The following is a 285770-nucleotide window of genomic DNA, read 5'->3' as shown; positions in this document are numbered from 1 at the left end:
AGGGAGCCTTTTCTGGCTGGCTGCGGTGACTAGTGGTGTTCCACAGCGGTCGGTGTTGGGACTGCATCTTTTTATGTCACATGTCAATGACTTGGATGATGGAATTGATGGCTTTGTGGCAAAGTTTACGGACAATCCGATGATAGTTGGAGGAGCAGGTAGTTTTGAGGATGTAGAGAGGTTACATAAGGACTTAGACAGGTTAGGAGAATGGAAAAAAAGTGGCAGATGGAATACAGGAAGTGTATGGTCATGCACTTTCATAGAAGAAATAAAAATGCAGATTATTTTCTAAATAGAGAGAAAATTCAAAAATCTGAGATGCAAAGAGACTTGGGAGTTCTTGTGCAGGATTCCCTAAAGGTTAATTGGCAGATTGAGTTGGTGGTGAGGAAGGCGGATGTGATGTTAGCATTCATTTCAAGAGGACTAGAATATATAAACAGGAATGTAATGTTGAGGCTTTATAAAGCACTGGTGAGGCCTCACTTGGAGTATTGTGAGCAGCTTTGGGTCTCTTATTTAAGAAAGGATGTGATGACATTAGAAAGGGTTCAAAGGAAGTTCACAAAAATAATTCCAGATTGAACGGCTTGTCATGAAGAACGTTTGATGGCTCTGGGCCTGTAATCACTGGAATTCAGAAGAATGAGGGAGGGACCTCATTCAAACCTATCAAATATTGAAATAACTCGATAGCATGAATGCGGAGAGGATATTTCCTGTAGTGGGGAAGTCTGAGACCAGAGGACATAGAGTCAGAATAGAGGGGTGTCTTTTTAGAACAGAGTTGATGAGGAATTTTTTCAGCCAGTGAGTGATGAATCTGTGGAATTCATTGGCACTGGCAGCTGTGGAGCAAAGTCTTTGGGTATATTTAAGGCAGAGGTTGATAGATTCTTGAATGGTCAGGGCATGAAGGGATACAGGCTGAAGGCAGGGGATTTGGGCAGAGAGAAAAATTGGATCAGCCATGATGAAACGGGGGAGCAGACTCGATGGGCCGAATGGCCTAATTCTGCTTCTACATCTAATGGTCTTATGTCTCGGCCTGAAATGTTGACTCTTTATTCCTACCCATTGATGCTGCCTGACCTGCTGAGGTCCTTCCTCATTTTGTGTGTGTTACTAGAATAGAGAGTGCTGACTGAGACGCCAATGAGCTTCCTTTTTTACTGTTACTAGCGCGTGCAAAGTCAGGGTGCACTTCTGAAAGATATAGCTTTTGTCAATGAGCAGCTGAACTGTTCAGCAAAAGGCTCCTCTGTAGGTACAGCTAGTGTACGACCTATGTGTTTGTAAATCAATTGACTTTGTTATAACCTTGCTTATAACATTGTCTCTTTCTGAAGTAAGAGGGTAATGTTTTCACTTTAAAAATTGATTAGTTTACTTTGGGTTAATAGTTAATACTTCAAAACTTAGTAGTTCCAAATTGGAATGGTAAACATGTGGAAAGCAAGCAGTTTTCGTCTCTCAGGTAATTCAGTAACCAGCTAGGGAGAGAGTTAATTAGCCAGGTTAGATAATAGAATTGGCATTTGGGAATATAAAGTTTCTACTCCATCCTGCAGAGCAGCATATTTTTAGCTCAGTATCCATAGAGTCTGGACCTTTGTAAACAGCCTTTACAGAATGGAATAAACTGGTTGAATTAAATAAGTATTCTGATACACGGCACAGAAGGTGAAGTATTACAGCTGCAGGTTATGCAAGCAAATAGAAAAACATTGGTATCCATGCCAACTACATGTGCAGTTCAAGGAACTTGTGGCTCAGAGTTAATGAGCTGGAGTCAGAGATTCAGACATCGCTGAGCTGGAAGTTTCTGTATACAGGAGCCCTTTATAACACTTGGATTAAATACAGTCGGAACAGATCAAAAAGGAATGAGACTGTGACTATGAGTGGTCACGTTCCATGGTCAGGCTCCGGAAAGCAGCTCTGCAGGACCCACATGTCCCAAAGGTAGCAGGGTCCTGTGTGGCCGAAAGCAAACTGAAGAGAATATGAGAGCAAATGGCCACTGCACCTTGGTAAGGGGATTATTTAAACTGGCAGAAGAAAAAGGAATAGAGTGGAAGCAGGGAGACCATAGTCTGAGACTCAGAGACTGTTCTCTGTAGCTATGAATACGAGTCCTGAAGAGCATGTTGCCTGTTCAGGTCTGGGGTAAAGCAGGTGGTTCTGTGCAGCAGGAGAGGAACCTACAGTAGGCTAGAAAGATCCTGTTAACATTGGTTTCCAAATGGAAAGCGTCATTGATGATAATTATAGGCGGTGAGCCTCACAGATGTGCAGGAGAACTATTGGAGAGGATACTGAAGGATAGGATTAATACACTTTTGGAAAAGCAAGCACTGCTTCGGGACAGTCAGCATGGCTTAAGATCATGCCTAACAAATTTGATAGTGTTGTTTAAGGAAGTAACAAAGGGTGCTAGATGTCATCTGCATGGACTTCAGTCATCATCACCGTCAGGTGCCATGCCCAGTCTGAGCTCTGACTGCCATGGCCACACACTCCTGTTTCGGGTCAAGTGGATCAATTCATTAGTATTCATTTCCAGTTCTCTGGCTGCAGTCTCCATCATCATTTGTCTTTGCCTTCCTCTTGCTTTCTTCCCTTCAATCTTTTCCATAATTACCATGCATTCTAACTCCTCTTTCCTAATCACATGTCTAATGAAGTTACATTGCTTTTTCATGATCTCATTCATTATTTCTTCATTAAGGCATTTAATAAGATCCCTCATGGTAAGCTGATTCATAAGTTAAAAATGCAGTGCATAAAGGGAGAACTAATCCTCACCTTAAAGAGTGTACGGCATATGGATTTAGAACTTGGCTTGCCAATAGAAAACGGTGAGTAGTGGTGGAAGGCTGTTATTCTGGCATTCTGCCGGCTGTCCATAATCAGTGGTGTTCCGCAAGAGTCAGTGCTGGGACCTCTGTGTTTGTGATATATATCAATGATTTGGATAAAAACGAGCTGGGTGGATTAGTCAGTTTGCTGATGATTAGTTGTGAAGAGTGCAAATCACTATCAAAGAATACTGTGGTGTATGGATCAGACACAGACGAGAGCAGATACATGCCAGATGGAATGCAATCCAGGCAAGTATGAGTTGATGTAGTTTGGAAGATCTAATGAAAGGGGAAAGTATACTGTTAATGACAGACCCTTTAATAGCATTGAAGTACAGAGGGGATCAAAGTGGCTAAGTGGATAAGGCGGTAAAGAATGCCTACCTTCAGTGGTAGAGGTGACAAGTGTAAGACGAAGGAAATTAGAGAAAATTTCAGTCGGGCTGCACTTGGACTATTGTGTATGGTTCTGGTCATGTCATTACAGGAAGGATGGAGAGATTGTGGAGAAGGTGCAGGAGATGTTCACCAGGTTGCTGTCTGGACGTCAGCCTATGAGCTAGAATGAGAGGCTGGACAAACTTGGATCGATCCACCAGAGAAATGGAGGCTGATGAGAGACTGGATAGAAGTTTTTAAAATGGAGAGAGGCATAAATGGAGTAGATATTCAGAATCTTTTCCCTGGGGTAAAATTGTTAAACACCAGAGGACATGATTTTAAGGTTAGACGAGGGGAAGTTTAAAGGCAAGATGTGGGACAAGGTTTTTACACAGAGTTATTCGGAAGGAAAAGATGAATTATGAGAGGAAACTGGTGACTAATATCAAGAAGATACTAAAAGCTTTTTTATGTACATAAAGGGTAAAAGAGAGTCGAGGGTAGATAGAGGACCAATACAAAATGACGCTAGAGATACTGTAATGAGAGATGCAGAGATTACAGAGGAATTTAATGCATATTTTCCATCAGTCTTCACAGTGGAAGACGTCTGCAGTATACCGGACATTCAAGAGTGTCAGGGAAGTGAAGTTTGTGCAGTGAAAATCACAACTGAGAAGGTGCTCAGGAAGCTTAATGGTCTGAGGGTGGATAAATCTCCTGGACCAGATGAAATGCACCTTCGGGTTCTGAAGGAAGTAGCTGGGGAGGTTGCGGAGGCATTAACAATGATCTTTCAAGAATCGATAGATTCTGGCATTGTACTGGATGACTGGAAAATTGCAAATGTTACATTGCTATTTAAGAAGGGTGGGAGGCAGTAGAAAGGAAACTATAGACCTGTTAGCCTGACTTCAATGGTTAGGAAGTTGTTGGAATCGATTGTTAGGATTGAGATTATAGAGTACCTGGAGGCAAGTGACAAGATAGGCCAAAGCCAGCATGGTTTCCTGAAAGGAAGATCCTGCCTGACAAACCTACTGCAAATCTTTGAGGAAATTACAAGCCGGGTAGACAAAGGAGATGCAGTAGACATGGAGTACTTGGATTTTCAGAAGGCCTTTGACAAGGTGCTGCACATGAGGCTGCTTAGCAAGATAAGAGCCCACAGAATTACAGTTACTAGCGTGGGTGGAGCATTGGCTGATCGGCAGAAAACAGAGAGTCGGAATAAAGGGATCCTATTCTGGCTGGTTGCTGGTTACCAGTGGAATTCCACAAAGGTTGGTGTTGGGACCGTTGCTTTTTACGGTGTATGTCAATGATTTGGACTACTGTATTAATGGATTTGTGGCTAGATTTGCTGATGATACAAAGATAGGTGGAGGAGCAGGTAGTGTTGAGGAAACAGAGCCTGCAGAGAGACTTAGATAGTTTAGGGGAATGGGCAAAGAAGCAGCAAATGAAATAGAATGTTGGAAAGTGTATGGTCATGCACTTTGGTGGAAGAAATAAACGGGCAGACTATTATTTAGACAGGGAGAGAATTCAAAATGCAGAGATGCAAAAGGACTTGGGAGTCCTTGTGCAAGATACCCTAAATGTTAACGTCCAGGTTGAGTCAGTTGTGAAGAAGGGGAATGCAATGTTGGCATTCATTTCTAGAGGTATAGAATATAAGAGCAGGGATGTGATGTTGAGGCTCTATAAGGCACTCATGAGACCACACTTGGAGTATTGTGTGCCGTTTTAGGCTCTTTATTTTAGAAAGGATATACTGACGTTGGAGAGGGTTCAGAGAAGATTCATGATAATGATTCCAGGAATGAAATGGTTACCGTATGAGGAACTTCTGGCAGCTCTTGGGCTGTATTCCCTGGAGTTCAGGACAATGAGGGAGGATCTCATAGAAACATTCAGAATGTTAAAAGGCCTGAACAGATTGGATATGGCAAAGTAGATATGGAATCGGTGAACTAAAATTAATATTGATCTCTTAGAGACCGAGACAGAAGAAAGTACAATGGACGATAATGAAATGATGCACAGTGCTCTGGTGCTCTCAGTAAGGCCTTTATGCAAAACAGCTTAAAATATTACCATTCCTGCAGGCAGTGCATCATCTAGGCAATTACAGAAAGCAAAGTAAGGCAGACAAGCATCTCTTTTGCTGACAAATGACAGCCAGAGCCATGAAAAAGGAGTGAATCAATAGCTAGAACCAGAACTAATCCTTAAATATTCCTGGAAAACAGCCTTTATTGCTTACATCATCTACCAGGCTCCCAAAGTACATTTTACAAGCAGCAGGCAAACCTCATCTGAAAATAAATATTCCTGACATTGAATTCTGGTGGAATACATGTCCCCCTGTAATCTACCGTTAAAGCCTATAGTTAAAGTGCGTACATCTTGTGATGTGTAGCTATGGGAGAAGTTTGGAGACCACTTATTTTAACAACTGGATTTAGAAAATAATCTCATTCCAATGAACAAGGTTAGAGAGGTTCAGTCATGTTTGTGAAAAAAATCTGTTACCTTGTTGTAGAATTCCAGGATCCATTAAACTGGTCATAATAAAACTTGCAAAGCAAAATGCGAACAGAACTCCAGCCACGATTGGGGGGAACAGGGAAACTTCAACCGCCAAGAAGGCACAACTTGAAAAAGAGATACAATTATTTAAAAAAAACAATAAAAAATCTGGGGTTGAAAAGATAGTGTCTAAATGTACATCTGAATAACCAAACATGAGGAAATCTGCAGAGGCTGGAAATTCAAGCAACACACAAAATGCTGGTGGAACACAGCAGGCCAGGCAGCATCTGTAGGAAGAGGCACTGTCGACGTCTCACCAATATATAGAGGCCGCACCGGGAGCACCGGACGTAATATATCACACCAGCCAACTCACAGGTGAAATGTCGCCTCACCTGGAAGCTCTGACGCAGACTGGGAGACCGTTTTGCTGAGACCTGACGCAGACTGGGAGACCGTTTTGCTGAGACCTGACGCAGACTGAGAGACCGTTTTGCTGAGATCTGACGCAGACTGGGAGACCGTTTTGCTGAGACCTTACGCAGACTGGGAGACCGTTTTGCTGAGACCTGACGCAGACTGGGAGACCGTTTTGCTGAGACCTGACGCAGACTGGGAGACCGTTTTGCTGAGATCTGACGCAGACTGGGAGACCGTTTCGCTGAACACCTACGCTCTGTCCACCAGAGAAAGCAGGATCTCCCAGTGGCCACACATTTTAATTCCACATTCCATTCCCATTCTGATATGTCTATCCATGGCCTCCTCTACTGTCAAGATGAATCCACCCTCAGGTTGGAGGAACAACATCTTATATACCGGCTGGGTAGCCTCCAACCTGATGGCATGAACATTGTTTTTTTCCAACTTCCGTTAATGCCCCTCCTCCCCTTCTTACCCCATCCTTTATCTATCTATCTATTATTTCCTCCTTTTTTCCCACTCCTTTTTTTCCCTCTCTCTGCCCCTGTCACAATCAATCCTTGCCTGTTCTCCATCTCCCTCTGGTGCTCCCCTCCCTCATTCTTTCTCCCTAGGCCTCCTGTCCCATGATCCTTTCCCTTCTCCAGCTACTTATCCCTTTTGTTAATCACCATTCCAGCTCTTATCTTCATCCCTCCCCCTCCTGTCTTCTCCTATCATTTCGGATTTCCACCTTCCCGCTACTTTCAAATCTCTTACTATCTTTTCTTTCAGTTAGTCCTGACGAAGAGTCTCAGCCCGAAACATCGACTGTACTTCTTGGTATAGATACTGCCTGGCCTGCTGCGTTTCACCAGTATTTTGTGTGTGTTCTCTGAATAACCAGCCAGTTACCTGCTGGCCAATGTTGCTATTCTGTTCAGAAAGAATAATTTTCATTGGCAGTACTCAAAAACTAAGCAATCATTCTCGTAACTTCAATCGATAGCGCCTTTTTCTTTCTCACTTGTTTCTCTTCGCTTATTTCCGGACTGGCATTGTGGATGACCCCACTTGTCACAAGTTGGACAGGTTCACTTCACTGAGGGTAAGAGATAGCCAAGTGTAATATTGCCAGCATGTAAGTCTGACAATTATTACTCCATACTCTTAGTTACCAGTGAAAGAATGTGAAAAGCTCTTGATGATACCATTAAGTGACAAGTGCTTACTGGTGTCCTTTCCAGTTCAATTTCAGTTCTGTCACAACTATTTTCTCCTGATCTTGTCACACCCTGATTAGCAATGAATGTATAAGCAAAATGGTGCTGGAAAGAGGAGTGTTATGAATGTACCACAGCTCTGAGGGGCCGAAGGGTGCGGGGTAGCTTCCTCCGTTTTGAGAATCGCAAGAGCACTATTAAGTCAGTTCAGGAGACCCAGGAAATGAGAGAAAGAGTGGAATGTGCCCTGGCCTCCCAAAAGGCGGACCCATTGATACCGGCTATTGTCTCTTGGAGCCGGACTTGTGTATTGCATCCTGTATGATGCATCGAAGCCCCAGGCAATGAACCGAGGGGGAGGTTGGTGGAGGGATTGCATCATCCCCAAGCTGATTGACATCTGAGACCCTGTGAGTCAGGATAGAAGAGGGTCTGTGGGAACAGCCCCTCAGACGCACCAGAAGAAACACTAGCGATCCCGTAATAGCGGCAGCTGGTGGGGGAGGCGGCCATGTGCATTCCGTTCCATTTGCCCCGGAACCGGTGGCTTTTACCACGGAAGAACGGCTTTTAGCTACCAACGGGGAAACCAACTCCTAACGACTCTCAAAGGAGTGTCATCAAAAAAGGAATGGGCAAGTTAAACCTCCATCTTTCTCTCCAACCAAAACGGCTGCAACCTACAGCTTGAATGAACTAAAGTGACTCTTATATTTCAATCAGACAATACATTAGCCCCTAGACAACCATAGAGCTATTTCTTATTGATTCTTATTATACCCGCACTTTTAGATTTAGTATTGACGACGTATATTATCTGTATGTTTGCATTGATGTTATTTTTGTGTATTTTTATCGATAAATACTGTTAAAAATAGTACCATCAGACTTCAACGGACCTCTCTATCTTTGCTGGTAAGTGACCCAGTTACGGGGTACGTAACAAAATTGGAGTTCTCGTCTCGGGATTTGACACCAAATTGGGAGGCCAGTGAATCGGGCTTGTAAGTCCAAAACTTGGATCTGGTTACGCGGGTAGCCAGATGGGAAACCAGCAAAGATGGACGTGGGTGAATTTATAGAAAACCCGACTCTGGAGGTGCTGGAGGCAGCCACCAAATCAGACTTGATAAATTTGGTGAAAGGGTTAAACCTCACAGAGGTGAGGTTGTCAATGAAAAAGCACGAGGTGCGAAGGGCAATAACTCAGTATTATATCGGGAAGAATGTGTTTGCAGCTGAGGTATTGGAAAATATCCCTGAAAAGCTACCAGCTAGTGGGACGGCTCGGTTAGAGTTGGAGAAATTAAAGTTGGAACATGAAATTAAGTTAAAGCAGCTGGAAGCAGCTGAGAAGGAAAAAGAAAGGGCCGACAAGCAAAGGGAGCGTGCACTCCAGCTAAAGGAGTTAGAGGTGAAACGGGAGCAGGAAAGAGCTGAGAAACAAAGGGAGCATGAAATTCAGTTAAAACAGCTGGAAGCAGCTGAGAAAGAGAGAGAGAGAGAGAGAGAGAGAGAGAGAGAGAGCTGAGAAAGAGAGAGAGAGAGAGCCGAGAAGGAAAGAGAGTATGGGGAGGCAGAGAAACAAAGGAAACAAGACTTGGAGATGGAGAAGTTAAGGCAAGGGCGAAGAGATCAAGGGTCAGACCGAGAGGAATGGTTTAATGTTAGTCAGGAGTTGAGGTTAGTCCCTCCGTTCGAGGAGACAGATGTTGATAGTTATTTCTTGCTTTTTGAAAAGGTGGTAGTGAATCAGAAGTGGCCCAGAGATCAGTGGGTGGCGTTGTTACAAAGTGTGTTAAAAGGGAAGGCACAGTGGGCATAAACGGCATTGTCCATGGAGGAGGAAGAGGGGGAGAGTTATGACAAAGTAAAGGCGGCCATTCTCCAGAGTTATGAGTTAGTACCTGAAGTGTATAGACAAAAGTTTAGAAATTTAAAGAAAGGGTGGAATCAGACGTATACCGAGTTTGCCTATGAGAAGGGTGTGCTCTTGGACCGTTGGTGCACAGCAGAGATAGTGGAGGAGGATTATTGGCATCTCAGGGAGTTAATTCTGATTGAGGAATTTAAAGGTTGTGTTTCGGAGGATATCCAAATGTATTTGAATGAGAAGCCGAATAAGTCCATCTCAGAATTTGCTAGGTTCGCAGATGAATATGCCCTAACCCACAAGACAAAGTTTTCCTCAAATAAAAGTTCCCAGAGAGACCGTGGGAACGATCAAGAAAGCCCGCCGGCTGAGGCCAAGGTCCCGCCGGGAGCTAGTGGTAAGGTTGAGGGGGAAAGGCCAGACGGCCAGAGATTTCCGGGCTTGACCTGTTTTAATTGTGGAAAGGGGGGGGCATATTGCATCTAGGTGCTTTGCTCCGAGGAAAGAGACAGGAAAAGGGAAAGCAGCAGTCCCTATCGGATGTGCCGTGGTAATCAGTAAATCGACAAGAGAGCCCCGGGTAGACAGAGTACGAGAAGGGTCTGAGACCTGTCTGTCAAACGGAACCGTGTCTGTGAGGGAGGGAGACACACCAGTTCCAGTATGGATCTGGAGAGACACGAGGGCTGAGCTATCGTTGATCAGCAGTAAGGTACTAGATTTTGGTCGCAAGATGGGGATGGTAGCTGTGAAAGGAATAAGCAAAGGGACAGAAAAGGTGCCCTTTCATAAGGTCATTATGGATTGTGAGATGGTGTCTGGACCAGTTGAAATAGGGGTGCGATCAGAATTCTGAGAACTGACGCGGATGTCCTTCTCAGTAACAATTTAGCAGCTGGTAAGGTTTGAGCAGCAATGACGATGACCAGCCGGCTGGTGAGTGTTGCGGCCCCGCCCCTAGATTCCAAGATCTATCCCGCATGCACGATCACTCGCAGCATGTCGAGAGAGGCAGCTGAGAAAGGGAGCAGTTTAAATCCGGCCAGTTCCGATTAGGCCGAGACGTTTTTACTGACCCTGTACCACGAGGGTTTAGAGAGTGGTAAAACGAAGAGTAGTGAAGTGAACGAGGGTAAGGGAGAGGAGGTAGACCTGCCCTTAGCGAGGAGAAAAGTTTTAGAGGCAGAAGATAAAGATGAGAAACAGCTAGAGCTGTTAAAAGGTCCAGGGTTGGACCTGGATGATCTGCCTGGGTTGGCAGAACTGTTTGAAGAAGTTGAAAATGCTAGAGGTGTTCCCGATAATGAAATGAGGGCAGTCCTAGATGAAAAGGGTGCCCTTACCTTGAAGAAGTCTGCTGGGTTGGCAGATGAGGTTGTTTCAGCCTGCAGGGTTGAGTTGACTCCGGAAGGGAGTTGCCCAGAGAGTAGCTGGGAGAATCAGGGGAAATTAGAATTTGGACCGGGTACGGGTATTGAAAGCCTGAAAGAGGCAAATGTCCTGTTTGAGTGTATCCAAGACGGGGATGCACGTGGTGCTGAACCTAGTACTGGAGCTCAGAAAAAGTCTGAGGTATTTGATTCGGTGGAACGAGACGGCCGTCCTTGTGGGTCAGATAGACATGGTTCAGTGAAGAAAGGGTTAACCTTGGTAATAGTGGGAAGTGAGTTCCCAGGTGTTTGTGCTCGATGATGGGGGTTAAAAGTTAATGCGGACACCAAAAGTGGGGAGATAAATATTATTATTGGAGGAAACGGGAATTATGTAGTTCCCAAATCGAATAAAGAATATTTAAAGCCTGCAGATCGCTTACAGATTGAGTTGGAAGATGACGGGGCCCCCCAGGCTATTTTTATTCCAGAGTGGAGTGTGAAAAGGCAGAATTTGAAATGCTGTTTCAACAAAGAGTTCGAACTGAAAACACATAGCCTGAAGGGTCCTGAAGAGAGGGCTAGCAACCTGTGTAAAATTAAAGAATTGGGTGGAAATTCAGAAGATGGTCTAAGTTTGGGACACGGTGTTGATGAAATAACTCCTATGAAAGAAGCAGGCGAGAGCCTATTTTGCCAGAGTACCCAAGCTCCCCACGTGGGAACTAACCGGAAGAGAGGCGAGGGTTAATGGGGACGCCATTTTTAAATAACAAAAGCCGGTTTTACGGGATTTCGACAAAGCATGTGAATAATAAAGACAACCCCATGGAAGCCTGCCTGTTAAGTTTGAAAGCAACAGAAAGATTAGTATTTGCATGAACTTTTGTAGTATACACGTAAGCTAAGATCACAACTCCTTAGTTTTTGTTTGCTGAAGGAAAGAAATAAAAATAGGTGGTTATTCAATTGAAGTCTGATGCTACAAGACTTTAGTAAGGTACAAGATGTTAAGATATTAAGGGAAGTGACACTGTAATTGTTAACTGTTTAGATGCTGAATTGAATGTATAACTGTATTACTCTGTAGTGAAAAGGAAAAGCTTTTGTATTGTGTTAGATTCTAAAATCCTGTAAGACTCTGTACTACTTTGTTTCACCGCTGGTGAAAACACTTTGAAGAAAGGGGGTGTTATGAATGTACCACAGCTCTGAGGGGCCGGAGGGTGCGGGGTAGCCCCCTCCTTTTTGAGAATCGCAAGAGCACTATTAAGTCAGTTCAGGAGACCCAGGAAATGAGAGAAAGAGTGGAATGTGCCCTGGCCTCCCAAAAGGCGGACCCATTGATACCGGCTATTGTCTCTTGGAGCCGGACTTGTGTATTGCATCCTGTACGATGCATCGAAGCCCCAGGCAATGAACTGAGGGGGAGGTTGGTGGAGGGATTGCATCATCCCCAAGCTGATTGACATCTGAGACCCTGTGAGTCAGGATAAAAGAGGGTCTGTGGGAACAGCCCCTCAGACGCATCAGAAGAAACACTAGCGATCCTGTAATAGCGGAAGCTGGTGGGGGAAGTGGCCACGTGCGTTTGGTTCCATTTGCCCTGGAACCGGTGGCTTTTACCACGGAAGAACGGCTTTTAGCTACCTACAGGGAAACCAACTCCCAACGACTCTCGAAGGAGTGAGATCATAAAAGGAATGGGCAAGTTAAACCTCCGTCTTTCTCTCCAACCAAAAAGGCTGCATCCTACAGCTTGAAAGAACTAAAGTGACTTTTATATTTCCATCGGACAATACATTAGCCCCTAGACAACTATAGAGCTATTTCTTCTAGATTCTTATTATACCCGCGCTTTTAGATTTAGTATTGACGACGTATATTATCTGTATGTTTGCATTGATATTATTTTTGTGTATTTTTATCAATAAATACTGTTAAAAATAGTACCATCAGACTTCAATGGACCTCTCTATCTTAGCTGGTAAGTGACCCAGTTATGGGGTACGAAACAGGAGTAACCATTGACAATACAGCGAGTATTTGACCAAGTATTGTATCAAGGATTCCACATATGATTAAAGCCAATGGAAGATCTAGCATTTGGTGTGATACCTAATGCAAGTAGAAATAGAACCTAGGACATAGAAGGTAGAACAGTACCACATTGGAACAGGTCTTTTGGCCCACAATGTTGTGTTGGACTAATAACATATCCAAATAAAGTTACCTTTTCTCCCTACACAATGTCCATTTTCTTCCATCTCCTGTACATCCACGTGCCTATCTAAGAGCCTTTGAATGCCTCAACTGTGTTTGTTTGCACCACCATCCCAGGCAGCATTTTCCAGGCACTCACAAACTACTCTGCTGCGTAAAAAAGCTTGCTCTGCATATCTCCTTTGAACCTCCCCCTCTCATCTTAAATCAGGCCTCCTGGTATGTTCTATGTTCTATTATGGGAGGCAGGGTTTAAGGGTCGGCACAACATTGTGGGCCAAAGGGCCTGTACTGTGCTGTACTACTCTATGTTCTATGTATTAGACATTTTAACCCTGAGATAAAGATACTGGCTGTCTACTCTATCTATGCCTCTTATAATCCTATAAACCTCTATCAGATCTCTCGTCGGCCTCAGTCACTCCAGAGATAACAACCCACGTTTATCTGACATCTCCTTAAAACACACGTCCTCTAATCCTGGCAGCATCTTTGTAAACCTCTTCTGCACCATGTCCAAAGCCTTAACATCCTTCCCATAATGGAGCAACCAAAACTGAATGCAATGTTCCTGACGAGTCCTAACTAGAGTTTTATAAAGCTGCGACGTGTCTTCCAGATTCTTGAACTCATTTACTTTCTTTCTTTTTAAATCTTTTTATTAATTTTTAAGCAAACATAAATGAAACATGAATACAGAGAGTTTGAGAGTACATAGTTAATAGTTTAAGTAGACATTCAAATATATGATAATCAATATATAATAACCTCCAAACTCATAGTATTTATGAACAAAAGAAATAAACCCCCCCAAAAAAAGAGAAAAAAAATCGCTAACCAACATGGGCCATTGCATAATGTCAAATATATACAGTAGTGCCAATAACTCCGAACCTCCATCTAAATAATTAAGGATAATAAAAGTGAGGTTTGAACTCATTTACTTGACTAATAAAGGTAAGCATGCCAAGTGTCTTATTCTATCAACCTGTGTAGTCAATTTCATGGAACTATGGACATGGGCCCAAGATCCCTCTGCACATCAACACAGTCTTGAATACAAGTTTCTCTGACCTTTTAAAATCCAGTCACCTCTTGGTCAGGGCAATATTGTAATTTTCCTCAATGAAGTCTTTGGCCTGTAGGTTTCTCCAACAATGACTTGTCCTCAAGTATAATGTCTGCAGTAGGACCATTTATTGCAGCATTCAAGAACATACAATACTATGCAAAAATATAGCTAGGAGCCTAAGACTGTATTTATCAACATGGATCAGAGAGCAATCTGGTGGGAGAAAATGATTATGGGAATAGCGAGGGTGAACGGTTATAGGACAGGTGGCCGAGAAAGAGTACTAGGGGCAGAGTAACACGGGTGCAGACACACCCAGCACTGAGACACCAGGCAAGGTCATTTAATTCCAAACAATTGGTTTATTGATCATTACAGAATGTCTCTCTGATACTTTCTTCCCCTTTCCCAAACAGGATTCTCCTCTCCCTGTCCCCTTCCCACTCCCCGTCCAAAATAGAGACCTGTATCAGAATCAGGTTTATCATCACTCACATACGTCATGAAATTTGTTTTTTTTTTTGCGGCAGCAGTACAGTGCAATGCATAAAATTACTACAGTACTGTGCATACTGTTCAAAAGTCTTAGGCACCCTAGCTATATACTATGTGTTTAAGATTTTGTCACATTACTGAGGGCTATAACTAAGTCCCAGATAATGAATGGGCTTTTTTTAGTTTGGAATGATTACATCCTACTAATCCTCATTGGATCTCCTTTTTCATGCCATTAGCAAACTCTGGGTGAAAACTGAGCATTGGTTTAATTGGACCAATCTAACTAACTAATAACTGAACTAGGCCACCAAGTGGGTAAACGTCTCTGAAACACTTACTTTCTGTCCCTAAACAGAATACAACAAGGCTCTACAACAACATCAACACAAAATGTTGGAAATTTTGTAAAATACACACAAAATATTGGAAGAAATCAGCAAGTGAGGTACATCAATGGATGGGGACACAGTTCCGGGCTGAGGCCCTTCATCAGGACTGGAAAGGAAGGGGGAAGAAGACAGAATAAGAAGGTGAGGGAAGGAACTGAAGCTGCCAGGTGAGAGGTGAGAACAGGTGAGGGGGAAGATGAGTGGATGTAAGAAGAAGCTCGGAGCCATAGATGGAAGAGCTGAATGGTTGAAGAAGAAGGAATCTGATAGGAGAGTACAGAGGACCATGGGAGACTGGAAAGGAGGAGGGGCACCTGAGGAAGATGACGAGGGAAAGAGAAGGGGTGAGAGGGGAACTAGAACGGGGAATGCAAAAACAGAGAGGGAGGGGAGAAGTAAATACCAGAAGTTCGAAAAATTGATGATCACATCATCAGTTGGAGGCTACACGGATGGAATATGAGCCTCAACTACTTCCTCCTCACCTTCCAGCAGTTCTTTAAATGTTGCCCATCCTATGCAGACCATTGTAAATCGAAGGGCCCCCAGACGAACTACTCTATTAAAGGTAATACAGAAATAACCTTCTTCTCTTAAAATCAAAGTCCCTAGTTGCAGCACTCCAAGCTGCTCAGTTTAAGCTGGCTCTTCTCAATGTGAGATCCCTTTAGTCTTCTATTTTTAATGACTTTATTGCCTCTACAGATCCTGATTTTATGACTCTGACTGAGACCTGGTTAAAGCCAAATGAATACAGCCATTTATCTGAACTGTGTCCCCCTAACTATGACATTGTTGGCATACCAAGGCATATTAGACCAGGTTGTAGGCTTGCCACCATGTTCTAAAAGCATTTGAGGTGTAGTCTACTGCCTGTCAACAATTTTTCAAGTTTTGAGGTACATAGGTTTGAAATTGTGGTATGGATCCTGTCCTCTGCATTACCATTTGTCACCCTCCTAAATCCAATGTCTTTTTTCTTGGAATTCCCAGAACTCCTATCCTCTATTATATGCCAGACTTCTCATCGCTGCTGATTTCAATATTCATATTAATGGACTCTGAGATGCAAACTCTATGCAGCTGAATTCATGTCTTCTTTTGCCGGTCTCTTAAATTTAAACTATCTCCCTCCAAAAAATAGTTGTCAGGTCAGCTTTTGTGAACTACACTCCTAAACTCTGCAATTCAATACCTAAAATTATAAGGGATGTAGACTCAGGTAGCTCTTTTAAATGCCAGCTCAAAATCTATTTATTTAACCTTCCTTTTAACTAACATCTTCTGTCTTTTATTTTCATGTTTATTTCTTTATTTTATTTTCATATTTGTACTTTTATCCCATTGTAAAACACTTTGAACTACATCATTTGTATGAAAAGTGCTCGATAAATAAAATTATTGTGATTATTATTATTGTTGTATTTGTGCTTTTTCTCTACTCAAGTTGGTAAAACCTGAGATACGGACACAGCCAAGTATACACTTTTTAAAATTTTGAGGAACTTTCGGACTATTCTAGTGGTGTTTAGTATTGTGGCTTTCTGCAGATTTATATAAATATTGCTGAGTAGGGTTAATTGTTTAATGCTATTGCAAAGTGACTTTGGGATGTTATCAGTTGTAGATATTACCAATAGGACAATCTATACTCTGTTCATGTTTCATAGATTTTCAATTTCCTCTTTTAATTCAGTGTATTTCTGAAATTTTTCACTTATTGATTTCTGTATGTTATGTGCATTTGGAATGGTTATATCTAATAAGTAAGTTGTTCTTGTTTGTTTATCCTATAATATTATATCTGGATAGTTATTATAGTTTGTCCTACCTGTAGTAATGGATTGATTGTAGTACTTTGATTCTAAAAGTGGATCAGGCTTGCATTTATAGAAAGGTGTGGAGTATTTTGTGAGTTTGTATCTTAAAGCAAGATTTTGGTGAATAAAGTTTGCCACTTGATTGTGCCTGTGTCAGTAATCAGATTGAGTTAAACTACTGCAGGATCCTGTAATGTGTTGGATTGCTTCTGGTTTCTTCTGGCATTTTCTACATTTATTGTTTTAAATTTGTTGGTCTTTTATTGTGTTTTTTTTTGTGTTAACCACCTGGTCTTATATTGCCACAAGGAATATTATATGATATATAAGGAACTAATTAATGTTAAGATATAATTATATAATAAATAATATAGTTATTATTATTATTGTGTTAATAGAGAATGCTAAGTATGAATGGGAATGTGAAGTTGAATTGGAATAGGTGGCTACTCAGAAATTCTGTCTTTTATCGCAGATGGAGTGAAGGTGCTTGACGACAACATTGTATTTAGAAGGATGATGAAATTTTCAGAATTCGCAGGGATGAGAGGAGTTATTCAAGAAGCAGAACATCACTCACAAACTTGCCTGGAGTCACATGTCCCTATATTGTATGTCCTAGCGAAAACACCATGGCTAGTACAATGCTATTACTGCTCGGGGCATTGGGGTTCAGAGTTCACTTCTGGGGCCTCTCTAAGTACATTCTCCCCATGACTGAATGAACTTACTCCAGGTGCTCCAGTTCCCTTCCACTGTCCAAAGAAGTACTGGTTAGTAGGTTAATTAGTCATTGTAAATTGTCCTGTGAAAAGGCTAGGGTTGCCTGGCAGTGCAGCACGTCAGGCAGAAAAGGCCTGTTTTACACTGTATCTTGATGTAAAATATAAATAAAATTACTATTTTTGTGCACCATGGCTGCAGTTTGAAGTGTCTGCAGCTGCATCTCTCTAGTTCATTCATCAGCTCCTCTCTCCCCAGTCACATCCACAATCGGCAGCAATGATGTGAAAAATCTCCAAGACACACAGCATTCAATGGCAGATGCTTTCAAAGTTTCCACAAAACTAGATCTCAAACTTTTAATATATATTATCATTCATATGCTGGCGACCAGAGTCCTGAAACAGGCATTCTATTTCAACCACTGTCATGGGAACATAGGATCAAGCAGACAGAGGGAAAGATCCAAGGGTAGAAACAGAGAAAACCTACAGCACAATGCAGGCCCTTTGGCCCACAAAGCTGTGCCGAAAATGTCCTTACCTTAGAACTACTTAGGGTTACCCATAGCCCTCTATTTTTCTAAGCTCTGTGTATCCATCTAGGAGCCTCTTAAAAGACCCTATCGTTTCCGTCTCCACCACTGTCACTGGCAGCCCATTCCACTCACTCACCACTCTCTAGGTAAAAAACTTACCCCTGACATCTCTGTACCTAAGGGTGTTTTAATTCTTCTTGCCATTCTGGCATGTTGGTCCACAATGAAGCCCCTCTCAGAATGAAGAAGTAACTTCTCATACACTGTCTGGGTAGACTCCAAACTAACAGGATGAACATCAGTTTTTCTAACTTCTAGTAATTTCCCCCCCTCCCCCTACTCTCTTACTCCATTTCCTATTCTGGCTCCCCTCTTACCTTTTCTCTTCTCATCACCTGCCCACCACCTCCTCCCGTTCCTCTCTTCCCTCCCTTTCTCCCATGCTCCATGTGTGTGTTGCTCTGAATTTCCAGCATCTGCAGAATCTCAGGTGTTTATGCTTTCAAAGCCTCATTGAAGAAAGACAGCCCTACTAACTTCTGGGATCTACTGACCCAGGACAGCAGAAACGGAAGTATTAGGGGTGCTGATGAGAACCTGGAACCCATGCACTGAGATCACACCGAAGCCTGCTATATGTGAAGGAAGGAAGCACCTCACAAGCCATCCCTGGAAGAGTCTGTGGTTGTCCCATTGATCTCAGAGTCCATAAACTGGAAACAAATAACCTTTGATCATGAGGGACTGCTGTAGAAAAAGAACAGATGGTACTTGCCCACAACTTTGAATAACTTTAATAGATGTGTGATACAGAATATATGGCTGCATCATGGCCTGCTACGTAAACACCAATGAATGGAAAATCCTACAAAAATTAATGGATCTGGCCCTCCCCACCACTGAGCACATCTACATGAAATATTGTTGCAGGAAAGCAACGCCAATCGTCAGGGACTCCCACCACCAGGACATGCTCTTTTCTCACTGCTGCATCAGGAAGAAGGTATTGGAGCCTCAGGACTCACACTACTAGGTTCATGAATAGTTACTATACCTCAATCATCAGGCTCCTGAACCAAAGGGAATAACTTCACGCAGCTTCACTTGCCCCATCATTGAAATGTTCCCACAACCAATGAGGTCACTTTCAAGGAAACTACATTTAATCTTATCAATGCTTATTGCTTATTTATTTATTATTATTATTATCATTATTTCTTTCTTTCTTTCTTTCTTTTTCTATTTGCACAGTTTGTGTGTTTTGCACACTGGTATTTCATTGATTCTATTATGGATTTATTGAAAATGAATGTATATGGTGACATGTATGTACTTTGACAATAAATTTATTTTGAACATTGAACACGGAGGGTATGCTAACTGCTGATGCCTGACACGCTATAGTTCCACATGACCCATCATCTGTAATCTGAGTATCCTCTAGTTCCAGGCCCTTGTGCACCATCTGGATAGCTATCACACTTTCATCAAAATAGGAAAGAACGTTAATATTCACTCATCTACAACATGGGAAGCATTATCACCTCATCCTCTGCAATGATTCAAAGAGAAGGCCAACCACTATGTCCTGGAATGACCCGATACAAACCAGTATTACAACATTCGTGTAGCCTCTGATGGATAAATGTCTTGGAACTATGGAGGTCCTGCATTGAAGGAATCCTATCAATGTGGCTTCATTAAATGGCATGCAGTATTTTCAATGGAACCATACAGGCAAAAATAAATCAAACTAGATGGCCAAAGCTCGATGAAAAACACAATGTTTGAGAAGCAAAAGCAGTTCTGCAGACATTTAGGGAAGAAACTACAATGGGTAGGGCCACACAACTGAATATCTTGTTGTGAATTGCGGGATGCAAAATGGGACTGTGTCAATGTCTGCAGTACAGGGATGGCTGGGAAGGAAATGACAATCTTAGACAAAACATGCTGTAGTTATTATCTGTCACAGTGAAGACATCATTTCCTCCAAAAAATATATTGGGCATGTTTGTACATTTCACACTGGGAATTTGCACACCTTCTGTCCGCGGAGAGATTGACATCTGTGGAAAATTTGAATGCAAATGTGTCTCCTCAAATCTGCCTTTGGCCAACCAGATAGATCAGTAGCAGGGAATGTTCTTCTTTCACAGGTGAGTTCATCTGACACCCTGTCCACAACTTCTCTCACGCTTATAGGGCAGGATATTAGGACTTCCTTCTGTATATGAAATACCATGACTGCCCTCTATAAAGTCGAACTCGATGCCTGTTCCCAGCTCCTCACCGACAGCTTTGACGACATGCTGCCCTACTACAAATGCAATTTCATTTAAACTCAAACTTCATGTTATTATAGGCAGCTGACCAATGTTTGGGTTAGTCCTACCCACATCGTACAATTCAATCTCAGAGTTTCTTACGGGAAAGCGAAAAACAAGCCACTACATCCCAGCATCATGCAGGTGGTAAAACAAGCAAGCAGGTTCCTGCGTATCGAGATTCGCCAGCACTTTTTGTCCTCCATTTTCCACTGCTGCTGACAGTTCTGCTGTTCGAGGCCAGGTTTTTTTTCTTCCCCCACTGGCATTCAGGGAGTTGCACCACACCCGAATACTGCATCACAATCACCATTACCAAAGAGACTATCAGAGACAACATTGCTGCAGAAGTGTGTCATAATCACTCATTATCGAACAACTAGGTCACAGTGCCACATTTCCACTGAGATCTATTACTAAGCTCATCCTCATGAGTGATAAATGTAGAACATGAATCAAGGTCCTTGGTAGAACAGGAATAGGCACTGGAGAACAATGGGAGAATTAGGATAATCATCTCTATTGTGCAGTACTGTGCAAAGGTGCTGCCTGCAGTCACCTGAGGCCCTTCGTTGTTCAGGGTTAACCATGGACGTTGTGCCCTAGCTGTCTATGTTATATGCAAGCCAGGGCAACGACATGGAGAGCAAGCTGTTGCTCATGCCCCAGGGTACCCCCTCTCCACGCAGATGATAAATCCAAAGGATCAGCAGAGACCGACACAGCCTGGCACAAGCTGTATTGCAGAAGTTGCCACTCAGTCAAACTCAATAGGGACTCCAGCTCCGGATTTTTCCTTGGGATTTACTCCCGAAGCTTTCCCCATGTGTGGGCAGAGCCGCAATGCAGCGGAGATCTGAGATCAGAGGTTTCCTTCTCTGAGAAGAACTGCAAATCACAGCTGACAAGCCCCATCTGCCTGGAGCGACTGGTACCAATAATTTGCTTTTGCCCCTTCTCCTGTCAGTGGCTAAGTCACACATGGCCAGGAGTTGGACTAGATTGTGACAGGCTATTTGAGATGCATGCAATTGGGAGTAGATAATAGGGAATGGGAGCTCATCCTCATTACTCCCTCCCTGGCTATGACAAGCTGAAGGAACTGCAGTCACTAATACTCAAGCCTCATCAGCAAGGGAGATGAGGCTGAGTACAGGGCTACGGTGGGAAATTTTGTCACATGGTGCGAGCAAAATCATCTGCAGCTTAATGTGAAAAAGACTAAGGAGCTGGTGGTAGACCTGAGGAGGGCTAAGGCACCAGTGACCCTTGTTTCCATCCAAGGGGTTAGTGTGGACATAGTGAAGGATTACAATTACCTGGGGATATGAATGGACAATAAACTGGACTGTTCAAAGAACACTGTCTGTCTACAAGAAGGGTCAGAGCCATCTCTATTTCCTGAGGAGACTGAGGTCCTTTAACATCTGCCGGATAATGCTGAGGATGTTCTACGAGGCTGTGGTGGCCAGTGCTATCATGTTTGCTGTTGTGTGCTGGGGCAGCCCACTGAGGGTAGCAGACACCAACAGAATCAGCAAACTCATTTGTAAGGCCAGTGATGTTGTGGGGGTGGAACTGGACTCTCTGACAGTGATGTCTGAAAAGAGGACGCTGTCCAAGTTGCATGCCATCTTGGACAATGACTCCCATCCCCTCCATAATGTACTGGTTAGGCACAGAAGTACATTTAGCCAGAGACTCATTCCACCGAGATTTAACACTGAGCGTATTGGAGTATAAAAGTTGCATTGTTTGCTGTGTAACCAAAACTATGTAGTCTGAGTTTGCTATTTGTTATGCATGTATCCAATTGAATGTAGAAGACAATGGTGTATTAATGAGAGGTAGCTAAGAGATGTAGATTAGAACATGATTAAGTCAATGGGTAGAAACAATAGTGGCGGATGTACTAGTGATACGCAACTGTAGACCAATTGGATATGCTAATGCAAGTAAACCAGGAGATTGCTATAAAAAATGCTATGTACAAGGATCGGTGGGCAATCAGCGACTAGCTCAATGACTGTCTCAGCCTTGATTTGCAAATTAAAGTTTAACCCTTCTTGAAGAATCTTTTGTGTCTCCTGGTTGTTTGTGGGGAACGATAAACCACGACAAAATTGGCGACCATGACAGGACCGGAAAGAGACCCGCGGAAAGGAAACGGCAGATTGGGGACGCTTCCCAGTCCTCTAGGGACCCCCACAAGGCTAACAGATTTAAGGGTGCACTCAAACAAAAAGTAAGCGCTTTTTGCGACAATTTGGACTAAGAATTCTGTTGGTTTTGGGGAGGTCTTGGAGTCTCAGAAGTGTGGAACCACTACCGAACTCTCCAGTCCAAAGAATCTGGCAGAACTGGGGGTTAACAGGAGGCTCAGAGGATTGATCAAGAAAACTGCAGTGAGGGTAAGTACAAATAAGTTAATAAGAAGTTAAGTTAAGAAAAATTCCACGTGGTGTTGGTAAATCCCTGTGGATACCGCTTCGTATGAAATGAAGGTCTGAACGGGCAGAGAAAGGAAAATAGAGAAAATCCTCGTGGATACCGCCTTAAGAGATAAGGGTCTGAATAGACGAGGTGCAAAGAGCAAGTTCTGTGGATACTGCTCTGAACAGAGAGGTCTGTACGGGCAGAACAGAATAGGAAACAAGGACAGTTCAATATATAGTTTAAAGCGCTGGTAGATAGACGATAGACTAGGCATAGAATTAGAGTAAATAATATTATCCTGTAAACGAACTGTGAATCTCTGAAATATCTTAAAAAGAGAGAATAACATGACAGGTAAAGGAAAGGTAGTAGAGATTCTGAGCAAAAAATTCCTGGTAAATAAATATGAGATCACAAAAACTTTAGAAAAATGGGAAAAGAGAACCAAAAACCTGGTCACAAAGTGGCCAAGAGAAGGGACGTTTGATGTAAGCTTGTGTGAAGAAATGGAGGCACTAATTAAAAATTACAAACCAAAAGATAAATCTAAGAAAAGAGGGCAAAAAAGAGAATGAGAAATGGAAGTGCTAAAACTCTTCAGAATGGAGGGAGAAAGGCTGAGGAGGACAGGTAGAATATTGATTACAAGCGAGGAAGACACTAAGGTGCTGGAGAAACAGCCTGTTAGCCTCCCTATAATGAGGAAGGAACCCCTAAGCAGTGCCCCCTGCTGACGGGAACAGTAAACATGCAGGGAGAAGTACAAGTTTGGGATAATGAGGAGGAAAAAAGACAATATGAGAAGGAAAAAGCGGCGATATGGAAGGAGATACAGGCAGAAAGGATAAAGATGGAACAGGCAAAGAAAGAAATGAAAGAAGAGATTGAACTGATAAAATACTTGAGAGGGGAAAAGGTATGTGTATCAGTTATACTATAGAAATAAACAGACTAGAAAAGAAAGTGGCTCATCAGGGCAGGAAGAGATGAGGCATTCAAGAGGAAGTGTAAAAAACATAGGAGAAGAGAGTCTTGGAGAAATACAAGAGAGAAGGGAATCAAGCACGCGTCCCTGCCACAAGTGTACAGACACGGACAGGAAGAAAGAGAAGGTGACTCATTGGAGGAGCAAGAGTTAAGTTTTGAGAGAGAGAGGATGTGAGAATTTGTGGGGAAGAGGTAGGAGGCAGAAGCCTAGAAGAGCAGAAGGAGGCGGTAGGGGAGCGAGTTGCGGAAGTACAGAGAGAGCTAGATAAGTTACTGAGAGGGGATTTCCAGAGGAGATGCGAAAGATTCTTCAGGGGCCAACCAAGTATTGAATCAAGACAGAAAGGAAGGACTCCACAGGGAGACCGAGGGAAGAAGAGGACCCTGGAGAGATTTGTGTGGGAGGCAGTAAAGACATACCCTGAGACAGATGGGGAGTCAGGCGAGGAGAGCCAGGGCTGGTGGGAAGAAGGAGGAAGAATGAAGCCATTGTTAGTAAAAGGATCAGGACAAGTGCAGTATATCCCTTGGGGATCCCAGGACCTAGAAGGGCTGAAAAACACTCTGCCCAATCTACATGAAGGAGCAGGGAAATGGAGTAGAACCTTTGAAGAAGAAATGGCGGGAGGATTATTGGCTTTGGGAGATTTGAAGGCACCATTGATAAGGTTGATGGGAACCTCCAAATTTAACAAACTAATGGAAATGGCTGGCATAGTAAACTCGAACGACCCGAGAACTGATGGAGACGGGTTTGACAGAGTGAGGCAGAGGGTATGGCAGGCCCCCAGGAAGCTTTATCCACCCAAAGTGGACCCCAAAGCCTTAAAAGGGGATCCACTGAAAACCCAGCAGCCTACGTAGAAAACCAGTTGAAAAGGTGGAGACTGGAGACTGAGCAAGAGGTGGAGAATAGCTTATTTATGACCTCACTGTTTCGACAAAGCATTTTGGATGCAATGCCTCCACAAGTAAAATCCAAACTGGAGGAAGTGGTTGGGCTAACGTCAATGACCCCACAAGAATTTAGAGACCACGCCATGCGGTTGAGAAATACCGGAAAGACAAACAAAGGTTGGCTGAGCAGCAGGAAGAGGTGCAAAGAGAGTTAATACAAATGCAGCTCGAAGAACTCAAAAAGAAGGAAAAAGAGAAAAATAAAAAGATGCTGCCAGCAACCACCAGTCCGAGTACAGCCATCGAACTGGACAAAGCACTGCTATATGGAGGAACCGATCATACTGTAAGACGAGGGCCGGAAAACCCCATGCCAATAATCAATGTCTTTGGAGGAACATTCCCACAAATGCCCTATCAGGAACAGACTAAATTCAAACAGCCCAGACAGGACTGGAAGTTCCAAGGAGGGGGACAGAGGAGCTATGGGCAGAGGGGACCAGTGAGGAAACAGGGGGAAAGAGAGGTAGAGAGATTGTGCTGGGGATGTAATCAGCCAGGTCACATGAGAAGAGATTGTCTGTTTACACCATGGCCTGTCACACACCAGCAGGAACCGATAAGAAGGGAATTAAAGTTTAGCCAAAGACCAGCCCCCACAAGCCCAAGCGGACCTGTGAACCCCTATGCGAGGTATTAGGGGTGCCTCGAGAACTTGAGTGGGAAGGGACATTACCCAATGATAACGAGGGAGGCAGACGAGGAACCCATTGTTCAGGTTATGTTAGAAGGGCAACTGACACCAATGATGATAGATACTGGAGCCACATATACTTGTGTACAGCCACAGTATGCCCTTCACCTTCCCATGTCAGGAAAGTTTATTAAGACGGTAGGGTTCTCGGGGAAAACACAGTTGACACAGTGCACGGCTCCAGTGCAGTTGAGAATGGGAAATAAAGGAATTGTTTTGCCGGTGCTAGTATTTAAAGGAATTAATTTGTTAGGCAGAGATGCCTTATTGAAACTGGAATTAAAATTAGAATGCACTAGAAATGGGCTGAGTGTGGAAAGAGCAGGGACTCAATTGATAGTGCAAGAAGACAAGAAGGCTAATGTCTTTTGGATAGGAGACATCGCAGATCAGATTCAGGAAACCTGGGAGAAATGGAAAAAGGGCGTGCAGGCTATATTACCCAGGGCCGTAATGCCCAAATCTGAGCTACATTGTACAGTGATTTTTGACGAGACTCAGAACAGGGAGTTAGAGGAGAGATGGCACCTGGAGGCATGTACCCAACAGCACCTGGAAGGGGAGGCTGTGATAATTGGAAAGCAAGGGGCAGCTTTACAAGTTAAGTGGAACACCTTTTTAGAAAAATGGTACAGGATACCGGAGACTGTGCCCCATGTAACGTTGTTGGTAAACAAGGGATATCAGTCTAAAGACTTAAGACCCTTAGTTAAGAGTGTTGAAACCGTAACAATGTGGAGGAAAATCACGCCAGAGGTGTGGATATCAGAAGCCAACAACTGCATTAAAATAATGGTAAGTGTAGATATGGTAGGGACAGTGAGAGGGGTCGAAATAACTCCCCAACCACACATGCCATTGCTGGGAAAGGAAAGAGGCCAGCAGAAAGATAAAAGATTAGATGAGTTGCCGTCTATTCTGTGGTCACAGCATGACATGGACGTAGGGAAAATAAAAACAGCTAGTCCGGTGGAAATAAGGCTGAAAAAGGGAGCAATTCCACCCAGGAGACCACAATACCCTCTAAGACCAGAAGCCGAAGAGGGAATAGCATCAACAGCGCAGGGGCTGCTTGAAATAGGAGTGCTTAAAAGAACAAACAGTCCATGCAATACCCCATTGCTGCCAGTCTTAAAAGCAGATAAATCTAAGTGGAGATTGGTGCATGATTTGCGAGCAGTAAATGATGTGGTAGAGGACTGGCCAGTGGTAGTCCCCAACCCACACACGCTTTTGACTAACGTTCCACCAGAAGCAAGTTACTTTTCAGTGATTGATTTGTGTTCGGCTTTCTTCAGCATTCCCCTAGCTCGGGGGTCGGCAACCCGCGGCTCCGGAGCCACATGCGACTCTTTTACCTCTGTGCTGCGGCTCCCTGTTGCTGTGGGAAATAATTGGTCTTTTGCAGCATCTGCGCCCATGGGGGCTGGGTTGAGGGAGGCTTAAAAGCAAGGCTGTTTAGTTCGAATAAAGTTATTCGACTGCAGTTTACTGACTGCGTGAGCACAACGCTACAACATGTTTATATCGCTATTAATATACGTCACCACTGCCAATACCTGACACCTGTCAGTGCGCGATTTCTTTAATTTTTCGATCCAAGGTAGGCCAACTATGGAGAATTCTAAAAAAAGAAAAGTGACTGAAGAAAACAAAACGTTTAATGATACGTGGACAGATTCATTTGCTTTCACTGTTGACGAGACTGGTTTACCAGTATGCTTAATATGCAATGAGAAACTAGCAAACAGCAAAAAGTCAAATGTTGCAAAGCATTTCTAGAATAAACACACAGCCTTTGCTCAAAAATATCCGGATGGAGATGAGAGAAAAAAAGCCATTTCGGAACTGATGCGGAAGGTTGATCTGAGCAAAAATCATTTCAAGCAATGGATGAAGTCCGGAAAACCAACGACATACGCTAGTTATATTGCCGCTCAGGAAATAGTCAGGCACGGGAAGCAGTTTACAGATGGTGAATATATAAAAGAATCTTTCATTAAGATTTCAGAACATCTATTCACGGACTTTAAAAACTAGAGTGAAATTGTGCAGAAAATCAGGGATATGCCCCTCTCTGCAAAGACTGTCAAAGACAGAACCATAAAAATGGCAGAAGACATCACAAGACAGCAAATTAAAGACATCAATTCAGCTGTGGCCTACTCGATTGCCTGTGACGAGTCTAAAGACAAAGGTGATATTGAACAAATAGCGTTGTTCTGCCGGTATGTAAACTCTGCCGGGCCACAGGAAGAACTGATTGAGTTGATACCTCTGAAAGACCAAACACGGGGGGGGGGGGGGGGGAGGACATCTGTGAGGCTGTCTTGAATTGTTTAAGAGCCAAAGGAATAAAGACTACCCACCTGGTGTCAGTAGCTACTGATTGGGCACCGAATATGACGGGAACGCACAAGGGAATTGTGGCTTTACTGCATAAGTCGCTGGACAGAAAGCTGCTGATTTTTCACTGCATCTTGCACCAAGAGGCACTGTGCGCTCAAACATTTCCTCCGGAATGCACAGAAGTAATGGATGTTGTCATTCAGATTGTCAATAAAATAATGGCAAAAAGTTTAAATCACCGTCAATTCCGTTTGTTACTGGACGAGCTGGAAAGCGCATATTCTGATCTCCTGCTGCACAACAAAGTCCGGTGGCTGTCCAGAGGGGAGGTGCTGAAACGCTTTGTCGCGTGTCTGGAAGAAGTGAAAACTTTCCTGGGCAGCAAAGGGCTGGAAAAGCTACACTTCATGGTAGACATGACAGCGCACCTGAACACGCTGAACACAGCTCTTCAGGGGAAATGACGTACAGCCCTACACATGTTGGAGGAGTTTTGGCATTCGAGCGCAAGTTGACAGTGCTTCCCAGAGATTGACAGAAAGGTACTTTGTCTCACTTCCCCAATTTGAGAGAGTTCAAACAAGGTCATGACATGATAAGTTCGGAGTATTTACATTCTGCAATCATCGCAATGCAAACATCGTTTGGGAAACGCTTCTGTGAGTTCAGAGAGGAAAAAAACACATTATCCTTCCCGGTCACTCCCCCAAGCATCGATTCATCGCTACTGAATACGACTGCATTGGCAGGTGTGAGTAAACCTGATCTTGAGATGGAACTGGCCGAAATAGCCGACAAAGACATATGGGTGTCCAAGTTTAGACGCTTGACAGCAGACCTTGCAGATGTTGCCCGTCAGAAGGCCGTTCTTGCTCAGAATCACAAATGGAGTGATATTGAAAACCTCCATAAACCGGACAAACTTGTGTTCGAAACATGGAATGCTATCCCCGACATTTATGTAAACATTAAAAAGTATGCGCTTGGAGTCCTGTCGATTTATGTATGTGAGCAGGTGTTCTCCAACATGAACTTTATTAAAAACAAACATCGTGCACGCCTCACAGATGACAGCTTGCGATCCTGTGTAAAGATGAAGGTGACGTCATACAGCCCTGATGTGCAGATGCTGTGCGCTGAGGTCCAGGAGCAGAAATCCCATTAACCAAGTATGATACATATTTTAATTGCCTATTATTTTAGGAATATTCATATTTTTTCATTGTTCAGTGAAATAGTCCTTTTATTTTTCAGGTTGACAGCTGGCTGACGTTATTTTTGGTTTGCTGCTGGCGGAAAACTTAAGTTCAGTGCTTTTCATAAATACAAGAAGAACTCAAATAGACATTGAGTATTTTACTTAAAAGTAACCTTCAACCCACCGTCTTTTTTTCGGAGTTCAAAATGTTTTTGTTGCATGCAGAAATGTAATTTCGTTTTCTCTGCAGGAGTTCATCAATTTCATAAATGCAACACATTATAGTTTGTTTATACATAGCATAAAGGCAAAACAAAACGTTGTATGCAGTGTTATTTCATTTTAAATGTCAAACGGGTTTTGCGGCTCCCAGTGTTTTCTTTTCTGTGGGAAACGGGTCCAAGTGGCTCTTTCAGTGGTAAAGGTTGCTGACCCCTGCCCTAGCTGATCAGTGTCAGTATTTGTTTGCATTTACTTACAGAGGTGCTCAGTATACCTATACCAGAATGCCGCAAGGATTTAAACATTCACCACACATTTTTAATCAGGTGTTGAAGGCAGACCTAGAGGGCATACTATTGGAAAGTACATTGTTACAGTATGTGGATGACCTGTTGAGTTGCTCCCACAGCAAGGAACAGTGTGAGCAGGACACTATAACTCTGTTAGAGAAACTGGCGCACGGAGGACATAAGGTATCCAAAAAGCAACTGCAATTTTGCAAGCAGCAAGTGGAATACTTAATATCCAAGGGAGTGAAGGCGATAGCACCAGATCAGATTGAGGCAATAACTAAGGCCCCAAAACCCCAGACTGTAGGGCAGATGATGACGTTTTTGGGAATGACAGGGTACAGCTCAGATTGGATAGGAGAATATGCTGAGATTGTGGCACCTTTGAGAAAGATAATGAAAGAAGCAGGACATACAAATTTGAAGAACAGCTTACAGTGGAATGAAGAGGCGGAGATAGCTTTCAATACTATTAAGCAGGAATTGCAGTCAGCACCAGCATTAGCTTTGCCTGACTACGAGAAGGTTTTTCATTTGTATGTATCCAACCGACAGGAGGGTTATGTCACAACGATTCTAACACAAGAGACAGGCACAGGAAAAGCAAAGCAGCCGATAGCATACTGCAGTACGAGACTAGATGAGGTGGCTCAGGGGTACCACCCTGTTATCATAGATTGGCGGCGCTGTACTATGCATATGAAAAGGCATCATCTGTAACCCTGGGCTATCCTGTGACTCTGTACGCACACCACAAAGTAGCAGAGTTGCTGGAAAGAGGGAAATTTGTGCTGACGCCAGCCAGGATAGCAGCGTATCAGATGCTATTGACATTTCCAGATATAACTATACAGAGATGCACTACCAGTAATATAGCCGATTGTGTCCCTTTAGACTATGAAGCAGAACCCCATGATTGTGTAGGGAAGACGATGGCATTTGCCAAATTGAGAGCAGATTTACGGTCAGAACCACTAGAGGATGCAGATAAAAAGGTTCTGTTCGTAGATGGCTCTTGTTATAGGGATTATGATGGAAATCATGCAGGGTTCTCAGTAGTGTAGCAGGATCAGTCAAGCTATAAGATTATTAGGATGGAGTCCTGTCCCCAACCGTGTTCTGCCCAACTAGTGGACATCAAAGCCCTGACAGCTGCGTGTGAAATGATGGAAGGTGAGAAAGTAGACATCTATACTGATTTGGCATATGCCCATGGAGTATGCCATTTGTTCGGGGCAGTGTGGAAACAGAGAGGTTTTTAAAAAAACATTGGAGATCCCATACAACATTGTCAGCAAATCCTAGACTTAATAAAAGCCATAATGAAACCTAAAGCATTGGCTATAGTAAAATGCCAGGTACATAAAAAGGGAAATGATGTAATAACAAAGGGAAATCAAGCTGCGGACGAGGCAGCCAGAAAAGCGTCTGGACGTACATCAGCTGTCATTGCCCCCAAGGTAAGCCTAACTCCAGAACCCGAGGTAGAGGACCTAATTGAAATACAAGGTAAGGCAACTTTGGCAGAACAGACAATGTGGAGACGAAGGGGGGCCAAGCAGAACCCGGAAGGCTTGTGGATCACGGAAGACGGTTTGTTGGTAGCGCCCACCCCTCTACTGACGATTCTGATTTCAGAAGCGCATGGGATGGACCATTGTGCAAGGGGGGAAGTGATAAAGAAAATAAAGAAGGATGGCTTTTGGTCACCTTATTTACAGGCTTCAGTGGACTTTGTCTTGTCACAGTGCGAGGTATGCGCACAGAATGCAGGGTGCGGACATCAGTTATTTGACTGGTTAGAAAGTAGGATGGGGAGCATGGCTGACTAAAATAGCAATAACTGTCAGTATTGTATTGTTGAGCTGTGCGCTTGTGCTGTGCTGTTTTCTTCCTTGTCTCAAGTCTCTTGTAGTGCGTGCTGCAACCAAACAATTTCCGATGCTCGTGGCAATTACTGAAGCAAGCTTAGTGGAGAAAGAAACACCGAAAATGTATTGTTACAGCCTACAACACCTGCAGGATAAACAAGAGCAAAACGACAGTGTGGGAGTAGATAGTAAGGGCTTCTGAGTCTTTTTCCCTGTCTCAGGTACAAAGGGACAGGTTTTTGGCTCAGCGGCCCAGGGTAACAGGGAGAGAATATTTTGAGGTCTTGGCGCAGAAAATTATAGTTTAACCCGAGATTTGGGAGTAAGTGCTTGAGTTTATTGAGGCTTTTGTGTGCGGACTCTTAGACTTCTTTCTCTGTGTGAGACCCTATGGGTCTCAAAGGGGGGATATATTGGAGTATAAAAGTTGCATTGTTTGCTGTGTAACCAAAACTATGTAGTCTGAGTTTGCTATTTGCGATGTATGTATCCAATTGAATGTAGAAGACAATGGTGTGTTAATGAGAGGTAGCTAAGAGATGTGGATTAGAACATGATTAAGTCAATGGGTAGAAACAATAGTGGCGGATGTACTAGTGATACGCAACTGTAGACCGATTGGATATGCTAATGCAACTAAACCAGGAGATTGCTATAAAAAATGCTATGTACAAGGATCGGTGGGTAATCAGCGACTAGCTCAATGACTGTCTCAGCCTTGATTTGCAAATTAAAGTTTAACCCTTCTTGAAGAATCTTCTGCATCTCCTGGTTGTTTGTGGGGCACGAGAAACCATGACAAGCGTCATAGGAAGTCATTCCTGCCTGTGGCCATCAAACTTTACAACTCCTCCCTCAGAGTGTCAGAGACCCTGGGCCAATAGGCTGGTCCTGGACTTATTCCCACTTGGCCATGATTAACATTATTATTTAATTATTTATTGTTTTATATTGCTATATTTCTTCACTATTCTTGGTTGGTGCAGCTGTAACAAAACCCAATTTCCCTCAATAAAGTATGTCTGTCTGTCTGTCTGTCAAATGATAATATAATCTTAAGAAAGATGGAAGGAAGTCTTCTGACAACAGAGGGTAAAGTCATTCCAAAGTTCAAACTCATTAAATAAAACAAGTCTAAAAACGTGTTGAAACAATGTTTACACACATTTAATTAATGATCATGTCCTGCTGGATGCTAAAATCTGAAGGAGAAGTTTGAAGGTACAGTGTGTGGAATTCTCCAAAGAATCAGGACAAACCTAGTGAACTATTTTCCTTTTGACATTTAAAATTACTGTGGGTAAATAAACACCAACATAAGACTTCTCAAAAACTACTTAGAGGTTTCTAACAGAATCATCTGACACCACGTATCAAATTCAGGTTCAGATTTATGTATCACAAGTGCATTGAAGCATACTGTGAAATGCGTCGTTTATGGCAGCAACCAACAAAACAGAGATATGCTGGGGTCAGCCTGCAAGTGCCACCTCACATTCATTCGGCAACATGTATTCTATTTTCGACAATATTCGTACTATAGTTGGGGGGACAGTAGGCGACTCTGTGGATGCAAAAAGGAAACACGGATGGTGGTTTGCCTCCCAGGTGTCAGGGTCCGCAATGTTTCTGGATGCATCCACAACATCCTGAAAGGGGAGGGCGAGCAGCCAGAACTTGTGGTACATTTTGGTACCAGCGACATAGGTAAAAAGGGAGAGGGCCTGAAAACAGGGAGTGTAGGATACAGGGAGTTAAGAAGGAAGCTGAGAAACAGCACCTCAAGGGTAGAAATCTCAGGATTACTGCCTGTGCCACACGGCAATGAGGGTAGGAATAGACTGAGGTGGCAGATAAATGTGTGGTTGAAGAATTGAAGCAGGGGGGTAGGGATTCTGATTTTTTGGATAATTGAGACCTCTTCTAGGGCAGGTGTGACTATACAAAAAGGATGGGTTGCACTTGAATCCAAGGTGGAACCAATATTTTTGTGGGCAGGTTTACTAGAGCTTTTGGGAGTGGTTTAAACTATTATGGCAGTGGAATGGGAACCAGTGTGATAGAGCCGAGGATGAGCCAGCAGGTTTACAAGTAGACGATGGAAGTAACATGAATGTAAGGAAGGTCAAGTCAAAGACTGGGTCCAAATTTTACAGAGCAAAGAGTTAAATTGTACCATAGAGGCAAAAGTCAAAAGGACAGAAAATGCAGAATAGAAAGTGCTATATTTAAATGTGCTTAGATTTTGGAATAAGGGGGATGAACTCATGGCGCAATTAAAGATTTGTTGGTATGACATTGTGGGCATCATTGAGTTGTGGATGAAAGAAGGCCATAATTGGGAGCTGAACATCAAAAGATATAAATTGTATCGAAAGGACAGGCAGGAAGACGGAGATGGTGGTGTGGATTTGTTGGTAAGAGAGGGAATTACACCCTTAGAAAGAGGTAACATAGGTTCAGAGAATATTGAATCTTTGTGAGTGGAGTTAAAAAACTGCAAGGGTTAAAAACCATTACAGGAATCGTATATAGGCCTCCAAATTGTAGCCAAGATGTGGGGTTGAGAGTGCAAAGGGAGCTGCAAAAGGCATGTAATAAGGGTAATGTCACAATTCTGACAGGGAACTTCAATGTGCAAGGGGATCGGGAAAATCAGGTTGGTGTTGTATTGCAAGCAAGGGTTTTTGAATGCCTATGAGTTGGCTTTTTAGAGCAGCTTGTGCTTGGGCCTACTCAGGGAAAGGCTGTCTTAGATTGAGTGTTGTGTAATAACCCAGATTGTATTAGGGAGGTTAATGTAAAGGGATCCTTAGGAGGCAGTGATCATTATATGATTGAATTCATGCTACACTTTGAGAGGGAGAAGCATAACTCAGGTGTATCAGTATCGCAATGGTGTAAAGAGAATTACAGAAGCAAGAGAGAGGAGTTTGTCCAGGTGGATTGGAGGAGGATACTGGTGGGGATGACGGCAGAGCAGAGAGGCTGAAGTTTCTGGGAAAGGTTGACAAGGCGCAGGGTGGATATGTCCCACAGAAGTTCTCAAATGGCAGGGGTAGGCAACTGTGGCTGACAAGGGAAGTTAAGGACTGCATAAAAGCCATGGAAAGGGCTGATAAGGTAGCAGAAGTGAGTGAGAAGTTGGATGATTGGGAAGCTTTAAAAATCTGATGAAAGATAACCAAAAAAAGCTATAAGAAGGGAAAAGATGAAATATGCGGGCAAACTAGCCAATGATATCAAGCAGGACGCCAAAAGCTTTTCAGTTACATAAAGAGTAAAAGGGAGGTGAGAGTTGATATTGGACCACTTGAAAATGATGCTGGTGAGGTAGTAATGGGAAACAAAGAAATGGCTGATGAACTTAATGGGTACTTTGCATCTGTCTTCAATGTAGAAGGCATTAGCAGTTGCCAGAGGCCCGTGAGTGTCAGGGAGCAGGAGTGAGTGTCATTGCTGTTACAAAGGAAAATGTGCTCGGCAAGCTCAAAAGTCTTAAGGTGGATAAGTCACCTGGACTAGGTGGACTACATCCCAGAGTTCCGAAAGAGGTTGCTGAAGAGATAACGGATGCATTGATTATGATCTTTCAAGAATAACTTGATACTGGCATGGTCCCAGAGGACTGGAAGATTGCAAATGTCACTCCACTCTTTAAGAAGGGAGGAAGGCAAAAGAAAGGAAATTATAGGCCAGTTAGCCTAACCTCAGAGGTTAGGAAAGTGTTGGAGTCTATTATTAAGGATGAGGTTTCAGGGTACTTGGAGACTAATGATAAAATAAGTCAAAGTCAGCATGGCTTCTGTAAAGGGAAATCTTGCCTGAAAAACCTGTTAAGAGTTCTTTGAGGAAATAACAAGCAGGCTGGACAAAGGAGAGGCAATGGATGTCATTTACTTGGATTTTCAGAAGGCATTTGATAAGGTGCCACACATGAAGCTGCTTAACAAGATACAAGTTACAGGGAAGATACTGGAATGGATAGAGGAATGTCTGACAGGCAAGATGCTGTTTGTGGGAATAAAAGGGGTCTGTTCTGGTTGTCTGCCAGTGACTAATGGTGTTCCTCAGCGGTCAGTGTCAGGACCGCTACTTTTCACATTGTTAATTGATGGCTTTGTCGTAAAGTTTGCAGATGATATGTAGATAGGTGGAGGAGTAGGTAGTGCTGAGGAAACAATGTGATTACAGTAGGACTTAGACAAGTTGGAAGAATGGGTAAAAAAGTGACAGATGGAATACAGTGTTGGGAAATGTATGATAGTGTATTTTGGTAAAAGGAACGATAGTGCAGACTATTATCTAAATGGGGAGAAGGTTCAAACATCAGAGGTGCAGAGGGACCTCGTGCAAGACTCCCAGAAAGTTAATTTACAGGTTGCGTCTGTGGTAAAGAATGCAATGTTGACATTTATTTCAAGGGGAATAGAATAAAAAAGCAAGGAGATAATGCTGAGGGTTTATAAGACACTAGTCAGGCTGCACGTGGAGTCGCATATCTCAGAAAGAATGTGTTCTCATTGGAAAGAGTCCAGAGTATGTTCATGAGATGATTCCAGGAATGAAGGGGTTAACATACGAGGTGGGGGCTGGTTGGCAGCTATTGGCCTGTACTCACTGGAATTAAGAAGAATGCAGGGGGATCTCATTGACACCTATTGAATGTTGAAAGGACTAGATAAGGGTGGATGTGGAGAGAATGTTTCCTGTGATGTGGGGGTATCCAGAACTAACGGGCACAGCCTCAAAATTGAGGGACGACCCTTTAGAACAGAGGTAAGGAGGAATCCTTTAGCCAGTGAGTAGTGAATCTATGCCACAGATTGCGGTGGAGGCCAAGTCCGTGGGTATATTTAAGGTGAAAGATGATAGTTTCCTGATTGGTTATGGCAACAAAGGATATGGTGAGAAGGCAGGTGTATGGGATTGAGTGGGAAATGGGATTAGCCATGATGGAATGGTTAGCAGACTCGATGGGCTGAATGGCCAAATTCTGCTCCTATGTCATTTGGTTTTATGGTCTAACATAGCATAGTAATAGTCCAGCTCTGGTAACAAAGACATTGTCATCCCAATACTCAAAGGACAATGGTTGTGATTGTTGGAGGTCAATCATCTCATCCTCAGGACATCACTGCAGGAGCTCCTCAGGGAAGTGTCCTAGGACCAACCATCTTTGACTGCTTCATCAATGGTCTTCCTTCAGTCATAAGTTCAGAAGTGAGGATGTTCGCAGATAATTGCACAATGTTTTGCACCATTTGTGACTCCTCAGGTAGTGAAGCAGCTCATACCCAAACGGAGCAGGACCTGGACAATATCCAGGCTCGGGCTGACAAGTGGCAAGTAACATTCGAGCCACACAAGTGCCAGGCAATGATCATCTCCACCAAGAGAGGCTCTATCTATGGTCCCTTGAAATTCAGTGGAATCACCATCACTGAATTCCCTATGATTAATATCCTGAGGGTTACCATTGACAACAAAATGAACTGGTCTAGCCATATAAACACCGTGGCTACCAGAGCAGGTCAAAGGCTAGGAATCCTGTGTAACTCACCTCCTGACACCCCAAAGCTTGTCCACCATCTACAAGGCTCAGGTCAGGAGTGTAACGGAATACTCACCACTCGCCTGGATGATGCAGCTCCATCAACACTCAAGAAGCTTGACACCATCCAGTACAAGGTAGCTCACTTGATTGGTATCTCTTCCACAGCATCCCATCCCTCCACCATCGACGAACAGTTGCTGCAGTGTGTACTATCTACAAAACGCACAGCAACAACACACCAAAGTTCCTAAGGCAGCACCTTTTAGACCCACAACCACTACCATCCAGAAGGACGAGAACAGCAGATACCTGGGAACATCACCACTTGGAAATCCCCCTCCAAGTCACTCACCATCCTGACATGGAAATATATCACCATTTCTTCATTGTCACTGGGTCAAAATCATGGAATTCCCTCCCTAACAGCACGGCGGGTGCACCTACACCTCAGGGACTGCAATGGACCAAGAAGGCAGCTCATCATCACCTTCTCAAGGGCAACTAGGGACGGGCAATAAATGCTGGCTTAGCTGGCGACGCTCGCATCCTCTAAGTGAATAAATAAATAAAATGCGTATTTCTCTTGGTAGGATACTCATCGAATCATTGTGTCTTTAACATGTTGCTGTCATTGAATAAAGGCAGATTAAAATACATAATGCTTAATTAGTTTGTACAGACAGGGACCTAAAACCGCTCACCATATTTTAAGTGCAGTCTGACGATTGCACTTCAGCTGTTGGACCTGTGTCTCTGCTGTGTGACTCTATGATTATGACTCGGGCGCTGTGGCAGGGTCAGGTACTGTATAATAGATGATTTTTTCCGAAAATACATTCACTGAGAAAATTAATGCTGACTCAGACGTTTGAGATTTATGCCGGGTTTTACATTCAGTAAAAAAGCAATGGCATGATGTGTTCACCTCGTTGATATATATTCTCTGAGGTATCCTCAGCAGATTTCAGAGCAGGGACGTCTTATGACCCAACATTGTTTTTTTCTCATTGTAGTAGTCTCCAGAGCATATGTGACACTTGCGAGCTGGCCAAGGACAGAAAAGCTCTTTGACCTGCTGGAGTGAAGAATGTCCTTACTGAACCCAGATCTGAATCAGGGACGTGAAGCAGAAAAACAATAAGATTTAAACACTGTATTAAAAATAAAACAAAAATTGGGAAAGAGAAAAATCAAGTTCAAGTTTAATTGTGATTCAACCACACATGAATACCAATGAATACGGCCAAATGAAACAACATTTTTCCAGGTGCCAAGGTGCAAAACACAGGACTAACAGTCACACACAGCATAGGACACATAGAAGATAACGAGCATGTATAAAGTATCAGTAAAAATACAATCGCACAAAAAATATAGTGCAGGACCCTGAGTCTGCCCCTGCTGTTCACCAATAAATCGGTGAATCAGACTTGCAGTATTCCACATTAACAATGTCCAACAGGGTCTCATAATCACAAGAAAAATGACTAAGAAGATCAGTGTCCAGCACATAATTCTCCGTAACTTCTGTCATCTTCAAGAGGATCCCACCACCAAGCACATCTTTCCCTCCTCCCCCCACTCTCTGCTTTCCGCAGAGATTTCTGCCTTCACGACTCCCTGGTCCATTCGTCCCTCCCCCCCCACTCCACCAGTTCTCCCTCCTGGTACTTATCCTTGCAAGTGGAACAAGTGCCACACCTGCCCCGACATCAGGTAAGACGACACTTCACCTGTGAGTCTGTTGGGGGTCATCTACTGTATATTGCTGGAACCCAACATAGATTGGGAGACTGCTTCGCCAAGCACCTACGCTCTGTCCTCCAGAAGAAGTGGGATCTCCCATTGGCCAGCCATCTTAATTCCATTTCCCATCCCCATTCCAATATGTGAGCCCATGGCCTCTTCTACTGTCGCGATGAGGCCACACTCAGGTTGAAGGAGCAACACTTTATAATCTGTCTGGGTAACCTCCAACCTGATGGCATGAACATTGATTTCTCAAACTTCTGCTAATTACCACACCCCTTCACCCATTCCCTATTCCCTTTTCCCTCTCTCACCTTAGCTCCTTACCTGCTCATCACCTCCTCCTGGTGCTCCTCCCTTCCATTAGATTCCCCCTCTCCAGTCCTTTATCTCTTTCACTCCTCAACTTCCCAGCTCTCTACTTCACCACTGCCCCTCCCAGTTGCACCCAATACCTTGTGCTTCCTCCTCCCTCCCCCCCCCCCCCCCTTCTAGCTCTGACTTCTCTTTTTCTCCTGTCCTGATGAAGGGTCTCGGCCCAAAACGTCGACTGTACTCTTTTCCATAGAGGCTGCCTGGCCTGCTGAGTTCCTCCAGCATTTTGTGTGTGTTGCTTGGATCTCCAGCATCTGCAGATATTCTCGTGTTTAAGAAGGTCAATTGTTGTTAGACTGCACGCCGCTTTCATGCACCAACTGCAATCGAGCATGCCTCCATCTTACCACAATGGCCATGGAAGAAAGATTATAGAGATATACAGGAAATGTCAAAACAATTACCAATATTGCAGTATTTTAAATCTCTGACATGTTTTCTTTTGAGAACATTAATTTTTCATGATCAAGATTGTTCTGTTGTATTGGTAATTTTAGTGCAGTTAACAATGAAAAGTCATTTGTATCCTAGGAACATTAGAGAGCAGAGCAGGAGTACCCCATGGTCCAGTAACTAATGAGATCATAGCTGATCAGACCATGGCATCAGCACCACTTTCCTGCCTGTTTCCGTAGATCTTGACTCTCCAGATATCCCTCTTGCTCAGCCTTGAACAAACCTAATGACTTAAGCCCTTTGGGAAGAGAATTCCAAAGATCCAAGACACTCTCAAGAGAGGAAAATCTCTGCTTGAATGGGCACGCAGAGGTTGGATTCCAGATTTCCTCATGTAACAGCCTTTTCATCCCAGGAATAAGTTGGTGATTACCATTGGATCAATTTAACCAATTGGTCATAGTAAGTTGTCCCTGATTAGGTTAGAGTTAATTGGAGCTACGGGGTTGCATGGTTTGAAGGGCTGGAAGGGCCTCATCTGCACTGTATCGCTAAATCAATCAATCATTCAATCTGACAGAAATGACTGTGGCAGTCTATCCAGAGGAGGAGGTGGGAACGTCAGACATCATCGTCCGCAGTTCAGCACTTAACTGTGATTGTTAGTTTGCTGTCAAAGCTCCAGCATTTGAGTGAACATCACCACCCTCACCATTAGTCTTATTTGTAAAATCCCGTCTATTAGCAAAGTGAAGAGTGAAGTGTTGAGTGCTTGCACTCATCCTCTTTATCACAAGATGGCACTATTGTAATATAAATAAAAGCAGGCTGTTCGAATGACAATAGACAATAGACAATAGGTGCAGAAGTAGACCATTCGGCCCCTCGAGTCTGCACCGCCATTCTGAGATCATGGCTGATCATTCACTATCAATACCCAGTCCCTGCCTTGTCCCCATATCCCTTGATTCCCCTATCCGTTGAATGTAGAATGGTTCCCTTCTATAACACTACAGGAAATCAAATGCAGAATGATCATAATACCATTAATTTCAAGATAATTATGGAGAAGGATAGGTCTGGTCCTTGGGTTGAGATTCTAAATTGGAGAAAGGCCAATTTTGATGATATCTGAAAGGATCCGGCCAATGAGGATTGGGACAGACTGTTTTCTGGCAAAAGTGTACTTGGTAAGTGCAAGGTCTTCAAGAGTGACATTTTGAGATTACGGAGTTTGTACATTCCTGTCAGAATAAAAGGTAAGCATAACAGTTATAGGGAACCTTGGTTTTTGAGAGATAGTGAGGCCCTGGTTAAAAAAAAAGAGGCATAGGCAGGCTGGAAGTACTTGAGGAGTATAAGAAATGCCAGAGAACACATAAGAATGAAATCAGGAGGGCGAAAAGAGGTATGAGGTTGCTTGAGTAGACTGGGTGAGGAGAATCCCAAGGGATTCTGCAGATATACTAAGAGCAAAAGGATAGCAAGGGCCAAAATTGGTTCTGTGGAAGATCAGAGTTGTGCATGGAGCTGAAAGAGAGGAAGAGATCTGAAATGGATTTTTTTTGTATCTGTATCTACTTGGGAGATGGACCCAGGGTAGTGTGGCTATGGACCATATACAGATTATAGAGGAGGAAGTGTTTGTTGTCTTGAGGCAAATTAGAGTGGATTTATTCCCAGGCGCTGACAAGGTGTTCCCTTAGATCATGTGGGAGGCATGTGCAGACATTTCAGAGTCCCTAGCAGAGATATTTAAGATGTCCTTAGCCATGGTGAGGTGCCAGAGGATTGGAGGATAGCTAATTTAGTTCTATTGGTTCAGAAAGGCTATAAGAATAATCCATTAAATTATAGGCCGGTAAGCCTGACATCAGTAGTGGGAAAGTTATTGGAAGGTATTCTAAGGATTTATAAGTATTTGGATAGACCTGGACTGATTGGGGATAGTCAACAAGGTTTTGTGTACGGTAGGTTGTATCTATCCAATCTTAGGGAGATTTTTGAGGAGGTTACCAGGAAAGTTGGTGAAGGCAAGGCGGTGGATGTTGTCGACATGGAATTTAACAAGGCCATATGACAAAGTCCCCCATATGAAGATGGTCAAGAAGATTCAATCACTTGGCATTCAAGATGAGGTCTTAAATTGGATTAGACATTGGTTTTGTGAGAGAAGCCAGAGAGTGGTAGAAAATGGTTGCTTCTTTGACGGGAGGCACGTGGCAAGTGGGGTGCTGCAGGAATCGGTGTTGGATCCATTGTCGATTGTTATCTACATCAATGACCTGGATGATAATATGGTAAACTGGATCAGCAAATTTACAGATGACACCAAGATTGAGGGTGTAATGGACAGTGAGGAAGACTTTCAAAACTTGTAGCAGGACCTTGATCAGCTGGAAAAATGGGCTGAAAGGTGGCAGGTGGAATATAATGCAGACAAGTGTGAAGACAATACGAGAACAAACCAGGGTAGGACTTGCATGGAGAGTAGTTGGGCTCTGAGGACTGAGATCTTCATAAATCTATGTATTGAGTACGGAAGATGGGATGTTATGTTGAATTTCTATAAGACATGGGTGAATCCTAATTCTGAGTATTGTGTGCAGTTCTGGTCACCTACCTGCAGAAAAGATGTCAAAAAGATTGAAAGAGTACAGAGGAAACTTACAAGGATGTTGCTGGGACTTGAAGGCCCAAGTTATAGAGAGAGGTTGAATAGGTTAGGACTTTTTTCCCCTAGAGTGTAGAAGAATGAGGGGAGATTTGATAATATACAAAATTATGAGGCGTATTGGTAGCATAAATGCAGGCAGGGTGGTGAGAGAGTGGAACGAGCTGTTAGAAGTAGTGGTTGATATAGGTTCGACTTTAACATTTAAGAGAGAATTGAGTAGGTAGATGGATGGGGTGGTGGAGGGGTTCTGTGTAAGACTACGGTCCAGGTGCAGGTCAATGGGACAAGGCAGATTAATGGTTCAGCCCTATTAATAGATGGATTGAAGGTCCTGTTCCTGTGTTCCAGTGCTTTATGACTCTACAGGGAACAGTGGCAAAAACATGCTAACATCCTCACGTCCTAAAGCGTTGCCATGTCGGTTGCACCATATATACATAGCGAGTCCCACCTGTACCTTTACCAGGTTTTCAGCAGGCATGCAGACTGTTGTTTTTCATGCTTCATTACTTGTTTATTCATTCTGATGCGAGGAACATGGCGGTCCAGTAGAGGGCAGCCTGTTCTAGAATATTCCAGCATCTGTAAATGACATACCTTGTGGATGCTCTGTCAATCCATTCATCGCTTTAACAGAAGATGGCGAAAGTAAAGACAGGATAGGAATTCTGCTGTGACTACTCCCATCGTTGTTGTTTTAACATATGCTTTAACATAACAGTAAATTGACTAATCTGAGATCAAGTAAATTATCTCCTGGTGTTCTCTTTTCATTTGACAGATCGCTTTCCATCAAGCTGAAACATTGACTGGTTTCTCTTTCAAATGCTGCATGACTGCCTGAGCTCTTTTCTTCTGTTGCTAGCTCAGTTTAACAACCACGCTCTTCAAGCCTAGGCCATCTTGGTTAGTAATAGAGCTACAAGGCACTCTGTGATGAATGTTGTTTCTGCACATTCATACTCTCCGTGCTTCCTTCGATTCTTCTTTGTCCTGGAAGAGAACTGAGTTATTAGCTGGTGGATGTTGGCTTCTGCAAGTCTGAGGCCGACAGCCAATGTTGTGGTGTTGCTTCCTGGTGATTCTATACCACTGCGCTGTCACCTCTGAGGCTTTCTAATGCCAGTGTGACAGGACTTACGCTAAGATGGGTGAGCTTGGGACAGGTTTTGCAGAGCTGTTTGGACTGGTGAAGCTGTGCAGGAAGTGTTCGTTACAGCTAAGCAGAACATCCCATCTGATCCTTAAACTTGGTGGTGGAAACCTCCATTTATTTCGGTGGAAATTTTTTTTTCTCTATACCTGGCCTGATACATGTGAGTCAGTGCGTTTACCATAGAAACTTGTGCACTCTATCTAGATTTCAGCAGTGAAGCAACAGGCCAGTAAGTACACTTATTTTCTACCTCTACGTATCCTTTTCATTTTGCTACAGATCATTGCTGCCACTCCAAGTGAATTATGGCTTTGTTCTTATGTTTAGTGGGAAATCAAACAATAAGCAAACATTTGCTGGGCAACCAGGCTTGTCCTTTGTTTGTCCAGAGCCATGAGCAAATGTTAAAATGGAAAATAAATGGAAATACCAGACCCGGCTTCTTCATTAGTGTCTAAGCATGAAGGAAGTGGTTTAAAATTTAACAGCACCAGTCTTTGGGAAAATTTAGGGTGCAAATTGCACATATTGATGCCAATTGTTCTGCAGCTCTTTTTCTCCCTTGGATAGATTTTTATATATCGATTTTATTTGATTTAATTTCTTTCAACTCTTGCACTCTCTTACCCACCATGGTCAATAGATCTGGGTGCTGATTCCTGTATATAACTTCAACATCCAGGACTTCTCCATTACTTTGCATAATTAGATACAAGTGCTTATTCACAAACCCTGTTTAAGATTCAAAATTTAAGATTGCTGTGTCATTTCCAGTACACAAGTACAAAGGAGGACAAAATAATTGTTACTCTGGATTCAATGCAGCACAAAATAAACCACAATCAGGTAAGGAACACAATCGCAATAAAATCTTATTGAATTTTTTGAAGAGGTTACGAGGAAGGTTGACGAGGGTAAAGCAGTGGATGTTGTCTATATGGACTTCAGTAAGGCCTTTGACAAGGTTCTACACGGAAGGTTAGTTAGGAAGGTTCAATCGTTAGGTATTAATATTGAAGTAGTAAAATGGATTCAAAAGTGGCTGGATGGGAGATGCCAGAGAGTAGTGGTGGATACCTGTTTGTCAGGTTGGAGACCGGTGACTAGTAGTGTGCCTCAGGGATCTGTACTGGGTCCAATGTTGTTTGTCATATACATTAATGATCTGAATGATGGGGTGGTAAATTGGATTAGTAAGTATGCAGATAATACTAAGATAAGTGGCGTTGTGGATAATGAATTAGGTTTTCAAAGCTTGCAGAGAGATTTAGGCCAGTTAGAAGAGTGGGCTGAAAGATGGCAGATGGAGTTTGATACTGATAAGTGTGAGGTGCTACATTTTGGTAGGAATAATTAAAATAGGACATACATGGTAAATGGTAGGGCATTGAAGAATGCAATAGAACAGAGTGATCTAGGAATAATGGTGCATAGTTCCCTGAAGGTGGAATCTCATGTGGATAGGGTGGTGAAGAAAGCTTTTGGTGTGCTGGCCTTTATAAATCAGAGCATTGAGTATAGGAGTTGGGATATAATGTTAAAATTGTACAAGGTATTGGTAAGGCCGAATTTGGAGTATTGTGTGCAGTTCTGGTCACGAAATTATAGGAAAGATGTCAACAAAATAGAGAGAGTACAGAGAAGATTTACTAGAATGTTACCTGGGTTTCAGCACCTAAGTTACAGGGAAAGGTTGAACAAGTTAGGTCTTTATTCTTTGGAGTGTAGAAGGTTGAGGGGGGACTTGATAGAGGTATTTAAAATTATGAGGGGGATAGATAGAGTTGACGTGGATAGGCTTTTTCCATTGAGAGTAGGGGAGATTCAAACAAGAGGATATGAGTTGAGAGTTAGGGGGCAAAGGTTTAGGGGTAACACGATGGAGAACTTCTTTACTCAGAGAGTGGTAGCTGTGTGGAATGAGCTTCCAGTAGAAGTGGTAGAGGCAGGTTCGGTATTGTCATTTAAAGTAAAATTGGATCGGTATATGGACAGGAAAGGAATGGAGGGTTATGGGCTGAGTGTAGGTTGGTGGGACTAGGTGAGAGTAAGCATTCGGCATGGTCTAGAATGGCCGAGATGGCCTGTTTCTGTGTTGTAATTGTTATATGGTTATATATAAAAATGCACAATAAATATAAATACTTAAGATACCTTACATATATAGATTGATTGTTTATTTGTAAAGTGATGCTAGGCACCGGGTGTTTGTACATAAGTTGACTGACAAGAAATGATTAAGTCGTGGTGGTTTGGGGGGGTGGAGAGGTGGGTTAGCCTTCCTGCTTGGATAAAGTAACTGTTTTTGTATCTGATGTCCTGCCATGAATGCTACGTAGCCTCCTCCCTGATGTGAGTGTGATAATCAGTCTATGAGCATGGCGGGGTGTGGTGGGTGTGGGGTTGCTTCGTGATATTACTGCTCTTTTCTGTATGTATGTCCTTGATGGCAGATAAGCTGGTGCTGGTGATGTGTTGGGCAGTTTTGACTACCCGTTGTAGAGCCGTCCTATTCACTGCAGTGCAGTTTTTGTACCATGCAATTAGAAGTCTCAAATAAAAAGAGAATAATGAATGGTCTCCTTAGCCATGCGGTGAAAGCCAAATTGTAAAAATACAGTCAAAGGCTATCTATCCCTAATATTATTCAAAGCAGGGTTTTGATCTGAAGCATCAAAATATCAACAATTTCTTCTACATCAATCCCTCGCCCACCAATTATTGCTTGCTTATAAGTCCATAAGATAGTGGAGCAGAATTTGGCTATTGGGCCCATCAAGACTGACTTACTATCTCTCTCGACTCCATTCTCCTGTCTTCTCCCAGGAACCTTTGACACACTGACTCATCAAGAATCTCTCACCCTCTGTTTTAAATATATCCAAAGACTTGGTTTCCATAGCTATCTGTGGAGATTCACTGTCCTCTGGCTAAAGAAATTCCTCTTCATCTCTGTTCTAAACAGATGTCCTTTTCTTCTGAGGCTGGACTCTCCGTTCCTCTCCATATCCATTCTACCTATGGGTTCCAAAATTCGATAGGTTTCAATGAATCCCTCCACATTCTTCTCAAGTCTAGTTATCACCGGCCTAGAGCCATCAAATGTTTCTCATATGTGAACCCTTTCATTCCCAGAATCATTCCGATAAACCTCCTTTGGACCCTCTCCAATGCCTGCACATCTTTTCTTAGATAAGGGGCTCAAATATGCTTACAATATTCCAAGTGCAGCCTGGAGTATTATAAAGCCTTAGTATTACATCCTTGCTTATATTCTAATCCTCTCAAAATTAATGCTAACATTACATTTGCCTTCCTTACCAATAACTCAGCCTACAAGTTAACCTTTAGGGAATCATGCAAGAGAAATCCAAAGTCCCTTACACCTCAGATTTTTGAATTTTTTTCCCCGTTTGGAAAGAAATCTACACCTTTATTTCATCTAGCAAAGTATATGACCATACACTTCCAAAGACTATATTCCATCTGACAGTCCTTTGCTCATTCTCACAATCTAAGTCCTTCTGCAGAGTCCCTGTTTCTTCGCCACCTATCTTTGTGAAGTCTGCGAACTTGGTCATCAACTCCATCTTCCAAATCTTTGACATATATTGTGAAAAGAAGCGGTCCTAATACTGACCCCTGCAGAACATCACTAGTCACTGGCAGTCAACCAGAAAAGGCCCTCTTTATTCCTACTCATTGCCTCTTGCCAGTCATCAATCTTCTATCCATGCTAGTATCTTGCCTGCAATAACATGGCCCTTATCTTGTAATGCAGCTTCATGTGCGGCACCTTGTCAAAGGCCTTCTGAAAATCCAAGTAAACAGCATCCACTGACTCTCCTTTGTCTGTCCTGCCCGCTATTTCCTCAAAATTCCAACATGTTTGTCAGGCATGATTTCCTCTTTGGGAAACCATGATGACTTTGACCTAATTTATCATGTGACTCCAAGCCTCATCCTTAATGATTGACACCGATATCTTCCCAACCACTGATGCACGGCTAACTGGCCTATAATTTCCTTTCTTCTGCCTTCCTCCCTTCTTAAAGAGTGGAGTGACATTTGCAATTTTCCAATCCTCCGGAGTGGCTCGTGAAAGACTATTTCTAATGCCTCCACAATCTCTTCAGCCACCTCTTTCGGAACTGTAGGGTGCAGTCCATCTGGTCGATGTGAATTATCCACCTTCAGACCTTTCAGCTTCCCAGGCATCTTCTCCCTAGTCACAGCAGTTGCATCCACTTCTGCTCCCTGACGCTTTTGAATTTCTGGCATGCTATTACTGTTTTCCACAAATACTTTAAAATTTGTTCAATTTCTTTGCCCCCCCATTACTAGGTCTTCGGCAGCATTGTCCAGCAGTCCAATGTCCACTCTTTATATATCTGAAAAATCCTTCTTCTTTAATCATCTTTTATATTTTTGACTAGCTTACCTGATATTTCATCTTTTCTCTCATTACCACATTTTTACTTACCTTCTATTGTTTTTTTAAAAAGCCTCCCTATCGTATAAATTTCCAAAAAATTTTGCTCATTATATGCCCTCTCTTTTGCTTCCCACTACTTTTTTCTACATTATATACCCACTCTTTTATATGGAGAGTTTCATTTTGTTCAGCAGAATATTTGTTGTTGTACTAACGTGCTACTTTTCTACCCTATATAGTTACAAGTCAGGAGATTTTGTGAAGCACTTGTAATAATAATATTACAATTTATTTCAACAGATTGTGTGTAGCCAAAGTATGTTCATATTGTGACTGATATTTATATGTAGAGTGAAATAATCTGAATATTTGAGTTCATAATTTTGAACTAAATATTTTATTTATTTTATGATGTTAAAATTATATCATTTTACTTTTATTAAGTAAATAGTATATCCATTTTATTCTTTCATAAGCTTTAGAAAATTGATTTAAGTAGTTATTTTCAGCAATATGCAAAGTTCCTCAAGTGATTTTGCCTGAATATGGGTGAAAACATTATGTGTGATCAAGAGAAACTTATCAAGGATTTGAACTATAATTTTATTCACCCTATTATAGGAAAGATGAGGTTAAATAGGAGAGACTGCAGAAAGGTCAGCATGGACTCATTGAGCCTAGGAGTCAGCACCTGCACTGTAAAAAAACATAAATCTAATGGCATTGTCATTGAGGAACAGAGTAATGTTAAATATTTATTGTTTCTCTCACATACCATCAGCTTCTGATAACTCAATAACAAAGAATGCATTATGATTGTCAGCATGATAATAGGAGTGCAGCAATTAACTTCAGAATTCTGCAATCCAAGAAACATTCCTGTGATCCATTGTTATGAAGTGTCTCCTCGAGAAATTCTATGCGCTTACAGGGTGGATATGGTATGGATTTCGCTATGATAGTGCACACAGTCAAAAATGCTTCTTCGGAAGGGAAGAGAATGTCAAATTAAAACAAGAAGGCAATAAACATGGGTTTATAAATAATGAGTACCGTGTGATATTAATCACAATTTTTTTTAAAAAAAGCATTCCATTGCACAACTGATAACAGATATGTATACTGAGCAAATTGAACAGTATTTTAAAGCAAATGAAATAGCCAATGAGGAACAAGAATCAGTTTTGGTGAGTGCATGGGTGGAAAGGCAGACAGTTTGATTGCTCAAACCAAACCAGCTGAAATTAGCTTTGCTGATATTGTGAAAATATTGCAGAAATATTTAGAACCATAACCATTGTTCATTGTAGAATGCTTTAGGTTTCATAAGTGAAATCAAGTGGGAAGGGAATCCATTTCAGCATATGTGGCTGAACTGAAGAGATTATCTGAGCATTGTCAGTTCAGTGACAGGCTTAATGATGAACTGAGTGATTGGTTAGTTGGTGGAATCTTACAAGAAAGCATTCAGAAAAGGCTCCTAACTGAAGCTGAACCCACATTTAAAAGAGCAATTCAAATTACATAATTAACAGAAACAGCAGACAGAGACACGATTGAATTGTAGTCAGGAATGAAAGGGAGTGCGAACAAAATTGCACGTCTAGACGGAGGCCTGCTTGGCCGAACAAATTGTGTTATTGTTGTAGCAGGGGCTCAACTACACCAGACCAATGCAGGTTTAAAGATGAAACTTGCAGTAAATGCAGCAAAGTAGGACACGTACAAAGAGCACGTTGGGCAGACAAAAATAAATGGAATGCACAGCAATAAGCTAACTGCCTTAAATAAATACTATTCTTCCGTCTGTCAGTAGCAGTGAGCAAGCTTCACTTGAAAAGCCAATCAAGTCACCTTATGAGGATGCAACAACAGGAGACTGGATGAAACATATTCAAATGGATCTTTTTCTGACTAAGGTGGGAATCTTAATGGCAAGCTGTCAAATACAAACAAAATAGTAGTTGACAAGGTTAATAATGATTTCTATTTTGTTTTTGATAAAGCTTTACAGTTGCCCAAGTTAAGTGTTATCACCAAGTTAGTGCAGACAAACCTGTAGACACACGTAATACACACATGCATTGGCTGCCTGCTTTAGATGCATCCAATCAGATTCTACACAATCTCCCCAATACTGAGTGCATTAGAGCACATCTGGTATGGCTGAAATAAATGTGCTTTCACTCAGTGAAGCGAAAGAAACACTAACTATGCAAACCTTGTCATGGCACGGTTAGAGAATTGTCTGATTGATAGAAGGCAGTGAGTAGGAATAAAGGGGTCATTGTCTGGTTGGCTGCCAGTGACAAGTGGTGTTCCACAGGGGTTGGTGTTGGGACCTCTTTTTTTATGCTGCATATCAATAACTTAGAAAATGGATTAGATGACTTTGTTGCCAAGTTATCAGATAATACAATGCAATGCCTGTAATATCATAGACTCTTAACTTGGCAAACAGCCTCACGTGTGGAACCTTGTCAAAGGCCTTCTGAAAGTCCAAATATACAACATCAAGAGCATCCCCTTTATCTATCCTACTTGTAATCTTCTCAAAAAATTCCAACAGGTTCATTAGGGAAGACTTTCCTTTAAGGAAACTTTGTCCCATCTCATCATACCAGATCCTTAAAAATTGACTCCAACATCTTCTCAACCATTGCTAACTAGTTTATAATTTCCTTTCTGCTGCTCTCCTCTTTTCTTAAGGTGTGGAGGGGCCTTTGCAAATTTTCAGTCCTCCGGCACCATGCCAGAGTCCAATGATTTTTGAAAGATTATCACTAATGCCTCCATAATACCTACCGCTACCTCTTGCAGAACCCTAGGGTGCAGTTCATGTGATCTGGGCAACTTATGTACTCTTAAATCTTTCAGCTTTTTGAGCACCTTCTCCCTGTGATAGTAACTGCACTCACACCTCTTCCCTCACACCTTTCAACATCTGGCACACTGCCGGTGTCTTGCACAGTGAACACAGATGTAAAATACTCATTTAGCTCATCTGCCATCTCCTTGTCCCCCATTATTATTTCTCTGGCCTCATTTTCCAGCAGTCTTATGTTGACTCTCATCTCTTTGCTTTCATACTTGAAAAAGCTTTTGCTATCCACTTTGATAGTTTGATAGCTTGCTTTCATATTTTATCTTTTTCCTCCTAACAATTCTTTTAGTTGCTCTTTGTAGGTTATTAAAAGCTTCCTGATCCTCTATCTTCCCACTATTTTTTGCTTTGTTGTATGCTCTCTCTTGCTTTTACATTAGCTTTAACTTCCCTTGTCAGTCACAGTTGTACTTCTTTTACCATTTGAGTATTTCTTTGTTTTTGGAGTACATTTATCCTGCATCTTATAGAGAAGTACAGCACAGAAACAGGCCCTTCGGCACCCCCAGTCTGTGCCAAACCATTTGAACTGCCTAGTCCCAGAAACAAGAAACCTTCCTCGTTTCTCCCAGAAACTCAAGCCATTGCTGCTCTGCTGACATCCCTGCCAGCAGCTCCTTCCAATTTACTTTGGTCAACTCCTCTCTCATACCCCTGTAATTTCCTTTACTCCACTGAAATATTGCTACATCAGACTTTACTTTCTCCCTATCAAATTTTAAGTTGAACTCAATCTCATTGTGATCACTCCCTCCTAAGGATTATTTTACCTTAAGTTCCCTAATGGCCTCCAGTTGCTTACATTAACACCCAATTGCAGACCAAGTACTGTGCACACTGTGTTATTTTTCGAGTAATAAATCCGGAGGTGCAAACAAAGTCAGTGTCAAAGTTCAGACAGAGATCAAAACATCCAGAGAAATCCAAAAACCAGAATCAGGAAAACTCACTGGTACAGTCTGGCAACAAAGAGGTGAAAACATAGGACTGAAATCCACTGAGCGGTAAACAGAGAGGCAGGTGATAGGTGGAGCACAATGAGACACAGGTGACAGCAATTCAGGTAATAATGGGAAACAGGTGAGGGCGGAGGACTCAGTGATACAGGGGCCAGAGTGGAGCAAGAACGGGGACAGGAGCACATGGGGCATGGAAACAAATGAGAACATGGCAATACAAAAACACAGAGTGACAGCTAGGGGGAAACATACAAAGAGACAGAGTTCAGATGGAGGTACTGACAGGAGGTCTGTGCATAACTGCCATCAGCGTCCTTTTTCTCTTGCAGTTTCTGAACAACCCACATGGATTCAACATCTTCCAATCCTATGTCACAGCTTTCTACTGATTTGATGCCATTCTTTATCAGCAAAGCCATGCCACCCCCTCTGCCTGCCTTCCTATCCCTCCGATACAACATGTAACCTTGGACATTTAGCTCCCAACTGCAACCATCCTTCAGCCATGATTCACTGATGGTCACAACATCATACCTGACAATCTGTAAAAGTGCAACAAGATCATCCACCTCATTTCTTATATTCCATGCATTGAGATATAACACTTTGTGTACTGTATTTACTACCCTTTTTGATTCTGCATCCCTAATGCACTGATACTCATCCTGCTGGCTGCAATTTTGTCCTGTCATTTGCCTGATCTTCCTGACAGTCTGAGGGCACACTATCTTTACCTTTTTACCATCCGTCCTATCCTGAGTCCCTTCACTCTGGTTCCCACCCTCTGCCAAATTAGTTCAAACCCTCCCCAACAGCTCTAACAAACCTGCCTGCAAGAATATTGGTCCCCCTCAGGTTCAGATGTTACCCGTTAGTTTTGTACAGGTCATACCCCCAGAAGGGATCCCAATGATCCAAGAACTTGAAGCCCTGCCCCCTGCACCAACTTCTGAGCCACACATTTATCTGCCAAATCATCCTATTTCTACCCTCACTGGTGCCTGGCACAGGTAATAATCCAGAAATTATTAACCTGGAGTTCCTGCTTCTCAACTTTCTGTTTAGCTCTCTAAATTCTCTCTTCAGGACTCATTGCTTTTCCTTCCTGTGTCATTGGTACCAATATGTAACAGGATATCTGGCTGCTCTCTCTCCCTCTCCAAAATGCTATGGATTCGATCTGAGGTTTCCCTGACACTGACCCTGGTAACAAACCATTCAAGTGTCCTGTTCACATCCACAGAATCTCCTGTCTATTCCCCTGACTATTGAGGTTCCTATCACTACTGCTCCCCTCTTTCGCTTCTGCACCACAGACCCATGCTTAGTGCCATTAACCCAGTGTCCATGGCATTTCCCTGGGAGGTGATCCCCATAACAGTATCCAAAATGGCATACTTGTTATTGAGAAGAATGGCCCACAGGGGTGTTCTGTTAACTGCCTGTTCATAGATCCATTTCTCCTGACAGTCACCCAGCTACTCACAACCACCATAACCACCAACATTGAGCTGGGGTTTCGCTTTAAGAGGTTGGTCTTACATGGTGATGTGGTTATGTAAGGATTTTTAGCCCATTTTTGTGTTTAAGTTTTGGTGTTCAATAAACTGTGTTCAGGTTTCCTTAAACATGAAATGCCTCACTTCGTTTTAATTGCAAAAGCCTACATTGGTGACCCCGATGCTCTAGGGTGATTCTGGAGTTATTGAACATGTTGGCCAACACAGTCACTTTGAAACTGCCAGCATTTTCAGAGCAAAATGCCTTCGCTTGGTTTGTACAAAACTGAGGTCCAGTTTACTCTGCGAGAAATCTCCACCGACAACATCAAATGGTAGCGTCACTCAGCAGTTCCCTGGTTGTGGGAGTGGAGAGTCTGACTGATCACCCGTCTGGACACGATAAATACCGACCACTGAAACCTCACCTTTTACAGACGTCTGGGCTGTCAGAGTCTGAGCATGGCAAACAGTGGCTCTCCTTACCCAGTCTCAGTGACGGTAGTGGGCCACATGTTATCTCTCTGGGGAAATCAACATCTTCGTTTTATTAGGCAGTGGAGTATCATTCCTCCTCCCTTCTCTATTCAATAAGCCGGGTCGGCAAGGCACACATCTGCGAAACAGACAAAGCCAGGCCTGTGTTTTTACCACACTCACTTTGGTATGAATGCTGACTACCTTGCAGCTTTGACTGTGCCAACATATCAGGACATCAGAGGACTGTGAACACCATGGGTTCTAGCTGCCAGGGACGTCTCAGGATGACACTTCTGTGTGACACGGGTGCTCAGATGAATGTACCAGCATCATCGCCTGTTGCTGAGAAGGCAAAGAGTAATGCATCCTCACTGGAGCCTGCCAGCAGCAGCAGGATTCAGAATTACAGTACACAATAGTGACGTTCTGCTTCACTGGGTGACGTTACACATGGGACTTCGTCCTGGCTAAAGTGGCTGGAGCTCTGCTCGGTGCAGATTTCCTGTTCCTAAGGTCGATCCTAATAACTGCTGGCTTGTGGATGTCAAGGACTTTGGGTCGTTACCCTGCTCCCCCAGTAAGTTCCCCACAACGACTCTGTCAACTGTATGGACCACCTCATGTGAGGTTACTCAACTACTTTGCGAAGTCCTAGACCTCAGCAAGCCCACATTCTCCACTACAGTCACAAAACAAGGGGTTGAGCACCACATTCCCACAACTGGCCCACCAGTGCATGCCCGAGCATGTAGACTGGACACGGAAAAGCTGGCAACTGCGGAGGCCGAGTTTGCCAACTTGGCATTGTATGCTGGTCGAATAGTCCCTGGGCTTCGCCCATCCATATGGTCCTGAAGTCCAATGGTGGTTGCGGTCCAAGTGGCGATTGCCAGCGCCTTAATGAGGTCACCAGCCCTAATCGTTACCCAGTCACATACATCCAAGTCTTTTCATCACTTTTTTTTCAAAGTCAGTCTAGTTATGGGCTTCTATCAGGTGTCTGTGTGCTCAGAGGACATCCCCAAAACAGCTGTGTAACCCCATTGGGGCTTTTTGAGTTTCTGTGCATTCCGATTGGACTGAAAAATGCAGCACAGACTTTCCAATGGCTGATGGACTCTGTATTAGAAGACTTAGGTTTTCTTTTTGTTTACCTGGATAACAAGCAGGTCCAAATCTGAACACGTATCTCATCTCTGCACACTTTTTGAGCGCTTAAGCCATGTGGGTTGATTATTAACCCTGCTAAATGCCAGTTTGGATTGTCAACCATTGACTTTCTCAGCTATCGCATCCCAGCAGAAGGTGCAAAACTCCTCCCATCAAAAGTAGCCACCTGTGGTGAACTACATATACCTGTCTGGACACGCCCCCTGCTGACTGCTCCTGTGGCTCCTCTCACAGGCCCCTGTATAAAGGCGATCGAGGCCTGATGCTCAGCCTCAGTCTCCAGGATGTAGTATGATGGTCACTCACTGCTGGTTCCTTCTTCCAGTCAATAAAAGCCGATACCTCGCCTTTATGTCTCAGAGTGAGTTATTGATGGTGCATCAATTTTATTGACTGGAAGAAGGAACCAGCAATGAGTGACCATCATACTACATCCTGGAGACTGAGGCTGAGCATCAGGCCTCGATCGCCTTTATACAGGGGCCTGTGGGAGGAGCCGCAGGAGCAGTCAGCAGGGGGCGTGTCCAGACAGGCACATAGTTCACCACATTCACCCCCCCCTTTGTTTAAAAGAGTCCCCATGTGGCGAAGTTTCTTACAGGTCAAGTCTATCAGGTGGTCGAATCTGTCGCTGCGATCTACATAGCACTGGCTGTGATTGCACACCACCATGATAGATTTCCCACTGCCCGGCACTCCTAAAAAACTACGTGAGTTTCATTCCGCTTCATTCTGAAAGCTTCTGAATTTATGTTCTCCCTACACAGTGTGCTTAAAGGCAGTACCCCTAATCAAGTGCTTGACTGGTCAGCTGATGTGAGCAGGGAACTTGATGATACCAAACGAGCTCATTCTTAGACAGTGGCGCACTGGCGCACACGCTCCCCAATGCACCCAATGCCATTAAAACTGATGCCTCGGACTATTCTGTGGGTGCTGTACATGGTCAGACGTGTGTGGCAGCCTCCCGTCGGCTGCTTCGTAAACCCGAAAGGAAGTGCAGCATGTTCGTCCGTAAACTTCTTGATCTCTGTCTGATTGTCTGCCATTTTCATTTGCTCACAGAGGGTCGCTATTTCACAGCATTCGTTGACCAGCAACCGCTCATGCTCTCTCATCCGGGCTGGAAGGCCTCTCCGAAACAGGTTGCACTGAAGTTTGTTTGCATGGCCTCAGAAAGGACGTGCATGACTGGACTGCAGCCTATGTGGAGTGCCTGCGGGCAAACATTAGCTGCCATGTTCAGGCACCGTTGGCACCTTTTGAGGTCTCTGAGTGAGGATTTGACCAGGTCAATGTGGAAGTTGTAGGTCCTCTTCCCCCTCCCATGGTTTCACGCACCTCCTTACCATGATGGGCCATACTGCCAAGTGGCAAGAAGTCATCCTTCTAGCATTGACACCAGCAGAAGAAATGGCTGGCTATTCATCAGCACCTGGGCTCTCAGTTTGGCATCCCATCTGATATTCCCTCTGACTGGGGTCCCTGGTTCGTATCAGACCTCCAGGCTACAATGGCCCAAAACCTTAGTGTTAGTCTACATCACAGCTGCAGTCCAATAGCCTAAGTGAGCAGTTTTACCGCTCCTTAAAGGCTGCTCTGAGAGCTCCCCGAAGGCATGATCGTCTCCCGTGGGTCCTGCTGGGGCTCAGAACAGCTCCAAAGGAGGACCTGCAGTCATCCGTGGCTGAGTTGGTAAACAGGTAGCCGGAGATTTCATTCCTGACTCTATGACTGCCTGGTCAGCTTCTCAACAGCGTTCCATCCTCCTCAGTAAATTAAATTCCTTTGCACCTATCAGCACTCTTGGATTCCTGTTGGCCTACATTCTGCCTTGTTTGTTTTCATCCGCCATGATGCAGACCAACATCTCCTTATGGCCCCTTACTATGGCTTGTTCCACATTTTGGAATGGGGAGAAAAGACTTTTATCATATATAAGAGGGGTAAATCTGAACACATTTCAGTAGATTTCTTTTAACTGGCCCCCTAAGATTTGGAGTATTCTGTTGCTCTGGATGAGCCAGAGGCACCTGCGATTCCCCCGCCCATGGAGCACAGCATCCGAGACAGGCGACTCATTCTGAGCTCCAGGCAGGCTCGCAATGCTGATTTCTGTAAACTCCGGGGTGGGTTGCTGCGTCGGGTAACGTAATTGGGAGAACTGTACGTAATTAACAACCACTGACATTGAGTTGGGGTTTCGCTTTGAGAGGCTGGTCTGATGTGATAATGTGTTTATGTAAAGATTTTTAAGAAGCTTTTGTGTTTAGATTTTGGAGTTGAATAAAATGTGTTACAGGTTTCCTTAAACTTAAAATGCCTCACGTTGTTTTATTTTCAAAAACCTGCGTTGTAATTTTTATGTCTGGCACTGTACTGTTGCTGCAGAACAACAACTTTTATGATATATGTCAGTGCTAAAATACCTGATTCTGGTTTTAAGATAATGTGTCTTACATAGAATCGCAATGAATTTACATTGCCCAAGTTAAGCTGATGAACAATACTGGCTGGATTCCTCTTCAGTTATTTTATCCCATCTCATCAGGTGAGTCACCATCTTGGCCAAGGGCTTTCTGATGTCCTCTTCAACTTGTGGAGGCCTGGAAGATCCTCCCAGTGTTGTGAAATACTTTGATAAAAGATTACGAGCATTTTATTTCAAAATTGTGATTGGTGATTCAGGGCGGAGGTTGTAGGTTAGGGAGGTGCTGATGAAATACTTTGTTAATGGTTACATACAGTGTGTCACACTGGTGGAAGCAGGAAATATTTTGGGAGTTACATATGTGTTACTTTGCCGTGGAAAATGCTGAGCTTATTGAGTGTAATCGGAACTGGACTCGTTAGGCAAAGAAGTGTAAGTGCTGACATGTACTTTGTAGAAAGACTTTGGGAAACAGGATTTGACTCATTCACCACAGTGAGGCCAGTTCTGGCCTGGTCTTGCAGCTACTGTTTCTATGTGAATGATCCTGTTGAATTACTGATCAAGTTCACAGAATATTGGTTTGAACCTGACGAAGACCATACATCTAAAAGTCAAAGATTGCTTGTTAGACTTGCTCCTGCTGGAAACATTAATTCTCTGGCATCTGAGTGAGAAATTCCTAATAAATGTAAATGTGTATGGCAAATAAAGTAGATTTTTGATAAAGCTGATCCTTGTCACAAAGATATCTCACCACTTACCACACCAAACTAGACTGTTGCACCAAACATTTTTCGTTTCAGTTTCTCAGGAGTTTCAAATAAATTCAAGTACCGGCTACTCAGAACTATTGTCAGTTTCTCAGTAAATCTGTCGATCAGAAACACAGAGTTGCGGCTGTGGCGTTAAACATCTGCATTGCCCATTGTAATTGCACGTGTCAAGATTTGGTCAAAAATGGCAGGAGGAAAAATTCTGGGGTCCTACCAGATTAAATGACAGGTTTGTTTAAGACATATTAGCAAGTATTGGGCTGCAATGGCAGTATTCAATTTCCTCCATGGATCGGATATCTTAGCCCACGATCTCTCAGCCTTTCATTCCTTTGTTGGGTATCTTTCTCCTGTAGCTTTTCTTGTCTTTCTCTAACCGACATCATTTAACATCCTTCACATTTGGGACAGTTGTCAGATACCCAGAGCCCATCATGAGTACAAGTGGAATCCAGAGACTGTGAATGATATTTCAAACTGGCAGGAAGTGTCAGGGACGGATCCTCACGTAACTCGAGAGACGGTGGTACAGGTTGGGAAGAAGATCTTTTATTTTACAAATCCTCTAGCTCCATTCAGTAAGGATAGGAAGAATGTCTCCAGGTGCGGATGACTATGTGTTTGGAAGAGAGTGTTAGAGGTAGACGGCAGACTCAGTGAAGGAAGACAGTGAGATTTATGAGATGGATGGACAGTGCAACACAGTTCCTGTAATGGAGGATGTATTTTGACCTCTGCTATGTGCATCCTGATTCAGCACCAGCAGCAAGTCCTCCCAGGTGAGGTGACACTTCACCTGTGAGTCTGCTGGGGTCAGTTACTGTGTTTGGTGCTCTGGGTGTGGCCTCCTGTGTATCAGTGAGACGATGTGGATTGGGAGTCCAATTTGCCGAGCATCTATGCTCCGTCTGCCAGAATAAATGGGATCTCCCAGTGGCCATCCATTTTAATTCCGCTTCCCATTCCCATTCCGATATGTCCATCCATGGCCTCCAACACTGTTGTGATGATGCCACACCTAGGTAGGGGGCACAACACCTTATATTCCATTTGGGTAGCATCCAACCTGATGGCATGAACATCGATTTCTTAACTTCCAGTAATACTACACAAATGCAGCCCCCCCCAACTCCTCCATTTCCCATCCCCTTTTCCCTCTCTCACCTCATCTCACTGATGCATCATCAATAACTCACTCTGAGACGTAAGGCGAGATATCGGCTTTTATTGACTGGAAGAAGGAACCAGGAGTGAGTGACCATCATACTATGTCCTGGAAACTGAGAGAGAGCATAGGCCTCAGATCGCCTTTATACAGGGGTCTGTGGGAGGAGCCACAGGAGCAGTCAGCAGGGGGCATGTCCAGACAGGCACATAGTTCACCACATTCACCCCCGCCTTTTGTTTAAAAGAGTCCCCATGTGGCGAAGTTTCTTACAAGTCGTCTATCAGATGGTCGAATCTGTCGCTGCGATCTACGTAGCACCGGCTGTGATCGCATGGATGCCGGCGACATTGGTGATGGCACAGGGGACGGAGGTTGCGCTTGTTCCTGCCCACTAGGTGCCGGTGATCCCTCACGCATGTGCGAGGCGCCTGGTATAAATGCGTACGAAACGCCCGGTATATAAGTGTCGTGAGGAGTCTGTGTAGGGCCTGGTGAGTACGGTGTCACCTCAGGTGCAGGGTTCATAGTTACCGGAGAGTGTTCAGAGTAGTGGTCTGCTGCACCTGCGGGTGCCAGGTCGTGGACAGAGACCGTGTCCTCCCGCCCATCAGGTAAGACCACGTAGGCATACTGGGGGTTTGCATGTAGAAGGTGAACCCTCTCGACCAGCGGGGAGTATTTATTGCTCCTCACATGTTTCTGGAGCAGCACTGGCCCCGGGGACGTCAGCCAAACTGGTAGGGTGGTCCCAGTGACAGACTTCCTGGGAAAAGAGAATAGGCGCTCGTGAGGGGTGGCATTGGTGGACGTACATAACAGAGAGCGGATAGAGTGCAGTGCCTCAGGGAGGACCTCCTGCCATCGAGAGACTGGCAATCCTTTTGACTTAAGGGCTAAAAGTGTGGCCTTCCACACTGTGGCATTCTCCCGCTCCACCTGTCCATTACCCCAGGGATTATAACTTGTGGTCCGACTAGTAGCATTGCCCCTAGCCAGCAGGTACTGGCGCAGCTCGTCACTCATAAAGGAGGACCCTCTATCGCTGTGGATATAGCAGGGATACCCGAACAGAGTGAAGAGCTGGCGCAGGGCTTTTATGATGGACGTAGCAGTGGTGTCGGGGCAGGGGATGGCAAAGGGGAACCATGTTATCGTCGATAACACTGAGAAAATAGGCATTGCGGTCAGTGGAGGGAAGGGGGCCCTTAAAGTCAACACTCAGTTGCTCAAAAGGGCGGGTGGCCTTGACAAGTTGCGCCGTTTCAGGACGGTAGAAGTGCGGTTTGCACTCAGCGCAAATTTGGCAGTCCCTGGTCATCGTCCTGATGTCCTCCAGGGAGTACGGCAGGTTCCGAGCTTTCACAAAATGGTAAAATTGGGTGACACCCGGATGGCAAAGTTGTGCATGAAGGGCGTACAGCTGGTCGAGCTGTGTGCTAGCACATGTTCCTCGGGATAGGGCATCAGGGGGCTCATTGAGTCTGCCAGGCCGGTACAGGATATCATAGTTGTAGGTGGAGAGTTCTATTCTCCACCGCAAAATCTTATCATTTTTGATTTTGCCCCGCTGTTGGTTGCTGAACAGGAATGCAACCGAGCGCTGGTTGGTCAGCAAGGTGAACCTTTTGCCGGTGAGATAGAGCCTCGAGTGCCTAATAGCTTCCACTATGGCCTGGGCTACTTTCTCCACCGCGGAGTGCCGAATTTCGGAGCCTTGGAGGGTGCGAGAAAAGAATGCTACTGGCCTGCCTTCCTGATTGAGGGTAGCAGCCAGAGCAAAATTGGAGGCGTCACACTCCACTTGGAAGGGAATGGTCTCGTCCACCGCATGCATCGTAGCTTTGGCAATGTCCTCTTTAATGCAGCTGAAGGCCGCGCGGGCCTCAGCAGAGAGGGGAAACGTGGTAGACTTGACCAGGGGGCGTGCCTTGTCTGCGTAATGGGGGACCCATTGGGCGTAATAGGAAAAAAAACCCAGGCACCGTCTGAGGGCCTTGAGAGTGGTGGGAAGAGGGAGTTCTAACAGGGGGCGCATACGGTTGGGATCAGGGCCAATAACCCCATTTTCCACTACATACCCAAGGATAGCAAGGCGGGTGGTTCCAAACACACACTTGTCCCTGTTATAAGTAAGGTTCAGAGCTGCGGCCACTTGGAGAAATCGTTGGAGGTTGGCGTCATGATCTGGCCAGTCGCGACCACAGATGGTGATGTTATCCAGATAGGGAAATGCGGCCTGCAGTTGGTACTGGTCCACCATCCGGTCCATTTCCCTCTGGAAGACAGAGACACCATTTGTGACAGCAAAAGGGACGCGCAGGAAGTGATAGAGCCTGCCGCCCGCCTCAAAGGCAGTGTAGGGGCAGTCCTCTGGGCAGATGGGGAGCTGGTGATAAGCGGATTTCAGATCTATGGTCGAGTACACCTTGTACTGAGCAATCTGGTTGACCATATCCGTGATGCGGGGTAGGGGGTACGCGTCAAGCTGCGTAAACCTATTGATGGTTTGACTATAGTCCACCACCATCCTATTTTTCTGCCCAGTCCGAACAACAACCACCTGGGCCCTCCAAGGGCTTGAGCTTGGCTCAATGATCCCCTCCCTGAGCAGCCGCTGCACCTCCGACTGAATGAAGGCCCTGTCCCTCATGCTGTACCTCCTGCTTTTATTTGCCACAGGCTTACAGTCAGGGGTCAGGTTGGCGAACAGCGGTGGGGGAGGGACTTTGAGGGTGGAGAGACTGCAAGTGGTGTCAGTAGCGCAGCTGTCGGCATGGTGCTGGATGGGACTTGTGGGCCGGTGTGTGTGTGTGGTAAGTAGTGATGAAGTCCCACAGAATTGAGGATTCCTGACAGTGAGTGGTGGGAGGGGCCCGTCATATGCCATAGTCACACTTTCGAGGTGGCTCTGGAAGTCCAGCCCCAATAGCACAGGTGCGCACAGCTTAGGCATGACCAGTAGCGCAAAGTTCTGATATTCTGTGCCCTGCACCACCAATGTCGCTACACAACCCGCCCGGATGTCTGTGGAATGCGACCCAGAAGCCAAATGGATCCTCCGACTTACCGGCCGCGTTGCGAGTCCGCAGCGTTGCACTGTGTCCGGGTGAATAAAACTCTCAGTGCTGCCTGTGTCAAACAGGCATCTAGTCCTGTGCCCCTCCACCCAGATGTCCATCATTGACCTTGCAAGCTGGTGTGGGGCACTGTGGTCGAGAGTTACAGTGGCCAGAGTTGAATCGCCGTCTTAGCCCCCAGTAAGCATCGGAGGGTCAGGGGCGGGGCATGCTGACGTTGACAAAGATGGCCGTCCACATCCGGGCATGCAAGATGGCGGCCCCCACGTCTCACCCACAGCGCTGCACTCCGCTCGTAGTTGAGACTTACAGACCTTGGCGAAATGGCCCCGCTTTCCGCAGCTGGAGCAGGTCGCTTCTTGCGCTGGACAGCGTTGTCGGGAGTGCTTTTTGTGGCCACAGAAATAACAAAGCACGGGCTTCTGACGGGCCGCAGCCGTGGTCAGGTTCGGGGAGCTTGTGGAATCACGACTGGCAGCGGCGTTGGCGAATTCGCTCCCGGGAGCCGCCGGTGGCGGGGTCTGAGGTGTCCACGGAACCGGCGGGGAATCACGCGACTGGACAGCGTCAGCATTATGCAGAGCAGCTTCCAGAGCGTTGGCCGTCTCGATCGCCGAGCGTAAGGTAAGGTTGGCATTCTCCAGCAGTCACTGGCGCATGTACACTGACCTCAGTCCCGTCACAAAGGCGTCTCGCACTAGCAGCTCCGCATGCTGGTCTGCCGTGAGCATCTTGCAGTCACAAGGTCGGACGAGTGTCTGTAGTGCTCGGAGAAACTCAGCGCACGATTCGCCAGGCCGCTGTCGCTGGGTAGCTAAACGATGTCTTGCGTAGACGGTGTTCACCGGCCGCAGGTACTGTCCTTTGAGGGCGTCCAGTGCCCCTTTGTAGGTCGGCAGGTCCCGGATAATGGAATAAACTTTTGGGGTGACCCTCGAGAGGAGAATCCTGTGCATAACGGCGGGTTCAGTTGCACAAACCTCCTCCAAGTATGATTGGAAGCATGCAAGCCAGAGTTCAAAAGCGAGAGCTGCGTCAGGTTCTTGAGGGTCCAAATCCAACCTTTCCGGACGTAAAACGGTTTCCATGTTTTAAAGCTTCCAATCAATAAAATTGATGCACCATCAATAACTCACACTGAGACGTAAGGCGAGATATCGGCTTTTATTGACTGGAAGAAGGAACCAGGAGTGAGTGACCATCATACTACGTCCTGGAGACTGAGAGAGAGCATAGGCCTCAGATCGCCTTTATACAGGGGTCTGTGGGAGGAGCCACAGGAGCAGTCAGCAGGGGGCGTGTCCAGACAGACACACATAGTTCACCACACTCACCAATCAACTTTCCAGCTCTTTAATTCATCCTTCCCCCTCCAAATTTCACCTGTCACCTTATGTTTCTCTCTCCCCTCCCTCTACCTTTTAAATCTACTCCTCAGCTTTTTCTCTTCAGTCCTGCTGAAGGGTTTTGGCACGAAACGTTGACTACTCTTTCTTCCATAGATGCTGCCTAGCCTGCTGAGTTCTTTTGGCATTTTGTGTGTGTTGCTTGGATTTTCTCTTGTTTGTGAGTAGTAGGTCCCTGTTTAGAGAAAGAGAAAGGAAATGGTGGAAGCAATGAGCAGAGATGATCAAGGCATCAATAAGAATATAAGCAGACATCCCACCTTGCAAAAACTAATTTCAGGGAGGTAGCACCATCAATTTGCGGGAGACTCCCGGGAGAGGTGTGATGTCTGCAATAGAGTAGCCCCTTAGCAGCCAGCCAGCTAGTTTAAATAATGTTAGCTATGCTAATGAACAAATGACACCTGTTAAATTCACCTCAGCATGTCTTTTACATTTTAACCCACCATGAGCAATAGAAAAGTCACTGTTGCAAACAGTGCAGCGAGCAACACTGTCATTATTTTTGACCCCTATTAGGCAGGGGGACACTTTAGTGTAGTCTGGAGTGAAGTACGTTTTATATTTTCTTATTTTGGAACACTCTTGCCATGTCTCACTCTCTCTCTCCCTCTGTCACTCTCTCTCTCTCTCTCTCTCTCTCTCTCTCTCTCTCTCTCTCTCTCTCTGTCTGTCTCTCAAAAAAATCAATTTCCGGGATATTGTATATAATTTGCGGGCGTCAGGGAGCTGCTATCGATATGTGGGAGACTCCCAGAACTTACGGGAGAGGTGGGATGTCTGCATAAGAAATAGGAGCAGGAGTAGGCCATCCAGCCCATCGAGCCTGCCCCGCTATTCAATAAGATCATGGCTGATCTGTCCGTGAACTCAGCTCCATCTACCTGCCTTTTCCCCATAACCCTTAATTCTCCTACTATGTAAAAACCTATCTAACTGTTTCTTAAATATATTTAGTGAAGAAGCCTCAACTGCTTCCCTGGGCAGCGAATTCCACAGATTCACCACTCTCTGTGAAAAACAGTTTCTCCTCATCTCCATTCTAAATCTTCTTCCCTGAATCTTGAGGCAATGTCACCAGTTCTAGTCTCACCTACCAATGGAAACAACTTTCCTACTTCTATCTTATCTATCCCTCTCAAAATTTTGTATGTTTCTATAAGATCCCCTCTCATTCTTCTGAATTCCAGAGAGTATAGTCCCAGGTGACTCAATCTCTCCTCACAGGTTAACCCCTTCATCCCTGGAATCAAACTGGTGAACCTCCTCTGCACTGACTCCAAAGCTGGTATATCCTTCCTCAAGTATGGAGACCAGAACTGCACACGGTACTCCAGGTGCGGTCTCACCAGTACCCTGTATAGTTGCAGCATGACCTCCCTGCTCTGGAATTCAATCCCTCTAGCAATGAAGGCCAACATTCCATTTGCCTTCTTGATAACCTGATGTACCTGCAAGCCAACTTTTTGCGGTTCATGCACAAGCACTCCCAAGTCCCTCTGCACAGCAGCATGCTGCAATCTTTCACCGTTTAAATAATAATCTGCTCTTCTATTATTCCTTCCAAAGTGGATGAGTTCAAGCCGCAGAGTGGAAGGAGATGGAGATGAGGCAGTGACCTGCAGGGCTCAGGAGCTGAGATTATGTTTTGTAAGTGACAATGACAGGAAGGCTTTGACATTTCATATAAAATTATGCAGTCAACATATTATTTCCAAGAATGTAAAAATAATGCTTAAAATCTTGATTAAATGCATTAAACTCGTCATCCACAATAACAATGATCAACTTACAAGGACATTTCAAATTGCTCTGCTCACAGCTTGAAACCTACATTGTAGTTATATTCAACTGATTGTTTTCTACATTAGAGTAAACAAAGTATTGTTGCAGGAGACTGAAATATTTCAGCATAAGTCTGAGTCACACTAGCAATTAAATCTTGTCTGAACATGAGTGTCTGGCAGAGTATTGACAGTGAAATTATTCCTTTCCTTCCATGACTTACAAAAGAAATCTAGTTTACTCTGAAGTATGGAATATCTTCATTTTGTAACCGGAGTCACATGGGGGGACAATTGATTCAGATTTATGAAAGAGAGGACACACTGCAAGTAGGTAGTATTTCACTGACTTACTCAGCTGAATTTGGAGTGACTTGCTGCTGTTGTTTTGTTGGTGCAAACTGAGAACTTTTATAATTGTTTAGGGGCTTGGATTTACTGGAGGAAAAATCCTGAAGGAACTGAAAGAACATATTTCTGGATGAGCACTGCCTGGAAAGTTTCGTAATGAGAAGTCTCAATTGAAAATTGATTTCAGAATGAAGTAGGGAGGTAGGAGAGGGACACGTTATATTACAGCATTGGCAGTGCAGAGGGCTTCGCTAATGATCAGATGTTGAGAGGCCTTTTCATTCAGTGAATGAAATGGCAGTACCACGATTACACATGAAAATCCATCTGGTCCACAAATCTCATATAAGGAAGGGTTATTTCCAACTTTGCTATATACTTTATAAAGCAAATATAGTTCTTTAGAATCACCCGTTGTTAGTTATTGTCTTTTAACAGGTCCAGCAAGCTGCTCAATTCAGGAGCAGATTGAGAATAAATACTGGCCTTACCTCTGTCATCCTCACTCAATAAAAATGTTTCTTTAATAATGTTTTGGATATCAATGAGTCGTGGAGATTTTCATCTGCTTTCATCAGTTTCCTTGTTACTGCTTTGTGACCTTAATTGGAAGAGGCCAGAAGCTCCTTGGTTCAAACCCTAACCTGTACCAGAGTACTGGGGGGGAGGGAGTGTTGGGGAGGAATATCATGCATAAAATGTTGGAGGGATGCAGTAGGCCAGGCAGCATTTATGTAAAGGAATAAAGAGGTGGCTCTTCTGGCTGAGACCCTTCATTAGGAATGCTGATGTATCCAGGAACATTTTCATTCTAATCAATATTCATTGAGTCTTGTACCCTTACAGTCTCTGTTCACATTTCTGTCGTCGAAAACGCTGGGTTCTTTTTTGCTGAATTCCATGACTGTAAAATTGCTAAACCGAAGAATTTTCAGCAGGCACATCTCTACATTTGAGATAGTACCACACTGCTTTTTCAACAGAATGCATTCAAAACATTCAGTATGTCACGTAGCACCTGTAAAAAGAGAAATAGAATTTTTTCCGAAGATTGTTTATGAGAACCATGAGAGAGAGAAAACAAGTTAGTTTTAAATTGTAGAGAGGCTGGGACAGATGGATAGGACAAAGAACATCTCTTTCCATAGACTTTGCTTAATCTGCTGGATGTTTCCAACATTTTCTAATTTTGTTTCAGAGGTTTAGAGAAGGTGGGGGGAACATTATCAGAAGTTCGAGAAATTGATGTTCATGCTGTCAGGTTGAACGATAACCAGATGGAATATAAAACGTTGTTCCTTCAACCTGAGTGTGGCCTCATTGCGACAGCAGAGGAGGCCATGGATGGACACATTGGAACTGGTGGGAAGTGGAATTAAAATGGCTGGCCACTGGGAGATCTCGCTTCTGGCAGATGGAGCGTAGGTGGCGGGTCTCATTGATATACAGGAAGTCACACTGGGAGCACTGGACACAGTAGATGACCCCTGAATCACAGGTGAAGTGTCGCCTCAACTGGAAGGACTGTTTGGGGTCCTGAATGGTAGTGAAGTGTTGGGGCAAGTGTAGTACTTGTTCTGCTTGCAATAACTGCTAAGAAGGCGATCAGTGGGGAGGGACGAATGGGCCAGGGAGTCACGTATGGAGCGATCCCTGTGGACCACAGTAAGTTAGGGGGAGGGAAAGATGTGCTTGGTGGCAGGATCCCATTGGAAGTGGTGGAAGTTACAGAAAATTATGTCTCTGATGCAGAAATTGGTGGGGTGGTAAGTGAGGACAAATCTGTCCTTGGTGGGGTGGTGGAAGGATGGGTTATCAGTGGGGAGGGAGTTGTGTAGGGAGTGATCCTTGCAGAACACAGAAAGTGGGGGAGGGAATGATAGGGATAAGATTCCTGTTGTCATCAGCTGCCACCCCACCAGCCTCCATGTCCAGCACATAACCTTCTGTAACTTCCACCATTTCCAAATGGACCCTGCGACCAAGCACATCTTTCCCTCCCCCCTACTTTCTGCTTTCTGTAGGGATCGCTCCCTACGCGACTCCCTTGTCCATTCGTCTCTCCCCACCGATCTCCCTCCTGGAACTTACCCTTGCAAGCAGAACAAGTGCTACACCTGCCCCTACACCTCCTCCTTCACTACCACTCTGGGCCCCAAAGAGTCCTTCCAGGTAACTTTACCTGTGAGTCTGTTGGGGTCATGAACTGTGTCCAGTGCTCCCAGTGTGGCCTCCTGTATATCAGTGAGACCCGGCATAGATTAGGAGACACTTCACTAAGCACCTATGCTCTGTCCTCCAGAAAAATGGGATCTCCCGGTGGCCAGCCATTTTAATGCCACTTCCCATTGCAATTCCAATATGTCTATCCATAGCCTGCTCTACTGTTGTGATGAGGCCATACTCAGGTTGGAGGAGCAACAACTTATATTCAGTCTGGGTAGCCATCAACCTGATGGCATGAACATAGATTTCTCAAATTTCTGGTAATGCCTGATCCCCTTTCTATTCCCCATCCCTTTTCCTTCTCTTACGGTATCTCTTTGCACACCCATCACCTCCCTCTGGTGCTCCTCCCCCTTTTTCTCCCTTCCATGGTCTTCTGTCCTCTCCTGTTAGATTCCCCCTCTCCAGCCCTGTATCTGTTTCACCAATCAGCTTTCATTTCACCGCTCCCCCCCTTCCAGTTTCACCTGCCGCCTTGTGTTTCTTTCTCCCTCTGCCCACCATCTATCTCTGACTCCTCACCTTTTTTCTCTGGTCCTGATGGAGGGTCTCAGCCCAAAATGTTGACTATCTACTCTTTTCCATTGATGCTGCCTGGCCTGCTGAGTTCCTCCAGCATTTTGCCTGCGGAACAGGACATTTTCCCTGCTTTGTGACGAGCTCGACTACATCCCCAAAGAAATTCCATGCACGTTCCTTTCTCACCAGAATGAGACAAATCCGAATCAGAATCATGGAAATATGTTGTGAAGGTCATCGTTTTGCAGCAGGAGTATGGCACAATCCATAAAAACAGCATAAATTACAACAAGAAATATATATATCAAAATAAATTAGTGCAAAAAGAGAGCAGAGAAGTGAGTTAGTGTAAACAGGTTCATTGTTCTTTCAGGGAAGGAGCAGCTCCTAAAACATTCACTGTGTGCCTTCAGGCTTCCTTATTCCTCTTTGATGGCAGTAATAAGAAAATGGAGTCCCTTAATGATGGATACTGCCTTTTGAGCACAGCCTTCTGAAGCCGTCCACAATGCTGGGAAGCCTAGTGCCCATGATGAAGCTGACAGAGTTTATAATCCTCTGCAGATTTGTTTGGTCCTATGCAGTCGTCCCTCTATACGAGACGGTGACACAACCTGTTAGAATGCTCCCCACATACATCCATAGAGATTTGCTGGTGTCTTTGCAATTACATTAATATTTTGGGCCCAGGATAGATCTTCAGAGATATTGACACACAGAAACTTGAAATCCTTCACCCTTTCCGCTACTGACCCCTCAATGAGGACTGGTGTGTATTACCTCAACTCCCCCTTCCCGAAGTCCACACTCAATGTCCTACTAATAATGTCCAATCAATTGTTGTCCAAAATTACCAAGTTTGTCCACCAATTCTCATTTTTTTCTGGTCTGGGATCACTCTGACCAGTCTCCCTCAGGCTCAGCTGGGGTTAACTAACTCAATCCGGGCTACTCTGAATTAAAACAAGTACAATCAGTGGATCTTGTTGTTTGATTATGGTAGAAAATTCCAAACTTACAATGGTCTGCTTCTACATCACTCAACGCTGAATCATGTCTGTGGAATGTCAAGCCATAAGATAAACAAGCATTTCCTCAAAGCCGGCTCAGCTTGTTCATTGTTTAGTTCATCACTGGATTTTACAGATGTGGGATGTCCCAGCCTGTGTTCAGGTACGTCTTTACTTTGCTCCCCCCAACTGGAGGGTTACCCTCCTGGTTTAGAAGGAGAATAGTGTTAAATTTAGAACAGGGATAAGAGGATTGAAATGTTCCTTGGAGTACCTCCTCCTTCTTTGGCAGTACTGTAGGTCTGAGGAAGACTTTCTGTCTCTGCAGTTTTCTGGGCTCTGAGCTGACAGACGAAGCCAGTGTGGCAACTGCATTCTGATGGGGTAGGAAGTAACTGGTAGGGGGAGCGGGTGAATAGTCTTTGGGATGATGTACTCTTTCTAGTGGGTTTTCTGCCTTGATCTTCAAAAACTCTTTTTCTCAGTTGGCCAATGGCTGTGTTGACACATGGTCGTCAATCCTGGAATTCATTGTCGGCTTCTGAGTGGATGTCATTAACAAGTGATGTACTGCAGGGATAGGGATTTGTGCCAGAGTCTTTGTTTTATATATATATATATACACATTAGACTTGGGTAAGAATTAGGGGTTAGTAAGGTTTCAGATAAAATGAAAATGAGAGGAGTCATAAACAGTGAAGATAGAGCAGGGCATAGATCAGGTGGGAAAGTTGATGTCCTGCTATATCTTCAAACAACCATGAGTGGGTAGTTTAATCCAGACAAGTACAAGGTCATGTGGTTTGGGGAGTCAAATTCTGGGAGGGCCTATAGATGTCATGGAAATTAAGAATGTTGATACAAGTCGTTAGGTGCAAGTCCATAGCTCCTTGGAAGTGGTGACACAGGTCAAAGAGGTAATGAAAAACAATGCTGTATATTTGCCTTTTTAGGATAAAACATTGAGCATGGAGTTAGGACATATTGTTGCAGTCATACAAAACTCTGGTTAGGCCAGAGTGTACAGTTGTGTTGCTGTACCACAGGATGGATGTGAAGAGAATAGGAAAAGTGCTGGAGAGATTAATCAGGATGTTGCCAACAATCTGGGAGAGATTGGATAGGTCACATTTATTTTCACTGAAATATGGGAGGTTATGTGTGGTTACCATATCAAGGTTTATAAAATTATGATCGGCATAGTCAGGATTGATAGCTAGAATATTTCACAGGGCAAAGGATTCCAGAGCCAGAGGGCACTGATTGAAGGTGAGAAGGGAGATATTCAAAGGAGATCTGGGGTGGTGGTGGTCAGTCGTTCAAAGAGAATGCAATGATAACATGGAACAAGCTTCCAGAGGAGTGAGTGGGGCAGATACAATTACATTGTTTAAAGCACATGTGGATAGGAAAGGAATGGGTCAAAATGGGCCTAAAGTGGCAAATATCATTAGCACAGCTAGACATCATGTTTGGCATAGACGAGCTGGGCCGTAAGGCTCTGTCTTTCAATGATTTTATGACCATCTGGCTACACTGAGAGCTGGTTCCCAATTAATGAGAAATCCTTCATGCTTTCCACCCTAATTTATAGCAGGAAATGGAATGGCATTTTAGTTCTTTGACAGTTCACTTGTTCACTGCTACCCAGGACAATATCCTGTCATCTTATCTATTAATATATTTTCAGAGGTATTATTTCAGACTTATCTTTTCTGGCTCAATTACTTTGATGAAAACGCATCAATAATCTTTTATAATCAATTCTCCAAGGCAATGGGTCACTCTGTGGCAGTGTGTTCTGTACTCCCTCTGGGAAATTAATTCAGATTCTGAGTGGATACGGTGTTCAGAGCTTCTCTTAGAGCACTCCACAACAATAGCCGATTCTCATTTAATTTTGCTCCACCATTTTTGCCACATTATCCAATATTCCATTTGAGAATGAGTAGAAAAGAATTTCCATGTTATTCATCACACTTACTTCAGGATATCCCAAAGCCCTTGACTACCAATGAACTTATTTTTGGTGCACTGTTCTAATGTTTGCTTTCCTGATCAGAACAGTGGTCACACAAAGAAGCATTTTGTTATAAAACCTATCAGGATCTCCTGAGATTGTGAACACTCATATAAATGCAAGTTTTTAAAAATTATTTTTGTAGGGCAATTGGATCCCAGATAATCTCAGAGCAAACTGTGCTTTACGTTTGAAGTAGGGAACAATTATTGTATATAACTGTTCTGTGAATTATTTCCATCGGCAGAAACTTCTGTAGTCGGAGAGCACAGATTTAGAAGTCAGAGGTTAAGGGTGAAAGGTGAAATATTTAAGGGGCACCTGAAGAGGAACTCCTTCACTCAGAGGGTGGAATGAACTGCCAGCAGAAGTGACAGATGTGGGGCTTGACGGGGAGTTTGTAAAGATACATGCATGGGGGGGGGTGGTATGGAGGGCTATGGTGCTAGTGTGGCTCAACGGGCAGAACAACAGGGTTAGATGGCTGAGTGGCTGGTTTTTTGCAGTAGTGCTCTGCGTCTCTCGAAAGTCCAGAAGTAGAGGGTTGTGTTGGAGGATAGGTATTATAGAAGAAGGGGAAGGAAGGTTAGAAATTGAAGAGAATTTTATTTGACTGTTGGTCGTTTTGATCTAAAAGAGCAACAGACACAGATGCATTGATATTATTCAGATAATTAGGTGTGTATAAAGAAAAGTGGGGACACGTACTTTATAAAACCAGCTGAGGCAGTGGGACTTTCAGTGCAGACTGATTCTGTGCTCCAGTTCCCACTGTGGGAATGTTCTGTGCTCTCCTGCCTGCTCTCGGTGGTGTAAGCTCCAACCACTTGCTTCATTTGTTCACCTTCTTTGGATTTGAACAGATCTCCTAACTTGCAACTGTTCCCTGCGTATATCCAGTTTGCTTAGAGCTGTTGAAATTGAAATTGTACACAGCAACGTGTCCATTCTTGAATCCATCTTCAGTGCTTCAACCCTGAAGGCAGACTGATCTCAACAAGTACTCCTATTTTATGCGTAATGCATCATTCAATTCTCATCCTTTGCACAGAGAGAAATTCAGATTTTTTTTTGCTAGAAATAAATCCCTCTGATGTGAATCACTGCTATGTGGCCCCTCAAAGTGCAAGATGATTGATTTTCAGGCTCCAGTTCAAAAGCTTTGGACAGCCAAGGATAATTTAGCCAAAGGTAAACATTGCCTTCTAGCCATCACTAGCAGTGAATCACTGCTCCTGTTCACTAAAGAATCTCGAAAACTATAATTTGTGAACCATATTATCACTTATGTAAGATGTCTGTTGCTAGGATCGTCCTATCCACAGAGGATACCAGACATAATCCAACATACCTGATGATCCAACATCCAATGATACCTGACAATATTTATAGCTAATAGGTAGGCCATTGTATTTTCACAACTTCATGTTATTGTTATTGTGTCATGTTATTGTTATAGGACTCAAATAATCAGAGAGAATTAGTCAAACACAACATCATATTGTCATGATATCAGGCGCCAATGATATAAAATCAGTGCGGTGAATAGACCTCAGACTATTCAGTTAAATCTGCCAGATTCCTTTAACCATCCTGTAAAGCAGACATAGCCAATGCAGAAAGCTATTTAACTGGTGAACACAGCAATGCATTGCGTACAGAGGGAGTGCTATGATCCAAGTCCTTGCTGTTACTTGTTTGGAACACATTGTTGCACTCCAGTCTCAAATCTAACTGGCGGGATTTACTAGGTAGTGTTTGCCAATGTCAAACAACTTAATCCTGCAAGTATAATCCAGGTTCAGTCTGCTGCTGCCAGTAAGGAGTTTGTATGTTCTTCCCTTGCGTTCCCTCCAGGTACTCCAGTTTCTTCCCTCAGTTCAAGGACATACCAGTCGGTAGGTTAATTGGTCATTGTAAACTGTCCTATGATTAGGCTAGGGTTAAATTGGGGTTTTCTGGGCTTCATGACTCAGAGGGCCGGAAGGGTCTGTTCTGCTCTCTATCGCAATGAATCAATTGTCGACTAAATTTGTTGCATTAGCTTCTGATATGTGATGGGAGTCCTACTGACGGAATGCATTACTATAGTTTTGGACCTCACAAAGCAAAGCAATGATCATTGTAGATGCTCTATTTACGAACTATGGACTCACTTTCAGGATATTCTCAGTATTTATTTACTTATTTTTGCACTTTGGTTGCCACTTTATCTCTAGTCCTAGTTATGTTAAAATCGATTCTATCGTATTTCTTTGTTTTACTGCGAATGCCTGCAAGGTTGTATATAGTGACATATAAATATATATATTTTGTTAATAAGCTTACTTTGAACTTTGAAGTATTGTGACCAATATTTATCCCCCAGTCGATGTTGTTAAAACAGATTATCAGGTCTTTATCACATTGCATCTTTTGAGAGCCTGGTCTGCCCTGAAGTTGTTGTTAAATATCTGCCCAGCCCAGATGGAAGGTCTCGACCCAAAAGGTTGACTGGCGGGAAAATCTGGACCAAATGAAAATTTTATGCTCCAATGGAGTGCCAGTCATAGGTCATTGTATCAAAAAGAAGGTGGCAGACTTGGACCAGGCAGAAGCAGGAGCAAAGAGGTGAATTGGTGAAATACGTCATAGATTGTGGGAGCTCACTCCAGCCAGAATCTCCAAGAACATCACTTATAGTGGCAGGAGGCACAGCCAATATCACTCCCAAATGTGGAGACAGTGCTGTTGAAGACATTGGGTGACCCCCAGGAGACAACCTGAGTGGAGTGATTAATGAATACAACTCAGAAAACTACTGGGGTAATATGTCATCCCATCATCTAATAAACTGGCTGACATACTTATTTCTTAGAAACACCAAATGCATAATGAATGCATTCAGAAATTGGCCCTCTCATGCATGGGACTAAATAAGATGGGATTGAGAAGGCTCCTGTAACTCCTTCCCAATGGCAGCAGCCAGAAGAGAGCATGGTGGGAGGTGGGGTGGTGGTGGTGCGTGAAGATGATACTAATGGATGGCCTGCTCTTCTCTGAAAGAGCACAGTGAAAGAATTACAGCAGAGTGAATACCTCATCCAAAAGGACCACCTGTTGCTGTGTGGGAAAAAAAAACCCTTTCATCAAAAGATTACTTAGAATTTTGTGCTCAGCTCTCAGCTCTTGTGCTACTAACTATAAACAATAACTGTAAATGCTGGAAATCTAGAAGAGAGACTGTAAATATTGGAACTGGGAGCACCCAGCAGGTTAGTCTGCATCTGCAGAAAGAGAAAGTGTTCATATTTTAGTTCTGTACCTGAATAGGAGAATTCGACCTTCAGGCTTTTGGGCTACAGACTCCCCAGGCAGAATATTAGGCGCTGTTCCTCTAGTTTGCTGCTGGCCTGAAAGGGGAAGGCCAAGGATGGCAGGGCATTGTGGGTATGGGGAAGGGAATTAAAATGGCTGGCAACTGGGAGTTCAAGAAGGACATTCAGTTGAGCACTGATGCTTGTCAAAGAAGCCACATAGTACATGTGGGGTATCGCTGATGCAGGGGAGGCAACATTGGGAGCATTGAATTCAATGGATGAGCTTGAATCAGAATCAGGTTTGTATATCACCAGCAGATGACACAAAATTTGTTAACTTAGCGGCAGCAGTACAATACAATGTATTATAATATAGAAAAAAGTATATTAATAAGTGAATTGACAAGCTTCCTGCACCGATCTTTTTGGTGATTGCTCATTGTACGGCGTGTCTTGGGCATCTGAAACCTGGCGGAGCTCGTCCCTCTCCAGGTTTTTTTTTTACGAGGTCGAGTCGCCAGCTTGATACTCAACCCAGGCATGGATAGAGGGCATACAAGGGAGCCGGCCGGATTCGAACTCGGGACCTCTCGCCCCAAAGTCCAGCGCTGATGCCACTACGCCACCAGCCGGTATAACTATATATATGTATATTAAATAGTTAAATTATAAATAGTGCAAAACAAATAATAAAAGTGACGTAGCATTCACAAGTTCAACGTCCATTTAGGAATTGGACTGCGGGGGAGAAGAAGTTCCTGAATTACTGATGTGTGCCTTCAGGCTTCTGTATCTCTTTCCTGATGAAGAGGGCATGTACTGGGTGAGGAGGGTCCTTAATGATGGACACCGCCTTTCTGAAGCACTGCTCCTTGAAGATTTATGGAGGCTAGTATCCAAGATGGAACTGACTAATTTTACAACTTTCTGTAGCTTCTTTCAATCCTGTGCAGTAGCACCTCTCCTCCCCCACCCGCCAGACAGCGATGCAGCCTGTCAGAATTCTTTGGAAGAGGTGCATGTGAATCCTTGCCTCACCTGGAAATGCGGTTTGGACTCCTGGATGGAAAGATTGGTCCCTGCGGGAAGGGTTGGGAGGGGAAGATGCGACTGCTGGTGCGAATGATGAAGAATGAACTGCTGGATGTGAAGGGTGGTGAGGTGAAAAGGACCAAACCCTATTCTGCTTGCCGGAGGGAGAATGAAAGCAGAAGTGTGAGAAAGGGAGGATATATGGGTGGGGGCTCCATCAAATAGCAGGGCAGAAGCTGTATTTCTGGGAAATGGAAGACATCTCAGAAAACCTGAAGTTCAAAACCTCATCTTGAGAACAAATGCAAGAGAGATGGAGAAACAGAGAGCGGGAATGCTTCTTTACAAGAAACAGGGTAGGTGGAGATGTAGTCTACATAGCCGTGGGAGTCAGTGGATTTGTCATATGTATCAGCGGGGTTAGTTTGTCTCCTGAGATGGAGACTGAGAGACCATGAAAGCAGGGGGAGGTGTGGGAAATAATCGAAGTGACTCTGAAAATAGTTTGTAAAGAAGTAGGTGGAACTATCCAGATCTGCATAGAGATGCAGGAGGCAGCTGTCAGTGAGATGAACTAGTTGGGGAGTGGTGGCTGGGTAGGTTTAGAACAAAAACTGATCCAAGCGATCAACAAAAAGGCAGGTGTAGCTGGGGCCAACAGCTGAATCTTCGATTTGTAGAGGAATCTTGTTCTTCAGGGTAAGAACAAGTTCTGTCAGGCAGAAGAGGGTGGATAAGAAAGCAGCAGTTAACCCCAACATAATAATCATATCACAAAATGGTTCGTGTTTCAGAAATTTGCTTCAGTTGAGCAAAAAGGTTGTTAATATGGTTTCACACAAACCCCAGCCAACAAGGTTGAGACATGACTATTGGGATACATGAAGAGGTGGAAGAAAACAGTGCTTCCCAGGCTAACGTCAGGCATTTGTGCAATGTGGAGACAGGTTTTACTATTATGTGTTTTACTATTTATTGTTGTGTTTATTATTTAGTGTTGCATTTGTTATGTTATGATTGCACTTGCCCCTGGGAAACACTGTCTCATTCTGCCCTGCAGAGCTGATATACAGTTAGAATGACAATAAAGTTTTTGAATCTTTGATCACTCAGGCAGTAGAAAGCAGATTTAGAAGAACTAGTGGTAATTGCAATAATATTTGCATTGCCCTTTTAAGGCCATGATTGTGCTTTATACAAACTAGACTAAATTAAAACCTTTACACAGCTGACTTTTGACCTGCTAAACTTTGTTTTCCCTAACATTTTATGATTTTGTTTATAATTACTCTGTTGTACAAAGGCATTATGCATATCCTATATTTGCTGGCGTCTTCCTTTGAATCCCAACACTTCTGTTGCTCCTAGTATATGTGATACAACAGGGATGTCCCAAATTACTTAATTATTTAGCTTTTGCTTCTAACTTGCTTCATACAGATCATCCCTCATTTTGCAAATTATTGCTCATTGTCACCAGAGCAATATTTCACATGTGGTGATTCATTATTTTGCTATGTGGTCATTTTAATACACAGAATTGGTTTCCTCAAAGTTGGAGCATCAGTAACCTCCAAGGGAAAAAATTACAGCATTTCTATCAATGTCTACCAACTATAAAATATAGTTTCACTCAAACCCCAGCCAACAGAACCAGTTTCAACTGGAACCTAATGCTGGTGCTGAGAGACCAGCTCTGAGCCAAAGTAAAGAATAATTAATTCATAAATTACAGTAAAAGCAAAATCACTCATTCACTGACAGTTCTGCTATTAACATACGCTCTCTGTCTGTGCAAAGGACAGGATTCTCAGCACATTATTCTTAAGATTAAACAGAATTACTTTGCTATATTTATGCAGATGAGGAGTTGTAAACTTCAGGGACTCACTTGCGCTATATTCAATTCATTTTTAAAGCAGAGTTGTGCAAACTCTGAGATGTGAGGGACATAATAGAAAAATGTTTCAGACTATTCTCTTAGGAGGTATTTGTACAGAGGTAAGACCATACAGCTAGAATGATTGCCCTGCCCTGAGAAATCAGCCTGTGAGATTCTGTTTGGTTGGAAGGTGTGATTTGACACTGAACCAATCAAGCTTCAGTCAGCTTAGACTGCTTCCCATTACTTCTTGAAAAACTACAGGCTCTGAATAATTTTGCATCCTGCAGTTTTGGATTCCTGATGCTGTCAAAAATCAAAGCCATTAATTAAGACCTGATAAGTTTGACATTTATTTCTTTGACACTGTTATGTTACATTCCATTTGAACCACAATTCCCAGTACATGCTATAAAACTCTTTCCCTTCTCCTTGATTTCTAGGCTCCATTCTTTCTTTCATTTGTTTTCAATGCAGAAAACTAAAAATTGAAGGTAAGCATGCATAGTAGTGGTTAAGAAATGGGTACAATGTACAGGCAATCGCCACTTTATCACATACTTTCAGTACACAAAGGGGCCACAAGGTCTATGTTCATGGTTTTCTGCTGCTATAGCCCAACCACTTCAAGGTTCAATGTGTTGTGCATTCAGAGAAGCTCAGAGAAGTTGTAACACATGGTTATTTGATTTACTGTCACCTTCCTGTCAGCTTGAACCAGTCAGGCGATTCTCCTCTGACCACTCTCATTAGCAAGGCATTTTCACACGCAGAATGGGCATTCACTTTAATGTTTTTTTTGCACCATTCTCTGTAAATTATAGATTGTTGTGCATGAAGGTCCCAGGAGATCAGCAGCTTCTGAAATACTCAAACCACCCAGTCTGGCACCAACAATCATTCCACAGTCAAAGTCACTTAACCATATTTCTTCCACATTCTGCTGTTTGGTGCACACAAGAACTGAACCTCTTGACCACGTCTGCATGCTGTTATGCATTGAATTGCTGCCACATGATTGGCTGATTAGATATTTGCATTAAAAAGCATGTGTAGAGGCGTACCTAATAAGTGACACCGGAGTATATGTTAAAAAAGCTCCTTTTAGTTGCTTGCCAAGTGATCACCAAACATCAAAAGATTACTTTCCCTACATAAAAATTGCAATGTCAACCTTAAAGCTTGTATAATGGTTTCTAACCTTAAACTATGATCTATTTCTCAGAGATTTTGATCAATTACAAAAGTACATAAGAAAATAAGATCAGGAGTAGGCCATCTGGCCCATTGAGCCTGCTCCACTATTCAATAAGATCATGGCTGATCGGGCCATGGACTCATCTCCACCTACCTGTCTTTTCCCCATAATCCTTAATTCCCCTACTATACAAAAATCTATCCAACCTTGTCTTAAACATATTTACAGAGGTAGCCTCCACTACTTCATTGGTCAAAAGATTCCACAGATTCACCACTCTCTGAGAAAAGCAGTTTCTCCCCATCTTCAACCTAAATCTACTCCCCCCCAATCTTGAGGCTATGTCCCCTAAAGTAATTTAGTAATCACCTTCAATATGTATCAAATTGAGCTTCCTGTGATAAAGGGATGAATTCAATGAGCCACGCAAATCTATACATCTTGACATCAAAAGATATTTGCAGCCTGAGTTACCTTCATGATAAGTCATTGTGCAACATGCTGCAGGACTGCTCTGCATCTAAAAAGAATACTTTATCACTACCCTTGGTACAGCTAACAAAAAGGCCAACGCCCACCCCGAGTACGAGGTGCAAAATGATCACTCCGCTTTCATCACTTTATAATAATTATGGGCAACATAGGAAGAGTAAAGCATTGCACCTACATCATAACATTATATCGGGAACTTAATACTGAACATCAGACTTGGAATGCAATACTTGATTACACCCCCATTTTCTAATATCTATCTTACAAAGGTATACAGATTTTTGTTAGCTCATACCTATGAAACTCGTCTCTGCATATCAGCAATGCTTAACCTCTTTCTAAGTAATGAATTTATGTAGCCTTTTTGAGCTATCTTTCGTTCTACTCAAACCATTGTTTATATAGACAGGCCAGCAAAATATATGCACCATCCAAATAAAGATCAGAAGACATAGGAGCAACATTAGGACATTTAGCCCATGGAATATGCTCTGCCATTTGATCATGACTGATTTACTATCTCTCTCAACCCTTTTCTTTGCTTTCTCCCTGTAACCTTTGATTCCCTTACTCTTCAAGAAAATATCAACCTCTGCTTTACATATAATCAGTGACCTGGCCTCCAAAGTCATCTGGCAATGAATTCCACAGATATACCTCATCTCTGTTTTAAAGGAACCTCCTTCTATTCTGAGGCAGTGTCCTCTGGTGCTAGGCTCTTCCGCTACTGGAAGCATGTCCACTCTACCCAGGCCTATCAATTTTTAGTAGCTTTCAATGAGATTTCCCCCTTTTCTGCTAAACGCCAGTGAGTACAGGCCCAGAGCCATCAAAAGCTCTTTGTACATTAAGTGTTACCAAAATATCACTACCAAGTAAACTGAGTATATTTTGTATGGTACATGAGAGAAATTAGACTGAAATCCCTACTTAGTTATTTACTTGACAGATTCTCTGATCATTTTAATATTCCAAACATATTTAAAATTAAGTATACACTGCAGAATTGGTAATTCTAAGTAGTAGAAATATTTCCATGGAAAATAACATTCTGATTCAGAAAGAAATGTCTGTGTAATAAAATCATTTAAAGCTTTTTGTCTTCTAGGATGTCAAAATGTTTGTTGTGTTAATCATAACTATTTTAGATAAAGCCAACTACTTGCTCCAAATTATAAGAGTGATTGTTACAGCTTTATTTAGTAACCTAGTGAACAAGGAGGACAGAATAATTTCTGATGTGTAATTACTGTGACGGGCAGGATATATATCTAAAGAATTTGGTAGTCTTTCTATGTTGGACATTAACTCAGAATTCTCCATCAATAACTCATTGCAACTTGGCAGGGAATGAGGTTGACATACAATTGGTAAGAAAAATTGAGCCAAATGAAAATTTTATGCTCCAATAGAGTGCCAGTCATAGGTCACTGTATCGAATTGAAGGTGGCAGACTTGGACTAGGCAGAAGCAGGAGCAAAGCAGTAAATTGTGAAAAGATATCATAGATAGTAGGAGTTCACTGCAGACAGAATCTCCAAGAATATCACTGATAGTGGCAGGAGCCACAGCCAACATCACCCCCAAATGTGAAGACAATGCTATTGATAGACTTTGGGTGACCCCCCGGGAGAGATGGATAAAATTCAGAAAACTACTGGGGTAACATATCATTCCATCATCCACTGTATTAAACTGGCTGAAGTACTTATTACTTAGAAACACCAAATACTTGTTCACAGGGACATTGCCATAATGACTGCATTCAGAATCTGCCCTTCTCATGCACAGGACTAAATAAGATGAAATTAACCTTTCAAATAATTAAAACAAGAAGTAATTTGTTGAGCAAACAGGAGGAAATCTGCAGATGCTGGAAATTCAAACAACAACACACACAAAATGCTGGTGGAACACAGCAGGCCAGGCAGCATCTACAGGGAGAAGTGCTGTCAACGTTTCGGGCTGAGACCCTTTGTCAGGACTAACCGAAAGGAAAGATAGTAAGAGATTTGAAAGTAGTGGGGGGGAGGGGGAAATGCAAAATGATAGGAGAAGACCGGAGGGGGTGGGATGAAGCTACGAGCTGGAAAGGTGATTGGCGGAAGTGATACAGAGCTGGAGAAGGGAAAGGATCATGGGACGGGAGGCCTCAGGAGAAAGTAATTTGTTGAGTAGTGGCTCCAAATAATTTCCATGGCCATTTGCTTTAACTACAAAAGTGCAAAATTAATTTCTAGCATCAGAATATGAAAGGTCAATACTTTATTCTAAAGCTATAGTTCCTCTTTCCATCTGGATTAGCAGGTATTTGTAAGGTTCTGCCCTTTATTCAGAGAGAGCAGGGCAACTCATTCTTGCTATAGGAACCATGATGCAAAGCTCTGCATCTACCATTAACAAAACAGTTTGTCCTGTAATAGATTAAGCAAATGATGAATTCATCACCAGGTTACTACATGATGTCTTTAAACTCAATCTGCATTCTGGCTCATCCTGGGTGCTGCCAGGTGCAACTACACAATTGCAGGTCCAAAGTGTTGCAGCTGGTAATAGGTAATTACAAGATTGCCATTGATAGTGGGAGCTCACTCCAAGAACATCATTGATACTTGCAGGAGGCACAGCCAATATCACTACCAAATGTGGAGACAATGCTGTTGAAGACATTGGGGTAACCCCCACGGGGAAATTTGAGTGGAGTGACTAATGAATACAACTCACATTAATATGAGTTAATCCTTGACCATTGTGTCACGTCTCAAACCTGAACAGTTAACACAGCACTGTTGTATAATGCAGATTTCTTAAGAGGGAGGAATATTTACAGTGACTTTTGCTCAATTCTTTCTGGGATGAACGTCTAAGATGAGCTTAAGTACCATATTGATTAATACCACAACACTCGGAGTCCTGTAAATTCCATCACCTAACTATAGGAAGGATGCCATTAAGCATCTTTGATGGCAAGATTCACGTTACTGAGAGTGGTGGGCTTGAACTGTGAGGAGAAACTGATTAGGCTGAGGCTTTCTTCCTGGAGTGTAGGAGGCTGAGAGTAACCGTGGTGAATAGTCACAGCTTTTTCCCTCAGGATAGGCGAGTCTAAAGCTAGAGGACAATGGTTTAAGGAGAGAAGGGAAAGGTTTAGATGGAGCTCAGGGGCAGGTTATTCCAATCAGAGGCTGGTGAGTCTGTGGGAATACCTGTCAGATGAAGACCAGAGCACAAATGCAACTTCTAAAAGAAATTTACAATGATTGAAAAGTGATATGGGCTAAAAGCAGGGAAGGGGGTTACTGTGCTCCAGGTATGCACCTTGATAAACATGGATGAGTTAGGCTAAAAGGTCTGCCTCTGTGAATGGTAACCCTGACTCCCATGTATTTTATGGAGTTAATTGTTATGATATTTATAGGTACATGTAAAATTGTATTTGTGAGATGGAACAAATTGCAGGAACTTTGGAATTTATGATCACGATGAAGGCGGAAGGTGACGACAGAGTTCCTGGTAAGGCTCCGAAAACTTGTGCCAACCAACTGGGGGGAGTACTCAAGGTCATTTACAACCTCTCACTGCTAAGTGGAAGTTCTCACTTGCTTCAAAAAGGTAACAATTATACCAATGCCGAAGGAGAATAATGTGAGTTGCTTTAATGACTCTCATCCAGTAGCACTCATATCTACAGTTGAACTTCTGCCTCAGTAAGGACCTGCACCCACTGCAATTTGTCTATCACAATAGGTCAACAGCAGGTGCAGTCTCAATGGCTCTTCATACAGCCTTAGATCACCTGGACAATACAAACACTTACGTCAGGATGCTGTTCATCGACTATAGCTCAGCAATTAATACCACCATTCCCACAATCCTGATAGAGAAGTTACAGAACCTGGGCCTCTGTACCTCCTTCTGCAATTGGAACCTCGACTTCCTAACTGGAAGACCACAATCTGTGCAGACTGGTGATAATATCTCCTCCTCACTGACGATCAACACTGGTGAATCTCAGGGGTGTGAGCTTAGCCCACTGCTCTACTCTCTATATACCCATGACTGTGTGGCTAGCGTAGCTCAAATATCATCTACAAATTTGTTGGTAGAATCTCAGATGGAGATGAGAGGGCGTACAGGAGTGAGATTTGCCAGCTAGTGGAGTGATATTGCAGCAACAACCAGGCACTCAACGTCAGTAAGACTAAAGAGTTAATTGTGGACTTCAGGAAGGGTAAGATGAAGGAACACGTACCAATTCTCAGAGAGGGATTATAAGTGGAGAGAGTGAGCAGTTTCAGGTTCCTGGGTGTCAAGATCTCTGAGGACCTAACCTGGTCCCAACATATTGATGCAGTTACAAAGAAAGCAAGGCAGCGACCATAATTCATTAGGAGTTTAAAGAGATTTGGCATGTCAACAAATACACTCAAAAAATTCTATATATGTACCATGGAGTGCATTCTGACAGGCTGCATCACTGTCTGGTGGGGGAGGGGGCTACTGCTCGGGACCAAAAGAAGCTGTAGAGAGTTATAAGTTTAATTGGCTCCATCTTGGGCACTAGCCTTCAAAGTACCCAGGACATCTTCAAGGAGCAGTGACTCAGAAAGGCAGCATCCATTATTAAGGACCTCCAGCACTCAGGCCGTGCCCTCTTCTCACTGTTACCATCAGGCAGGAGATACAGAAGCCTGAAGACACACACTCAGCAATTCAGGAACAGCTTCTTCCTCTCTGCAATCCAATTCCTAAATGGATATTGAATCCGTGAACACTACCTCACTTTTTAATATATATTATTTTGGTTTCTGCACGAGTTTTAATCTATTCAATATAAGTATACTGTAATTGATTTACTTATTTATTAATTATTATTATTTTTCTTCCTATTGAACTGCTGCTGCTAAGTTAACAAATATCACAACACATGCCGGTGATAATAAACCTGATTCTGATTGATGCAAGTACATTCAAAGCAGAAACAGAGACAGAGGTTTTTGGAATTTAGGAGAACCGAGCACTCTGGATCCAAGCATAAAAGGAGTTGAGAGCAAGATCGGATCAGCCACGCTCTCGGTGAATGGCAAAGTGGATGGCTGCTGGTGCTACTCATGAATTAATTCCTTATGATTTTCCATCAGCCATTAGAAAAAAAAAAGCACTGGAAGAACTTTCAAAACTCCAGATAGCACATCTAGAGTACTGATAGGTCATTACTTGATCTATTGCATTTTCATGGGGAGTCATTAGTTTAAATCCATTTCTAGTGAAGGCATGTACGAGATAAGGGAGTTTTTATTTTGGCTTCAGGTATCGCAATTATTGATGAAGTCCTTGCCCCACTCCCCTTCTCAGAAAACACCAGAGTTATGCTTTCATAGAGTCATAGAAAACCACAGGGATAGAAACAGGCCCTTCAGCCCATCTAGTAGCATCAACCTGCCCCCAGGCCATAGCCCCATACCCCTCCCATCCATGCACCTATCCAAACTTCTCAAACACTGAAATCAAAATCACATCCACCACTTGTGCTGGCAGCTTGTTCCACACTCCCATCACCTTCTGAGTAAAGAAGTTTCCCCTCATGTTCTCCTTAAACATTTCACCTTTCACTCTTATCTCATGACCTCTAGTTGCAGGTTCACCCAACCTCAGTGGAAAAGGGCAGCTTGCATTTACCCTATCTATACCCCCCATAATGTTTTATACCTCTATCATATTTCCTCTCATTCTTTTACATTTTCGAGAATAAAGTTGTAACCTATTCAATTTTTTCTTACAACTCAGTTCCTCCAGTCCCAGTGAATTCCTTATAAATTTTCACTGTACGCTTTCCTGTAAGTAGCTGACCAAAACTGCATGCAATACTCCAAATTAGGCCTCACTGACATCTTATACAACTTCAGCATAACATCGCAACCCCTATACTCAATACTTTGATCCATGAAGGCCAATGTGCCAAAAACTTTCTTTATGACCCTTGCTGCCACTTTCAATGAATTCTCAGATCCCTTTGTTCTACCACACTCGTCACTCACTGTGTAAGACCTATCCTGTTTGGTCCTCCCGAGGTGCAACACCTCACATTTGTCTGCATTAAATTCTATCTGCCATTTTCAGCCCATTTTTCCAACTGGTCTAGAATCCATTGCAAGCCATGATAGTTTTCTTCGCAGTCCACTACAGCCCAAACTTGGTGTCATGTGCAATTTTTTTGATCCCATTTACCCTATTACCATCCAGATCACTGATGTAGGTGACAAACAGCACCGATCCCTGCTGCACTCCACTAGTCACAAGCCTTCAGTGGCTTTTCCCACAAAACCAATATCTAAACCAATTTACTACTTCATCTTGAATGCCCAGTGACTGAACCTTCTTCACCAACTTCATATGCTGGAACTTGTCAAATGGCCTTGTTAAGCTCCATGTAGACAACATCCACTGTCTTGCCTTCATCAAATTTCCCAGTAACCTCCTCAAAATCTCTCTAAGAATGGTTAGATACAACCTACCATGCACAAAGCCTTGTTGACTATCCCTTTAACATCCCACATTCATACGAACATGCTTTCACGATGACAACTAACTTCACAATGCTAAAGATTCAGTCTTATGGATGGTGCTCTGTTTCTTTCTCAGCCTGAAATGTTGACTGTACTTTTTTCTATAGATGCTGCCTAGCCTGCTGGATTCCTCCAGCATTTTGTGTATATTTATGGAATTCCCTTCCTGGGATTGAAAATAGACACAAGGGGCTGGTGATCTGTCACTAGAGCTAACTTTTGTCCATAGAGGTAGTAGTGGAACTTCTTTATTCCCTATACTATACTTATACTTTATTGTCACCAAACAATTGATACTAGAGCATACAATCATCACAGTGATATTTGTTTCTGCGCTTCGCGTTCCCTGAAGTACAAGTCAAAGTAAATAAAATAAAAAATTAAATTATAAATCATAATTAGAAAATAGAAAAGGGAAAGTAAGGTAGTGCAAGGCAGGTCCGGATATTTGGAAGGTACGGCCCAGATCCGGGTCAGGATCTGTTCAGCAGTCTTATCACAGTTGGAAAGAAGCTGTTCCCAAATCTGGCCGTACGAATCTTCAAGCTCCTGAACCTTCTTCCAGAGGGAAGTGGGACAAAAAGAGTGTTGGCTGGGTGGGTCGTGTCCTTGATTATCCTGGCAGCACTGCTCCGACAACGTGTGGTGTTAAGTGAGTCCAAGCATGGAAGATTGGTTTGTGTGATGTGCTGGGCTATGTTCACAATCTTCTGCAGCTTCTTCTGGTCTTGGACAGGACAACTTCCATACCAGGTTGTGATGCACCCTAGAAGAATGCTTTCTATGGTGCATCTATAAAAATTAGTGAGGATTTTAGGGGACAGGCCAAATTTCTTCGGCTTTCTCAGGAAGTAAAGGCACTGGTGGGCCTTCTTGGCAGTGGACTCTGCTTGGTTAGGCCAAGTCAGGTCATTTGTGATATTCACCCCGAGGAACTTAAAGCTTTTGACCTGTTCCACCTGCGCACCACCAATGTAGATGGGGTCATGAGGTCCGCTACTCCTTCAAACAACCAATTCCTTCGTCTCTGCTGATGTTGAGGGATAGGTTATTGTCTTAGCACCATGCCACCAGGTTCTTAACTTCCTCCCTGTACTCAAACTCATCATTACCCAAGATGCGGCCTACAATTGTGGTGTCATCAGCAAACTTATATAATGAGTTTGATGGAAACTTGGCTACACAATCATGGGTGTACAGTGAGTACAGCAGGGGGCTGAGTACACAGCCTTGTGGGGCACCGGTGCTCAGAGTGATTGTAGAGGGGAGCTTGTCCCCTATTTTTACAACCTGGGTCCTGTCTGTGAGGAAGTTGAAGATCCAGCTGCAGATCTGAGTGCTAAGACCCAGGTTCCGGAGCTTAGGAATCAGTTTATTTGGAATGATGGTATTAAAGGCAGAGCTGTAGTCGATGAAAAAGAGCCTTACATATGCGTCTTTATTCTCCAGGTGTTCTAAGGAGGAATGTGGTGCCAGAGCGATGGCATCTGCCGTTGACCTGTTGCTCTGGTAGGCGAATTGCAAAGCGTCGAGGTCGACCAGTAGGTTATGGTTGATGTGTGCCGTAACCAATCGCTCGAAGCACTTCATAGCAATTGATGTCAGAGCCACAGGTCGGTAGTCATTCAGGCATGCCACCTTGCTTTTCTTCGGCACCGGGATTATTGCTGCCTTCTTAAAACACAAGGGGATCTTAGACTGAAGCAGGGAGCAGTTGAAGGTGTCAACAAACACTCCAGCTAGCTCGCTTGCACATTCCTGGAGAACCCGTCCTGGGATGCCATCTGGGCCTGTCGCCTTCCTTGGATTTATCTTCAGGAAGGCTCTTCTAACATCTTCCTCGATGACGATGAATCTCGATGCCACCAGGCCTGGTTCAACCAGAGGGGGCCTCTCAGTCAATCTGTGCGAAGTTACATTCTGCGCTTGTCAGTAATCTTGAAGGAAATGCAATTGGATGTTCTACCTTTCACAGTGTGTGACAAAACTGCACCTATGCCATAAGGGGATGCATCGCATTCCGGTCTGATGTGCGTAGATGGGTCAGGATGGGTGAGCAGTTCATCTGAGGTTATTAGTCTCTTTAAACGTTCTTTCACATCTTTCTGACCATTCTCATCCTGTCTGCAACAGTACGTTCAAAGGGTGCAGCTCTGTAGCAATATTCAGGAGAAACCAATGGTGATAGTTGACAAGGCCCAAGTATGACCTGAATTGTGATGCATTTTCCAGGTTGGTTGGCTGTAGCACTGCGTCATTCTTGTCTTGTGACTTGTATAAGCCCTGCTTATCAATGACATATCCACAACATGAGATTTCATTCTTGAAAAACTCATGTTTCACTCTCTGTACGTGCAGACAGTGCTCACTCAACCTGGTAAGCATGTAACTAAGGTTCTAGAGGTGGTCTTCATCATTCTTGCCTGTCATGATGATGTTCTCAAGGTAAAATTATGCACCTGGGATGTCTTGGGGCACTTGGTCCATTGATCTTTGCCAAATTGATGGAGCTGATGCGATGCCAAAGACGAGACGATTATACTGGAACAGTCCTTTGTAAGAGCTGATGTGATGAACTGCCTGCTTAACTGCCCAATCTTTATTTGCCGATAGGCTTGTGACAAGTTAATTTTTGAAAACCTCTTCCTGCCTGCCAAAGATGCAAAAAGATCCTCTATTCATGGCAGTGTACATGTACATGTCATGTACAAAATCCTCTATTCTGTACTGTAGGCAGCACCAGGTTGATGCTGACTTTGAAGTCCCTGTGTATATGAACAACTCTGGCCTTCCCTTTCTTGGTCACCCGGACAATGGGCATGGCCCAATCACTCCACTCAACCTTGGAGAGATATCCAGACGCCTCCATGCTCTGAAGTTCAGCATCCACTTTAGGACAAAGTGCAAAAGGCACTGGCTGCACTTTATAGGATCCTGGTGTTGCTGCTTCATCCAGTTCCATTCTGGCCCTCATGTCTTTGAGCTTACCAATCACCTTCTCAAACACCTTCTCATTAGCATTAAGCAGCTGTGACAGTCTCTGGTCAGTGCTACCATTTGTGCTGCAGATGCCTGTTGATGACACACTGACAGCTTTGATTGTGTGCTAGTCTAGTTGGATTTTTCTCAACCATTCATGTGTGAAAAGTGCTGGCCTTCCACTTTTGAACACATAAAGATCTAACTACTGTGCCTTGCCTCTGTAAATCACATTCACTTTCAGTTTGCCATTGGGAGACACTTTTACACCTGTGTAGGTCTTTAGCATCACTGAGGTCTTTTCAAATGGTAGCTTAGAAAATAGTCTGTTGTAGTCAGCTTCTGAAATTATATACAATGCTGTCCCTGTATCCAGCTCCATTTTCAGTTTTACATCAGCCACATCTATTGTGATCCGTATTATTTTGAGATCTGCTTCAGTAATGCTAACAGTTCTTGGCATAACATCTCACCTTTGTCAGACTCTGTGTTGTCTGATTCAGTTGCACATTGAGTCAATTTATACATTTGTTTGGTTTTGTGTCTGAAACTTTTCACTCTGTGTGTTTTTTCACTCCGGTGGTGCTTTTTGTCTGACTTGCACACTCTCTGTATGTGACCTTATCTGTGACACTTTCTGCAAACTTTTTGTTTGAACCAACAGTCATTTGCATCATGGGAGGATTTGCTATATTGATAACATTTTTGGCTTTTTGCACCATTCTCGGTATTTTGTGCATTCCACATTCTAAACATGTTTTCTATAGTTCTGATATGTACTTTCGGCTACTTCCATTGATATTGCACTGTTCAATGCCCATTCTAAGAGTAGGTATCTTTCCGACAGTTGCCTCTTTTGAGAGCTTTGACTATGCATGCCACGTACAAGCCTGTCCCATAAAGCATCAGAAAGTTCATCTCTAAAGTCACGGTATTGGGAAAAGTTAGTGCAGTTCTGCAGTGTATTCAGAATACATTCAGAATATATCCTTTGCCTGGTTCCTTTTGTGAAATCTAAGTCTCTCAGCTATTACCAACGGTTTACAGCTCAATTGATTTTATAAAATTGTAGCAATTTAGTCAAACATCTTGCTTGCTGGCTTTTCAGGAGTTACTAATTTGCGTAAAAGTCTTTACATTTTAGCACTCACTAAGCTAGGAAGTGTGGAGACTTTCTTTCCCTCATCCATGTCATTCATGTTACAGTTCAACCTGCTTGATATGTGATTCACAGTCCTCATTAACACTATCAAATTCAACAACTTTCCCAACTACGACCATTGTCACGTTATTTTTACTTTAGCTTTGTAGTTGTGTATCTCTCACTATGTACTGTCACTGTCCCTTTGTTAGGATTCGTGACGATCCTCTCCATACTGATTCACTCTTTCCTCTTGCTGTCTCTCTCTCCCTTTCTCTGAAATTTGTCATCCCGTAACCGGCAGTGCAGTTGGTGGCATTCACTGACATTCACGTTCGTACTCATTGCCAAATTGTTGTGTCTGTGCACTACACATCTATTAAATTAAAAGCACGCACATGGAGTTGGCTTTAACTGGTGTATTCACATTGCAGCAAGAGAGAGAGAACAGATCAATATGCATGTGTAGTTATCGATCCATAACCAGTGGTAAGTGGAGCCATTGCTCTGAAAGAAATAGATCCATATATTACACTTACCTTTTATTCTGACAGGCACATAGGAACTTTGTAAGCTCAAAGTTTCACTGTTGAAGGCCTCCTACTTACCAAGTACGCTTTACCAAGAAAATAGCCTGTCCCAGTTCCTTCTGATACAATCAAAATTGTTCTTTCTCCAACTTAGAATGTCAGCCTGAGGACAAGATCTATCCTTTTCCTTAATTACCTTGAAACTAATAACATTATGATCACTAGATGCGAAGTGTTCCCCTACACAAACTTTTGTCACCTACCCCATCTCATTCCCTAATAGGAGATCAAGCAATGTACACTCTCTCATTGGGAGTTCTATGTACTGATTAAAGAGACTTTCCTGAACATATTTGACACACTCTGTCCCGTCTGGATCTTTTACAGTATGAGAGTCCCAGTCAATATGTGGGAAGTTAAAATTACCTTCTGTCACAACCTTATGCTTCTTGCAACAGCTTCTCCACAAATTTGTTGCTCTAAGTCCTGTCAACTGTTGGGTAGTCTGTTACATAGCCCCATTTATGTAGTCATGCCATCCTTATTCCTCAGTTCCACCTCTAAAGTCTCACTAGGTGAGTTCTCCAGTCTGTCCTGATTGAGCACTGCCATAACATTTTCCCTGAGTAATAATGCCACTCCCCCTTTAATCCCTTCCTTTTCATCACATCTAAATCAATGGAACCCCAAAAGATTGAATGCCAGTCCTGCCCTTCCTGCAACCAAGTCTCTAATGGCTAGAGTATCATAATTCCATTTGTTGATCCACGCCTTTAGCTCATTTGCCTTTTCTACGATAGTTCTTGAATTGAAATATATACAAACCAGAACATTAGTCACACCATGCTCAACCTTCTGCTTCCTGACTTTGAGGTCCTGTCTCCACAACCTCTCTACTATCTGTTCTGGTGAGTTGGTTCCCCCCGCCCCCCCACTGCAACTCTAGCTTAACCCCACCACACAGCATGAGTAAACCTTCCTGCTAGAATATTGGTCCCTCTCCAGTTTAGGTGCAAATCGTCTCTTCTGTACAGGTCACACATTCTCTGGAACAGAGTACAACGATCCAAAAATTAGAAGCTCTCCATCCTATACCAATTCTTTAGCCAGTTGTTAAACTGTATATTTGTCCTACTTCTGGCCTCAGTAGCACATGCCCTGGTAACAATCCTGAGATCACAACCCTGGAGGTCCTGTTTTCTCACTTAGTGCCTAACTCCCTGAACCCCCTTTGAAGAACCTCATTCCTCTTCCTACCTATGTCATAGACACCTATTTGACCATGATCTCTGGCTGCTCACCCTCCCACTTAAGAATGCTGAGGACTCGATCCGAGATGTCCCAGACCCTGGCACCTGGGAGGCAACATACGATCCAGCAATCCCATTCTCACCCACAGAACCTCCTTTCTGTTCCCCTAAAAAATCCTTTATTACTACAGCTCGCCTCTTCTCCCTCTTCCCTTCTGAGCCACAGTGACAGGCTCCATGCCAGAAATAAGGAACATGAAGCCAGTCCTTATTTCTCCCTGAAGCAGCGCCAAGCTATTTTAGCCATGCTTAGGCAGATGTAGGATATGCAGCTGTACTCCACTCTTCAGATACTAAAAGCATGCTAACTTTGATAGTAGTAATCAACAGGATAGCTGACTATTATCCATTCCCTGAAGATCTAAAATAGTCTATAATTAAATTTTAAAAAATAGGAAAGGTCACTCTGAGTTAGGGCATTATCATTATCTCCATAAAAAGAAGCTAAATGCAAGTGGAGACAGTGGACGCTGTTCTATCAAACCAATCTTACTGACAGAATAAGTTGATTGCAGCCAACAAGAAAGTTAAATAAAGCAAGAGAGAAGCTTAAAGTGTTGCCGGACAAAAATAATATCCCAGGGATTGTAGCAAAGAATGCTGAAACATTGAAAAGGAAAGGGAAAATTGAAAAGAACAGCAAAGGGTAATATTTAGTTCTTTACAGATTGAGACAGAAAATAATTACAGTGGAGAATAAGGAAAAGATAGGGAAATTAAAGAGATATTTGGCTCTGCTCCACAGAGCAAGACAAAAAAAATCCTCCTTGAAGTGTGAAGAATGACAGGTGCAGGATGATTGAGCGTTTGAAAAACAGCATCAGTCAAAAAGCAAGTATTGAAGAAATTAATAGGAAAGACAATAAATCCCTAGGATCCATTGATCTGTGTAAAAAGATTTTTTTTAAAGAGGTGGCTATAGAGATAAAGGATGGACTGGTTATTACTGGAAAAGACATAAAAAACATAGAAAAACCTACAACACAATACAGGCCCTTTGGTCCACAAAGCTGTGCCAAAGATGTACTTACTTTAGAAATTACCTATGATTACCCATAGCTCTCTATTTTTCTAAGTTCCATGTAACTATCCAGGAGTCTCTTAAAAGATCTTATCATATCCACCTCCACCACCATTGCCGGCAGCCCATTCCAGGCACTCACTACTCTCTGTGTAAAAAAACTTACCCCTGATGTCCTCTCTGTACCTACTTCCAAGCACCTTCTAACTGTGCCCTTTTGTGTTAGCCGTTTCAGCCTTGGGAAAAAGTCCTTGACTATCCGCACAATCAATGCCTCTCATTATCTTTGATGCACCATCAATAACTCACTCTGAGACGTAAAGGCGAGATATCAGGTTTTATTGACTGGAAGAAGGAACAAACAGTGGTTGACCACCATACTACATCCTGGAGACAGAGAGGCCAGGCTCAGACCTCAATTGCCTTTATACAGGGGTCTGTGGGAGGAGCTACAGGAGCAGTCAGCAGGGGGCGTATCTAGACAGGTATATGTAGTTCAGCACAATCTTGTACACCTCTATCAGGTCACCTCTCATCCTCTGTTGCACCAAGGAGGAAAGGCCAGGTTCACTCAACCTATTCTCATAAGGCATGCTCCCCAATCCAGGCAACATCCTTGTAAATCTCCTCTGCACCCTTTATATGGTTTCCACCTCCTTCCTGTAGTGAGATGACCAGAACTGAGCACAGTACTCTAAGTGGGTTCTGACCAGGATCCTATAAAACTTTAACATTACCTCTTGGCTCTTAAACCCTATCCCAAGGCTGATGAAGGCCAATACACCATATACCTTCTTAACCACAGATTCAACCTGCGCAGCTGCTTTGAGCATCCTATGGACTCGGACCCCAAGATCCCTCTGACCCTCTACACTGCCAAGAGTCTTACCATTAGTACTAAATTCTGCCATCATATTTGACCTACCAAAATGAACCACCTCACACTTATCTGTGTTGAACATCATCTGCCACTTGTCAGCCCAGTTTTGCATCTTATCGATGTCCCTCTGTAACCTCTGATAGCCTCCACACTATCCACAATACCCCCAACCTTTGTGTCATACCAAATTTACTAACCCATCCCTTCACTTCTTCATCCAGGTCATTTATAAAAATCACGAAGAGAAGGGGTCCCAGAACAGATCCCTGAGGCACACCACTGGTCACCGACCTCTATGCAAAATATGATCCATCTACAACCACTCTTTGCCTTCTGTGGGCAAGCCAGTTCTGGATCCACAAAGCAAGATTCCCTTGGATCCCATGCCTCCTTACTTTCTCAATAATCCTTGCATGGGGTACCTTATCAAAAGCCTTGCTGAAATCCAATTACACTACATCTACAGCTCTTCCTTCATCAAAGTGTTTAGTCACATCCTCAAAAAATTCAATCAGGTTCATAAGGCATGACCTGCTTTTGACAAAATCATGCTGTTTACTCCTAATCATTTTATACCTCTCCAAATGTTCATAAATCCTGCCTCTCAGGATCTTTTCCATCAACTTACCAACCACAGAAGTAAGACTCACTGGTCTATAATTTCCTGGGCTATCTCTACTCCCTTTCATGAATAAGGGAACAACATCTGCAACCCTCCAATCCTCCAGAACCTCTCCTGTCCCCAATGATGATGCAAAGATCATTGCCAGAGGCTCAGCAATCTCCTCCCTTGCCTTCCACTGTAGCCTGGGGTACATCTCGACCAGTCTCAGTGACTTATCCAACTTGATGCTTTCCAAAAGCTCCAGCACATCCTGTTTCTTAATATCTATATGTTCAAGCTTTTCAGCCTGCTGTAAGTCTTCTCTATAATCGCCAAGATCCTTTTCTGTAGTGAATACTGAAGCAAAGAATTCATTAGGTACCTCTGCTATCTCTTCCAGTTCCATACACACTTTTCCACTGTCACACTCGATTGGTCCTATTCTCTCACGTCTTATCCTCTTGCTCTTCACATACTTGTAGAATGCCTTGGGGTTTTCCTTAATTCTGTTCACCAAGACCTTCTCATGGCCCCTTCTGGCTCTCCTAATTTCATTCTTAAGCTCCTTCCTGCTAGCCTTGTCATCTTCTATCTTCTAGATCTCTATCATTGCCAAGTTTTTTGAACCTTGAGGGAGGGAATGATGGGATTGGGCAGATTTGTGAAAGCAAAGTCTTGTTCAACAAGTATGTTAGTGTATTTTTGAAGTTGGAAGAAGCAGAATACAGTAGATATAAGTGACATGGTGCATTTGGACATCTAAAAGCTGATACACACGAGGTTATTAAACAAAATTGGAGACAGGATAGGTGTTAATATAGCAGCATGCTTAGAGTATTGGTTAAACAGAGTGCAGGGATACTGCATTCATTTAATTTATTTGGGAGATTGTAATTAGTGGGTTTGGCAGATATTTTGCTAGACCACCAACTTTCTCCAAGCTACTGTATATCAATTTCATAAATTATAATCTTTCATATGACTTAGAGAGAGTCCACTTGTTCCTTAAGTCTATGTTGCCTCTCAGAGTAGTCATTAATCTCATTTCCCTGTTTATCTTCCCCGTAACCTATTTCTTTTCACATGCTATCAACACTATCCTGATCCCAAACCTGTATTTGACACAATTTACACAGGCCAATTAATACATTGACCCACATGTCTTTAGGGAAGAAACCAGAGCAGTGACAGGGAAATCATGCAAAGCCCACACATGCAGCATCAAAAGTGTGGATTGGACGACTGGAGCTGTGTCTCCACTGCATTTGCCGCAGCATTGCTGTGCAGACCCAGTATGCTTTTGTCTCTTTGGGAAAGATTTGAATGTAGGGAGAAAATATGATATATCCAAATGCCATGCAATGGCTGGGGTAATGTGAGCATTGAGGTGAATACAATGAGGATTCAAGTGGATTATTGATAGGCTAAGCAAAGGGTGAGGAGATGGCAGATGTAATATAAGATGGGAAAACAAAAAACAAAATTATCTCGGCAGAAAATTTGCAATGAAGGGAATTCTCAAATGGTTTTTCAGTTTGATTCCTAAATGGAAGAAGTTGTCCTATAAAGCAAGATTGGGAAGAGTTTCAAAGAATGAGTGGGTTTCTCACTGCAACATACAAAATTCTTATTGAACGTGACAGGGCAAATCATAAGCACAAAAGGTTCTGCAAATGTTGGAAATCCTAAACAACACTCAAAATGCTGAAGGAACTCAGCAAGTCAGGCAGTATCTATGGAGAGGAATAAACATCCAATGTGTAAAAGAGAAGAAAATTATGCAAATAGTAAAAAAAATACATAGCTCTGTAGCTCATGTTGTTCATTTTGTGTCTGTTGACACAGTAAATGTAGGGGTAATGTTTTCCATGGTTGAGATATGTGGAACTAGAATATCTGTTTCAAAATAGGGGATCAGAAACTCTAGATTGGGAAAATAAATCTTTCCCATGTTTGAGATTTGAAGTCTGTATCATTTATTTAGAAGAACCCTGTCTGAACATAAACAAATATTATAGAAAGTGTCTTGATAAACACAGTACGTTGCTGGTATAAACAAAATGTAAATATGTCCAGCAAAGAAAAAAAATAGTTGTAACCCTCTCACCGTGGCTCATAATAACCCAAGCTTGTTAGCTAACAGCCACATGACTCAGCTTCACATGGATAATGATGAGAAGATCACCTTCAATAAGCAACACATGTCTAGGGTTGGTATGATATGGATTCAACTAAACAGGAAAGTTGGAATTTTCCGGGGTTGGTGGCGGTGGGGGGGGGGGGGGGAGTGGAAATTATGGTGAATGCTGTGTAAATACTGCCCCATGCAATGTTGTCATTCACCAGGAAGTAAAAGGCTGATCTTAAACCAGCAAAAAAATTAAAATGGAAGTACTATATATTTACAGATATTTCAACATTAACAAACTGTTAATAGAAAAAAGGGGCCCAGTGCAGTTAGACCAGTCTAAATGTGCACACAAATGTTGGAGCTCATTTCTGGTGTAGCCAAGTGCTTCGCTTTGGTTACTCACACGCAGGACCTACTTTCTGCTTGAGAGACGCCTGCCACAGTTCAAATGTCCCTTGAAGACCATTTTGAATGAACTGGCTAACCTAGGAGTATTGGCACTTCTTTCCTAGAACCATTCGTCTGCACAAAGCACTTCTTACAACAGGGTCTCTCCTTTGGGCAGGATTCTGCAAGCACCCTCCCTTGTGCTCTTCTCCGCAGCTCTTGCTAACAAAACCAAAACCACCCCACCATCCCTCAGAAATCTGATCCGGCCCAGCTCTTGCAAATGTTCCACGGTATCCCACTGGACAGACTGTAACAGAAGTCAGAACACCTCACAGCATAGCAGGAGGAATACAATAAGACATGTTCTTAACCAGGGCATGACTTAGTCAACAGCATTTCTTCAAATACTGAAGACTATTCACTACCATTTTAATGCATCTAATTCAAATTATAAATTCTAAATTGCATTTAATAAGATTTAGAATAAAAACAAGAATATCTGAATTGCCAACTAAACTTCATTATCAGTGTTTATCAGCATATTAAAACAAAGGACATATGACTCGAATCAGTTTTAAAATTATTCAATACATAATGATTAATCTGTGCAGTCCCTTTAGTTCTTTAAGTAAACAGTATGAACTTTATTATACTATAGAATGCATGGCTTTGTGCAGGGAACATCATCCCTTACAAACTTGAGTATGTTGAGGAAATGACAAAGATGCCTGAATGTAAACAGTGGGTGTTATCTACTGTACATGAACATTAGTAAAGGATTCAATAAGGTAGATTGATTCAGAAGCTAAATGTGAAAGAAATACAGGATGAATTGCAAGATTTGATTCAGAGCTGCCTTACCTGTATACAGATGGAAGGTTGACGAGTGGTGTTCAGCAAGGATCAGTGCTGCAACCAATGTTGTTTGTGGTTTGCAATACATCAATGATTTGGATGAAAATGTAAATGAGTCAAAAACCAAGATTGTGAATGATACCAATGCTCTCTTCTCACTACTGCCTCTGGGAAGGACGCACAGGAGCCTTATGTTCCACACCACAAAGTTAAGGAACCCTTGAACTATCAAGCTCCTGAACCGCCATGGATAACTTCACACACCTCAATTCTGAACTGATTCCATAACGTGCGACTCACTTTCAAGGATTTTGGGACCTATGTTCTCAGTATTATTTATTTATTTATTGATGTATTTGCTCAGATTGCCATCTTTTGCATATTAGTAGTTTGTCAGTCTTTGTATGAAGTTTCTCATTGATTCTATTGTATTTATAAGATTTACTGTGAGTAGCTACAAGAAAATGAATTGCAGGGTAGTATATGGTGTCATATACATACGCTGAATATGAATTTTCTATGAACCTTCAAACTTTAAGATTAGTGGAATTGTGGACAATATAAAGGACTATCAAAGAATACAGTGGTAAATACTGTAGATAAGTTATAGATAAAGGCGGAGAAGTGGCAGATGGAGTTTAATCTGGGCAAGTGGGAGGTCTTGCAATTTGGAAGGTCAAATGAAAAGAGAAAGTGTAGAGTTACTGGCAGGCCGCGTAATACATTGTGGTATGGAAGGATCTCAGTGTCCAGATCCACAGTTCACTGGAAATGGGAACACAAGTGGATAAGTTGGTAAAAAGGGCATATGGAATACTTGCCTTCATTAGTAGGAGCGTTGAATGTAAAATTAAATAAGTTATCATGCAGCTGTATAAAACTTCAGCCAGGACACACTTGGAGAATTGTATAGAGAGGGTACAGGGAGGATGGATCAGATAGGATGAATTATAAGGAAAGGTTAGACCGACTTGGGTTGTCTCCTTGGAGATTCAGAAGCTAACAGGAGACTTGATAAAGGTTTTTAATGTTATGGTAGGCAGATAGGCACAACCCTTTCTCCAGTGGACGTCCTTTTAAGGTTAGAGTGGGGATAGTTAAAAGCAATGTGAGCAGCATGTTTTTATTGTCCAAAATGGGTTAGCGGGGTAGTTGTGGAATAAAGCAGTTTAATGGAGTTTAAGAGCTAGACACATGAATATGCAGGGAATGGAGGGATATGGATGAAAGGCAGGAGGAGGATATTTAGTATAAATTGGAATCAAAATTGACGCAGCATCATGTACTGATGTCCTGCCCAGCACTGTCCAATGTAACATAGAATAATATACAGTAAGTAGTTCAGTTAACATGAGTGCTGCATTTGTTTCCTTGGAACTGGACTGCTATCAAATATTTATGACAATACTTTTTCAAATTAATTTGTTATGGTATTAGTACATATTTTACATCTGCTTCTGATTTGTGCTCACATTGTGGTTAATAATTCATGCAGTTTACACGCTGTTGGCAACCGTTTGAAAAAGAACCAGCGTGCAACTTTGCAGTTATATTTGACCCCAGGATGAGTTTTTGACCTTACATTTGTGCTAATTCCAATCCCTCTATTTCCAACTGGATATCACCTTCTGGCATTGTTTCAGCTCAGTCATGCCTGGCCTGGCTACTCTAGACAGACAGACAGACAGACATACTTTATTGATCCCGAGGGAAATTGGGTAAATGGACTCCCAGGTAGCCTCACGCAGGAGTGGCAGGGATAGGGTATGTTGCATGGCTTTCTCTTATGGTGTTATAAGATGCTCTGTAGTATGGTGACAAACAAAACCCTGGTGACTAGTTACTGAAATGCCAAATCACATTCATTCATCATTGCTGAGCTGAACTGGTTGATGGTAAACCAAAGTCTGCATTTTAAACATCCCATCTTTGATGAATAAACTCTTCCTGGGCTTCCAGCTGGGTACAGGTATTGATTTTAACTATTTTATTGGTTAAAATTTACTTCTGTACCTGACAGGAAACCTGAGAAGAGTTTATTTGTCATCGATGCGAGGAAAGCATTCTATCCTCTATCCCATCTTCCTTTCAAATCCATCCATGGCCTTATCTCTCCTTGTCATTATGCATCTGAGAATATCTGTGGGCCTCTATTTCTGGATTTCTCTTCATCACAATTGGCCCACTTCTGGTGATCATGACTACATCTTGGAGATACCTTCTAAATTTCTCCACCTCTTTATTTCTCTTTTTCTCAAAAACAGTCCTTAAAATCCATTTCCTCAAACAAGTCTTTGATCAAATGTCCTACTATTTCCTTGCATGTTTTGTGGTTAAAATTATTTTGATTGATAACATTCCTTTGAAGCGCTTGGAAAACTTTGCTATGCTATAACTTTATATAAGTACAAGTATTTGTTAAGAAACCATAGCAAGCAGAGGTTATTTGGTTGTATTAGAAGGTATAATCCCTATGAAGTAATGAACTTCATTGCTCGACCATAGATCAAGTTTGGAATCTTGTTTCCAGCTTTGGTCCAGTCAATGAAGTAATGGTAATGGTACCATTATTGTGGGAATCAGAGGATAATTCTGCACCTAATTAATGGTTGTGCTCTATAGTCATAAAAATCTGGGTGGTTTTACTTCAGAGGAAGTCTATCAGCATATCACAAACATTCAGAGCAGGGTCTTCTTCACAACTAATGCTCAGATATGATCTTCTGCATCAGCTTACCACGATGGACTTTGTCAAATGCCTTACAAAAATCCATGCAGGCAATATCCACTGTCCTACCCTCATCAGTGACCTGTGTCACCTCTTCAAAATAAGTTACTTAAACCTGACCTTACCTGTGCAAAGCCATGCTGACTGTTCTGAATGAGGCCGTGCACCAAATGCACATAAATCTTCTACCTAAGAATCTTCTCCAATTGTTTAGCAGAACCAAAAATAAGCCTAAGCATCCTCTAATGTTCTGGATTATCACTCCTTCCCATGAAAAATTCAGAGCTGGAGTCCCTAAGACAGTCCTACATTGAGTTCAACGCAGAATAACAACTCCTGCGCTACTGCTGGTGCCAAACTGTATTGGTCTCCACCGTTTCTTTGGATTCATTAGCTGCATAGAGAAGGGGAGCCGACTGCATGAGCAACAGCTTGCTCTCCATATTGTAATGGTTTGCATTTTGGCTTGACAGCTAGGGCACATGATCCATGGTTGACCCTGAACCAACAGAGGGTCTCCTCCTCTTGTTAATCGCAGCATCCTAAACAGTATTGATGTACAGAGGAACCTTTGGGTCCATACTGTAGCTTCTTGAAGGTAGCCATGCAAATGACTTAGGGTGGCAAAGAAAGTACATGGTTTGCTTGCCTCCTTTGGCTAGTGAACTGCGTATAACAGTAAATAAGTCATGTTGCGGCAATTTAAAATTTTTGTTTGGTTGTATTTGGAATATTGTGTCTATTTCTGGTCTTCCCAATACTGGAAGTTCAAAGTTCAGAAGTTCAAAATTCAAGATAAAATTTATTATCGAGTACATACATGTCACCACATACAACCCTGAGATCCTTTTACTGCGAGCATGCTTAGCAAATCTATAGAACAGTATCTGTAAACAGGAAATCCTGTAAACTGTAAACTCTGCAAATGCATATAATAAATAATAGCATTAAATAACAAGCATGAAAGATAAAAGAGTTCTTAAATGAGTGTAGTTGTCTCCTTTTGTTGAAGGGCCTAATGGTTGAGGGGTAGTAACTGTTGCTGAATCTGGTGGTGCGAGTCCTGTGGCACTTGTACCTTCTACCTGATAGCAGTAGTGAGAAAGGAGCCTGAGTGGTGAGGATCTTTGATGATAGCTGCTGCTTTTCTATGGTAATGTTTCATGTAGATGTGCCCAATGGTTGGGAGTGTTTTACCTGTGATGTACTGGGCTGAATTCACTACATTTTGTAGGATTTTCTGCTCAAAGGCATTGGTGCTCCCATAACAGGCCGTAATGCAGCCAGTAAGCACACCTTCCACCACACATTGAAAGAAGTTTGCCGCGGTTTATGATGACATGCCAAATCTCCGCAGATTCCTGAGGAAGTGGAGGCATGTTTTGCTTTCTTTGCAATTATATGTATATGCTGGGTCCAGCACAGGTCCTCCGAGATGCTGACATCCAGAAATTTAAGGTTACTGACCCTCTCCACATCTGATCCTCCCCACATTGATCTTCCGATGATTACTGGCTCATAGACCTCTGATTTCCCTCTCCTGATATCTACTATCAATTCCTTGGTTTTATTGACGTTGAGTGAGGGGTTGTTATTACACCACTCAGCCAAACTTTCCGTCTCCCTCCAGTATGCTGATTCCTCACCACCTTTGATACAGCCCACTCAGACAGGAGCTGATATACTTCAACACTAACCTCTCACTGTGGATGTAAGTGCCACTGGGCGATAGTCATCTAGACTTGTTACCACACTCTTCTTGGGCACACTGCTGGGGTGAAAGACTGACGATATAGAAATCTGTGAATACACCAGCCAGTTGAACGGCGCAGGTCTTCAGTACTCGGTTAGGTACTCCAGCCTGGACTGGACACTTTCCTTGGATTCCCTCTCTTGAAGGTAGCCTGCACGTCAGCTTCAGATACTGAGACCAAAGGATCATTGGGAGACAAGGAATGTATGATCACTCCTCCCTGTTCTGGTGATCAAAGTGAACATAGAAGGCATTGAGCTCATCTGGAAGTGAAGCTCTGCTGTCCCGTGTCACAAGATTTATCTTGTAGGACGTTATGGCATTCAAACCCTGCCACAGCTATTGAGCATCCCTTGTTCAGATTCAGATTCAGTTTATTGTCATTTAGAAACCTCAAATGCAATGCAGTTAAAAATATGAGACAAGGTTCCTCCAGAATGATATCACAAAAGCACATGACAGAACAGACTACACCAGAAAATCCACGTAATGTTTGGCAATCCCCAATCCAGAGCCCGGAGAGGCTGCTGCATATTAATATCGCGCTACCGTCTAGCGCGTTCCCCGGAAAGGAGCTCCAAATCCACCAGGCAAAAACAAGACCAAAAACTAAAGCTACAAGGCCTGTACAAAACCACATAATTACAACATATAGTTACAACAGTGCAAACAATAGCATAATTGATAAAAAAACAGACCATGGGCACAGTGAAAATAGTCCAAGATGTTAAAGGACTGTAAGTTCAAAAGAAATTGTTGATTCCAGTCTGGTCCAAAATCTCCACTTTGCCTGAGAGATGGCTTTCCAGAGATCATACCTGCACCTCTTGTAGCACTCCTGATCTCCAGAGTTGAATGCCTCCGATCTGGCTCTCAACAGATTACAGAGCACTTCATTTTCTGTATAGCATAATCTGTCCTTCTCCTCCGCTACCATTACACTGCTGACCTTGTGATTATTTGCCAGCTGGTCGGCCTAGTGAGAGTCCGAGGCCAGACTCCTCATCTTTTTTTTACTCCAGTCGTTTGAAGGGTCTCGCCCTGAAACATTGACTGTACTCCTTTCCATAGAAGCTGCCTGGCCTGCTGAGTTCCTCTGGCATTCTGTGCATGCTGCTTGAATTCCCAGCACCTGCAGATTTTCTCTTGTTTGTGGCAAAGCGCTGATCTATGTCTGTGTGTCATGCTGTCATACACAGTAAATGATCACCAGCGTCTCCTTAATGAAGTAAATAATATGATTCTCCCAAGTGCCCACCCCCACCCCCCAGCCTCCCAGTGTGGAAAGCATATGCCCTGAGCTGGACCAGCACTGGACCAGTAACATCACTGGCGTCAAAAAAAGTGGTTGAAGGATTTCCATCCACTGAGCACCTTCTCCATCAATGACTCTTGCTCTTGCTCTAATCATTTTTCTGGAGGGTGGAGGTCTCACTGGTAATGTGCCCTCCCGGATCCGCACAAGGAATTGGAAATCATTGTCCCATAACAAAACAGGCTTCACAGAATCACACATCGGCTGCATGCCTTACCTTGCTGCTGAGTTGGTGGCAACTGGCTAAGAGAGATTATCACAACTCATGTGGGGGAAATATGAATAGGAGGTGTTTGAGTTTATGAAGTTTGCCAGTGTTTTTAAGGAACTATTACATGGCACATTCTCAACCAAAGGATTTTAGTGTATTAAAAGCCTGTGGCAATGTTAGTGAAATTTATATGATAGAATATAATAATCAATCTTGATCCCTATGTGGAATCCTGCCAGAGTGTTGTTAAACTGCCAGTATTATGTCATAGCATTGACTGCTTACCAGTATTAGCAAATTAACCCAAAATTTCCTGTCGGTGATAAAGTGACAGTAGTCATGACTGACCTTGAAGAAGGTTACCCACTCAGATCGCTGGGGCATGGATTTCCCATCCCTGATGTTAATTACATTTTGGCATCACTCTCGGAAATCTCTGGGAACTACCAACAGTGATGTTATCAAGTAGGCTGGGCAGCCAATCAAGCGGCAGAATATTTACAGATAGGAAATCCTGAAGTTTAAAAACACTCCATTTTTAACTGACTTTTAAAACACTTTATATAGAATGAAGGTTGAGAAAAAAAATATTGTGGTGGAAAAAGATTTCAGAAATAACATTAGCTCCATAGAACTGGAGCAGTAATTATGGCTTTATACAACATTAAAAGCTTGGTTACACCTCATCCAACAAGACTTAACCTTCGATCTGTGCAGTAAAGTTAGTGGGTAATAAATTGAAATAACTTTGAACGTGTGTGTGTGTGTGTGTGTGTGTGTGTGTGTGTGTGTGTGTGTGTGTGTGTGTGTGTGTGTGTGTGTGTGTGTGTGTGTGTGTTTGTAAGTAACAGTGTAACATTTTCCTATCATTTACAACCACAAAATCTGGCATCTTAAAAACATTAGTAAATCCTGCTGTGCAACATTTAGAAATGTTGCTTCTTATAAAATTTAGAAAATGTAAAAATATTCCAAACCATTTGGCTACATGACAAGGAGGAAGAAAAAATATTATCTATAAGAGTTAAGCTGAGAAATGGATGATGAATTTTGATGTGGTTCAAAGTCAAGGTAAACTTATCGATGTATATATGTTGCCATATACTACCATGAGATTCATTTTCTTGCAGGCATGTAAATGAATAAAATAGAATTAATGACAAATTATACATAAGCAAAGACTGACAAACAACCAGTGTGCTAAAGGCAAGTTATACAAATAAAGAAAAAGACTAAGAACATAATTTGTAGAGTCTGTTGGTTGTGGAATCAGTTCAGAGTTGAGGTGAGTGAAGCTATCCATGTCAGTTCAGGAGCCTGATAGTTGTAGGGTTCTAACTGTTCATGGATCTGCTTGTGTAGTACCTCCTGCACTAAGGTAGTAGCAAGAAGAAAGCATGACCTGGATAGTGGAGGTCCTTGATGATGGATTCTGTTTTCTTTTGGCAGCAATCCATACAAATGCATTAAACAATGGGGAGTGCTTTGCCTGTGATGGACTGGGCCGTATCTACTACTTTCTGTAAAAAGTGGTGGCCAGGTGTAAATGTAATCCTATGATCCTGTATTTCTCACCATTTCATGCTCTTTTGTCTGTAGTTTCATATTTCACCTGTCGGGAAATGTAGAGGAAGCTTGACCCAAATGCAGAGCAGTGGAGATGATTTAGTGGTGAGCATTAACTTTAATAATCAACAGCAAGATAACAATTCATGGGGGTCACAAAACAAGACAGACCAGATACGCAACACAAAGCAATAAGGTAACTGAATGCTAGGAGCAAGTGGTTGAGGCTGGGTGGTTCAATGAGTATACAAGAATTAGACCTGGGTTTAAATAGGCTGCAGGTGACGAGTTGGAAATGAATGGCAGGTGACTCCCGTTAGGTGGGTGGAGATGTGCAGTCCTGACAGGAACACCCCTCCCCCCATGGCCAGCTCCCGATGGCCCAGAATGACTCAGCTGGGTCTGTGGAACTCCTTAATGGGTAATAGATCCAAGATGTAAATGGATGGCACCTAAGACCTATCCTCTGGTCCATACTCTTTCCAGATGAGCTGGCACTGCATACCCTGTTTCAAAACTTCAATCCATCAACTGGAAAACTGCATACACCACCTTCCACCATCCTTGGTTCCGGAGATGCAGGCTCAGGTGGGTTGAAGGGTTCAAAGACCACAAGCTTGAGGCAGGGCACATGGAAGGTAGGTGTGATGCTGAGGAATGGTGGCAGCTGGACAAGGTAAGTGTCTGGATTAGTGCGATGGGTAATCTTATAAGGACTAACGAACTGGGGCGAGAGCTTGCATGGTGTCAGTGTGCAGGGGCAGATCTCTGTAGACAGCCAGAGATGGGCCCCAGGCCAGAGCAGTCTGGTTGGGTGCCAATGTCAGTAGGCACAGGTGGCAGCAAGGATGACTGTCCATGCCCTCTTCCAAGCAATCCAGCATTGATGGACCATGGCCCTGATGGTTGGGACCTCCACTACTGGCTCCTCAGCGGGGACCAATAGCGGTTGTTAACCATGAAGCTCTTCAAAGGGTGACACGCATGTGGGAGAGGAGGTGTGTAGATTGCAGTATGGCTCAACCAAGAGAAGGTACTTCTTCCATGTGGGAAGGTTAAAGGCAGTGAAACTTCTGATTGGCACTTTCTGACTGACAGTTAGTCTGTGGAATTATAGCCAGAGGACAGACTCACTGAGTTGCAAAGGAGGGAGCCAGTGGCTCTCCAGAAGTGGGAGACAAACTGTGGGCCTCAGTCTGACACAATATCCTGAGGGAAGCCACGTTAGAGAACCAGGTCTGTCACCTCAGCATCTGGTGGAAGCCTGGGGAGGGCAACAAAGTGGGTTGCCTTCGAGAACAGGTCCACCACTGTCTTGATCACCATGGCCCCACTGGAACCCGGGATGATGTGCAAGGTGATGTGGGACCATCAGCATCGAGGGACCAGCAGAGGCTGCAGGAGCCTGGAGGGTTGCAGGTTGGAGGAATTATAATGAGCACATCAAGGGCAGGCAGTACATCTGCTATCATGGTGGGCCACCAGAACCGTTGTCATAGAAAGTCCAGAGTTGGTCGTGTACTTAGATGTCTGGAGATGTTTGAGGAGCGGGCCCACTGGTAGCTGTTGGCAGGCATGCCAGCCAGAGTGGGCTCGCGCTGTAGAGCCTGATGAATTTGGTTCTCAAGGTCACAAAAAAATGGGACGAGAGTATGTGATGTTGGAATGATGGGCTGAGGGTCGATCTTCATTTCAGCTGGGTTGTACTGTTGAGACAGGGTATTTGCCTTAGTGTTCTTGGATCTGGGTCAGTAAGAGAGGGTGAAGTTGAAATGCTCGAAGAACAGGGTCCAGCGAGCCTGGTGTGGGTTAAACTGTATGGATATGAGGTTCTGGTGGTCAGTACAGATCAAGGAGGGCTAAGTGTTTCCCATCAGCCAATGTCTCCACTCCTTCAAGGCCAATTTAATGGTGAGTAGTGTAAGGTTGAACTTGCATGAACTGAAGGACATAGGTGTGCCTTCCCATCTGGTTCTTGCTGGGAGAGGATGGCCCCAGCACCCATCTCAGCTAGGTCTACCTCTACTGTGGAAGGTTCAGAGGGGTTTGGATGGTGGAGAATGGGAGCGGTGATGAAGCATCGTTTGAGCTTCATGGAAGTGTGGTCTGTGGTTATCCGGAGGTAGGTGATGTGGTGAGGGAGGTGAGAGGGGTGGCAATTTGGCTGTAGTGGTAGAAGTTGGAGAAGCCCAAGAAATGCTGTAGACATTTGAGGGATCACAGTCGGGGCCATTCACCAATGGTGCACACTCTCTCTGAATCCATGGTTATGCCTTGGGGTGAAAGGACATAACTAAGAAAGAAAATGACTAGTTTTAGAGGAGATCTGACAGACCTGGTCTGGGGAGGGGGGCAGTCCTTGACGAAGAAGAGGATATCCTTTAGGTAGATGAATACATGTGTAGCATGTCTCAGAGGATCTTGTTGATAAAAGCCTGGAAAATGGTTGGACTTAGAAAGTCCGAAAGGCATCATCAAGTAATCATGGTGGTCAGTGGGTATTATGACTGCTGTCTTCACTCATCCTCTGGCAGATGCAGATCAAGTTGTACATGCTCTGGAGATCCTGCTTGATAAAGATCTGGGCTCCATGGAGTGTTTCGAATGCACTACCCCTCAAGGGAAGAGGCTAGCGGTCCTTAATGGTGATTTTGTTGTGTCCATGGTATTCAATGCAGAGACGAAGTCCCTCATCTTTCTTTTTGACAAACAAGAATGCTGTACCAGCTGTAGACTGGGATGGTCGAATGAAGCCATGTTGTAGTGCTTTGGGCTCAGGAGGGGAGAGGGAGAAGAGAAGGCTGGGGAGTGTGAGTGGGTGAGTGAGGTGAGTTAACAACGCTTCTGAATTCCAGCTGCACTCTACCACAAGGGTCCTGAATTCCACAGTGTATCTAGCAGATGGAGTGAGCCTCGACACAGGTGAACGATTCAATCCGCAGCCCCCATTCCACATCCCGGAAAGTCAAGAACATGGAGCATCTAAGGAATTAATTGCAAGTGGTGGATTAATTGTCCCAGTTCTCAGTGGCTCAGATCAGAGCTCACCCACTCAAGAGGGAGATGATAAAGGCAACTTTGGCTTGGTCCAAAGAATAGAGATGGCTGGAGTTTGAGTTTGAGACACATTGGGACAAGAAGTTGTGGCTTTGGGTTAGGCATCCATCAAAACATTCAGGCACAAGAATCCAGGGCTCAAAAGGAGGAGGTTGAATGTTGTGGGATTGCTGCATTGAGACAGAGAGTTGGAAGATAGAGGCAAGCAGATGATCAATGACTTCTGGGTGATGTGCTCATGTCGACAGATAACTTCCTTTAGGTGAGCATACTCTACTGGGTTAATCAATGATTCACTTATCCTGTCAGAAAGTGAAGTGTAGAGGAGGCCTGACCCAAACACAGAGCAGCAGAGACGATTTAGTGAGGAGAGATAATGTTAATAATAAACGGCAAAATAACAAGCCTCGAGGGACCATGAAACAGGAGAGAACTAATACTTAACATGACAAGGCAACAAGGCAACAGAAGGCTTGGGGAAGCTGGTTGAGGCTAGTTGGTTTGATGAGTGGATAAGTGCCAGGTTTAAATAGGTTGCGGGTGATGAGTTTGAGCTGGGTGGAGACAGAGAGGAGCCTGCATTTGCAGACCTGACATTTCTCACAGTTTTCATTTGATTCCTTTACCTAATTGCCCTATTAATCCATCTGCCAGAAGGCATCTTTGGCTTATCACCATGCCAGTTCCGGTCTCATCCTTTCACTTTGTCCCATCTCTCCCTAACCCACCTTCTTTGCATCTTAAAAATGTGCTGTTTTCCTCCCCAGTGAAGGATCGTTGTCATTGAATAACTTTGTTTCTTTTCCAACAGCTGTGGCCTGACCTGCTGGGTGCTTCCAGCATCTTCAGTTTTAATTACAGATTTCCAGCATCTGCAGAGTTTAATTTTATTTGCTCTAAATGAGATCATCCACTTGATGAATTATTGGTGACATCAAGAAAGAGAGACAACATGTCACTTGATGGAATTGAAGCCAAACACTCAGGGTTGCTGATAGAAGCTAAAGAGCTGAACCTTGATTTTTTTTTTCTGCCAATGTTTATCACTCTTAGGCTTTGATAGAGGATAGGCAACAGAAGTCTATCAAAAGGGGATGGTGATCGAGAATGCTTCTGATGTGAGTTCTGAAAATAAGAGGCACTAATGGATGGAGGGCACGAATGCACATCAGAAGTGACTGAGCAGAGAAAGACCAACACTGACAGCAAGACGGTGCTATGCTAGGGTCGGGGCAGGAGGGTTCAGTGGCCAGTTGATGTGCAGATGGGGTGGAGGAATTTGAATGTTTTTTTTTTAATGAACGGGGAGGCGAGCAGACCATATGAACCACATAAGAGTTACCAGAACAGTGTGGTACAGACGCACAGCTGGTGAAGCTGCTATCCTTCAGCTCCTCTGATTTGACTTCAAAGTTCAAAAATCGAAGTACATATATATTAACATATGCTACCTTGAGATTCATTTTCTTGCAGACATTCACTGTAAAAAAGAAATGCAATAGAATTTTATGAAAAACTGCAAAAGCAGGTGAAGACTGATAAACAAACAATGTGTGAAAGACGACAAACTGTGCAAATACCAAATAATAAACTCAAAAGATCCTGCAGATGCTAGAAATCCAGAGCAAAATGGACACAAACTGGTCAGAGCCCTTTGAGTACTGTGCTCAGTTCTGGTCACCTCACTATAGGAAAGATGGGAAAACTGTAGAAAGGGTGTAGAGGAGATTTACAAGGATGTTGCCTGGATTGGGGAGCAAGCCTTATTTTTTTTTTGTAATTCAAATTTTTATTATTATTTATTCTTATTTTACAAAGCAGCACAGCATATCATAGAGCAGATACAGTACAGCATATTTACACAGCCATCCCATGACAGGAAAACATATAAAACTAAGAAACAGAAAAACAAACTTCTAATTTAAGTTTAAATTAACATATGACCAAAATTGATCCCAGTCATCTTGCACTTTTCCCTTTTCCTTATAAGAATAGGTTGAGTGAACTTGGCCTTTTCTCCTTGGAGCGAGGGAAGATGAGAGGTGTGTAAGATGATGAGAGGTATTGATTGTGTGGATAGTCAGAGGCCTTTTCCCAGAGCTGAAAGGCTAACATGAGAGTGCACAGTTTTAATGTGCTTGGAAGAAGGTACAGAGGAGATGTCAGGGGTAAGTTTTTTACGCAGAGAGAGGTGAGAGCGTGGAATGGACTGCCGGTGACGGTGGTGGAGGCGGATACAATAGGGTCTTTTAAAAGACTCCTGAATAGGTAAATGCAGCTTGGAAAAAGAGGGCTAGGTAATTTCTAAAGTAAGTACATGTTCAGCGCAGCATTGTGGGTCGTAGGTTCTCTATGTTTCTGTGTTTCTAAAATGCTGGAGGAACTCAGCAGGTCAGGCAGCATCTATGGAAATGAATAAACAATCGACATTTCTGGCCAAGACCCTTTATCAGTACTGGAAAGGAAGAGGGAAGAAGCCATAATGAGAAGATAGGGGGAGGGGGAGGAAGTCAAGCTAGAAGGTGATAGATGGAGCCAGGTGGAGAGGGGGATGAAATATGAAACTGGGGGGAGGAGGCGATGTTAAGATTCAAGATTGTTTAATGTCATTTCCTGTATGCAAGTGTAAGGGGAACTAAATAGTTGTTATTCCAGATCCAATGCAACACACAAAAAGATAAAGAACACAATAATAACTTTAAAAACAATCACAATAAATATAAATACATAAGATAGAGTATATACATAGATTGATTGATAAAGTGATGCTAGTTTGAACATAATTGACTGACAGGAAATAATAAAACAATGGTGGAGCCTTATTGCTTGGGGAAAGGAACAATGTTTGAGTCTGGTGGTCTTGGCATGGATGGGTGGACTTGGCAGGAGGGGACAAACACTCCATGAGCAGAGTGTGTGGAATCCTTCATGATGTTACTGGCCCTTTTCTGGCAACTTTTTGTATGTTCATTACGTCCTCAATGGCGGGGTGAGTAGGCTGGTGCCAGTGATGCTTTGGGCATTTTTCACTACCTGTGTATGCAATACAATTTGTTTTCTGTGCCGAGCAGTAAACAGCTCGCTGGGATGCTGTCTACTGTGCATCAATAGAATGACGTGAGTATGCAAAGTCCAGCTCTCTTCAGCCTCCTCACAAGGTAGAGGCGTTGGTAGCTTTCTTGACTGTGTAGGATGTGTTCCAGGACCATGAGAGGTTGTGTGAGATGTGTACTCAATATAACCATATAACAATTACAGCACGGAAACAGGCCATCTTGGCCCTTCTAGTCTGTGTCGAATGCTTACCCTCATGTAGTCCCACTGACCCACACTCAGCCCATAACCCTCCATTCCTTTCCTGTCCATATACCTATCCAATTTTACTTTAAATGACAATATCAAACCTGCCTCTACCACTTCTATTGGAAGCTCATTCCACACAGCTACCACTCTCTGAGTAAAGAAATTCCCTCTCGTGTTACCCTTAAACTTTTGCCCCCTAACTCTCAACTCATGTCCTCTTGTTTGAATCTCCCCTACTCTCAATGGAAAAAGCCTATCCACGTCAACTCTATCTATCCCCCTCATGATTTTAAATACCTCTATCAAGTCCCCCCTCAACCTTCTACACTCCAAAGAATAAAGACCTAACTTGTTTAACCTTTCCCTGTAACTTAGGTGCTGAAACCCAAGTAACATTCTAATAAATCTTCTCTGTACTCTCTCTATTTTGTTGATATCTTTCCTATAATTCGGTGACCAGAACTGTACACAATAAACTTCCATGAGTTTGAAACTGCTCACAGTTTTCACTGCCATGCTGCTGATGTAAAGAGGGGTGTGAGTGATGTGGGTTCTCCGGAAGTGGATAACCATTTCCTTTGTCTTATTCACATTAAGGAAGAGGTCACTTGCCTGTCACCAGGCCTCAAACTCTTCCATTTCCTCTTTGTAGGCCACCTTATTGTTGTTGGTGATGAGTCCCAACACTGTCCTGTCATCAGCAAACTTAACAATGTGATTGGGTGTTTGGCCATGCAATCATGTGTGAACAGACTGTATGCAATGGGCTCAGCACACTGCCCCGGGGCATCCGTGTTGAGGATGATGGGGAGGGGGGAGTGGTTGTGCATCCTGACTACCTGAGGTCTAATAAACTCCTCTCAGGGTTCCAGCCAGGTATAGGTATCGATAATAACCAACATTTCAATGACAAACTCTGATATCTTCTCGATGGCAGAATTTGTCATTGAAACATTGGTTATAATCGACACCAATACCCAGCTGGAAGCCCAAGAAGAGTTTATTTGTCATTTGTGCCAGAAGAGCACTAGATTCTTCATCTGAGGTCAGTTCATTATGAAGTCCAATACCCAGATGACAGTTGCTCAGACCAGGGAATAAGAGTTTGTTCCCTAATGTCTGTGACACAGTTGTGTTGAGTGCTGAACTGAAATCCAGAAACAGCATTCTGACATACAGTAAGTGGCCTTGTCTTCTAGGTGTGATAGGGGCTTGTGAATGGCAGAAGCCATGGTATCTGTTGTAGAGTGGTTCTGTCAGTAAGCATATTGATGATTGTCCAAGGAGCTTTTGAGATGTGCCATTGCCATCCATTCAAAGCACTTCATGATGACTGGCTTTGGTGCCGTTGGGCAATAGTCATTTAGTTCTGAAGGTGTAGGTTTCTTTGATACTTGGATAATGTGGATGACTTGAAGCATGTGGAGACAGTAGCTTGGATGAGTGAAGTGTTGAAGACATCCATGAAAATGGCAGTGAGATGCTGCGGGCTCTCCCTAAGTACTCAGCCTGAGATGTTTTCTGATCTGGCCACTGTAAGGGGTTGATCACCTGGGAGCGGGCCAGCATTGTGTTGCATGCCTCAAAGCATGCAAAAAGTTGTTTAGAGCATCAGGTAGGGAGATGTCACTGGTGCATTCGACACTGTTCTTCCTTGTCTAGTCTGTAACACCTTGATGCCCAACCACATACACAGGGAATCATTATTAGAAAGGTGTCCCTGGATTTTTTGTGCATATGTCGTCTTTGCCCTTTTGATGCCTATGATGAAGTTTTTTTCTGGCTGATCTGAGAGTTATTCTGGGCTTGAAGGCAGTGCCCTGGGCTTTAGTAGGGAGCACATGTTTGTGTTCAGACAGGGCTTCTGGTTAGGTCATGAGATGACTGTGCTTGAGATACCAACATCGTTTATACACTCACTGATGTAGCCAGTGACAGACTCCTTAAGATCTGTAATTTCTTCTTCTGTAGCATACTCCTTAAATATTTGCCAGTTGATCCATTCAAAACAACCCTGCAGCATAGAGATTGTCTCATAAGGCCATACTGTGATAGTCCTCTGGCTAGTTTCTAAATTTTCAGCAGCAGTCAGTATATTGGGATTAACATTATGCATATGTGGTCAGAGAGACATGATGAGGTTGTGGGACGGCTTTGTAAGTACCATGTCTGTCTGTATAAACGTGGTCCCTTAGCGGCCATGGTGATGAGTGGTGGAATTTGGCTAAAACGTCTTGCAGGTTAACATGATTGATGTTCCCTGCAATTATGATGAGACTGTTCAGATGCTGGAGAAGAAAGTGGATGGGAAATGAGGTGTTGGCTCTTCTAAATTGAGAGTGGCCTCCCATGACAGAAGGCCATGGACCAATATGTTGGAATGGGAATGGGGATAAGAATTGAAATGGTTGGCCATTCCGCTTTTTGTGGATGGAGCTGAGGTGGACAACAAAGCAGTCACCCAATCTATGCTGGGTCTCACCGATATAGAAGAAGACATAATGGGAATACCCGATACAGTAGATGACCCCAACAGATGCGTAAGTGAAATGTTGCCTCACCTGGAAGGAGTTTGGGGCCCTGAATGGAGGTGAGGGAGGAGGCAAATGGGGAGGTGTAGCACCTCTACCACTTGCAGGGTAAGTGCCACGAGGGAGATTAGTGAGGAGGGATGAATGGACAGGGGGAGTGATCCCTGCAGAAGGCAGAGGACCGGGGGGGGGGGGGTAGAATATAAAAATGTGCTTGGTTGTAGGGCCCCATTGAAGAAGGCGGAGGTTGTGGAGAAGGATGAGTTGGATGCAGAGGCTTATGGGATGGTAGGTGAGGACAAGAGGGACCATCACCCTGTTAAGATGACAGGAAGATAGGGTGAGCACGGATGTCTGGGAAATGGAGGAGACACGGGTGAGGGCAGCATCATTGGTGGAGGAAGGGAAACCCCACATTTTGGTGATGTGCCAACTCTACGCAACTTCTGAGAAAGTAAAGGCTCTGTTGTGCCCCCTTTGTGATGACGTTTATGTGCTAGTCACAGTGCAGATCCTGACCTCTGGGTTTTAGTCTTTGGGTTTGCTGTGATTGTGTGGGGTGTTCTAGTTTCTCCCACATACCAAAGATGTGTGAGCTGAACTCTGTAAAGTACCTTCGTGTGTAGGTGAATGAAAGTAGGGAGAATAAGGATTGGAGTTTGGCTTAGTGTAGACGGACGCTTGATGGTCAGTGTGGACACAATGGACCGGAGGGTCTGTTTCCTCACTCTGTGAAGGTGTAACTTGGACCAGTGCTGCCTAAGCCACCAGCCAGGGTTGAAGATTAATGGGCAGGGATCACAACAGGAAAACTGGATGAGGGAACATTGGGTTGAATCACTTGGGGGAAAAAGGAAGATTTGAAAAGCAGCAGAAACTGGAAGATTTTGATGAGGATTGTTGAGTGGTTTATTCCGGGGAATCTTGACAACCCCTGAGCAGGAACACTGACATTTACCTCTACGGACAAAAGTTTTAGTCCCTAGTGCAGTCCCCCCAGACCATCTATTGGCCTTCTGCTCCCTGGTGTTGAAGCAGCTACCAAGTACTGATCTGGAGTTAAAAGTTTATGACAGACTGGGGTTTGCCGGACCAGAAACAAAGTTGAATTAATAGTGGGAGTGACTAAGACGGGTCGGCAAGTCGGTGGTGGGAGTTTCCGGAGCAGATGAGATAAATTGTTTTCCCACGGGGAGAAAGGGAAGAAGAGAGGGAAGGCAGATTAGGGAAATGTTTGTGGTGGGTAGGCGAAGGGTAGTTGCAGTGAGGATGGTCTTGCTGTGTGCCACCAGCCGAAAGCCCTTTGCTTGTGTTTACTCGCCCTGCAATAATAGGGTGTCGCTTTAAAGCCAGCGGTGTTTATAGGCAGTCCGTCTCCTACTCGTGCGCCGATCCGAAGAGAGAGACCAAGCTCTCTGCTCCCGGAATCCTGGGAGACGTCCTTGAAATGGGCGCAGACTGCCCCCAAATGTGCGCGACAGAGGCTGTGAGCCAGAGGGAGGGCGGCGGATGCAGGATCGCAACAGGAGCAGCGTCCTGTACACTCCCCGGGAACAGCAACTCTTGGCGAAGGCAGTAACAGCAGAGGCGTTCAACAGTCAGGTAAACGGCGACCTCCGGACGCATTGGGACATCTTTGCAATCGGTCGCAGGACTGATGGGTTTTTGTATAACTTTTCCCCTTAAAACGTTGCAGGTGGAAAAGTGCGGCAGGAATAACGGGAGGCTTGAGTTGGAACATAGAACGTTACTGCTTAACTGATTTGATCTGTTTCCCCTGTGATCGCAAATCAGGGTAAAGAAAGCATTCTCTCATTAAAGGACAATGTATTAAGAATTGTTATTTTAATAAAAAATCATTCTGTTAAGTGACTTTGAAGCCCAACCCCTCCAGTCGCTTAGACGGTCTTTCTTTTTAAGTGTTTATCTATCACTCCTTTATTTGAAATGTTTGACACTTTAAAGAGTATTTTATTTATTAGCCCCGGTTCTCCTTGCTAAAGATGTAGGGTGTTGATTTCGTTACCTCCGGACAAATAAAACATTTATGAGCTCCTTTCAGCTGTGGAGTTTTATAATGATTCGAGCAACGTCTGTTCACAGCCCAACAATGTTTCCGTTCGTAATTCCAGCCGTTTCGGAGTCTGGGGTCGGAACTCGTAACATTTCTCAATTCAGCACCGAACCAACATTATTCGCTTCTCTTTGCAATAAATAACTTTTACATGTGTCGTACTTTAAAGAGAAACAATTTGTTGATCAGATATTTTCATGAGAAACGCTTCCAATGAATATACTTGAAGAAGGGGGCGGCCTTTATGTCACAATAAAGCGATTTTCTAATTGTTAGCTGCATCCTTCGGAGTATTAAGTAAATTGATCTCCCGACCTTTGCGGGATATATAATTTTCTTTAGCTCTTAACACAGCCTAACTCGTTTATATAATGGTTTGACTTCTAAACAAATGCTTTGTTTCTGATGACCAATACCATACATATTATCATTGTAGAGAACGATTTATTCCGAAAAATTTGACGACAATTTTACGTTTAGATAACATAAAACATTTTAGCCGGACATGTACAAAATATAATGTAACTTTTTATTGAATCAAGTTTTCTATTTGCATTCAGAGTGGCCGCATTTCTGAATGCAACATCAAACGTTACGACTCCGCTTCCTGTCCTTTCCAGCTCTCTCCCTCCCATTTCCTGCAGTCTCTGGTGAAGTGAATTTTGTTTTATGGGCAGCGTACGCTCTTTGGTCGCACAATGACCATTTTTCATCTCTGAGCCCACATAGTAAATCATCCCAGCACTTGCGGTTGGCACCCACTGACTGTTAATCTGCTCGTTTTTGCTTCTCTTTGCAAATTCCTTGTAAATTCGATCGTAGTCCGGCAGCATCTCGTTCACTCCTCATTCAACACCCCTATTTCCTCTCCATTAGCCCTCTTCCTTGATGATCATCTTTCCTTTCACCCCCCCCCCCATCTCTAAGGTTGCCTTCAGCAGGGGGTACAACCCTTCCCAGTACTCTGAGTGCTTGTTCTCCATTTATTTAATGGAGACCCGCTAAATGGGGGGTTGCTTAACGTGTTGGGGGAAGGTTATACTGTTGATGGGACCAGATTCAGGTTTGTGCTCAAAAGCTGCTTCAGGAAATGCGATGCCCCCATTTGACTTTAGGGAATCTGCTGTCCATGCCCCCTCAAAGTGGAGGTGAAGAAACTCAGGAGGGCACTGCGAACCTCAAGTCCATGCAGGAGCCCTAGATAAAGTGCACCACTTCACAAACCGGGCCCCTGCTTGTCTCAGCGGGCACCTGCTGATCGATCTGTGGTAGACTACAGATCCCATATTGGCCTTGCCGGTCACCTCGGAATCCACAGAAATACAGCAGAAGACATCATCCTTGATCCAAGGGGCTGCTGAAGGAGATTCTGCTCTCTAAGGATATTTACCTGGGTGCCAATTTACCTAACACCCATAGTAGATGGCTCGATGTTGATAAACACATAGCAGTATAATTTTCTGAGGGAAAATATTCTTCTTATTGCAGCCAAGTAAAGATCTGGCAAGAAATCATAAATTAAAGACAGTACAATACAAGGACATGGACATGTCAGTTAAAGCTTCCTAAATACAATTGGCAATGACAGAAACTGATAAAAAAAGATATTTGTCAGCACTTTTCTTCACTCTACAAATTTAAATGTTTCCTGTATTTTCTAGTTGCATGGTATTTTATTAACGTATTTATGGTAGTAATTTGTCTTATGTGCTGTCTGTGATATATGCTTTGTGGGAGCTCCTTGGTACAGAGGAACATTGTTTCGTTTGGTCGTACACATGTAGTCAGATGACAATAAACTTGAACTTAAATTGCTAGGAGGGAGATCAGTGAGGAGGAACATGTGGACAAGGCAGCTGTGCAGAGAGTGATCCCAGTTGCATTTTTCTGTCCAATATCCACAGTATTTCATTTGGAACCCAAGGATTTTAAGAAGTACTGCATCTCTGTTTTTAGTATTGTTGCATCATCCTGTGAGTCTCCCAGAATTTTTGTATCGTCATTAAATAGAACTTCTTTCCATACTGTTAGTTGGGTTTGTCATGTCTGAATATAGTCTGACAGTAGCAATTTTTAATCACTATGAATGTTAACACTGTCCTTGGCTTCTTTAAAAATTTATATTGTAGATAATATGTGCCAAAATGTACATAAAGCTTTTATGCCCATATTTTGAATTACATGGATATTATGTCCTTTTAATTCATGATATGGACATTTATTCTCTTCCCCAATTGCTCTTGGAAACACCGTAGCAAGTGGCCTTCTTGAACCAGTGCTGTCTTGTGAGGGTACTTTCAATGTGTTAGTAGTAAAGGGGTTCCATGATTTAGTCCCAGTAGGTTCACGTAAGGAAATACAGATGCACTTCCAGATAAGTTTTGTATTTGACTCCAAGTAAAACTTGCAGATGGTTGTGTCACATCTGTTCTTGCTACTCTTGTCTTTTTTGCAGGTCGCAGACTTTGGAAAGCTCCTGCTAGTCATGTTTCCCCGAGTTTAAATATGAAATAATTGCAAAATGTTATTGAGTCTATTTTAAAAAAATGAGAAAAGAATGTCCACAAGCTGCTGTGATCCTGAACTTAAAATCTATCATGAAACACATTTATCCCTCCCCCCATCCTCTGCTTTCCACAGACAACGCTCTCCGCATGACTGCCTTGTCTACCTGTTCCTCTCCTCCGATCTCCACCGATCTTGAACTTAAGTTCAAGTTGAAGTATACCGTCATCTGACTGTATGTATATACAACCAAACGAAACAATGTTCCTCTGTACCATGGAGTTCCCACAGAACATATATCACGGACAGCACATAAAACAAAATATGACCATAAATGCTAATAAAATACAATTCAAAATGCATATAGTGTGCAGCACAAGTAAACAGTCAACAGCTCACTGTCTCAGTGACGAGAGCTCGGTGGTGCCAGGGTATTCATTAGTCTCGCAGCCTGATGGAAGAAGCTGTTACCCAGTCTGGCTGTCCTAGTCCTGATTCTCAGGTACCTCTTTCCTGACAGTAATGGGTCAGAAAGATTGTGGGATGGGCGGTGGGAATCCTGAACAATGCTTCTGGCCCTTGATCTACAATGCTCCCAGTAAATGTCACAAATGAGGGGAGGGAGACCCCGGAGATCCCCTCAGTAGTATTTGCAATCCTGTTTTCCTGATAGTAGAAATCACTTTTTACTCTCTGCAAGCAAAACACCTACCCCGTCACCACCATCCTGGGCACCAAACTGTCCTTCCAGGTAAGGAAGCACTCTACTTGCAGGCCTTTCAGGGTTATCTATTGTATCCGATGCTTTTGGTGCAGCCACCTCTAAATTTGTGAAACCTCATGTACAGTGGGTGATTGCTTCATCAAGCACCTTCACTCCATCAGCTGCAATAGGTGTGCTGTCCCAGAAGCCATTCATTTTGACTCTACTTTCCATTCCTATAGCCATATGTTGGTCCATGGCCTCCTCTACTGCCAAAATGAGGCCATTCTCAGGTTGCAGGAGCAACACCTCATATTCCACCTGGACAATCTCCAACATGAGCAGCAACTTCTCCAAGTTCAGCTAATTTCTCCCCCCCACCTTTTCCATCCCCCATTCTTTTTTTCCCTCTTACCACTATTCTTCTTTTCACTTGCCCATCAACTCCTTCTGGTGCCCCTCTTCCTTCCCTTTCTCACATGGTCTGCTGTCCTCTTCTATCAGATTAATTCATCTACCTCTTCCACTCTTCACCTTTATCTATCTATTTATTTATTTTTGAGATAAACACCTCCCAGCTTCTCACTCATCCCCTTCTCCCACCCACTCACTCACCTCCCCCTTCACCTGGTTTTACCTATCATTTGCCAGTTTGTAGTCCTTCCCCTCTTTGCATCTTATTCTGGCTTCATTCCCTTCCTTTCCAGGCCTGATGAAGGGCCTTGGCTTGAAATGCTGACTCTTTATTCCCCTCCATAGATACCTCATCTGCTGAGTTCCTCCAGAAGACTTTCCCTGGATTCCTAATAACTGCACAATCCCTTGTGCTTATGATCTAAATAGTTTCTTAAGGACCCTCTTAGAGCCAATGATTAATGCCTGATTATACTCAGTGTTAAATCTAAAAACTGACAACTTTTATTCAGGAGTTCATTAAAAAAATAAAAAGTTTCAGTGAGCAATAAGCTAAAAATTAAAATTATCTATTAATGCTGGGATATCATGTAATTATGTTTGAAGTATACTGCTGTATTATAAAAAACATGATCATTTAAGGCATCAATTTTCCAGATGAAAAAGTGAACTCTCTTCACTCTACCCAGCAGTCAAGATGGCACCAGCGAATGATTCCTCGGGGGACATCTTTCAGATAGCAAATCTTTCCAACACTTTCACTTTTTCTACACCTTTCACATGTTCTTTTTGTCTTGTTTATGTTACGGAAACTGTTAGACCCTGTGATGGACAGCTTGAATCTGGGTCAAAGGATACATCACTGTGCTCTGTCTGGAGAGCTGCCTAGTTGAGATCGGAGATGGTGGGGGGGGGGGGGCGCAAAATGTTCGAGAACACAAGCTGACTTGTGGTAAAGATCAGAGATGAGGCTTGGGGTCATGAATGGCTCTATCTCAAAGCACAGAGGGAGATGGAGAGGGTCACTGATGGCTCCCAACAGAGATAGTCAGCAGCTGTATTTGTGTGTTCGACACTGGATCAGCGCATTTGGCCCCATCTCAGTGCAATTGATCTGGTTCGTTGTGGTTTGGACCCGAGTCAGCGCTCACTCTTTACAGAAGGACTGAGTTCGTGCAGCTGCTTTCCTTGTATACAGGCGAAAAAGTGTTTCCCATATTTTGAGATTTATGTGATTATTGGACAGAATTTTATACTGGTTTCCTTCAGTTTTTTGGTGTTTTCTTTCTTGTGGACGATTGGTGGGTGGGAGATCTGTTAGTTTTTTTGTAAGTGGGGGGCTGTTCTTTTCTATGAGTGAGGGGATCGGGTTTGTTATGTGTAGGGGGTTCTTGTGTAGACTATTATTGTTGCTGTTTTTTGCTGCGGGCAAGGGGGGATTTTGGGGTCTGTGAGCTTTGTTTCTTTTCTTTTTATGTTGGTTGGAGGGGAGGGAAGTTGATTTCTTTCATCAACACTCATCGTCTTTCTGTATTCAATGGCTATTTGGAGTAGACAAGTATCAGAATTATATTACACATACACTCTTTGACAATAAAATAATCCTTTGAACATTTAGAACTTTTTTCAGAGGAGCATTTCCATGATTCTTGGGCGATATTTTTCCCAAGTTAGCCAGTTTTGATTACAGCTCAGTGCCAGCTAATTTATAATTAAACAAAAAAATGTTTTGAGCTCAGGTCTCAGAAAAATTCATCCGGCAATTTTGGAAATAACTAAGAACATAAAAAGTCTTATTGTCATTGTTATAAGTAGATCTGAACCAACATTTGAGAGTGAATTCTCTAAACATATTTGCTAATAGTCTTTACATTTGACTTAACATTATTATAACAGATCAAGATCCATAGTCAGAGGAGTAGTCACAAAATTTTAAAATCGAACAAAAGGCAACTATAAAGCTATAAAGGGAAAAGATGAAATATGAGGGCAAACTAGCTAATAATATAAAGCAGGATACCAGAAGTTTTTTTCAGTTATATAAAGAGTAAAAGGGAGGTGAGAGTTGATAGTGGACCACTGGAAAATGATGCTGGCAAGGGAATTATAAGACCATAAGCTATAGGAGCAGAAGCAGGCCATTCGGCCCATTGAGTGCTCTGTCATTCAATCATAGGCTGATCCAATTCTTCCAGTCATCCCCACTCCCCTGCTTTCACCCCATACCCTTTGATGCCCTGGCTAATCAAGAGCCTATCTATCTCTGTCTTAAATACACCCAATGATTTGGCCTCCACAGCTGTTCGTGGCAACAGATTCCACAGATTTACCATCGTCTGACTAAAGTAATTTCTCCACATCTCAGTTCTAAAAGGACATCCTTCAATCCTGAAGTTGTGCCCTCTTGTCCTAGAATCCCCTACCATGGGAAATAACTTTGCCATATCTAATCTATTCAGGCCTTCTAACATTTGGAATGTTTCTATGAGATCCCCCCTCATTCTCCTGAACTCCAGGGAATACAGCCGAGGGGCTGCCAGACTTTCCTCATATGGTAAGCCTTTCATTCCTGGAAACATTCTCGTGAATCTTCTCTGAGCCCTCTCCAATGTCAGTATATCCTTTCTAAAATAAGGAGCTCAAAACTGCAAACAATACTCCAAGTATAGTTTCACGAGTGCCTTATAGAGCTTCAACATCACATCCCTGCTTTTATATTCTATACCTCTAGAAATAAATGCCAACATTGCATTCCCCTTCTTCACAACCAACTCAACCTGGAAGTTAACCTTTAGGGTATCTTGCACAAGGACTCCCAAGTCCCTTTGCATCTCTGCAGTTTGAATTCTCTCCCCATCTAAATAATAGTCAGTCTGTTTATTTCTTCCACCAAACTGCATGACCATACACTTTCCAGCATGTATTTCATTTGTCGCTTCTTTACCCATTCTTCTAAACTATTTAAGTCTCTCTGCAGGCTCTCTGTTTCCTCAACACTACCCACTCCTTCACCTGTCTTTGTATCATCGGCAAATTTAGCCACAAATCCATTAATGCCATAGTCCAAATCATTGACATACATCATAAAAAGCAGCAGTCCTAACACCAACCCTTGTGGAACTCCATTGGTAACTGGCAGCCAACCAGAATAGGATCCCATTATTCCCACTGTCTGTTTTCTGTCAACCAGCCAATGCTCCACCCATGCTAGTAAATTTCTTGTAATTCCATGGGCTCTTATCTTGCTGAGCAGCCTCCTGTGTGGTACTTGTCAAAGGCCTTTCTGAAAATCCAAGTCACCACGTCTACTGTATCTCCTTTGTCTACCGTGCATGCAGTTTCCTCAAAAAATTGCAGTAGGTTAGTCAGGCAGGATTTTCCTTTCAGGAAACCATGCTGGCTTTGGCCTATCTTGTCATTTGCCTCCAGGTACTCAGTAATCTCATCCTTAACAATCGATTCCAACAACTTCCCAACCACTGATGTCAGGCTAACAGGTCGATAGTTTCCTTTCTGCTGCCTCCCACCCTTCTAAAATAGCAGATTAACATTTTCAATTTTTCAGTCATTTGGTACAATGCAAGAATCTACTGATTCTTGAAAGATCATTGTTAATGCCTCCGCAATCTCTCCAGCTACTCCTTCAAAACCTGAGGGTGCATTCCAACAGATCCAGGAGGTGGGGGACAAAGAAATGGCAGATGAAATTAATGGGTACTTTACATCTGTCTTCACTGCGAAAGACACTAGCAGTGTGCCAGAGGTCCATGCATGTCAGGGAGCAGGAGTGAGTACTATTGCCATTACAAAGGAAGAAGTGTTAGGCAAACTCAAACGTTCTAAGATGGATAAATCATGTGGTTCAGATTTTCTATATCCCAGAGTCCTGAGAGAGGTTGCTGAAGAGATAACAGATGCATTGATTATGTTCTTTCAAGAATCACTTGATTCTGGCATGGTCCTGGAGGACTGGAAGATTGAAAAAGTCACTCCACTCCTTAAGAAGGGAAGAAGGCAAAAAAAGGAAATTATAGGGCAGTTAGCCTAACCTCAGTGGTTGGGAAAGTGTTGGAGTCTATTTTTAAGGATGAGTTTTTGAGGTACTAGGAGACTAATGATAAAATAAGTCGAAGTCAGCATGGTTTCTCTTAAGGGAAATCTTGTCTGACAAACCTGTTGGAATTCTTCGAGGAAGTAACAAGCAGGCTGGACAGAGGAGAGGCAGTGGATGTCATTTACTTGGATTTTCAGAAGGCATTTGATAAGGTGCCGCACATGAGGCTACTGAACAAGATAAAATCCAATGGTGTCCAATGGCGTGGATAGAGGAATGTCTGACAGGCAGGAGGCAGTGAGTGGGAGTAAAGGGGGCCTTTTCTGGTTGGCTGCCAGTGACTAGTGGTGTTCCTCAGGGTCAGTATTGGGACCGCTACTTCTCACATTATTTTTCAATCATTTGGATAATGGAATTGATGGCTGTGTGACAAAGTTTGTGGATGATACAAAGATTGGTGAAGGGGTTGGTATTGCTGAGGAAGCAAGCAATTGCAGCAGGACTTAGACAAATTGGACGAAAGGGCAAAAACGTGGCAGATGGAATACAATGTTGGGAAATGTATGATAATGCATTTTGGTAGAAAGAAAAATAGTGCAGACTATTATTTAAATGGGAAGAAGTTTCAAACATCAGAGGTGCAGAGGGACTTAGTCCTTGTGCAAGCCTCCCAGGAGGTTAATTTACAGGTTGAGCATGTAGTAAAGAAGGCAAATGCAATGTTGGCATTTATTTCAAGGGGAATAGAAGATAAAAGCAAGGAGATAATGCTGAGCTTTTTTAAGACACAAGTCAAACCACACTTGGAGTATTGTCAACAGTTTTGGACCCCATATCTCAGAAAGGATGCGTTGTCATTGGTCCAGAGGAGGTTTATGAGGCTGATTCCGGGAATGCAAGGTTTAACATATGAGAAGCATTTGGCAGCTTTGGGCCTGTACTCACTGGAATTTAGAAGAATGCATGGGGATCTCATTGAAACCTACAGAATGTTCAAAGGACTAGATAGGGTGGAAGTGAAGAAGATGTTTCTTATGGTGAGTGTATGCAGAACTAGAGGGCACAGCCTCAAAATAGAGGGGCGACCTTTTAGAACGGAGGTAAGGAGGAATTTTTTTAGCCAGGGGGTAGTAAATCTGAGGAATGCTCTGCCACAGATTATAGTGGAGGCTAAGTCCATGTGGATATTTAAGGTGGAAGTTGATTGTTTACAATCGGTCAGGGCAATTAAAAAATCATAAGGAGCAAAAAGGTGAAATTTCAAGGTTAACTAGCCAAGAGCATCAAAGAGGATACTGAAGTACTTTTTTCCAGATATATAAAGAGTAAAAGAGAGTCGAGAAGATTTTGGACCACTGAAAGATGGCGCTGGGGAGGTAGTATTGGGGATCAATATAATGGTGGACAAAATGAATACATTTTTTGTACCAGGCTTCTCCGTGGAAGACACTAGTAGTATGTTGGAAGTTCTAGAATGTCAGGGGAAGTGGGTGCAGTTGCTATTGCTAGGGAGAAGGTGCTTGGGAAGCTGAAAGGTCTGGAAGTAGATAAGTCACCTGAATCAGATGGTCTACACCCGATGGTTTTGAAAGAGGTCACTGTAGAGATTGTGGAAGCATTTGTAATAACCCTTCAGGGGTCACGAGATTCTGGCATAGTTCCAGAAGACTGAAAAATTGTACATGTCACTCCACTCTTCAAGGAGGCATGGAGGCAGAAGAAAGGAAGTTATATACCTGTCAGCCTGACCTCAGTGGTTGGAAAAAGATGTTGGAAGTCGATTCTTAAGAATGAGATTTCAGATAGTTGGAGGTACATGATAAAACAGGCCAAAGTTGGTTTCCTTAGGGGAAAAATATTGCTTGACAAATCCATTGGAATTCTTTGAGGAAATAACAAGCACGATTCTTGATTAGTCTGGGCATGAAAGGGTTACAGGGCAAAAGCAGGAGAATGGGGTTGAGAGCGGAATGGATCAACAATGTTCAAATGGCAGAGTAGACACGATGGACAGAATAGCTTAATTCTGCTCCAATGTCTTATGGTTATGGTGTAAAATAATAATTTGTAAATCCATGTGTAGCCCCCATAATTATTCAAGCTTAGCCTGTGCAGTGCATTTTATCATGAAGTACGTCACTTTCATAACTTGCTCATGGTGGAATCTGATAGATGCTTTTGGTGGTCACTAAGACAGCAAAGAGTGCAAAGATTCAGTTAAATTTGGCAGTCAGTAAAACTCTTGGCGAAATAAACTTTATAACTTGACCCCTAAGAAGGCTACATTTTTGGTGTAATCTGCCAGCTCTTAAGACCCTGAGAGGGTTGTATCCTGAGCATGGACATTTGCTCAGCTGGGTCTGGAAATACGACCATGCTCCAATTAGTGGTGCTGCTGATTTTCCAGAGGCTTGGAAAGTGAAGCCCTTTAATTCGAGCATGTTCAGTGATTTGCCCACCTGCCGTCCCCGCACCAATGCGATTTGAGATTTTCAATTTCATTTGAACAAAGGAAAAAGAGTATGTACAGCAAATATGACTCCATTGTATATTTTTTTCTCTTTGCATTTCCTAGTTATTGAATAGATTATGTTGTCACTGAAGAACATTTTAAAGTTTGCTCATCCTTGATTCACGTCCATTTGTAATGTTCTGACTCAAAGGCTATTAAAATGAGAGCAGTCTGTGTCAAATCTTTATGTTCAAAGAGCATCTAGTGTCATAGTCCTGGAACACTGAAGCAAAGCCCTTTGGTTCACCTAGTCCATCCAAGCTATTAATTTGCCTGGTCCCATTGACCTGCAGCTGGACCATAGCCCTTTACACCTCTTCCAGCCATGTGCATATCCAAATTTCTCTTAAACATTTCTACTACAAAACTTACTAGTCAGAAAAAACTTGGAAGGTTAAAGTGAAACAAATTTAAAATGTGTCATATAAAAGGTGTTTTCACATGAATTTAACAAACAGATGCCCTCTTTATGGTTTGCTTCCTTCACGATTTAAATAGACCATTTGAAATTCAGTCGGATCAGCTGTATGTCTACAACTGTTAATCTTTTAAAAATGGGGGCTGGAAAAAGAAGAGAGATTAACTGTGCCTGGTGTGCTGATGTTACCTGCTATCCTCGGGGCTAGGCAACTAACTGAATAGTAATCACGGATGACCTTTCATATAACTTCAATTATGCACAATGACAGACTCGAATTAGCAATGGTTTACTTAGCCTGGTGGAGATATCAGGTGTTTGCACTTTATTCAGTTTGATAAAAGAGAGAACTCATGATCAAGCAACAGATGGTGGATGTAAATCAACCTTTTAGTGGAGTATTAGAAATCTGGTGTGAGGTATGCACACTGACAGGAAGTCAGTACCTAATAGAAGTGTGTACAGTTGTACCTTTTTATCACCAATGGAGCAAACAATTTGATGTTGTTGAGAAGAACTGAGGATATTGGAAATTTAAAACAAAGATCAGCTGGTGGAGTTATTTGCAGACAATCTGCTTCAATGTAAGGCTTACAGCTGCTTTCAGAAGGTGACCCTCATCTTGGTACCCAAGGAAAAACAACGTAATGTCCCTTATTGACTATCACCTGTTGGCTCTGACATCCACCATGATGAAGTACTTTGAGGGGCTGGTCACAGCAGACATTAACTCCAACCTCCCAGACAGCCTCAATCCACTGCAATTAACAGTGCTAAAACAGGTCTATACAAATCAGTCTAGACTCATCTTTGGAGCATCTGGACAGTAAAGACACCTACATTAGACTTATTCATTGACTAGAACTCTGCCTTTAATACTATAATTCCAAGCAAACTCATCCCCAAACTCCAAGACTTGGGACACAACCCCTCCCTTTGAAGCTGGATCTTCAACAAAATCAGCAAATAAAACAGCGAGCTGGTTATTGACTTCAGGAGTGGGGCAGTGCATATGTGTCAGTCTACATCAATGGTCCTTAGGGGGGAGTTTTACTAACGTGCTGAGCTACCCCAACCACATCGATGCCACGGCCATGAAGGCTTATCGGTGCCTCTACTTCCTCAGGGGGCTGTAGAAATATGGCATGTCTACTTTGAGGCTCACCAATTTTTAGCAGTCCACCATAGAAACCATCCAATCGGGGTGCAGCACGGTTCGGTATGGCAACGGCTCTGCCTGTGACCGTAAGAAACTGCATAGCTCAGCACATCATATGATCTAGCCTCCCCGCCATGGGCTCTGTTTACACTTCCCACTGCCTAAGCCAGGGGTTCCAAATATCTTTTATGCCATGGATCCCTACCATTAACTGAGGGGTCTGTGAATCCCAGTTTGGGAACTTCTGGCCCAAGTAAAACAGCCAACATAACCAAATACGTCGCACACCCCAGACATCCTCTCCTCTCCTCTCCTCACCCTTCCTTCCAATGGGTAAACGATACAAAAGCCTGAAAGCATACCATGAACCTCACAAACAGCTGTTAAATTTCTATTGAATAGCCCTGGTACGTCAAGATGCACTCCTAACTTCACAATGTATTTAATGACTTGCACAACATTGTTTACCTACACTGTCCATTCTCTGTAACTATAACACTTTATTCCTCACTCTATTATCTTACCTTGTACTAACACAGTGCACTGTGTAATTAATTTATCTGTATGAATGGTATACAAGACAAAATTTCAGTGTACTTATGTATATGACAATATTAAAATATTTACTAATTTACCAAATATTTAGCAGATAAGAGAACATTCAGGGGAGAGAGAAAGCAGAGTTAACATTTCAAATCAGAACTTATCTAAACTTGTTGCTGTCACTCATTGAAGTTGAAACCTATTTCAGGTTTTTCTGCCATCATGGGTAAAGGCTGCAGTTAAGTTCTGCAGGTTCGCACTCTATGCCACTTTCCAAGCTATGTGTTTAATATAAGTTCAAATTACTTTCAGAAAATGTTGAGGATTTTCTGAAGTACTAAAGAAATGCCTACTAAACTTAGTTGCAAAAGAAGATTTGTTATTATATCATGAGAAAAATCTGTAGGTTTTAATGTTTCTGGTGCAAGCCAATTTTTGTGGCAAGAATATTGGACAGTGGCTATTTTGAGCTGTTTCCTCCTAATAACTGTAAATTAATTTCCTTCTGTTCCTTTTAAATCTTCATTTCCTTTAGGCTCACATTATAGATATATGCAGTGCTTTGATCTTATTTCTCAGGTAGCTCCCCGGATTGAAAATGACTTGTTCTCATCCCAGTTATGTTGGTGCTGAGGTGATTAATGGGGCCATCATGGGAAGCATTGATTCTGTCACAGGTGGGGAGAAATGTATTTTATGGGGTGGACTGATGGTGAGATTGTGAGATTCTTTCTCCACTTGTATTGGGCTTCTCTATGCTCCTGACAAATGGGGTCTAGTTTCTTAATGCCAGTTGGAATACGCATTCTTCACTTTGAACATTCACCGGCCAGCAGTTCCAAGATTGGGATGCTGAATCTCCTCGAAGTGGCTTTGAGAACATATTTTCACCTGCCTTCTTCCCACCCCTTGGCAGAGTGTTGAATGGAGTATCTGCTTAGAAGTTTGTTGGAAATGCTGTGGCTTACTTAAGCAAACCAATGAAGTGTAGTCAGGGTCCTTCTGTCGGGGAGGTTGTTTGTTTGGGATGCTGATATTAAAACATCGAACGTAGACCAGTACAGCACAGTACAGGCCCTTTGGCCCAAGGTATTGTCTGCTGACCTTTTAACCTACCCCAAGATAAATTGAACCCTTCCCTCCCACATAGCACTCAATTTGTCTTTCATCCATGAGACAAATACAATGTCCCTAATGTATCTACATCTACCAGCACCCCCAGTGGTGTGTTTCAGGCACTTACTACTGTGTTAATTAAAAAAAACCTACCTCTGACATCCCCCTGATAGTTTCTGCTGTTCACTTTAAAATTCTGTCATCTCTTGTTAGCCATTGTTACCTGGGAAAAAGGTACTAGCTGTTCACTGTATCTTTGTCTCTGATCAATTTATACATCTCTATCAAATCTTCTATCATCATCCTTTCCTCTAAAGAGAAAAATACTAGCTCACCCACCCGTTTGTCATGAGACATGCTCTCTAATCCAGGCAGCATGCTGGTTAGTTTCTTCTATCCCCTCTCTGAAGCATCCACATCCTTCCTATAATCAAGCAACCAGAAATGAACACAATACTCCAAGTGTGGTCTGATCAGTGTTTTATGGAGCTGCAATATTACCTCATGGTGCTTGAACTCAGTCCTCTGACTACTGAAGGCCAACACACCATATGCCTTCTTAACTACTCTATCAACCAGAGTGGCAATTTTGAGGGATCTATGGATGTGGACCCCAAGATCTCTCTGTTCCTACATGGTTAAGAATCCTGCCATTAACCTTGTAACTTGCCCTCAAGTTCGGCCTTCCAAAGTGAATCACTTCACACTGTTCTGGGCTGAACTGTATCTGCCACTTGTCAGCCCTGTCAGCCATCCAATCAATGTCCCATTGTAACCTATGACAACCTTCTACACTATTACAACACCACCAACCTTCACGAAACCTGCAAGCTTGCTAGCCCACCTATCCATTTCCTCATCAAGGTCACATGTAAAAAAGAAATCACAAAGATCAGGGTTCCCAGAACAGAACCCTGCAGAACACTACCAGGCACAGATTTCCAGACAGAATACAATCCGTCTACTACCACACTCTGCCTTCTGTGAGCAACAAACTGAAATCCACACAGCAAAGTTTTCATGGCTCCTGACTTTGTGAATGAGAGTACCATGGGGAAACTTGATGAATGCCTATCTAATATCCAGATCTGTACATCACATTCACCACTCTGCCTTCATCAATTTGTTTCCTCACTTCCTCTTTTAAAAAAAAAATCAGTCAGGCTCATGAGGTGCAATCTGCCCCTCACAGAGGCAGGCTGACCATCCCTAATGCTCCTCCAAATGCTCATAAATCCCATCTCTAAGAATCTGCTCCGAGAGTTTGTCCACCACAAATGTAAGACTCACTGATCCATAATTCCCAGGATTATCCCTGTTACCTTTCTTGAACATAAGGAATAATATTTGCCACTCTCTAATCTTCTGGTACTATTCCTCTGACAAGGGAGGATGTGAAGATTGTCTCCAATGGCACTGTAATCTCTTTCCTCACTTCCCACAGTACTTGGTGTATATCCTGCCTGGCCCTGGGTCTTACCTGTCCTAAAGTCTTTCAAAAGTTCCAAAACATCCTCTTTCTTAACCTTGACGTTTTTCAGCACACTGTGCCGACTTCACATTTGGCAAAGTCCCTCTCAATGGTAAATACTGAAGCAATGTACTTATTGGGGACCTCCCATACCGTCTCTGACTGCAGGTACATCCTTCCTCTTTTATTCCTGATTGGTTCTAGTATTCGTGATCAGCTGAAAGTGAACCTGGAAGATTCCGTGGAGATGATATCATTGGTGTAACTCCAGCTCTTTGAAGTGCCTGTTTTCAGAAGCACACAGAAGAGCAGTGATGATTGCAGCCCAGTGCAGCATGGACTGTTGATGGCCTACTTTCGTCAAGCATTGTACACTACCTTTGCTCAAGAAATTGATCAAACAAGACTGTTGGGGAATTTTAATCCATGTAATTAAATACATTAGTAGTTTAAAGAAAAAGTTATGAAACTATCAACTTATGTAACCCATGTTGTTTATGAATGGTCTGTGAGGAAGGAGGTTTTCTGGCTTTATCATGATTAGCTTACTCACGATACAGACTCACCAATATGATTGACTTTAATCTCTCTCCTCAGCTCAGGCAATGAGGGATGAAGAGATGGTGCTGGGATTGCTGGTGATACCCACATCTTGCGAATGAATATATAAAACAAACACAAAAAAAGTGAAATACTGAGAAAGACCAGTGGATTGGAACTGATTAGAGTGCTTTTATAAAGAGCCCTCACAGATGTCTGTGCAGCTGAATTGTTTTGGACTGAAGGTGGAACAGCCAGGTAGAGACTCCTTGTTTTGTTCTGTTGGGTTTTGTATGCCTACTGGTCAGTATCTGGGCCAATTTCACTGGACAACAAATTTTTTAGGAAGTGTTGCTGCCTCAGAATTGTTTTTTTGTTTATTATAGACCACTTGAAGCTGATTTCGGACTATTTGTATCACCTAGGAATTTGGAGAAACAAAATATTCACTTTTGTTGAATATAATGCATTTAATTACATAGTGGTGCTGAAGCTTTGCAACAGTTCAACTAAGCTGAAAAAGTTTTGTTGAAGATTTTCATTTGTATTCAGTATCTGAGGCTTCTCTGTTAAGTGTCCAACAATAATCAGCCAGCATTTATGGCTTCCAGTTGCCCTGATACTGTTTCTCCATGACCACAATGTCCTGGTGAAACCTTTCACCGTGTTCATCACTTATAACATCAAGATTTGCAGGAAAGAAGACTAAATGGGAATGCACAAAATGAATCTTTAGTGACATGTTGCACGTCATGGTTTTGTATTCTTGAATTAGGTTGTCAATTAGCTGCACGTAGTTTGGTGCTCTTTGGTTGCTAAGAAAATTTTCAACAAGATTCTAAGGTTTTGACTTCATTTTTTACCAATAGAGCCATGTCACACCTTCTGCCTACCTGCCTGTCCTTTCATACATTTTAGTATCCTTTCAACCATGACTCAGTGATACCCAAAATATCATACCTGCCAATCCCCAGATACACTACAAGATCAGCTATGTTGTTTCGTATGCAGCGTGCATTCCAATATCACAGCTTCAGTCCTGTGCACTTCAGTTCATTTCACTGACCTCTGCACTATCGTTTGCCCGTCCTTCCTGACAGTCTCACTACGCGCTGTCTCTGCTTGTATACCAACTGTCCTATCACTCAGTTTCTTATCCTCCTGCCAATTTAGTTAAACCCTTCCCAACAGTTTTAGCCAATCTGTCCTCGAGGATACTGGTCCCCCTCAGGTTCATAAGAGGTTCCAATGGTCCAGAAATCTGAAACACTGACCCTACTCCATTTCCTCAGTCATACATTCATCTGCCAAATCATCCTATTCTTACCTTAACTGCCCCATGGCACAGGCAGCAATCCAGAGATTGCTATCCAGAGTTTTCTACCTAAATCCCAAAATTCACTCTTCAGAACCTCCTCCCTTTTCCTACCTATGTCATTGGTGGATTTCTGGCTGCTCATTTTAGAATGCTGTGGACCTGATCTGAGGTGCCCTTGACCCCGGCACCTGAGAGGGATCGTACTATCTGGGTGACTCTATCATCTCTACAGAATCTCCTGTCTGCTCCTCTGACTGTGGAATCCCCTGTCACTACTGTGGTCCTCTTCTCCCCCCACAGCACCCCCTTCCCTTCTGAGCCGCAGCACCAGAAACCCGACCACTATGTCTTCCCCCTTGTAGGTCATCCACCCCCACGGTATCCAAAGTGGTATACTTATGACTGAGGGGAATGGCCACAGGTGTACTCTGCACTGGCTACCCACTTCCTTTCCCTCTTCTGACAGTCACCCAGGTACCTGCCTCCTGCAACTTGGGGTGACAACCTCCCTGTAGCTCCTATCTATCACCTCCTCAGTTTCCTGTATGAGCCAAAGATCACTAAACCGTTGCTTCAGTTTCTTAACATGTTCAATGAGGAGTTGGAGCTCGGTGCTGGTGCAGGTGTGGCTATCTGGGATGCTGGAGTTCTCCCAGAATTCCCCCATTGCACACAAGGAATGCAATACAGCCCCTTGAGCCATCCTCACTGCTGTAACTATGTACTAACAGAGGAAGAGTGAAGAAGAAAATTACCAGGTACTTACCAGGCCCAAACCTGATAAACCGAAGCCTCTCCACTCCAACACTGGTCCACTCACACAATCGGCACTCCACCTGTCCCTGTCTTATTTTTACTTGCCCTTGCTATTGAATCACCTGTGAACGCCTGTGAACACTCCTTTGTCAAATCTCACTCACAGATCTCCCTTTTGAGATCTCACTCACGGACCTGTGAGCAGCCTCCTCTCTCATTCCTGATTTGACTAGGCTGCCAAAAAGACAGCGAAAGCCCATGATCGCTCCTTTTTTTAATCTCACTCACAGACCTGTGAGCAGCCTCCGCTCTCATTCCTGATTCAATCGGGCTGCTGGAAAAGACATGGATGAAGCAGAATATTTTGTCCTGAGACTTTGGGTCTCTCTTCCTCAAAGTATGGTGGAAGCAGTGACTTTGAGTGTTTAAGACAGTGGTAGGTAGATTCTTGATGACTATTATAAAGTTATGATGGATGAAAAGGAATAAAGTAATGAGATGGAGATTAGACCAGCCCTAGTGTAATTGACTGGTGGATGCTTGAGGAATGAAGTGGTTAAGTCGGCTTTTAATTTGTCTGCCTGTATGTCCATATAGTTGAAAGTAATGGAGAAAATTTGCTATGTCTTCCTATGGGTTTACGCTGCCTGAGAGGCAAATACAAATGTAATATTAGGGAGATTTTAGACTACAGCATGTTCCAAACTTGACCCATGGCAATTTGCCTATTGCAAAAGCATGTCCGTGGCAGACACCTTCAACTGGAACTACACTCATCTCAGAGGTATCTGGACCGTAAAGGCACAGAGATTAGACTGTTGTATAATGACTACACCTCTGTTTTCTACATTATAATTCCAAGCAAACTCATCTCCAACTTCTAGACTTAGGAAATGAGTACCTCACAGACACAAGACTTCTGAAGATACTGGAAATCCCAAATAACACACACAAAATGTTGGAGGAACTCAGCAGGTCAGGCAGCATCTAAGGAAATGAATAAACAGTCATCGTTTCAGGCTAAGATCCATCATCAGGACTAGAAAGGAAGGGGGAAGAAGCCAGAATGAGAAGGTGGGGGTAGTGAAAGAAGTACAATAAACATCACCAATAGCATGTCCTGGTCCAATTTGAAAGACAACATGGTCAAGAATCTCAGCAGCACCTCTCCATCCTCAAGAGGCTAAAGAAATTTGACATGCTCCCTTTGAATTTCACCAGCTTTAATTGATGCACCACAGAAAGCATCTTATCCAGGTGCATCATGGCCTGGTATGGCAACTAAAAACCACAAAAGACCTGTAGAGTGCTTTGGACACATCTCAGCACATCACAGAAACCAAAATCCCCTCTAGGGACACTGTCCACACTTCCCACTGCCTCTGTAAAGCAGCACACAGAATCAAAAACTACATCCCCCGGGCTGTTCTCTCCTCCTCCTCATCGAATAGAAGATACAGAAGTCTCCCAGCACGCATCACCAGGCTAAAGAACAGCTTCTATCCCACTATAATAAAACTATTGAACAGTAAGATGGAGTCTTGGCCTCACAATCTACCTGGATATGTCCTTGCTTCTTATTGTTTGCTTGCAATGCACTCTGTCACTGCAACATTTTATTTTGCATTCCGATTTGTTTTCCCTTGTACTACCTCATGTGCTGTCGCAATGAAATAGTCTACCCGCAGGATGAAGTTTTTCACTGTACCTCACTGCATGTGGCAATAATGAACCAATTTACCTACTTCATTTAGAAACAGACCTGCTCAGATTCCCCTTTAGAAGATATGAATAGATCATTCCACTGGGCTGGTCTAGGTCCCGCTCAGATTAGTGTGCAGCAGGAAGAGATGGCTTTTGAAAGCTCCATGGCTACGATGACCCTGGGATGTGGGTGCTGAAAATATATCAACATATTACCTTCCATTCATTCAGTCTGAATCAGAGATCTTTAACCCAATCAGAATGTCAGTAAACCTGCCATGATGTGCCCACACTCAGGTTGGAGGAGCAACATCTTGTATTCCATCTGGGTAGCCTCCAACCTGAAGGCATGAATATCGATTTCTTGAACTTTCGGTAATTGTTCCCTCCTCCCATCTCCTTCACCATTCCACATTCCCTCTCTCACCTGCCCATCACCTCCCTCTGGTGCTCCTCCTTCCCTTTCTCCCAAGGCCTTCTACTCTCTCCTATCAGATTCCCCCTTCTCCAGCCATGTATCTCTCACCTATCAACTTCCTAGCTCTTTACTTCACCCCTCCCCCCCTCCCAGTTTCACCTCTCACCTACCACCTTGTACTTATTCCTCCCCTTTCCCCACCTTATTGGTTTGACTTCTCATCTTTTTTCCTCCCCCCAGTCCTGATGAAGGGTCTTGGCTTGAAACATCAACTGTTTACTCTTTTCTATAGATGCTGTCTGGCCTGCTGAGTTCCTCCTGTGGCTTGGATTTCCAGAATCTGCAGATTTTCTCATGTTTTTGACTCAATCAGTATGTTGCCCAATCACCAGCAAGGCTAGGGAGAAGATCTTCTGTTGCACCTGACCTCCCAGGATAATTCAGAGGATGCAGAATGCACCATCTAGGTTAAGTTCAAAACTGAAATATGTTTACCAAAGAAACAGAATGAGAATGCATAACAATGGTTGTGCAGATTTATCTGTCAAATGAAGTTCAGTGTTGGTGCTTTGTTAATTATTGACAGACAAGTAAACAATGCAGTTCCTCTCCAGATGTCATCCTGTGATTGAAATTTGGAAATATCTCTATTTATCATACCATACACATCACCTAGATTTGAAGTGGCTGAATCTCTGAAGTATCATATTTCAAAACTAAAGGTTAATAGAGAAACAATTTAAAATTTCAACTAGCAAAAACTAGCAAGAGTCTGTGGGAAGTACAGCAGTGAATTATCACATCAACAATTGTAAAAGAATGACTCCAATGATACAAAATAGTAATTAATAAGATGTCACTTAATTTTAAAGCCATTGTGATTTTTCTCTTGTACAAGGAAGCTTTTTGAAGCCTCAATCATTTTCTCAAATGTTTAAAATAAATGTAAAGTTCAGTTTATCTATTCTGTTGTTATATACAATTCCCCATTTTGATCACTGCACTATCATACTAAAGACCTTGTTACAATGACCATATTGTGTCTGCGCACAGCACATTGTAATGCAGTGAGTACATATGCCATGTTTGAGGAGTTCAGAGATGGGCAAAACAAAGCCTTACAATTTGTCATATTTGACATTTACTAGTAGGATACTTTAATCATACAATTATTTAGTTAATAGTAATATTATCAAATGCCAAAGTCCAATTCAACCTTTATTTTTATATCTCCTTCCACAGATACTCTGACTTCATGTGATCTTCGTGTGCTGAACTATACATTTTAGAGTTGCCCAAGGCTCAGGGGAATACAATGCCAGGATTGTTAAACCAATCGACATGGGCACCTCTCCCTTTGAATGCATCCAGTATCAGAGCCTGCACTAATGGTCTCTCCCTCAGGATATCCACAAGCCTCACCTATATCAACCCAGAAAATGTACCGGTAGAAGGTAAGCAACTGACTATCTAATGAAAATGCAACCTTAAGTACAAAATTCAAAGTGTATTTGGCATTATGGAATGCAAGAGTATATGTGATATCAGGGACAAGAGTTCTGGCTGGCTTGTTTGTTATGATTTGTCTGGCATCAACCAAAACAATGTAAATGATAGCATTGTTTTAAACAGTAGTTACATTCAATGTAACTCTCTTTCCACAGCTTACACACTAATTAAGAAATATCATACTGGAAGCTGTCTAGCTGCAATGGATGGCATCCCTCAGCTAAAATTAATTAGCTTTGACAGTCTGCAAAACATTGTAACACTCAACAAATTGAACTCTTTTGTATCAGTATATTCAATTGACACACTTCAAAAACTTTTCAATGTTACTCTTTTCAATGTATAAGAAACTGCTATATTCAAACAGTAAATAGTTGGCTCTGAAGCCATTTTCATTCATTTAAAATCATGGTAGACTAGTTAAGCAGATCAAAATTTTTTTTGTGTGATAAATCAAATTTTATCAGCATTAATCAAGGGCAAAATTATTGCCCTTGAATATATAACAACTGAGTTGTTTTCATCAGGATCTCGGCCCGAAACGTCAACAGTGCTTCTCCTTATAGATGCTGCCTGGCCTGCTGTGTTCCACCAGCATTTTGTGTGTGTTGTTGTTTGAATTTCCAGCATCTGCAGATTTCCTGGTGTTTGCTCACATAGCAGAATATCTGTTTTATATTGCATTAATGAAGATTAGCTGGTTACGTTGGTTCGTGTCTCTATGCATGTTTGTAATGCAAATGAGTTTTAGAGAAACGAGGGCGTTCGTGTCCTTTTGAAAACACTTCTCAATATGAAAACCCTTGTATTTACTACTGAGTGTACAAACATAGAGGGGGTATGGTACTGATGATGAAAATCCAGCAAGTTGCAAAGCTCTGACGAATGTTTCAGTCAGGGAAGTGTATTTTCCCACTTCTAGTCTTTTGAGAGTGAATTAGTTGAGGATCTAGACTTACACTCAATGGCAACTTTATTAGGCACCTAATAAAGTTGCCATTGAGTATGTGTTTGTGGTCATCCACTACAAGGTTCGATGTGCTTCTGCATGCTACAGATGGAAATATTTAGTTACTTGAGTTACGGTTGCCTTCATATCAGCTTGTTCTAGTTTACCCATGCTCCTCTGACCACTCTCATTAACAAGGCATTTTCCCACACAGAACTGCCACCCACTGGATGTTTTTTGTTTCTCGCACCATTCTCTTTAAACTCTAGAGACTGTTGCAAGCAAAAATCCCAGGAGGTCAGCAGCTTCTGAAATACTCAAACCACCCCATCTCGTACCAACAATCATTCCATGGTCAAAGTTATTTAGATCACATTTCTTCCCCTTTCTGATGTTTGATCTGTACTACAACTGAGCCTCTTTATCCTGTCTGCATGCTTGTTTTTATGCATTGAGTTGCTGCAACGTGATTGGCTGATTAGATATTTGTTCTAACAAACAGGTGTGCAGGTGCACCTGATACAGTGGCCACTGTGTGTATTTTGCTCTTAGGAGCAAAAAGAATCCATTCTTCTGTTGTCATGCTCCCGAGTTTTGCTTAAACAAACATAGGGCAAAGTATTGAGAAATCTGTTGACAAGAATTAGCAAAACTTGCTTTGCATATTGAATTAATAAACCAAAGCAGCTGGGCAGGGATTACATAATTCGTATCATTTCTATCTGTGAGTTTTAGTTCTCATGTTCTCAGAATGCACCAGAATATGACTCAGGACTTAATGATTTAGCATAACTACCTAATAAAGTTGATTGCAAATCCTGATGCTTGCATTGGCATGGTTAAATGTCACTGTCACAGATAATGCCCTCCTTCACGTGCTCTGCTATTATAGTCCTTGCAGATGGAAGCACTTGGAAGTCACTGATTTTGCTTGTAATTCAGGCTCTCCTGTCTGTGAAAGTTCTTTGATCTGATTGGATGAACAACCTACCAATCAGACCTATTGTAGGACACATTGAGGGACCCAAGTTGCACCAGAGGCTGGAAAGAGGAAGTCCACAAAGTAGAACTTCTGAAGTTTTTTTTTCCTGACAGAATTTGTTATGTAGTAACCACTGACTGTTTATACTTTGTTGTTACTCAATGCTTATACTTTATCAGTTAATTTTAATAGCATACTGGTGCAATTCTGCACTGCCATCATAGAGTGCACCCTCACATCAACCATTACTGTCTGGTTTGGTACAGCATCATCTTACAATATACAAAAAAAGCACAGAGAATTTCAAGTCAGCAGAAAAAGTCACTGGCTTTTATCATGACTGCAAGTCTAGTATGTGTCCAGGACAAAGAAGCAGGAAGGAAAAATCATTACAGACATAACCCACCCTGAAATCTCACTTTTCCAAAAATCTCCCTTCTGGAAAGCTTCTATACAGCTATTAAAACAAAAGCAAAACTGCTCATCATTTCAAAACTTTCTTCCTCCAGGCAGTTAATCTGATCAATCATTCCAGTGACACTCCCCACCTGCTCTATTACTCTCCGTTACTGTATGTTAAACAGTTTAAATCACTTTTCTAATGCTATTTACATTGAAAATACATGTTGGTATTTCTGAATTTATAAACATTTTATTCTGTCTGTACTTCAATCTCTAACTTTTTTATGTATAATTCTTTATTCTTTAAAATTGTTGAACATTGTGATTTTTGTTGCATGTCGTGCCGACTGTCACACCATAGCAAATTCATGTAAATGGCAAATAAAGATAATCCTTAATTCTTAAGATCTATTTGAAAATACTGCTTTTACTGTATCAAATAAAATTCCTCCAGAAGTTTTCATATTTTATTGTTTTACAACACTGAATCATAGTGGATTTAATTTGGCTTTTTGACACTGATCAACAGAAAAAGATTCTTTTGTGTCAAAGTGGAAACTGTTCCCTCCAAGGTGGTCTGAATTAATTACAAATTTAAAAAAAATAATTGATTGCATAATTACTCAGCCCCTTCAAGTCAGGATTTAATAGCTGCACCTTTGGCAGCAATTCAGCCTCAGGCCTGTGTGGAAAGGTCTGTATCAGCTTTGCACATCTGGACACTGCAACTGTTCCCCATTCTTCTTCACAAAATTACTCAAGCTCTGTCAGATTGCATGGGGATTTCAAGTGAACAGCCCTTTACATCCACCCTCAAATTCTCAATTAGATTGAAGTCTGGACTCTGACTTGTCCATCCCAGGACATTAACTTGTTGTTTTAGAGCTGTTCCTATGTAGTTTTGGCTTTATGCTTGAGGTTATTGTTTTGCTGGAAAACAAATCTTCTCCCAGACTGCATCAGGTTTTCTTCCAGGATTTCCCTGTATTTTGTTGCATTCATTTTACTCTCTACCTTCACATGCATTCCAGGGCCTGGTGCAGTGAAGCATCTCCACAACATGATGTAACTACAACCATGTTTCATGGTAGGATTGTGTGTTTTTGATGATGTGTAGTGTTTAGTCTGATGACCAAAAGGCTCAGTTTTAGTTTCATCAGACCATAGAACATTCTTCCAGCTAACTTCAGATCCTCCCACATGCCTTCAAGCAAACTCTAGCCAAGATTTCATGTTAGTTTTTTTTTCAAGAGTGGCTTTCTTTTTGCCATTCTCCCATAAAGCTGGGACTTGTGAAGCACCTGGGCAACAGTTATATGCACAGTCTCTCCCATCTTAGGAATTGAAGCTTGGAACACTTCCGGAGTTGCCCTAGTTCTCTTGGTGGCCTCCCTCACTAGCTCCTTCCTTGCACAGTCACTCGGTTTTTGAGGACAGCCTGCTCTAGGCAGATTCACAGCTGTGCCATATTCTTTCCATTTCTTGATGATTGACTTAACTGTACTCCAAGGGATATTCAGTACTTGGAAATTTTCTTGTATCCATCTCCTGACTTGTGCTTCTCGATAGCCTTTTCACAGAGTTGCTTGGAATGGGGTGTCACGTGATGACGTAGGATCGAGACATTGGGAATACAGCTCCCTTGTAAAAAGTAATGAAATAGGGTTTAAATGAAGAAAAGTTAATAAATATCTACTAGAAACTATTTATAAGTAACTCAGGATTATCTTTTGATATGGCTCCTAAACCGAAACAGAAGAAAGCTACGACTTTGAAGACTGAGCAAATCAGTGGGGAAAAAGGCCTAACTGTCTCGGCGAAGCCTCGGACTCAAGTTGGATCTCCTCCCGGCGAAGTGCATGGCACTTCTGATGATGCAGGACAGGAAGTTGCAGCAATGTCGGCGGTCTCTAAGAAGAAACTGCAAGAACAACGCATGCACGAAGAAACAAGTATGCACGAACAGATATTAACAAAACTACAAATCCCAACGATGGCTGGAAGTGAAACTGGAAGTGAATCGGAAGTGGAGTCAGACTCTTTGGGAAATTCAGAGGAAGAAAAAGAGGAAAAGAAGGAGGAGATTAAAGGAGACATAAAAGATATCCTGATATATATTACGAATGAATTAAAAGCTATAAGAAGGATGCAGAATACACTCGATAATGTGGTGGAAAAACAAAAGAAGATGGATAATAAAGTTAAAGAGATGGAAGTAAAAGTGGAAGAAAACACTGAAAGAATAGATAAGATAGAAGACAATAATCTTGCCTGGACAATAGAAAGAAAACGGATGTTAGAAAAAGCAGATGCCCTTGAAAACTCTAGTAGACAAAATAATATCAAAATTGTTGGTCTTATGGAAGGTACAGAGGGAGAAAATCCAATAAAATTCTTTCAAGAATGGATTCTGAAAATTTTGAAAATGAAAGAAGGACGTCCAGTAATTGAAATTGAAAGAGCGCACAGAGCTTTAAGACCAAGACCTCAACAAGATCAAAATCCAAGATCAATTTTGATAAAATGCTTAAGGTACCAAGATAAAGAAATGATCTTGAAGGCAGCTACTCAAGGTGCTAAAAAGAGAAATAGGCCATTGATAATAGAAGGGAAAAGAGTTTTTTTTAATCCAGACATATGTTATGATCTTCTGAAGAGGCGGAAGGAATTTAATCCAGTGAAAAACTCTTTATGGGAAAAGGGCTATAAATTTTTATTGAGCTACCCAGCAAAATTGATAATTTTCCTGGATAACGATGAAAGAAGATTTTTCGTTGACTACAGGAAAGCGGAGAAATGTGTACAAGAATTACCTGATGTCCATGAAGCGAAGTAAAGAATTATAGAAATGAAATGGACTAATGATGAAGACTGAAACAATGTTAGACTTGATGGACATTTATAAAAAAAATAGTTGAAGAGTATTAATTGGGAGTAGAGACATTAATTATTTTCTTTTTTTTCTTCACTAATATATTTTTTTTGCGGGGGAGCTGGAGGAGCTCCTGATTGATGGCTGTGAGTTTCACGTGTACAATCATGGCGATTGCCATGACCCGGAAAATGGGGGGGGGGGTAATGTTGTGTTCTTTTTATTTGCAACATTAGTGGGGGGGTACTTTTTTTCCCCTTATATATTAGTTACCTTTCTTCTATTTTCCTTCTTTTTTGCCTGGATAGTTGGGGAGAAACTCATAGCAACATGGAGAATTTTTTTAAAGAGTTCCCAAGGTATTATGAATGATTAATTTACTTAATTTTTTAAGTTTTAATGTTAATGGAATTAATGGACCTGTGAAAAGAAAAAGAGTTTTAACCTATATTAAGAAAATGATAGGAGATATAGCTTTTTTTACAAGAAACACATTTAACAGAAACAGAACATAAGAAATTAAAGAGGGATTGGGTTGGAAATGTCATTGCAGCTTCATTTAATTCAAAATCGAGAGGAGTTGCAATTTTGGTTAATAAATCTTTACCAATTAAAATACAAAATGTAATAATTGATTGTGGGGAGATATGTGATTATACATTGTCAAATTTTTACATCAATTATATATAACACCACAGAAAATAAATAGATTAAATTCAAATATGTCTGACCAATGTTTTCGATGTATCAAGAAATTGGTACTTTTTTACATTCTACTTGGTCTTGTTTTAAAATTCAATCATTTTGGATAAATCGAAGACTTTTATTGGAACAAATTACTGGAGTACAACTCCCACATAGTCCAGTATTATTTTTATTAGGAGACATTGAAGGGACAATACCACAATTTAAATTGAATAAGTATCAGAAAAAAATTATAAAAATTGCATTGGCAGTAGCCAAAAAAGTTATCACAGTTACTTGGAAATCTGATTTATATTTAATTATGGATTGTTGGAATAATGAAATACATAGTTGTATTCCACTTGAAAAAATTACATACAATCTAAGAAATGAATATGATATATTTTTTGAAAATTTGGCTCCCATACTTATAAAAGATAGGATTAAATACATAGGTCCTTTGAAGATAAAATTATAAAGTCATTGGGGAAAGTAAAAATAAATATTTAAATTATTTTGAACTCCATGGAGCATGTGGGGATCCTCTGATATCCAGGCAATCCTTCTCTTCTTTTTTTTCTTTCTTTAGATAAGGGTTAAGGGGGGGAGGGTTAAGGGGAGGGGGGAGGGTTAATATTATTTTTCTCACTATTTTATATTCTTTGTCATTTTCTAAAATTAAAAAAAAAAGAGTTGCTTGGAATGTTCCTCTGTCTTCATGGTGTAGTTTTTGCCAGGATACTGACTCACCAGCAGTTGGACCTTTCAGATACAGGTGTACTTATACTACAATCAATCGAAACACCTGGACTGCACACAGGTGATCTCCAGTTATCTAATTATGTGACTTTAAAACCAGTTGGCTGCACCAGTGATGATTTAGTGTGTCATATTAAAGGGGTGAATACATATGCAATCAATTGTTTTGTGTTTTATATTTGTAATTAATTTAGATCACTTCGTAGAGATCTGTTTTCACTTTCACAAGAGTCTTTTTCCAAAAAAAAGCCAAATTAAATCCACTGTGATTCAATGTGGTAAAACAATAAAACATGAGAACTTCTGGGGGGTGGGGGTTGGTGAATACTTTTTATAGGCACTGTATTTTTAGAAAACCATGATTCTTTTTCCAGGTGTATTTGTTTACCTGTTGGACGAGTCAGAGGTGGTGGCTGACTTTGAAGCTTTGACAGCAGGAAGGCTGGTCACCACCCAGGTAAAGAACCGGGTAAGAGCTGAAGATTGCTGCTTTGAATGCTACAACCGCTCCAATCTGGCGCTTCAGTGTAGCAAAGGTAAGTGCAAGCAGCAGACTACTCTCCACACTTGCTCCATTCTGATCATTTCTTTTGAATAAAGTTTCTGGAGCCTCTCAGTTATCCAAAAGTTAGTTTAAAGTGGTGCATACTTTTGTACTTGGACAATTGAATTGTTTTTTTTTTCTGCCTTCTTAATAACCTTGCGTTTACTGTCTACTAAGCACCCCAAGACATAACCAATGAGTATCTTAATAGGAGTATCAAAGAGCTAAGGACAACACTCTTCTTATTGAATTAGTTCTCTTTGATAAATATTTAATGGAATGTGTGTAAAAAAAATTGCTTTAGCCATCTGAATGATTGATTTGCATCAAGATAAAGTTCAAAATTCATTACTAAAATGTTGGAGCTGTAGTTTGGGGGTTATGAAAATCCCTTTCTTTAAGCTTAATCAGTTATCTTGCATATACATGATTATTGCTTAAAACATTTGCATGTGCTGGTCTGGTAATCGTTCAGCTGCAGATATGGCAATGAATCAGCACTGGAAAGGAAACACACTGCTTCAGTTTAAAATACATAATTAATCATAGCAAAAAGAACAGTCTGAACAAATCATGATCTGAATTTTGGCCTCAACTCTGATCTGATTTAAATTGATCAGTACAAGTTTTAACAAATGATATTGCTAACTAACAGGATATTGCAACTAAATAAACTGAATCACACATGTTAACAGCATGTTAAGCACATGTTAAACCTGGTATAATCAGTGTTGTATAAACCTTTTATGTAAATTGGTTATTATCCCTCAAGTCAATTCTTGCTCAAATGGCAACATTTGTTCTATCTGCGGATATTTTCAACCTCAAGATTAGCAATACAGACAGACATACTTTATTGATCCCAAGGGAAACTGGGTTTCATTACAGTCGCACCAACCAAGAATAGTGTAGAAATATAGCAATATAAAACCATAAATAATTAAATAATAATAAGTAAGTTATTCCAAGTGGAAATAAGTCCAGGACCAGCCTATTGGTTCAGGGTGTCTGACACTCCGAGGGAGGAGTTGTAAAGTTTGATGGCCACAGGGAGGAATGACTTCCTATGAAGCTCAGTGTTACATCTCGATGGAATGAGTCTCTGGCTGAATGTACTCCTGTGCCTAACCAGTACATTATGGAGTGGATGGGAGACATTGTCCAAGATGGCATGCGACTTGGACAGCATCCTCTTTTCAGACACCACCATCAGAGAGTCCAGTTCCACCCCCACAACATCACTGGCCTTACAAATGAGTTTGTTGATTCTGTTAATGTCTGCTACCGTCAGCCTGCTGCCCCAGCACACAACAGCAAACACGATAGCACTGGCCACCACAGCCTTGTAGAACATCCTCAGCATCGTCCAGCAGATGATAAAGGACCTCAGTCTCCTCAGGAAATAGAGACGGCTCTGATCCTTCTTGTAGACAGCCTCAGTGTTCTTTGACTAGTCCAGTTTATTGTCAATTCATATCCCCAGGTATTTGTAATCCTCCACCATGTCCACACTGACCCCTTGGATGGAAACAGGGGTGACCAGTGCCTTAGCCCTCCTCAGGTCCACCATCAGCTCCTTAGTCTTTTTCACATTAAGCTGCAGATGATTCTGCTCGCACCATGTGACAAAGTTTCCCACCGTAGCCCTGTACTCAGCCTCATCTCCCTTGCTGATGCATCCAACTATGGCCGAGTCATCAGAAAACTTCTGAAGATGGCAAGACTCTGTGCAGTAGTTGAAGTCCGAGGTGTAGATGGTGAAGAGAAAGGGAGACAGGACAGTCCTCTGTGGAGCCCCAGTGCTGCTGACCACTCTGTCTGACACACAGTGTTGCAAGTGCACGTACTGTGGTCTGCCAGTCAGGTAATCAATAATCCATGACACCAGGGAAGCATCCACTTGTATCACTGTCAGCTTCTCACCCAGCAGAGCAGGGTGGATGGTGTTGAACACACTGGAGAAATCAAAAAACATGACCCTCACAGTGCTCACCAGCTTGTCCAGGTGGGCATAGACATGGTTCAGCAGGTAGATGATGGCATCCTCAACTCCTAGTCGGGGCTGGTAGGCGAACTGGAGGGGGTCTAAGTGTGGCCTAACCATAGGCCGGAGCTGCTCTAGAACAAGTCTCTCCAGGGTCTTCATGATGTGGGAGGTCAATGACACCGGTCTGTAGTCATTGGAGCCACTGGGGCGCGGCGTCTTCGGAACAGGAACAAGGCAGGACGTCTTCCACATCACAGGAACCCTCTGGAGACTCAGGCTCAGGTTGAAGACATGGTGAAGTACTCCACATAGCTGGGGGGGCACAGGCTTTGAGCACCCTGGGGCTGACACCATCCAATATTACTAGTCCAGAAAGGTTATGGTAGCTGGGACTATTTTAGGAAGTTCACACAACACAACACCCACCAAAACTGGAAGTACTTCCCAGTAGGAACAACCTAAGAAGCACAGGAGAGAGTATATACAGGTGTACTACCTTCCTATCTGAGGGAAGTACGGGAATTCATTGAGATGGATAATGCAATCTTATACATGTGACAGGATCCAAGACTGATCACATTACTATGAACCTTAAATATAGGTTAGCTCAGTACCTGTGGTATTGCAAAATATGCATTCATAACTTTTGGTTGGAAAAACTGTTTTAAAAAAAAGGGAACAAATAATTTGCATCTCGTGAAGATATTTATTATGAACACTTGTTCGTTCCCCGATAACTAAATAGTTATTACTCTGTTTCGTATTCCACAATAGATATTTTAGTAAAAAACAGTTTATAATTGCTAGATCAGTGTTGTATCCCAAGCAAATTGGCTTACAACTGTCCAAAAGAAGTGCGTAGGTATCTTTTAACTTTGGGCAATAACTAATGGATTAGATCACATGCCCATCCTGCAATATCTTTTCTTCTATTATCTCAGTAGATCCAATGTTTCAGCTAATTTTATGCCTCGCTTAGAGAGAATAAATGTAGCTGTAAGATAAAAGCCCTTGTCCTGTAGAGCAAATTAAGTCCAAGACCCAATAGCAACAATATTTTTGGCTACTGATGACTCTATTCTACATACTTGAATATTTGTTTTACCTATACTCTTTTATTTCTATTGAAAGGACTGTTCCAGCACACCATCATAAGTCCATAAAATCTAAGAGCAAAATCAGGCCATTTGGCCCATCGAGTCTCCTCCACCATTTCATCATGGCTGATCCATTTTTCCTCTCAGCCCCAATCTCCTGCTTTCTCCCCGTATCCCTTCATGCCCAGGCTAATCAAGAATCTATCAAGCTGTGCTCTTTTCTGCTCTAAATGGACACCCCTCTGTTCTGAGGCTCTGTCCTCTGGTCTTAGACTCCCCCACCATAGGAAACATCCTCTCACAAATCCACTCTATCAAGGCCTTTCAACACTTGTTTGGTTTCAATGTCTCCCCTCACTCTTCTGACTTCCAGTGAGTAGAGGCCCAAAGCCATCAAACACTCCTTTTGACAAGCCTTTCAAATCTGTAATCATTTTCATGACCCTCCTTTGGACCTTCTCCAATATCAGCACTATCCTAAGCAATTGTGGTAGGTGGTTTTATTTCAACGGAGATCCTTAATTTCTCTTAACCAGGCATACTTTCTACATCTTTTGAAATAAAAATATCTTGGCATCCTTAACTTGAATCTTCACTCTGTTGGTGGACAGGTCACCTGATATTGGATGAAGACATGGATAGAACCACTTTCATTGTTAGCACTGGGTTGATTGGCTCTCTGGAAACCATAACGATATTTCTGAGCACTACAATGGAGCTTCAGACACAACAAGATGGCACTGTGCAGGTGCTGTTTCCTCCTGTATTTATGCCTCTGGTACGCAAAAACGAGGGGAAGGTTGAGTCTACAAGAAGTAATGGAGAACGGTGAGTCTTGGAGGGGTGCAACATCTGTGGCTAATTTCATACTATGACAACAGCATCAGATACTTGCATTACATGGAGTCTTTCACGTAGCAAAACAACCCAAGGGAGGTCAGAGAAACGTTACCAAGTAAACTTCAACAGATTCATATAAGGAGATTTTGGGGAAAATGACTATAAGCTTAATCACAAAAACACTAATGAACCAACTTAACTAGGGTCGGAATCAGAATCAGGTTTAATATCATTGGCATGCATCATGAAATTTGTTGACTTTGCGCCAGCAGTACAATGCAACGCATAATGTAGAGAGAAACTGATTTACAGTAAGTATATCTATCTTAAATATTTAAATTAAATAAGAAGTGCAAGAATAGAAATAAAAAAGTAGTGAGGTCGTGTTCATGGATTCAATGACCATTCAGAAACTGGATGGCAGAGGGGAAGAAGCTGTTCCTGAATTGCTGAGTGTGTGCCTTCAGGCTTCTGTACCTCCTTCCTGATGGCAGCAATGAGAACAAAGCATGACCTGGGTGATGTAGGTTATTAATGATGGATGCCACCATGGTGAGGCATCTCTCCTTGAATATGCCCTGGATTCTCGGAAGCTAGTGCTCATTGTAGACCAGTGCTCATGATGGCGCTGACTGAGTTTACAGCTCTCTGTAGCTTAATTCGATCTTGAGCAGTAGCCCCCCCCCCCCCCACCACATCCCCGATGATGATGCAGCCAGTTAGAATGCTGTCCAGGGTACATTTGTAGAGAGATTTTTGCGTGTTTTTGGTGATATCCCAGTTCTTCTCAAACTCCTGATGAAATATGGCCACCATTGTACCTTGTTTGTAGCTGCATCAATATGTTGGAGCTAGGTTAGATCCTCAGATATTGACACCCAGGAACTTGAAATGGTTATGAGGTAAAGATGACCATATTACAATATTATTTATTGTAATATGCTCCTAGTTGAATTGTTGGTCCATATCCTTTGAAATGTTCTGTATGGAACATAATGTAGAACAGAAAATATTATGGCACAGTACAGCAATGTTCTGCACCTTTTAACCTATTAATCCTTCTCTCCCCAATCACTCTACATTTTTCTATCATTCTTGTGCCCGTAAGAGTCTCTTAAATGTCCCTAATATATCTGCCTTTACTACCACTCCAGATAGCACTTTCCATACACCCACCACTCTCTGTGTACAAAAAAAACTTGGCACCCCCCCTATACTTTCTGCTTATCATCTTAAAGTTATGCCCCCTCATATTAGCCATTTCTACTCTGGGAAAAGGTCTCTGTCTTTCCTCTCAATCTGTGCATCTTATCATCTTGTACTCCTCTATCTAATTGCCTATATCCTACTTTGCTCCAAAGAGAAAAGGTCTATCTCACTCAACTTGACTTTATATGGCATGCCCTCTAGCCCAGACAGCACCCTGGTAATCTCCTCTGCACCCTCTCTAAAGCTTCCACATTCTTCCTATAATGAGGTGATTAGAACTGAACACAATATTCGGTGTTGTCTAACCAGGGTTTTATAGAGCTGCAATATTCCCTCTTGGCTCTTGAACTCAATCCCATGCCTAATGAAGGCCTACACACTTTATGACTTCTTAACAACCCCATCAATTTGCTTGGCAACTTTGAGTGATGTGTTTGCCAAGATCCCTTTGTACCTCAACACTGCTAAGAATTGTGCCAGTAACCCTTCTGCCTTCAAAATCGACCTTCCAGATTGAATCACTCCACGCTTCAATGGATTGAACTCCATAAATTTTAGTTATCTGTATAAATGTATATTTTTTTCAATGTTTCTATCACTTATAAAATAATATAAATAAAAAATATATAAATAATAAAATATAGATTTATTAAAAAAGGATTTGTGGAGGTACTTGTTAATATAAGGGTAAGATTGGCCATTGTAATGTCTGAAGCTTGGGAGTGTATTGCACATGTTCAGGAGATGGGGTAAGGAGAGTGTGAGGCTGTAGGGACCAAACTAATCATTGATAGTCTTGCTGGATTTGCTATGATGAGTGCTCTGCTCAGGAATGAATTGAAACGTCAAATTTCAAAGTTCAAATTAAATTTATTATCTAAGTACATATTATATAGATCACCATATACTACTCTGAGAATAATTTTCTTGTGGGCATTCACCGTAGAACATAGAAATACAATAGAATCAATGAAAAACTACACAAAAACCGACAACAAATTTCCAAAAAAATGTGCAAATACAAAAAATCAATTAATAATTATAATAAGTAAATGAGTAATACTGAGAGGTTGTTGAGTCCTTGAAAGTGTGTTCAGTGTTGTGGTGAGAGTTGTTGTCGGTTCAGGAGCCTGATGGTTGAAAGATAATAACTGTTCCTGAACCTGGTGGTTTGGGACCTCATTCCTGATGGTTGCATCGTGAAGAGGGCACGGCCTGGATGGTGAGGGCCTTTGACGATGGATGCTGATTTTTTTTTTCTCTGGCTGTGCTCTTTGTGCAGTATACATGCTCAGTGGCAGGGAGTGGTTTATATGTACAGAAACTTAGAAGCATATGTAAGGCCCCAGTCAGTCCGGTGGGCAGCAGTGTCTCCCACCCCCTTGTGCTGAGCAGTGGCGTTCCCCAAGGCTGTGTGCTCAGCCCACTGGATCCACAGGATCCACTTCTGGTAGAAGTCTCAGCAAACGGGAGTAAGCCTAATTTTTCGTAACCAGTAGTCTTAAACACTAACAACAACCATGTTTCTGAGGCTGGTGCTGTGAGGTGACTGGAGAAGTTCTCTAATTATATTTAACTTGTTAAACTCTTCATAAGTTTTGCTCTTACATGGATATTTATAGTCCTTTTCTCTAACTATAGGTTCAGTTCTACCAATTGCTTCGGAGCAGGGGGTATCAGAGGAGAGAAATCCAGCAAACGCCGCAGCCTACCAGAGATCTTAACAGGACAAGTATTCAACCCAGTACCATATCAATTCAGCTTTGAGATGCTAGTCCGCGGCCCCTGTCTCCTGGCAGGTAAGAAACGTCAATGTTTAGAAGCTTATCAATGCCTACCACTCTCCTTTATAGGACTGCATGTTTTAATTGAACACTGACTTAATTAGAGACTTAGAGACTGCAGATGCTGAAATCTGGACTAGTTGCTCTTCGACATGAAAAGCTATTGTAAACTGAGGCAAGTTTTAAGGGTGGATTGTTCAAATAACTGCTGCTTTCTTACTGTATTTCTTTAGTTATCCACCACTGATGCCTGGCCATTGATATCATTCCTCAGGTCCATTTGATCCAGTCAAGGTCCAGATCCTAGCTGATCTCCTCCATAGGCTCTGTAAAGGCCATCCTCAGGGTAGGCCGATCCAGTAATGTAGAATGCTGTAGCTCCTTTGCAACAGAATTCGCCTGTGGTAGCCATTGAGCAAGGCGTTCTTTGAATGTATCTACTGAGTGTTTACATGGAGGAAGCAGTGATGTTGGATGGGGATGTTCAGATAAATATAGGGTTGTATTGATCAGGAGCAGAGTGGTGTGAGAGAGTATTTTTGATGGAAGGAAGGACCATACCCATGGAGGAGGTGGATTGTCCGGGAGAGATGATACCGGGAGTTTGAGTTTTCGGGGGTCCAAGAGAAAGGGCTGGTGAGTGGATGGTGGGAATACATAAGAGAGTTGTCAGTCACGGGGCTGGAAGTGAGTGAGCATGCTCCTTCTGAGGAGAAAGAACCACTTCCATTCATGTGCTGCCTCCACAGCATGTATCAAAGTACAATTATGGCTGCCGTCCTTGGCTCAGAGGGTGCCAGCCACAACTCTCAGGTGGAGTACTCCAAGCACATTTACCCAGACCTGTTTACCTTATTTTAGACAGTAGACAGTCCTGAATCTCAGAAGAATGGTTTAGAAAGCCTGTGTGAAGGTAACCTCCTAGATGCATGCCAGCTAAGACTGGATTTTAGTCAGCCATCCCTCACCCTCTTTCTATTCATTCTTTTCACGTGATGTTGGCATAGCTGGCAAGACCATTATTATTATCTTTCCCCATCTACCTGCCAGACCATTTCGGTGATCGTTTCAGAATCGACCACATTGCTACAAATCTTGAAGCATGTGGCCCGACCTAGATTGGGCTACAGTCCGGCACCTTTGTGATCAATATGACCAAGTCCAGCTGCCTTTTCAGAGTTCCAGATTGTTACTAACTCGATTCGTATTCCACGGTTGCCATTGTGGAATTTGTATTTATGTCCCTTCGTTTGGTTATTGTGCCATTACTGGACCCCATCTAAACCAAAACCTGAAAGGGATAGGTTAGGTAATTTTCAATCACCCCCTCACCCCATTACATCAGGTTAAAATTACCCCTGTTTCCTCTTGCTATATCCATTCCTGAGAATATTCGATAATGTTATCTGCTTTGAGCCCATGCAGCTTACTGCTATGGGATTGTCTTATTTCACCTTTTATCCCAGTTGAGTGCAAGTGTTTTCCAGTTGGAGGTTTGGTTTCCCTGAACATAGAATATTGGAATATGTAGATTTTAATGTTTGAGATAACAATAGTAAATACTGCATTGATAAACAAATGAGGCAGAGGTAAAATCTCACATATTTCTCCTTCCGCTTCTTCTCCCTGATCCAAATATTTTCGAACCTCCATCAAAGTCTCAGGGGATAGTGGGGAACTGAAATAGTTAAAGCCTTTCTCCCCCACATGTGGCATGAAATTAAATTTAGGCAGAAGGCATCCTCTTTTCCCAAGAATATATAATTATTCACAACCTTTATGAAATATTCAGGAAAGGCATATAGAGGTAGAAATAATCAATAGTTTAAGTCAATCCAACAGATTGATTCCTGCAGTTTCTGTGCTAAACACAATTACTTCTGACAGAGGGAATTTGAAGAGTTTCCACACAAACCAAGCTCCAATGCAGTAAATCACTTTGACTGTAAGCACACCACAGTGAGGTTCTGAATAATAATCAGGGCAGCATTATTTTTTTGTCGATAAATTTAAGTATCGAGTTGTAAGAAAGCAGGTCTAATTGAATATAAAAGACATTGCTTTTACAGTGGAAAGCAATTACTTTAATGGGGATGGGGGTGGGGAATTGGGAGGGGGTTGTGCAGCACAGGCAAGAGACACTGGCCTGGACCAGTATGAATATATTGAACAATGTTTTTAAAGAGATGAACGTAGAATAGCAAGGTTGCTTTCACGAGTGTGGGTCAGCTTTTGTGAAAATTTTAGGTCATTCCCTTGCACTGTGGAGCAGCATAGATTATTGAGACTGAGCTAAATTTCTTTCATTCTGTCTTTTGCTCTTGTACGAGGAGTCTTCTGGCATAGTCACAGTAACCACATTCTATACCATTGATCTTTGCAGAATCTAATGGATTGAATTAGATTTTTGTTGCTGGAAGTGATATTCCAGGAGGAGAAAGAAATGTTTTTCACTCACAGCTAATACATGCATATTCACTAACAAGTCTCTAGTTCCAGGAAAACCAGGATTCAAGACATTTGAAGAGTTCGGCAAGCTAGCTGAATATAATAAATGCCTATTGTCCCACTCCTGTAGTTCAATGTTATGTTTAATCAGCATCTAGGTGACATTTTATGGATTTGCACTGGAGTGCTGAACTCTGCGAGTCTGCTACAATTTTGCAGGCGATCTTCCTGGATCATATAATCTCTTGAATCAAAAGGTATGTGCTGAAGGGAGTTGCTGTGTGATGGGGAACTGAATTCCAAGCAGGTGTTTGTTATTGCCTGAGCAATGGAGGTAAATACCAAACAAACACAGGAAAGGGCCTAGCTTTTTGGTGTTTTCAGGAAAAGGGAGGCACCACCCCTAAGGAAGCTGTTCTAACTGTGGCAGCGTGCGGCCTTGAGCTGCGGAATACAGGCACAAAATGGGTGATATTCTCAGGCTGAAAGAAAGATCACAATGGGAGCAGAGGTGAGAAGAGGCAATAGGTTAATCGCAGTTTTTGCAGAACATTTTAAAATACCTATTCCACTAAGTGGGAAGCCCTGGAACCTCCTGCAACTTTGATATCTTCAATTTTAATTCCTCTTGCTTTGCAGGTGTGGAGAGCCCCACACACGCACTACGGGCTGGTGCAGATCCCATCGCCAGGTCTGCTTCCACTCTATACATCACACTGGCCGAGAAACACCAATATGACAGGAACCTCCAAATCATATTGCATCCATGCGGTAAGCCTTTTATCTTGTGAAATTGCAAATATTCAGCTTATGTAACTGTAATGTGCCAAAATGGAGACTGGATAACTTTAAGCTAACCGTTCCGAAGGGTTTGAGGTGGGAATTGTTGGAACCCCTGTTTTACATCCCAGCTTGCTTAGATGTGCCAGTGATTTAGCTCATCTAGTGACTTACGTACTTATAACTTCACGGCTTTATTCTCCATGTACATTTACACGTTTTAGGATTTGTCGTGGCACGTTGGCACGTCAGGTAACAAAACAAAAGCACATTCCAGAAGGAGACCATTTTTGACCATTGGATATATGCTGTCTCCAAGTGGACTGATTCCACGTCTCCTACTCCTCTACTCGTTTCTCTGCAGCCCTGCAATTTATTTTCTTTCTAATTGCTCATCAAGTTTGCCTTCAATTCTGATCTTCACTGAGGGGTAATTTGCAGTCACCAATGAACTTGATTTTGGGATGAGGGAGGGAACTGGATCACCAGATGCAAACACATATAGTAACTAGGAAGAGGTTCAGACTCCACACGAACACTTGCGGTCAAGATCCAACCGTGGTGTCTGGAGCCATAGTGACAGCACTAACTAATGCAGAACCACGTCATCCAACAGGAAACAATATCAGAGAGAGAGAGTGTAAAATAGCAGCCCAACTCAAACACTGAATGCACTCAACACTTGCTCAGTGTTTCAATTCTGCCACTCCTCAAATGTAGGATCCTTTTGAGTAAAGGTCCCACCATTGGAAAAACTTTCACTACTGTGGTACTCCGGTACCCTGATCAGAATCAACAGGCATCAGCCCACGACTCCACGCTGTGAGATTTTCAGCATTTATTCATTAGGACAAATGTGTCATTACCTCTTTTACTGGGTTCATTATGGAATCCAGCAATGGATCCTAGTTTTACCCTGGTAATTTACAGGTACCTTTTGGTATCTCAGATTCCTCTGTACTGTTTTCTCCTGCCGGCGAATCCAGTGGGAATAGTACTGCAAAGATTTAGGAGTCAAAACAGAACCTTTGCATAGTTGTTAGATTGTTTCTATGTATGTTTTGTTTAAAAGAGTTTGCTTAAATTGTAATTGAATGTAAATATCTCTGTATGCAAAATAGTAAAATCAGTGAGAGCTCTGGCAGAAGGTGATGCCGTGGCTGCAGGTTTGCCTTTGATCAGGAGATATCAGGATGGGGCAGGGATCCATACAGCTGAAGACCCATTTGGCATGTTGGACCCTGGATCAGTGGACTTAATGATAAGGTTCTTGGTCTTCAGCCCAGGGACTGAATAATCGGCTATGCGGTGAACCTGGGCATTGATTCCAGAAAGTGGGACCGGGCCAGCTGGATCTGTCCCAACAGTGGACTCCTTGACAGATCTCTCTCTGGGAATACTTCACCCAGGTGAAATACCTTTCCCAGGTGATCTTTGTCTGTTGTTCCTTACTGCTTAGATAAACTAACATGCTATTCTGATAATTTGCTATTTATTTGAGACTTCAACCTTTTCAAAAAGTTCACTTCAGCATCTTTGCTCAAGGCTTATTTTGAAATTCCGTGTAAATGGCAGTTATTGAATTGTCCTCATCCACTAGTCTAGAAGACCAAACACAGATCAGAACAGTACAGTAACTGGTCTTTTGGCCCACAGTGTCTGTGACAAAAACAATGCCAAATTAAACTGAGCTTCTTCTGACTACACATGGTCCATATTCCTCTATACATTGTATATTCTGCTCTGCATCTGAAAGCCTCTTAAGTGCCAGTTTGACATCTGCTTCCACCATTACCCTTGCAGGCACCTGCCACCCTCTGTGTTTTAAAAAAAAATGTCTTGCATAACTTCTTTAAACCTCCCCCTCTCGGTTTAAATGCATGTCCTCAAGTATTTGACTTTCCTACCCCAGCAAAGGATTCTGAATATGCCTCCTATAAATCAGAATCAGGTTTATTATCACTGGCATGTGATGAGAAATTTTTTAACTTAGCAGCAGCAGTTTAATGCAATACACAATCTAGCAGTGAAAAAAATAACAATAATAAATAAACAAGTAAATTAATTACGTATATTGAATAGATTTAAAAACATGCAAAATCAGAAATAATGAATATTTTTTAAAAAGTGAGGTAGTGTCCAAAGCTTCAATGTCCATTTAGGAATCAGATGACAGAGGGGAAGAAACTAATCCTGAATCGCTGAGTGTGCGCCTTCAGGCTTCTGTACCTCCTACCTGATGGTAACAGTGAGAAAAGGCAAGCCCTGGGTGCTGGAGGTCCCTAATAATGGATGCTGCCTTTCTGAGACACTGCTCCTTAAAGATGTCCTGGGTATCCAAAATCTTAGTACCCAAGATGGAGCTGACTAGATTTACAACCCTCTACAGCTTCTTTTGGTATGGGGGGGAGCAGTAGCCCCTCTTCCTCCATACCAGACAGAGATGCAGCCTGTCAGAATGCTCCCCACGGTGCAACTATAGAAGTTTTTGAGTGTACTTGTTGACATGCCACATCTCTTCAAACTCCTAATGAAGTATAGCTGCTGCCTTGCTTTCTTTCTAACTACATCGACATGTTGGGACCAGGTTAGATCCCCAGAGATCTTGACACCCAGGATCTTGAAACTGCTCATTCTCTCCACTTCTGATCCCTCTATGAGGGTTGGTATGTGTTAATTCGTCTTACCCTTCCTGTCAGTTTTTCTTCTGCTTTTAATTCTTCTGCTGCGGGACTGGACAACGTAACTGATCCGGTGCTGAGGGATTGTGCAGTCCAGCTAAAAGGGGTCTTAATCTACATCTTTAATATCTCTTTGCAATTGTCCACTGTTGCTGCAGGCTTCAAGGTAGCCACCGTTATCCTGGTGCCCAACAGAGCAATGGTAACTGACTTGAACTATTACCACCCAGTGGCACAGGCATCAACAGCCATGAAGTGCTTTGAGTGGCTGGTAATGGATCGTATAAAATCCCACCTTCCAGCTACATTGTCTGCTTTTCAGTTGGCCTACTGCGGTGTGATGATGTCACAGCCTCAGCCCTCCTCTGCCCCGTCCCACCCAGAAAACACCTGGTTGTTGTTCATCGACTTCGGCTCAGCATTTAACACAATTGTCCCTCAGGGGGGCTCGTGGGTTAGCTGTCTTCGATCATACTCAACACCACTCTCTGTAACTGGATCTGGGACGTGTTAATGGAAGGACCCCACTCAGTTAGAGTTGGAAGCAACATTTCAAGCTCCATCACTCTGAGCACGAGTGCCCCCCTCCCACCCCATCAGGGCTGTGTGTGCTGAGTCTGCGGCTGATTCACGATTGCACTGATCTCCCTGTTCGCGCAGACAGGTCGGAAAATCTCTCTGGGAAGAGTAAAGGAGGAGGGGTATGCCTCATGGTCAACAATGCTTGGTGCGACCCCCGCAATGTGCATGTCCTCAAATCCTTTAGTTCCCCAGACCTGGAATACCTGGTGCTGCTGTGCAGACCCTACTGGCTGCCCAGGGAGTTCACGGCTGTTACCACAGCAGTACATTCTGCCGCAGGCTGATTCTGACCTGGCTCTCAAGAAACTGTACGAGACCATCAGCATGCTGGAGATTACACTCCCAGAGGCTGCCTTCATCGTCACCGGTGACTTTAATCGAGCATCGCTGACAAAAGTCTCTGAAGTTTCGTCAGCACATTCACGTGAGCATTTGTGGAGATAAGACACTTGACCACCATTACACTCCCTTCCACAACGCTTACAAAGCTCTCCTTCGCCCAGCTTTTGAAAGATCAGATCACTCTTCAATCCTACTTCTGCCAACGTACAATCAGAAGCTGAAACAGGAGGCGGCCATAGTTAAAACCATCCACTGTTGGTCTGATCAATCGGCCTCCATGCTGCAGGACTGCTTCGATGACGTTGACTGGAACGTCTTCCATTATGAGGATGTCTCCAAGTTCACAGACGGAGTCAGGTGCTTCATCCAGAAGTGCATCGATGATGTTGTCCCCCAGAAGACAGTCAGGGTCTTCCAGAAGCAGAAACCCTGGATCAATAGTTCAACGTGAGCAGCACTTACAGCACGACATTGAGCTTACATCACTGAAGATCAACTAGAGTTCAAGAAAGACAGCTATGATCTGTGCAAAGCTGTCAAGGCTGCGAAACAACAAGGATGCTTATGTGAGAATGCTGCTCTTGGATTACAGTTCAGCATTCAACACCATAATTCCCTCCAGGCTCAACAAGAAACTGAGAGACTTCGGCCTTGACCCTGCCTTGTGGCCGCTGGATCCTGGACTTCCTGTCAGATCGCTGGCAGGTTGTAAGAGTGGGCTCCCTCACCTCTTCCCCTCTGACTCTCAATACAGGAGCCCCTCAGTGTGTAATGAGTCCCCTCCTTTAGTCCCTGTACACCTATGACTGTGTCACCACCCACAGCTCCAATCTTTTCTTTCTTTAAGTGTTTCCACCAGTTTAGTGGTCGAAATTTAATCTTGTTGCAATTTTTCAATTATCAAATCTCGTTTCCGAGCGTCTTCTTGCAGAGATGTGATAAGAACTTGCTGCTGGTCAATTACTGAATCCGTCTTAACCATATAATCTTGAAAAGCCTTTATATCTTGTTTAAAAATTTGTTGTAGTTCATGAAACTTTTTATCCAAAACCTCCAGAAACTGTTCATAGGTTAATTGAGTGCGTTGCGGATGAGCTTGCTTCTTTCCGTTACTGTTCGGGTTCCGCCCAGGTTGTCGTTCTTTAGATCTAAGAGACATTTCTGATTGCATATCCTCAAAAATTCACAATAAACTCTTAACGATAAGTCCAAAAAAAAATAGCAAGAGTCTTTTGGTGTAGGTAAAAATAAGTTGAATAAGGGTGATCAAAGGTTAAAAAAAGTAAAGGTTATGGAGCGAATCTAAAACAGTACTCACTCCATGAGCGTCACCCGCTGACCTCCAATCTTTTCTTTCTTTTTCAATCTTTTTATTATTGTTATTAATATCAACAAAATAAAATTGATACATAGATAATGGGATTACAAACATACACATTTCAACTGAACATGAAAGAATACATAAGCAATGATTACAGTATAAATGAGTATTCCCAAGTCATAGATGATACAATATATAAATAAACAAGGCAAACCTAGGTATATCATAATATATAATAAAAAAAACAGAAGAAAGAAAAAGAAAAAAAAGTTATTCAAAAAAAAAACTAATCTAATAATCTAGTAACTAACAAGGAAAAAAAAACAAAAAAAAAAGAAAAAGAGAAAAAGAAAAACTGGAAAAAGAAAAAAAAGGGCTGTTTATAATATCTCACAAAAATACAAAATCATCAGTGTTGTCAACTCCGATCCTCTCAACATATATAAAATCAAAACTGGAAAATCAAATAGGCTTGGAACAGGGTCATATTACATCATATGAAAATATTGAATAAATGGTCTCCATATCTTTTCAAATTTAATAGAAGTATCAAATACACCACTTCTAATTTTTTCTAAATTTAGACATAACATAGTTTGAGAAAACCAATGAAATACAGTAGGAGGATTAATTTCTTTCCAATTCAACAAAATAGATCTTCTAGCCATTAGTGTAAGAAATGCAATCATTCGACAAGCGGAAGAGGATAAATGGAGTGAGTCCATCATTGGTAAACCAAAAATTACAGTAATAGGATGAGGTTGTAAATCAATGTTCAATACCGTAGAAATAATATCAAAAATATCTTTCCAATATTTTTTCAAAAGCGGACACGACCAGAACATATGAGTTAAAGACGCTATCTCAGAATGACATCTGTCACAAATAGGATTTATATAGGAATAAAAATGAGCCAATTTATCCTTGGACTTATGAGCCCTGTGCACAACTTTAAACTGTATTAATGAATGTTTAGCACATATAGATGGTGTATTAACTAATTGAAGAATTTTATCCCAATTCTCAATAGGGATAGTAAGATTAAGTTCTCTTTCCCAATCATTTTTAGTCTTATAAAAGGGCTCTGAACGTATCTTCATAATTACATTGTAAAGTTTTGATATTAGCCCTTTCTGAAAAGGGTTTAGTTCAAACAAATTCTCTAAAATACCTGAAGACACAAAATTTGGAAAAGTAGGAAATACAGTATTTAAGAAATTCCTAATCTGTAAATATCTAAAAAAATGAAATCTAGGCAAATTATATTTATTAGATAATTGCTCAAAAGACATAAAACAATTATCCAAAAATAAATTGGAAAATTGTAGTAATCCTTTAGTCTTCCAAGCTGAATAAGCGTGGTCTATAATGGAAGGATAAAAAAAGCAATTGGATACAATAGGAATATTTAAAACAAACTGAGTCAACCCAAAAAATTTCCGAAATTGAAACCATATACGTAAAGTATGTTTAACTATCGGGTTGTCAATTCGTTTTAGCAATTTAGAAAGAGCAAAGGGAAGAGAAGTCCCTAAAATAGAACTCAATGCAAATCCTTGTACAGATTTAATTTCCAGGTTCACCCAATGAGGGCTAAAAGATATATCCCAGCCCTTTAACCAACATATCAAATATCAGATATTAACTGCCCAATAATAAAATCTAAAATTAGGCAATGCCAATCCACCTTCCTTCCTTGCCTTCTGTAAATAAATTTTACCTAACCTAGGATTTTTATTCTGCCATATATATGAGGAAATTTTTGAATCAACATTAGCAAAAAAAGATTTCGTAATAAAAATTGGTACCGCTTGAAATATATATAAAAACTTGGGTAAAATAACCATCTTAATAGCATTAATCTGACCTAAGAGAGATAAAGATAGTGGTGACCACTTAGTAAACAAACATTTAATCTGATCGATTAAGGGTAAAAAATTAACCTTAAATAAGTCTTTATAGTTTTTTGTGATTTTAATCCCTAAGTAAATAAAAGAGTCATTAACTAATTTAAAAGGTAAATTTCCATAAATTGGAACCGGTCTATTTAAAGGAAACAATTCACTCTTATTAAGATTTAATTTATACCCAGAAAAATCACTAAATTGAGTCAACAATGATAAAACTGCAGGAATGGATTTCTCAGGGTCAGAAATAAATAATAATAAATCATCTGCATATAATGATAACTTACGTATATCTGTCCCACAATTAATGCCAAAAAGACTCTGTGATTCTCTGATAGCAATTGCCAAGGGTTCTAAAGCAATATCAAATAATAATGGACTAAGAGGACAGCCTTGTCTAGTGCCCCGAAATAAACGAAAAAAGGGAGATCTTTGATTGTTAGTAAGCACCGAGGCTACTGGAGTATGATATATCAGTTTAATCCAGGAAATGAATGTCGGACTAAAATTAAACTTCTCCAGCACATTAAATAAGTATGGCCATTCAACTCTATCAAATGCTTTCTCCGCGTCTAATGAAATAACACATTCTGAAGTGCTATGTGAAGGAGTATAAACAATATTCAATAATCTCCTAACATTGAAAAAAGAATAGCGATTTTTAATAAAACCGGTTTGATCTTCCGAAATAATTTGGGGTAATACCTTCTCCAAACTGGATGCCAGTAACTTGGAAAAGATCTTGGAATCTACATTCAATAAGGATATTGGTCTATAGGATGCGCAGTCAGTAGGGTCTTTATCTTTCTTCAATATTAAAGAAATGGAAGCTCTATAAAAAGATTGTGGCAAATTGCCCAATCTAATTGCTTCTTCAAAAACCCTGCATAACCAAGGAGAAAGAGTAGCAGAAAAACATTTTAAAAATTCTACTGTATACCCATCTGGACCTGGTGCTTTCCCAGAATTCATGGAGGAAATAAACCCTTTAATTTCTGCATCCGTAATAGGAGTTTCTAATATTGAAAGATCATCTGATGATAATTTTGGAAAATTCAATTTCCCAAGAAAATCACACATGGTATTATGATCATGAGGGAATTCAGAATGATACAGGGAGGTATAAAAATCTTGAAATGATTTATTTATCTCATCATGGTTAACTGTCAAATCCCCATTCTGCTGATGGATCTTAGTAATTTGACGTTTAACCAAAGCATTCTTCAATTGACTAGCCAACAGTTTACCCAATTTATCACTATGTATATAAAAATCAGATCTGGTTTTCATTAATTGATTTTCAATCGAAGATGTAAGTAATAAACTATGTTCCATTTGAAGTTCAACCCTTTGTTTCTAAAGCTCCTTACTTGGAGTGATCGAATATTTCTTGTCAATCTCTTTAATTTTATCAACCAATAAAAGAGTTTCCTTCTTAATGCGTTTTCTCAGACCAACAGAGTAAGAGATAATCTGTCCACGTTTATATGCTTTAAAAGTATCCCAAAGTATTCCGCAAGAAATATCATCCGTGGAATTAGTTGAAAAGAAGAAATCGATCTGTTCCTTCATAAATTTAATAAAATCCGGATCTTGCAGTAAGGTAGAATCAAATCGCCATTGTCTAGCATTAGAAGCTGTATCCGTAAATTTAATAGAAAGTTTTAATGGAGCATGGTCAGAGATGGCTATAATATCATAATTACAACCAATTACCGATGGAATAAAACAAGAGTCAATAAAAAAATAATCAATTCTTGAGTAGGAACGATAAACGTGAGAAAAAAGAAAACTCTCTATCCTTAGAATGCTGAAATCCCCAAATATCAAAAATTCCATTATCAGTCAAAAAAGAGTTAATACAAGTGGCCGACTTATTGGTTAAAGTCTGAGTAGATTTAAACAACAATTAAAATCACCACCCATTATTAGCTTATATTCATTTAGATTAGGTAGAGAAGTAAATAAGGACTTTAAAAAATCAGGACAATCCACATTTGGAGCATAAACATTAACCATAGCAACCTTTTTGTTAAAAAGTAAGCCAGTAATTAACAAAAATCTACCATTCAGATCCAAAAAGATATCATGTTGGACAAATGCAATAGTCAATAAAAATTGAAGCTCCCTTTACTTTGGCATTCGAATTCGAATGATACTGTTGACCTTTCCAAAACCTAAAAAAGCGATAATTGTCCTCTTTCCTCACATGAGTTTCTTGTAGAAAAATAATATGAGCATTAAGTCTTTGGAATACTTTGAAAATCTTTTTCCATTTAATTTAAGCCATTAGTATTCCAAGAGACAAAATTAATGTTCTGAGCCATATTTCTGAAATCAACCCATTGGTAAATAAAGGGTTAACCAAATTATGAATTCATGCACCTGGAAGAGGAACAAAAATAAGGAGCGGACCCGGAAGTGACGACATCGCGGACATTTTTGTAGTTCAAAATCAGCCCAAATGAAAAAACTGAAAAAAACTGGTAAAAGAAACATAAAATATAGAAAAAGACCTCCCACCCCCCACCCAAGAGGAAAAAAGACTACCTCAGCCAAGGATAGGCTGGGAAAAGGGAAAGATGAAACTAAATCTACCCCCATATCAGCAGACGACAACTCCGTATATAAAGGATAAAAAAAATCCACCCAAACTCTAAAGAAATTATAATCACTATACTAAAACCAAACTTCTTAATATAATTGGTAGTAAAAAAAAACAGAAAGAATATAATCACTAGTAACTTATAACTCGGGTTGAAACCCAAACAAACCAAAAAAATTTAAACTGTGATAAGAGATGCATTATAGGAAGAAGATGAGAGAAAAAAAAAGCGAAATTAAAAAAAGCCAAAAATATTTTAGAGAAAAAACCGCCATCTTAGTAAAAAAAATTTTCACCTTCGAAGGATTAAAAATTCACCTTCGATGGATTAATAATAATAACCAAAGATAAAGTACAGTGTTTGAAGTGAGTAAAATAAAAAAGATTAGTATGTCGAAAAAAAAACTTTAACTAGAGTATAAAATATAGAGTAAACCTACACCAATAGCCAGAAACAAAATCTGGTTTCGGAAATAAAAACCATCTTGCACGATCAAAATCACTCATTTATTAGAAATGAGTGTCCGTAGCAGTAGGGAAATTCTCCTTCAGAAAGCTTCTCGCTTCAGATGTAGGAAGAAAAACATGATGTGGAGCATTCAGAGGAGAGGTTCTGAGCTTCGCAGGGTATAAGAGCGCAGGTTTTAGCTTTTTCTCATAACATTCAGACATCAAAGGTTTAAAAAGAAGCCTTGCCTTCATTACTTCTGGACTAAAATCTTCTACTAATCGAAAACTGTGATCTTGAAATTTGACCATCCCTACACGCCAAGCCACACGAATAAGTTGCTCTTTAACATTCACATAATGAAATCGGACAATTACAACCGGTGGTTTAGCTGAAGCACTCGGTGATCGACGCATAATTCTGTGAGTGCGATCGAGTAACGGAGGACTGTCTGGGAATACAGAGGCGAACACATCCTTTAAAAGTTGAGCAAAGTACTCCGTGGGGTCCTCTTGTTCAATACCTTGCGGGAGACCAAGTATACGTAGGTACTGTCTTCTGGACCGATTCTCAAAGTCGACACTCTTGGCTTTAAGTGTTTCCACCTGTTTAATCGTGGAAAGTAAGTTCTGCTGCAGTTTTTCAATTATCAAGTCCGCTTTCGGGCATCCTCTTGCAGAGTTGCGATTAGAACTTGCTGCTGGTTAACTACTGAATCCGTCTTATCCATATAATCTTGAAAAGCCTTTATATCTTGTTTAAAAATTTGTTGTTCTTCAAATTTTTGATTTAAAACCTCCAATAACATTTCATAAGTCAATTCAGTACGCTTAGGATCGGTCTGCTTTTTCTTTCCGTTGCCGTTAGGATCCTTCCCAGGTTCTCGCCCTTTAGATCTAAGAGCCATTTCTGTATTCATTTCTTCAAAAATTCACAATAAACTCTTAAAGATAAGTCCAAGAAAGTAGCAAGAATCTTTTGGTGCAGGTGAAAATAAGTTAAATAAGGGTGATCGTAGGTTAAAAAAAGTTATGGAGCGTATCTGAAACAGTACTCACTCCATGAGCGTCTCCTGTTGACTCCCACAGCTCCAATCTGCTAATTAAATTTGCAGACGACACTATGTTGATTGGTCTTATCTCAAACAAAAGCAAAGTGGCCTATAGGGAAGAAGTCATCTCACTGACACAGTGGTGTCAAAAAAAAGCAACCTCTCCCTCAATGTCGCAAATACAAAGTAGCTGGTCATGGATTACAGGAGGAATGGAGATGGGCTAACCCAGGGGTGGGCAAACTTTTTGACTTGTGGGCCACAAAGGGTTCTAAAATTTGACAGGGGGGCCGGACCAGGAGCAGATGGACGGAGTGTTTTGGTAATACACCTCATAAGAGAAAATAAAATATCATGGGATATGTAGAAAACATGTGCTTTAATTTCAATTGAAAATGAACAAATGCATTACAACATATCTGTCTTTGAAGTCCCATGGTATTTAGCTATTTATTGAAATGACTTTTAAAACACTGAAAATTAAATAAATAAAATACAGCTTTTTTAATAGTAACAGGTATTATTTTAAAGCACTGTAAATTCTGTTATCCTTCAAGATATTATCATCATCACTCTCCTCCTGACTGTCTTTATTTCAAAAATGGTAGGAGATGCAGGTCTACTTGTCCTGCTCCTTCTTATTCAATTGTACCCTGTGCCAAAACTCAACAACGACCAGCACAAGGACAGAACAGTGACAGCGCGCCAGTATGCGGAGCGCGTTATTTGATCTGGAGCGCATTTTTTATTTTGAGAACGTACGTGCACGTGCACACTACTCATGTCCATCACTTAACAGAAATGACATGTAACATGTAAGGCTTATTGAAAAAAATATTTTCAAATGCATTTTTTACATAACACGACGAAGAAACTTATTTTTAATTTCAGTGGGAACAGTGTTGTTAGTCTCCCTTTTTAGCCAGCACATCAAAGTCTGGATTTAGTTTTGTTGTGGCGATTCTCAGGATGGATCTGAGGTGTTGGTCAGTTAACTTGGATCTGTGGCTGGCTTTGTTGATGTTCATAATGCTGAACGCCTGTTCACACAAATAGGTTGAGCCGAACAAAGAGTAAAGCGCAAATGTGGAGTAATACGCTGCACCTCAACAAAGGTCAATGTATATAGAGTGCATCATCTATTGGGAAAATGCCAGAATTGCGGGGAAAAAACGTTAACAATGTTTATTAATATGAAGTTCTGCGGGCCGGATTAAAAAGCTTAACGGGCCGCATATGGCCCCCGGGCCGTAGTTTGCCCATGCTTGGGCTAACCCCTATTGACATCAATGGATCTGGGGTTGAGAGGGTGAACAGCTTCAAGTTCCTTGGCATACAGATCACCGAGGACCTCACGTGGTCTGTACACACCAGCCGTGCGGTGAAAAAGGCACAATAGCGCCTCTTTCACCTCAGATAGTTGAGGAAGTGTGATTTGGGCCCCCAAATCCCAACCACAATCTGTTCTAGCTGCTACCATCTGGGAAGTGGTATCGCAGCATAAAAGCCAGGACCAACAGGCTCCGGGACAGCTTCTTCCACCAGGCCATTAGACTGATGAACTCACACTGATTTGAGTGTAATCTGTATTACATTGACAGTTCCATTTATTATAAATTGTTATAAATTACTATGATTGCATATTGCACATTTAGATGGAGACATGATGTAAAGATTTTTATTCCTCATGTATGTGAAGGATGTAAGAAATAAAGTCAATTCAAGTCTCATCACTAAGACAGTGAGCTGATTACTGTTTATTGCTTATCTGTGCTGAACATGACATGCACTTTGAATGATATTTTATACTGTATTAACTTTCTTGTGGTAATATTTTGTTTTGTGTGATATGTTTTGTGGGTGCACCGTTGTTTTGTTTGGTTGTATATATGTTCAGTGAGATGACAATAAACCTGAATTTGAAAGAATTTTTTTTTGTCAAGAGCTGAGAGACAATTTGATGTAGACAAAGTAGCATCACAGACAAGCCCAGCAGCAAGGCCTTATCACAGTTGAAGTCTATTCTCTACAATTTCATAACATCATTGGCTTTTCTCTTTTGTTCATTGAAGAAGTTTCTTCCCAAGTCCAGAATACTGTACTAATTAAATGGGAAGATAAAAATGTTGACATGTGAAAGATATGAGGCTTCAATTGTTGGTGCCAGTTGTAAAAAGCCAAGGGGTACCACAGCTGAGGTCACCTAATCCTGTCCCAATGAGGGTGTGTTGACACAGCAGAGCAATTGTGCACAGAGTCTTCAGAAGAGCCATTTGTTTCTGCTAATTTATTAATTATTATTAGACATCCATGTGTAAACCTGTGAGTGAAAGGGTGCAAGGAGTGAACAATTGGGGTTAGAAGTGTGAGAATTATTCATCTGATGGGATTAAGGAAGGTTTTGGTAGCACCTTTTTTACATCCAGCATGCTTTGATGTGCCAGTGATTTTGCTCATCTAATTATTTACCTACTTATTACTTTACAGAAGGAGACCATTGGACCATCGGAAACATGCTGTCTCCAAGCAGATCGATCCCACGTCTCTCATAGCTTGCAATTTAATAATAAAGTATTAATTACTCCAATATTAGGGCTTCAGACAGAGCAAAATAACTTTCATTGTTTGTTCTATTGCTGTCTTACCATACCTTACATATCTAGCTCTCTAAATTTAAAAAAAGGCATGTCACTAGAGAGGCTCTTGTTGTTGGAATACTGTAGTTCCAGAATTTTTAGACCTAATTATACAATAAAAGATACTTTCGTAGTAATTATTTAATATCCACACTTAATGGAAATATAGAGCACATGGAATGCTGTTGCACAGAAACAGGCCCTTCAGCCCATCTTGTTCATGATGAACTGTTTTCCTTACTCCCATTGATCCATACCTGTCCTCTTTACCCCTCCCATCCATGTTTTTATCCACACCTTTCCTTAAGTGTTGCAATTGAACCCACAATCCACCATTCCGCATTCACACTGCCCTCTGAGTGGAGAAGTTATCTCTCAGGTTCTCATTAAATATTTCACCTTTCTCCCTTAACCCTTGACCTTTAGTTCTAGACTCACCCAGCTTAAGTGAAAAAAGCCTGCTGACATTTATCATATATAACCCCTCAAAATGTTGTCAGCTCAATCCAATCTCCCCTCATTCTCCTACACGTCAGAGAATGAAGTCCAAACCTATTCAATGTTTTTCTGTAACTCAGGTCCTCAAGTCCAGGCAACTTCCTTGTAAACTTCCTTTGCACTCTTTCAATCTTATTGATGTATAGATATACGAGGGTGATTGATATGTTCATGGCCTAAGGTAGAAGGAGGTGAGTTATACAGCTCTTGTTACATGCACATGCAGGTCAACTCTTTGAGTGATTATGCAGAAAGTTTGAAGTTAATAACTCATCAGGGTGATTGATAAGTTTGTGGCCTAAGGTAGAAGGAGATGAGTTATTAACTTCAAACTTTCTGCATAATCACTCAAAGAGTTGACCTGCATGTGCATGTAACAAGAGCTGTATAACTCATCTCCTTCTACCTTAGGCCATGAACTTATCAATCACCCATGCTGTGGACACTTTCTGGGGGTCCAAGATCCGTGTGCTCCATGGCCGCTGGACTAAGTGTATAAATGTAGGAGGGGACTGTGTTGAAAAATAAATGTGCTAGGTTTTGTAAAGTTGACTCCGTCTACCTTAGGCCATGAACTCATCAATCACTGCTCATAATAAGCGACTCTGAACCTTGTAGGGAGAGGGATGGTTTAGAATTTTGTTCTGTAGAATGGGCACTCACTATAGTTTTTCTTGGGAATGAAGGTTTGAGAGACGTTTCTTGTAGGGAGCACTGAAAAGTTATGAAGATTGACCTTTCTCTTTTACAAGAGCCCCATGTTCCACACCTCCTGCTGGAGAACGGCAGCTTGAGTTTTGAAGAGTATGAGCGGCACATTAAAAATAGACGGGATTTCACGCGGGTGTTGAAGAAAAGCTCTAATACTGACAAAAAGGTAAGAACCAGCCTTTCAGAATAACATATGCAACAAAGTAACGAGAGCACTTTGATTTAACTAAAGAGATGTAATTGCTCCAGACGAGTTCTCAGTAATCCATTAAGAGAAGTCTTTCTGAAAAGCTTGTAAGTTTTATTACAATTACAGCAGCTTTGCAAAGTACCACACCTTGTGTCGACCCAATTAATGCTTTGGAAAAAGATCCATTAGCCTTTGACAGATAAAAATGAAGCAAGCGTGATTATAAATCCAGTGATAGCTTAATTCTGCCAATTGTATTGTCTACATCTTCCCTCTGCACTTTAGTTCTGAGCTATTGTATTAAGTAATAAAATGCAAGATCAAAGTAAACTCCCCTAATGTTTGGATCATCACCATTTGCTCAACCTGTCAAATGTAATGAAACATTAATATTTTAAATGGTATGCATGATATGGTGTGCAATCAATAATTTCTTGCATGGAATCAGTATGCAAGGAGGCAAAAAATTCCAACTAGCACAGTAAGATTTCAGAAAGACTACCCCCCCCACCCCCCCGCCATTTGGGGCAATGGAGGATGGGAGAAAACTGATATTTGCAAAATGATGAGGATGTAGCTTAAACATGAATGATCTCTTTCACATAGCAGAGAGGTCAAAAAGCCAGAGACATGGACTCAGTGTAGTTGGTAAAAAAGGGTAAGAGGGAGATTAAGAAAATATTTTCACTTGGAGAGTGATAAGGATTTTGACATTACAGTTTTAAAGGTGGTGGAGGTAGAAACACTCATTCCATTAAAAAATAGTTAGATGTGGACATGCGTACTTGAAAAATTGGTGGAAAGCAGGGTTAGATTGGACAGCATAATCTCCCAGACAACTGAAGATCAAGGGGCATATATGTGCCTTCTTGTCAGGAGCAGGAACTGTGTACAGGGCCTGTAGCCTCTCCTGGCCTGATCAGTTGGGTGTGTGAATGTGTATTGATTAGCTTATTTCTCACCAGAGCGGTAATGTAGGAGGTTGTCCTTTTTATATTTCTCCCATGCAATCCAGCCACAGCAGCCTCTACTCCCTGTACCTGCTTTTAAAATCCATCGAACCGCTTTGACAGCTGGTCAACCTGTGCAGAACTTCACCGGCTCTGAGGACCTTGTCATTGAGCCACAAAGCCATAGAGCACCACAGCACAGAAACAGGCCCTTCGGTCCATCTAGACTGTGCTGAAACGTGATCCTGTCTATTCCCAGCGACCTGCACCTAGACCAGAGCCTTCCATATCCCTCAATTCCAGGTGCTTATTCAAATTTCTCTTAAATGTTGCAACTGAACCCACATCCACCACTTCCACTGGTGGCTCATCCCACACTCGCACCACCCTGAGTGAAGTTCCCCTCAGGTTTCCCTTAAATATTTCACCTTTACCTATGACCTCTGCTTCTAATCTATCTAAACTAAGTGGAAAAATCCTGCTTGCATTTACGCTTTCAGTACCCCTCAATTCTGTATACCTGTCACGGGGTGGGGACAAGGGTGTTGGGAGAGGAACCACGAGCAGGACACAAACACGTCTTTCTTAGGTACAATAAAATAGCGTTAATTACTTGCTACACAGAAGATCGGGAAATCGAGGAGGACAAAGAAACACGAACCTCGGACTAGGGGACTAGGGACTTGGATAGCCGCGGATCTTGGACTTGGACAGTGGGAACATGGATCTCGCGGCCATGACTGGGACCCTGGGGGCTGGGACCGCCATGGCCCTTGGACTTGGAGACTGGGATCCATGGATCGCCGCAGCTGGGAACATGGAACCTGGATCGTCGTGGACCCTAGGAGACTAGGACCTTGATTCACTGCAGCCAGACACTTGGATACCATGGATCGCTGCAGCCAGAAACGTGGACACCAAAACACAGGACAAGGAATCTTGAACCAGGACTCCTCCTTCAACTCAGGCATCGAGCCGGGACTCTTCGTCGAGGGGTAGACACAGACATCAAGCGGGAACTCCGCCTTCAACTCAGACATCGAGCCGGGTCTCTTCGTCGAGGGGTAGACACAGACATCAAGCGGGAACTCCGCCTTCAACTCAGACATCGAGCCGGGACTCTTCGTCGAGGGGTAGACACAGACATCAAGCGGGAACTCCGCCTTCAACTCAGACATCGAGCCGGGACTCTTCGTCGAGGGGTAGACACAGACATCAAGCGGGAACTCCGCCTTCAACTCAGACACCGAGCCAGGACTCTTCGGGGGGTAGACATGGACAAGGGGCATGAACATCGAGTCGGTACTCCGCCTGTCTTGTATGAAACCACACCTGATGTGGTAACCGCAGGAAGGTTAAATATCTCAGTCCCAGGTTGAGCATTAACAATGTCAGACTCCCTGCCGCCAGAGGAATTCAACTTACGAAACATCTCCTGTTTCTTTGACTTCACCATTAGGGAAGTATTTTCCAGTTTAGTGGAGACCGCTGGTGAATAGCTTATGTTTCCCGGTGTTCTCGAGTCACTTCTTGCAGCAGAATCTGGGGCATGACCTCTTTGTGCAAGCAACAGCATCGGAAGCCATTCATTACTTTGTGGGGGGGGGGGGTCTCTGTTCAATAAGCTCTGCTTCCCTTTCCCTCCGCTGAGGAACCTGGACTACTGTCTGGCGACGGAAGGCGAATTGCTGATACTCCGATGCAGGTGGATCACTCTGGCTTGTTGTAGTGGCAGCGACTTGCGAAGGCTTCTTAACACTCTCGCCCCGAATGGCTAAAGCCAGGGGCTTATAAGTTGCCGGTTCAGGTCGCGGGTAGATTACCTTGATTGCCAAGCTCAAGGGACGCGTGAAACGGAATTAGAAGGGAACAAGGAGTCAATGGTCCGGATCGTGACCTAACTAAATTTAAAGGGGAACCGATCCGGACCATGACAATACCTATGTCAAATCTCACCTCATTTTCCTACGCTCCAGGGAATAAAGCCCTAGCCTATTCAAACTTCCAAGTTCGCAAGTCCCAGCTGCATCCTTGTAAATTTCCTTTGTATTCTTTCAGTCTTATTGAAAGATGTCATACTGTGTTGACACAGGACATTCGGCCACCTTGCCTCCTCTGACCACAAAGCCGTAGGCAATTGTGTCTGACAGGGGAATCTGGCAAATATCATGCTGCAGTCCTTCAGCTTCGTTAGGTCTGGGACTCTGTTGGTTGGATCAGAAACTTGTGAGGAGAGGTTACTGACTTTGTAGCCAGTCTTCCATTAAAGAACATAGTGTCTCTTGTGATGTGGGTTATTGGCAATTCTAAAATGCCTGGAGAAGAACACAGAAGCAGATAACTACAAGATCATGGAAGGTCTTATGGATAAAGATGAAGAGTTAAACATAATCTGTCATGGTAGAGTACTAGTTAGTGTGACGCTATTACAGCTTGGGGCGTTGGAGTTTGGAGTTCAATCCCAATATCCTCTATAAGGAGTCTCTGCACATCCTGTGGAATGCCTAGGTTTTCTACAGGTCCTTTGGTTTCCTACCACAGTTCAAAAACTTATCAGGTAGGTTACTTGGTTATTGTAAATTGTCGCATGTTTAGGTTAGGGTTAATCGGGTTGAGGAGGGGCTCTGTGTAGCTGGAAGGGCCTACTCCGTGACACATCACTAAATAAAAATAATTCAATAAATAACGAGGTAGCAAGTCAATACTCGACCTACTCCTGAAGTGTAACTGATCACTTATCCGCCTGTCGGAGTATGTTGGTACAAAATGTACTTCAACATGAAAATTGTACGCATTCATTGTCGTTAATTGCTTAATGAGTAGGGAAGTGTTGTTATACTATCATGTTTTATATATATATATATTGGGTGGGGAGGTTATTGTAACTGTTCAAATCCATTCACAGCGAGTACCTTCTCATTGCAGGTTGATTTTGTGCGGAAGCGTTTTCATAAGGACATCCGATTCAATCCTGTGCTGATGCTGAATTTTTGCCCTGACCTCCACAGTATTCCAACAGATTTTGGAAACGTGACCAGGGAAATTATATTCCTGATCGACAGAAGTGGTGGCATGAGTGGCATTAAAATGGGGAAAATAAAAGTGGGTTTCTTACTTGTGTTTCTGAATTTTAAATGTCGAGAAACATTTGGAACTGTAGACCTCTACTAAGTTAATGTAATTGTCAAAGCGGAGGAATGAAATACTACATCTAGGCCTAGGATTAGAGTTAAATGTAGGCCAGGATTAAGCTTTACACTCATGGCCACTTTATTAACCACAGAAATGGATCCTGTCTGGTCTTCTGCTGCTGTAGCCCATCCACCAAGGGTTGATGTGCTGTGCATTCACAGATGCTTTTCTGCACAATACCGTTGTGGTTATTTGATTTTCTGTCACCTTCCTGTCAGCCAATCTAGCCATTCTCCTATGGCCTCATTTGCCTAACAAGGCATTTTCACCCACAGAACTGCTGTTCACTGAATGCTTTTGTTTTTTGTACCATTCTCTGTAAACTTTAGAGACTGTTGTGTGTGAAAATCCCAGGAAATCAGCTGTTTCTGCAATACTTAATCCATCCCAACTGACACCAACAATCATTCCATGATCAAAATCACTTAGATCACATTTCTCACCCATTCTGATTTTTGGTCTGAGCAACAACTGAACCTCTTGACCATGTTTGCCTGCTTTTGTGCACTGAGTTGCTGCCATATAATTAGCTGATTAGATATTTGCATTAATGAGCATGCATACATTAAAGTGGCCACTGGGTGTATGTTCATCAAAAACACGATTACAGCATCTCAACTGGATCATTTTCTGTCTTTATTTTACATCGCTTATCAGTGTTAGCTTAGTTTGGCTTTGCTGTTAATGAAGTTGTCTTTAGAATAACTTAAAACCAGCTTTGGTTGGACAATCTCAACCAGCCAATGGACAGAATTCATATTTTCTCATATTCTCACATTTCTCGTGAAGTAATTTGGCCTTATCAAGTTTATGTTAGTTTCCAGCATAATCTTACAAATCCTGTCTCACCTCTAATTTCCTTTCACATGCCCCCCATGTCTGCCTGATTTTCCTACTGCCCGCTTGTATTAAAGGTAATTTACAGTGGCCAGTTAACCTACCAGCCAGCCCTGGAAACCAGAGCACCTGGAGGAAACCCACACAGTCACAGGGAAAACGTGAGAACTCCACACGGACAGCATTGAGGGTCAGGAATGAAGCTGGGTCTCTGGGCCTGTGAGCGGCATCCTATTGCTGTCATATCTGTAGTCAGCCATTTATACGACTTTTCTTACCTCATCTATGAGCGACATCACAGGTTGAGAGTAATTCAGGTCGAAGCTACTGTATGGTACCTCAGTGCCCTATTCAGAGGCCCAAATAGACCAACGCCTGAACCAAACACAAACTGGGTTGCAGGGTTAGAAGAATTTTGTAAACAAAATACTTGCTTATTTCTCTACTGCAGCAAATATTAAAAACTGATAAACAGTATAAATGAATTATAGTGAAACATGATTGATTTTTATTAGCTCACATTCCATGCAGGAAATTACAATGAACATTATTACAGGTATCCCAGAATGTTGACTTGAGACACATTCCAAATTAGGATATTTATTCCTGATATACACACAAAAATCAGAGTTTTGATTTCCAGTGTCATTAAAGGCAGTGCATGCAAGGTGAAACAGTTGGAAACCACAAGGCTTCTTGGGCCTGCACTTGTCATTCAGTAATATCATGGCCTCAGCTCTCCTTCCTGTTCTCCATAACAATGACTTCCCCGAAATTACTTATTGGGGAGCAGCAAAGTGGGTAAATTAGATTTTCAACAGAATAAACCTGTAATTAATAAAGGAAAGTAACATATCTGCTCTGAAAATTCTTGAAAGGGTGTACCTACAGTGCTGGGATTCAACGTATCCCTGCCTGTTCCCACACAATTTTGTGAAAGTCATGAAGGAATTAGACTGTATTGTTAATGACATTTTCCATTATGTTCCATAACTTGTAAGGCCAGAGGACACAGCCTCAGAACAGAGGGGAGTCCCTTTTGGAACAGAGATGAAGAAAGATCTCTTTAGGCAGAGAGTGGTGAATCTGTGGAATTCGTTGCCACAGGCAGTGGTGGAGGCCGTCTTTATGTATGTTTAAGGCAGAGGTTGATAGATTCTTGATTTGTCAGGGCATGAAAGGATATGGAAGGACGGCAGGAGATTGGGGCTAATAGGTAAAATGGAACAGCCATGCTGAAGTGGCGGAACAGACTGCTACTACATCTCCTATAGTGAGAAGTGCTGTCGACACTATAGATGCTGCCTGGCCTGCTGTGTTCCACCAGCATTTTGTGTGTGTTGTTGTTTGAATTTCCAGCATCTGCAGATTTCCTGGTGTTTGCTACGACGTCTTATGGTTTTCTGATCTTATAATTCCCTTACTTTTCCAAGTAGGAGAAAGTTTGCTAAAATTTACCACAAATTAATCACTGAGGATATAAATATTACTGAGGCTGAGAAAAACTGGGTGAAAATAAGTGGGTGAAAAGGCATGTTGTACTTAGTGTCCAAACTAACCTGCTGTATAAACCATAAATTTCATTTTTACCTTGAATTTCCTTTGGGTTAAACTTTGCAACGGCAAAATTGTTCTGACAGATGAATAATCTTCAGTCAAATGACAGACTTGTTCAATATCATACTTGTGTATAGAAAACCCAAAGAGGTTGATTTTAATTGCAAGTGTTAGGAAAGAAAGAGCATAAAATGAACTTGCTGAGCAAGGTATGAAAGCATTACAAATTCATTGTCAGGCTGCATTCTCTGTAGGAAAGGAGTGGAGAAGGTGGGGAAGTTCTTGTCTACCCTGCTTTGAAATGAGAGGCAACAATGAGAAAGGAAGTGAAGAATGTGTTCATGGTGGCATGTAATATATCTAAAAGAATTAACAGCTTCAATCTTGCTTTATTTTCCAGGAAGCCATGATAGTTGCTATCAAAAGTTTACCTCCTGGAACATTACTGAATATCATTGGTTTAGGCTCAAATGTGAGGACTCTCTTCTCTTCCAGTCGGCCATGTAGTGATGTAAGCGCCCAATTGTAAATATAAATCGATTCTTTCAAGTGTTTACAGCTTAAGTTGGAACAGCACACCATTTATTTTAAACGTTCTCTTTTTAAAAATCATTTTGTAATATTTTGTGCAATTATTTGAGGGGGTGAGGTGGAATATGGTTTACCTACATTTCTGCAAAGCACACAGGCTGATGAGAGTTTGTAATAGTTTCTGACGAAACCTGAAAGACAAAACCTGTCACCCATTTTCATTTTTTGTTAGAACAACTCATCATCAGTTGCTTGCTGCCATAAACTTTGAGACGTTCTAATTGAATCACTGAACAAGATCAAAAGATTGAAAGATTAGTTTTATTTGTCACATGTACATTGAAACGTACATGTGAAGTGTGTAGTATTGTGTCAATGACCAATACAGTACAGGGACTGTGCTGAAGGCAACCCGCGAGTGTTACCATGCAATGTAGCCTGCTCACAGCTTACTGACCCTAACCTGTACGTCCTATGGAAATGTGGGAAGAAATTGGGGCAGCGGACTACGCGGTCACGCGGAGAACGTGCAAACTCCTGATAGACAGCAGCAGGAATTGAAACCTGATCCCACAGCTGCCACTGTAACGCATCACAATAATGAATACAGCACCGTGCCACCCCAAGAGAGCAACATTCATGACCTCTGACTTGAAATCAAACCTGAAATTGAGCATTTAAATTATGGGCCTTGCAATATTATTAATTCACTCTCATCTTACATAAATTCTGTGCAGTCTCCAGTGAAGCTTTTTGTTTGTTTAAAGGAGACCCTGTCCTTGGCCTGTGAGTACATTCAGAGAATGGGAGCTGACGTGGGCAGCACCAATATCCTTGCTGCTTTATCCTGGATTTATAAGCAACCCGTGCTCAGTGGGTACCCTCGACAGCTCTTTCTTTTGACTGATGCTTCAGTTTGCCATGCTGGGAAAATTATAGAGCTGGTTCGAAAATATGCAACCTCAGCAAGGTACTTTGCTTATGATTCTTTTGTACTTGTGTTCCATTAGATAAATGCTGTGCTTCCGATCGATCGCTATACTTATCTTCAAAGAGTACTTACTTAATTTCTTTTTCTATTTCGCTGCATTTTATCTGCATGCCGCCTGCTCATTGAAGACATCATCTGAAACACAAGGTCATTCTCCATGGGAAAATGTCTGCGGTCCAGCACTTCCTCACGATCAACTCTCAGACTCTCTCATAGGAACGTAGAAATGTACTGCACAGAAATGGGGCTGTTCAGGTCTACTTCATCCTTGCCATCATTATGCCTATCTGCACTGATCCCATTTGCTTACATTAGGCCTGTGTCCTTCTATGGCCTTCCTGTCCAAACTCCTTTTAAACACAGTAATTGCATCTCCCCGGCAGCTTGTTCTAGACATAAGATCTACCCCCCCCCACCTCCTATATTTTGGTGAAAAAACCCCCAGTCTATCCAGTCTCACCTTATAACCAAAGCCCTCGGTTCCAGGCAGCTCCCTGGTGAATTCCTTCTGTCCATTACTATATGAACAGTTAATTCCTCAGACCAAATATTAGAACTGCTGAAGCCAATGGGCCAGATCATGCTGGGCCTGCCCCACACCTCATGCTTCCCTGCAGCTTGTTGCTCCCAGTGCTGTGTTTCTTCCATGAGGGGTAGTGACATGGGAATGGTGACCAGGCTACAGACACTGAGGCTTTGCCCATTGACCACTTGATGGTCTTTTGAGAGCATCTTCTATCCAAGGACTTTTCCCAGTATTACTAAAAGCTTCTGATGATCAAACAAAATTCAAAGAATTCAAGACAATAGTTATTCTCTTAAAAACAAGAATTTTGCTTGAAACATTATTACCATGTAAATTAATTAAAATCTTGATATAGTATGAAAATTGACATAAAATAAAAGCAAACAAACTACATGCCTTTCTAAGTGAATGACTGAGGCCATGCAGGTCTGAAGCTGGGAAGGGTGAAGGAACGGAAGTTGCAAAGTGCATTCAGCTCCTCTGCTCAGTGTGTTGTGAAATGCAAGGCCAGATGCTTCTCCCTGCTGGCAGCCTGCAATCTGTGTGGAACCAGACGGTCCATCAGCACACTGCTGCCCATTGTCTAACACGAAACCAAAGCCAAAACTACCGATTCAATTCTGCTTGCTGGAAATTGCTTAAGGGCAAACCTACTTGCTACACCAGTATGATGTTTAACTTGACATGAGTTACAGGTCAGATAGTCATTCCACCACCAACAATGTCTTTATTCACAACATTCTGTCTCAGTTCAGTCTTTGTTGCTTTTAGGTTTGACTTCTTACCTATTCTCAGTAACACTGATTTTTAATTCTCAACCTTTGTCAGCCAGGTCCTCACCAGCTGAACTGACATTGACACTTAGGAATAGCCTGTATTTGATATTGTCATCCTTGTTTAGGAATTGGAGGTTCACACAAGAATAATTCAATACATGTCAGTTGGCTATTTAACATCATTGGAAGGTCCAATTTCTAAGCAAGTTTCTTCATGGTTGTATCATTACAGTGAAAATAAGAAACATGCACATTATAAAGGATTTTATGTTTAAAGAGATACAAATCTTTCAATCAAAGTTTGTTAATCTAAAGCCTATATGACTTTCATTTGCCTTCTCTTTCTTGGCATTAACCCAAGTGAACTAGTTTGATCCACCAACTATATATCCAATTAGTTTTTAGTAATAATAGTTGACAACACTACTTATGTTATTTGGTCTAAAGGAAGAAATGTGTTGAGAAGATCAAAGTTGTTTACTAAATGCCTATAACAACAAAGCAAATAAAAACTTGTTATTAGGAGATTTGTTAGGCTAGCATCCAGGAGTCATACACTTACCTGTTGCCATTAGCAAAATTGGCATCATAACTCTGCACAGTTTACAATGACTGCAGTGTTTAAGGTCACCACCATTACCCATGCAATGATTTAGTAAACATTTCATGTAGTTCATGATTAATATTAACTGCTTTCATTATCGTAGTTTTAAAGATAAGTTACAGAGAAATTATATATTTCTATTACCACAATTTTAACTCAAGATTTCAATAGATGTTTCAGTTATGGGCTGGGTCCAAATGCCTGCAAGCGGTTACTACACAGAATAGCAAAGATCACGGGTGGAACATTTGAATCTCTCAGTGAAGGTGAACAACTAAAACCCAAGGTACGTGGCCAATAAGACTGAATCATAAACTGAGATCTCTTTGGCATGATACTGTATAAAAAATATCTGGCTGATTAACAGTTGTTGTTCTTTCTCTTCAATTCTGATCTCTAAACTCTATCATATTAATCTTTTAGAAACCTATCACTTCTTGTAATCATCTCTATCAGCTTTAGACCAATGTTTCCTCATCTCCATATCTTGTGTAAACTAAACAACAGGCAAAATACATAGGCTATCTTGTAACTGATGTTAAATATGTAAAAAAAATCAAATATGATTGTTAATTTAGTGTTTATGAAATTCTACAGTAGAATAATTTAAAAATAAAGTGGTGTTGAAGTTGGCATCTTGCCAGTTAAAGCTGGATTGTCTAAACAAAAAACTACTCATAATTGGTCAATTTTTTGCCAGTTCAGATTAACCTGCAAGTACCCATTCATGTAGTAGTCTGATTTAATGTTACCTCCAGATTAAACATTCTTGCTACACACACAAAATGCTGGTGGAACACAGCAGGCCAGGTAGCATCCATAGGGAGAAAAACTGTCAGTGTTTCGGGCCAAGACCCTTCGTCAGGACGATGAAGGGTCTCAGCCCGAAACGTCGACAGTGCTTCTCCTTATAGATGCTACCTGGCCTGCTGTGTTCCACCAGCATTTTGTGTGTGTTGTTGTCTGAATTTCCAGCATCTGCAGATTTCCTCGTGGTGTTTGCTCTTTAAACATTCTTGCTGTTAGTTGAATGGCTTGAATTCTAATTGAACGTGCAAATTCTGCATAAAGGTGAATTGAAATAAATTGAATTGAAGATAGCAATTCTGAAAATTAGCATATGTGTGGGAACATATCCTGTCTTGCCCTCAGGATAAAAATCTGCTGACTTTTCATGTATGCCTTGGGCAGTTAGGTTTGCTGGTTCAATTTCTTGCTAAAGAATAGGGCACATGTAATCATTTAGACATAATTTCCCAGCAGATGTTGAAATAAAATTGAGGAAAAAATGTTTATTAATTTATTGTCATTATATTTAACAACCTGTATCTCTTCAGTAACATCAGAACACTGCTACGGTTTTAGTTCCAATTTATATTGGCAACAAACCAAACTAAAATTAGCATGTTTTACACTGATTTTACTGAATTGTTTTCAGAGATTATAATGGTCAGTGTACTCTAATAATATCCAAAAGAGAGGGGAAATATTAAGACTCTTTCTTTAACATCACTGCTTTTCAACCAAAAGTTCAAGAGACTCAAGTTCTGCATGGAATGAAATGCAAATGAACTTTAATGATTCCTCATTTGGTGAGCTCAGTGAGCCAGAATGCCCATTATGTTATCAGAAAAAAAATCACAAAACAGGACCTGAATATTAATGTATTTTTTCTCTTTCAATCAGCTAATTAAATCTTTAAAGAAAGCAATTGAGCCAGTCTTGAGTGACATCACCATCGAATGGTATCTCCCAGATACTTTAGAAGTTCTTCTGACTCCGATCGAAATTGGACCTTTGTACCCTGGCGATCATCTCAACAGCTATGGAGTCATTTACGATCTTTCTGGATTCCAAAAGAAGAAGAACGCTGTAAGTCCAGTCTGAATCTTCTCATTACATTCAGACCAGAAAAGAATGCAAGCACCGGTATTCAGGATGGCGGACAAGTAGAAAAAAAGTAAATAATGAGAAAGGCAAGTTCAGTTCAAGTAGATATTGACAGATGAAGAAGTGAAATGGGAAAATCAGCTAGTGGCTGAGGGGTGTCAGGGATTGTGCTGGTGAGAGCGGGTAGCAATGGGGTAAAAAGGTGAATGGGAAATGTACTCGCTCACTATAGAAAGTGGTGAGGTGATTACTGTACCGGTAAATTCATGGGCTCGTGAAATTGGAATGTTTGCTGACTTGTGACCACAATAGATGGATTAGGAGGATAGGATTAGAGCTGAAGGACATGGAAAGGAATATATATCCAGGAAAGTATATTTGCTGTTAAAAGTGGAAAGCAAGGGTAGATTCACCTTGTGAATAGATTTTAGTCAAATCACAATCATCAGAATATCAGGAGGCTTGGACGCTTCCATGAATCTAACGTTCACTGAACCAGCTTCTGAGTTGGTTAATGTTTCTTTCCAAAAAACTTGTTACAAAAAGTCCTTGGAAGAATAGTAAAAAAAAATCAATCTGAAATGCAAGGTGGATTTAATAGCGTGTAACTGCTGGAGAGCTCTGTGTCTCTTACCAGTACTCAACCTGCTTTCTGTGTAAGTTGGCAGTTTGAGTCAGTGCTGAGAGCACAGGAACTCTGTTCAGTTGTGGGTATCTGCTGATTAAAGATATGTTTTGATGGTAATCTGATTTTTTTTTAAATTGAGTTAATGGAATTAATTACTGAAGGAGATTAAACAGAATTCACATGAGTAGATAATGTGTTCAGCAAAAGTGACCTGGGATGAATTTCTCTATACAATTATTTTTGTGTTATTTCTTCTGATAAACAGATTTAATTTAAAAAGTTGAATACAGATACATTGATATTGAACCAGAAGAAATATAGATTTTCTCATTTGGTGTAAAAATTTGCTCTGGTTTTAATTGCAGTGACTAATTTTGTGGAAAGTGTGTTGATAAGACACAGGAGCAGGATTGGGCCATTTGGCCCATCGAGCTGCTCCTCCATTCCATCATGGCTGATTTATTACTCCTCTCAACCCCATTCTCCTGCCTTCTCCCCAGAACTTCTGACCCCCCTGACTAACCAAGAACCTACCAGCCTCTGCTTTAAATGTACTCGATGACTTGGTCTTCACTGTCGTCAGTGGCAGTGAATTCCAGAGACTCACCACCCTCTGGACCAAGCAATTCCTTCCCATTTCTATTCCAAATGGATGTCCCTCTACTCTGAGCTGTGCTCTCTGGCCCTAGACTCAACCGCTATAGGAAGCATCCTCTCCACATCCACACGATCTAAGTCTTTCAGTATTCAACAGATTTCAGTGAGATACCCCCTCATTCTTCTGAATTCCACTGAGTACATCAAACACTCCCCGTGCATTAACCCCTTCCTTCATGGAATCAATCTTGTAAGCTGGTGTGTATTTAATATTTTGGTAATATTTCAGTAATATTGTAAATATTATGTTTGCTTCAGCTTTTTTATTGTTTACATAATTCATTACAGGTTATATGTAAAAATACGTGAATGGCATACATCACTATGCCACTACATCATAGATGTGCACCAAAGTAAACTTAAAACAAAATGTCCACTTTCTTCCAGGCTCCCATCTGTTTTTTTTATTAGTTTTATGTTTTGGAGTTACAAAACATAACAGTGGCAACAAGGAAATTTTAAACGAACACGAGATGACTACCTGTTGAAGCGCAGTGAGATATTAAAGTTGAAAAAAGTGCAGTGAGATGATCGAGTTCTTTAAAAAAAAGTATAGCACACTTTCTTCGCAAGAGGAGAGAAACAGTCGAGTAAAAAAAAAGTGCAGAACTTGGTTTTTTCAAGAAGGGAGAGAAACAGTCGAGTTAAGAATGAAAGGCAGAAAATGGACAGAATTCATGGGTTCATAAATGCTGAGTACTGAATGCTAATAATACTTTGAAACAAACGGAAATAGCTGTCTACATTGGAAAGATAAACACATTTGATTGCACAAGAGATAACTGTATACAGAGCAAATTTAATGGTTCAATTCAATTGTTCCTTTTAATATCAGAAAATGTATACTATACACAATCTGAAATTCTTCCTCTACTCAGATATCCTCCAAACAGAAGAAAGCAAAGAATGAATGACAGAAAAAGAAGAATGCCAAGGCTTCCATGCCATACCCCCCCTGTCCCTTCCTCTCCCCTTTTCCCCACTTATTCTAGGAGAAAACATCAGTGTTCCCACCACCCACAATACTAGCAACAGCAAGTCCCATGGTCCACAGTCCATCAGAAACTACCGTTCATTCCAACAGTTTCACATGCCTCTCTCTCCGTCCCCCTCCCCCTCTCCATCCCCCTCTCCCTCTCCATCCCCCTCTCCCTCCCCCTCTCCCTCCCCTCTCTCCCCACCTCTCTCCCCTTTTAATTTTGAGTTCCCCTGACTCCAGAATCTGCAGCAAATGCTCACTCATCACCAAGAGAGGGAGAGAGTGTTCACCGGAGTGCAGAGACCTTTGACGGCCATACTAACTGTCTGGATGTTCTGCCTCTCTGTGACACTTCAGTTTGTGACACTGGCGAGAAATTAGTCCCACAGGGCTTCAGTAGGATGCACACCAAAGGTGTCCATCTTCAGGTCACTTCTGGAGATATCGACAAGATCCAAGGATGGGGAACATGCTGCAGTGAAGAGCTGCAGTTTGAGTGCAGCTGTAGATCATGAACTCCAACAGGACTCCAGCCACCTTGGAAAGGAAAATTGAAACATTAGAAGAAGAGTAATTTAAATTTACAATAGGCGTATTTTTGGAGTAGCAACTGTAGTTGCACTTTGGCAGAAAGCTTTCGACCAGATGCCTTGAGATTATCTAGACACCCGGTGTCACCTGGATAACAGTGTTACCAGTAAGGATGACAGGGAACATCTCCAAAACCCCAAGACAGTGTTAAAAAGATTTGAAGTGTAAGGACCCGGTGCATGATGTGAGAAGTGTCAATTCTTTAAACCAAGCATCATTTACTGTGGTCACAACATCGACACATAAAGATTACACAAGTGTGCAGAGAAAATTCAAGCAATGGTGGATGTCCCAAGGCCAAATGACAGGTCACATTTGGAGTCTTTTTTAAAGTTTGTCAATTACTGTAACAGATTCCTGCCAAACCTGGCTACTGTGCTTCACCCCTTGGACTCATTGCTGCAGATCGGGAAGAAATGGTCATAGACAAAGCAATCTGAGGTGGCTTTCAAAAAGTTAAAGGAAATGGTGATGTCAGACACTATACTCACACTTGTGATCCACGTTGTCCAGTGAAGCTTGCCTGTGAAGGCTCATCTTATACAGTCATGTGACATGTTAAAAGTGTTGGAAGTGAATGCCCCATTGCTTTGCATCATGTTCCCGTACTGCTGCGGAGAGAAGTTACTCACAGACTGACTGAGAGGCCTTGAGTCTGGTTTGGTATGTAAGACATTTCAACCAGTACTTGCATGGAAGAGAGTTTACCCTCATTACTGATCATCAACCACTAGAGTCTATTTTTAATCCATGGAAGGGTGTTCCACTAACATCAGCAGCATTAATGCAGAGATGGGCTCTATTTCTTGGAGGACGCAATTACAAGATGAAATTCAAGAGGACAACTAATCATGGAAATGCTTATGGACTGTTCTGTTTACCCTTGGAAAAGGAAATACTTGAAAAATTTATAAAGAGAACACTTTGAGAATACTTGTTCTCCCTAATGCAAATCAGAAGTCTCCTATGAAGGCAGAGATGACCCAAAGAGAAAAAAAAAAAATCCCACACTGTCTAAGGTCTACATGGCCTCTCAAAATGGCTGGAATATGCAGCAGAAATCACAATTCCCTCATTTTTACCAGTGCCAGAATAAACTTGCCCTTGATGGGTTTGCCTGATGTGGGGACTGAGAGTTGTTGTACCATCCAAACAGACAGCTGAAGTGTTGGAGGCTCATGCTGGTCATCTAGGCATGGTCAAAATGACAGCATTGGCTCAATTGCCTGGGACGTATCATCAGATCGATGGCTTGGCGAAGATGCCAAGAGCAGCCTCTCTCCATCCCCGGTAATGGCTTGCATTGCCCCGGCAGAGGACTCATGTAGGTTATGCTAGATCATTCATGGGCACAGATTTCTTGGTAGCAGTGGCCTGAAGTGCTCCCAATAGCCTCCACTACAGCCCCACACACTGCTGATGCATTGAGAGGCCTCTTCTGAAGGATAAATATGCCAGAACATTTAGTCAGTGACAATGGACCCCAGTTTGTTGCGGAACCATTTCAGTCATTCCTGAAAATGAATGAATTAAGACTTATTACATCTGCACTGTCCAACCCAACTACAAGTGGCTCAATGGAATCATTTGTCCAGAGTAAAGAATGCACTGCAAGCAATGTCAACAGAACACACGACACTGACACTGAATGAGAAGCTTGCCAATTTCCTCCTTGCATATCACAATGCAGCACACTCCACAACCAACATTTCACCAGCTCTGCTCTTCCTGGCTTCCACTCACACTTGGATGTCCTCAACCCATTCTCAGAAGGAGTACGCAGGACAAACAGCTGAGACAAATCGAGGACTCTTCAAACAAGGAGGCTCGATATTTCACTCGTGGACAGGCAGTCCTCGTGAGGGATTACAGAGGTGCTCAAAAATGGGAACTTGGAATGATTAAGGACAGAACTGGACCACTCTCCTACACGATGGAGATTGCATCCGATGTTATCTGGAGATGATGCATCGATCATTTGAGGAGAACAGAGTCAATTGTTAGAGAATAAAAGGTGCTGAGAGCTGCCAGAACCACTTCCTGTAGTCCCAGAGTCAATTCTTACAAACACCACAGAGGAGGCCCCTGAACCCAAGATTGTTTCACAGCCACAAGTCTCATCTGCAAAGTGATCCCCTTTGTCAGGAAAGATGTTATCCCCCAAGAGTAAATCTTAAATCCTGGATGGAGCAATTTAAAATTTACTATGCTGTGGATGTCTATACAGTGTAGTAGCTGAAATATAAATATTATATATATATAGATATATATATATATATATATATATATATATATATATAATGTATGTAAGTTGAGCAGCATTCTATATTGAATTGGAGTTTATAGCTGAGTAGAGAGGAGTATTCTGTATTTAATATTTCAGTAATAATACAAATATATTGTTTGATTATGCATTCTTTGTTGTTTATTTAATTCATTATGGGTTATATGCAAAACAATGTGAATGGTATATTTCATAAGGGCATGCATCACTAAGTAAAACTAAATGTACATGTTCTTCCAGGCTCCTGTCTCTTTCTTTCAATTAGTTTTATGTTTTGGAGTTACAAACCTTCTCTGGGCCCTCTCCAATGCCAGCAGGTCTTTTCTTAGATAAGGGGCCGAAAACTGCTTACAATACTCCAAGTGTGGTGTGACTAATAGTTCGTAAAGACTTAGCATCACATCCTTGCTCTTATATTGTAATCCTCTCAAAATGAACGCTAACATTACATTTGTCTTCCTTATCACTGATTCAACCTGAAAGTTATCCTTTAGAGAATTCTGCACAAGGACTCCCAAGTCCTTTTGTATCTCTACTTCTTTAAAAAAAAATTCTCTCTGTTTAGGAAATAGTCTAGGCCTTTATTCCTTGAACAGAGTTCACTACATTTTGCTTCATTAACCATTTCTTTGCCCTTCTCACAGTCTGTCCAAATGTTTTTGTAGACTCCCTGCTTCTTTAACTCTATATGCCCCACACCTATCTTTGAATCGTCTGCAAACTTGGCCACAAAAACATCAATTCTGTCATCCAAACCATTGACATATAAGGTGAGAAGAAGTGATCCCAATATTGACCCCAAGGAACACAACTCGTCACTGGCAGCCAACCAGAACCAGCCCTCTTTATTCAGCCTGCTAGTTAGCCGATGTATCCCACCTAATATCTTTCCTGTAATGCCATGGGCTTTTGTTAAGCAGCCTGATGTGTCATCTTGTCAAAGGTCTTCTGAAAATCCAAGTAAACAACATCCACTCACTCTCTGTTGTCTATCCCTGCCTGTTATTTTGTCAACAGATTTGTCAGGCAAGATTTCTCTTTAAGGAAGCCAAGCTGACTTTGGCCTACTTTATCATAAGCCTCCAGGTACCCCAAAACCTCATCCTTAATAATGTACGCCACCATCCTCCCAACCACTAATGTCAGGATAACTGGCTTATAATTTCCTTCCTTCTGCTTCCCTCCCTTCTTAAAGAGTGGAGTGACATATATATTTTCCAGTCCTCTGGACCATTCCAGAATCTAGTGATCCTTGAAAACACTATGATGCTTCTGCATTCTCTTCAGCTACTTGTTTCAGAACCTTGAGTGTATCCTACCTGGTCTAGGTGACATATCTACCTTCAGATCTTTCATAAGCATTTTCTCCTTAGTAATATCAACTACACTCACTTCTGCCCCCTGACACTCCCAAATTAAGGGCATACTACTAGTGTCTTCCACAGTGAAGATGGATGCAAAATACTTATTAAGTTTGTTCATCATTTTTTTTGGCCCCCATTAATATCTGTTTGGTGTCATTTTCCAGCAGTTCAATATCCACTCTGTCCTCTCTTCATATATCTGAAAAATCTTTTGTATCTACTTGAATATTATTGCCCAGCTTACCTTCATATTTTATTTTTTTCTCTCTTTATGGATTTTTAGTTGCCTTCTGCTGGTTTTTAAAGGCTTCCCAATTTAAGAGAGAAATAATACAGAAATCTGAAACCCTGAATTGCACCAATTCCTCAGCCAGTCACTCACCTGTACTATCCTCCTATTCCTGCCCTGACTAGCATGTGGTAGTGGGAGTAATCTGGTGATTAATACCTTGGAGGTACTGCTCTTTAGCCTCTTCGCCAATTCCTTATACTCACTGTGCAGGAGCTCTCCGCTCTTTCCACCTATGCCATTTGTTCCAGTGTGCACCACAACTCTCGATACTTACCCTCCCTGCTGAGAATCTTCTGCAGCTGCCCTGAGACGTCCTCGACCCTGGCACCTGGGAGGCAACACACCAACCTGTCCTTCCTTCCACGGCCACTGAACCTGCTGTCCATTACCATCACTCTGCTTGGTGTTAACCTTCCCTACTGAGCCTCAGAGCCAGACGCAGTGCCACTGGCCAGGCTGCTACTGCTGTGCCCTGATACGTCATCCCCCCAGCAGTATCCAAAGGGGTATGCTTGTTGATGAGGGGGATCTGCCACAGTGGAACCCTGCACTGAGTGCTTACCCCCTTAACTCTCCTGATGGTCACCCATCTACTATTGAAGCCTGCATTCTGGGTATGACCACCTCAGTAAATGTCCATCTGTGTAGTTTTCAGCCTCTCAGATAATCCTGAAAACGTCCAGCTCCAGCAACAGTTCCTTGACCTTGTCACTGAGGATGCACTTGTTACAGATGTAGTCATCAGGAAGACTGTTAAGTACCTGAAATCCCACATCTCACAGTAGGAGAATGCAATTAACTCAACTACCATCCTGCCTACACTTGTTATACCTCTAACTTCACAGACTTAAGTTCTAGACTGCACCTTTTCTTGCCTAAGCCTGTTTAACCAGAGCTTGACCACTCTAACATTATCCATTCAAACAGTGCCTGCTCTGTTTAAACCTTGTTTCTTTTTATTGGCGCTTGCTAAGTTGTTATTAACCCAAGCAGTCCCCACTCCACAGACCCCACTTACTATGTAAAACTGCTGTGTAAAGTCCACAAGGAACTGTTTCTAATTTGCTCTGCAATCTCCTGCTCCACAGATAATTACAAATGTTTATATGTAATATTTATTTAACTATGAAAATTTACAGCTAAAAATCTAGACATATTGTAGATAAAGCAGCATGTTTCTAAAACACTGTTAAATGAATCAGCCAACTCTTTATTCCAGGCTCATGCTGAATCTTCCACGTCCGTCTTGATTGACAGAATGACTTCTGAACGAAATGACACTGAAGAAGCACTGAAGGAAATTTCCCAGGAGATTTCTACAGAGTTCTCAGGCGTAAATGCTGAGGAAAATGAAAAATGTAGGGGTAAGATATGTGAAATTCAAACCATTTCTTGAGTTACTTTCAACCTTTATTTTCCTTGACAAATCACTGTGCAGAGGCTTGTTAACTTTGACTTCAAGGACAGATTTCCTGGGCCTTTTGCTGAGCCGTCACTGTTTTGCTTAACGTAATGATGGTTGACCTCTCTTGATAGAGAAGCTCCAATGGTTGAAATTGTTTTTTTTGTTTAATCACACACGTTCTTATAATCTATTTACTGTATAGAAGTGGAATATTTCTAATAGTATTTCAATAATAAGTGAGTGTAAGATCATTTTAATACTGAGGGTTTACTTTGAACAATTTTAATTATGTTTTGACCAGCTGTGTTACTGATACCTGTAGTGACCCATTGTTTATGTCTCTGAATCAGATTACTGAGGGAAACTTTTGCATGTGAAACATATTTATCCATGCAATGTGTCTATTTTCTTTTCAAAGGCATAAGAGCTGCACTGTTAGTTTAATTAACTTGAATTAAAACTAAAATAGTGGATCCCATAAGTGTGTTGTGGAGTATCACTGATCAGCCAAAGAAGTCCAGCTTTTTGATACCAAATACTGTGAGGTTTTTTATTGCAGTTAATATTCCACCTCCCTGGGTACAAGGTATTTCAAAGCAAAGTGAAGAAATAGAAACATAGAAAACCTACAGCACAATACAGGCCCTTCAGCCCACAAATCTGTGCCGAACGTGTACTTACTTTAGAAATTACCTTGGGGTACCCATAGCTCTCTATTTTTCTAAGCTCCATGTACCTATCCAGGAGTCTCTTTAAAAACCCTATTGTTCCCGTCTCCACCACCACTGCCAGTAGCCCATTCCGCGCACTCACCCATTTTCTGCGTAAAAAAACTTACCCCTGACATCTCCTCTGTACCCTCTTCCAAGCCCCTTAAAACTATGCCCTCATATGCTAGCCATTTCAGCCCTGGGAGAAAGCCTCTGACTATCCACACAATCAATGCCTCTCACTATCTTGTATACCTTTATCAGGACACCTCTCATCCTGCATCGCTCCAAGGAGAAAAGGCCAAGTTCACTCAACCTATTCTCATAAGGCATGCTCCCCAATCCTGGCAACATCCTTGTAAATCTCCTCTGCACCCTTTCTATGGTTTCCATGTTCTTCCCGTAGTGAGGTGATCAGAACTGAGCACAGTACTCCAAGTGGGGTCTGACCAGGGTCCTATATAACCATATAACCATATAACAATCACAGCACGGAAACAGGCCATCTCGGCCCTCCTAGTCCGTGCCGAACTCTTAATCTCACCTACCCGCACTCAGCCCATAACCCTCCACTTCTTTTTTTTTGTCCATATACCTATCCAATTTTACCTTAAATGACACAACTGAACTGGCCTCTACTACTTCTACAGGAAGCTCATTCCACACAGCTATCACTCTTTGAGTAAAGAAATACCCCCTTGTGTTTCCCTTAAACTTTTGCCCCCTCTCAAATCATGTCCTCTCGTTTGAATCTCCCCTACTCTCAATGGAAACAGCCTATTCACGTCAACTCTATAGCTGCAGCATTACCCCTCGGCTCTTAATCTCAACCCCACGGTTGATGAAGGCCAATGAACTGTATGCCTTCTTAACCACAGAGTCAACCTGCGCAGCAGCTTTGTATGTCCTATGGACTCTGATCCTCCATACTGCCAAGAGTCTTACCATTAATGCTATATTCTGCCATCATATTTGACCTACCAAATGAACCATCGACACTTAACTTGGGTGAACTCCATCTGTCATTTCTCAGCCTGGTTTTGCATCTGATCAGTGTCTCACTGTAACCTCTGACAGCCCTCCACACTATCCACAACACCCCCAACATTTGTGTCATCAACACATTTACTAACCCATCCCTCCACTTCCTCATCCACGTCATTTATAAAAATCACAAAGAGTAAGGGTCCCAGAACAGATCCCTGAGGCACACCACTGGTCATCGACCTCCATGCAGAATATGACCCATCTACAACCACTCTTTGCCTTCTGTGGGCAAGCCAGTTCTGGATCCGCAAAGCAATGTCCCCTTGGATCCCATGCCTCCTTACTTTCTCAATAAGCCTTGCATGGGGTACCTTATCAAATCACTTGCTGAAATCCATATACACTACATCCACTGCTGTACTTTCATCAATGTGTTTAGTCACACCCTCAAAAAATTCAATCAGGCTCGTAAAGCACGACCTGCCTTTGACAAAGCCATGCTGGCTATTCCTAATGTTATTATGCCTCTCCAAATGTTCATAAATCCTGCCTCTCAGGATCTTCTCCATCAACTTACCAACCACTGAAGTAAGACTCACTGGCCTATAATTTCCTGGGCTATCTCTACTCCCTTTCTTGAATAAGGGAAAAACATCCGCAACCCTCCAATTCTCTGGAACCTCTCCCGTCTCCATTGATGATGCAAAGATCATCGCTAGTCTTAGTCTTTGCTGCAAGTCAGATGAAATCAAGTTACTGATCAGTTCCGATGTACCTCCGTTCTGGTGTGTCAATAAGATTTTAACAGTCCTGAGAATTGATTACATGAAAGATATCTTAGAACCATTTGGATCCTGCTAATCTTTGCCTTCCATCCACACTTGGGGAGGATTGTCACTGAGATTGTTTCTAAAATACCACCTGACAAAAAGGCAACAAATAGAAAGTGATCTGCAGAAAAGGAAATGACTGCCACACACATCTGGACCTAAAATTCATAAGCTAATGAACTTTGGAAAAAGTGCAAAAATTTTACAACTGGTTGTCAGTACCTCGCTTAAATGTTTTTGTTTTTCCTTTTACAATTCTAGACTCAGAGTCGGATTCAATCAATGATTTGCGAAGGCGCATGTCCCTTGCCTCATATATCCATGAGCAGTATACCTTGACGCATTGTTCCATTAGCAATCTTAAAGGAAATAGGGATCGAAGCATGTCGACCTGTGGCTCAAATAGTAGTGACTCTACAGAACCTCCAGATATTAGCAGGGAAATAGCCTCCTTCCCACATGGTTTGGAAAATATTGCACATCAAGGCCAGAAAAGCTTGGTGCATTGGGAATCATCAAACAAATCGTTGTCTAACTTCGAACCCCTCAGTAGCAAAGTAAGTACATTTCCATGTTTCCTAGTACATTGAATAATAACACATGCATGAGGGCAGTCTTTTTTATTCTATCTTAGTAATAGAGTAATGTTTATAAATGTGATGGAGGCTGAGTCTTTGAAATCCAGCCAATGTTCAGTTTACCAAGTCAATGCAAACATTCCCAATTGACTCCATGATGAGTTTAGCTAGGTTACGTGTAAAAGGAACTAATATAGTTGTTCAATTGGACAGCACTGTATCCAATAAAAGGGAGGTAAGTTTAAGTGGAGTGGCCCTGGGGAGCAGAAATTGTGAGAGTGGGAAGCGGAGACCTTGGTACAAGAGGCTTTTGTGAAGGGCACAAGTAAGTACAGCAAGGATTTTATTTTTGCCATTCATCCTTAGTGCTTGAATCAGTGTGAGCAGGATGGTAGCCAGGACATTGGAATACTCGTCCTGCAAGACGTGGGGAGTCAGGGAATCTCACAGTCTCACAAGAGATTCTGCGAATGTGGGAAGCAGAAAATACAGAGGGGGAGCAGTGAGGGGGTCTCAGTGAACTCCTGTTTAAAAGAGGAGGGAAACTGTTCAGTGAAGGCATACCTCAGAGGTGGAGCAGCAAGTCAGAGACACGAGAGATTCTACAAATGCTGTAAATCTGCTGATGCACCATCAATAACTCTCGGAGACTGGAAGTGAACCAAAGAGGGACCAGTGTCCTCGCAATGCAATTTGCTTGTGCTACACAGCAGGGTTTAAACCAGATCGCAGGATTCAAAAGATGCAGGAGTTTTCTACAGCCTTTTTTATGTGAACCTTACAGTCTCCCTGATGACTACATTGGTGGGAAGTGCATCCATCTGCAGCTCCTGACAGACCAGGTCAAGGTACAGGAGCTGGACTTGGAATGCATTCGGGATCACCAGGGAGGCTGAGAACCTGATAAATAAGACTTGTACTGAAATAGTCATACAAAATAGAACAGTACAGCTCAGTACAGGCCCTTTGGCTGACTTTTTAACCTACTCCAAGATCAGTGTAACACTTCCCTCCCACTATGGCCTCCATTTTTCTGTCATCCTTGTGCCTGTGTAATACACTCTTAAAGGGCCCTCTACCACCACGCCTGGAAGCACACTCCACTCTCTGTTTAAAACAAAACCTGTCTCTAATATCACCACTATACATTCCATCAATGACCTTAGAAGTATGCCTTCTTGTATTAGTTATTTCTGTCCTGGGAAAAAGGAACTGGTTGTCCACTCTATCAGTGCCTCTTATCATGTCATACACCTCGTATTTTACATGAAATTAACAGGCTTCAGATAGTTGGGTGGTCACCTGGGGAGTAGGGAGCCACTGCAGGGTTTGTCTGTGGCCATTCCCTTCACCAAAAGGCATACCCCTTTTGATACTGTTGATGGAATGTTTGTTTAAAGGCTAGCAGCAGTAGTTAGGACCCTGGCTCTGAGGCTTGGGGTTGGGTTGCAGTCAGGCAAGGTGATTGATACTCATAGGAGATTCAATAGCAAGCGGACAGATAGAGGAATCTCTGGCTGAAGGGGAGATTCTAGGATAGTGCACTGCTTCTTTGGTGCTGTTGGATTCTGGTGATTTAATCCAATGTTCTTTTAGAAATCAGAAAAAAAGACACAGAGCTTGTTGCTTCACAATTGATAGAACAGAGGAAAGTTAAGTAGACAGTGATAGGGGTTGACTAGTGATGAGAAAGGTAACATTAAAAGAACTGAGAAGATTAAAATGGCATTGCTTTGTGTTTAGCTAATTTATACCCATAGATAAGGAAAAATTCTGCCCAAATATACATGCAATACTACTTAAATATAAGCATATAATTATATATATATAATCTAATAATATATTTTAATTATATACAGTATGTGTGTGTGTATACTCCTTAAATACAAGCAGATAATTAATGGTTTAATTGCTAAGAAAATGGCAGTAAATCTAAGAATTAAACAGTTGGATCTAACAATCCCTCCTTTGATTCTAAATTGCACAATTAGAATCATTACATCTGAAAATTCAGCAACTAAGTAAGCTGTGGTATCTATTTTATGTGTAAAATAATAAAAAATACTACGTTTATGAAATCTCAAAGGGTATATATTCTTCAAAGTATTCATAAGATGATGTCATGGTTAGGCAGATTAGTAGGCACTCTGATATGTGTTTGAACTAATCTATTAATGATCATTTGAACAAGTAAAGAGGATGCAAATTACCATAAGACATATTGGTATGAATACTTGTTCTCATAGTAAGCAGGCAAAATTGGCCAAAGTATAAAAACAACTAATATTAGAATAAACTTCATAATGTTTAGCTGTCCACTTGCTTGTAATCTTCTGGTTAGTTAATGATTTGCTCACTGTAGGCATTATGGCCAAGAGGCTACTAGCACATTAAGCACAGTGCTTGCTGTCCTCGTTGGATCCCACTTCAGCTTGTTTGCAGTAGCTGGCTTGTATCCACTAACTTTTATCTCCTATGGGGGGGGGGGGGGGGTGATTGATAAGTTTGTGGCCTAAGTTAGAAGGCGTCAATTTTAGAAAACCTAGCATATTTATTTTTCCTATATTCACACACTGATTCCAGCGGTCGTGGAGCATACGGATCCCTTCTTTGTAGAAGTCAGTGCCTTGGACCTCCAGAAATGGTCCACAGCAGGGGTGATTGATAAGTTCGTAGCCTAAAGTAGAAGGAGATGAGTTATACAGCTCTCATTACATGCTCCTACAAATCAACTCTTTGAGTGGTTATGCAGAAAGTTTGAAATTAATAACATTTCCTTCCATCTTAGGCCACAAACTTATCAATCACCCCTCGTACTTTCACTGCAAAGCTGGTAACTAACACACTTGACAAGGAGCTTCCCATCCAGCTCTCTGTTGGATCCTTATGCGATTTCTTAATCAAGATCCATTTGCCAGGAATCAGGGTGTGTCTCCTTATGTTGGATCGCTCCAAGTGGCATAAACCTGTTGAGAAGCAGACTGGACAATTTGGGTTAATTTCACTAAACAGTTAACTGAACTGTTTGCTATAACGTGTCTGTCTGCCTCCCTGAGATTGAGGGCTCCCAGAAGTGACATAGGATCTCCTGTTACCATCTCAATGGACAGTTCAGTATTTTTGCTTGGAGTTGCTCTGATGCTACAAAAAACACAGGAAGAGCCATAGGCCATGATATGCCTTCTCATGATTCTTGGTAATTGTTTAATGGTGTTATTCATTCGTTTGACTTGTCCTAATGACTCTGGACAATGAAAAGACAGTTCAATGTTCATTAGTCAACCTAATTCCTGAGAAGCTCTCTCAGTGAAATGTGTTCCTTGATCAGGGTTGGTGTGACATGCAAAAACCATTTAGAGGTAGAGTTCTTGATCAGTTTTTGCTGCGTGTGTGACTGTGGCTTTCTTTGTTGGAATAACTTCCACCCACCTTGAAAACTTGTCCACTATTACCTGTATGCTTGAGTATCCTTGACACTTTGCTGAAGAGATGTAGTCTACTTGTAAATATAAAAATGGACCAGGTGATGCAGGAGCACTTAATTGTGGTAGGTTTTTTGCTGCTCCAGGATCTGTTTTCTGGCAAGTCAAACATTTGTCAAGCTTGTACCTTGAACTTTTGATTCACTCTTTGAGTGATTATGCAGAAAGTTTGAAGTTAATAACTCATCAGTTAATAACTTATTGGGGTGATTGATAAATCTGTGGCCTAGGGTAGAGGAGATGAGTTATTAACTTCAAACTTTCTGCATATTCACTCAAAGAGTTGAACTGCATGTGCATGTAATGAGAGCTGTATAACTCATCTTCTACCTTAGGCCATGACTTTATCAGTTACCCATCTGTGGACATTTTCTGGAGGTCCAAGATCCATATGCTCCACGACATCTGGACTAGGTGTGTAAATGTAGGAGGGGATTATGTTGAAAAATAAATGTGCTAGGTTTTCTAAAATTGACTCCTTCTACCGTAGGCCACGAACTTATCAATCACCCCCCCCCCCCCCACCTCGTAATACTATGAGCATTAAAATCCCCTGACCATTAACAGGCTTCTAGTATTCCATTGTAAGATTTAAAAAAGAAAAATAAGGAAATAAATTAACGGCTGTTCTCTAACCATTAGCTAACAAACCTCTTGCATTCCATTGTAAAAAAAATGAAAAAGAAAAAACACATTCACAACCTTACTTTGAAGTCTGAATATTATTTACCTGTCCTTGTAAAGTAGTGGTTGCCAACCCGTCGATCGCAATCGACTGGTTGATCTTTGGGACTTTCCCAGCAGATCCTGTAAAAAATGAAATACTGTTGAGAGATTGTTTCTGGGTTGCGGAGTTTTCGTTCTGTTCTTTCTGCCCAGTGCGCGTGCGTGTAGCTCCCCTGCACTACACAGTGTACTTCAGTGGTCCCCATCGAGGAAACGATATGAGTCAGGGGCATCTTTCCTCATTCCCTGTCACAGCCACTGTTGAACTTGAACCCACATGAGGTCATCAGTCACCTAAACGCAGTGACACTCTTGCGCCAGTGTTCAGCTCGTGCGGCCGGTGGGAAGTGCCGATGCTACTGGCCCGGAGCGCGGACAGATGGACGCTGCCTCTGAACCTGTTTAGCACACTGTATGTTCGTGGGGAATCCAGTGCTAAAATATTTGCAGATGACCTAATTCGGGCTCAGGGATTTGAAAGTATCAGAGCTGCTACCTCACTGTGATCTGCTGAAACAAATTTTTGTCGGCTGATAGATCCTACAAGGCGGGCGGGCGCGGGCCTGTTGCTCTCCTCGCTCAGTCATTTTCTCTGGACTGCGACTGCCGCGGCCCCGGTACGGGAACCTCCGGCCCTGACCTTGTCCTTTCACCCCACCCACGACCAGCCGCACCTGGCCAGGGCGTCTAGCGGCAGGCGGGCGGGCAGAGGCTGGAGTTCGGGCCGGGAGGCTGTCTAATGAGGCAATGAAGCCCACAAACCTGCTTCAGTACCCTGAGTCCAACCACCCTGCGCTTAAAGACAAAGCCGCTGAGTTTTTTCAGTGGAAAAAGCGTGAGCAACGCGGGACAGCAGCTAAGTGCCAAGAGCCGGGAAAACTAAATTGCGGAATAGACAGGACATAAGGAACTTGCTTCGAGTATCGTTGTATTCCTGTTGTGTTTAACAGCCCTTTCCCCCCCACCCCCCCATCAGCCGGTCTGCAAGAATATTGTCAATATTAAATTGGTCCGTGGTGCAAAAAAGGTTGGGTACCATTGGTGTTTATGCATTATTTCAATTTCCAGGTTGCGGGGTTTTACTTCCGGTCTCCCCCCCCCCCCCCCCCCCGTGTGTATGCATGTAACTAATCAATTTGGAGTTGATCTCGCCTTTTACTAAGGCCGAGGTAGGGGATCTTGGGCTTAAAAAGGTTGGTGACCACTATTGTAAAGCATCGTTAATAATCTCTAAGCTAAGTACTTTCTGAAGACTCTCTGCATATGATATGCCCATTTTTACCTGAACACACTGAGCTCCCAGTTTTCCTATATAAGCAGAGCTAGGTTCTCCTCCACAATTGCTAAATTTGGAGTAATGTCTTCTCCACAATCTGGATGATGGGGTGGTAAATTGGATTAGTAAAATTGCAGATGATACCAAGGTAGGTGGCGTTGTGGATAATGAAGTAGGTTTTCAAAGCTTGCAGAGAGATTTAGGCCACTTAGAAAAGTGGGCTGAAAGATGGCAGATGGAGTTTAACACTGATAAGTGTGAGGTGCTACATTTTGGTAGGAATAATCCAAGTAGGACGTACATGGTAAATGGTAGGGCATTGAAGAATGCAGTAGAACAGAGTGATCTAGCAATAATGGTGCATAGTTCCCTGAAGGTGGAATCTTATGTGGATAGGGTGGTGAAGAAAGCTTTTGGTATGCTGGCCTTTATAAATCAGAGCATTGAGTATAGGAGTTGGGATGTAATGTTAACATTGTACAAGGCATTGGTAAGGCCGAATTTGGAGTATTGTGTACAGTTCTAGTCACCGAATTATAGGAAAGACGTCAACAAAATAGAGTACAGAGAAGATTTACTAGAATGTTACCTGGGTTTCAGCACCTAAGTTACAGGGAAAGATTGAACAAGTTAGGTCTTTCTTCTTTGGAGTGTAGAAGGTTGAGGGGGGACTTGATAGAGGTATTTAAAATAATGAGGGGGATAGATAGAGTTGACGTGGATAGGCTTTTTCCATTGAGAGTAGGGGAGATTCAAACAAGAGGACATGAGTTGAGAGTTAGGGGGCAAAAGTTTAAGGGTAACACGAGAGGGAATTTCTTTACTGAGAGAGTGGTAGCTGTGTGGAACGAACTTCCAGTAGAAGTGGTAGAGGCAGGTTCAGTATTGTCACTTAAAGTAAAATTGGTTAGGTATATGGACAAGAAAGGAATGGAGGTTTATGGGCTGAGTGCAGGCCAGTGGGACTAGGTGAGAGTAAGCATTCGGCATGGACCAGAAGGGCCGAGATGGCCTGTTTCTGTGCTGTAATTGTTATATGATTATAATTGCCATAATCATGTTCCCCAGCACACCTATAACACCGCTTTTCACCGCTATACACAGCTGCTATATGGCCAAACCTCTGGCACTGAAAATGCCTCTGAGGGGCTGGTACACATACTCAAACTATATAATTCATATACCCTAAATTAACCCTATCCTGCAACCTTTTCCTATCAAATCAAATCAACACGGGTAAGCTCTCTGTTCTTACTCCACCATGAAACCTTTTAAATGTTTAGCATTTGCAACTTTTCCCTTGACTAAATTCTTTTTAACGTAGTCCATGGAGATATATATATACGTAGATCACTCTCCAAAACCACAGTTGTTCAATATAATTCCTTGGTGTTACAAGATTCTTCCCACAGCTTTTAACCCCAAAGCTTTCTCACATTGCTTACTATCTTTGCAAAACTCTAAGAATGCTCCATCTATTAAAAGTTTTGCACTCACAATATATCCTAATGCTTTTTTCAAATCCTCAGTTAATTTATTCAGCTTGATATCTGAAACAAGTCCATATTCAAAACTCAACAACACCTTCAACTATTCTCCCTCTTTTGTTGAAATCCTCTCTGCTGCCTTTATCACACCACTACAATCCTTAATTCACTGCTTCCCTGCTCATTTTGCCGTTTCCCAGAAACCTGCCGTTTGCCTTCCTCCATATAACTTCTATCAGCCAGTAGGATTTTCATTCATGATCTCTGTCTTCTTCATCACTTCCTGATATCTGTATCCCCCAACCAACCCTCCTCTAGTCTGGCTGCTATTTCATGGGTCAACTGGTCAAGAGAAAAGCTGAGAAAAAAGAGCTAAGAAGGTTAAGATGCTGCTATTTTGTGTTTAATTACTTAATACCCACAGATAAGGAAAAATTCCATTTAAAATATAGATAAGACTTAACCAATCAGAAAGCTATTACTCAATACTGCAGTACTAAGTTAACCAATGAGAAAGTACTTACTCAAGTACTGCAGAGCAAAGAAACTTCCAGAGCTTTACGGAATTATACTTTGTATAGCCACGAGAGGCATATTAAAGTTACAGATACATATAATGACTACTTAAAAGACAAGCAGATAATTAATTATTAAATTACAGAGAAAGTAACAAGAGTCTAACCTTAGAATGAAGTAATTGGATGCAACAATGCCTGGGTCAAGCATCTCTCCAAGTGGATTCAGAAAATTCTCACGAGGGAGGGTGAACAAACAGAGGTTGTTACAAAAAACAAAGGTAGAACAAAGCTGTTATGAGACTCTCCCAAATGCACCAGCTTCCGGGATTTAGGCACTTTAACTCCCCAGAGTCAGATAATTGGTGTGGCCCCTTTAAGGTTTCTGAATAGTCCTGCTAATTGGTAATCATGTTTTGGGCGCCAAGAATCAAATATTTAAAGAGCACCTGAACTGAGGTTTGTTGCTCCATTGTAAGCCCACTAGTGATATCATCTAGCATTTGTTTTGTTTTCCGATCCAGTATAATACAGTGTCTTGAACCTTGTGTCAGATACCCCAGCATTTGGGTGCAAACCATCCTTGTCAGGGACTCTCGTCACAGTACGATTGAACCAACATGGAACCAGTGGGTACGGGAGCCTTCCGTCAGCTGTGGCCAACCACAGTGAGCAAACTTCCAGACAGAGCCTGGAGATACACGACCTCCAGGTCAGCGTGTGCCAGCTGTTGCAGGAGGGAAGCCAAAGTCACTCAGATAAGGCTGCCGGTCGCCCCGGAGAGATTTGATGGTGACCTGGGTTCTTGCCATGGCTTCCTCTTCCAATGCTCATTAGTATTTGAACTGCAGCCGTGCTGGTTCCCTTCAGAGTGTGGATGTGTGGTCTTCATTATCTCTTTTCTGAGTGGGAGAGCCCTGGCCTGGGCCACTGCACACTGGGAACGCAGACTAGAAATTTGCTCGGATGCGGAGGAATTCGTGGCGCCATAAGGAAGGTGTTCCCTCACCCCTCCAGAGCCAGCTGACTCAGAGCACCTAATGGAGATTTGACAGGGGGATGTTCAGTGGCCAACTTCGTGATCTAATTTCAGACCTTGGCCCAAGAAAGCGGTTGGAACGAGGAGGCGCTGGCCACGCTATACCGAGGCTCCGAGATGAACTGAAGGACGCCCTCGCTTTGGGAGAGCCAGCAGAGAACTTAGAGGTTCTGATTGACCAGACCATCCATTTCAATAGTGTCTGGCAGAGCGAAAGTGGAACCACTTCAGGAGGTCAAAGAGAGCCAGTCGGAGCCCGGTCCCCATGCATTACAGTTCCATTCTCCAAGCCCGTCGCCTGCTCAAGATCCAGTTGAACCTATACAGGTCAGTGGCGTTGGACTCCCTGCCAATGAGAAGTCCTGGTGTTGGAGTCAAGGTCACCTGCAAGCCAGATTTCCGAAGCTGCAGCCACCAGGATATCTGCTAAGACTATCCAGTGTCAGGAGGACTGTGATGCTCAATCCCGTGGATTCTGGTTTTGTGCTGAAGGTGGAATTCACCTGGGGTGAGAACTTGAGGTAGCTGAAGGATTTTGTGGACACTGGGACAGTGGGTAATTTACTGGATTTAGGAACCATCCATCAGTTCGACACACCGCTACAAGAGTTGAGCCAGTCCATGCCCACAGCTGTCTTGGAAGGCTACCTGCTAGGTTCTAGGCAGATCCATCAACAGACTGTGGTGTTGCAGATGAGAGTCAGAGATCATGAGAAAGGCATTAGTTTCTACATTATTGACTCTCCACTCATACCCCTGATCCTTGGGCACCCTTGGCCATTCCAGCATAACCCATCCATGGACTGGAGGGAGGGGAGAATCACTGCTTGGTCCAGTCATTGTAAAAGGTCCTGTTTGCAGCATGGTGTTCCGACATCCAGTTGCTCCAGTGACCACCTAGCAGAAATGAGACAGCTTTTGGTGCAAGGGGACCTGAGACCTTCTGCAGACCTAGTTCTGTCCTGCGGACAAGCTGGTTCCAGCCAATGGGACTGTGTGAGTCCTGACACCGTCCAGCTGAAGTTTTTGAGGATGTGACTAAACGCATTGATGAAGGTAGAGCTGTAGATATAGTGTATATGGATTTCAGTAAGGCATTTAATAAGGTACCCTATGCAAGGCTTACTGAGAAAGTAAGGAGGCATGGGATTCAAGGGAAATTGCTTTGTGGATCCAGGACTGGCTTGCCCACAGAAGGCAAAGAGTGGCTGTAGATGGGTCATATTCTGCATGGAGGTCAGTGACCAGTGGAGTGCCTCAGGGATCAGTATTGGGACCCCTACTCTTCATGATGTTTATAAATGACCTGAATGAGGAAGTGGAAGGATGGGTTGGTAAATTTGCTGATGACACAAAGGTTTGGGGTGTTGTGGATAGTGTGGAGGGCTGTCAGAGCTTACAGCGGGACATTGATAGGAAACAAAACTGGGCTGAGAAGTGGCAGTTGGAGTTCAACCCAGATAAGTGAGAGGTGGTTCATTTTGGTAGGTCAAATATGATGGCAGAATATAGTATTAATAGTAAGAATCTTGGCAGTGTGGAGGATCAGAGGGATCTTAGGGTCCGAGTCCAAAGGACACCCAAAGCTGCTATGCAGGTTGACTCTGTGGTTAAGAAGGTATACGGTGCATTGACCTTCATCAATCATGGGATTGAGTTTAAGAGCTGAGAAGTAATGTTACAGCTATATAGGACCCTGATCAGACCCCACTTGGAGTACTGTGCTCAGTTCTGATTGCTTCACTACAGGAAGAATGTGGAAACCATAGAAAGGGTGCAGAGGAGATTTACAAGGATGTTGCCTGGTTTGTGGAGCATGCCTTATGAGAATACGTTGAGTGAACTCAGTCTTTTCTCCTTGGAGCAGCGGAGGATGAGAGGTGACCTGATAGAGGGGTACAAGATGATGAGAGGCATTGATTGTGTGGATAGTCAGAGGCTTTACCCAGGGATGAAATGGCTAGCACGAGAGGACACAGTTTTAAGGTGCTTGGAAGTAAGTACAGAGGAGATGTCAGGGGTAAGTCTTTTACACAGAGAGTGGTGAGTGCGTGGAATGGGCTGCCGGCGTTGGTGGTGGAGGTGGATACGAGAGGGTCTTTTAAGAGACTTCTGGATAGGTACATGGAGCTTAGAAAAATAAAGGGCTATGGGTAACTGGAGGTAATTTCTAAAGTAAGTACACGTTCGGTACAGCTTTGTGGGCCGAAGGACCTGCGTTGTGCTGTAGGTTTTCTCTGTTTCTATGGACCTAGGGAGAGGGATTCTCTAGTTCAGGAGAGGCCCAAGGAGATGCCCAGGTAGTCTGGGAACTTGCTGCTAAGGTTTAGGAATCTAGCCATCAGGTCTCAAGGAAGGGAAAGACACCTTTACCCTAATCCGTGAACCCTATTCCCCGGGGGCACGAACCCTCTGTAAAGTCTTGCAGCTATTGCCAGAGGATAGAGACAGTAATCTGGAATTTTCTTTGGCCACTGTTTCTACAAATGAGCTCTGCAATTGTAGGGAGAGGACTCACAGTTCTGTCAAATCTCGCCTGCCACCTACGAAGCCTCAGGAGTCATCCTCGAAGGAAGGACCAAGGGGACAGCAACACCCAGACCGGTGAAAATCCCTTCCGTCCACAAGGACGGAAGAAGTCTTCAGCAAGGGAAAGACCTCACCACATTGACCCCATGACAGCTGCCTGGTACCTATCCCCTGTGGAGTTGATCGTATGCACTTTCACGCCCAGAGAGAAGCGCAATGGAGGAGTATATAAAGGAAGCTCTTGAACGGACTTCATTCAGCTCTCCATCTCACCCGCTGGTGCAGGATTCTTTGTACAAAAGAAAGATGGGAGCCTGCGGCCATGCATTGATTATAAGGGATTAAACCGCATAATGGCCAAGGATTGCTTCATGAATATAGTCTTCAAGATACTCCAAGGGGTGAGGGTATTCACAAAACTAGACCTTTAGAGTGCCTACAGTCTGGTCTGTATTAGAGAAGGTGAAGAGTGGAAGCCTGTACCTAATACACCGACTGGGCACTACAAGAACCTCGTTATGCCCTTGTGAATTTCCAACCATTTTCCAGGCCTTTATAAAATTATGTGCTCTGGGATGCTCTCTATAAGTATGCCTCTGCTTCGATGATATCGTAGTCTTCCCAATGTCCATGGAGGAGCACGTCGCTCACGTCAGGGACATTTTAAAGAGGCTTCTAGACCATAGACTTTACGTCAAGTTGGAAGGCATCAGGAAGTTCAGCTCGGTAGTAGCTCTGCTGATGTCCCTAACTGAGAAATCCATGGGCCCTTTTGTCTGGACTACCAAAGTGGAGCTTAAACAGCAGTTCACAACAGCTCCCATCTTGGTTTCTCCTAGCCCAGACCTTCCCTTCAACGTGGAGGTGGACGCTTCAGACATCGGTGTGGGTGCCATCTTGCAGCAATGACCCCCTGTGGACAGTAAACTGTGCCTATGTGCATTCTTCTCCAGCTGGCTATCCCAGAGAGAAACAATCACATTGGGAACTGAGAGCATTTTGAAGTTAAGTTAGTTTTGGAGGAATAGTGTCACTGGCTAAAGGGGGCCAAGAACCCTTTTATTATTTGGACTAACCACAAGAACTTGGCTTATATTCAGGAGGTGAAGAGACTAAATTCCAGGTAGGCCGGGTGAGCTCTTTTCATTAACTGCTTTGAATTCGTCCTGATCTACTGACCAGGATCAAAAAACCAGAAGCCAAGTGTCCTCTACAGTCATTTTGTTGAAATGGAACGAGAGGAGCAGGCTACTGCCATGTTGTGCCAAGCCAGGGTGGTAGCGCCAATTCGTTGGGGAATCACAAGCGTTGTTTACAAGGCCCAAGCCAAAGGGTTGATGAATGGTCCTCCAGATCGGCTGCTCATCCCAAGTTCCATCCTGTCCCAGACATTCCAAAGGGGAAGCTCATTGAGAATGACCACGCACCCAGGGATTGCCAGAACCCTTGACTTTATCAAGACCTGGTATTGGGCCTGGAATGATGAAAAAAGTTTGGCAATATATGTAGGCATGTGAGGTGTGTGACCAGAACAAGGAGCCAAATACCTGATCTCAAGGGCTCCTCCACCCTCTACCTGTTCTGGAAAGACCATGGGTGCATCTCTCCATGGACTTTGTCAGCAGTCTCATCGGTCTTCATGGTAATTGTCTATAGGTTTTCAAATCCTGCAAGCTCATTGCCTTTAAGAAGCTATTGTCTGTGGTGGAGATGGCTGAGATTGTTCTGGACCAGGTCTTCAAGATCCTCGGATTCCTGGTGGACATGTCTTAAACCATGGTCCACATCCATAGTCCAGATCATTTCTGGAGGGTGTTCTGAAAACTGATAGGGTAACAGCAAGCCTTTCCTCTGGATCTCATGCGCAGTCCAACAGCCAGACGGAGCGGATCAACCCTAATTTTGAACATACCTTCTGATGCTGACCTTGGAAGGACCCGATGAGTGGTGTGACCATTTAATGTGGGCAGAGGTCACCCACAGCTCCTTACAGTTTTCAGCACATGAATGTCACTGTACGAGTACCAGTTTGGTTATCCTACTCCTCTGATTTCGGAACAAGATCAAGGTTGGGGTCTCTGTGGCTGAAGATCTCATCCAAGGGAGATTTTGCTGGACTCTACCCAGAAAGTGGAGACCAAGGTGAACCAAAGAAGAAGTCAGGGACTTACTTTACAGCCTGGGCAACAGGTCTGGCTGTCCATCCATGATTTGGCCCTTCATGTGAAATCTAGAAAGTTAGCACCAAATTCATTGAACCCTTCAAAGTCCAGAGGAAAGTAAACCCAGTGGCTTACACCTTCCAGCTCCCCAAGACCCTAAAGATGAATCCCACCTTCCACATCTCTAAATTGAAAACCTAGCCCCGCCACCACACAGGTTTATCGAGGGAGAACAGGACTTTACGGTGAGAAGAGGACTCATGTACTGTTCAGTGTGTTCGGCAATACGTTGTGGACCAGGAAGGATTTGGACCCGAGGAGAGGTGCTGGGTGCCTGAAAGAGACATCATGTATCCAGCACTCAACCACGATTACCATCACCACCTCTCGGACAGGAGTCAGCCATGGGGGGATGGGGGACGTTACAAGACGCTCCCAACTACGCCATCATCTGGGATTTAGATGCTCTAACTCCCTGGAATACGGGTAGCTGGCTTGGCCTGTTTAAGAGTTCAGTGTGGTGCTGCTAATTAACAATCACGTTCTGGGCGCCAAGAATCAAGTATTTACAGAGGTTTAGCTCTCAGTCGTAAGCCTACTCGTCAGATTGTCTAGCGTTTGTTTTGTGCTCAGTTCTCCATCCATTTTGATCCCGTGTCTCAAACCTTGCTTCGGATACTCCAGTATTTGGGCCTGAAACGACCTCATCAGGGACCTTCATCACAAAAGGACCTGCAAAATGAATATCGGGAGTTCGGCAGGAAGAAACAAGAACTTGAGGGTAGTGATCTCTGGATTACTCTCGGTGCCAATTAGCAAGATCAGAAATAGAAGTAACAGCCAGGTGAATCTGTGGCTCGTACAAGGGGCAGGGATTCATAGTCTTGAACTGTTGGGGTCTCTTCTGGGTTTGAGGTGAATTGTACAAGAGGGATGCCTTGCACTTAAAGCAGGGAGGAACCAATTTTCAGAGAAATTTACTAATGCTACATAGGAGGGCTAAACTCTTCTTGGGCTCCCTGCTGGGTACAGGTATCACTTTTAACCGATGTTTCGATGACGAACTCTGCCATCTTCATCAGGGATAATGGTCAGGCATGTCTAATCTGTCTAAATTTATACCCCTATCGTCTGTCTGTCCTGGTTGGTTAGTCTTCATCCAATCAAATTTCTACTGTCCTATTTTGTTTATAATCGAATTCCAATTCTTAGTTGGAGTGGGACCTTCGTCATTGTTAAAATTCTTTTCCTCTAGTTTTATTTCAATTACTTCCTTCACCAAGCTGTTCCAAAAGCCTTTGGTGAGGCACAGTAGTTTTGTGTTTTCAAAGTCAATTCTATGGCCATTGCGAGTGCAATGCTCTGACACGTCTAATTTTTCCAGGATACCCAAATGAATACACCTCCTGTGCTCCTTGATGCGGGTTTCCACCGTGCGTCCCATCTGGTTGATATACACTGCTCTGCAATCACAGGGAATCCTGCAAATGCCAGCCGACCTGAGTTCCAGGTCACCTTTGACCAACATAAGCTGTGATTTGAGCTTCCTTACAGGTTTATGGATGGTTTTAATCCAGTATTTCATCAGGATCCTGACAACCTTTCTAGAAACAGTGGAATATTCGTAAGACAGGGTTCCTGGTTTTTCCATCGGCTCTTTTTAAGAGCACGATTGATTACAGCTGGAATCACAGCTTATGCGGGTCAAAGATGACCTGGGTCTCAGTACGGTTGGCATTTGCCAGATTTCTTGTGAATGCGGAGGAGCATATATTGGCCAGATGGGACACACAGTGGAAACCTGGATCAAGGAGCACAGGAAGGATGGACAATGGGGGTATCGATACCATGAGACTCGACACGCCCAGGCATCATCCCTGATGAAGATGGCTGAGTTTGTTACTGAAATGTCGGTTAAAATCTGTAAAATCTGTACCAGGTGGAAAGTCTGAGAAAAGTTTATTTGTCATATATGCTGGGAAAGCACGGGCAGGTTTAAACCAGATTGTCGGGTGGGTTGGGGTGGGACTCAGAGCAGGAAAAAGTTATGGGATAAAGCAGTACACAGTGTGAGACAGTCTGTTAATCAGGATAGCCAGGGACAAAGTAAAGGGTGTGAAAGAGAATACTTAATAAAACTGCATTTATTTCAATGCTCGACGTTTAACAGGTAAGGCAGAAAAACTCTATAGGTAGTATTGTCTCATTGGGCTGAAGGGCCTGTATCCATTCTGCATTGCTCTATGATTGTAGCTTTGAGGCCAGAATTCGTGATTGATCTGGTTATGAATGATTTGCAGTGTTCTGTACACAGAACCTGGACTGCACTGATGAATGAGGAAGCAGCCAGAACAAAGGTAAAGTTTGCAGAAAGAAGGTAAAGGTGACACACTGCCTGAGGGTTTCAGCCTCTGATTTAAGGCACAAGTAATTGAGTCAAAATATAAAGTTTTTTTCTCTATTGTTGACTGAATCAGTTCAACTAATTAGTTTCCATAACAGTTTGACAAGTTAAACTGGTTGTATTGGAGCTTGTAAAAAGCATTCATCTTTGCAGATCTTCTGGTAAGGCTTATCTTGTAAGTATTTCTGTAACTGTGGAGATGAAACTTCAGTTTCCAATGCAGCCCTTTGAGGAAGGGGCTTGAAGCATTACATTTACCAGCACACTTTCAACTGTAATAAATCCAGAGATCTTGCAGCCATGATTCAGTAAAGAGAATGAAATGGAGTATGGAATGAGAAATGGCCCTTCTGTAGCTTGTGTATAAATTGCTGCAATGTGATCGCTACCCACCCATTTAATTCAAAAAGCAGCTGGCCTGAGGATGGTGGTCAGGCAGCACTTGAGGAGGTGACGAGATAGGTGATGCTTTGGGTTGTAAAAGCTCGACAAATGTCCACTATCCCTTCATCTCCACAGATGCTGCCTGAGTTCCTCCAGCAGCTAGTTCATTGCTCCATATTACAGCATCTGCAGTCCCTTCCGTCTCCAGACTATTTAGTTTCCTGATAAACGTTTATGTTAGGCTGCTCAAAGATGATGTTGACTCTGGGTTCAGATTCCGATTCACTTATCACATGTACATCGGAACGTTCGGTGAAATGGGCTGATCGCGTTAACGACCAACACCAGCTGCGGGCAGCCCGCAATTACCGCCACACATTCCGACGCCAACATTGCATACCCACCACGCTGGCAGAACATGGCAGAAGTAGCAATAACAGAGCAACAGCAAACGCCTTACTTCTGTCTCATCTACCCGCTCACACACACACCAGTCCTCTAACCCCAGTGCAATCTGTCTCCGAGCCTCTAGACTTCACTGGACTCTGACTTGCAGACACTGGGCTTTCAACTGTCCCAGGGTATTAGATATCTATCTAACTCAGAGAAGAGTACAGTAAAGATTGCCTCTAATTTATTTACGTTTTATACTGGGCTGCGAAACCATGCTAATGGTTCACTTATCCAGGTCAGCTATCCCAGTGGGGGGATGAAATTCTCTTATTCACTTTCAGGGCTTCCTTGGAATTGACTCTGCTTCAGATGAGACAAGCAGAAAGAGAAAACTGATGGCGCAAGCAGCCCTTTCTGGCCGGAGTTTTTCGTCACCAAATGGCCAATTGGATATGCATTACCTGCGCAAGGCATTAGAGAAGGTCTCCACAGCAAAGTCTCACAACTGGTCCATTGGAGGAAGAATGAACGACATCGATCACGTATCACAACAATTTCAGGCTGACAGTAGTTCAAGGAAGAGCATCAATGATTCCAGTAAGTTTTCAGAGGTAAACAGCGACTCTAAGAAGCTGAGGTGCTCATTTAATGATTTCACAGTTGTTGTTGAAGATTTAACACATTTTTCTCAAAGTTATCAAGAACTTCTCTGGTGACCTGTAATATTCCTGAGCTAGTTAGGTAAGAAAGGTAAATTTTCATTTTTATTTTACTTTAGCGGTACAGCGTGGAATAGGCCCTTCTGACTCTTCGAGCCATATTGCCCCAGCAACCCTCGACAAACCTGATTAACCCTAACCTAATCACGGGACAATTTACAGTAACTACTTATCCTACCCAGATCGGCTTTGGACGGTAGGAGGAAACCAGAGCACGAGGGAGAAACTCACACATTTCACTGGGGGCCATACAGAGACCCCTCATACAGCAATTACTTAGAGAATGGTGCCAGAATTGAACTCTGACCTCCAGAATGGCCCAAGCTGTAGTAGTGCCCAACAACGTACAATATATCCATATTATTTTGATTTTGAGGTTTGTATTGTATGTGATCAGGTTAGTAGTTCTGCAATAAATTCCCGAGTGACCTTGAATGCAAGTGGGATCTAATGTACTTAGGTAGTAATTAAGAATGGATAGAGCTTCTGCTCTTGTTCTATATCCAATGATCCTTGAAATTGTGTATACAAACAAGTACTTTCATTCAGAAAGGCATTAGATTTAACTGGAATAATTTCTATTTTGTGAACCTGTTCACCATCTAAAATATGTCCATACATGACTGATGGATGATTGCACTGCATTCAGTAATTCTACTTCAAACATGTCCTTGGCATGGAGCACCATAATAAAATCTACCTAATTAGAGAACAGGTGATTTTTTTTGTAGTAAAATACAGTAAATCATGTAAACCCTTGCATTTCTAGTGAACGTACTTCACAAAGCGAGGAAAGGTCTGTGTCTTTGCCACTGCTTTCTAACTGTTTGACATTGAGCTAACTGTGCACTGTAGGGTCTGTTACCAGTGGTGTTGCTCACTTGACATTTGGTTCCATTGTATAATGAAAATATTTTGAAATTCCATCCATGTTCTTTTCTGATTCAGCAGGTTGAAATACTTGCAAACAAAGGGGGCACTATACACTTGTTAGACCACAAGAAATCACGTCATTAGAGTAATATAAAGCAAACAAAACAGAAAGACAAATGTTTAATAAGATAGTATACAAAAGCAAAATAATATCTGTACTTATCCAGTAAATGCACTGATCTATGCAATGCCAGAGGAAACCAGAGATCCAACAACCTTTCACATAGCTTTCTCTGTTTCTCTATGCCTTTGGGTCTCTGTGTTAATTAACAGCTTCCTGATGAACATGGATTTGTATTCCATGGAGAAGATCAGAATCAGGTTTAATATCACCGGCATATGTTGTGAAATTTGTTAACTTTAAAATAAATAAAGGGTTAAACACCAGATAAAGAAGGAAGCAAGAAAACACATTAAACATAGAAGCAAGCAATAACATAATTGTCTCTTCTAGCAACAAGAAAGCCTGCTCTTTACTAGAAAATTATTCACTAGGTTCAGAGAAGATCAAACTGTATAACTCACATTGGCATGGCAAGTTTCACGACCCCAGCAATTGTGATGCTTTATGAGTAATCTCTTTTCTATTTCAGGAATCATGGTTGCCAATTTGCACAGAGCAAACTGTTATGAATGTATATTGGGATGCATTGATCAGAACAGTGTTCATTTTCTCCCCTGATGTTTCCCTGTATCGTACCATAGCACCTTTTATGCCCACCCGAGAGGATGAACAGGATTTCAGTTTGAGATCTAAGCTGAAAGACCGCACTTCCATCATTCCACCACTTCCCCAGTTCTGCACTGGATTATCAACCTATATTTTAGCGCTTAAATGTAACTCATAAACTGGGATTCTTATTTCTGAGTTTGTCCATACTTTTCCCCGTAGATACTCTTCTGTTTCAGGCGGGGACTCCAGAGTGGGACACATTCTTCGATCCTGAGAATCTCTTCTTGCCGGTGACCTCGGATGAGTCGGGCTCGACAGAAGTGAACGGCACACACACAATGCAATGCAAGTCAGTGATTCATGGTTTAATCGGGGGGAAGTCAGTCACATGGGAGGCAACGGCCAACCTCTCCTCCCTCTACCATGCTTCGGTTGAACAGGAGGCACCGTGCACCCCTGAAAACCCCTGGGCAGGGATCCTGCATCAGTTGACTGTGCATTCAGTCATCAGAGACTTTGAGAACATGGCAGAGAAAACAAGTGATGTTGAATATGGTAAATGTATTTCTAGCATCTTCATACATAAAATCGATCAGGCTGCAAATTCCATTCCAAAGTATTGCTTTTTATTTGCTAATTAAGAGTTTTGTAATTAAATCAGTGGACAGTTGAAATATTCTGTCATGTAACTCCTTGGACATGCCTTCCTGGATTAACATCTGCTTCTCCTGCATAACTTAGCCATATCAGAGGAACTGGGGCGATCAGGTGAAAAGAGAAAAGGGGCAGAGGGGAAGCAGCTCACCTGAAATTGGAGAGTTCAGTGATGGTGCTGTCTCTGATCTATTTACCTCATTCGTCATATTGTTTCTTGCAGTGGCACAGGGTTACCTGTAGCTCAGGATTCTATCTGGGAGCTTTCTATACACAGTCAAGATCACTGATCCCCCTCACTGCCTTAGATGCCACAGGGTAAAGTTCCTATAAAGCCCAATATCGTTCCCAATGAGCAATATGGCAAAAATGTGGCTGATGGGATCTTGTCCTCTTGCAAATGACACAGGTTCTGTTTCAGCACGTGAACCTCGATGTTAACTGCCTCAATGCAGTTTCAATATGCTTTTACTGATTTCACAATATTTTCTGAGAGCTTGTTTGGGTTTTGGCATCATAGTTAGTACAACAAAGAGAGATGAAACTTAATTCCTAAGCAGATATACACAGTCTTTTCCCACCAATATTGATGATACCAGAACTAGAAATGTTTAAGTGCGAAGGGCAAGAAGTGTAAGGGCAGCATCTTCAGCCAGAGGGTGGCGAGGGTGTGGAACAAGCTGTCAACAGAACTGGTGGATACAGGTTCAATTTCAACATTTACGAGAAGCTTATTCATTTACTTAGAGATACAGCATGGAATGGGCCCGTCTGAGCTACTGGGTCTTACCTCCCAGCAATCCACCGATTTCAACCCTAGCCTAACCACAAGACAATTTACAATGACCAATTAACCTACTCACCAGTACATCTTTGTCCGGAATTGAACTCCAAACTCCAGCCGCTGAACTGTCATAGTGTTGCGCTAACTGCTACGCTACTGTGGTGCCCATGGATAGGTACTTGGATGTGAGGGCCAGCGAGGGCTATGGTCCAGGTGCATCTTGATGGGACGAGGCAGAATAATAGTTCAGCATGAACGAGGTGGGCCGAAGGGCCTGTTTCTGTGCTGTAGTGCTCCAAGAGTCAATGGCTCTCAATCCGTCAAACGCTCATCTGTAATGTATAACGTATAGATGACACTGCTATTGCAATATTGTAGTTATACACATGCGCTTTACTGAAATGCTAAACCTTGAGTTCAGGAGGAGGAATTGACAGGAGGGTGATTTAAAGGGCCCAACTACATGCAAGCTGTAAGTGGGCAGATGCCAATGGAGAACATTGTCCTGGAATATTCATGAAGACTGGCTGCTTGAATTCAGAGATGTCTGCATTGTATAATGGTGGGGAAGGCTGTGTGCGGGGATAGAAACCAACCAAACTGATTATTGCTCCTTATGTCCATTTTTTGATGTACAATCACCCATGGGTCATTTGGTACACACATTGTCTATGGCCATCATCCACCTGTGGGGGAAGTAGGGGCAGGTCGGTGGGGTTGGGGGTTGGGGGTTGGGGACAGTAACGGTGGTGAATTGGGAATAATAAGAAGGCCTGTCAAGGAAATATTGAGCAGTCTCCGTTATCACTCATTGATTATTCTCTTAGCAAAATGTTGAAGAATAACAGAGAAGTCTTCACAACATTTTTCATCGACATTTATAGCCTTAAACTATTCAAACAGTATAGCACTTTGATTTGAGCACCATAAATGCAAAGAAGATTGAGCTCAATCATTTAATTATCATAATATGTTAAATTAAGAAATTTGGTGTAATAGATCTAAATCTCACAGAAACTGTAGTTTACCGGTTAGTGGAATAGTATAACAGGGTAAGCTCAATCAAGATTTAACAAAGTATTCTTTTGTCTCATTTTCTGGAGGTCCTTCTGGAAAATATTGTCTGAAAGCTATTCAGACCAGCAGAGCAAGTAACAGCATGTCCATCTACACAACTGTTGTGCCAGTGAACGCTGCCACTCAGGAATCATTATCCTCCTACGTGAAAGTTCGAAACACAGGTAGTGTAAATGTCCTGAGCTTTTTATTCTCTTGGACCGTCAGTGTTGGCCAGTTCTGTATGAAACTGTATTACCAGCAATAGTTCCAATGAAGTTGTTGTTGATCATCTCCTCCACCTGTATTGTGTGCTTATATTGTTATTCATCACTTCTAGAAGACCAGGTCTAATAAAATGATCATTGGAAAATCAATAAAGGAGTAAATGCTGGAGATCTGAAATTAAAACAAAGTTTTGGAAACACTCAGCAGGCCAGGCAGCAATCTGTAGAAAGAGAAACAAGTAACCTTTCACATCTGAGACCCTTCATCCAAACTGTTTTCCTTTCCACAAGTGCTTCTGAACAAGCTACCTTATTTGTTGGAGTTATCTGTTCAGGACCAAAATGTTCTGATGTAAATTTGGAAATGTTCTTCCTGCATTGTTATCACTAAACATGCAGCATAATTGAGTGCAGTAGAGTACCATTGTTGTCACTGCTCTACACTGCTTTCAACATCTCTGACCATGAAGTAAGTTCTAGGCATCTCTTTTTAATCGGCTTGGATTACAATTTGCGTAGTGGAAGAAGTTGCTTTACACAATTTCATATCAAGTATTTTGTAGCTAACCACTGTATATACTGTTACCTTGTAATTAGAATCTTATTCACCAAAATTAACAATGACCATATGAACTTCTTCTGTTGCATTAGTTGGGAGTGGGTCATAGTATTGAGCAGTGGGGTGGAGGGAAGTGATAAATATTGTCTAGAAAATTAGATGAAATGGGAGTTAACCCAATATATCATGGAAACTAACCCCAGATACTTCACACTTCAGAATGGATGCTGATTTTTAGAGAGATTTAGTAAGATTGAAGAAAAATGCAGAAACCTATACAGAACAAGGGATCCAAGCAATAGGCCATTTGGATTCAGAATTGGCTTGCCCATTGAAGACAGGAGTAGTGGTCAATGGGACTTATTCTGCTGGAAGTCTATGACTACTGGTGTTCTGTCGGGATCCATACTGGGACCACTGCTGTCTGTGAGATATATAAATGGTCTGGATGTAAACATTGATGGGTTAGTAACTTGGCAGATGATACAAAGATTGGTGATGTTGTGAATAGCATAGAAGACTGGCAAATGATACAGTGGAATATAGATCAGTTGCAGATATGGGCAGAGAAGTGGCAGAGGGACTTTAACCTGGCCAAATGTGAAGTGATGTACTTTGGGAGATCAAATCTACAAATAGAGTACTGTGTTAATGGCAAGACCTTAAAAGTGTTGAAGGAGAGAGGGATCTTGGGGTACAAGTCTATAGCTCCATGAAAGTGGCGATACAGGTTGATAAGGTGGTGAAGAAGGCATATGGCATGCTTGCCTTTATTAATCAAGGAACTGAGTTGAAGAGTTCGAATGTTATGCTATAACTTTATAAAACTCTAGCTAGGCCACATCTGGAGTATTGCATTCAGTTGTGTTTGCCCCATTATCGGAAAGACGTTGAGTCTTTGGAGAGGGTGCAGAAGAGGTTGCAGCCTGGTTTAGAGTGCATGAGCAATAAAGAGATGTTGGACAAACTTGGGTTGTTTTCTCTGGAACAGTGAAGGCTGAAGGAGATATGGTAGAGGTTTTTAGGATTATGAGAGGTCTAGATAGATTTGAGAGGCTGCATATTTTTCTCAGGGTTGAAATGTCTTATACCAGAGGGTATGCATTTAAGGTGAGAGGGTTAAATTCAAAGGAGATGTGCAAAGTTATTTACATGAGGAGTGGCAGGTGCCTGGAATGCACTGCCAGGGGTGGTGGAGGAAGCAATGTGTTCAAGAGGTGTTGTGGGCTCAGGAAGGCTTAGTTTAGTCGGGCATTCAATTGACTTGTTCAGAACAATATTGTGGGCAATGGGATCTGTTCCTGTGCTGTACTGTTCAATGTTCTATATTTTGCAATCTGAAACCTAAAACAAAACAGGCGAATTTTTGCCCTGCCTGAGTCATTCCAATAAGCTATTCTCACCAAGACAGTTACCTAAAAGCAGACAGATGGAAATAGCAGCAGCTGCCTTTGTCCTGACCATACTGCCTCAGACAGCCCATTGATTGAAGCTTTCATTCATTAAGACTTTCTGTAGTCAGCATTATTATGTGGAACCCTTGGCATTTTATGGTATTTTAGTTACTAGTATATCAGTGGATCTAATAATTTATGTAAACTGACAAATAGAATTCATATCAAAAACAACATATCACAAACCTTCCCTTTTATACACACTGGCCCTCCCTCCTTTCTCTTTAGCTTAATTTCTAATTTTTTCCTGCTCTGTTGAAAAGGCAGTTGACCTGAAATATTTTTCTCTCCATAATCCGCCTGACTGGCTGAGAGTTTTTGATTAATTTCAGATTTCTATCATCCGCAGAATTTTGCTTTTCAATTTTATATATATTTTATATTCATTAATGTAATATTTTGTGCTGTCACGCAAATTTGCACATAGTTTTATTAACAGCACCAGCCTTTCTGCTTGGGTTTTATGGAAATCCCTTTTTCTTTAAGGAGCCAGAGTAAACCAAGCACGAGGCTCATATTCAGGGAGCAAGAGGCAGAGAAGTTATTCTGCCAGCCTGGTCCGGACGCCCCCAAGCCATGATTCTGTGGAACTGGATGATACATTGGGTTCTACAGGTAATGGTTGTTGTCCTTTTAACCTCTCTTTTTCCAGATCTTTCTTTCTGGCCCTCTGTATACTACTGTTGGGTTAGGGTGTAGAATTGTTACTTCTCTTGTAACTTTCCAATGCTTGTTTGTATTTTTATAGAATCACCTACCTGTAACTGTTCAATTAATTTTCCAGCAATTACAATACAGTTGCTTCTGTATTTTTCTAAAAGCGCCTTTGCTTTCAGTAGCAGGTGTCATGCAACTTGAATCTGCCTATTTTATAGATAAATTGTTATCACTGGAATTTTGTTCTCTCTAGTCGGAGTATGAGACGGCCACAACTACTTTTTTCCTTTGTCTTTCTTTGGTACTTGTTCTTGTAACATTTAATGAAACCGCTTAGCAATAAGTTTTCTGCCTCATTGCTGACTTCTGAAGACCCCTTTGGATCACAAAAGCATCTGACCCAACATCAGAGACATCTCATGCAGAAGTCAGAAGTCATCTCACGTTGTTTTCTTTTCACTTCCATTTCATTGTGTGTTTATTGGATACATGTCATTTTGTTCAGAGTTCCTCTACTGCCATTGTTTAATTCAGCACAAAGACCGAGTAGTGGACACTTAGTCTTCATTCTGAACGTTGACTGTCCTTGCCAGCAAGCTCAGATTGGAAAAGATTCCATGACACTCCCCATTCATTAAAAAATCAGAGGAGTTCCCTTGGTCTCCTCGTCAATAACTAGCTTTCCAATCACGTTAGTGTCTGAGCCTCTCTCGATCATCATTTCCGATGTTTGGCTCCCGGGAGAAAGGGGTGGTGAAGTAATCCATTTCTGGGTTGAGGAATTTTGTTTCTTGGGAGGTCCTGGGAGGAAAGTTGCCAGATCCTGGGAATGGTGTGGTGATGGTGGAGGGAGCCTGAATGCAGCCTATTTACACTGGTGTTTCCATGAGTGCCTATTGTTGAAACTCTGAACAACATTCTATCCTTGTGCTTTGGTCAGTTTCATGAAATTTCAGGAATCTCTAGGTAATGACATTGATTCTTTTTCTTTATAAATCAACATGGATATCTTTTCAGATGTACAGAGTAGTCAATAACCAAGCAATTTTGTGAACATTTAAAATTACTTTTCTCTGAGAGGGCTGGGGCTTCCTTTCTGAAATGGCTTGATAATCAGTGTATCCTTGATTCTATTTTGGATGCAATGCATTCTCCTATTAAAGGACACTATAACATTACCTTTTATTAGCAGTAGAAATGAGGAAGAAAAACCTTTCTGTGCTTTTCTGATTATAAACATTAGCTCACTCTATTAATCAAATTTGGATGAGACTAGAACTAGAGGTCATGGGTTAAAGGTGAAATGTGAAATGTTTAAGGGGAATGGGATGGTCGTGAGAATGTGGAACTAGCTGCCAGTATAACTGGTGGATGAGGGTTCGATTTCAACATTTAAGAGAAGTTTGGATAGGTACATGGATGGGAGGAGTATGGGGAACTACGGACTGGGTGCAGGTCAATGGGACTTGAGAGAACAATAACTCAGCCAAAGGCCTTATTTCTGTTCTGTAGTGTTCTATAACTTTAAAACAAGTGATTGTGCTCATAAGCATCATGTGCGTGAGTTGTGCTTGTGTGCTTGTGTCATACGTGTGTGTTGTGTGCATGCATTTATGTGTGTAATCCATGTGTATGCACTAGGTGTATGGATGTGTGTAGATAAGATGTGGCTTCCTATGTGTTTATAGGTTGTGCTCGTTGATAAAGTTACTGCTGATCTGATTGTTACCTCAGCTCTGCATTCTTGTTTACCTTCAGTAACCTTTCAACTCTTGCCCACCCCATCTTAGCTATCACAGCCTTCTAAGGAAGGGAGCTCAAAGGTTCGTTACTCCCCGAGGGGAGAGAAAATGTTTGCTTCATCTCTCTCTTAAGCAGTTTGATTCCTTATTTTTAAGCAGTGATCCAAAAACCTAATTTCTCTGATGGAGGAAAGATGATTTCCACATCTACCCTGTTAAAATTCATCAGTACCTTACATGTTTCATTCAAGTTCCTTCTCACTCTTTTAAACTCCAGTGGATTGAAGCCTAGATTCACCAGCTTTTCCTTGTATGACAACCTGCCCATTCCACATATTTTTCAGCTATAGCCTATCTGAATACTTCTAACGCATTTACAACCTTCTTCGAGTAAGGTGACACTATACACTGTCCTTCAGTGCTTTCTGTCGTATTGACATAAATACAGAAAATGCTGAAAATTATCAGCCGGTCAAACAGCCGTTGCAAAAGGAGAAACAGAGATACAGTACTTGCTTTGTCCTTTCACCACTACCCTCTTAACAATTTAAAACTAATCTGGTTTCTTTCTTCTCTAGTCTGACAAATCAGTTTTGACCTAAACATATTTTGCATCAAACTGGAAAGGTGGTGAATCAAGTTGCGGAAATTGGGGATGGTAGAAATTGATGAATAGTTTAAAAGGAGTACCTTTAATCATATCAAGTCAATGTTGCCAACATGATTCCATTGTTTATTTCAGAATTTTGGCATCTACAGTTTATTGAACTTCAGTTGGTCACACCAAAGCCCTTTACAAATGCAGTACAGTATAACCTTCTTACATCATATTTAATTTCGACATTAATTTTGGGGTTTCCTTCCTCTGCCATCAATGCTGCCCTCAATCGCATCTCCTCCATTTCCGGCACATCTGTTGCAATAACAGGGATAGGGTTTCCTTGTTCTTACATCCCTATCCAGCAGATTATGTTCTATGACTTTCGCCATCTCCAACAGGACACTACCACTAATCTCATCTCCTTGTGCCTCTCCACTTACTGTAGGGATTGCTGTCTACGTGACTCCCTGTCCACTAGACCCTCCCCACTGACCTCTCTCCTGGCACATCCCCTTGCCAGCATGACAAGTACTGCACATCCTCCCTCACCATCTTCAGGGCCCCAAACAGTCCTCCCAAGTGAGGCTACACTTCACCTGTGAGTCTATTGAGGTTATCTGTTGTATCTGGTGCTTTCAGCGCGTCCTCATCTACATTGGTGAGACCCAACGCAGATTGGGGAACCACTTTGTCAAGCACTTTTGCTCGGTCCACTTTTGATTTTCCAGTGGCTACTCATTTCAATTTGACTATCCATTCCCATTCTGATGTCTTCCATGGCCTTCTCTACCGTCATAATGAGGCCACACTCAGGTTGGAGGAGCAACACATCATATACCCTATGGTAACCTCCAACCTGATGGCATGAACATCAATTTCTCTAAATTACAGTAATTTCTCTGCCTTCCCTTCTTCTCTCTTTTTCCAGTCTCTATTTGGTTTCCCACTCAGCCCTTCTCCTCACCCATCCATCATCTCTTTCTGGCTCCCTTCCTCCTTCCTGTTAGTTCACTGTCCTCTCCCATTAGATTCCTTTTTCAGACTTTTACCTCTTCCACTGATCCCCTCCCAACCTTACTTCATCACTACCTCCCACCTACCCATCTTTCCCTCCCCTGGACTCACCTATCACCTGCCAACTTGTACTCCTTCCCCTTCTCCACCTTCTCATTCTGGGTCTGCCCCATTCCTTTCCAGTCCTGATGAAGGGTTTCAGCCTGAAACACCAGCTGTTTATTAATTTCCATAGATGCTGCCTGACCAGCTGCATTTCTTCAGCATTTTGTATGTGTTGCTCTAGATTTCCAGCATCTGCAGAGACTCTTCTGGTTACCACATCCTCCCTGTTTGTCATAACCTGCACTGTTCACAGTAAGTGTAGTCAACCAATGTTTTGTAACAACATGACATCCCAACTCGATGTCTTGGTAGATGAGTGTGAGCATACTAAATGCCTTTCTTATTTATCTATTTCCCTGTGTCTTTGCGATATCTTCAGATGACATGAAAGCTCCTAATCTCCATACCATTTACTCTTTTTATACATCCTAACTGAATTTAACTTCTCTACATTCCTGACCTTACACTTGTCTGGATTAAGTCATAACTATATGTGCTGTGTGCTGTGCGCTGCTGGTAATGTGCTTTGCACCTCGGCCCTGGAGGGGCACTGTTTCATGTGTGGTTGAATGAGAACTAAATCTGAACTTAAGCAGAGCAGACTCAATGGTCTAATTCTGCTCCTATATCTTATCGTCTTGAGTTCCATCTGGCACCACTCTGTCCATCTTTCCAGCTGATACACATCCTGCTGTGTCTTTAATCAGCATTCTTTGCACTCTACAACTCCATCATTCTTTGAGTCATCTGAAAGCTTACTGATCGTACCCTCTACACTCTCATCCAAGTTATTTATATATATTACTAACAGCAAAGATTCCAGCACTGCTGCACCACATCAGTAAAATTCCCAAATCACTACCCTGTGCCTCCTATCACCAGCCTATTTTGGTTCTAGTTGGAAAGGGTACAGAGGAGATTTACCAGGATGCAGCCTGGTTTAGAGAGTATGGATTATGATCAAAGATTAAAGGAGCTAGGGCTTTACTCTTTGGAGAGAAGGAGGATGAAAGGAGACATGATAGAGGTGTACAAGATATTAAGAGGAATAGACAGAGTGGACAGCCAGCACCTCTTCCCCAGGGCACCACTGCTCAGTACAAGAGGACTTGGCTTTAAGGTAAGGGGAGGGAAGTTCAAGGGGGATATTAGAGGAAAGTTTTTCACTCAGAGAGTGGTTGGTGCTTGGAATGCACTGTCTGAATCAGTGGTGGAGGCAGATACACTAGTGAAGTTTAAGAGACTACTAGACAGGTATATGGAGGAATTTAAGGTAGGGGGTTATATGGGAGGCAGTGTTTGAGGGTCGGCATAACATTGTGGGCTGAAGGGCCTGTAATGTGCTGTACTATTCTATGTTCTAGTTTACGAGATCCCTTGTGCCTTAAACTTCTGGACCACTCTGCCATGTTCTTCAGGTTCTCGGGAGCCCACAGCTCCAGCTTGCTGCTCGGTACAGTGCCCTGGTGGTGGTCATTTTTCAGAAGTCCTCTCTCCTTTCCAGTTCCAAATTCAAACCATTTCTGGGAAAGTTTCACCTTCCCCTCATCTGGCCCCACCTATTACCTGCCAGCCTGTACTCCATTGCTTCCCCCACCTTCTTATCCTGGGCTAATCCTATTTCCTTTACAGCCCTGACAAAGGGTCTCAGCCTAAAGTGTCATTGATGCTACCTGACCTGCTGAATTCCTCCAGCATTTTGCACATGTCAAAAAAAATCTGTTAAGCTTTCAAAAATAATGAAATGATAAGCTTCTAAACAACAAAAATATTACTATATAAAGGACAGTAAACAGTAATAAAAACTAAATCAGATCAGATTTGGTGTGACAACCCTTTGCCTTCAAACAGTATCAATTCGCTTGGGTATACCCTCATGCAATTTATAAGAAAGTCAGGTGGTAGGTTGTTCTAAGCATCTTGAAGGACTTGCCACAGTTCTTCTGCAGAGCTTGGCTGTCTTGCTTGCTTCAGCCTCTCCAGATAACCTCATATAGTCTTGATGAAGTTGAGGTCAGGGCTCTGTGGAGGCCACACTATCAGACCATAAGATATAGGAACAGAAATAGGCCATTTTGCCCATCGAGTCTGCTCTGCCATTCAATCATGGGCTGATCCAATTCTTCCAGTCATCCCCACTCCCCTGCTTTCACCCCATACCCTTTGATGCCCTGGCTAATCAAGGACCTATCTATCTTTGCCTTTAGTACACCCAATGACTGTCTGAAACCATATACAAATCTAGGGTGCCTATGACTTTTGCACAGCATAGTACACTGTGCATTGTGTTTGGGTGCTTGTATGTGTGCATACATATAATGCATGTGTGCGATGTTTTTATGACAGTTGGTTGTATAATATTAGCAGTCTTGTCCTGTGGCCTGAAGTCAGACAAATGACTAGACTGGCAAGTGTGTAGTGGATCGGTGTAACCTATAATTGTGGCAGGATGGTAGCCCAGCTAGTTGAGCTGCTGTCTCATAACTTCAGCTACTCAAGTTTGATCCTCACCTCTGTTAATGTCTGTGGAGAGTTTGCATGTTCTGCCTATGAATGCATGGACTTTGGTGCTCCAGATTCCTCCCACAAAGATGTGTGGGTTGCTAGATTAATCCACCTGTTGTGTAGTGGTAGAACTGATGAGGAACCATGCGTGTATGTGGGGCAGGGGTGTGGAGGATGAAATTGGAACTGGGTACTAGGAGATTTGGTGGGCTGAAGGGCCTGACTTTGTATTGTCTGACTTTGTGACCCAATGATTGTATTTCTGTTCTTTACAGGAGTGGACGAAATTCCAACGACACCAACCAGTGTGGGATCTTCATCATCCTCTGGGTGGGAAAGGCAGAGTGTCCCAGATGGTAACTAGTTCTTTCCTGTTTCATAACTCTTTTGGAACAATTCACATCTTTTGTTTTAGATCTTTACAAAGGTATCAGTGACTGAGCTTCTTGATAAGTTAATATGTAGCAGTGTTACAGACACAGTGAAATTAACTGGGCATACTGAAAAATGATTTATTATTTTGAATACTATAGATACACAGCACATGGAATTTTTAAGGGTTTTTCATCCTTGTGCTTTGAAGTAAAACATAATAGGCCAGATATGCCTCACGTTTACTTCTCTCAAAATGTCTGTGGCCGTGCTTACCTTCTGCAGCTATCTTACTGGTACTCCTGCAGTCTTTCCATGTGCCCGAGCAGTGCACAGGGGATGATGGGGCTGAAGGCTGCAGAAGCCATGACAAAAGCCCCTCTGAACTGCCCTGCTGGGCCTCTCACACCACCTGGTCTCCAATATGTTTTGCAATGTACTGCTGTTGCACAACAACAAATTTCATGATATTTTGTATGCCAGTGATATTAAACCTGATTCTGATTCTGATGTGTCTTTAAACAAGGACAATTATAAGCAATTAATGATAAAGTTTATAATGAAAAAAAGCATAATTCTTCAAATGACACTCTGCTTATAAAAATATAAAGCTGTTCAAATCACACCCTACTCACAAGAACAGACAAACGTAAGAAATAGGAGAAGGAATCTGGCCCAGTAAGCCTACTCCATCATTCAATACAATCATGGCTGATTGGGCAATGGACTCAGCTCCACCTACCTGCTTTTTTCCCACAACTCCTAATTCCTTGGCTATTTGGCAATTCTACCAAACTGTGTCTTAAATATATTTAATGTGTTAACCTGGGCAGGAAATTCTGCAAATTCACTAGTCTCTTGTGAAAAGTTTCTCTTCATCTCCATCCTAAATCTATTCCCACAAATCCTGAGGCTATGTCCCCTAGTCAGGGGGAAAAAAATCCTATTTTTATCATATCTACCCCTTTCTTGATGTTATATTTTTCTACAAGAAGCCCTCTCGTTCTTCTGAATTCCAGTGAGTATAGTCCCAAGCAACTCAATCTCTCCTGATAGGTTAACCCCCTCATCACCGGAATCAATCTCACGAACCTCCTCTGCTCACTTCCCAAGCCAGAGTATATTTCCTCAGGTAAGGAGACCAGAAGTGCACACAGTACTACAGGTGCAGCCTTACTACAGTTGCAGCACAGCCTCCCTGCTCTTAAGTTCAATCCCTCTAGCAATGAAGGCCAACATCCCACATGCCTTCTCGATAATCTGTTGCATCTTTAAACCAACCTTTGCAAATCTTGGATTCATGTTACAAGCACACCCAAGTTCCTCTGCACCATTTCAATCTGTCACCATTTAAATAACAAACTGACCTCCTACTTCTGCTTCCAAAGTGGGTGAACTTGTGTTAAGTGTTGTATTCCATCTGCCAGACCCTTGCCCACTCTCTATATCTCTCTGCATCCTCTGTACAATTTGCTTTCCCACTCAGTTTAATACCTTCAGCAAATGTAGATACCCTGCACTCAGTGTCCTTGTCCAAATTACTAATGTACATCATGAACAGTTATAGGCCCAGTAAAGAACCCTGTGGTCTCCACTTATCACTGACTGCCAGCCCTAGAAACACCCATTTATCCTAATTCTCTGCCTTCTGTTGGTAAACCAATCCTCTATCATATTAATACACTACCCACAACTCCATGTATCCTTATGGATGAGCCTCTTATGCGGCACTTTATTGAATGCCTTCTGGAAATCCATGTGTACAACATCCATCCGTACCCCTCTATCCACTGCACTCGATATATCTTCAAAGGACTCCAATAAGTTTGACAAAACAGGAAAATTAATAAATGCAAAAGCCATCTGGTCAGTGTAAAGCATTATGAAACAGGCTGTGACCCCATTGGGAGGTTAAATGTGGCACCATGTGAGTCCCAAGTATGCTCCATACTTGCAAACTGTAGCCCACACCGCAGAACTCTGAACACACTCACACACACATACAGACACAGTAAATTCTCAGTTTACCAACCTACTGTTAGATGTGACAACCTTCAAGACGAGACAACCCAACAAGCTGTCTCTCCTCTCAGCTGGATGGAATAGCTTGTGGTATTCCAGAGAAAAGCAGAGGAGTTATTCCCAGTATCCTAGTATCCCAGCATCTATGTACGTGAGGAAGATCCAACATTACAGGGAGAGAGGAACAAAGGGACTTGTTTCAGGTTGTTTGAAGAAAGAGCTAACATTGATAGAACGGGTTGGTTTCTGCTGTGCGGTAGATGTCTGATCTTAGATTGAATCTTAAACTTGCAGACGGTGCCACCTGCTGAGCCTTGCAGGCTCCATTTCTGAGTGAAGCAACATCAGCGTTATATTAACAGTCACCAAGGCACCAGTGATGTTAAAGTACAATAAAATACAACACACTCCTCCACAATTCAGGTGACATGAAGTTTGCTGCTTTTGCCCTCTTCTGGAAACCTAGTTAATCTCATCTCAAGTAAAGCAAATGTACACGCCCTGTGCAGATATTGTGACTTCTAATTCTCTAAATATTGCAGACTCTGTAATGATCAAACTTTGTCTGCAATACTTACCGTGGAACCCTGCTGCCTTACCCAGCACCACTGGAAGCAAGATAGAGGAGAACCTGCGGGTGCTGGCAGTTCCATGTGCAGCGCTGGTAGGAGAGGAGGGAGTGTGTTTGGGAGTGGTAGCTGGTGAAGCGTGGGGGGGATAGCTGCTGACTTTGTAACGGTACACTCTGGTAGGAGAGGAGGTAGTGTGTTTGGGAGGGGTAGCTGGTGAAGCGTGGGGGGGATAGCTGCTGACTTTGTAATGGTACACTCTGGTAGGAGAGGAGGGAGTGTGTTTGGGAGCAGCAGCTGGTGAAGCGTGGGGGGGGATAGCTGCTGACTTTGTAACGGTACACTCTGGTAGGAGAGGAGATAGTGTGTTTGGGAGGGGCATCTGGCGAAGCTTGGGGGGGATAGCTGCTGACTTTGTAACGGTACACTCTGGTAGGAGAGGAGGTAGTGTGTTAGGGAGGGGCAGCTGGTGAAGCATGGGGGGGATAGCTGCTGACTTTGTAACGGTACACTCTGGTAGGAGAGGAGGTAGTGTGTTTGGGAGGGGCAGCTGGTGAAGCATGGGGGGGATAGCTGCTGACTTTGTAACGGTACACTCTGGTAGGAGAGGAGGTAGTGTGTTAGGGAGGGGCAGCTGGTGAAGCGTGGGGGGGATAGCTGCTGACTTTGTAACGGTACACTCTGGTAGGAGAGGAGGTAGTGTGTTAGGGAGGGGCAGCTGGTGAAGCGTGGGGGGGATAGCTGCTGACTTTGTAACGGTACACTCTGGTAGGAGAGGAGGGAGTGTGTTTGGGAGCGCCACATTCGGCACCCACTGCGCACTGATGGTGCAAGGGGTCAGTGTTTAGGCTGATGGATCGAATGGCAGTCAGGACAGCTGCTTTATTGGAGCTGGAATTGGTTTGTCACTGTCACATGTACTGAGATACAATGAAAAGATTGCCTTGCACACTGGTTTACAGTTCAGGTTATTACACAGTGTATTGAGATCGATTCATAACAATGCGGAATGAAGTGTAACAGCTACAGGCAAACAGTAAGGTGCAAGCTACTGTCGTATCCTAAGTCAATAGTGAACATTCCCTCTTCTGGCTTCGTAATAAAAGAATCGATGCCCATCTTAATATCAGTGATCTTTCATTTCTATGGAAATGAAGACAGATTGTGCTGGGTTTCTGCCCATGCAGTAATTTTGAAATTCACCACCAAGGTCTAGATTGAAGGGATTGAAAATTCCTGGTGTGGAAACGTCCGATGAGCAACAGAGCAGACCACAGTTCAGCTACGTGTTTGGGTAATGTGTGTACGTTGGTGTGAAATTACCCCGTAGGCTGCTGAAACCACGCCTGAGCTCTGCAGCACTGTGAACACACAGAACTGTTTTTAATATCTTACTTACTGTTAAATAAGATATTATTGTCAGGAGCAATTAATGGAATTAGTGTAAATTAATTCCGTTCATATAGCTACCATAAATATTCAGGATTTAGGAAAAGCAAAAAAGTTCTACAGATAGTACAAAGGTGAGTGGGCAGACACTGTGAGGAGTAGAAAAGAGTTTGCAAAGGGGTATTGACAGATTATGGGAATTATACTGGTGCTTCAGAAGAACCTGCCTCAATAGGTCTTGTCCAGTTACTGTTACATTCACTGAGACGAAGTGCCTTGAGAGGTTAGCGACGAAACATGTGAGCTCCTGCCTGAGCAGTATCTTGGGTCCGCTCCAATTTGCCTACCATTATGAAAAGCTCACGTCAGATGCCATTTCATTGGCTCTTCACTCAGTCCTGGAAAATCCTGACAGCAAAGGTGTATGCATCAGGATGCTCTGAATGGTTATCCAGTCAGTTTGGATTGACAACCGCATTTCCTCCATAATATCCATCGGCACTGGTGCACAAAGCTGTGTGCTTAGCCCTCTGCTCTACTCGCTCCATACTTTTGACCGTGAGGCTGGGCACAGCTCCAATGCCATATTTAAGTTTGCTGACTATACCACTATCATTGGCCAAATCAAAGGTGGTGATGAATCAGAATTAGGAGGGAGATTGAAAATCTGGTTGAGTGGTGCCATAATAGCGACGTGTCACTCAATGTCAGCAAGACCAAGGAACTGATTATGGACTTCAGGAGAAGGAAACCAGAGGTCCAGGAGCCCCTCCTCATCAGGGGATCAGAGGTGGAAAGGGTCAGCAACTTTAAATTTCCTGGTGCTCTCATGCCAGAGGATCTGTCTTGGGCCCAGCACATTAGAACCATTATGAAGAAAGCACAGCAGTGCCTCTGCTTCCCTAGAGGTTGGCAAAGACGCCTAAAACTTCTATAGAAATGTAGTGGAGAGTATCAGAGCCTGGTATGGAAACATTAATGCTCTTGATTGGAAAATCCTACAAGAAGTAGTGGATATGGCCCGGTCCATCACGATTAAAGCCCTCACTACAATTGAGTACACCTACACGGAGCATTGTTGTAGGAAAGCAGCGTCCATCATCGAGGACCCCTACCACCCAGGCCGTTTTCTCGTCTTGTTGCTGCCATACAGTTCGTTGTATTTTGCACATTGGTTGCTTGTCTGTCCTGTTGCGTGCGGTCTTTCACCGATTCTATTAATGCTTCGTGGGTTCATTGTGCATCTGCACAAAAATCAATCTCAGGGTTGTATGTGGTGACAAATATGTACTTTGATAATAAATTTACTTTGAGTTGTTGAAAAACTAACATATGGAGTATAATTTGGGAAAATGTGAAGTTGTTCATTTTGTAAGGAAGAATAATAAAACAGTATTATTTAAATGATAAAATACTAGACAATGTTTAAACAGACCAGATGAGAGAAGAGAGTCAATATAGAAAGAATTAAGTTCTATGGGATAACACAGGCTGAAACAATGTGTTAATCAAGACAGTCCTGGTTGTGGATGTGGGAGGGAGTAAAAGTATGAAGTACTTGGTTTGGGGACTGTAGTTGGAGGCTTTGGAGGAAAAATTGCTCGAGGAAGTGAGGTCAGACATTGGCAGAATAATTTGGCCATCTGTGGTGGCTCATGGTCTGGCTTTTTATTATTCTGTAAAATTATATTTTATGATGACAAAAAGTGACTACAATTACTTTAAATATTACGTAACAAATGGATTTATTAATGCAAGTGTGTGTAATGGAATATGATTCACATGTGCCACTGCCTCAAGTTCATTCCTGTCTTTTCCTGTTGTCTGATGCAATAGTGGAGGGAGTAAAAAGGAATATTTTTGAAATGTCTCTTGGCAACTGGATTGGAATGAAAGCATTACTTGTGTCTGTGTTCTTGCAGTTATGTTGGAAGACCTTATGATCCTGTATGCTTGTCTGTCACTTTCACAGAGTTTCATATCGATATTTTTTGTATAACTTCATCTCCACTAATTTTCTATCCCCAATAAACTCCTGTGTATGAAATCCCCTTAAAGTGGCCATTCCTTTTGTAAATTGGACTTGTTCGTCTCATTGAGTTAATAAGTCATATTTGTCAAAATAAAACAAACTGTAACATCAATTTAATAAATGTAAAACAGTTTTTTAACTTCAGATTTAGTTGTAAGTTGCATCGAGCAAGCTTGCTTAAAGGACTTGAAAGTATTCCTTTTACCAGATTCTGCATGTTCTTCTTCACAACCACATGGAAGGCAGAAGCGTTCTTACACCTGCAGACAAGTTGCACCATGTCTGAATGTAATGCATTTGCTTAAATCAAATAGTTGCTTGTGTCCTTCATTACGCAATTAGATTGCACACTGGGAATAAGAAAAGTGGGTGAAAGCTCAAGCCGTGCTCTGAGGCTGCTGGACAAAGATGTTTTGTTTAAAAAGGCCATGTATCTCAGATTTCTATGGTTTTTCTGCTGAAGTTACAGGAAACAATCAGGACACCTCCTGGGAAAATTCTCTGCTTTAGAAGTGGTTAAAATGGAGGTCCTTTTTTATATAAAGGAAGCAAGGCATTAGAATTCTACATTCCCCTTGGCACACCTGGAATATTAAATCTATTTCATTTCATTCTTACATTTTTTGCACTCAAGCAAATGCAACTAAACCTGAGCAGTTTCTTCAGCATCTGAAGCAGATGGACAGTGCATGAATCTAGCCGTGGAGGATGGAACTTCTGGAAGCCAGTGAGAGGAGCAAGGAAGTCCAGAGAAGAGGGTTTTATTCCTATTACTCTGGCACTATGAAGGAATATTAAATTCCAGAAGGGGATCAAGAAGGCTGCCGTCAAGTAGGGGACTCAGGCTTTAGAGCAGTTCGCCAAAAGTCTTTCGCAGCTACCAGTTAATGCTTATCTTTTCTAGCCTGCTTCACTGTTTCTGAAATATCATTTTTATCTCTCACCTTCTCTGCTTTTAGCAAATAGTTGGATACCCACAAGTTATTTTTCCTAAAGCTACATTCAAACAATAATTACAATGCCCTGCATGCATATGTATAAGTCAACCAGTATTTTGACCCATTGTTAACAAAGGAAGACAACTGACAGGGTAGTTGTTTACTCATCTTGACTTCTCTCTACTCTGCTTTTCTTAAAATTCAGCTGGCAACGTAATTCATTTTGTTGCTACTTACTGCTGTTGGTGTATCCCCATCCCTCTGCTCAATGTTTTCATGTAATCCATACTGTTCTTCCTTTGCAAAAGAAGATGACCTTGAACAGGAACCAGTGCACAAGGACTGGTGGTGGGACTCACCTAATCTACAAAGTGAGCAGCCCACTATGAAGAACATTGACTGGGAGACTGATGCACATGGAGACGGCAATGGCCTGGGTTTGTGCAAATATGTACTTTTATGTGGTGGTGACATATTGACTTCTTTCTGTATTCTCATTGCAATGGTATGAATGCTGTTTACGTGCTCACCCAGTGTTTTATCTTTAACAGAAAACCCTGATGCCCTGGAAGAGAAATCAGGTGACTCTGCACTGCAAGATTCAGCTCCACCCTCTGCTTCAACCACGCCACTTACGACAGGCATTGGCCCAATTGCAGACAGTTCTGAGGAACTTAGTGAGTTTAAAAGGGAGGCAGAGAGTGAGTCACTGATCATGGTACAGGAAAGGGCAGAGGTTGTGGCTGAATGAAAATTACAGCTGAGGTTTGGCGAAGCTGGAGCCTGTCTTTGAAGTCTGAACTTAATGGGGTTACTGATGAAGCAGGAAACTATGTGAGTTGGTTTGTGCAATGTTGCACCTCCATGACCTAGTTCCAATGAAACCATTGGCACACTGCAAATGGTCACTGCTTTGTGATTAACTAACAGATGGCATTATTGTTATCAGCAAGGTGGTCGTGCCTCTGATGTCAAGGAAATGGCATTTAAAATGTGATAACATTTTGAAAAAAAATTATTGAGCTATTAAAGAAATTCTGAAAATCTGAAGCAAAGTGGTAGTTTTTACTTAGAGCGTTGCAATGTTAGAGCTTGGCATCCAAAAAATGTCAGGGATACATAGGCGGAGGTGTCTGTCATCCTGTCTCCAATTTCTTGGCAGGACATTTCAGCAAATTCATTTAATTCATTAAATTCTGCTTATTTCAAAAATAAATTGGTTTGTATGTCGATGAGTATTTTTCTAATAAGAATGACTCACTAGTGTAATCACACTTCTGAATGTAAAAGTATAGCAATTAATTCACAACACTGAATTTACAATCATTTTAAGGAAACATTTTAAAGATAGCTGGGACAGTTACAAGTAATGAACATTCTAGAATGAAGTTTGTGCTATTGAGTTTTCAAGCAAATTTGAAAAGGTTTCCCATGCAAGGCTCCTTCAGAAAGTAAGGAGGTATGGGATCCAAGGAGACCTTGCTTTGTGGATCCAGAATTGGTCTGCCCACAGAAGGCAAAGGGTGGATGTCGGGGGTTTGTATTCTGCATGGAGGTCGGTGACCAGTGGTGTTCTGTGGGGATCAGTTCTGGGACTCCTTCTCTTTGTGATTTTTATAAATGACCTGAATGAGGAAGTAGAAAGGTGGGTTAGTAAGTTTGCTGCTGACACAAAGGTTGGGGGTGTTGTGGATAGTCCGGAGGGTTGTCAGAGGTTACTGCGGGATATCGATAGGATGCAGAACTGGGTTGAGAAGTGACAGATGGACTTCAACCCAGGTAAGTGTGAAGTGGTTCATTTTGGTAGGGAGGTCCAATTGAAGATAGTTGGCAGTGTGGAGGATCTGACAAAACTTGGGGTCCACGTTGATTGGGCACTCAAAGCTGCTGCACAGGTTGACAGTGTTGATAAGTAGGCGAATGGTGTGTTGGCCTTCATCGACCGAGGGATTGAGTTCAAGAGCTGTGAGGGAATGTTACAGCTATATAAGACCTTGGTGAGACCCCACTTGGAGTACTGTGTTCAGTTCTGGTCACTTCAGTAGGAAGGATGTGGAAACTATAGAAAGGGTGCAGAGGAGATTTACGAGGATGTTGCCTGGATTGGAGGGCGTACCTTATGAGAAAAGGTTGAATGTACTTGGACTTTTCTCCTTGGAGCGATGGAGGTGACCTAATAAGATGATGAGAGGCATTGATCATGTGGATAGGCTTTTTCTCAGGTCTGAAATGGCTAACACAAGAGGTCAAAGTTTTAAGGTGCTTGGAAGTAGGTACTGAGGGTATGTCGGGGTAAGTTTTTCACACAGAGAGTGGTGGGTGCATGGAATGCACTGCTGCCAAAACTTTCAATTTTAGGGCAAAACCAAAACGTATGAATTAAAGAGGCATCAGCAGAGTTGCATTTATTACACAGTGGAGAAACATTCGGGTAAAAACTGGACAGCTTCTGTTTAGAAATGTAAGCTCTATGAACCACTTTAAATTGTAGAAGAGAATGACGAGCACAGAAAGATGATTTATTAACCTGTTTAAAAATTTTATTCCATCTATCATTAGAAATCTGACAATTTAGGTCATCCTCCCAAGCTTTTTTTATTTTATCTAAAAAGTCTTGTCTAGATTCAATCAACAAGTTATAGATACCGGTAATAGAAACATTAACAAAAGGTTTTAAATTTAAAAGATTGTCCAGTAAATTTTTATCAGGACCTATAGGAAAAGTAGTTAATTGGAAACGTAAGAAATCTCTAATTTGAAGGTATCTGTAAAAATGTGTTTTTGGGAGTGCAAATTTAGTTGACAATTGGTCAAATGAAGCAAGAGATCCTGAGATAAACAGGTCCCAAAAACACTTAATACCTAGTTCATCCCAATCCTTAAAGACTTAAATTTTTTATATAATAAAATTCTTTTATGATGTATGACCTATCTTTAAATTTTTGATTACAGAGTGGTATACCTTTATGTGTTATGCTATAACATTCTGATCAATTTTATCACAATATATGAATGTACACAAGTTATGTTGAGATGTATCTATGTGTTGCACTCTGTAAATCTTGTTTTTTTTTTCTGAATAAAAATATTGTAAAAAGAAAGGAATGCACTGCCAGTGTTGGTGGTGGAAGTGGATACAATATGGTCTTAAAAGAGCATCTTAGGTAGGTACATAGAGCTTAGAAAAACAGAGGGCTATGCACTTGGGAAATACAAGGCAGTCTCTAGAGTAGGTTACATGGTCAGTACAACATTGTGGGCCGAAGGGCCTGTAATGCGCTGTAAATATCTATGTTCTATGTTCAAACTTGCAATGCAAACAGGCAATTTGAGCTTAATTTGAGTATTACTATACTGTCAGTAAGATTCAGTTTGCCGGATGATAGTTTTATCTCCCTAGTTTCATTTTCTTAGACCATAAGCTGCTTATCTTCAGTCAAGTTGTACTCAACAGGCATTGAACCTGGGATCATGGAACATGCATCCAGTTTGTTCATTAACATCGCTCTGACACGCAGTGAACTGAAGACAGAGGATGATTTACAGAAGCTGGCACTCAGTATTGTGAAGCAAAGATGGTCGATTGACTGAAAGTGTATATGTAAACAACACTACCTCAGACAGAGCTTTAGCTTATTTAACAAAAAGTTTCTACAAATTGCAGCAAGCAGAAATTGACCAGAACACCAGTGATTGAATATTTTCTCCAACTAAGTGCAGTAACATCAATCATAGTCATTTACAACAGTGATATCTAATGAATTACTGAATATTATCTGCTATTTCCAGGAATAAGCAAGGCAGAGTATGAACCTATATGCATTACTTAATATTACACTGATACGTACCAGATGCAAAGGAATTAGCTTCAAGATATTGAAAAATGATGGTTTATTACAATGGGGGATGGCAGTTAAAACATTGGGGGAGGGTTAATTAGATTAAGAAATGGGTAGAAGAAGGAATTGATTATAAATTAGTACATTGACGTTGTGCACTCAGATAACATATACTTTCATAACTTATATACACCATGTTATTTGCTGGAGTGCATTTGGTATCAACTATGACGCTGGCATATTAAGTTTTACACTTCTGTTACAACACCTCCCCCTACTGATTGGCCAGGTGCAATCCAAAATTCTCCATGGAATAATTGGCCTAGAAATTCTTTCGTGTAGTGCAATATTTACACATGCCACTTGCGTGCTACGTGATGCAGCTTTGATGGAAAGATGTTCCATAAATAGGAGGACTTTCTGTGGGCTTGTGTGACCTGAGAATGCCCATCCAGGTTTGTAGGCACAAGTGAGGTGCCTGGAGACGTTCAGTAGCATTTTTCAGAATCAGAACTATCATCACTGACTGAAATGGTGTGAAATCTGTTGTTTTATGGCAGCATGGCAGTGTAAGGACCTAGAATTACAATAAATTACAAAAATATATGTAGTGCTGAAATGAAGGAATAACAAGCTAGTGTTTTTGGGTTCATGCACCATTCAGAAGTCTGATGCCAGAAGGGAATAAGCTGTTTCTGAATCATTCAGTGTGGGGTTTTAGTCTCCTGGACCTCCTCCTCAATTGTAGACAGCATGTCCCAGGTGTGATGGGTGCTGCTTTTTTGAAGCACCATTTCTTGAAGGTGTCCTCAAAGGGAGGGAAAGTTATGCCCATGGTGTAACTGGCTGAGTCTATAACCCTCCACAGCCTTTGTGATGCTGTGGATTGAAGCCTTCATGCCAGGCTGTGATGTAACTAGTCGGAATGTTCTCCACCATTAATCTGTAGACATTTGCTAGTCTTTAGTGGCATACCAAATCTCCTCAAACTCCTAATGAAGGCAAGCTGTTGGTGTAAATTCTTCATGATTGCATCAGTGTATTGGGCCCAGGATGGGCCCTCTGAGATGTTGGCCTTGGCGATGTTGAATGCAAGATTTCATTTATAACACCACTTTTTACCTCACCACTAAACACCTCGTTGCCACCTGAGATTCTACCAAGAGTGGTGTGTCATTGGCAAATTTATAGATGGTGTTTAAGTTGTGCTTAGCCGCACAGTCATGAATATAGAGACAGTACAGCAGTGGGCAATCATCACTCGACATAGGACTAGATACAAGTTCAATAACTGTTATGGTCCTCAAATGATGCTGGTAGGTGAGAGGCTTTCTTTGGGTGTTACTTAAGAGGGAACTACCTGATTAGGCTTGGACCATGCACACAGAACCATCTTCTTTAACTTTGAAGATAGTTAACTGCTTAACTATTTGCCCCTCATGCCAACTTACCTTCATGCCCCGGCTTTGATTGTGATCCCAGCTCAAAGATTCAAAGATCATTGCAATTGTCCCAGTTTAGACTATTTTTTGTATTACATAGTGCTTAATTTAAGTATAAACATTTTGAAAATAGATGATATATAATACTGACTGTTCTAAACCAATAGTAGTTAATTTAGGAGCCTGTGTTGTAAATTGGAGACATTTGAACTAGTTGGTCATACAAAATAACTTGGATGTATTTGTGAGCATGGTTTGTATGATTTAAGCTAAGCTGTTATTCTAATAAACCTGAAACTACTGCAATTTTTGACATTATCATTTAAAATGGTATATTTTCTTTATAAGCATTATTTTTAATGAACACTAAAAGCATTAAGATCCTAATTGCTAATATTGAACTGATTTTCAAATTTTCTCTAATTTTAACGATAGTTTCTGTTTTCCAGGCAATGGGCAGAGTCTGTCAATAGCCTCAGTACGGACACAGAAATCATATGAAAATTTCTTTGCATCCAGGTATCCTGATAAATCTATCCTAAACAGAGTATCACTAGCTTCTTAACTCATAGATAGTAGAATACAGAATTTATTCTATCTGCATAAAATAACAGGGACTAGAAATGCACTGTGGCATTTCACTGACACTTCTGAAATAATTCAAGGATACGCATCTTATTGCTCTCAATGAGTTCTAATAACTAACATTTGCTGTAACTCTGTGGGTGAAGCAACATCTGCAGCGAGGGGATCGGGGGAGGAATTGTTAAGACTTCACAATCGAAGCATGGTCTTGGCCCAAAGTGTTGACAATTCCTTTTCCACAATATGTTGCTTGATTTCCTCCAGCAGTTTGATTTTTGTGGCAGATTCCAGCATCTGTAGTCTCTGTGTCTCCAAAATACACTAACTGCTTTGTGGCTCTTAGTACTTCCTTGATTGTATGTAACTGGACCAAAAATAGATAGATTTACTTTTTGGGTTACAAATATCTGTGTCATTGGTATGGTTCTATCAAAATAATAGATGTACTGAAAACATTTAAGGCAGGTATAATCTGGCTCCTTTCTTTGAAATGCTTTGATTGTCTGGTAAGAATCTGGCAAGTTGCTAACCTTCCTTTCCTTTCACAACAAGGTTTAATCTGGGAAGGCACAGAAGTCTTAGTCAGACTGGAAAATACACACCAGTAACACCTACCTGCCTATCTGCCAAACTGGACACATCTCCTGAAGAAGAGATTAACGATTATATGCCACTGGTAAGATAAACTGAAATTTTGAAGAGTTTTTGTGAAAAAAATATAGTGAATCCTTTGATCAAGGCATCTGCCACTGTAAATTCTGTACAATTCACAAATTCTGTACAATTCACTGTACAATTCACAAATACAAATAGTGATTTGTTTATTTAGTAAAAATGATAGTACATGGTACAAGCTGAATCATCCGCAGCTTAACATCAGAAAGACAAAGGAGATGGCAATGGACTTTAGGAAGACAAAGCCTGCTCTGCTCCCTGTTACTATTAATGGTGAGGACATGGATGTGGTGAGGACCTAAAAGTTTATGGGGGTGCACCTGGATGACAGACTTGACTGGAGCACCAACAGAGGCTGTGCACAAGAAAGGCCTGATTTGCCTCTGTTTTGGGAGGAGACTGAGGTCCTTTGGAGTATGCAGGCCTCTCCTTCACATGTTCTACCAGTCTGTCATCACCAGTACAATCTTCTATGCAGCGGTGTGCTGGGGCAATGGCATCAACATATGTGATGCCAACAGACTCAATAAACTGATTAGAAAGGCTGGCTCTGTTACAGGAGTCAAACTGGACACTGGAGGCTGTGGTAGAACAAAGGATCCTCTGGAAAATCCTGGCAATTTGAACAATATTTCTCATCTTCTGCATGCCACCTTGGCTGAACAGAGGAGAACTTTTAGTCGTAGACTAAGACAACTATGCTGCTCCAAAGAGCGGTATATGAAGTAATTCTCACCCTCAGCCATTAGGCTCTATAATGAGTCAGTCCCTAGCCGAGAAAGTGATGACCCCTCTGTTAGACTGTTTGAGGCAACTTATTTTTCATTCATTTTTACTTCTCTTCTAATATTTGTATCTTTGCACTTGTAGTGCTACTGTGACACTGTAATTTCCTTTGGAATCAATAAATTATCTGTCTATCTCTAACAGCAATCAGAACAACATCAGCAATGCTCCACACCCAATTTGTTTGAGTATGGGTTTTGTTGCCTTTTATTTGATAGCCTAAAAGTTTAATAACTCAGGAACAACCCAAAATTGAACTCTGCCTGACCTTTTAGGGTATTCAATATTGTGAACACTGTGCACAGTTTGGTCACCTTACTATAAGATTGTAAGATATTGGAGCCGAATTAGGTCATTTGGCCCATCGAGCCTGATCTGCCATTTCATCATGGCTGATCCATTTTCTTTCTCAGCTCCAATCTCCTGCCTTCTCCCCGTATCCCTTCATGCCCTAACTATTTAAGAATCTATCAAAAACTGCCTTAAATATACCTAAAGACGCCTGTGGTAATCAATTCCACAGATCCACCACTCTCTGGCTAAAAAAGTTCCTCCTCATCTCCATTCTAAAATGACACTCCTCTATTCTGAGGCTCTGCCCTCTGGTCTTCGACTCTTCCACTCTATCAAGGCCTTTCAACATTCAATAGGTTTCAATGAAGTAATTGCTATTTTTTCTGAATTTTAGTGAGTACAGGCCCAGAGCCATCAAGTACTCCACACATGATAAACCTTTTAATCCTGGAATAATTTTCATGAAACTCCTTTGAACCCTCTCCAATGTCAGTACATCCTTTCTTAGATAAAGGACCTAAAACTCCTCACAATACTCCAAGTGAGGCCTCAGCAGTGCTTTGTAAAGTCTCAACATTATATCCTTGCTTTTATATTCTAGTCCTCTGGAAATGAATGCTAATATCACATTTGCCTTCCTCACTACTAACTCAACCTGCAGATTTAGCTGTAGGGAATACTGCACAAGGACTCCCAAGTCCTGTTGCACCTCAGATTTTTGAATTTTCTCTCTAAGATTATCTACCCTTTTATTTATTCTACCAAAGTGCACGACCATACACTTCCTGACACTGTATCCCATCTGCCACTTCTTTACCCATTCTCCTAATCTGTCCAAGTCCTTCTGTAGCATACTTTCTCAAAACTACTTGACCCTCCACCTATCTTTGTATTGTCCACAAACTTAGCAAAAAAGCCATCAATTCCGGCATCCAAATTATTGATATATAACAGAAAAAGAAGTGGTACCAACACAGACCCCTGTGGAACACTACTAGTCACCGGCAACCAATCAGAAAAAGGCTCCCTTTATTCCCACTCTTTGCTTCCTGCCAGTCAGCCACTGCTTTATCCATGCTAGAATCTTTCCTGTACTACCATGGGCTCTTAACTTGTTAAGCAACCTCATGTGTGGCACTTTGTTAAAGGCCTTCTGAAAACCCAAGTGCACAACATCCACCGATTCTCCTTTGTCTATCCTGCTTGTTATTTCTTCAAAGAATTCCAAAAGCTGCTCTGGGAAGGATGTGATTAAATTAGGGAAGGTGCCAAAAAGATTCACAATAATACTGCCTGGACTGGAGGGCCTGAGTTACAAGCACCGTTGGACAAGTTTCATTGGAGTGACAGAGGTTGAGAGTGACTTTAAAGAGCTTTATAAAATGATAGGGAGTCTAACACTAGAGGGCTTACGAAGGGGAAATGAGCTCAAGGCAAACTTTCCCACAGAGGGTAGTGGCTGTATACTATAAGCTACCTGATGAAGTGGTAGAGATAGGCACAATTACAATGTAGAAAAGACATATGGACAGGATTTAGAGCAAAATGGGACTAGCTCAGGAAGACACCTTAGAGGGCAAAAACAATTTGGACTGAAGGATCTGTTTCCAAGTTATATAACTGTGACTTTACTGAAATTTCCAGTTTACCCATCTAGGGTTCCTCTGTAAAATTGTAGACACCTTCGTGATTGGGTTATTAAGCAGTATTTTAAGTGATCACTGGGACTTCAAAAATTTTCAAGGATCTTCATAATAATTAAATCAGTTCAAATTAAAGTATTAAAGTAACATTAACTAATCTTGTTAACAATATTCTACATATTTAAAACATGAAAAATATATATGTAATAAAACCACAGATGGCAAATAATCTTGAAGCATGTTTTGGACTGATTTATGAAGGATTAATTTATAAAACCATTTTATGATGGCTTCTCAATAAACCAAACAATGTTCTATCAAAGCAATGGCTGAAGTTTAGGATTTGGTACCATCTACATTGTAAATTCTACTGGTGCATTTTGTAATCAACTATCTTACTCATGAAATAGTTTAATTTACTTTTAATATTACAGCTTCCAAAAATTAAAACTTCAAATTTGAATGAACAATGTGCTCAACTATATCATAAGGGCTGTGGAGAAAATAACTTTCTGTACAAGAGCACATTTAACAGGCAAGTTATCATTGCAGGTACGGTTACAACTGGCATGTGGAGCATTTCTTCTGAATGAAGCCTTCTCTGATGCAGTCCAGATTCCGTTAGATCGACTGAGAAGGGCCTCACCCTTCTCATGTCATCGAGCAAGTCTCTGTCCATCCTCACGCTGCATAATGACCTGCAAACCTGAAAACCTTCTCCAAGAGAAGCTCTCCATGCATAAACAGCACACGGCTGAACCTTGTGCTAACAGGAGTGACCAGTGTGGGCTCAAAAGCGATCAGGGAAATACTGAAGAAATCATAAAAGTTTCAAGTAAGATTACACGGTCACATCTTGAGGGTGTTTTGGATCATGGCAGTTCTCCAGCAAGAAGAAGCAATTTATTTAGTGCCAGTATTGATGGTCACAGCACCAATGTTCAGTTGGTAGACAGTGGCAGGGGTTCTGAAACTGAAAGTTCACCAGTTGCCTCTGAAAGCAGTGGAGCCTCGTACAGGTTGATAAGTGAACTGAACACTCAGTATGATGATTTGGAGGGTATGAGCTGGGCTACTGCAGTTGGACTGGGCTGGCTTGAACATCACTGTGCTGGTTACTTTCCAGAATGGGAGCTTATCGCTGCCAAGGCAGACACGTGGCTATGTTCTCAACAGTTTCCTGAACAGGTGAATATCAATGCACTGAAGGCTGCAACTAGGCAGCTGTTCCTGTTGCTACGTCATTGGAATGAGAACATCAAGCTCAATATGTTGTGTTATAATCCAAATAATATGTAAATACAGATGTTTAATGAATTTAATATATACTTAAGAATTTTAACTTGAGGCAATAAATTGTAATGCCTGATTTAAAAAAAAACTGAGTGCATCAGATACGAGGCAGCTATTTTGCCATTTAAGTGACCATTATGACAGCAGGATTCTATTCATTAGAAATGTACGGTGCAGACTGCAAACATTTATCTTCTTTCTATGACATGCCTACAGAGGAAATTCAAATATTTAAATGCATAAGAATTGATCAGGATTTATAGAATAATCTTGAAATAAATGGCAATATTGATATTACTCTTTTTGATGAGGAAATTATTTTGTAATTTTTATAAGAGGTTTCACAATGGTTGCACATCCTATTCTTCAAGTGAGTGCAGCACTTGCACTGACAGTCTATCAGACCATTATCTTTCACCTTGGCCTGTAAGGGGCAAGTTTCATGAAAACAGATCAATGCATCCTTATTCCACATGAACAACCACCATTATCCATTTAGTTGCTCAGCTGGGCAACTAACAGGGATCCAATGTAAATTTGCTGATGATTTTCTAAATCATATTTTTACTAGATGTTGATTGTATGGCAGCAATTAAATAGGGCTTATGGTCAGAAATGTGTTTTAAAACGTGTGGACCTTGAGCTTTCATTATGGTACTTTTGCTCATGTTAATGCAAACAAAACATTAAGACTTCTATTTTGGACATTTTTAACAATGTGGGGGAGGGAGGTAGCTACACTGTGCTCTCAAGTCTGAAAAGGTCAAGAAAACTTGCAAAAACACCATGAATTCCTTTTTGGACAAAGGCATCCTCATTCTGATTGACAATTGAAGTGGCATTTACACATTAAGAAAAAAGTAAAATCCATATCTATGAAAAGACGGTATACATGTAACTAGCATTGACTAAATGCTTCATAAATTCAATGTGGTAGGGGATTTAAGTTAGTGATACTTCCCATTGTATTATCATGCAATGCCTTCATGAAATATTGCATTATTTAATGTCCTAAAATGTCCAAACTATTAGTGAATTAGTGAACTGGGCTTGCATCATTCTTTGCTACACAGTATATATGAGCTTGGCAGCTTTTGTGTTGGACACAGATTGTTGGAATTTTTTTTATACAATCAGTTATATAAACTTGTCATGTTGCAAAGCTGTAAAAAATAAACTACTGCATTGCATAGGATGGGTCAAGAATAATGGAGATTGCTGGGTAAAGCATGGTACAATTTCAGAACAGTTTCTTTATTGCTTTTATTTCACTTACATAAACAATTTGATGGAAATCCCTCTCCCTGGTCTTCAACTTAAAGTGTGAATAGTTCCTCCTCACAGCTGCTGCCTGCCCTGCTGAGTTGTTCCAGCATTTTCTATTTTCATAGATGTAAAACTTTATCCAAATCACCTGCTACATACAGTGCCTTGCAAAATATTGTACTGTAGTTCCCTATGACTGTTGGGCATTTGGTAACACCCCAATGAAGGTCTCAGCATGTCAAAAAGTTCCAATATTCTAGTATACAGTGATTGCATTACAATAAAAAAAAATCAGCATTTGTAACAAAGTTCTGTAACAGACAATTCAGACTTTTATCCAAATTAACTAAAAAATGTTTAAAATATTCTATTTCAGTAAATAAACAAAATAACATACCCCTCTCACTATTTCCACCTATAAAGACAGGACAGAGGCCAACATTGAATTTACCCAAACTAGTACACAATGAAGCAGTTCAAATTCCATAGGTGAAACAAGAATTTTGATCTAAGTATGTTTTTGTCTCAAGGGATTTATGCCTGAAGCCCAATACATTTTTATGCTAATTATTGCTTCTGACTATTTCTCCTAACTTTTGTTTATACTCTCTAGACTGGTTTGGCACTTTACATTTATCCAGACAACCAGTGGAGTTGCACAAACAAGTCCCACACAACCAAGACATCAAGCTCTTTATACCTTGAAATACTTTCACTTCCTTTCAAATTTGGCACAATCAGAGCAGAGAGAGTCAACTACTTAGGGTAGAAAGCCCTTTGGTTTGAAAAGTGTAGAAAATGTATTTGCCCACAGAATGGGGTTAGAGCAATTTGCATTCTTTCAAGAAAATATACAAAAACATCTATTACATGAAGGGCAACACAATTAAGACTGAAATGCTGAGGTTTCAAAGTTCAATACAACACCTTGTAGTGATTGACTGTCCATGCCAATGATGTAGACATACAATGGGTTCAAAACACTTGCATCAATTGATCAGGACTTTGAGTGCCATCTAATTCAATGGTCTGAAGTTTGGGCTAATAAAAGAACGAGTCTTTGGAGAACCATTTAGATTTTGATGAATTAAAATAGGAAAAGCACCATGGATCTTCTGTCCTTGCATGTTTCCTGTGATTAGTACCTTTTATAATGGCTAAAATGTTATGACCTCAAAATTACAGATTTACAAGGAACAACTAAAAGAAACTCCCCAGAAGACTTCATAGACTCAGGGTAGTAGTAAAGTTATTTTCTATGTACCACAATCCAGTGGAGACATGATTTTTATAGCTACAGATTTAAAAATGCAAATCAAGGACAGGAACTGGATATTTCTGTTGTAATGAAGACTATTTTTTAAATTGTATACCAATTTTTTTTCAAATTTCCTTTTAGTTACAAATTTAACTTATTTAGCAATATTTTTTAGACACATCATAAACATACCTAAATTGTTCGAGACATAGTCCACTTTGGCATTAATTGGAAATTATGCATCACATCTTAGAACACTTTTCCTTTAAAAATAACTACCAGCATGGTTCATTGAATGAAGTGTCTAGGGAGAGGTAGCACCTCTGAAGGGGCTTGTCTTATCCATTCTGGGGCAGTTCATTCATTCAGTCCCACTGGAACTCAGTTCTTAACAGCAGCTCCAAGAAATGCTTGCATGCCAGTGGTCACACCCCAGTACACCACTTCAATAGATGGACTAAATGCAAGGGTAGCTGGGAGGCCTCATTCCCCAGTGAGATAGGGACATGCCTCTCCTAGCAGGTAAAGTCAGCTCCAACTGACTGGGCAGATGAGATAACAGTGAGATCCGACAGTCGGGAAAGCAGCCCTGCAAAGCTTTGTAGAGAACAAAGGGAATGTCAGGGCACCCATGGAAAACCCTAGTTGTGAGGACTACTTGTACCACTGGACATGGACTCTGAGGTGGAGATTGTGGAACGTCCCCATTTAGTCATAGAAAAGTACAGCACAGAAACAAGCCAGTCTGTGCTGAACCATTTAAATTGCCTACTCCACCAACCTGCACTTGGAGGATCATACCCCTACCAACCACATACCTATCCAAACTTCTCAAATGTTGAAATCGTGCTTGCATGTACCACTTGTACTGGCAGCTTGTTCCACACTCACAACATTGAATAAGGAAGCTCACCCTCATGTTTCCCTCAAACTTTTCACATTTTACCCTTAACCTCAATGGCTGTAACACTAAAAGAAACTCCCACATAGGTTTGCTGTCAATATACACAACAGACAACCACCCACTGGCATGGCTGACCTTTACTCAAATGTCAGTTCTTGTTCTATAAATGATTCTATAGCTTTCTCCACTTACATCTCACATGTATAGATTTCCTAACCCCACAGGACAAATATAGGAGTAACCTACAACTCAGAATGGACAACATATGGAAATCCCATTTAAGCATGACAGTTTGTTACTGCTTTCATTCTGGTTCTGCCATAAAGACTCGTATAATTGGAGTTCTGTTAAACTGAAATCTATTTCATTATTTAATTAGAGAATAATTCAAATACAATCATTTAAACAAAAACCATTCTTTAAAGAAAAATGAAAAACTATTATACACATTTAAAAATGAATTCTTGATACTGCCACTTATTTTATTTCACAGACCTTCTAAAGGAATATTTTGTGCATGCTAGGAAGTGAAAGTAAACACATCTGGAATTGGAAAAAAAAATCACACTATGAAGAAAAATTAACTTAAAGCTATTAACGTGCACTGTTCCACAGGTAAGTGCAGTGTTGATCTGTCCATCCTCAGGCCTAAAGTCCTCTGCACCTCATGCTTTAGAAGACAGCGAGCACAAAACCTCACTGGACTGCAAAGTGACATTCAGAAATCAAGGTTACAGGCATCATTGAATTTGTTTGAGGAGTCCCCAGTGGATCCAGGACAAATCCTTAATACTTCAGAGCAGCAGCTACTGGCCATCATTTTTTTTTAAATATATTTTTTTAAAGTTTTCCCTCTGTGATATTAATAATGAAATTATTATTGCTTGCTGGAGCCCAATTCCAAGTCCATTCGATCATTTCTTCTTTTTCAATAAATCCTGGTCTTCATTTGGTGTACCCTTCTCAGGTTCAGCATGGCCGTACCAGAGAGAAAGCAGAATAATTACGTGACACACATGGAGTGAGATAGAGCTGTACACAGTTGAGGGATATGTATTCCATGACATCTCAATCAGTCCTAAAATAAGAACTCTGAAAGAAGAATAAATGATATCACAATGATTTACTTTTGAATAAGAAAGTAATAAGCAACTTCTTGAGTAAGAAAACCCGCAATCTGGTCATCTTTAACAGACACAGAGGACTTCCCTGGGCTCAGTTCTAAGCAAATAATCACCCTTAATACATTCAGTCAACAGAACAGGAAACTATCCCTTTCCTGCACACAGTTCATTTAATCTGCTTCTGTAATATGTAAATGCCTAGTAGTCTGGAAACTATGTTAATGTCTAACTAAAACAGAATCAACTAGAAGTATGCAAAAGGCATGCAAGGTAAAAAAAAACATGAAATTTGATTAAAACATTTCACCCAAAATACACAACATACAAATATAATTGCCCTTTGTATCACTGTACTCAAAATTGTTTATAGACAATTTGCCACAATATTCCCAATATCTTCAGTTACAAATATGCATTGAATAAAATTTGCAATTCAATACAAATAAAATGATTTAGTGGACTTACTCCCAAGTATCCTTAATTTTCCACTAATGATTATTTGCTTCTCAAATTCTGCTGTTCTACACTTTAAAAGTTATATTTCAAGCCTTCAATTCAGGTACCTTGGTAAAACAGTAGATGGTGTACATTGCACCCTGGATTCTAGTGGTGGAGGGAATGAATACTTAGGTGATCTAATGGGCTGACTTCCAGAAATTGGCTGGAACAGCGCTCGGGGTGGTGGGGGGGGGGGGGGTAAGTATTGAATCGCTCTTGACATGTGCCTTGCAGTCGACTCACCTGATCAACTCTTGTGGTCATGGTATTTATGAAAGCAGTTCCTCTACGGGAATTCCATTAATCATCATGGAAGGTGGTCAGGGACTTGAATATCATTTGGGACTTCTTTAGCAAATGTTTGATTTTTTAAAAAAAAAGCCCATGCCTAAATACTAGCTATTACTGCATTCAGGTTATGTGATAGTGTGGAGTTGCAAATGCTCTTAAACATGGTGTGTTCAGTGAATATCCATTTATGTGACCCAAGAACAGAAGGAACACACGTTGTTCCTTACATACCCACTCTCCCCTTCTCTCACCCCTCTCCCCCACTACCCAAAGCTTTTGCATCACCACTTCCCCCCAATTCCATCTTTTTATATTGGCCATCTCCCTGCTCTTTCCAGTCTCAACCCGAAACATCGATATGATTGTCCATTTCCCTCCAGATACTGTGTGACCCACTGAGCCCTCACAGAATTTTGTACATACTGTTACATTGTGAAATGATGGAACTTACTTGAGGAGATGAGCAAGTTTTTTCACATGTGTGCTCCATAGAAGGTATGGCAGAGTATGAAAGTACCAAACATAGAATTGGTAGTGTAGTGATCGACTGAAACAGATGCCAATGAAATTTGAGGTGAAGAGAACAAATACAATTTGTATACTTCAATTAAGGGAAAATTAAGTACTTATGTATTTGAAACTGTTGCATCAGCACTATATTATTTTAAATGTATAGAGGAGCATGTTACTTAACATTTTGATAAACATTTTGTATTAGCATCAATTCTGTGATTATCAAGTAAGCAACATCTAATTCAACATGGTTTGCTAAGTTAAATCAAAAAATGACAATTTGGGAATTAGTGGCTTGCTGCCAATTAATGTGCATCATTTCCTGTCCCATGCTGATTCCCAGTATCACTACTCTCAGCCCAAGTTCAAAAATGTAGAAAAAGTGCAAAAATGGGGGCAAAAATCAAAAAGGGTGACGAATACAGAACTAAAGGTGTTTTATTTCAATACATGCAGTACATGGAATAAGGGAGAGATGATTTTGCAGAATGCCTGTGAGATGGCTTTTCAAACTAGCTTGTGGTTGAGCCCACTAGAACATTAGGTGTTGCATAATGAACCAGATTTGATTAGGAAGCTTAAATTAAGGAACCCTTGTGAGACAGTGAACTTTATCTTTTCCTTCTTGAACTGCAGGTTGTGTTCTACCATACTATGATCAATATTATGGTGGAGTAAAGGGAATTACAAAGGAGCTGGCAAAAGTTGATTGGACAGAGATACCAGCAGGGATAGCAATGGCTGGAATTTATGGAGGCAATTTGGAAGGTGCAGGATAGATACATCCCAAAGATAGTCATATTCTAGAGGTAATAATGGGGGAGGGGTGAAAGAAGCGGTCAGAGAAATGGTGGCCTCAAGTGCTTTGTATCATTCTTCACTGTGGAAGACATTTCCGTATGCCAGAAATTTGAGTGTCAGCGGCAGAAGTGAGCATAGCTGCTATTACCAAGGAGAAGGTGCTTAGAATTCAGAAAGGTCTAAAGGTAGATAAGTCACATGGACCAGATGGACTACAACCTAGGATTCTGAAAGAGGTAGTCAAAGATTCCTAGAGGCATTAATGATCTTTCAAGTATCACTAGATTCTGGAGGACAGGAAAAAAGCAAATGTTGCTCTACGCTTCAAGGTAGGGAGGCAGAAGAAAAAAAAAATTATAGGCCAATTAGCTCAATTTCAGTGGTTGGAAAGATGTTGGAGTCTATTAAGGGTGAAGTTTGGGGTACTTGGAGGCGAATGATTCAAGTAGGCCACAGTCAGCATTGTTTCTTCAAAGAAATCTTGCATGACAAACTTTGGAATTCTTTTGAGGAAATAACAGGCAGAATAAAGTGTTAGTGATTGTTTACTTGGATTTTCAGAAGGCCTTTGACAAGGTTCTGCACATGAGGCTGCTTGGCAAGGTAAGAGCCCATGGTATTACTGGAAAGAGACTAGCATGGATAGAAGATTGGCTGGAGGCAAAAAGTTGGAATAAAGGGTCCTTTTCTGATTGGCTGCCAATAATAAGTGGTGTTCCACAGGAGTTGGTATTGGGACTGCTCCTTTTCACATTGTATGTTAGCAATTTTATGATGGAATTGATGGCTTTAAGGCCAAGTATGCAGATGCTACAAAGATCCATATAGAGGGACACAGTGTTAAGAAAGCATGGAATCTGCAGAGCGACTAAAAAATTGGAAGAATGAGCAAAGGGGCAGATAAAATATAGTGTAGGGAAGTATATGGCCATGCACATTAGTAGAAGGAACAAAAGGTACAGATCATTTTCAAAACAGAAAATTCCTCATGTAGGATTCCCTAAAGGTTAAGTTGCAGGTTGAATTGGTGGTAAGGAAGGCAAATGCAATATTAGCATTCATTTGGAGAAGACTGCTATACAAGAGCAGGATGTGATGCTGAGGCTTTAAAAGGCATTGGTCAGACCACATGGAGTATTACGAGCAGTTCTGGGACAATGATCTACAGATGTGCTGGCACTGGAGAGGGTCTAGAGGTTAGCAAGAATGATTCTGGGAATGAAAGGATGAATGCAAGGAGCATTGATGGCTCAGGGCCTGCACTCAGTTCAGAAGATTGGGGCGGGGGGGGGGGGGGGTGGGGGGGAAGAGTGCGGAATTGCATTTAAACCTATTGAATATTGAAAGGCCCACAAAGTGGATGTCTACACAGTCTGGAAAGGATGTTTCCTGTAGTGGGTGAGTATAAGACCAGAGGGCACCACCTCAGAATAAAGGGACATCAATTTAGAACACACTAGAATGAATTTCTTTAGCAGTGGGTGGTGAATCTATGGAACTTATTGCCACAGACAGCTGTTGAGGCCAAGTCATTGAATATAAAGAGAATAATAGATTCTTGGTTGGACACTGTCAAACATTACAGGGAGAAGGCAGGATAATGGGATTGAGAGGTATCAGCTACGATGGAAGGGTAGAGCAGACTTGAGGGGCCAAGTGTCTTATGATTTAACACAAAATCTGAAACGACTAAATAATTCTGACCCAAGCACATTCTTTGTTACCTACAAAGTCAAAAAATGAATCTAATTTATGGTACAAAATTATCACCAACTCTTACTAATATTAAATCAGGGAAGTCTTCTCAGAGGCTCTCCTGATTACGTTACATTCCTGAAGATCACGTACATGTATTACGCCAAGGAGAAATTACACAAGATTAGATTAAGCTGCCCAAAAGAAAGTAATGCCAAAGTTACAGGATCTATTATGTACATGCAGCAGTGGAAATTATGGCAAGACTTGAGGATTTTGCTGACTGTAGCATACATGCCTGAATGGGAACAAAAGCGAAGTATTTGTATTTCAGCTTATATTATCCATGATTCATCTTGGAAGGCCAAATTTGAAAGCAGAACACAGGGCTAGTAGCATTCTTGCAAGAGTGGAGGAACAGAGGGGTCCTGGGGGTCCACAGATCTTACTAAGTTGCCGTGCAAGTTGAGAGGGTGACTAAGAAAGCGTATGGTGTGCTGGCCTCCATTAGTCAGAAGATTGATCTTTCGAGGTGGTGCAGAAGAGATTTTTGAAGGGTTTTGGGCTGAAATGTTGACATTATTTCCCCCTCAACCCCCCTCCCCCAATAGATGCTGCCTGGCCTGCTGAGTTCCTCCAGTGTTCTGCGTGTTGCTCAAATTTCCAACATCAGCTAATTTTCATTTGACATTTACCAGGATGCTTCCTGGTTTAGACAGCATGCCTTTGAGGGGAAGTTAAGCCAAGACCTTTCTCTTTGGAGGAAAGGAGGATGAGAGGCTACGTGATAAAGGTGTACAAGACACAAGGAATAGGTAGAGTGGACAGCCAGCTCCTTTTTCCCTAGGGCAGAAAAGGCTAATGAGAAGGGATAATCTTATTGCAGGAAGTTATGGGGGGGGGGGGGGGAAGGGGGTGAAAATGCCAGAGGCAAGATTTTGAAAAAAATATACACACACGCACACACAGTGGTAGGTGCATGGAATGCCCTGCCAGGGGCGCTGATAGAGGGAGATACATTTGGGAGAATTAAGAGACTTGGATAGGTTCAAGGATGAAGAATGGAGGGTTGTGTGGGAGAGAAGGGTTAGCAAGATCTGAAGTATGTTGTTAAAAGGTTGGTACAACATCAAGGACTGAAGGCCCTATACTGTTCAATGTTAGGTCAATTTTCTACTATTCAGCCCTCATCTCCCGATTTTGTGGTCAGTTACTCAATAACAAACATTCAGAAACTAAATGATTTTTAAAGGATATGATTTGCAGTTAAAGGCTTGTGTTGTGATTGTCTCTTTTCTGGGGCCTTCAGAAGTGAAAGCATTCCCTCTTCAGATCTAGGACATGAAACGGAATAACAATTAGTGCCATATCTGGAAGTAACTCAATCAAATTGAAAAAGTGAATAAATTGGAATGAATATCATTCTCCTGTGGGTTTTCAGAACTCTGAAATGTTTCAGCAGAAACACTGTTCTTATTCTGTGAAAAAGTTAGAGAAGCACTCAGCACTGAGGGACGTCCAAACAATTACAATTGTTCCGTAACCCTGTTGTGCCTACAGAACTCCACAGTCAATGGATTTGAAGGTATTTAAAATATACAACACAATCTGAAGAGAACTAAAATCAGATAAACCTGACAGAATGATCCTATTTATTCACCATGTCATAACAATCAGACCTACGCTGCACCCCACCACCCTCTATAATGCAAGTTTCTTTTCTCCACTTCCGTGCTCTGATCTGAAAAACTGTTTCTCTACCCACAGGTGCAGCCTGACCGAGTGTGTATTTCGATCATTTTCTGTTTCTATTTTAGATTTGCAGCATCTGAATTTCTATTGATCTTTCATTCATGGTATGACTGTGGAAAGAAATCCAACTTCCAGCAAATAACTAACCAGCGCTCCTAAAGACTAAGCAAAGAATTTCCAAAACATGAGCAAAGTAGGTGTGAAAGAGAAGGGCATGCATGAGAAAGGGAAACAATGCACTTAATGTACACAATACTGAGAAAAATGCACACACTTGTTCCACCTGCAGATTGCAAAGAGAAGCAGAACAGTCAGATGTGCCACTAATAGTGCAAGATGGAAGTAACGACTGAGGAAGACACTCTCAGGCAGGAAGCGCCAGTTCACTGTCCACTTGAAGAGAAATTGGCGACCAAGATCAAATGCTCTTGCTATATATCCAACAGGATTTTCCATCAGGAAGGGCAAACCCAGCACCACCTAAATAAAGAAAAATACCTTTATCAGTCATGAATTCAGCAATACACCAAGTTATATAGCACATGACTCCTCATGCCTGTGCAATAAAAAATGCTGAAGTAACTCAATAGAAAGGAATAAACAGATGATGTTTTGGACTGAGTCCTTTCTTCTGAACTGAAAAAGGGGAAGATGCCAGAATAAAAATGGATCTGTCAGCTCTTTGCAAACATTCTTTTGGTTGTAGAAAGTGAAATTAGATAATTTTCAGAGTCCACCTCTTGTTGGAAAAAAAAGCTTTACAGAAGACTCAATTTTTCTATTTGTTAAAATGATCCTCTCAGTACGCAACCTTTGACTTCCACATCAAGTTTAATATAAAGGAGGTGACCCACTTTCAGGTGATTGAATAGAGCATCAAATGGTCCAACAGAACCAGACAGTCCTCTGTACAGGAAAAAAGCCTGCATAATGCACATATCATTGCATGCTTCTGATAAATTGAACTGGTTTTCTACCCCTCAGTTATTAAAACAAAAAGATTACCAGAAATTTTCCCACTTCAAATTAATAGAAAATGTGATGACATCAACACAAAACAATGCAACTACTCTGGAGGTCCAACAGTATCAATGGAGAAAAACAAATTTGGCATTAAACATAGCTGGAAAAAGGACCTAGGCAAGTGGTTTACTTACTTTCTAAACTAGCATAATTTATTTTGCTAATTATATACTGTAACACGAATAACTTGGTATTAGTACTGGAGCTCCACCAGGGACCCAGGGACTGGAAGGGCAGGATGTTAACAGTTGAGCAAGGTTAGATTGATCTGCATACCAATTTGGGAGGTTAAGAAGGGCTTCTTCCACAACAAAATCTAGGCCCAGAGCGACTCACTGCAGATGGGCCCAGGTCCTACTGCAAAGTGAGATTCCTTCAGACAATTTAAACACAGGCCCAGACAGTCTGGGGGCTCCTTTCTCCATGATGCTAAGGCTGTGAGACTGCCCTCAGCTGCTGTACTTTATGTCTGTGAACTTTGTGGCTCACTAATATGTTGAACCCGTATACCAAGGCTTTAGGCCTACTCCAAAGATTTGGATCCAAGGACTCAATTTGGTTCAGAATGCCGCTGTTGCTTGCTTCTATTGTTTGTCTGATTTGTTCCCCCCCCCCCCCCCCCCACTTTTTGTTCTGTGCACATTGGGGGTTGGTCTTTTTTTAAAATTAGGTACTTTCCAAGATCCTGATTTGCGACTGCCTGTAAGCAAACAAGTCAAGGTTGTACAATTTAAATATTCTTCGATAATTAATGCACTTTGAACATGATATACAGTCTGCTTGAATTCAAGGAAATAACAGGCAGGGTAGACGAAGTCAGTGGATGTTGTTTACTTGGATTTTCAGAAGGCCTTTGACAAGGTGCCACACAGGTATCAGCCTAGCAAACCAAGAGCCCGTGGTGTTACTGGGAAGATGCTTGCATGGACAAAAGATTGGCTGACTGGCAGAAGACAGTAGGGTTAAAGGGGACCTTTTCTGTTTGGGTCATGTGACTAGCGGTGTTCCACAGGGCTCAGCATTGGGTCTGCTACTGTCCATTTCATACGGTACTGATCTGGATTACCTACCCATGATCCAGTGCTGCATTTACATTTAATCTTCAAAGCATATTCAGGCCTGAAGGTTGGTCACTGAATGCATTTTTGCTAAACGTCCCGACACCAAATATGTTTTAACAGTCTGTCCTCTCGGCCCATCTGGACAAAAGCCAACCTGGAGGATCTACTCAAATAGGGCAGGAGAACTGCCGTTTCAGAACCCTCCCAATTACCCTGTGCATATCTACGCTATCATCCCTAATGGCTACCTACAAAATGCTGATCAGAGGGATTGTTCTTTGAACAACAGTCTTTAGAAATGCAGCTTCACTTGTATGCTCTTTTCTTCGCTGGCCAATTGCTGCTTAATTTCATTCCTTGCTTTCGCCTCTTCATTCTCTGGTAGCTAAAACTCTTTGCAGGGGCACCAGCAAGATAAATTCGCCAGGCTTACAGGCCCTTATCGATGTACAGGAAGGGATTGGGATGGTCTGTTTGAATAAATGCAGGGCCTCTCCCCAGCAGCACCTCCTTCCAAACCATCCGATCAGTTGAAGGCTCAACCACTGAAAGGTCCCGGCTCCTTTGTATTCACTCTCCATTAGGCTGGGGGGAAGGGGGCGAGGGTAACTGTCTTCAAATGCCAAGTGTAATCTTCCTCAGTCTGCCTTGCTATTTTCTAAACAGGAAGAAAATTCAGGTATCATAGTTACAAACTATCTTGGGAATCCTAGTGCAGAATTCCTCAAGGTTAATTTACCAGTCAGTAGTACGGAAAAGAAATATTTCTTTTAATTTATTAAATTAATTTCTGGAGGACTAGAATATAGAAGCAAGGATGTACTGCTGAGACTAAAGGTATTGGTTAAACCACATTTAGAGTATGCAAGCTGTTTTAGACTACAAGACAAAAAGATATAGGGAAGCTCATTCTGTAAAAGGGCTGGATGGTTTAGAGTTTGTGAAATGTGTGCAGGATAGTTTTTTGCAACAATACATAGAAGTACCGACTAGAGATGGGGCAGTGTTGGATCTCCTGTTAGGGAATGCGATAGGTCAGCTGACAGATGTATGTGTTGGGGAGCACTTTGGGTCCAGTGATCACAATAGCATTAGCTTCAATATAATTATGGAGAAGCATAGGACAGGACAGGACCTAGAGTTGAGATTTTTGATTGGAGAAAGGCTAACTTTGAGGAGATGCGAAGGGATTTAGAGAGAGTGGATTGGGTCAAGTTGTTTTATGGGAAGGATGTAATAGAGAAATGGAGGTCATTTAAGGATGAAATTATGAGGGTACAGAATCTTTATGTTCCTGTTAGGTTGAAAGGAAAGGTTAAAGGTTTGAAAGCACCATGGTTTTCAAGGGATATTAGAAATTTGGTTCGGAAAAAGAGGGATGTCTACAATAGATATAGGCAGCATGGAGTAAAGGAATTGCTCGAGGAATATAAAGAATGTAAAAGGAATCTTAAGAAAGAGATTAGAAAAGCTAAAAGAAGATACGAGGTTGGTTTGGCAAATAAGGTGAAAGTAAATCCGAAAGGTTTCTACAGTTATATTAAAAGCAAGAGGATAGTGAGGGATAAAATTGGCCCCTTAGAGAATCAGAGTGGTCAGCTATGTGTGGAGCCGAGGGAGATGGGAGAGATTTTGAACGATTTCTTCTCTTCGGTATTCACTAAGGAGAAGGACATTGAATTGTGTAAGGTGTGGGAAACAAGTAAGGAAGTTATGGAACCTATGACAATTAAAGAGGTGGAAGTACTGGCGCTTTTAAGAAATTTAAAAGTGGATAAATCTCCGGGTCCTGACAGGATATTCCCCAGGACCTTGAGGGAAGTTTGTGTAGAAATAGCAGGAGCTCTGACGGAGATCTTTAAGATGTCATTAGAAACGGGGATTGTGCCGGAGGATTGGCGTATTGCTCATGTGGTTCCATTGTATAAAAAAGGTTCTAGAAGTAAGCCTAGCAATTATAGACCTGTCAGTTTGACATCAGTGGTGGGTAAATTAATGGAAAGTATTCTTAGAGATAGTATTAATAATTATCTGGATAAACAGGATCTGATTAGGAGTAGCCAGCATAGATTTGTGCGTGGAAGGTCATGTTTGACAAACCTTATTGATTTTTTTGAAGTTACGAGGAATGTTGACGAGGGTAAGACAGTGGATGTAGTCTATATGGACTTCAGCAAAGCCTTTGACAAAGTTCCACATGGAAGGTTAGTTAAGAAGGTTCAGTCGTTAGGTATTAATGCTGGAGTAATAAAATGGATTCAACAGTGGCTAGATGGGAGATGCCAGAGAGTAGTGGTGGATAATTGTTTATCGGGATGGAGGCCGGTGACTAGCAGGGTGCCTCAGGGATCTGTTTTGGGCCCAATGTTATTTGTAATATACATAAATGATCTGGATGATGGGGTGGTAAATTGGACTAGTAAGTATGCCGATGATACTAAGGTAGGAGGTGTTGTGGATAATGAGGTGGATTTTCAAAGCTTGCAGGGAGATTTATGCCGGTTAGATGAATGGGCTGAACGTTGGCAGATGGAGTTTAATGCTGAGAAGTGTGAGGTTCTATATTTTGGCAGGAATAATCCAAATAGAACATACAGAGTAAATGGTAGGGCATTGAGGAATGCAGAGGAACAGAGAGATCTAGGAATAACTGTGCATAGTTCCCTGAAAGTGGAGTCTCATGTAAATAGGGTGGTGAAGAGGGCTTTTGGAACGCTGGCCTTTATAAATCAAAGCATTGAGTACAGAAGTTGGGATGTAATGCTAAAGTTGTACAAGGCATTGGTAAGGCCAAATTTGGAATATTGTGTGCAGTTCTGGTCACCGAATTATAGGAAAGATATCAATAAATTAGAGAGAGTGCAGAGACGATTTACTAGGATGTTACCTGGGTTTCAGCAATTAAGTTACAGAGAAAGGTTGAACAAGTTAGGTCTCTATTCATTGGAGCGTAGAAGGTTGAGGGGGGATTTGATCGAGGTATTTAAAATTTTGAGAGGGATAGATAGAGTTGACGTGAATAGGCTGTTTCCATTGAGAGTAGGGGAGATTCAAACGAGAGGACATGATTTGAGAGTTAGGGGGCAGAAGTTTAAGGGAAACACGAAGGGGTATTTCTTTACTCAGAGAGTGATAGCTGTGTGGAATGAGCTTCCTGTAGAAGTAGTAGAGGCCAGTTCAGTTGTGTCATTTAAGGTAAAATTGGATAGGTATATGGACAGGAAAGGAGTGGAGGGTTATGTGCTGAGTGCGGGTAGGTGGGACTAGGTGAGATTAAGAGTTCGGCACGGACTAGGAGGGCCGAGATGGCCTGTTTCCGTGCTGTGATTATTATATGGTTATATGTTATATGGAGAAGAATCAGGCCATTTGGCCCATTGAGTCTGCTTCTCCATTTCATCATGACTAATCCATTTAGGCTTCATGTCTAAAGGATGGTCTGGTACTGGAGAAAGTCCTCAGGTTTACAAGAGTGATCCTGGAAACAAGTGTTAATGAATGTCTGATAGCTCTGGGTCTGCATTCACTGGAGTTTAGAATGGGGTGGGTTGTTCTCATTTAAGTCTACTGAACATTGAAAGGTCCAGATAGAGGATATTTCCAATAACTGGTGAGTCTGGAGGGCACACACTCAAAAGGAGGACATTTACAAGGAGGAATTTCAGAGTGTTTCAAACAGATGTGGAGACCAAGCCATTGGATATAGTTGAAGTGGAGACAGATAGGCTCTTATTAGTAAAGGTTATGGGATAAAGCAGGAGAATGGGATTGAGGGGGAAAATAAATCAAACATGATTGATAGTTCAAATGGCTTAATTCGGTCCCTAGGTCTATGGAGGCATGATCTGCACTATTGACAGAAAATCCCAGATTGAAACACAAGGAAAAATGTCAAGAGTAGCTTTTATATTCTTTGACAATCTTGTATACCTCATCTTACATTTTTTCATGTAAATCACCAATCTTTATGAAATTTAGTAGAGGTTCAAAAGGATTAAAACATACAATACCTCACCTGTAGAACAGCAGCTCCTGAATCCATAAATTCAGATGTTGATCAGCTTGTCTCATTATATTATCAGCAACACCCTTTGACGGAGGCTGAGAAAATTTGCACGGGGGTGGGGGGGGGGTGGTATTTAAACCAGAGTTGCAGGGGGATGGGAACCAGAGTGCCAAAGCAGACAGTGGAGTGGTTGTGGAGAAAGATGTTAAGCCTACAGAGTCAGGAATCAAAAGGTTGAGAATGGTGGGACTGATGTTTTGAGCTGTGTATATTTCGATGCGAGGAATTCTGTAGGCAAATGAGGATGAGCTTGGGGCATGGATCAGTGTGGAATTATGACCTTGTACGCATTAGTGAGACAGGGTTACAGGAGGGGCAGGACTGGCAGCTCAGGTTTTATTGTTTTAGAAGTGATAGAGTAGCAAGGATTAAAGAGGAGGGGTGGCATTATTGATCGGGAAAATATGGCAGTGCTCAGTCAGGTCAGACTGGAGAGCTCACAGTGAGACTTTAGAACTGAGGAATAAGAAAGGTACAACCACATTAATGGGCTTATATTATAGGTCACAACAATTTGCAGGATTTAGAGAAACTAATTTGCAGAGAGATCAGACTGTTGCAAGAAATATAAGGTTGTTATAGTAGGCGATTTTAACTTTTTGCACATTGGCTGGGACTCTTACTGTAAAAGGACTGGATGGGAAGGTTTGTCAAATGTGTTCAGGAAAGTTTCCTTAATCAGTACGTAGAAGTCCTAACTACAAAGTGTAATACTAGATCTACGATCAGGGAATGAGACAGGGTAGGTGAGAGGAGTTTGTGTAGGAGAACACTTGGCATCCAGTGATCACAATGCCATTAGTTTAAAGGTAATTAGTGAAAAGGACGGTATGGTCTTCCAGTTGACATTCTAATTTAGAGAAAGGCCAATTTTGACGGCATCAGAAAGCATCTGGCAAGTGTGGACTGAGCGAGTTTTCTGGCAAAGGTGTATTTGATGAGAATGAAGCCTTCAAAAGCGAAGCTGAGAAGACAGCTTGTATATTTTCATCAAAATAAAATGCAAAGATAACAAGTTTAGGGAAAATTGGTTTTCAAGAGATATTGAGGTCAGTGTTAATTAAAAGGAGGAGCATAGAAGGTATAGGCAGGTAGGGCTAATGAGGAATTTGAGTACAAGACATGCAGAGAACATTTAAAATCAGGAGAGCTAAAAGGTAGCACGAGGTTGATCTAGCAGACAAGGTGAAGGAAAATCTTAAGGGCTTCTACAGATATACTAAGAACGAAAGGATAGCAATGGACAAAATCAGTCCTCTGGAAGATCAAAGTGGTAATCTATACATGGAGCTAAAAGCGATGTGGTAGATCTTAAATGGATGCTTTGCATCCATATTTACTCAGGAGAGGGACAGAGTCTATAGATGTAAGGTAATGCAGCAGGAAGGTCATGGATCCTATACAGATTACCGAGGAGTTTGCTGTCTTGAGACAAGGTGTTCCCTGTGGGAGGTTACTGCAGAAACTGTAGGGGCCCCGAGCAGAGATATTTCAAACATCCTTAGCCACAGGTGAAGTGCCAGAGAACTGGAGGATAGGTAATGTGTTTGTTGTTTAAGAAAGACTCCAAGAACAAGCCAGGAAATTATAGGTCGGTCAGCCTGACTGAGTAGTGGGAGTTATTGGAAGGTATTCCAAGGGACTGGATATACAAGTATTTGGATATACAGGGCCTGATTAGGGATAGACAACATGGCTCTGTGCGTTTTGAGTAAGTAACCAGGAACGTTGTTGAAGGCAAGATAGTGGATGTAGTCTACATGGACTTTAGCAAGGCCTTTGACGAGAAGGTTCATCATTCGGCATTCAAGTTGAGATAGTAAGTTGGATTGTGGTGAAAGGTGATGTGTTTAATGACGACATCAGGGGCATCTTCTTCACTCAGAGGATGGTGAGAGTGTAGAATGAGCTGCCAGCGCAAGTGGCAGATGTAGATATTTGGATAGGTACATGGATGGGAAGGGTACAGATGCAGGTCATTGGGACTAGGCAGATTGATGGTTTGAAATGGATTAGATGGCTGCTGGGCCTGTTTCTGTGCTGTAGTGTTCTATGACTGAAAAATCTTGGGTTATTAAATTAACAACCAAATATAGTTAGTAGATAAATGTTGATCTTAAAAATACTAATATCTAGCCAAACCTCATTAATCTCTTATAGAATATAATCAAGTACTCACACAAATCAAACAATGGATGTGATAAGAAAAGCAATTACTCGGAGCAATCCTGTATAGCAAAATACAACATCAAATAAAAGAAAGCTAATTTAACTAATGAAATGTTGTTTGGATACAAGTAATTTTCCAATAAGTATTCTTCTACAATTCTAATGTTTCATTATTTCCAACTCAAGAACACAGTTGAAGCACGAGACACGAATTTTGATTCCGAATTTTAAAAATTGATTTTTATTTTTTTTAAACCAGCTTTCGTAAGGTTTCCCTGCAAGGTCTTTGTTGGTAGTTAGCTTTGATGAAATGCTTTGCAGGTTTTCGTGGAGAAAATGAGAGTTGCGCAAATACAAATGACTTAAGTTTTCAATTAGAATAAAATGATACAATTGCTCAAAATAAACAGGCAAGGTAAAAAAAAAACAGGAAGTTTACATTAATTAAGGAAACAATTATAAAGTTAGAATAGACAGTCTATTGGAATCAAGGGACAAATTTGCAGTCCAAACTCTTCTCAGAGCAGACGGTAAAGTTTATACTTTTTAATGAGCAATACTTACAAGAAACATACATCTGGAGACAATTCACTAGAGTAGGAAGAGACCAGTGAAAACAGCACTGCACAAGAAATCAACTAAACCATGAGAGCAACTTCAACTAAACCATTTAACTGAAACAAATCTTCAGAGGTGTGCTCATGAAATTGACAATACAGATCAAAACAGGGCCATCCTCCACTAACATTACTCTCCTCTGTTCGACCTGCTGGGTTCCTCCAGCAAACTGGTTTCAGTTCCAGATTCCAGCAGCTACAGTCATGTGTTGTCACTTAGCAAATAACTGACATAACAATTTGATGGAAAGACAACATTGACCCACTTTGTAAAACAAACTAGGGGTGATTGAAGACTTTTCCTCAATTATTTTTCTTACGATCAAAATCGTGCAGGTACTCAGGTTTTACATTAGTACTGTTACTCTAATTTGGAGAGACATGGAGGCCCACATACCTGCAAAGCAGCACAGATGCCTAGCTTTGGGATGGTCCGCACCAATCCAAACTCAAAGAGGAGAAGGAATAACAATCCTGGTGCGAAGAGCAAAATGTTCATCTTTATGGAAATAGCTAAACTGCCCAGGGAACAAACAGAATAAAATTCATACTTTGTTCCAAAGAACATTGTTTACAGAAATAATAATTCCCAGCTTCACCATGAGATAAAAGGTGAAACTCAGCTATTTCCTCCATCACCACCTCCCCTTTAGAGCCAGCACAGCGATCTATATTGACGATATACACAAATCATGCAATTCTATGGCCCAATGATATCTGGTTATAGAAGGAATATTCAATTTAAACAAATAAAACATTAAATAATTGTGAAACTTTTTAAATCATTTAGGTCAGCAGAGATTATGGTTGCTGCAATTTATCAATATATCACTCTACATCTCAGCAGCATTTTCAATGTTGCATTGATACCTTCTTTATGATTATTTTATAAGATTTCAATGATTGCTGTATGAAACTAATCAATTACTTTCAAGATTTATCAAATATTTCAACTGGTTCTTTGTTCTAAACAATTGTCATGCAAACAAGAGAACTGCTCAGGAGCTAAAACACCAGCAAACCACCTCAAAACAAAAACAGTGATGATGTCAATTACAGGTGGATTGATGCAATTGTACTAAATGTAAATAACAAAAGTACAGCCTTCCATTTAACTTAATCTTAAAGTTAACAATTGTGGTGTAACATACAATAATTACCAGTTTAGGATAGCCCTAGGTGTACCATGCTTAATCAGAGTAAAACATTAAAGATTAAAAACCCTTGCAGAACCAAGTGCAGCCTCCTCAGGAACTACACAGCAGGCCACGCAGCATCCGCAACACTACAACTTAATATTTCAAATGGTTATCCTTTAATCTAGATTGTTCATTTTATTTTTCTCATTTCAGATTTCCCAGATCACTGTTTTCCCTTTTAGAGCTCCAAAAAAAAAAAGCAGCAAGATGTGGTATTGCAGTAAGCAAACTGATAATCGAGAAGTTAGTTATTTAAGTTATATGCAGAAATAGTTATTGCACTAAATCATCTTTGTTCAGCAAGTATTATGGGGTGGGTTCAGTGCAGATTTCTGGACAAGCTGATTTACAGAAGATGTTCTGAGCAAAGTAACATCATATTAACAATAATATGATTAGTTACTATAACCTACTGAAATTACCAAGACTTTTGAATTTAACTCATGATTCTTTCCATTATCTGATAAGCCCATGAAGTTCCTGCCACATTATCTATGGCAGGAAGCAGGGGGACACCTTCGCAACCAGCAAGAAACTGCAGAAATACTCAACACTCTGACTAAAGCGCTCTGCCAATTTTCCAATTGTGCTGAATCAGTGAGGCCCCAAGAGTCTAAAGACTGAATTTCTGGTGCCGCTTAAACTCCTCAGGAAACTCTGCCATTGGTGAAGTGTAGTAAAGGTTTATGACCATTTCAACGGAAGAAATCAGCTGCTAGAGTCAAATTTCAAATAGCTTACATTTTTTAATTGAATACATGCAACTGCTTTATGCATTTTCTAATAATCAACTGCTGTAATGTGTTTACGATTTAAAATATTTCGAATGAATATTGTGAATCTTTCCAACATTTACAAACACCAAAAGTGTCTGATCCTGCAGCAGGGACTTAACTAGCTTTAAAAATCATTTTAAAATCAAGCATAGTTAGGTCCTATAAAATGCCTTTATGATCAGAAAATTGTGCTGCCCAAATGCCTCATTAGCCACATTGAAGGTGACTCCATAGACAAGGTTGCTTCCAGAAGACCTGCAGAAAGCAGGTGTTGTACTGAGTACGGGAATAGCAAACGTGGGCGACTCCATGCTCCTAAGAAATTCCACAGCATTTTTATCAGCCCCTGGAGATTCCTCAATATGATAGGGCGAGGCAGGAGTGCAGATTACATTCTATCTGGCTAAATTAATTACCTCCTCGGGCCTTTATATTTTCCACTTGCAAGAAAGGAAACCTTTTAAAAACAACATATTATAATACTTGCCTAAAGAAGCAACAGCCTAGTGACCAGCGATTGTTCAGAAAGAAGTTCACAGCCACATAGAGGATCATCATGGCAACAGGGTCATTAAAGAGTCGAAGGATAAAGATAGAATGGATCCGATAGGAGGCACAGCACATGAAGAAAAACACAAATGGTGGAACCTAGAAAATGGGAAGATGGAAAGAATAAATGTGGTCTTTTACAAAGCAAACATTATATAGAACTGTCTTTCTAAGCATTTTCAAGATCTGTCATGGTTACATTCAAACTTAGTGAAATGCATAATTTGCATTAGCAACCAACACAACTGATTGAGGGGGTGCTGGTGACAGCCTGATTGAGGGGGTGCAAGTGTCATCACACACTCCTACACCAACATAGCACACCCACAATGCTAGGCAGAAAACACAGACCAGCAGCAGCAAGAACAACCCCCTTCCTTCCACCCACCCACCCATGTACGCACAGTCCTTTAACTCCAGGACAGGCCTCCACTGGACCTGGATTTGTGCTTTCAGACACCAGATTGATCCTCCCCAGCAAACTCCCAGAGATTCACAGATCGACTCCAGCCAACAAGTCTCGACTTCTGATTTGACCCTCGATCCTCTGCATCAATCCCAGGACACGCCTATCACTGAACACTAGGACTCCAACTGCAGACTCGCCAATAATGGCACCCAAAATGTGTGGTCCTGAACTCTGCTCACGACTTTGAAACCTGGGGGTATGTGGAACTCATTTGCCCCTGCCTGCATGGAACTTGCTAACAACTCACTGAGCTGGAGGACTCCTTGTTCAATCATTGCCAGTCTGACACCCAATCACAGATGCCCTACATCTCCTTCGCTGGTCTGCAACCAGAGACCAAGACTCCAACCTGACCACCAACCCCCTAAAATCCCTGATCATAAAGCCTAACCTGATCCCAAGTCCCTCTCCATCCCCAAAACCATCCTTATAAACCCAAAATAAAATAAAATTATTAAAAAGTTATTAAATCTGAGCAGCTACAACTTCTGTTGAGGTGCTTGGTGCCATCCTGAAGTCAATGGAATGGAATTATAATCCATCTTTGTTTCTGTACTTTAAAACAAAATTAGAAGTTGTTATCAAAATAGCAATCACTATTCAGTAAGAGACTATCAAGTGACCCAGATCCACATTTTGCTCAGCTACCTGCAAGATGGTGGGACCTTGGGCACCTGTAACATGACCAAGCTTATTTCAATCTTCAGCTTTCTCCTTTGTATTGTCCAACTTCCTTTAAGTCAATAGCTCCAGAGACAAGCCCATAAATGTTAAAAAACACAACCTGTTAATACACTCAACATGCTGGAGGAACTCAGCAGGCCAGGCAGCACCTATGGAAAAGAGCACAGTCGACTTTTCAGGCCGAAACCCTTGTCAGGGCTGGAAAAGATGAGAAGTCAGTGTAAGAAGGTGAGGGAAGGGGAGGAAGTACAATGTAGTCGGTGATACTATCCACCATTATTTCATCTGTGGAGGCAATTTATAGGTTGGGTTGAGGCAAATTTATTTTGTATCTCAACGGGCACAAGCAGAACAGTTGAGCCTGTTAGTTTGATAGTTACTGGGTTATGATTTTGTTTTACATTGGATTTATTTAGTAATTCAAATTTAATTTCCTCAACTGCTATGCTGGGTGTCAAACTCCAGTCTCCGAATAAAGTCTTTGCTACAGTCACGATGAAATGGTAGAACAGACTCAATGGGCCAAATGGCCCAATTCTGCTCCTGTATCTTATTAGTTAGGTTGCTCAGTATAGAAGTAGGGATACTTCAGTATAGAAGTCATGTTGCAGCTGTATAAAACTTTTCGGTCCCATCTGGCATAGTATTCAGTTTTGATTGATGCATTACAGGGGTTGTCCAGATAGCAATATTAACTGCAAGTTGGACACTTTCGTTGGATGCCAGTGGCCAAGGGAGCAACCTGATAGTAAAACAAAAATAGGAGAGGTGTAGAAAAATAGACAGAATTATCTTACCAGGTTAGAAATGGCAAATACTAGGACACAGCTTTAAAGTCAAGGGGAAAATATTAAATGAGATTTACAGGGCTTTTTTTTAATATATAAAATGCTTACACAGAGCAGTAAGGGACTAGAATGCACCACCAGAAATGGAGAGAGCAGATAGGATAGGAATATTACTATTAAGAGGCATTTAGACACATGAACAGGCAGATGGGAATAGATAAAAATTAACATGGCCAACAGACTTCATGAGCCATAGGCCCATTAGACAGCTACAGTATATGGAACATAGAAACTACAGTGTGTATCAAATGTCTAACTCAGGTGCTCCCAATCCAGGAAAGGCTAGATTCTGGGTAACAAGAAATGAGAACATCCTAACAGAACAGAAATTAGAAAGTGATTAAAAAAAATTACCCTTCAGTGCAGTGAACATAACTGGCTATTTCACGGTCTTTCATTACATCTGACGTAACATTCTTAATGCTAATTAATGACAGATTAGAATACAGTATGCATTCAAATCTATTTCCATGTTACATGGAACTTTAGATGCCATTATACACACACATTCTTATCCAAAGTATGTCTCGCTTCAGAAAATGGACATCTGACATTTGCTTACCTTTTTTGTATGATTGTAAATCCTAAAGACCAACAGTAGCGTGAAGAGGTAGAAAATGGCAAACACGTATTGTGCAAGGTGAATGTTCACTCCATGATCTGTGATGTAGTACAGCACCATGAAGACATAAACAAAACCTGCGGGATAACTGTGCAGAGAAGGAACAGCATTGTGCATTACAGCAAATTTGTGTTAACTCCAGCAATTATATAACTGCCTGCTGCCATATATGCAAGAAATCACATCTGATAGCAAACTGGATATTCAGTTATACCACAAAACCCATAATCCATTCAAGTCTAGTTCTAACTGCCTTATAACATACTGCATTTTCCATCAGAGGGAGCAGATATTAACATGGACTTACTGCAGTGAGGTACAGAACAGCAAACAGAAACTGAATATTAACATTAGTGGGTTATAAGAGTTGAGGCAACTTTGGACAGGAAACTGCTTAACAGTTTAACTGCTACAGTATGTATCAATTCTTTGGAATGAAAAGATAGCAAACTCACAGGATGGAATATATGGGACAAAAAAAAAATCTGGTGGTATGAGTGCTGTTATTTTGCATATCTGAAGAAACAAAATGCATTTCCACTAATGCTTTTTAGAAAGCTTACTAACATACATTATTGATCTGCAACTCAAAATGCATTTTCAAAATTAGTCAGCTTACAGCACTCAGGTTACTTGATGAGACAGTGAAGTAGCTGTAAAGTACTCTACTTACACTAGGGGTCCTGTGTCTCCTTTTAACTGAGTGTAATCATATGTTCCATTAATTACACCTTCCACTTCATCCATGTAAGCTTTCCAGTCGATTTCTGTGTCTGAAAATACAGATGATCTTTCTTTTTACAATGTCTTGAATTATTTCTATTTTTTAATTTTTACTTATTTCATAATACTGGTTGGGAAAATTTCAACTCACTGGGTAGATATCTTGACTTAGGCCAGAATATACTATACAATGTCTTTCAGGAGCAGGCCCTCTTCTCCCCCCCACCCCCCCCCCCCCAATCACCCAAGATTGAGCATTACAATAACACATGTAAGGTTGACAAGAGTTCTGCTAAAACTCAAAGGTTGGAAAGAATAACCAAACACTGATAATGCAGTAAACAAAATCTGAATGCAACTTGTTTAGATTGCCTTTTGCTGAAATAGAATTTACCCCATAAAGTGTGCATAATAAGCACTTTACGCTCATCATATCACAAAGCTCAGGCAGTGACATTTCCAATCTTGTGTTTCACAACTGTTCACAATAATATCTCCTTTACATTAGAGGAACAATGAAAATTGTGTGATCATCTTGCCCAGCTCCTGTGGTTAGTCTGCAGGAGAGACTTGAGACTTCTGGTTGCCTACACTAAAATGTACCATTGCACTCTACACTCTCTGGTCTCTGCACTCATTAGAATGAGGCCCAACATAAGCTTGAGAAACAAATTTACCTCTAGGCATGTTGTAAACTTCAGAACTCTACTGCATTAACAACTTCAGATAACTTTGCATTAGGGCTGGCCTTTGTGCCATTTATTCCCCTGACTACCCCCACCTCCTTTCCTACCTTTGTACCTTTTGGCCTGTTCAGCATAGGTCAGACTTCCAGAAAGTTAAAGCAAATAGCATCCAAGTTGAGCTGGTGAATTAGTGATAAGAGGCAGAGGATATTGGTGAAAGAATGAGTTTCTAATTGGAAGAATATGATCAGAGATTCCCACGATACGGATTGGCACCAGGACCTCATTGTTTGCGACAGATAACAACAACTTGATCAGGAATGTTGCAGGTATGATTAAAACATGCAGATAGTGAGGAAGGGCATCAAAAACTACAGCATGATATACATCAGATGGAATTTAATCTTGACAAGTCCAAGGTGTTGCAATTTGGGAAGTTTGATGGGGCAGGACATATTCAGTAAGGACGTAAAAGAACTTGATGAATAGTGGAACTTGTGTTTATGTCAATAATTCCCTGAAAATGGCAACACAAGCAGACAAGGTAGCAAGGACACAAGGGATACTCAACTTCATAAGTCAAGCATAGAAAATAAAAGTTGAGACAGTAGATTGTATTTTCACAAAACGGTGGTCAGACCACAGAGTACTTTGTGAGTGCCAAGTGCCACATTGTAATAACTGTGCAGGATATTCAGTAGGATTTTGCCTGGTCTGGAGGGCTTTAGTTATACAACAGACACAGATGGAGCAGATAGAATCATTTTCTCATAGTATGTGTATCAAAACAATGGATAGAAGTTTAAAGCAAGAGAAAAGGAGAGATCAGGGAATTGAAATATCAAGATGCATATATCAAATATCTGTAAGGGTTAGCCAATTAACAGCACTTTCTTCACACATCTATACATTCATTAAGAACTCGATGGACTTGTACATTAAATGAATATAGTATTAAAAAGTGTATTTAACCATATCAATGAGAAAACCGACAATCTTTTAGTAGGTGCCCGACTTTTAGGTAGAACTGAAACAAACTATTCGGCCTAACTACTTCATGTTAGCGCTTAGTATTGCTCGCTTTCAATTTAACACCAACACAACTGTCCCTGTTGCTAAGCACGATTCCTCAGCTAAAAGATACCTTGATGCTTGCTATCAGAGACGAAGAACTGAGCATGATTTTAGTTTCCCGGAGACTCTGGTGCTGCTCAACTCGAGTCATTCTTTCACAGACCGTGTCAACCAGGGATGTATACTTCCCCCTGCTGTCTGTGTGATGGGGTAACATCAGCAGTCCCAAGCCGCTCTCTTTACTTACAAGGCACCCTATGGATGACCCAGAGGTTGACGCAGATCTCGGCGACCCAGAGGCAGACGGCCACCGGCACTGTGAACCGCGGCTTGAACAAGATCCAGTGCTTTTCTTGCCACAAGTCGCCCAGCCGTTCCCGGAGCCTGTCACGGCCCGACAACGCTGCCTGTGGCTTCGACTTCCAACTCGCCGACTTCAGCATCTCTCCTCCCCACCAACGTGGGTCGGGGGCCGGGCACAAGAAGCAGAGGCGGGCTCGCTGACCGGACCCCGGTACCAGTCATCCGTTCCAGTACGAAACTCTTCCCCGACTCTTGTTGGGAACCCTCGCAGGCTAATTACAATATTCAGTGTCCGCGTAATACCGCTCAATCAATCTTTGCCAGTGACTGTTTATAACCGATAATTATATGCCCGAAAAGCTGATCCAGCAACAAAACTTGTCTCATCCAACTTGATTCACCAACTTTAGGGGGGGGGGGTCTTTATATGGTGCCCCTGTTGTCCGGCGGACTTTTTCCTGACGGACAGGACCGATTAATCTAATTTGCTGTCCCACGGACCACGTGGGACAAGTGTCACATGACCCATTTTGCGGACGCGTCGTGATTTCCGGAAGATTTTGTTTCGCCTGCCGCCCGTTTTGTTTTTAATGATTGCCTATCCTCCGAGTCACGATTCACGGTGTGGGTACCGCGCAGTAAGTCCCTTCGGCCCACTTAGTCCATGCCAGGCACCATTTACCAAAATCTCGTATTTTAATTTTCATTAACCCCTTCCCTCCCCACTCACTCACCGGATTCATCCACTCATCAGTACACTGTCAAATAATATGCGACATGTAAATATCCCACCAACTAGCGCGTATTTGTAAGGTAGTCGCAGCGAGAGTGCACAGGCAGTGCCGGAGATCAGAATTGATTCTGGGTCTCTAGTGCTTGGAGACTTAAGCTCAAGTAGCAGAACTCTCGAGAGTGGAAGACTAAGGAAGAAAGAAGGTAAAACCGGGAGAGGTACTGAGAAGGACAGCTGAGAAAAACAACACTGAAGTGACAGAGGAAGTGATAGAATGCATTGCAGGGAGAGTCAAATTTTGGGATTACGGGCAATCTAACAAAAAGAAAGGGCAGGAGATTGTTGTGCAAATGGAGATCAGGCTAAGCAGGGTCGTTAGTTTGTAGTAATTGGTATTTCTGCAAGCTTTCCAGTTCTATAACACCTGGAAATTTCACTCACTTCAATTCTGAATCTTTAAATTTAACAAATTAATGACCAATGACCATGCCTGTAACGGTGAAGATCAAGGAACTTTGATCTTTGATGCACTATCAATTACTCCAAAAGACTAGTAGAGTAAATACCGAAAGGCTTTATTAACAATAAAACGGATCTACGTCCATGCTGTTTGTCTGTCCTGGACAGTGGGAGGAACAGTGACACAATCGCCTTTATACCGGGGTCTGTGGGAGGAGCCACAGGAGCAGTCAGCAAAGGGGAGTGTCCAGGCATGTCCAGACAGATAATCCAGTTACAATCTATATACATAGTTTACCACAGATATTTCTTGCAAAAATCTCACTGCTACAACTTATAATGACTCTTTCAAATCAATGACAAATTCTTCCCATGTTTGTTAGAAATTAAAAGTAAATTTATTTTTAAAGTACAATTTTTGTACTATATACAACTGAGATTCATCTTCCTGCAGGCATTCACAGTAAATACAAAGGAACTCAATAGAATCAATGAAAGACTGCTCAAAACAAGACAGGCAAACAACTATTGTACTGGACAGCAAACTGCAAATACAAAGAGAAGAAAAGTAAATAAATTAGCAATAAATTTTGAGAATATGAGATGAAAAGACCTCGAAAGTGAGTCCATAGAGGATAGGTGTTGGAGTGAATGAAGTCGTGTGGTTATCCCATCTGGTTCAAGAGCATGTTGGGTGAGGGATAATAATTGTTCCCGAGTCTGGTGGTGTGGGACCTGAGGCTCCTGAATCCCCTTTCTGATGGCAGGAGCAAGAAAATAGCATATCCTGGATGGTGAACGTCCTTGATGATGGAAACTAATTTCCTGCGGCTGTGCACTGTAAATGTGCATGATGGTGGAGGGCTTTACCCATGATGGATAGCCATATCCACTACTTTTTGTAGATTTTTCCATCTGAGGTCATTGGTGTTTCCATACCAGACCATGATGCAACTAATGAATATGTTCTTAACACACATCTATAGAAGTTTGTCAAAATTTTTGATGACATGCCAAAATCTTCACAATCTTCTAAGAAAGTAGAGGTGCTGACGTGCTTTCTCATAATTTGTGTGATAAATTTTCTATGAAGTTACTTAAAATGTTTGATTACATGCACTTTGCTTCTTATCGCATTGAAGTTACAGTGGTAACAGAGCCAAGTATGAGATATTGGGATAAGGATCTGATACTGGATAGAAGGGGACTGACCAAAACAAATTTCAGGTCAGATCAATCTGGCCAGCTGGAATAAGAGTAAGAGAAAAATCTAAACTAGTTCAAGTTCATTATCATAGGTTGAATATAAATGCTATGAAAACTACCTTTTTTGTAGCAGCAGCAGTCAAACATAAGTTAACATATTAAATGAACAAATTATACATAACTTGTACAACAAAATTAGCATAATGGCATTAGTGCAAGTTGAGAGAGAGTGAGAAAAATTATGCAGACTGAGGAAGTGTTAAGACAGAGAATAGGCCAATCAGGGCAATTGGAGATAGGCATCAAACACAAAGTTATGGGTTAGGTAGTGCAATCTATTTGTCGAAGAATAGAGCATCAAAAGGATCCAATAGAATTGGAACAGGATAATAGAGGAAAGGACTTGATCTAACTTGGAGACACAAGACACTACAGATGTTGAAATCTGGAACACGAAATGAGCTGCTGGAGGAACTCAGTGGATCAAACAGCATCTATAGAGAGAAATGAATGGTTGATATTTCGTGTTTCTCACTGCTAAGGAGCTCATTTTTAAAATTTGACTTGAACTTGGTTCCCTGAAGAAAATGGAACCAGAATCAATTCTAAACTGTGGGGTTGACCTTTTGCTCACTACGATTTCATTCTGAAAAATGGATCTTCTACTGATTAGAGACAAGCAACCATGGAAACCATGGTATCAGGTGGCTGCTACCATGGAAAAAAACCCTTTAGATAATTCAATTAATTTCCATTTTGATCTTTAGCACTGGAGCTTAGAAAAGGTAATAACTGAGGGAAAATACTTTGGGGAGTTTAATTTATAGAAGCTGGAATTTTAAATGGTTTATTTCATTATAAATTCTATTTCTCATCTCTTTCACGTTAAAGGAACCACAAAATTTGTTCCATACAGACAGCAAAATAACTTAATCGAGGAAGAAGTGTCCATCTTCTAATTGGTGTCTGTTGAACAGAAAGTGTGAGATTCAATAGTGTCGAGGGAACTTAACTCAGATGAGCTGCTGGTGATTTGCCACTAGGTGTCAATAATGTATCTAGTTACAAACCACATCACAGGCATCTAGTCGGTGCAAAAGGATAAAGGCACAAACCTGCCATGAAAGCTCAATCGGTCTCAAAGAAGTCAAACTTGAATCATTGTAAAAGAATGGGCAATTGAATTGATTTTATCAAAACATTAAACTAGATTATTCTTTTGTGTTTAATAGTTAATACATTAGTTAACTCCATATGTAATATCCATCTTAATAACTTAATTAAGTTCAAAGCTGAAAATAAATTTATTATCAAAGTACATATACAACCTTGGGATTCATTTTCTTGTAGGCATACTCAATAAATCCATAATCTATAATCTCCACAGTACATCTGTAGAAATTTGCGAGAGTCTTTGGTGACAATACAAATCTCAAATACCAACAATCTTTTTACTGTTGTTCACAGGGTAAGTTATTGCTAATGTTCTCCTCAGATGCTTCATCCCGAAGGCTGGAGGGTCACTCCCCAAATTACAATGTGGATTCTGTCCATCTTGAAGTATGGTAGACTTAACGGTTTTGTGGCCAGGTTTGCAGACAATATGAAGATAGATGAGTGGCAGTGTTGAGGAAGCAGGGAAGCTGCAGAATTCCTAAGACAGAATTAGAGAATGGGCAAAGAAGTTGCAGATGGAATACAGTATCAGGTAGTGTATAGACATACACTTATGCAGAAGAAATAAAAGTGCAGATTATTTTCTAAATGGAGAGAAAATTCAAACATCTAAGGTGGAAAGGGACTTGGAAGTCCTCATGCAGGATTCCCTAAAGGTTAATTTGCAGGTTGGGTTGGTTTTGAGAAAGATAGAGGAGGTTCGCGAGAATGATTCTGGCAATGAAAGGGTTATCATACGAGGACCAATTCATGGCTCCAGGCCTATACTCATTGAAATTCAGAAGAATAAAGAGGGATCTTTTTGAAACCAACTGAATGCAGAAAGGCCTCTATAGAGCGGATGTGGAGAGGATGTTTACAGTGGTGGGGGCGGGGTGTGGTCTAGGCACAACCTCAAAACAGAGGGACATCCATTTAGAACAGAGGTGAGGATGAAATTCAGAGTGGTGAATCTGTGGAATTTGTTGCCTCTGGCAGCTGTGGAGGCCGTTCTTGAGTATATTTAAGGCAGACGTTGATAGATTCAGAGTATGAAGGGTTCAGGGGAAAAGGGAGGAGGCTGGGGCTGAGAGGGAAATGAATCAAACTTGATGAAATGAGGAGCCAATTCAATGGGCCAAATGGCCAAATTCTGCTCCTATTCTTATAATAGAATAATAACCATAATAGAATCAATAAAGGACCACACCAACTTAAAAGACGACATACTGCGCAAATACAAAAAGAAATAAAACATAAATTAACATTGAGAAAATAAGTTAATACAATATGTTGAAGTGCCATAATATTTGATTATTTGGGTTTTACTTTTCTTTCATTCTACTAGCAAACACCATACTCGAAGGTGTTTTACATAAAAAATAGAAAATGCTAGAAAGCCTCAGCAAGTCAGGCATCAACTTGGGAAAACAAAACCAATAACATTCCCTTTGTTGGAAGTGAACCACTCTTTGGCCTGCGATGTTAACTCTGTTTCTCTTCACACTAATGATGCATATTTTGCTGAGTATTTCCAGCAAATGTCATGTTTGTTTCAGATTTCCATTATCTGCATTTGATTGTCAGGAGTCTTGTGTCTTCGCTTCACTTGGCCAGCATGAAAGTTCTTTGCTTTCTTAAGTCATTTTAAGCCAACTGTCATTTTCACTTCTGTGCGACACCCATGTGAATACTCCAAGCAGCTATGGAACCCTTTGGTTTTACCAGATTTCCCACCAGCTCCCATGCAGACACAGCTATCACACTTAGACTCAGTGTTGTAGAAACATAGAAAACCTACAGCACGATACAGGCCCTTCAGCCCACAAAGCTGTGCCAAACATGTCCTTACCTTAGAACTACCTAGGCTTACCCATAGCCCTCTATTTTTCTAAGCTCCACATATCCATCTAGGAGTCTCTTAAAAGACCCTATTGTATCCGCCTTCACCACCGTTGCCGGCAGCCCTTTCCACACACTCACTACTCTCTACGTAAGAAACTTACCCCTGACATCTCCTCTGTACTTACTTCCAAGCACCTTAAAACTATGCCCTCTCCTGCTAGCCATTTCATCCCTGCGAAAAAGCCTTTGACTATCCACATGATCAATGCCTCTCATCATCTTATACACCTCTATCAGGACACTTCTCATCTTCCATCGCTTCAAGGAGAAAAGGCCAAGTTCACTCAAACTATTCAAATAAGGCATGCTCCCCAATCCAGGCAACATCTTTGTAAATGTCCTCTGCACCCTTTCTATAGTTTCCATGTTCTTCATGTAGTGAGGTGACCAGAATTGAACACAGTACTCCAAGTGGGGTCTGACCAGGGTCCTATATAGCTGCAACATTACCTCTCAGCTCCTAAACTCAATCCCACGATTGATGAAGACCAATACACCATATGCCTTCTTAAACACAGAGTCAACCTGTGTAGCAGCTTTGAGTGTTCTATGGATTTGGACCCCAAGATCCCTCTGATCCTCCACACTGCCAAGAGTCTTGCCATTAATACTATATTCTGACATCATATTTGACATACTAAAATGAACCACCTCACACTTATCCAGGTTGAACTCCATCTGTTGAGCGGTTACTGGTACTATTACTGTAAAGTCTCGGGGAAAAAAATGTAGATTATGACAGTAATTGAAGGAGTATTAGTAGCTATCACACAGAAATAGATTGTGCATCCCACTGAAGTTTGATACCACTGGTTTATCTTTCTTCATTTATCACAACAGCAGTTGTTTAAAATCAATTAATCTACAGTTGGAGAAGGGCTCATGGAATGACACTATCTATCTTCCTTTCTGAAACAAACTGTTTTTTTACTCTCCACCGCGCCTTCTGTAATTGGATTCCATTACTTGCTCAGTTGCATTCCAATAGGAAAAGTTGTGAAATGTTTCAAAATATTTTTCTTATATGACTGATAAATAGTTAATGATGAGATAGAAATTTGGCTCTGCTGGTAAAAAGTAAGTTTTGTTTGAAATGCATTTAGGAAATGTTAAACACTTGTAGAACATAGAACAGAACAGGCCCTTCGGCCCACGATGCAGTGCCAACCCTTTAACCAAGTCTAAGCTCTATCTAACCATTCCACCCCACAGACACACACATGGCCCTCCATTCTTCTTTCATCCATGTACCTATCTAAGAGTCTTTTAAATGTCCCTTATGTACTTCGCCTCTACAAGCTCGTCTGGCAGTGTGCTCCACACATGTACCACTCCATATTAAATTCTTACCTCTGTCATTTTCACTTTACTTTCCTCCAATCTTCTTAATTCTGCCCCTCAACTTGGCTAATTCCATCCTAGAAACATGTCTCTGGCCATCCCCTCAATCTATGCCTCTTATCATCTTGTACACCTCTATCATCCTCTTTCGATCCAAAGGGTAAAGCCTAGTTTCCTCAACTGATCCTCATAAGACATGCTGTCTAATCGAGATGGCAGCCAGGTAAATCTCCTCTGCACTGTCCCTAAAGCTTTCACATCCCTTCCATAATGATGCAACCAAAACTGAACACAATATTCCAAGTGTGGTCTACACATAGTTTTATAAAGCTGCAACATTGCCTCACAGATCTTGAATTCAATCCTCCAACTAATGAAGGTCAACATACATAAACCGATCAACTTGCCCTATGAGCTCTGTTCCTCCACGCTGCCTTTAACCCTGTACTCTGCCTTCACGTACAACCTTCCCAAATGAATCATTCCGCATATTGAATTCCATCTGAACTCTATCAATGTCCCATTGCAACCTACAACAATCTTCCACCACACCAGAAACCTTCACGTCATCTGCAAACTTCCATTTGCTCATCTAAGCCATTTATAAAAATCACAAAGACTAGTGGTCCCAAAGAAATCCCTGTGGAACACCACAGGCCATATTTTGATTATGAGCCTGGGAATTAAATCTAGTTAATTAAATTTAATAATATGTGAGGCTTTTTAGAAATGCCAAAAGTTCTGGGGACATTAGACTATGATTAATTACATTTATGGTGCATGTCTTTCAAAAATAGAGTTCCTGTTCAAAAACAAAACAGATACATACCAATAAATATAGAACTTAAATGTTTTAAACAGGCATCAAGATACTCTTGGACCTTTCACCTATAGATATCTATCATATCTCAAGAATTACATTAGAATCCAACGAAGCAGCTGCCCCAATTACCAAAGTTTCATGGAAATGGTTAAAAAGGTATAAAAAAGCCAAACTACCATTTAACAAAGTAACAAGTTATGTAGTTAAACAAAATACAAAATAAGTTAGAACACTATCAATACTACTACAACACTATAAAACTATGTATTGGTTCCTAATAGTTATTGATGGAGGAATTCATTCAGTGTACACTGCCGTGTTCTTTTGATTTACTGTAAGTGAACAAAACCAGTGCAGACACCAAGTGCAGATGATGGGACTTCTTCCGTACAATGCTTTCGATGGTTTCATCTTCCAAATCTTCATTTTCATTGTATCATTCCATATGATTGTCAATACCTCCAAATTCTTCGTAATTCCTTACACTGAAATAGAGAAATTGTTTCAATTTCTGGCATCTCCAAGCCAGAATGTTTGAAACCAGTTCTAAATTGTCTGCTTATTTCTCACAATCTATCAGTGACAAAAATCATTGCTTTTTGAACAGAAACATATGCAAATGACACTATTCAAAGGTCCAATTTAATGTCAGAGAAATGTATACAATATACATCCTGAAATGCTTTTTCTTTGCAAACATCCACAAAAACAGAGGAGTGCCCCAAAGAATGAATGTGAGAACCCCAGTTGCACCCTCCAGCATATAAGTGGCAGCGAGCAAACCCCCCCCTCCCCCACCAGCAAAACAAAGCACATTGGTACTGTTACGAACCCCGTAACTGGGTGTCTTACCAGTAAAGTTAGAAGTATCTGTTGGAGTCTGGTGATACTATTTTCAACAATATTTATTAGCAAAAGTATACAAAATAATATCAATGCGAATATACAGAGAATATACGTTAGCAATACTAAACTTAAAAGTGCGGGTATAATAATAATCACTAATGAAACAAGCTCTATCGTTGTCTAGGGGATAATGAATTGTCAGATGGAAGTATAAAGTTCAGTTCAGTTCATGCAGGCTGCGGTAGTTGTTGGTCGCTGTGTTGCAATTGTTGGAGAGAGAGAGAGAGAGAAAACGTGTGAACAGTAACAGCTATTATCTTGCCAACCTTCCTTTTCGATTTTGATCCATCAATGCATTGTTGTTGTGGCCATTCATGTATGACCCCTCTGTCCTTTAGCTAGACCGTTCTTCCGTGGTGGACTCATCACCCAGGCAAGGGTGGACACACACACAAGCCCCCACCGGTTCGCTACAAAACACTGTAAGTTAAAATTTACCGACCCTTTGTTCGGTCTCCGATCGCCCACCCTGTCTCATGGGGGTTCTGATGCTCACTAGTGTTTCTCCTGGTGCGTCAGAGGGGTGTTACTCCAGACCTCACTTTTATCCCCACTCACGGGGTCTCAGGTGTCAATCAGGTTGGGATGATGGAACCCATCAAACCAGCCCACTCTGGTTGCCCCCTGAGGGGTTTCAATGAATAGAACAGTACCAAGTAAACAATCCTTCTCCACAAGACAATAGCAGTAAATCAATGGCTTTTGTCAGTAGGAGACATTCCATCTTGTGTATCTCTGAGCTGTGTCTCTCTCTCATTAACTTTCATGAGCTGTTATCAATAACAACTGCCCTGGCAGGTTTCCTTTTGTCTCTCTTACTTCCTTGTTAGCAGCATCGAAATAGTAGTGATCTGCGATTCTCCAAAAGGGGAGGGAGGTTATGGGCGACTCTGCACCCTTCTGCCCAACAGATTTGTTCATCCTTCATAACAGTACCATCACCGAGTCTAAGAGTGTGCTAAGCAATAGCAAAAACACAGACTAAAGTTACCCCAAAGGCTTTGCATTTCAGCCGTCATTTGACAAACCACAGGTTCTCTCTCTCCCTAAAAAGGGAGAGGGAGGTGTCCCCCACTTTCACAATGAGCAGGAGACATAACAATAACCTGCAGGTTTACGATGTTAGAAGTCAGTTTCATTGCTTTTTTCAAGCTCAGTGTCTGAAGATCGCAAAGACCTTGAGTCTTTGGGCCCACAGTGAAAGATTTTCCGGCCCCCCATGATGACATATGAGTGTTCTGCTGTGACAACGATCCTCAATCCGTCCATTTCCAGAGCCCCATGATCTTAGGCTTCCAAACACGAGTGAGACTCTCAGGCCAAACTCTTGGCATGTTGAATAATGGCCAGTCATGGAACCCCGGGAGCAGGTCCCATTCCTGCAAAGAACTGAAGCCTGTGTGTAACTCCAGGACAGGGTCTTGAAAAGAACCCTGAAAGGGAAAAATAAAGATATTAAAGGTAGAAATAGAGCAAGCAAAGGAGGCACTGTTAGGCGCCATCATTCCGCATATTGAATTTCATCTGTCACTTCTCAGCCCAGCGCTGAACTCCATCAATGTCCCATTGCAACCTACAACAATCTTCCACAACACCAGAAACCTTCACGTCATCTGCAAACTTCCATTTGCTCATCTAAACCATTTATAAAAATCACAAAGAGTGGTGGTCCAAAAAAAAAATTCCTGTGGAACACCACAGGTCATATCTTGATTATGAGCCTGGGAATTAAATCTAGTTAATTAAATTTAGTAAAATGTGAAAATTTTCGGAAATGCCAGAAGTTCTGGGGACATTGGATTATGATTAATTACATTTATGGTGGATGTCTTTCAAAAATAGTCACTACTTAAGAACTGTTTGCTCTTAACACAGTGTCTAACAGCCATGCATTGCACACAACTGATGCTAGTTAAAAACTGTTCAGCAACAGTCTGCTGTCCCAGTTAAACAGCATAGTATCCCAAGTAATGAAAGGAGTTCCAGATGTTTTCTCTGTTAGTTTTTATTCTTCAAGTGTTGTCCCAAATAAGCATCTGTTCAATTAACTAATGGCCCAATTAACTAGAATTCACAGTATGTGAAACTAAGCATTTCCATTTCTGCATTGACGATATATTTTTTGGGAGAACTTTTCTAATCAGTAATACCAGATTTCCATTTGTCAAGATGGGTCAAAAAGAGACCAGCTTTTATTAATTTAACAGAATTTCTAATTGCTATTAAGTTTGGATGATTTACATACTAGTGTTTCCTTGCATGAATGACTATATTACAGTAGTCAATTAACTTACCAACCTACACATCTTTACGATGTGGAAGGAACACAGAGTACCCAGAGGAAAGTTATACAATCATGGGCAGAATGTGCAAATTCCAGATAAGCAGTACTGGGGCTCAGCATTGAACCTGGGCTGCAGGAACTATGAGTCAGTTGCTTTACTATTTGCATTCATTTCTTGGGCTTTTTCGAGTAAATTGTACTGATAGTTTTTGATCTTGTAATGTCTTACAATTTATTACATGCAATAATAATAATTTTGTGAAGTATTTTCTAATTACAAAATGCAAATATGATAGTCTTTAACTCATGACATGTAAAACCTTACTTCTCAGCATTTGTTCTGAAATGTTAACTCTGTTTTTATTTTTCTATAGATGCTGCCTGACCTCTTGGATATTTACAGATCTTTCTCTGCTATTATTTCAGTATTTTTCATTTATTTTACTATTGAACTAATGGCTGGGAGTTGTGAAACAAAATGCAGAAAATGTTAAACTCATCACCATTTCATGCACTAGTCCGGAACATGTTTGAACAAAATTATCTTTTTCATTTTAGCGTAAGAATTGCTGTCTAGTGGTATGAGGGATCCATTTTAGCTTGAGTCGGCTGCAGTACTAAGCTGAAGAAGAACTAAAATATTGAAGTTATAATTATTTCTGAAAGCAAACTTATCTCATTTACCACGTCTATTCCTTGCAGTGCCAAACAAAGTTTAAATCAAACTCCACTTCGGTTCAAAATTTATGGAACAGCTTTTAGTCAATGGCATGCTAAAGGCAAATCTCGTACTTTGTTCCCTGTCTCAGAGAGGTTTTATGTATAAACTAACACATTATGTGAATACAGTTGTTGGTGTAGAGACAGGCTGTACCACTGATACACTTCATTAATTTTTTTCTGGAGATTGTTAGTTAAAATCGGCAGTGGCATTTTGCAAAATATACAATTTTTTCACATTTATCTGAATGATTCCTTAAGGAATAAGATATACTGTGAAAGCAAACATATTCTAAATGTATTATTAATTTGATAATTTTGCATACCATCAAACTGAATCAATAGTTTTGCATTCAGGGCATGCAGTTCAGGACTAGGAAAGGGTTGTGATTCCATTGATGTTCTACATTAGGAACAATTAAAAAACCTTCATGATTATTGCTGGCAGTAATTAGTCAACCATTTAAAAATAGCTAGTAATTCATTGAACTTAAGTATGAACTGTTCTTAACTATGATCTGATTATCATTCTTGCCTCTTAACATTCGGTTTTGTAGGTGGGAAGGAGTGGGTGGAGATAGTCAATGCATAGTATAACTGCAACAAATTATGTAAGGGTGCGAAGTACAGAATAAAAATGAACTTCAGTACAGATCAACGTTATGACATATGTTTATTTATTTAAAGATATGGCACAGTAACTGGACCTTCCAGCCCAACAAACCCATGCTACTCAATTACACCCATGTGATCAATTAACCTACTAACCCGTATGTCTTTGGACTGTGGGAGGAAATTTTATGCTATTAGAGGAGATTAAGGTTTGGCAGAGTAACAAATGATTTTGGAGTACAAGTCAGAATCAGAATCAGGTTTATTATCACCGGCATGTGTCGTGATACTTGTTAACTTAGCAGCAGCAGTTCAATGCAATACATAATATAGACGAAGAAGAAAATAATAATAATAATAAATAAATAAATTACAGTATACGTATACTGAGTAGATTAAAATCGTGCAAGAAACAGGTAATATATAGTAAAAAAGTGAGGTAGTGTCCAAGATTTCAATGTCCATTTAGGAATCAGATGGCAGAGGGGAAAGAAGCTGTTCCTGAATCACTGAGAGTGTGCCTTCAGGCTTCTGTACCTCCTCCCTGATGGTAACAGAGAGAAAAGGGCATGTCCTGGGTGCTGGAGGTCCTTAATAATGGACACTGACTTTCTGAGACACAATCCTTGAAGGTGTCCAGGGTACTTTGTAGCTAGTACCCAAGATGGAGCCAACTAAATTTACAACCCTCTGTGGCTTCTTTCGGTCCTGTGCAGTAGCCCCTCCATACCAGACAGTGATGCAGCCTGTCAGAATGCTCTCCACAGTACACCTATAGAAGTTTTTGAGTGTACATGTTGACATACCAAATCTCTTCAAGCTCCTAACCAAGTATAGCCACTGTCTTGCCTTCTTTGTAACTACATCTCTATGTTGGGACCAGATTAGGTCCTCAGAGATCTTCACACCCAGGGACTTGAACCTGCTGACTTTCTCTACTTCTGATCTCTCTATAACGACTGTTATGTGTTCCTTTGTCTTACCCTTCCTGATCAGTAAACGTTATGCAATATGTTTGCAAGGTGATATAGCAAGACAAGCACAGTGTTCTGTTTCCAGATTGAAATTATGCTAAACCTATATTGGGCCTTGTTCGGAACAGTTTTGTATACAGGTCTGTTTGCCACATTATAAAATAACACAGTGGTACTTGAGGAGTGTGGAGAAGATATACAACGGTAGCAGAAATGGGAAGGTATACAAAACCCGAAAGAATGAGCAGAATGGGTCCTTCAAGGAAAGAAGGCTGAGAAATGACAGTAGACTTTTATGAAAGGTTTTGGAAGAGTGGATACAGAGGGAATGCATTCAAAGGAACATAAATAAAATTAAGTAGGGAAATTGGTAGAAACTTCTCCGTCTATTGGGTGGTAAAATGTGGAAGTGGTTAATACAGGGTGTGGAGGGATTGGATGAAATGAATGTCACTTAGGGTGGAGACGAGATAACCAAATGAGCTAGAAGGAAACAGATGCTTAAGCAAAAACAAAAGATTTTGATGAGAACAAAAGCGAGGTGGTTAGGGTGAAGTGTGAAAGAATCCAGATGAAGGCTCTTAATCTAAAATGTTAATGGTCCATTTCCCTCCATAGATGCTGCTTGAGTTTCTCCATCGTTCTGTGTGCTGCTGAAGGATGACGTAGATTGGTCAGACCAAATAGTGACATGTACCTTATATGATCCCATGTGATTTGTACAGAGCTTTGCATGTTTGAAAATTCTTGTGAAACTTCTGTTTTCTGCAATGGGTTGGCTTGCATTTTAGCTAGTTAACAGTTCAGTATTTAATGAAACATCAGGAACTGAAACATCAGATCTGTGCTTCCATGGATGTTGCGTGATCTATTGAGTATTTACAATATCCAACTCAGTTTTGAGTTTTTACATTAGCTTCAAATCCTAAAGGTCCTTGTGGGATTCTGTAGACCTGGAATTTGTGCTCCATTCTTCTCTGACACAACCCGAATAAGAATAACCTTCCAGGAGCAGAGTATGATTTCAGTTTTAGTAAAATATTATCAATACCTTGGTGAATCCTAATGGGTTAGCTTGTTCTCTCCAAATCCTTTCTGCAGTAGCAATAATGACTGAAAAGAGCACAGAATCTATCTTGTCTCCCCTTGTCCACTACTTTCCAGCTTACTTCTGGGACACCCCTCATAACCTCAACCATTTTTAGGACATCTGACCCCCTTGACCCTGCCATCTCATCTTCACCAAGGACGTCCAGTCTTTATGTTCCTCTATCCCTTCGGGTCCTTCACTTCTTTCTGGACAAAGAACCAGCTAGCTCCTCTCCATCAATGGTCTCACCCACTTTGAAGAAATTGTTCTTACCAAAAACTTCTCTTTATATTTATATTTCTTCTCTTTATATTTCTGTCACTTTCTACATATCAAAGACACAGTAATGACCTAGTAATGCCTACCTTCATGTTGGCTGTGTGAAAGAGTACTTTTTCCAGATTCTGCCACATCCCCCAACTCTTTTTCTACTGCACCGATGACTCTATTGCCTCCTGCACTTATGTGGAAGTAATCATTTTTATCATCTTCCCTGTGAAATTCCACCCAACCCTCAAATTCTCTTGGACCATTTCTGACACCTCTCTCCCTTTCCGGTATCTATCTATCTGCAACTCAGGAGAACAAACAGCTAACATTTACTGTCAACCCACTGATTCCCATATCTGCCCTGACTACACCTTCTCCCAGCCACTTTCTGGTAATGACTCCACCCCTTTATCAGAAAGTTTCTGTCTCTGCTGCATCTGTTTGCCACATGAGGCTTTGCACTCCAGTAGATCTGAAATGAGCTCTTTCTCTAAGAAACATGGCTCCCACTCTCGATGAAGCCCTCAGTTGCATTCCCTCCATTTCCTAGTCTTCTGCCCATACCCACCCCTCTTCCGCCCAGACAACCTTCACATCCTGAATATTGTCCCTTCGGCAGAAACAGGTAATCATCACCAGTCATATGTTTGCCTCCCCACCCTTCCTGCTTTCCATATGAGCTGCTCTAACCATGACCCTTAGTTTGCTCGTCCATCCTCACTCACCCATCAACCATCCCTTGGCACTTTTCCCTACAGCTGTAACATCCTCCTTTACCACCTTTCAGGGAGCCAAATAGTCCTTCCAGTTCAGACAAAGATTCATAGACATCTCCTCCAAACACTTCTGCTGCTTTTGGTGCTCTCGGTGTGGTTTTCTCCACATCAGATCAAAGGCGAACTTATTCTCACATTCATAAATACATGCATCCAGAGGTGTAATTAAAAACTAACTTGTGGCAGCATCAGACACGTTGCATCATAGAAGCAGTATCCACAAGAAAAACATAAATTAAACAAATTATATATAATTTTTATAAGAAAACACAATTAAAATGAAGAACGTCTGTTTGAGTGCAGCGTTGTCATGGTTTTGCTAAACTAGTGATTAGGGGTTTGACAGTTGCTTCAAGAACTGAATAGGTGAAGGGAAGTAGCTGTTAGAACATAGATGAGTACAGCACACGAACAGGCCCTTCAGCCCACACTGTTGTGCGGAGCCAAATAAATTAGTAATCAAATCGCCAAATAAATTAATTCCTTCTGACTATACAATGTCCATATCCTTCCATTTCTCTCACCTCACGTTCATTTGCCCATCTAAATGCCTCTTAAAATTCCCTAATGTATCTGCTTCTACCACCATATTCCAAGCACCCGTCATTCTCTGTGTAAAAAACCTGCCCCTCATATCTCCTTTGACATTAACCGCTCTCGCCTTGAATGCACATTTCAAGCCAGAGAGATACTATCATTCTATTCTATATATGCCTCTTATAATCATATAAGCCTTTATCAGACCTCCCCTCAGCCTCTGCAGCTCCAGAGAAAACTACCCAAGTTTCTCCAAACTTATGTTACAGCACATGCCCTCGAATCCATTCAGCATCCTGGTAAACCTCTTGTGAACCTTCTCTGAAGCCTCGACATCCTACCTCTAATTGGTGATCAAAACATCACACAATAGATGTGGCCTAACTAGAGTTTCATAAAGCTGCAACATAACTTCCTGACTTTTGAAATCAATGCCTCGACTCATATAGCCAAATATGCCTTCTTAACCACCCAATCCACCTGTATAGCTACTTTCAGGGTGCTATGAACTTGGACCCCAAGTGTTCTCTGCTCATCAATACTGCTAAGGGTCTTGCCCCTAATAGTGTACTGTCTCCTTATATTTGACCTAACAAGATGAAACACTTCACATTTGGCTGGGTTAAACTCCATGTGCCACTTCTCCACCTATATTTGCAACTGATCTACATCCCTCTCTATTCTTTGCCAATATTCTACACTATCCACAACATCACCAATCTTTATGTTATCTGCAAACTTACAAACCCACCATTCTAGATTTTCACCCAGGTCATTAATGTACGTTACAAACAGCAGCGGTCCCATTATGGATCCCAGTAGAACACCGGTAGTCACAGGTCTTCTGCTAGAATAAGTCTCTTCGATCATTACCTCTGTGCTCTATGGGCAATCCAGTTCTGAATCCAAATGGGCCAAATCAACATGAATCCCCTGCATTTTATTCTTTTGGATGTTCTTAATATTGGTGGTATGGGACTTTAGACTTCTGTATCTCTTGCCTTATGGTAGCTGTGAAAAGATGGCATGTCCCTGGTGGTGGGGTCTTTGATGATAGATGTTGCCTGCTTAGGAAACACCACCTATATATACTATCAATGGTGGTGAGGGATGGGGTCATAATGTATTGATTAGAGTTCTCTACTCTCTGCAGCTTCTTACATTCCTGCACATTCAAATTGCCATACCAGGCCATGATACAAGAGTCCTTTTAACAATACATTTGCAGAATTTTGTTAGAATGTTCAATCACAAACCAAATCTCCTTAATCCCCTAATAAAGTAATGACACTGGCACACTCTCCTTGTGATTGCAGCTGTGTGCTGGGCACAGGACATTGGATGGTAACCCCCCCAAGAATTTCAAGTTGCTGACTCTCTTCAAGCTGATTTCCCCCAGGTAGGCTTCCCTCCTCTTTCTCAAGTCAACAATCAGCTTTTCAGTATTGCTGAGGTTGAGCAAGAAGTTGTTTTCATAGGCATCACTCAACCAGCTGACATATCTCGCTGTGGTAAACTGACTCATTCCCATCTGTGATATGTCCTGTAATACTGGTGTAACTGGTGAATTTTACGATGGCATTAGAGCTGACAACAGCCCCTTTTGGTTTTCACGAAATCACCATTTTATTCATTCTCCTTCCTTTCCTTTACAAAATAACTTTTTAGATCAACTGGGACAGTCTGATGTTTTTATATCTGGTGCCGCATAAAGTTAACATTTTTATAATATATTTCTGGAACACTTGTCGGTAACTTCAGTATGTTATCCACTTAGGCAATCAAAAATCTTGAGAATCATTTTTAACCTTTAGTTTGGATAGCTTGGTTTCTGTTGTGCATGTTTAATGGCAAGGTCTGCCAGAAGGGAAGGTAAAAATTAAATATTCAATTTTAAGTTTAATTTTCAACAACAATTATGTTGGTTGTTTCTAAACTGTCTGAAAATATTTTTCTTTCTTTTTTGGGTAATAGAAGATGATAAAAATGCCAAGCTTTGTTTTATGAGATCCTCCTTAACATTTTTTGATTGACCACATTGCAATTGTTATTGTTATGAATTAGTTTATTGCCAAGTCTCTTGTATATGGATTGCCTTGAATGAACAAAATGATTTGTATCTATCCTGTAGATCAGTTACACCATTGCTGGCTTGCCCACTTGCATTTTCACTCTAACCCTACTCTAACAAAAATGTATTGATTCCATTCCGTTCTCTAAATGCTTTTTGGGAGCAAGTT

General features: G+C 41.8%; 2 protein-coding genes across 8 annotated transcripts; one reads left to right on the top strand and one right to left on the bottom strand.

The window, feature by feature from the left end:
• The first annotated feature begins 69460 nt into the window (after positions 1 to 69460).
• On the top strand, positions 69461 to 241056 carry vwa5b2 (von Willebrand factor A domain containing 5B2). 5 transcript variants are annotated; one of them, XR_009506776.1, is made up of 25 exons: positions 114362 to 115729; positions 115824 to 115922; positions 131694 to 131894; positions 137075 to 137286; positions 144364 to 144525; positions 148229 to 148445; positions 151308 to 151465; positions 154538 to 154669; positions 169502 to 169626; positions 173526 to 173702; positions 176587 to 176697; positions 177485 to 177687; positions 179786 to 179900; positions 181301 to 181486; positions 189519 to 189663; positions 192493 to 192788; positions 209548 to 209803; positions 211751 to 212086; positions 214073 to 214210; positions 216752 to 216880; positions 223165 to 223245; positions 230523 to 230648; positions 230763 to 231045; positions 235942 to 236011; positions 236630 to 236697. XR_009506776.1 is itself a non-coding variant. In XM_059944190.1 (24 exons), the coding sequence occupies exons 4-24, from the start codon at positions 137148 to 137150 to the stop codon at positions 240772 to 240774; spliced, it is 4047 nt and encodes a 1348-aa protein (XP_059800173.1). In that variant the 5' UTR covers positions 114368 to 115729; positions 115824 to 115922; positions 131694 to 131894; positions 137075 to 137147; the 3' UTR covers positions 240775 to 241056. The 5 variants fall into 5 exon arrangements, 3 of the variants coding, with proteins under 3 accessions (XP_059800182.1, XP_059800173.1, XP_059800196.1); XR_009506775.1 differs by having other exon boundaries at positions 230520 to 230648; XM_059944190.1 differs by lacking the exons at positions 230523 to 230648; positions 230763 to 231045 and adding an exon at positions 240028 to 241056 and having other exon boundaries at positions 114368 to 115729; positions 236630 to 236753.
• Positions 241057 to 242001: 945 nt separating this feature from the next.
• alg3 (ALG3 alpha-1,3- mannosyltransferase) lies at positions 242002 to 268145 on the bottom strand. 3 transcript variants are annotated; one of them, XM_059944168.1, is made up of 9 exons: positions 267684 to 268144; positions 265627 to 265726; positions 264894 to 265041; positions 262269 to 262429; positions 260204 to 260324; positions 251154 to 251350; positions 250377 to 250452; positions 246561 to 246706; positions 242002 to 245288 (listed from the first exon to the last, which is right to left on the bottom strand). In XM_059944168.1, exons 1-9 carry the CDS (start codon positions 267877 to 267879, stop codon positions 245111 to 245113), a joined length of 1323 nt encoding a protein of 440 aa, XP_059800151.1. In that variant the 5' UTR covers positions 267880 to 268144; the 3' UTR covers positions 242002 to 245110. The 3 variants fall into 3 exon arrangements, with proteins under 3 accessions (XP_059800151.1, XP_059800142.1, XP_059800160.1); XM_059944159.1 differs by having other exon boundaries at positions 251145 to 251350; positions 267684 to 268143; XM_059944177.1 differs by lacking the exons at positions 246561 to 246706; positions 250377 to 250452 and having other exon boundaries at positions 251145 to 251350; positions 267684 to 268145.
• Between the last annotated feature and the right edge of the window lie 17625 nt (positions 268146 to 285770).

The sequence above is a fragment of the Hypanus sabinus genome, chromosome 2 (genome assembly GCF_030144855.1).
Source record: "Hypanus sabinus isolate sHypSab1 chromosome 2, sHypSab1.hap1, whole genome shotgun sequence".
NCBI lineage: Eukaryota > Metazoa > Chordata > Chondrichthyes > Myliobatiformes > Dasyatidae > Hypanus > Hypanus sabinus.
Note: the sequence above shows the minus strand (reverse complement) of the source record. Positions and strands in the feature narration are given on the sequence as shown.

What these genes read in the sequence shown, in the direction of transcription:
- vwa5b2 (XM_059944199.1), top strand. Translation starts at nt 137,148, where the DNA reads ATGCCAGGATTGTTAAACCAATCGACATGGGCACCTCTCCCTTTGAAT. An exon ending in CGGCCCCTGTCTCCTGGCAG is followed by an intron (nt 151,466 to 154,537) that starts GTAAGAAACGTC and finishes CTTGCTTTGCAG; the next exon opens with GTGTGGAGAGCCCCACACAC. An exon ending in GAAAATTTCTTTGCATCCAG is followed by an intron (nt 236,012 to 236,629) that starts GTATCCTGATAA and finishes TTTCACAACAAG; the next exon opens with GTTTAATCTGGGAAGGCACA.
- alg3 (XM_059944159.1), bottom strand. Translation starts at nt 267,879, where the DNA reads ATGCTGAAGTCGGCGAGTTGGAAGTCGAAGCCACAGGCAGCGTTGTCG. An exon ending in TTTACAATCATACAAAAAAG is followed by an intron (nt 262,430 to 264,893) that starts GTAAGCAAATGT and finishes CCCATTTTCTAG; the next exon opens with GTTCCACCATTTGTGTTTTT. An exon ending in CTAGGCTGTTGCTTCTTTAG is followed by an intron (nt 260,325 to 262,268) that starts GCAAGTATTATA and finishes TTCCCTGGGCAG; the next exon opens with TTTAGCTATTTCCATAAAGA.